Below are 244,676 nucleotides of genomic sequence, written 5' to 3'. Positions count from 1 at the left end.
ACAGGTGTGAGCCACCATGCTAAAATAACTTATTTTTTTCTTATATTTTTCTTTTTTCTTTTTTCTTCTTGAGACAGAGTCTCGCTCTTATTGCCCAGGCTGGAGTGCAGTGGCACAATCTCAGCTCACTACAACCTTTGCCTCCCAAGTTCAAGCGATTCTCCAGCCTCAGCCTCCCAAGTAGCTGGGATTACAGGTGTATGCCACCACGCCCAGCTAGTTTTTGTATTTTTTAGTAGAGACGGGGTTTTGCCATGTTGGCCAGGCTGGTCTTGAACTCCTGACCTCAGATGATCCACCCGCCTTGGCCTCCCAGAGTGCTGGGATTATAGGCATGAGCCACTACGCCTGGCTCATATATTTTCAAATATGTTATATTTTTCAAATATGTTAAAGGTATACATAACCCTCAACAACACTTTTTGTTAAATCTCTACTCTTTGCTCTTTGTTACCATCAATTTCCTCACATCCAGTCTGCTCTTTTTTCTCTCTTAACTAAAAAGTCTGTTAAAAAAAAAAAAAAAAAAAGTCGTCTTCTCACCTTCCTCCATCTTTATAGAGAGGCAGGAGAGAGCAGGTCTAAGTGTGCCAGGGCAGGACTCTTTTTTTAGGCAGATAAAGGAGTGGATCCATGGACAGTATTTTTTTTTTTTTTTTTTTTTTTTTTTTTTTTGAGACGGAGCCTTACTCTGTCGCCCAGGCTGGGGTGCAGTGGCTGGATCTCAGCTCACTGCAAGCTCTATCTCCCGGGTTCACGCCATTCTCCTGCCTCAGCCTCCCAAGTAGCTGGGACCACAGGCGCCTGCCACCTCGCCCGGCTAGTTTTTTTGTATTTTTTATTAGAGACAGGGTTTCACCGTGTTAGCCAGGATAGTCTTGATCTCCTGACCTCATGATCCGCCCGTCTCGGCCTCCCAAAGTGCTGGGATTACAGGCTTGAGCCACTGCGCCCGGCCCATGGATAATATTTTTTAGAGGTGAGGTCTTGCTATATTCTCCAGACTAGACCTGGGCTCAAGCAATCCTCCTGCCTCAGCCTCCCAAGTAGCTGGAACTAAAAGTTTGCACTACTTTGCCGGCTTTCATGGATAATTGTTATGCTTTTTCTTTTTTTTTTTTTTTTGAGATGGAGTCCCGTTCTGTCGCCCAGGCTGGAGTAGAGTGGCACAATCTCGGCTCACTACAACCTCCGCCTCCCAGGTTCAAGTGATTCTCCAGCCTCAGCCTCCTGAGTAGCTGGGGTCACAGGCAGGCACCACCACCCCAGCTAATTTTTGTATTTTTAGCAGAGACGGGGTTTCGCCATGTTGGCCAGGCTGGTCTTGAAGTCCTGACCTCGGGTGATCCTCCCGCCTCGGCCTCCCAAAGTGCTGGGATTACAGGCATGAGCCACCTCACTCAGCCTGTTTTTTGTTTTTTTAAGACATAGTCTTGCTGTGTTGCCCAGGCTGGAGTGTAATGGCACGATCTCAGCTCAGCAAACTCCACCTCCCGGTTTCAAGTGATTCTCGTGCTTCAGTCTCCTGAGTAACTGGGATTACAGGAGCCCACCATCACACCAGGTTAATTTTTGCATTTTTTATAGAGATGAGGTTTTGCCATGTTGCTCAGGCTTCTGGGCTCAAGCAATCTGCCCTCCTTAGCCTCCCAAAGGGCTGGGATTATAAGCGTGAGCCACTGTGCCCAGCCTTCCCAGTGAAATATTATCCTCTTTTTATTAAATAAGATATTCTTCACTGTGCTTTATGGGAGAGTGCTAATAATTAAAATTTTGTCTTATAAATTCAATATTAGGGCTGTTTTTTTTTTTTTTTTGAAACGGAAGTCTTGCTCTGTCACCCAGGCTGGAGTGCAGTGGCACAGTCTCGGCTCATTGCAACCTCCACCTCCTGGGTTCCAGTGGTTCTCCTGCCTCAGCCTCCTGAGTAACTGGGACTACAGGCACATGCCACCACCATGCCCAGCTTTTTTTTTTTTTTTGGCGGGGGGGGACGGAGTTTCGCTCTTGTTGCTGAGGCTGAAGTGCAATGGCGTGATCTCAGCTCACTGCAACCTCCGCCTCCCAGGTTCAAACAATTCTCCTGCCTCAGCCTCCCTAGTAGCTGGGATTACAGGCATGTGCCACCACGCCCGGCTAATTTTGTATTTTTAGTAGAGACAGGGTTTCTCCATGTTGGTCAGGCTGGTCTCGAACTCCTGACCTCAGGTGATCCACCTGCCTTGGCCTCCCAAAGTGCTGGGATTACAGGCATGAGCCACCACGCTAGCTCCTAGTTAATTTTGCTATTTTTAGTAGAGATGTAGTTTCAGCATGTTGGCCAGACTGGTCTTAAACTCCTGACCTTAAGTGATCTGCCTGCCTTAACTTCCCAAAGTGCTGGGATTACAGGCATTATCCACCACGCCCATTTTTATTTTTATTTAATTAATTGACTTATTTTAAAATATAAAGATGAAGTCTCACTGTGTTGCCCAGGTTCATCTCAAACTCCGGGGCTCAAGTGATCCTACTGCTCTGACCTCCCCAAGATCTGGGATTACAGGCTTGAACTGCCATGCCCAGCCTGAGTTGTTATTTTTATTCTGTCAATTTGATAATCTATTTGAAAGCTATAGTCCTTTGATCCAATCCCTACATTGAGTTGAGTTAAATAAACATTGGTCTTACTCTGAAAGTCTTAAAGAACCATGTTGATCTTTACTGTAGATTACTTTAATTGGGCTGCATAGGAGTTTTATTCAGAGCATCATCCAGAAAACTTCTAAATATCTTCACACAGTTCTCCTCGTCCTTACAGTTTCCCAGGTGTTAAAAATCTCTGTTCCTCTCCCTCTGCACAGAGTTCTCACCCCATACTGATGCTCTTTTGAATTACCTCCTCCTTCATGCTTCTCTTGAACAGAGACTCATTCTGCAGGGATTCGGGTGAATAAAATTCTCCATCTAGCTACACATCCTTAGAACAAATGTTTAATGAGCACCTACTGTGCGCTCTGTCAAGAGTAATCTTTCACATTTGCTTAGGCTTTTTTCTGTCTACAGAATTACTATCACGTCCATTATTTAGAATAGGGATCATCAAATCTTTTCTATAGAGGGCCAGATATTTTTGCAGGCCATGTCTCTGTCACAACTTCTCTGTTCTGCTCTTGTGGTACAAAAGCAGCCATATATAAATGAATGTATAAATGAATAGAGATGGCTGTGTGCCTTTGAGACTTTTTTTTACCAAAACAGATAGTGGCCTGGAATTGGCCCCTGAGCTATAGTACGTCAACTACTGACTTAGAACAACTCAGTGAAGTAGAAGTTACCGGTCCTATTTTATAGATGGGGAAAGGAATTGAGGCTCAGAGAAATTAAGTGGTTTACCTAAAGTCAGACAAACAAGTTACAAGTGGCTGACCAGATCTCAAACATGGGTCAAAAAATGTGACTGCAAAGTCACTGCTGTTTCAACCACACCATACCATCTGTCACTCATTCAGATAGCTTGTGTCAAAAGTGACAAGCTTCTTAATCTAGGTGCCACGTTTGAGGAAGAGTTAGATAAATTTTGACACATCCACAAATCACTATGCAGTTAGTCAACATAATATTTACAATGTGAAGTCATCGAGAAATATGAAATGATGTGAATCAAAAGGTGAGGTACAAGATTACATATAGAGTTGTGCTTGTGTAAAGGAAAAAAGGGAAGTATCTTAGAATATTAACAGTTGTTGCCTTCTTGTAGATGTGAGACAGATTTTTTTGTGTGTTTATTTCTACTTTTTGTGTTTTGCAGTTTTTTTTTTTTTTTTTTTTTTTTTGAGACAGAGTCTCGCTCTGTCGCCAGGCTGGACCGCAGTGGCACAGTCTTGGCTCACTGCAACCTCTTCCTCCCGGTTTCAAGCGATTCTCCTGCCTCCGCCTCCTGAGTAGCTAGGATTACAGGTGTGCACCACCATACCTAGCTAATTTTTATGTTTTTACTAGAGTCCGGGTTTCACCATGTTGGCCAGGATGGTGTTGATCTCCTGACCTCGTGATCCACCCACCTTGGCCTCCCAAAGTGCTGGGATTACAGACATGAGCCACCACACCCAGCCTTGCACATTTTTTTACAATGTGCATTCTTACTTTGTGAGCCAGCAAATAATAAAACTTTGAAAGTGAATGCATCTTGAGGGTGCTTACAATTTACTTTTTTTCTAGGATAAGGTGATTGCATTGGTCACTGACTGGAACAGGAGAAATACATTTCACTTCAGATAAAGCAGAGAATACAGTTTTTAGCCAGGCAAAACTCTGGTCTGTTTAAGGCTAAGTTTCACAGAATGACAGAGGAAGTTGTGACAAGCCTTGGGCTCTGGGCAGACCTCATTTTTAGCCATGTTGCATGGTCCACCGTAAGTGAACTACTTTAGAGTCCCCTCTTTCCTGAGAGAGCAAGAGAAGAGAGAAGTCTCCTTTGGAGAAGCAAAGATTCCTCCTCCAACTCGCAGCTTTTTTACCCCTGGGTTCTGCAATGATGGCAATATGAACAAACGTTAAATGTGTAGATACTGCAAGTATTATCCACAAGAACATCTAAAAATCATTTGCAATCCATCTTCTTCTAAAAGAGGTTAATGCCATTTATGAGGGTTGTAACATGGAGAATTTTCTCATCACTGGGTTTCAGGCTGCAGATGTAGGGGTCAGATGGGCTAGTAATGAGCAGAGTGCCTGAGCAATACACTGATCCAACATCTGCCTCTTGGTCTTTCCTATTTGTCGAGCACACACAAGGACAAGGACAAGGCCTGCCTGGTTGAAAGGGAAAGGTACAACAGGCTACTTTTAGATGAGACTGTTTGACACTTATGTAAACAGCAAAAGGAGGAGTGGCTCAAGGTGCCAGCTCCTATGGTCTTTGTCCCACTCACCAAAAGGAAAACACCAAAACAAAAGGGGTCAGGTGACTGCAAGGCAAGCCATGGGACACCCTTTCGAGAAGCTCATTCTTAGCTGCAGCTAAGGGCTTTAGTATTCTGCAGCTCTATTCTGAGGAGGCCATGGCATAAAACCCTAATCTCGTCAGAACCTGGAAGGCATAAGAAATCATCTCATAATAGCCTTCCAGGGAAGATAGGAACGTGAATGGGAGATGGCATACATGCCACCATCCTCTCATGTTAATGTATCTTTAAATAGAAATACACAGAAAACAAGGTTACATATTGGTTGGTTGACAAAAATGACCAGAAGCTTGTAGGAACCTAACCCTGTATTTCCCTTAAGAGCAATAATTCAGTATTCACTTATTCAGCATTCACAGCAACTTTATAGAACATAACTACTGTGAAGAATGAGAACTGGCTATATTATTATGAATACAGGAATGTAGTTTGGGCTTCACACACAGCCCCAAAAGGGCTCCAAGGACTCTCCCTCCCTCCTCCAAGGTCCCCAGACCACACTTTGATAACTATTTCTAGTAGACTATAAACTATGGCCGACTAGGGGTCAGCCATAGCTATTTTGTTCCTCTTCACATTTCCAGAATCTTGCATAGTGCCAGGCATATATTGTGAGTTAAGTTAAAATGGGCTGGGGGTAAGATTTTCATGAGAAAGTTAAACCTGAGAGAGGAGAGACAGAATGGTCCCTTTGGTGCTAAAGGTCTGTTCAACCTTGATTTTTTTTTTTTTTCTTAACAACAGGGCTCACTCTGGTGCCCAGGCTGGAGTGCAGGGGCAAAATCTCAGCTCGCTGCAACCTCTGCCTTCAGGCTCAAGTGAGCCTCCCACCTCAGTCTCCTGCGGAGCTGGGACTACAGGCACGAGTCACCACACCCAGCTAATTTTTTGTATTTTTTTAGAGACAGGGTCTCACTATGTTGCTCAGGCTGGTCATGAACCCCTCGGCTCAAGCAGTCTACCAGCCTTGACCTCCCAAAGGGCTAGGATTACAGGCATCCACCATTGCACCCAGCACAACATATACACCTTAATTTTTTTTTCTTTTTGAGACAGAGTTTCACTGTGTCACCCAGGCTGGAGTGCAGTGGTGCAATCTTGGCTTACTGCAACCTCTATCTCCTGAGTTCAAGAGATTTTCCTGCCCCAGCCTCCTGAGTAGCTGGAATTACAGGCCCCCACCACCACGCCCAGCTAATTTTTGTATTTTTAGTAGAGACAGGGTTTCTCCATGTTGGCCAGGCTGGTCTCGAACTGTTGACCTCAGGTGATCCACCCTCCTCAGCTTCCCAAAGTGCTGGGATTACAGGCGTGAGCCACCGTGCCCAGCTGGAATTTTAAAATACTTTATTACGGCTCCATAGCTCATGGGTTAGAGCACTGGTCTTGTAAAACACTTTATACTAAAAAAAAGCTAATGCACCTGAGGCTTCAGTGAGTCATCTTTTTGATGGTAGAGGGTCTTGCGTCAGTGTTGTGGCTGCTGACTGATCAGGGTGGTGGCTGCTAAAGATTGGGATGCCTGTGGCAATTTCCTGAAATAAGACAAAGATGAAGTTTGCTGCATCGATTGACTCTTTCTTTCACCAAAGATTTCTCTGTAGCATGTGATACTATTTGATAGCATTTACCCACAGTAGAACTTCCTTCAATACTGGAATCAATCCTCTCAAACCATGCCACTGCTTTATCAACTATGTTATGTAATATTCTTTTGTTTGTTTGTTTGTTTGTTTTTTTGAGACAGAGTCTTGCTCTGTCGCCCAGGCTGGAGTGCAGTGGCCGGATCTCAGCTCACTGCAAGCTCCGCCTCCCGGGTTTACGCCATTCTCCTGCCTCAGCCTCCCGAGTAGCTGGGACTACAGGTGCCCACCACCTCGCCTGGCTAGTTTTTTGTATTTTTCAGTAGAGATGGGCTTTCACCGTGTTAGCCAAGATGGTCTCGGTCTCCTGACCTCGTGATCCACCCGTCTCAGCCTCCCAAAGTGCTGGGATTACAGGCTTGAGCCACCACACCCGGCCTGTTATGTAATATTCTAAGTCCTCTGGTGTCATTTCAACAATGTCCACAGCGTCTTCATCAGGAGTAGAATCCACATCAAGAAAAGATTTTCTTTGTTCATTCAGAAGAAGCAACACCTCCTTCATTCAAGTTGGATCATGAGATGGCAGCAATTCAGTCACATCTTCAGGCTCTACTTCTATCTATAGTTCTCTTGCTGTTTCTACCACATCTGCAGTTACTTCCCCTACAGAAGTCCTGAGCCTCCTAAAGTCAACTATGGGCATTGGAATCAACTTCTCCCAAATCCTGTTAATGTGGATATTTTGACCTTCTCCCATGAATCATGAATGTTCTTAATGGCATCTAGAATGATTAATTCTTTCCAAAGTCTTTCAATTTACTTTGCCCAAATCCATTAGAGGAATCACGATTAATGGCAGCTATGGCCCAACAAAATGTATTTCTTTTTTTTTTTGAGATGGAGTCTTGGTCTGTCACCAGGCTGGAGTACAGTGGTACAATCTCAGCTCACTGCAACCTCCGCCTCCCAGGTTCAAGTGATTCTCCTGCCTCAGCCTCCCAAGTATCTGGGACTACAGGCACGCACCACCACGCCCAGCTAATTTTTGTATTTTTAGTAGAGACAGGGTTTCACCATGTTGGCCAGGATTGTCTCCATCTCTTGACCTTGTGATCTGCCTGCCTCAGCCTCCCAAAGTGCTGGGATTACAGGTGTGAGTCACTGTGCCCGGCCAACGTATTTCTTAAATAATAGGGCTTGAAAGTCAAAATTACTCTTTGATCCATGGGCTGTGGACTGGATGTTGTGTTAGCAGGCATGAAAACAACATTCATCTCTTTGTATATCTCCAAGAGCCCTTGGGTGACCAGGTGAACTGTCAAAGAGCAGTAATTTTCTGAAAGCCATCTTTTTTTTTTTTTTTTTTCTGAGCAGTAAATCTCAATAGTGGGCTTAAAATATTCAGTAAACCATGCTAATTAACAGATAAGGTGTCATCTAGGCTTTGCTATTCCATTTATAGAGTACAAGAAGAGTAGTTTTAGTATAACTTTTTTTTTTTTTTGAGACAGAGTTCGCTGTGTTGCCTAGGCTGGAGTGCAGTGGTGTGATCCCAGCTTATGGCAACCTCCACCTCCCGGGTGCCTCCTGGGTTCAAGTGATTCTCCTGCCTCAGCCTCCTGAGTAGCTGGGATCACAGGTGTACACCACTACGCCTGGCTAATTTTTGTATTTTTAGTAGAGATGGGGTTTCACTATGTTGGCCAGGCTGGTCTCAAACCCCTGACCTCAGGTGATCCCCCCCCCCGCCACCGACCTCCCAAAGTGCTGGGATTACAGGTGTGAGCCACCACACCTGGTCAGCTTTAGCATAACTCTTAAAGGTCCTATAATTTTCAGAATGGCAAATGAGAACTGACTTCCACTTAAAGCCACCAGCTGCATTAGCTCCTAATAAGAGAGCCAGCCTATTCTTTTTTTTTTTTTTGACATGGAGTCTCGCTCTGTTGCCCAGGCTGGAGTGCAGTAACGTGGTCTCGGCTCACTGTGAGCTCCACCTCCCAGGTTCACGCCATTCTCCTGCCTCAGCCTCCCAAGTAGCTGGGACCACAGGTGCCCACCACCACACCTGGCTAATTTTTTGTATTTGTAGTAGAGACGGGGTTTCACCATGTTAGCCAGGATGGTCTCGATCTCCTGACCTCATGATCTTCCCACCTTGGCCTCCCAAAGTGCTGGGATTACAGGCGCGAGCCACTGCGCCCGGCGCCAGCCTGTTCTTTAAAGCTTTGAAGCCAGGCATTGACTTCTCCTCTCTAGCTATGAGGGTCCTACTATGGCCTCTTCATCCAAGAGAAAGCTGTTTATCTACATTGAAAATCTGTTGTTTAGCACAGCCGCCTTCATCAGTGATCTTAGCCAGATTTTCTGGATAACTTGCTGTAGCTTCTACATCAGCACTTGCTGCTTCACCGTGCACTTTTATGTTATAGAGCTGGCTTCCTTCCTTCAATCTGATGAACCAGCGTCTGTTAGCTTCCAAGTTTTCTTCCTCAGATAACCTCACCTCTCTCAGCCTCCACATAATTGAAGAGTTATGGCCTTGGTCTGGATTAGGCTTTGGCTAAAGGGAAGGTTGTGGCTGGTTTGATCTTCTATCCAGACTACTCAAAATTTCCCCATATCAGCAATAAGGAAGTTTTGCTTTCTTATCATTCATATGTTCACTGGAGTGACACTTTTAATTTCCTTCAACAACTTTTCCCTTACATTTACAACTTGACTAACCGGCACAAGAGGAGTACCTTTTGGCTGACCTCAGCCTTCGACATGCCTTCCTCACTAAGCTTAATCATTTGTAGCTTTTGATTTAAAGTGAGAGACGTGCGACTCTTCCTTTCACTTGAACACTTAGAGGCTATTGTAGGATTATTAATTGGCTTAACTTCAAGGTTATTGTGTCTCAGGGAATGGGGAAACCGTAGGAAGTGGGAAGAGAGATGGGGGAATAGCCGGTTGGTCAGTCAAGCAATCAGAACACACATATTTATTAAGTTTGCTGTCTTATATGGGTGCAATTTGTGGCACCTCAAAACAATTAGAATAGTAACATCAAAGGTCACTGATCACCCTAACAGATACAATAATTAAAATGTTTGGGCTAGGCACAATGGCTCATGCTTGTAATCCCAGCACTTCGGGAGGCTGAGGCTGGAGGATCACTTGAGTCCAGGAGCTCAAGACCAGCCTGGACAACATAAGGAGACCCTGCCTCCACAAAAAATAAAAAAATTGGTGGCATGTGCCTGTAGTCCCAGCTACTCAAGGGGCTGAAGTGGGAGGATTGTTTGAGCCCAGGAGATTGAGGCTACAGTGATCACACCATTGCACTCCAGCCTGGGCAACAGAGCGAGACCCTGTCTTGAAATAATAATCACAGTCATAGTTATAATAATGAAAAAGTTTGAAATGCTGTGAGAATGATCAAAATGTGACACAGAGACGTGAAGTGAGCACATGCTGTTGGAAAAATGGCACCAATAGCCTTGCTCCAGGCAGGATTGCCACAAACCTTCCATTTGTAAAACGTGCAGCATCTGCAAGGTGCGATAAAGCAAAGCACAATAAAATGAGTTATGCTTGGACTCGCAGAGCGTAACACGGGGATAAATAAGCACAAATCTATACTGATTAAACATCTTGATTATTGAAGTGGATTTTATGGTATAATTTTTTTAAGACACAGGATATGGAATCAGACCTATCCTCACATTTTCTAGTACTGAGTTAACATGTAAACTTTTAGCTACTCTAGATTGGAAAATGTAACATAATTGTTCATTATCTTTTCTTATACAAACAAACAAGACTAGGCCTTAGGTCTGTGGCTTTAATGAAATAGTAATTTGTCATTCTTTATGTCAAATTTAGCCCCTGCTTTACTTTCTTTGCTTTCTGTTTTTTTTTTTTTTTTGAGACAGTCTCACTCTGTTGACCAGGCTGGAGTGCAGTGACGCAATCTCAGCTCACTGCAACCTTCGCCTCCTGGGTTCAAGCAATTCTCCTGCCTCAGCCTCCTGAGCAGCTGGGACTACAGGGGCGCACCACCACACCTGGCTAATTTTTGTATTTTTAGTAGAGATGGGGTTTCACCATGTTGGCCAGGCTGGTCTCAAACTCCTGATCTCAAGTGATCGACCCACCTCGGCCCCCCAAAGTGCTGGGATTACAGGCATGAGCCACCACACCCAGCCCCTTGCTTTACTTTCATTTGGCGTATGGTTTTTTCCACAGTGGCAACCAACAAATGAAACTGTGCACCTTTGAAAGAGACTCTGCAGTTAGATTTCAGCTCTAATATCCCACACACCTGTATCCTTGCATCATGTGAGGGGGAGCAGGTGCAGGCACTGAGCAGATTCCTAGAAATCAGTGACCACAGGCCATGTTTTCAGAGAGGTGAGATGATGGGAAATTATTGAGCAGACAGTGAACTTCTGGAGGGCAGGAACTTCTAGGAGCCCCCAGCACTTCAAGTGCCCGACTCCTAGTAGATGCACAATAAATGCTTGTGACTTGAGAGACAGTGGCAGCAGGTGGGCCCAGGGCTGAGGCGAGGGATGAAGGCCTTCTAGACCTGAGAGAGAGAATAAAGATGACATATTTGGAGGCTGGGGTCTGCAGAGTGAAGCACAAAGGACTGGGGTGCAGAGCAGGGAGGAGATGCCGGCTAGTGGTGGGGACACAGAACTGAGCTACTGTGGCAGAGCAGAACCCAGGCAGGAGGTGGGAGGAGACCAACAGGAAGGGGTCCCTGAGGAAGCGAGGACTGCCTCTGGCCTCCCTCCTAGTGTGTGTGCAAGTGCATGGTGTGGACCCACCGCCCTGCAGAGAAGTCAGATAGACAAGCTTCTTGCCATTTCCCAGTTGTATTAGCTTCCTGTGGCTCCCATAGCCAATTGCCATGAACTGGTGTCTTAAAACAGTAGACATTCATTCTCTCACAGTTCTGGAGGCCAGAAGTCCAAAATCAAGGTGTTGGCAGGCCACGCTGCCTCTGGAGGCTCTTGGGGAGGATCCTTCTTTGCCTCTTCCAGTTTCTGGTGGCTGGAGGCATTCCTTGGCTTCCTTGGTTTGTGGCCACATTACCCCAATCTCTTCACCTTCACATAGCCTTCATCTCTTTGATATGTATCTCCTTTCTCTCTCTCTTTCTCTCTCTTTTTGTAAAATAGAGATGAGGGTCTTGCTATGTTGCCCAGGCTGACCTTGAACTCCCGGCCTCCAGCGATCCAGCGTGAGCCACCATGGCAGCCTGTGTGTCTTTTTTTTTTTTTTTTGAGATGGAATTTCACTCTTGTCAACCAAGCTGGTATGCAGAGGCCCAATCTCGGCTCACTGCAACCCCTGCTTCCCAGTCTCAAGCGATTCTCCTGCCTCAGCCTCCTGAGTAGCTGGGATTACAGGCTCCCATCACCACGCCCAGCTAATTTTTGTATTTTTTTTTTTAGTAGAGATGAGGTTTCACCACGTTGGCCAGGCTGGTCTCAAACTCCTGACCTCAGGTGATCCACCTGCCTCGGCCTCCCAAAGTGCTGCGATTGCAGACGTGAGCCACCAAAGCCGGCCTCGTGTGTCTTTTATAAGGACACTTATTATTAAGTTGAGGGCTTTCCTGGAGAATCCAGAATAATCTCCTCATTTCAAGATCCTTTCTAACATCTTCAGAGACTCTTTTTTTCAGATAAGATAACACAGGTTCCAGGGATTGCTGTGATGGTTAATTTTTTATGTCAAATTAACTGGGCCATGGTACCCAGATATTTGGTCAAACATTGTTCGGATGTTTCTGTGAGAGTGTTTTGGGTGAGATTTGCCTTTAGACTGATGGACTTTGAGTAAAGTGAATTGCCCTCCATAATGTGATTGGGCTTTAATCAGTTGAAGGCCTGAATCAAACAAAAGGCTGACCTTCCCAAGCAAAGGTGAATTCTGCCAGCAGATGGCCTTTGGACCTCATCTGCAATATTGGCTTTTCCCGGGTGTCCAGCCTAACTGCCTTTGGACTTGAACCGCAGCTCCTTCCTGGGTCTCCCCCGTCAGATTTTGAATTCATCGAGCTCCCACAATTGTGTGACCCAATTCCTTAAACTAAGTTTATAGATTCTGTTTCTATAGAAAACGCTGGCTAATGTAGGGGGTTGTTCTATTGAGGTCTTCAACTGATTAGGTAAAGCCCACCCACCATTCAACTCACTCTGCCAATATTTAACCTACAGAAATGCTTTTCAAACCTGAATGTGTATATGGTCTTGCTCAGGTGCAGATTCTGATCCAGTAAGCCCGGAATTCTCCATTTCTAACAAGCTCCCAAGGGATGCTGGTGCTGCTGGTTAGAGTGACCAACTCATCCCGGGACTACCCCAGTTTTAGCACTGAAAGTCCCTTGTCCCAGAAAATCTCTGAGCTCCAGGCAAATCGGGATGGTTGGTCATCCTACTGCTGGTCCACGAACCATACTTTGAGTAACAAGGAGTTAGAGATCTCTGTAGTAAGGGAAAATCATAAAAATTCAGCCCTTCCTCAAACATGGGGATGAGTGTAAAAGTGTATACCCCAGTGGATAAATCCATTGGTCCCAACATAAAGTGTCATGGATAGTGGTACATTTACTCCCCAAAGGTCTCCCCTTTCCAGTGCTTTTATTTCTTTGAATTTTCTATCAGAACAGGATGAAAGCTTCAATCAGGGTGATTTCTTATCAAATTCCCCCACAGTAGCTCAGCAGAAGGTCTTGCCACTGACTTCATGAAGACAGGGAAACTCCTAGGCAAACTCCCTTTTCCTTCCTCTCCCAAGCTGAACATTGCTGTATACACTGACCGCTCTCTTCTACTCAGCTGGCAGAGTAGAAAGGAGCAAGCTCTAAAGTCAGCAGAGCTTAGTTTGAATTCTGCCTCTGCCATTTACAGTTGATTGATCTTGGACAAGTTAACTTCTCTAAGGTTGATAATACTTTTGGAGGAATAAATTTCAGAGGACTGGGAGCAGGTGAAGGAGACACCTAGGCAAAGTGCACATTGACCACCTGACATTTAATGAGTTTCCTTCCTCTCTGCCACCCAGGCAGAAGGTGATGTAGGCCCTTGTAGGTGACGCAGGCAGTGGGGGAGACAGTGCACCTCGGGCTCAATGCTGTACCAAGCACTGCTTGTGATATTATTTTACCTATTTCTTCCTTCCTTCTTCCTTCCTCTTTTTTCTCTTTCTCCCTCTTTCTCTTTCTTTCTCATCCTTCTTTTTCTCTCTTTCTCTCTCCCTCTTTCTTTTTTCTTTTTTCTTCTTTCTCTCTCTCTTCTATTTCTCCCCCCTTTCTTCACTCCATCTCTCTCTTTCTTTTTTCTCTTTATTTCTGCCCCATTTCTTTATCTCCTTCTCTTTCTTTCTCTTTTTTCTCTCTCTTTCTCTCTCCCTCTTTCTTTCTTTCTCCTTTCTTTTTCCTTTCGAGACAGGGTCTTACTCTATCACCAAGGCTGGAGTGCCGCGGTGTGAGTCTGGCTCACTGCAGCCTTAACCTCCGAGTTCTATTTATATCTTTCTTGAAATCAACTTTAAGTCAATTCATTTTTTTAAACTTAGCCTTTTCTAACCAATATTATTTGTGAAACCATGGGTTTAACATGCCAATCATATATTTTGTTCCAATGCACAGTAAATACATTTAGTCATTCATTCAAGAGATATTTACGGCTGGGTGTAGTGGCTCACACCTGTAATCCCAGTACTTTGGGAGGCTGAGGTAGGCGGATCACCTGAGGTCAGGAGTTCAAGGCCAGCCTGGCCAACATGGAAACCCCGTCTCTACAAAAAATACAAAAATTAGCCGGGCATGGTGGCAGGTGCCTGTAATCCCAGCTACTCAGGAGGCTGAGGCAGGAGAGTCGTTTGAACCCAGGAGTGGAAGGTTGGAGTGAGCCAAGATCACATCACTGCACTCTAGCCTAGGTGACAGAGAGATATTCCGTCTCGAAAAAGAAAAGAGAGAGAGAGAGATTTAGAGAGTCTTTTATGCTCTCAAAGGGATAAACATGCTAGTTATATAAAATATATAACTCATATACATTATAATGAATACATTCAAGTAGTCATGCATTCAGCAGCTGTGGAGGGTGCCTTTTTATGTTAGGACAGCCTGGCACACTTCTAAGCTCTTGAGCACTTGTGCTGATCCCAGACCCCAGTCTGAGAAGAGCGATGACTTAGGAAGTTCCGTGATATATTTACCGAGGACCCAAGTCAGGATGCACCCAGTCCCAGGCCTGGTGCTGGAAGCTTTCTTCTGCTCTTCATCTGCCTCCATGCGGTGGGCAGGAGGGAAGTCAGAAGGCATGGAGGGATCTATTTTAGGGCCTGGATTCTTGTGTTCACTTCTCATCTCATTCTCCCTTATAGGTAACTGCAGGAAAAAATGGACTAAAGCCTGCCCTGTGGGTTTGGCTAGCGTGTGTGTGTGTGTGTGTGTGTGTGTGTGTATTATCTTTCTTTCTCTTCCTTCATGTCCTCTTTCCAGGCACCCCCATGAGTCCATTGGCTCAGGACAAGCCAGCCACACTCACACTTTTTATTTTCCCTACAGGCCTTCATCCTTCTCCCAACATTGCTTTGGTCTCCAGGCCTATGCACTGCTAAGATCCCAAGATTCAGACTGGGGGATAGGAGTTGAGGAGATGCCACCTTTAGGCTGAGCTGGGAGCTTCTGTCCACCTTTATCAGACTTCATCAGACTTTGCACCCTGGGGTATCACCCTCTGCTTCAATTAACACAGCAGCTTCCCACCTTCGCATGCTTTTCCAAGGCTCCTCCTTCAAGGGGGACTTGGCTCAGTCAATTATTTCCTTCGCCTTTTGCATGTTCAGTGTCTTCCTTTCTTCTCGAGGCTTCCCCTCTGTGGACCAACATGTTCCTCCATGGCAAAAACAAAAACAACCAGCCTAAGCCAGTTCTCTCTGCCCTCCTGCCCTCTGCACGTCAGTGCTGCCTCCTCCCTCCCTTTCATGGCGCTGATATGGTGAGAGTGCAATACCCTCAGCAGCGCCTAACAGTCAGCAGTGAGTGCTCAGAACCCTCACCACCTCTGCGGCCGATGACCCTCTCTTTGGCTCTGGCCCCAGCTGGCCTTGTGCTGTTCCATTTCAAGGTTTTTCCTGGCTCATCTTCGTGCCCCCTCCCCTGAGGGTCCGGGAGGTCTGTATCCTCTGGCCGCCTCTCCTCTCTTCTTGCACTCCTCCTCTCTTGGAGCAACGCCGTCTGTGCCACCTTCTCACCTTCCACACCACACACCTTCAGCCTTCACTGAGAAGAGAGCAGGGCTGCAGCATCTTGCTTCATTCTTATCCCTCATGGAGCCAAGAACTAAAAATGGAAACGGAGAAAGCCTCCTGACAAGGCCACTGGCAAGTTCAGTGGGAACAACTCAGGTTTTCAGAAGGAAGTGTGATCTCTGGAGCCAGCGAGTTCAGAAGAACAAAGAGATTTATCAAGAATGAGACATACCAGACCAGTTGTGTTGCTTTCCATTGACAGGAAGCAAATCAGCTGCTCAGGGAAAGGTCAAACGTGGCACCTGGTCTCAGAGAGGTGTCCGTCAAAGGCGGTCATACAGCCCTATGGACAAGAAGGAGACCTGGGCCAGGTGAGAGTGATGCAAAACCATTTGTCCCAAGGAGTTGTAGATGGGACTTAGGGAAAGGAGGGGCTCCAGAGGCACCGTGACAGTGTCAGAGTGACTGCAGGCTCCTCAGGAGATGTTGAGGGAAAAGAAAGGGCTGGGACATGCCCTAAGACTTCTGTGCACAGGCACTGGTCCCCTCTGCTGATTCAGGGCTCCCCTAACACAGCCACCCTCATCACAAGTATGGTACCAGGCAGTGGCAAAACCTGTTACAACATCAGCAGGGCGGGGCGTGGAGGCTCATGCCTGTAATCCCAGCACTTTGGGAGGCCAACACAGGAGGATCACTTGAGGCCAGGAGTTCAAAACCCCTTTTCTACAAAAAATACAAAAATCAGCCAGGCTTGGTGGAGCACGCCTGTAGTCCCAGCTACTTGGGAGGCTGAGGTGGGAGGATTGTTTGAGCCTGGGAGGTTGAGGCTGCAGTGAGCTCTGATTGCACCACTGCCCCAAAGCAAGACCCTGTCTCAAAAAGCAACAGACAAAAAACACATGAGCAGGTTTTGACTGCGGCCGCAGAGAGCTCCCTGCTTTCCCGTTCAGCAAGCAGGCGCCCTGCAGAGAGCGACTCTGCTTTCCCAGAGCCACCCCCAAGTGCTGCTGGAGGCCCAGATTCCTTCAAATGACCTGGGCAGCCCTGCTGGAATGTAGTGTGACAACAGAAACAGGTAGGCTGCCTGGGGAGAACCATGCAGGCGTCCCCAGGCTCTGATTTGGTAACTGCAGATATTCTTTGATAAATTGTGGAACCATTAGGCACAGGCATTAGGTCTGGGCAGTGTGTGTGTGCGCATGGGGAATCTGTTTATGAGAATACAAAATAAAACGTGCAAACACAGGAGAAGTAGAAGATACAGTGAGAACTGAAGTCAGGACTAGGGAGATGGAGAGGGAAATGAAGCCTGAAACAACTTTTGTGGCCAAAGCCAGCAAATTTTGTATGTGTAGGATCTCCATGAACTGTCCTGAAATTTCCAAGAGAAGGAGACATCTATCAAGTAGAAGACAAAAAGGGATGCTGACCGGGGAGGCCAGACACTGGTTGGTAGAGCCCATGACTGGAGAAGCAAGAGCAGCACAAGGTCCCTGAGGGGTGGTTAAGAGCAGCTGGTGGCCTGGCATGGTGGCTTATGCCTGTAGTCCCAGCACTTTGGGAGGCCAAGGCAGGTGGATCACTTGAGGTCAGGAGTTCGAGACCAGTCTGGCCAACATGGCGAAAACCCATCTCTACTAAAAATACAAAAATTAGCCAGGCATGGTGGCGGGTACCTGTAATCCCAACTACTTGGGAGGCTGAGGCAGGAGAATTGCTTGAACCTGGGAGGCAGAGGTTGCAGTGAGCCGAGATTGTGCCATTGCACTCCAGCCTGGGTGACAACAGTGAGACTCTGTCTCAAACAAACAAACAAAAAAAGAGCAGCTGGAGGCTGGGCATGGTGGCTCATTCCTGTAATCCCAGCACTTTGGGAGGGCAAGGAGGGCGGGTCACTTGAGGTGAGGAGTTCGAGACCAGCCTGGCCAACATGGTGAAACCATATCTCTACTAAAAATACAAAACAACTAACCTGGCATGGTGGCGCACACCTGTAATCCCAGCTAAACTCAGGAGGCCAAGGCAGGAGAACCACTTGAATCCAGGAGGCGATGGTCGCAGTGAGCCGAGATTGTACCACTGCACTCCAGTCTGAGGCAACAGAGCAAGACTCCATCTCAAAAAAAAAAAAGAAAAGAAAAGAAAAGAAAAGCAGCTGGAGGCTAGGTGTGGTGGTTCACACCCGTAATCCCAGCACTTTGGGAGGCCAGGACAGGAGAATTGCTTGAGCCCAGGAGTTTGAGACCAACTTGGGTGAAATCCCTTCTCTATAAAAACAAACAAAAATTAGCTGGGTGTGTGGCCGGGCGCAGTGTCTCACGCCTGTAATCCCAGCACTTCAGAGGCCGAGGTGGGCGGATCATGATGTCAGGAGATTGAGACCTTCCTGGCTAACACAGTCAAACCCTGTCTCTACTAAAAATACAAAAAAAGTAGCCAGGCGTGGTGGCGGGCGCCTGTGGTCCCAGCTACTCGGGAGGCTGAGGCAGGAGAATGGCATGAACCTGGGAGGCGGAGCTTGCAGTGAGCTGAGATCGCACCACTGCACTCTAGCCTGGGCAACAGAGCGAGACTGCGTCTCAAACAAACAAACAAAAATTAGCTGGTGCCCCAAGTCTCAGCTACTTGGTGGGCTGAGGCAAGAGGATCCCCTGAGTCCATGAGGCCGAGGCTGCAGTAAGCTGAGATTATGCCCCTGCACTCCAGCCTGGGTGACAAAGTGAGACCCTGTCTCAAAAAAAAAAAAAAAAAAAAGGCAGCCGGCACCTTGCTACCTTCCCATCTCTCTTCTGTTATGGGGTGGGGGTTCAAAATCAAGATAAATAATTTAAATAGTTTTTTCCTCCAGATTTTCTTTCTTTTTCTTGACAATAAACTTATTTTTCATAAAATATATCAAGTATAGAGGCAAAAATAGAGAAAAATATAATGACCAAGCTTTTAAATATTAGCATTCACAGCTTTAATCTCAGCACTTTAGGAGGCCAAGGCAGGAGGATCACTTGAGGCCAGGAGTTCAAGACCAGCCTGCACAACATAGTGAGACCCCCATCTCTACAAAAAATAAAAAATTAGGTGTGGTGGCACATACATGTGGTCTCAGCTAATCAGGAGGCTGAGGTGGGAGAATTGCTTTAGTCCAGGAGGTTGAGGCTTCAGTGAGCTGTAATCACACTACCACACTCCAGCCTGAACAACAGAGCCCGATCCGTCTCAAAAAATAAAAAAGTTAGCATTATTCCATTTTGCATCAGATATTATTTATTTTTTATTATTTTTTAAGACGGAGTCTCACTCTCTTGCCCAGGGTGGAGTGCAGTGGCACAATCTCAGCTCACTGCAACCTCTACCTCCCAGGTTCAAGTGATGCTCTTGTCTCAGCCTCCCGAGTAGCTGGGATTACAGGTGCATGTCACCATGCCTGGCTAATTTGTATATTTTTAATAGACACAGGGCTTCACCATGTTGGCCAGGGTGGTCTTGAATTCCTGACCTCAAGTAATCTGCCTACCTTGGCCTCCCAAATGCTGGGATTACAGGTGTGAGCCACCAGGCCCAGCCAAATCTTGTGTTTTAGATAGTCAATATCACAGATACAGTGGAGGGACCTACTCTCTGTTTCTTTTTTTTTTCTTTTTTTTTTTTTTTTGAGACAGAGTCTCACTCTGTCACCCAGGCTAGAGTGCAGTGGCACGATCTCAGCTCACTGGAAGCTCCGCCTCCTGGGTTTACGCCATTCTCCTGCCTCAGCCTCCCGAGTAGCTGGGACTACAGGCACCCGCCACCTCACCCAGCTAGTTTTTTGTATTTTTTAGTAGAGACAGGGTTTCATCGTGTTAGCCAGGATGGTCTCGATCTCCCGACCTCGTGATCTGCCTGTCTCGGCCTCCCAAAGTGCTGGGATTACAGGCTTGAGCCACCGCGCTCGGCCTACTCTCTAAGAGGCTACCTCAGTTCTGTCAGCTTCTGGTCATTCTTGCGCCTTCTGGCCATGGAGTACAAATCCTTTTGAGAATCACAGTACATAGGTCTTTTTTCTTCTATACTTAAAGAGTTCATTTTGCCTGGTATGTACATAGGTCTTGATGTAGGAAGGCAGGTACTGAAGGGAACGCTCTTGCTCACGAAGGGAGGCAGTGGGCGGAAGGTGGGTGACTGAGGGAAGATCTGTTGCTAACTGAGGTCTAAAGAAACAAAGACGCCTTCAAGCCGTCCCTATGTAATTAAGAGCACCCGCCCAAGCACTGGCCCAGTTTTTCTTGTTTATGACTTTAATCTTGCTGGTTGTCCTTTCATTCACATGTTTACTGAATTGTCCACCCTTTTTATGGTATGCCCTTTTAACCACCAGGGTTCATGAACCATTATTGTAATTTTCCACTTATGTGACTTGATCTGCAGATGGGTGTTACCATACTTACTCAAATATTTCCTGCTTATTCCTGCAAAATTAGGACAAAGATCTCAAAGATTTTCTGAGGAATAAGTGAGATAATGTCTGTGTATTTAGCACAGAAATTGGCAATATACAGAGCCTAGTAAATGCTTTTCCCCCTCTTTTCTAATTTCTCATAAAACGTCTGTTTAAAACTCCATTAGAATTATCAGAGTTGCCAACAAGCACTGCAGATAGAGTTTCTGGAAACTACTTTTGGTCCATTTGTGAAAATTGTGGCATTTACTTTCTTCTGATTAGCCTAGCACTTGGAAAACCTGGAGGAATTAACAGTGTTAAAGCGTAATATTTTAAGATGTAAAAACAAGGGCCAGTCGCAGTGGCTCACACCTTTAATCCCAGCACTTTGGGAGGCTGAGTTGGGCTGATCTCTTAAGACCAGGAGTTTGAGACCAGCCTGGGCAACATAGTGAAATCTCATCTCTACAAAAACATACAAAAAAAATTAGCCAGGTGTGGTGGCATGAGCCTATGGTCCCAGCTACCAGGGAGGCTGAGGTGGGAGGATTGCTTAAGCCTGGGAATTGCTTGAGGCTGCAGTGAGCCAAGATCATGCCACTGCATTCCAGCCTGGGTGACAGAGTGAGATCCTGTCTCAAAAAAAAAAAAGGATTCAAAAACATGGTTTTGTGCAAATATAGAATGAACACAGGTCAAAGATTTTATTCAATTCAATTAATGAGGGCACTGGTAAGATGTTAAGATTATTTCAAAGGGAATTTGAGGAACAGAGAGGCAAAGAGAAAAGACAAAACGGTTTTGCAAATAGATGCAAAACTGATTAATATCCTACAGTGCAATAAAATGTAATGTTTGGTGTTCTCTCTTCTGCAGAGGAGAAATCAATTGTATCTTTATCAGGCAAAATTTATTTGCATTGCTACGGATAAGAATTTGCCTTACCATCAGATTTTTTTTACAATTTTACTTCAATTCCTACGAAATTATAAAATAACCTAGTCAATAAGAAATCAGTTAAATTGTACAACCCTATAAAATCCAAAAATTCCAGAAATTCCAATAGGCAGTAATAACAATTCCATTGAAAGGAAACCTAGTAATCTCCTTTGCCCATTTCCATATCTTGGATAATTTTCTCTGGCAATTCTTATGCATTAAGGATGTGGTCTAGGAGGAAGCCTTGGAATTTTCTCACTCTGGATTGTGGAACCACAAAGTCAGCCTGGAGCTGCCTATATCTGGACACCTAAGCTCCTGTCAGAGCCAGTTTATTATTTCCAGTCACCCATTACTGGGATTCTCCTCTCCCTGGGGCGTTATGAAGGTAAAGAGAGGGTTCTTGGGCAGTCACTTTCAGCATTAACCGTTTTATTCCCACATTTGGCAATAGGGCTTGCCGTCCATTATTTATGGCCTCTGTCTTAGTCTGTTTTGTGTTGCTATAACATGATACCTCAGACTGGGAAATTTTTGAAGAAAATCAGTTTATTTCTCACAGTTCTGGAGTCTGAGAAGTTCAATATCAAAGTGTCAGCATCTGACAAGGGCCTTCTTGCTGAGTCATCCCATGGCAGAAGCCAAAAGAGCAAGAGAGAGAGAGAGATAAGTGAGCAAAAGGAAGCCAAACTCACTTTTAAAACAGCCCACTCTCGAGATAACTAACCCACTCCCTCAAAAATGACATTAATCCTCTCAAGAGAGCAGAGCACTTATGACCTAATCACCTTATTAGGCCCCACCTCCTAACACTGTTGCATTGAGGATTAAGTTTCCAACACACGAGTTTTGGGGGACATATTCAAACCATAGCAGCTTCCTTCCAAAACCTGTCTCAACTGCCCAAAGCCTTTTCCAGACTCTTCTTCTACTTGCAAACCCTCCATTCAAACCAAATAAACAGTTAATATAATCTTAAATTTGCAAAAACCATGTGGTTTGTTAAACAATCATGCACAATGTTGAAGCATCTCTTGTATCACATTTTTAAACTTGTCTATCATTTTTTTGAGTGTTCTTATGTCTTGTGTTTTCAATGAAGTTGCACTTCTAGAATAGATACCAGAAATTTTTCTCCTCTACCACCACCCCATATTAGGTATTAGTTTTTTGGTTTTTTTTTTTTTTCTTTTTTTTCTTAGACAGATTCTCACTCTGTCACCAGGCTGGAGTGCAGTGGTGCGATCTTGGCTCACTGCAACCTCTGCCTCCCAGGTTCAAGTGATTCTCCTGCCTTGGCCTCCTGAGTAGCTGGGACTACAGGTGCCCACCACCATGCCCGGCTAATTTTTGTATTTTTAGTAGAGACAGGGTATCACCATAGTGGGCAGGCTGGTCTCGAACTTCTGACCTTGTGATTCGCCCACCTCGGCCTCCCAAAGTGCTGGGATTACAGGCGTGAGCACCATGCCCGGCCCTGATTTTTTTGTTTTTTTAAATATACAGATGGGATCTCATTATGTTGGCAAGAGTGGTCTTGAACTCCTGGCTTCAAGCAATGCTCCTGCCTTGGCCTCTCAAAGTGCTGAGATTACAGGCTTAAGCGACCATGCCTGGCATAGGTGTTAGCTATTTTGTATTAAAGGGCTAGAAAAAAGGGCTCAGAAAAAATCTTTGACTTCTCAATACCTTCACAATAGTGTGCCAACTCTTACCAGAGAGTCCAAGTTCCCCCTCAGTATTTTCCACCTTCTTGTGCCAGGCCAAATGCTTACCCCCACATATTTCTTTTTGCATCTCTGTATCTACTCTCCCAACTTGGAATGCTCTTTTACTTTACTTTCAGGGCTTAATTCAAACGCTGCCTCTTCCATGAAGTCTTCCTTGATCCCTCTAATTAGAAGTTACCACGTGACTTGCCTTGTCCTGTAAAGATCTCCGGTGAGAAGACACAGGACACAGGCGTGGAGCCAGACTGCCTGAATTCACTTATTAGTTTTGTGATCTTTGGCGAGTTATTGTAGGAGACCAGCATATGCCAGCACGAAATATGCCTCCTTAGCATAAGGATTATTTTGAGCTGATGATTTTGAGAAGTTACAGATACAGGAGAAGCTCTGAAAACAGTAGAAATTACCCTTTGTAAGGGAAATTTAACCTATAAAGGAAGTCTTCATTTGTTTTTGTTTTTGTTTTTTTTTTGAGACAGAGTCTTGCTCTGTCGCCAGGATGGAGTGCAGTGGCATGATCTCAGCTCACTGCAATCTCCGCCTCCCAGGTTCAAGCAATTCTGCTGCCTCAGCCTCCTGAGTAGCTGGGACTATAGGTGCATGACACCATACCCAGCTAATTTTTGTGTTTTTTGCAGAAACGGAATTTCACCATGTTGACCAGGCTGGTCTCAAACTAGTGACCTCAGGTGATCCATCCGCCTCGGCCTCCCAAATTGCTGGAATTACAGACATGAGCCACCACGCCTGGCCGGAAGCCTCCATTTGTAAGGGTGTCTTCCTTTCTGTACCAGGAAAAGCAGGATGCTTCTAAATCATTAGGAACTCATCAGTATAGGTGGCTCTGGCTTAAATCTGTGCAACAAACCTCACTCTTGTTTACTCTGCTTTTCCTGGCAGCTCCCTCATTATCAGCCTTCCCCACACCCTTCTTTCTCTGTCTGGCAAATGATGGTATTGAAACCTGAATTCAAAGCCACCTCTTTGAAGTTTACTCCTTTCTCTGTTTATCTCCTATGGATACATACGAGGTATACATGTTGTTAAAATTCTGGTGTTTTGTTTTGTTTCGATACAAGATCTTGCTCTGTTGCCCAGGCTGGAGTGTGGTGACATAATCTCAGCTTACTGCAGCCTCAACCTCCTGGGCTCAGGTGATCCTATTACCTCAGCCTCCCAAATAGCTAAGACTACAGGCACCTGCCACTGCCCAGTTAATTTTATTTTGTATCCTTCGTAGAGACAGTGTCTCAGCCATGTTGCCAACGCTGGTCTCAAACTTCTGAGCTCAAGCAATCCTCCCGCCTAGGCCTCCCAAAGTACTGGGATTACAAGCATGAGCCACTGTGCCCGGCCTGTTTTTCTCTTGTTATCTGTCCTGTGTTACAGAGGTTCATACTGTCTAAGAACTATGAAGGGAAAAAGTTATTTTTCCTCCCCTTCAATATTAAACCACTCTATGCCTGAGTTTTCTAAAAAGAGTGCTACCCACTCACATAATAGGATTTTTGTGAAGATTAAATAAATTGATACATGTAAAGCATTTAGAAGATGCCTAGGCCGGGCGCGGTGGCTCAAGCCTGTAATCCCAGCACTTTGGGAGGCCGAGACGGGCGGATCACGAGGTCAGGAGATCGAGACCATCCTGGCTAACATGGTGAAACCCCGTCTCTACTAAAAAATACAAAAAACTAGCCGGGCGAGGTGGCGGGCGCCTGTAGTCCCAGCTACTGGGGAGGCTGAGGCAGGAGAATAGCGTGAACCCAGGAGGCGGAGCTTGCAGTGAGCTGAGATCCGGCCACTGCACTCCAGCCTGGGCGACAGAGCGAGACTCTGTCTCAAAAAAAAAAAAAAGAAGAAGAAGATGCCTAGAACATAGTGAGTGCCCAATAAGAGTTAGTTATTATTGTGGCCGGGCGCGGTGGCTCACGTCTGTAATCTCAGCACTTTGGGAGTCCAAGTCAGTTGGATTACCTAAGGTCGGGAGTTCAAGACCAGCCTGACCAACATGGAGAACCCCGTGTCTACTAAAAATACAAAAGATTAGCCAGGAGTGGTGGCACATGCCTGTAATCCCAGCTACTCGGGAAGCTGAGGCAGGAGAATCGCTTGAACCCTGGAAGCAGAGGTTGCGGTGAGCTGAGATCACGCCATTGCAACTCCAGCCTGGGCAACAAGAGCAAAACTCTGTCTCAAAAAAAAAAAAAAAGAGTTATTATTATTCCTTTTGCATGCTCTCATAATTCTTTGCTAGTGCTTCTTTCAGAGTTTTTTGTTTGTTTGCTTGCTTGTTTTTGAGACAGTGTCTCATTCTATCAACTAGCCTGGAGTACAGTTGGCATGATCTTGGCTCACTACAGCCTCGATTTCCTGGGCTCAAGCAATCCTCCCACCTCAGCCTCCTGAGTAGCTGGGATTACAGGCACCCGCCACCATGCCTGGCTAATTTTTTTTAAATGTAATACTGTTCATTTAACTTCAAAAGCATTTCAGTGTTCTAAACATACAAAAAAAACCCAGAATGTTGCAAATCGTGTTTAAGTACAGGAGGTTCTTGAACTTTCATTGATGCAGTGGCTCTTCACTTTGCTGACAATGAAGAGTTCTACAGTTTGTTTAAAAACTACCGCACTTTTTTTTTTTTTTGAGACAGAGTCTCGCTCTGTCGCCAGGGCTGGAGTGCAGTGGCCGGTTCTCAGCTCACTGCAAGCTCCGCCTCCCAGGTTTATGCCATTCTCCTGCCTCAGCCTCCGAGTAGCTGGGACTACAGGCGCCCGCCACCTCGCCCGGCTAGTTTTTTGTATTTTTTAGTAGAGACGGGGTTTCACCGTGTTAGCCAGGATGGTCTCGATCTCCTGACCTCGTGATCCGCCCGTCTCGGCCTCCCAAAGTGCTGGGATTACAGGCTTGAGCCACCGCGCCGGCCTAAAACTACCACACTTAACTAAAAAAAAAAAAAAAAAAAAATTATCATGCCAGCTGACCCTGCTTTGTCCACAGCTAAGATGGCAGCAGAATGCTATGTCACAGAAACAAGACAAGCTAAATGGATGCCCACTGCATAGTCAACAGGTCCAGCCTCACAGTGCACACACCCTGAGCTACAGCCGCTCCAAAAGACATCTTCCCCACAGCCTCAATGCCAAGCGAGGAGCATCCAGACTTTATCTCAGTCATTTTGTTCTTTTTACAAACTATAGAGATATACAGTTGATAACTCAGGATTTCTAGCCAATAACCATATAGTTAACACCACCTTACAAATAAAAAGAAAATGCCAGAAACATCTTTAGATGCCTTGTCACACCCACAGCAAAGTGCACAGAGTGGGGAGAACACAAGAGTGCCTTTTCATTTTAAAAATGTTTGGAAATATGTACACCTTTGATGCAGTTTCAGGGTGCTCCAGACACCCATGGCCACTTCATGTAAACCACTGACAATTTCTAAAGCACTTTGAGAAACTACAATACGATCGTGATCAAATTTTGTAATTAAACCTAATGAGGGCAACAGACACTTCTCAAATAAGAGATGTGTCGAGTACGGCGCTCCCCTACTCTAAGTATTCACAAGGAGACAGATAAACAGTTTCTTTGTTCATCCTCATCCTCCTCCTTCTCTTCTTCCTCCTCGTCTTCTTCATCTTCCTCTTCCACCTTTTTCCGGGCAACTTTAGCAGAACCCTTTGTGCCATCAAACTTCCTTTCAACTTACAGTCAGCAACATCCTTCTCATACTTCTCCTTCAGCTTTGCTGCCTTAGTGATGTAAGGCTGCTTTTCACTGTCATTTAAGTTCTTCCACATCTCACCCAGCTTTTTTGCCACGTCTCCAATAGAGATGCCAGGGTTTGTGGATTTGATCCTGGGGTGGAATTCTGAACAGAACAGGAAGAATCCAGACGGTGGCCTTTTGGGGGCATTAGAGTCCTTCTTCCTCTTGCCTCCCTTAGCTGGTCCATGATCCTCCATTTCCCGATCATAGAGCACTTTATCCGCCTTGGCCATTTCATCAAATTTAAATTTCTCTTTCCTGGACATTGTCTTCCACCTCCCAGAGTACTTCTTGGAAAATTCTGCAAAATTGACAGGGATCTCTGGGTTTTTCTTCTTATGTTCTTCTTTGCATTGGAACAGGAATTAAAATAAATTAAAGAGGCCAGGCGTGGTGGCTCATGCCTGTAATCCCAGCACTTTGGGAGGCCGAGGTGGGCGGATCACCTGAGGTCCGGGGTTCGAGACCAGCCTGAACAACATGGAGAAACCCTGTCTCTACTAAAAATACAAAAAATTAGCTGGGCATGGTGGCATGTGCCTGTAATCCCAACTACTCCAGAGGCTGAGGCAAGAGAATGGCTTGAACCTGGGAGGCGGAGGTTGCTGTGAGCTGAGATCATGCCATTGCACTCCAGCCTGGGGAACAAGAGGGAAACTCTGTCTCAAAAAAAAAGGAAAGAAATTCAAGAAGATGTAAGCAAAAACTCAGTTGTATGTAAGAAAACCCAATTCTCCCTGAGAAAGAAAAAAAGCTGAAGTCCTCTAAAAATTAACTGCCTGTTTTTCTGTGGCTAGTAAGCCTTATCTCTCCCTTTCCTAGGAATTGTGAAGACTCTGTTTCTCTAGCTGTGCAGGTGCAAGGTCACTAGGCAGATAATCGCAAGTCATAAAACATGTTGTTCCTTGAAAAGTAAGAAATGACGTAATGCATGTCTTAATTAAATAACTGTCTTTATTTCTTGCTTCTGTAATATGCTTCCCCCTGCACAGATCTCCCCCCACCCCACAAAATGCTTAAAAGGTAGCTTGACTCTTTGTTCGGGCTTAGTCCTGTGGATGTTAATCCGACTGGGCTAGTGCACCTAAATAATAAATAATTCCTCCTCCACCCCTCGGTCTCTCTGATTCCTTCATTATCCCGCTGCAGCATGCCTGCACAGAGAAAGCATAAGCAGACATCTTGCCCTTTGGTTTCTTGGGGTCACCTTTAGCCATCCTGACTGTATTGTTCACTAGTCTGGGTAGCGCAGGGCATGAGGCGCGGCTCAGCGCTCCCTAGCCTCATGCTAGCTGTCTCCACGAGAGCCGCCTCCATGCCTGGCTAATTTTTTTTTTTTTTGAGACGGAGTCTCACTGTGTCACCCAGGCTGGAATGCAGTTACATGATCTCGGCTCACTGCAACCTCCACCTCCCAGGTTCAAGCGATTCTCCTCCTCAGCCTGCTGAGTAGCTAGGATTACAGGTGCCTGCCACCATGCCCGGCTAATTTTTGTATTTTTAGTAGAGATGGGGTTTCACCATGTTGATCAGGCTGGTCTTGAACTCCTGACCTCGTGATCCACCCGCCTCAGCCTCCCAAAGTGCTGGGATTACAGGCGTGAGCCACTGTGCCTGGTCTGGCTAATTTTTATATTTTCAGTAGAGACGAGGTTTCACCATGTTGGCCAGGCTAATCTCAAACTCCTGATCTCAAATGATCCGCCCACCTCGGCCTCCCAAAGAGCTGGGATTATAGGCATAAGTCACTGTGCCTCGTCACGTTTTACTTTTTCTTTTGTTGTAGAGACAAGGTTTCATTAGGTTTTCCAGGCTGGTCTTGAACCCCTGAACTTAAGTGATCCTCCTGCCTCAGCAAGTGCTGGGTGCTGGGATTACAGACAGGAGCTACTGTGCCCAGCCCTGTTATATTTATAATTAGTTAATCAGTTTACATATATTTATACTCTTATACTAAGTTTATCAGTCTCATATCTATTTTATTAACTTTTTTTTTTTTTTTGAGACAGAGTTTTGCTTTTTTTGCCCAGGCTGGAGTGCAATGGCACGTTCTTGGCTCACGACAACCTCCGCCTCCCAGGTTCAAGCAATTCTCCTGCCTCAGCCTCCCGAGTAGCTGGGATTACAGGCATGCGCCACCATGCCGAGCTAATTTTGTATTTTTAGTAGAGATGCAGTTTCTCCATGTTGTTCAGGCTGGTCTCGAACTCCTGACCTCAGGTAATCCACCTGCCTCAGCCTCCCAAAGTGTTGGGATTACAGGCGTGAGCCACTATGCCCAGCCTTATTTTATTCACTTTTTACATTTCTGTCTCCTTCACCAAAGTAAGCCCTTTAAGGGATGTTTGGGGAACATTTGCTGAATGAATGAACAAATTTAAGAATGAGTGAAGGCCGGGCGCGGTGGCTCAAGCCTGTAATCCTAGCACTTTGGGAGGCCGAGACGGGCGGATCACGAGGTCAGGAGGTCGAGACCATCCTGGCTAACACGGTGAAACCCCGTCTCTACTAAAAATACAAAAAACTAGCCGGGCGAGGTGGCGGGCGCCTGTAGTCCCAGCTACTCGGGAGGCTGAGGCAGGAGAATAGCAGGAACCCGGGAGGCGGAGCTTGCAGTGAGCTGAGATCCGGCCACTGTACTCCAGCCTGGGTGGCAGAGCGAGACTCCCTCTCAAAAAAAAAAAAAAAAAAAAAAAAAAAAAAAGAATGAGTGAATGGGTAATCGGAGCCCTGGTTCTCAGTAAACAAATCTTAATAAAAAATCAGACTAGGCCGGGCGCGGCGGCTCAAGCCTGTAATCCCAGCACTTTGGGAGGCCGAGACGGGTGGATCACGAGGTCAGGGGATCGAGACCATCCTGGCTAACACGGTGAAACCCCGTCTCTACTAAAAAAAAAAAAAAAAAAAAAAAAAAAAAAAAAACTAGCCGGGCGATGTGGCGGGCGCCTGTAGTCCCAGTTACTCGGGAGGCTGAGGCAGGAGAATGGCGTAAACTCGGGAGGCGGAGCTTGCAGTGAGCTGAGATCCGGCCACTGCACTCCAGCCCGGGCTACAGAGCGAGACTCCGTCTCAAAAAAAAAAAAAAAAATCAGACTAGCCGGGTGTGGTGGCTCATGCCTGTAATCCCAGCACTTTGGGAGGCTGAGGCGGGCAGATCATGAAGGTGAGGAGTTCGAGACCAGCCTGGCCAACATAGTGAAATCCTGTCTCTACTAAAAATACAAAAAAATTTAGCCGGGCATGGTGGCATGCACCTGTAATCCCAGCTACTCAGGAAGCTGAGGCAGAAGAATCACTTGAACTGGGGAGGCAGAGGTTGTGGTGAGCCAAGATCACTCCACTCCAGCCCGGGCAACAGAGCAAGGCTCCATCTCAAAAAAAAAAAAAAAAATTCAGGCTGGGCTTGGTGGTTCATACCTGTTATCCCAGCTCTTTGGGAGGCCAAAGCGGGTGGATCACCTGAGGTCAGGAGTTTGAGACCAGCCTGACCAACATGGAGAAACTCCATCTCTACTAAAAATACAAAATTAGCTGGGTGTGGTGGCGCATGCCTGTGATCCCAGCTACTAGGGAGGCTGAGGCAGGAGAATTGCTTGAACCTGGGAGGCAGATGTTGCTGTGAGCCGAGATCACGCCATTGCACTCCAGCCTGGGCAACAAGAGCGAAACTCCGCTCAGACTTTTTGCTCATGATATGTGGAATTTTTTATGTGTGCGCCAAAATATCATGTTGAAGGATTTTTTGACAAACCACCAAACCTATGAAATGAGCTTTTGTTTTGCAGTATCAGGTATTTGTTTGAAGTGTAATGTTTGGACAGGCCTGAAATCTACAGCACCAGGATTTTTCCTACACAAACCATCTTTGGTATATTTGTTTTCTGGGTGTTAAATCAGAATAGTAACTTGATAGTCCGTTTATTATGCCTCCTAAAATTCACACAGATGGTTTTTGTACCTGCCCCCCCCCCAACCTGCCAACGAAAGCCCTAAGCTGAACAGTAGTTACATTATCACTAGCAAGTTATGTGACCTTGAGCAAATCACTTCTACAATCTCAGGTTCAATTTCCTCATTTTAAACAGAAGGTGAGTTCACTTCCTGTTCTGTGTGGCTGCTCAGTGCCATTCCCACTTCCTCCTGTGTTCTCCCTGGTATCACAGGAGCTGGCATCTGGGACATGACGGTTCCTGTACCTGCTCATCTTCAGGGCTCCAGTGCAGGTTCTGCCAATAAATGGTGTATCTGCAAGATTGAGAGAGTGAGAGGAGTAGAGAGGATTATTGCTTCTGGCAGCGGCAGGCAGGTGAGCAGACTTCAGGCTTCGGAAAGGTTTACAGCCACGTGTTCCTGGTGTCTTCTTGCAAGGTGTTCACCTCAGTGCTGCAGGGAGCTGAGTTCGTTGGTAGTTCCTACACAGCTTGATTTTCTTAACACTAGCAGCAGTCTTCTGCCCTTCCAACAGTTTGTTTGTTTGCTTATGTAAAAGTTAGGCCTGGTGCGGTGGCTCATGCCTGTAATCCCAGCACTTTGGGAGGCCGAGGTGAGAGGATCACCTGAGGTCAGGAGTTCGAGACCAGCCTGGCCAACATGGTGAAACCCCGTCTCTACAAAAGTACAAAAAAATTAGCCAGGCATGATGGTGGGTGCCTGTAATCCCAGCTAATCTGGAGGCTGAGGCAGAAGAATCACTCCAGCCTGGGCGAGACAGCGAGACTCCATCTCAAGAAAAAAAAAAAAAGGCTGGGTGCAGTGGCTCATGCCTGTAATCCCAGCACTTTGGGAGGCTGAGGTGGGCAGATCACTTGAGGCCAGGAGTTTGAGACCAGCTACCCTGTCTCTACTAAATACAAAAATTAGCCAGGCATGGTGGTGCATGCCTGTAATCCCAGCTACTCAGGAGGCTGAGGCAGGCGACTCATTTAAACCCGGGAGACGGAGGTTGAGTGAGTGGAGATCGCGCCACTGCACTCCAGCCTGGTGACAGCAAGACTCCGTCTTAAAAAAAAAAAGTTGGTTTTAGTTTTTATTTTAAAAATAACTACAGATTCCTCATTTACACAGAAAGACTATCAACTTTTTTTAAAAATAACAGCTTTGGCCGGGCGCGGTGGCTCAAGCCTGTAATCCCAGCACTTTGGGAGGCCGAGACGGGCGGATCACGAGGTCAGGAGATCGAGACCATCCTGGCTAACACGGTGAAACCCCGTCTCTACTAAAAAATACAAAAAACTAGCCGGGCGACGAGGCGGGCGCCTGTAGTCCCAGCTACTCGGGAGGCTGAGACAGGAGAATGGCGTGAACCCGGGAGGCGGAGCTTGCAGTGAGCTGAGAGCCGGCCACTGCACTCCAGCCTGGGCGGCAGAGCAAGACTCCGTCTCAAAAAAAAAAAAAAAAAAAAAAAAAAATAACAGCTTTATTGAAATATAATATTGAAAAGCCACTTAAAGTTTACAATTCAATGGGTTTTAAAAAATATATTCAAGGTGTTGTGCAGTCATCACAATGAATTTTAGAACATTTTTATTACCCTTAAAAGAAACTGCAAACCCATAAGCAGCAGTCTCTCCCCATTCCACCCCAACTCTGCCTATCCTCTGCTCTCCCTACCTAACCCTAGGCAACCACAATCCACTTTCTGTCACTATGGATTTGTCTGTTCCCAACGCTTCACATAAATGGAAACATGATATGTGGCCTTTTGTGTGAGGGTTCTTTCACTTAACATTAGGTATTTAAGATTCCTCCACACTGTAGCTCATTAGAAGTACTTTGTTTCTCTGTATTACCCAATAAAGTCTCACTGTATCACATTTTTATGTATCTACTCACCATTGGAGGGATATCTGGAGGGTGTCCACATTTGGGCTATTAGAATAATGCTGCTCTGAATATTTGTTGCTTTGTTTTGTTTGTTTTTGTTTTGAGATGGAGTCTCGCTCTGTGGCCCAGGCTGGAGTGCAGTGCCATGATCTCGGCTCACTGCAACCTCTGTCTCCTGGGTTTAAGTGGTTTTCATGCCTCAACCTCCCAAGTAGCTGGGACACAGGCGCCCCTCACCAAGCTCAGCTAATTTTTGTATTTTTAGTAGAGATGGGGTTTCACCATGTTGCCCAGGCTGGTCTCAAACTCCTGACCTCAGGTGATCCACCCGACTTGGCCTCCCGAAGTGCTGGGATTAAAGGTGTGAGCCACCGCACCCAGCAAATGCTGCTATGAATATTCACATACAAGTTTTTGTATAGATGTATATTTTTATTTCTCTTGGATATTCACCTAGAAGTGGAATTGCTGTGTCATATGGTAACTCTGTTTAACCTTTTGAGGTGCCTCCGGGCTGTTTTCTAAAGTCGCTGCACCATTTTACAGTTCTACCAGCAGTGTATGAAGATTCTATTTCTCTGTGTTCTTGCCAATACTTGTTACTGTCTGTCTTCTAAATTATCCTAGTGGGTGTGAAGTGGTATCTCTCTGAAGTTTTGATTTGCAATTTCCTGATGGTTAACCATGTCAAGCACTTTTCATGTGCTTATTGGTCATTTGTGTGTGTGTGTGTGTGTGTGTGTGTGTGTGTGTATCTATCTATCTATCTATCTATCTATATTTGTTGTTGTTGTTGTTGTTAAGACAGGGTCTGTTGCCCAGGCTGGAGTGCAGTGGCATGATCTTGGCTCACTGCAGACTCGACCTCCTGGGCTCAAGCAATCCTCCCACCTCAGCCTCCCAAGTAGCTGGGACTACAGCTACATGCCACCACACACAGTTAATTTTGTTCATTTTTTGTAGAGATGAGATCTCACTATGTTGCCCAGAGCTGGTCTCAAACTCCTGGGTTCAAGCACTCCTCCCACCTCGGCCTCCCAAAGTGCTGGGATTACAGGCATGAGCCACTGTGCCTGGGCAGCCATTTGTAGATCTTATTTGGAGAGTTAGCCATTCAAATCCTCTGCATTTAGCTGGGCTAACTTTTTTTTATTGAGCTGTAGATTTTTTTTTAAATCACATATATGACTTGCAAACATGTTTTTCCATTTTGTGGGTTGTCTTTTCACTTTCTTGATGGTTTCCTTTGAAAAATAAAAGTTTTAACTTTTAGGTGGGCATGGTGGCTCATGCCTGCAATCCTAGCACTTTGGGAGTCTGAGGCAGGCGGATTGCCTGAGCTCAGGAGTTCAAGACCACTCTGGGCAACATGTGAAACACCAACTCTACTAGAATACAAAAAATTAGCTGGGCGTGGTGATGTGCGCCTGTAGTCCCAGCTACTCAGGAGGTTGAGGTATGAGAATCACTTGAACCCAAGAGGCGGATGTTGTAGTGAGCCAAGATCACCATACTGCACTCCAGCCTGGGTGACAGAGCAACACTCTGTCTCAAAAAATATATATTTAAATATAAAAATTTAAAATAAAAATAAAAGTTTTAACTTTTGATAATGTATAATTTGTCTATTTTGTTGTTGTGTGTACTTTTGATGTCATAACTAAGAAACCATTGCCTAATCCAAAGTCACAAAGATTTATGCCTGGTTTTTTTTCTAAGAGTTTTATAGTTTTAGCTCTTACACTTATGTATATGATCCGTTTTAAGTTAATTTTTACATATATGTATGGTATGGTATTTTGCACCCAAATACATAAAGCAAAAATTAACAGAATGGAGGGGAGAAACAGAATTGAATAATGATACTTGGAGATTTTCATGCACATTTCCACAGATGTATGTTTCCCAAATTTCTTTGTTACTGATTTCTCATTTCATTCCATTGTGGTCAGAAAACATGCTTTAAACTGTTTTTTATCCTTTTAAATGTATTAACGTTTGTTCAATGGCCTACCATATGGTCTATCTTAAAGAATCGTCTGTGTATTTGAGAAGAATATGTATTCTGCTATTGCTGAGTATTCTAGAGATGTCTATTAGGTCTAGTTGCTTTATAGTATTTTTTTGTTTTTTGTTTTTGAGATGAAATCTCGCTCTTGTCCCCCAGGCTGGAGTGTGATGGTGCGATCCTGGCTCACTACAACCTCCGCCTCCCAGATTCGAGCGATTTTCCTGCCTCGGCACCCCTGAGTAGCTGGGATTACAGGCGCACGCCACCACGCCCGGTTAATTTTTGTATTTTTAGTAGAGATGGGGTTTCCCATGTGTCCGGTCAAAGAGGCTTTCTGGTTAATGTTTGTAGGACACAGAGACAACAAATACAAACAAGTGCCTGGCCTGGGCAAGGAGAAGTTTTGGTTTGGGCCTTTTTTTCCAGTTTTAGCAGGGTCTGTGATGGGGCCAGGCATTATTCAATCTTTGCCAAATGATGTTCTGAAACCCCTTCCCGTTGGAGGGCACAAGGGCAGAGCCCTGTGAAGAACAGACAGGCATGGCCAAGGCACCTGTGTACCCGACAGCGTTGGGAAGTTCCCATTCCCTAGGCCGAAGGCTGTCCTTTTTTCAGGTGAGCCCTCTCTAGAGCCAGACTGAGGAAAGGACAGTCATTGGCTTTCTGGAGGCAAGGACAGTCACTGGCGTTCTGGGAGAAATACACATTTACAAGCGGGAAAGTCCCAGACCTGCTGGGAAGACAGGATTTTGCAAAAAGACAGACATAGGTTTGAAGTCTGACTGAGGAAAGAGAGAAACCCTCTCATATTGTTTTGTATTGTTTTATACTCGGTACCTGTTTTAAGAAAAAAACAAGGAAGTAAAACCAAAGACAGGCAGCCAGGCGCCAGGTCCGAAACCAGGCCTGGGCCTGCCTGGCCTAAACCCAGTAGTTAAAAATCAACTCATAACTTAGAAACCGATGTTATTCATAGATTCCAGACATTGTATAGAAGAACACTCTATACAGGGTGTTTCTATGTGAAACTCCCTGCCCTGTTCCGTTTCTCTCTGACCATGGATGCATGCAGCCCCTGTCACGTACCCCCTGCTTGCTCAAATCAATCACGACGCTTTCATGTGAAATACTTAGTGTTGTGAGCCCTTCAAAAGGACAGAAATTGTGCACTCAAAGAGCTCAGATTTTAAGGCAACAACTTGCGGATGCTCCCAGCTGAATAAAGCCCTTCCTTCTACAAGTCAGTGTCTGAGAGGTTTTGTCTGCGGCTGGTCCTGCTACATTTCTTGGTTCCCTGACCGGGAAGCGAGGTAACTGACAGACGGCCAGGGCAGCCTCTTAGGCGGCTTAGGCCTGCCCTGTGGAGCATCCCTGCGGGGGACTCTGGCCAACCTGAGTGATCCAAAGAGCGCTTCCAGGTAGGCAATTGTCCAGGTGGAACGCCTCATCAGAGCAGCGCGTAGCAGGCCCCACAGAAGATTAACACAGTGGCTGAACACGGGGAAGGAACTGGCACTTGAAGTCCGGACATCTGAAACTTGGTAAGACTAGTCTTTAGAATTTGCCCCACTCAATTTGAGTGGAAGCGTGGCCTAATCACCCACGGTGTACCTGTATCGGCACTTTTGTTCTGGTTTTGACTTGACTTGAATTGCTGGATACTTTAGTTTTAGTTTTGACTTGGCTTAAATATCTTGGTACTCAGATTTTGAATTTCGCGGTATTCTGATTTAGTTTGGTATAAACGATAACAGTGTGCATGCGCCCTCTTTACCTGTTCTTTGTTTTGTGGTGAGTGTGTGTGGTGTGAATGTGATATTTTGTCTTGAGAAAACATGGGTCAGGCGCAAAATAAGCCCACCCCACTAAGAACTATGTTGAAAAATTTTAAGAAAGGAAAAAAAAGGGGGGGGGAGAAGCAGAATTTATATAAAAAGAATGTTATATAGTAAATTCTTATCCTGAAATAATTAAATGGTTATTTAAAAAAAGTTTGTAATAAGTCAAAAAGTTGAGACATGTCAAAAAATTGTCTGTGAAAGTCGTAAAAGAAAAAAGTTATAAAAACTTTTTATGCAAAAAATGTTATATAATTTAAAAGTAATAAGGCCTCCTGAGTACTATTGAGAAAACAGTTTATGTGCAAGGTATATAAAAAAGTAAAATATACCTTTAGTAAAAAGATTATAAAGAGGCATAAGAATGTAGAATTTTACCTACATTAAAAGGTCAAAAAATTGTTGTTTTGAAAGTTTAGGCAAGTTTTAAAACGTTAATTGTAAAGAAAGTTCTGTATGTAAACATAATAGCTAAAGTTAAAAAAGTATCATCCAGTTTTTCTGTGAACTGGACATTAAAGTAAAAATGCAACAGGTTTTTCTTAAAACATCAACCTGCTCTTTAACAAAAATTATAAAAGGTTAAAAAAAGTCTATAAAATCTTACCTGATGGTCAAACATAAAAAATTAGATAAATATGTCTACAAGGTTTTATTAAAATTAATAATGGCCGGGCGCGGTGGCTCAAGCCTGTAATCCCAGCACTTTGGGAGGCCGAGACGGGTGGATCACGAGGTCAGGAGATCGAGACCATCCTGGCTAACCCGGTGAAACCCCATCTCTACTAAAAAATACAAAAAACTAGCCGGGCGTGGTGGCGGGCGCCTGTAGTCCCAGCTACTCGGGAGGCTGAGGCAGGAGAATGGTGTAAACCTGGGAGGCGAAGCTTGCAGCGAGCTGAGATCCGGCCACTGCACTCCAGCCTGGGCGACAGAGTGAGACTCTGTCTCAAAAAAAAAAAAAAAAAAAAAAAAAAATTAATAACACACTAATATAAAAGTAAAATTTAGCTTACCTAGTATAAAAATCATACAAAAAGCATTATTAAATATAAAATGGTGTTTAGCTTTTTTTTTTAGTCTAAAAACTAATAAAAATAGGTGCTAAAGAAAACATTCATTTTACTAGAAGATCATAGAAGTTAAAGACTTAAAACAAACTTTGGCAATTAAGACTGTATACCAAGATGCAAATGCCTAGTTGAAATGGATTAAATATTCCATCTGCACGTTAAACAAAAGCAGTTGTTATGCTTGTGCACATGGCAGGCCAGAGGCCCTGACTGTCCCCCTTCCACTAAGGTGGTCCTCCATTCGACCAGGCGTGGGCTGCATGGTAGCTCTTTTCCAAGATTCTACAGCCTGGAGTATTAAGTCATGCCAGGCTCTTTCTGCTATATCCCAAAGTCCCTGCAGGTCAGCCCCCGAGGGGTATCCAGCTTGCATCTCCCAACACTAAGTTCACTTCGTGTCTCTCATGGCAAAGAGGAGACTTAATATTCCTTGGAGACCTGAAGAGATGCAGTGAGTTTAAGAATTTTCAAGAGCTTATCAATCAGTCAGGCTTTGTTCATCCCCGAGCGGATGTTCGGTGGTATTGTGGTGGACCTTTACTGGACACTCTGCCAAATAACTAGAGTGGCACTTGTGCTTTAGTCCATTTGGCTATCCCTTTCACCCTGGCATTTCATCAATCAGAAATAATAATAATAATAAGACATTGTAAAGCGAGAGAAGCCCCTTATGGGTTTTTCAACTCTCACAACCATTTAGATGCAATTAGAGCCCCACAAGAAATACCAGATCAATTTAAAGCTTGAAATCAAATAGTTACAAAATTTAAATCAATATTTTAGGAGATGACAGTCAATAAAAATGTAGATTAGATAAACTACATCTATTACAATCAACAGCAATGAGCTTTTCATAAGTTGAAAAGAAAAACTCATGTTGGCCCCAGCCCTGAGACTACCTGACCTGACAAAACTCTTTACGCTCTATATGTCAAAAAAAAAAAAAAAAATGGCAGTTAGAGTTTTAACCCAGACTGTAGGACCCTGGCCAAGGCCAGTGGCCCATCTCTCAAAACAACTAGACAAAGTTTCCAAAGGCTGGCCTCCATGTCCAAGGGCCCTGGCAGCAATGGTCCTGTTAGCACAAGAAGCAGATGAGCTAACTCTTAGGAAAAACCCAAACATAAAGTCCCCCCATGCTGTGGTGATTTTAATAAATACTAAAGGACACCATTAGCTAATAAATGCTCGACTAACTAGATACCAAAGCTTGCTCTGTAAAAATTCCCCGCATAACCATTGAAGTTTGCAACAGCCTAAACCCACCACCCTGCTCCTGGTATCAAAGAGCCCAGTTAAATGTAACTGTGTAAAAGTATTAGACTCAGTTTATTCTAGTGGGCCTAACCTCTGAGACCATCCTCAAACATCTGTAGACTAGGAGCTGTACGTGGATGGGAGCAGCTTCGCTAACCCCTGCAAAGTGACTGAAAAAGACAAGCCCTGCTCCAGTAACACGTGGAAGCTGACTGGTCCATGCACGGCCGATGCATGAGGAAACTCATCGCGGGACTCATTTTCCTTAAAATTTAGACTTGTACAGTAAAGACTTCAACTGACCTTCCTCAGACTGAAAGCTGTTCCCAGTGTATACATCAAGTCACTAACGTAAGACAAAAGATTGCTACAGTTCTATTATTTTATAGTTATTGTAAGTGTACCAGGACTCTAAAAGAAACTTGTTTGTATAATGCTATTCTATCCAAGGTATGTAGCCCAGGAAATAACCAACCTGATGCGTGTTATGACTCATTTTAAGCCTCCCATGATCACAGTTTTTAAAACAAGAATAAGGACTAGTCTTTTTCTAAGTGACACAAGTAAAGTAATAGCTAGAACAGAACAAAGAGAAGTTCCCAAAAATGTAACCTTAAAATTTGATGCCTGTGCCGCTATTAATAGTAAACAGCTTAAGATAAGATGCGGTTCTCTAGATTAAGAAAAGAGTTACACAGCAGAAAATAAGCATATCTGTCAAGAATCATATTTATGTGAAATGTGTCAACACTGGTCTTGTGTCATTTAGGCGACTTAAAAATAAAATAAAATTAAATTAAAAAGATCCTGTTTAGCTCCAAAAAAGAAAAGTCAGCCCCTCCTGCACAAGTAGGAGCTGCAACCCTTTAAAATTAGTAATCACACACCCCTCAGACCCAAAATAGAATAAAAAAAAAATACGTAACATTAGGCATTGATTTAAAAAAAGACTAGATCCTAGTGTAAGCATCCTAATAAAAGAAGAAGTTCAAAGACGCTCTCCAGAACCAGTATTTCAGACTTTCTATGATGAACTAAATGTGCCAGTACCTGAGATTCCAGAAAAAACTAAAAATTTGTTTTTGCCATTAGCCAAACATGTAGCCCAGTCTCTAAAAGTCACTTCATGTTATGTTTGTAGAGGAACTGTAACAGGAGATCAATGGCCATAGGAAGCCCAAGAATTAGTTCCTACAGACCCAGTTCCTGATGAATTCCCAGCCCAAAAGAACTACCCTGACAATTTTTAAGTTCTAAAAGTCTCAATTATTAGGCAGTACTGCATAGCTAGAAGAAGAAAAAGATTCACTCATCCTGTAGGGCAGCTTAGTTGTCTTAGGCAAAAGCTGTATAATAATACAGCAAAAACAATTACATAGTAGACTTCCAATTATACAGAAAGAAACCCATTCAGTAAATTTCCAAGGTTGCAGACTGTCTAGGCCCACGCAAAATTCCACCAGGACTAGACTGCCCTCACCGGGTTATACTGGATATGCAGACATAGAGCCTATGCTAAGCTGCCTGACCAGCTGCGGTTGTGTTATTGGCACTATTAAACCATCTTTCTTCTTACTGCCCATAAGAACAAGTGAACTTCTGGCCGGGCGCGGTGGCTCAAGCCTGTAATCCCAGCACTTTGGGAGGCCGAGATGGGCGGATCACAAGGTCAGGAGATCGAGACCATCCTGGCTAACCCGGTGAAACCCCGTCTCTACTAAAAAATATAAAAAACTAGCCGGGCGAGGTGGCGGGCGCTTGTAGTCCCAGCTACTCAGGAGGCTGAGGCAGGAGAATGGCGTAAACCCGGGAGGCGGAGCTTGCAGTGAGCTGAGATCCGGCCACTGCACTCCAGCCTGGGCGACAGAGCGAGACTCCGTCTCAAAAAAAAAAAAAAAAAAAAAAAAAGAACAAGTGAACTTCTAGGCTTCCCAGTCTATGCTTCCCGCTAAAAACGAAGCGTAGCCACTTGAGCACAAGATGGCTCATGAAGATATCAGACCCCCATCTACATGCTCAACTGAATTATACGGTTACAAGCTGTTTAAGAAATTATTACTAATAAAACTGGTCAAGGCTTGACTATTCTGGTCCGGCAAGAAACTCAGATAAGAAATGCTATTTATCAAAATAGATTAGCTCTCAATTACTTGCTAGCAGCTGAAAAAAAGGTCTATAAGAAATGTAACCTTACTAATTACTGTCTACACATAGATAATCAAAGACAAGTAGTTAAAGACATAGTGACATGTGCCCATACAAGTGTATCACACATTCGACCCTGAAGCCATGTTTAAAAATTAATTCCCAGCACTAGGAGGATTTAAAATTCTTTTTTTTTTATTTTTTGAGATGGAGTCTGGCTCTGTCACCCAGGCTAGAGTGCAGTGGCCGTATCTCAGCTCACTGCAAGCTCTGCCTCCTGGGTTTACGCCATTCTCCTGCCTCAGCCTCCCGAGTAGCTGGGACTACAGGCGCCCGCCACCTCGCCCGGCTAGGTTTTTTTTTTTTTTTTTTGTATGTTTTAGCAGAGACGGGATTTCACCATGTTAGCCAGGATGGTCTTGATCTCCTGACCTCGTGATCCGCCCATCTCGGCCTCCCAAAATGCTGGGATTACAGGCTTGAGCCACCGCACCCAGCCTAAAATTCTTATAATAAAAGTTATAATAGTAATAAAAACCTACTTACTGCTCCCTTGTCTGATACCTGGACTTCTCCAAATGATAAAAAGCTTTGTTGCTACCTTAGTTCACCAAAATGCTTCTGCACAAGTGTACTATATGAATCACTTCAATTTATTGCACAAAAAGACATAAGAAGCAAGAGTCAGAACTCCCACTAATAAAAAGTGAGAGTCTCAAAAGGGGGGAATGAGGAAAGAGAGAGACCCTCTCATATTATTTTATATAGTTTTATACTCAGTACCTGTTTTAAGAAAAAAACAAGGAAGTAAAACCAAAGACAGGCAGCCAAGTGCCAGGCCGAAAACCAGGCCTGGGCCTGCCTGGCCTAAACCGAGTAGTTAAAAATCAACTCATAACTTAGAAAACTGATGTTATTCATAGATTCCAGACATCATATAGAAGAACACTGTGAAACTCCCTGCCCTGTTCTGTTTCTCTCTGACCACGGATGCATGCAGCCCCTGTCACGTACCAGCTGCTTGCTCAAATCAATCATGACGCTTTCATGTGAAATCTTTAGTGTTGTGAGCCCTTAAAAAAGACAGAAATTGTGCACTCAAAGAGCTCAGATTTTAAGGCAACAACTTGCCGATGCTCCCAGCTGAATAAAGCCCTTCCTTCTACAAGTCAGTGTCTGAGAGGTTTTGTCTGCGGCTGGTCCTGCTACATGACCACCTACCTGTCTACACCTGTCTACTGGCTGAGAGAGTCATATCTAATTCCTGCTTCTTCCCAACTTACTCTAAATCTGAAAATGTTTAAATCTCAGCCCTAAGTGAGGAGACCCCAGGAGAAGCCAAAGGAGGGGTGGGAGGGAGGGACAGAGACAGAGGGAGGAGAGAGGGAGGAGAAGCGGGGCGAAGAGGGGAAAGGGAGAGGGAGAGGAAGAGAGGGAGAGAGGTACAGAGATGAGGGAATAAAAGTGGGAGCCCGGCTGCAGGGCCCAGACCAGCCCTACCAGCTAGTAAATGATGTCCTCCAGGCAAAGAGAACATTGTACTGCAGGCAGGAGCCGAGCTGACCTGGACACTCGAAGTCAGGGGCCCACAGACAGAACTGAGAGGGCTGTACATTCAGTAAAGAAAAAATTACACACTTATTTTCATTAACTCCTAACTAAACTTTAGCTATTCCTTCAGTTAATGTATGCAACAAAGTAGGGTGTATCAGAGGCACTTGTGACTCTGGCACAATTTGAATCTGAAATATTTTCACTTCCCACTGCGTTTGTTGCAGATACCTTGAAATTTCTTACATTCGTCACTTCTTCAAAATCGTTGTTGTTATTAGAGCGACTGCCAGATCTTATCACGCAACGCATTAATAAAGTAGTGTTTATCTTGCCTGAGTTTGTTTACATTTTAATAACTGTATTTCAATACAGCAGATTCTGTCTGGAATCCTTTGTGCTTGTTTTAGGCATGAAGAACATGACTCCAAGAATCCGTCCATCTGCCTCCCCGGGCTGCTGAGCACGGCACACGAGGGTGAGAACTGAGGAGGGCAGCTGGCAGGGGGACGCTCTGAAAGCACAGCTGTGTGAAGGTCCGGTTCAATATCCGCTTCCGAAGACACACAGCCCTTTGTTGCTCATGTCTGTTGCTGTCTAAAGTTGATCAAGGGCCAACTTAGAGAACAGGATGGAGCTGTGGAGAGGAATGGGTAGAACACCACGGAGATATTGAGGAGAAAAGGCCATGGCTAATACTCCCACCCGAGCCCCAGCATCCAGGCACAGGGAATCTGAGCCCCTCCACCCGCATCTGCGAGCCCCTGACAGACTCAGCAGATGTCCGCTTTTTTGAAAAGACAGTGTCTCGCTCTGTTGCCCAGGCTGGAGTGCAGTGGTGCGATCACAGCTCACTGCAGCCTGGATCTCGGCTTTCAAGTGATCCTCCCACCTCAGCCTCCTGAGTAGTTGGGACTACAGGCATGCACCACCATGCAGAGCTCTTTTTTTTTTTTTTTTTTTTGAGGTGGAGTTTCCCTCTTGTTGCCCAGGCTGGAGTGCAATGGTGTCATCTCGGTTCACTGCAACCTTTGCTTCCTGGGTCCAAGCAATTCTCCTGCCTCAGCCTCCCGAGTAGCTGGGATTACAGGTATGTGCCACCATGGCCAGCTTATTTTGTATTTTTAGTAAAGACAGGGTTTCTCCATGTTGGTCAGGCTGGTCTCGAACTCCCGACCTCAGGTGATCCGTCGGGATCACTGAGGCCTCCCAAAGTGCTGGAGTTACAGGTGTGAGCCACCATGCCCAGCCACGCAAAGCTACTTTTTTACAGAGGTGGGAATCTCACTGTGTTGCCTAGGCTGGTCTCAAACTCCTGGCCTCAAGCGATCCTCCGGCCTGTAATCCCAAAGTGCTAGGATGACAGGCATGAGCCACCGTGTCCGGCCACTGTCTGCCTTCTAACTCCTAGCCTGCTTCTATCACATGCCGGGGAGCTACCCTGTCTGCTGAAGAAAGGTGAGACCCTAAACATCTTTTCCTCAGGAAGTTGAAGGTGAACTTGGTGGCCTTTACCCAATGACTGCTGATATTTGATCCCTGAGGGAATGAGCCAAGGCTCAGCACCCAACACCCACTTCAACTCTGCGGTTTCCCGGTTTCATTAAGAAGCCTATTGTTGAGTCTGGCCATGCCTCAAGGACACGTGGACTCTTGGAGCAACCCCGTTTCTCTAGCATCCTCCCAGGGGATGGGTTGGTGTGGCCAGGAGCCAACAGGAAGGGTGTGGGCCAGAGGGGAGAGGTTTCTTGGCAGCTGGCTGCCCTGGAGCTCTGGGAAGGTTTGACCATCAGGTTTACTGCACCAGGAATATTTCATTCAGTTTCCCCCAGCCAATCTGTAGATTAAGGAGAAATGGAGATTATAGGAAGATAATTGCAGTGTGGACACAGCCTCAGGTTTCTTTTTTGGTAAAATTGATGTTTATTACACAGGGGCATAGTAAGTCAAGCATGCACTTCACTTTTCAATTTTCCTAGAATCCAGTGCTGTTTAAAACAACAACAACAACAACTGTTTACTCACTTAAGAGCAAATATATACGTTGTTGGATGAGGAAGAAAAAGTTCCATTGGGACTGGGTGTGGTGGTTCACACCTGTAATCCCAGCACTTTGGGAGGCTGAGACAGGAGGATTGCTTAAGCCCAAAAGTTCGAGATCAGCCTGGGCAAGATGGTGAAACCCTGTCTCTACAAAAAATACAAATATTAGCTGGGCGTGGTGGTGTGCGCCTAGTCCCAGCTACATGGGAGGCTGAGGTGGGAGGATCATTTGAGCCTGGGAGGTGGAGGCTACAGGGAGCAGGAGGTGACTGGGAGCGGGAGGTGACAGTGAGATGAGATTGCGTCACTGCACTCCAGCCTGGGCGACAGCAAGACCCTGTCTCAGAAAAAAGAAAAAGTTCCATTGCTCCCCACCACCCAGATGAATGCCACCCAAAATAGCTCCTGAGAGGCTGGGGCCCGAGTGGCGGCTTTTGGGAGAAACAAACCACAGCTGCCAGCTATGGGGCACCAGCTGCACCACATCATTCCATTAGATCCCCCGCAATGCCGCGAGGCAGGAACTAATCAACTCACTTTCCACAGGAGGAAAATAAGGTTTAGGGAAGTTAAGAAGCTTGTTTCGGGCCGGGCGCAGTGGCTCAAGCCTGTAATCCCAGCACTTTGGGAGGCCGAGACAGGCGGATCACGAGGTCAGGAGATCGTAGACCATCCTGGCTAACACGGTGAAACCCCGTCTCTACTAAAAAAAAAAAATACAAAAAATTAGCCGGGCGAGGTGGCAGGCGCCTGTAGTCCCAGCTACTCGGGAGGCTGAGGCAGGAGAATGGCGTGAACCCGGGAGGCGGAGCTTGCAGTGAGCTGAGATCCAGCCACTGCACTCCAGCCTGCGCGACAGAGCGAGACTCCGTCTCAAAAAAAAAAAAAAAAAAAAAGAAGCTTGTTTCTGCCACACACATCTTACCTTCTGGTTTGATTTTGTGAGAAAAGCCTGGTTTGTTTGTTTGTTTGTTTTTGCCGGAGCACGGTGCACATTTCAGTCTGGAATGAGGGAGCATGGTGAGGGGAGGCGCGGGCGCCTCCGCTGTTCAGGTGTGTGGTGTTATTTAAAGCACACCGCAGCGGCTCCGGGGAAGCCTGGGTCCCAGCCCTGTCGCTGAGCTGCTGCTCGACCTGAAGTAGCTCCCTTTTCCCAGCGTGCCTCAGTTTCCTCTTGGGAAAGCTCACTACCGGCTGAAGGTGAGTGGCCTGGGGAGGCAGAAGGGGACAGAGCTGGGGTGCAGGCCGGCAGACGGTGGAGTGTGGGAGAGGCTGAGGCGGGGGGAGTCCGGGGGCAATGGGGTTCCAAAGAGGGGGGTGAGTCCTGGCCTGGGAAGTCAGGTTCAAGGCGCTGGTGTCCCAGCTGATCCCTGGACCTGAACAGGGACGTGTTCCCTGTCTTGCTTGGAAGTCCCGTCCTGGGCGTGGGCAGCCAGAGGAAGGAAGCGTTCTCCCAGGGCTGCCTGGGCTGCAGCCCCACCTTGCTGGGCTGAGTTCTGTGTTTAACGGAGGGAGGAGGAGGAGAGGGATGAAAAGCTGGGTCTTCTGGTAGCTTTTTATAATTATTTCTAAAATGCTATATTTGGATATTTTCTGCTTCTACAAATAAAGCATGCTTATTGTAAAAAATTCAAAGAACAAAAATCTGAAATTGCTGGAAATGTTTTCCCAGGGATGCTCCTAGAACAAACTATTAATTATTAGGTGCTTACTGTACATGCTTTTTTACTCCTTTATTTTCCTTTTTTTTTGGTAACATATGAACATGTTTATGTTAGACAATATAGAAGTATTTGAATCCAAATATCACAGTTTCTCTTCCACTCCTTTCAACCCCCTGGTGTGGCAGACGAGGCCTCAGGATTGCGGGCCTCCATAACAATTGTTTCAGCACTGTGTGGTGAAGTTAAATGTTAAAAGCTGATAGAGCCAGTGTCCTTATACAAAGGCTGGAATGTAACAAAACCCCACCCAGAGTTTCGCCTAGGCCTTTCCTGGGCCTTAAAGCATGACAGAATAACGAAGGCATTCTTAACAGGATCTGTTTAGGATTAAACAAGTTTTACTGGGGATCTGAAGAAACTCCCCAGCCCTCCACAAACAAATTTATTGGAGGTGGAAAGGAACGCCCCAAACCTTCGTGATTTAGCAGGAGACAAGATAAGGGCAATCACTGGAGCACCTGGACCCATTTAGATTAAGTAAATTTACTGAGGCTCCAGAGGAAGGTCTTCAGGGCTGAGACCTTAGTTATAGATTAGAAGTTAATCACTTATGTCTTTAGATAAATGCACACTTACACGTACACATAGAGCTTAGAAAGTATATAAGCTCTGGAAAACTTCAAAATTTTGAGTTGGTCTGGCGATAATTTCCAGGCCTTTTCCCTGCACCTGGTTACAGAAACAAAAACTCTCCTCTTTCCCAGTTTATCTGCGTCTCAGTATTGGGCCATGAAAATAAGCAGCTCGCCCCTCGGTGTGATCTGGGAGCACCGGCACTAAGCACTGGGCAGTGGGAGGGTAGCTTCTGGGCAATGCCCCCCAGCCTGCTCCTTCCTGCCTCTCCACCTCCCAGGCAGGTCCTCCCACCTCCCCAGGGGTGTGGTAGGGAGGGCTGGGGAGGCCTCAGCACTCCACTGACTCATCAACCCTTCTGTCCTTTGATGGGTAGGATGCCAGCAGACCTGGTTTCATAATATCTTAGTGTGTTCTGCATGTGTGATCCAGCCCCTCCCTTGGGATGCAGGGGAACCTATGCATCTTTTATGTATTCTCAGACTTTGAGGTGTCAGCTGAATTGGAGACAAATAATCCCATCTTAATGTCCAGTCACATAACTATACCATCATTTATTTAACTGGCTTTCACTGATGGACATTGGGTTGTTTATGTGTGTGTGTGTGTGCAATACACGTCACATCTGTGTGTGAGCTCCTGTGTTAGTATTAATATTATAAACAATGCCTCTCATCATGCCACCTGACTTCAAACTATACTACAGAGCAGCAGTAACCAAAACGACATGGTACTGGTACAAAAACAGACACGTAGACCAATGGCATAGGATAGAGAGCCTAGAAATAAGGCTACACACCTACAACCATCTGATCTTTGACAAACCTGACAAAAACAAGAAATGGAGAAAGGATTCCCTATTCAAAATGGTGCTGGGATAACTGGCTAGGCATATGCAGAGGATTGAAACCAGACCCCTTCCTTATACCATATACAAAAATTAAGACGAATTAAAAACTTAAAACCCAAAACTATAAAAACCCTGGAACACAACCTAGGCAATACCATTCTGGACATAGAAACTGGCAAATATTTCATGACGAAGAAGCCAAAAGCAATCGCAACAAAAGCAAAAATTGACAAATGGAATCTAAAGAGCTTCTGCCCAGCAAAAGAAACTATCAACAGAGTAAACAGGCAACCTACAGAATGGGAGAAAAATTTTACAAACTAGGCATCTCACAAAGGTCTAATATCCAGCATCTATAAGGAACTTAAATTTACAAGAAAAAGATAACCCCATTAAAAAGTGGGCAAAGGATCTGAACAGACACTTTTCTTTTTTTTTTTTTTTTTTTTTTGAGACGGAGTCTCACTCTGTTGCCGGGGCTGGAGTGCAGTGGCCAGATCTCAGCTCACTGCAAGCTCCGCCTCCCGGGTTCACGCCATTCTCCTGCTTCAGCCTCCCAAGTAGCTGGGACTACAGGCGCCCGCCACCTCGCCCGGCTAGTTTTTTGTATTTTTTAGTAGAGATGGGGTTTCACAGTGTTAACCAGGATGGTCTCGATCTCCTGACCTCGTGATCCGCCCGCCTCGGCCTCCCAAAGTGCTGGGATTACAGGCTTGAGCCACCGCGCCCAGCCAACACTTTTCAAAAGAAGACATACATGTGGCCAAAAACCACATGAAGAAAATATCAACATCACTGATCATTAAAGAAATTGAAGTCAAAACCATGATGAGACACCATCTCACACCAGTCAGAATGGCTATTAAAAAGCTGAAAAAGAACAGATGCTGGCCAGGTGATAGAGAAAAGTGAATGCCTTTACACTGTTGGTGGGAGTGTAAATTAGTTCAACCATTATGGAAGACAGTATGGTGAGTCCTCAAAGACCTAAAAACAGAAATACAATTCGACCTAGCAATCGCATTACTGGGTATATACTCAAAGGAATATAAATTATTCTATTATAAAGACACATGCACACATTTTCGTTGCAGCACTATTCACAATAGGAAAGACATGGAATCAACCTAAATGCTCATCAGTGGTAGACTGGATAGAGAAAATGTGGTACATATACACCATGGAATACTATGCAGCCATCAAAAAGAATGAGCTCATGTCCTTTGCGGGAACATGGATGGAACTGAAGGCCATTATCTTTAGCAAACTAATGCAGGAACAGAAAATCAAATACCTCATGTTCTCACTTATAAGTGGGAGCTAAATGATGAGAACACATGGACACATAGAGGGGAACAACACACACTGGGGCCTGTCAGGAGGTGGAGGGTGAGAGGAGGGAGAGGGTCAAGAAAAATAATTAATGGATGCAAGACTTAATGCCGGGGTGACAATCTGCACAACAAACCACCATGATACAAGTTTACCTATATAACAAACCTGCACATGTACCCCGAACTTAAGTTAAAAAAACAAAAAATGCCTCAGGCATTGTAGCTGCCGATTCTTGTAAGCGATTGTCACTTTGGCCTCCCTAGACCTCTAATCAGTCTCCAAACAGGTTCCCCGCCCTGCTCTTTAAAGCACTGGGCCTACCCAGTGTATGTCACAGGGCTCTGAAAGCATCACATTTACTTAAACATTCTGGTATAAAAGGGGATGTAATGTAATTACTATGTACTTAAGAGAGATAAATTGGCTGTCTGGACATTTCTCCATTGTAGTGAGCTATTTGCTGTTGGTGCCAAACCGCCAGGCCTGGCAGAGTCCATTCACAGTCATTCCCCTCTGCCCTCAGGGATATTTTGATAGGAAATCTTGAAATGTACTCTCTGTAGTAGCCAGCATCCAAGATGGCCCCAGGGATCCCAGCCTCCTGATATCCACACCCTTAGGCAGTCCCTTCCCACAGTGCACCAGGGTTGGCCTCTGTGACCAAAGAATATGGTAAAGGGAATGTCAAGTCACTTCCACAATTTAGGTTATAAGGTTACTATAGGTTATAAAAGGCTTGAAAGCTGAGTGCCATGGCATGTGCCTGTAATCCCAGCTACTTGGGAGGATGAGGTAGGAGGATCCATTAGCCCAGGAGTTTGAGACCAGCCTGGACAACATAGTGAGACCCTCATCTTAAAAAAAAAAAAAAAATCCGCTGGGTGTGGTGGCTCATGCCTATAATCCCAGCACTGCGGGAGACCTGAGGTCAGGAGTTCGAGACCAGCCTGGCCCACATGGTGAAACCGCGTCTCTACTAAAAATACAAAAATTAGCTGGGCATGGTGGTGGGCACCTGTGATCCCAGCTACTCACGAGGCTGAGGCAGGAAAATCACTTGAACCTGGGAGGCGGAGGTTGGAGTGAGCTGAGATTGCATCACTGCACTCCAGCCTGGGTGACAGAGTGAAGACTGTCTCAAAAAAAAAAAAAAAAAAAAATTGGGTTTCTCTGGCTGGGTACAGTGGCTCACACCTGTAATCCCAGCACTTTGGGAGGCTAAGGCGGGTGGATCACTTGAGGTCAGGAGTTCAAGACCAGCCTGGGCAATGTCGTGAAACCCTCTCTCTACTAAAAATACAAAAATTAGCTGGGCATGATGATGCACACTTGTAATCCCAGCTACTCGGGGGGCTGAGGCAGGAGAATTGCTTGAACCTGAGAGGCAGAGGTTGCAGTGAGCTGAGATGGCGCCACTGCACTGCAGCCTGGGTGACAAGAGTGAAACTTGGTCTCAAAAAAAAAAAAAAAAGACTTGAGCTCTCTATCTGTCTTGCATAATTTGCCTTGAGGAACGGGGATGGATACTGGTAGGCAATGAAAAATGTTCATTAGACAAAATGTCTAGATCTGTAAACCCAAGAACTTAGTCAAGAAGACAATATTGCATCTCTTGATTTAGAAGAAACTGAATGCTCTCAAGGGCAAAATAATCGATTTTTCATTCAGTGCTAAGTTTCAGCCATATATCATTAATATGTGAATGATTCCAGGACCTTGTCTCCAGACCGTTGGAGGTGGCTGCACACAGGAAAGGCATCGGTTAATGAGCCTGCATGTGGGTATACCATAGCTGGCACTTTCATTCTCACTCAGTTATTTGCATCCCTTTGATCTTGTGAAGTATCTTCTTATCCCCACTTGCTAGGTGAGGAAATGAGGCCTGAAGAGGTTATACGAATGACCCACGGATACATTGCTAATTAGTGGCACATCCTGGTGTTAATTAGGATTCTCAACGAATTGGAGTTATGTTAGCCAAGTCAAAACATGGGGAACTGGTTGGGCATGGTGGCTCACCCCTGTAATCCTAGCGCTTTGGGAGGATGAGGCAGGCAGATTGCTAGAGCTCAGGAGTTTGAGGCCAACCTGAGCAACATAATGAGACCTCTTGTCTCTACAAAAAATTTTAAAAATTAGCTGGGAGTGGTGGCACAAACCTGTGGTCCCAGCTACTTTGGGAGGCTGAGATGGGATCCTAGGAGCAAGACCCTGTCTCAAAAATAAAAACCAAAACATGGGGAATTTGTCCTAAGGATCCATGGGTGTCTCATGGAGCTTGAGAGCTGAGGTCCAGGTAGGACACGATCAGGGACTGAAGCACCATCGGGGTGCTCTGTTTCCCCTTCTGCTCCTCTCTGTCTCTGCTCTGTTCTTTCTTCCTGCAGTCAGGTTCTCTCTGTTCCTCTAGGCCTTGCAGCAGGAAAAGGTGGCCACTACAGTCACTGTTTTTTTGTTGTCGTTTTTGAGATAGAGTCTTGCTCTGTCACCAGGCTGGAATGCAGTGGCAAGATCTCGGCTCACTGCAACCTCTGCCTCCCGGGTTCAAGCGATTCTCCTGCCTCAGTCTCCTGAGTAGCTAGGACTACAGGTGCCCGCCACCACGCCCAGCTAATTTTTGTATTTTGAGTAGAGGCAGGGTTTTGTCATGTTGGCCACGCTGGACTTGATCTCCTGGCCTCAGCCTCCCAAAGTGCTGTGATTACAGACCTGAGCCACCACTCCTGGCCATCACTGTTTTCATCCTCCCTCAGTTCCAAAATGCTAGAGAAGGCACACCCCATGGCACAGAGGGCAGGTCATATCATACAAAATAGACGCTGACCTGGCCCCGCTCCCGGGGCCTCAGCAGATACAGTCATTATGAGCTGCGCTGATAGCCCAGAAGCAGAACTTGCAACTTGCGTTGCAGATCAGCAGCAGGCAGTGAGCTCCTGTGAGCTCGGCCAGGGGCTTCCCACACGTGGATTGCTGTGAAAGGAGCTTTGTGCCTATGACTTCTGCCAGCTTCCTGCTTTTTCTCTCCTCATGGGCATTTTGTCCAAGCAGCCCCTGTGGCTACTTATTGTGCAATTCACAGAGCGCACTGAGGAGCCTTAAAGAAATAGCTGCCTGGGACCGAGCACGGTGGCTCACGCCTGTAATCCCAGCACTTTGGGAGGCCGAGGCAGGTGGATCATGAGGTCAGGAGATTGAGACCATCCTGGTTAACATGGTGAAACCCCGTCTCTACTAAAACTACAAAAATAATTAGCCGGGCGTGGTGGCGGGCGCCTGTTGTCCCAGCTATTCAGGAGGCTGAGGCAGGAGAATGGCATGAACCCGGGAGGCAGAGGGTGCAGTGAGCCAAGATCGCGCCACTGAACTCCAACCTGTCTGGGCAACAGAGCAAGACTCCGTCTCAAAAAAAAAAAAAAAAGAAAAAAAGAAATAGCTGCCTGGGACCGAGCACGGTGGCTCACGCCTGTAATCCCAGCACTTTGGGAGGCCGAGGCAGGTGGATCATGAGGTCAGGAGATTGAGACCATCCTGGTTAACATGGTGAAACCCCGTCTCTACTAAAACTACAAAAATAATTAGCTGGGCGTGGTGGCGGGCGCCTGTTGTCCCAGCTATTCAGGAGGCTGAGGCAGGAGAATGGCATGAACCCGGGAGGCAGAGGGTGCAGTGAGCCAAGATCGCGCCACTGAACTCCAACCTGTCTGGGCAACAGAGCAAGACTCCGTCTCAAAAAAAAAAAAAAAAAGAAAAAAAGAAATAGCTGCCTGGGCCTGAGTTTCTGTCCACATCTTTGTCAGCTGAAACTCTGGGGCATTTCCCTCCAGCATGGCCTTTGGTTCTAAGTCAGGCTTGGGTGGTGGATTCCTAGGAAGAGTCACAATAAGCCAGTCCCTGTGGGACAGGCGATGCCCTCTCTGGGCAATGGGCCCCGTGGATGCTGGACAGTCGAGGAGCTGATGGCATTTGAGTTCTGTGCACGGGCCAGGGCTTGTTGCTGGTTGCAGTTTCTGTGTGCGTGTGGTACATGGGGGCGGCTCTCACTCTGCCTGGGTTAGTAATGACTGACTTGAACCTAATTCGTTAAGATACACAAGTCCAGGAAGGTGGCTCACCCAGAATTGGGCGAGTCACGGGAGCCATGGCAGCCTTCCTCTGGCCTGTCTCTGCCAGGTCTCCACAGTGCATCCCTCAGCTGAGAGAGGCCCTGCCCAGCTCAGCAGGCCCAGGGTCCTGAAGAAGGTGGAGTTGGCCCAAGGCCCCCAGGCAGTCCTGGGATGGCAGAGGTGGCATGGCTCCCCACCTGTCTGGAGGCTCTCTACAGCCCGTGAGGCCTTTCCCAAGAAGGTCTTCACCCTGGATCTAACCTGGAAGGGAAGAATCTTCGTCTAGTAGTAAAAGGGGTAGTCCTCTCCTAAAAAGGAGGTTTCCTTCTGAGGCCTCCTGAAGTCAGCCTTGTCTTAGCTGTCACAATTACATGCTAACACCCAATGGCCCAGGTTTCTCTCTAGAGCTCCGGGTGCGATCATCCAGCTTGTCTATTGGACATCTGCCCTTGGCACCTCCCAGCATGGGAAGCCCGGTCTTTGTCACTCATGGGTACTCTGCTCTCCTTCCTTACTCTTCCCAAAACCTGCTCCTCCTCTAATAGTCACTCCTTACTGGACCGTTCCCACCAACCCCCTAACCAGTTTGAGCCCAAGTGTTACTCTCCACTCCTTCATTCAAGAAACATTTATTTGGCCTGCAGTGGCTCAAGCCTGTAATCCCAGCACTTTGGAAGGCCAACGCAGGCAGATCGCTTGAGGTCAGGATTTTGAGACCAGCCTGGTCAACATGGTGAAAACCCATCTCTACTAAAAATACAAAAATTAGCCAGGCGGTGGTGGTGTGCGCCTGTGATCCCAGCTACTTGGGAGGCTGAAGCAGAAGAATTGCTTGAGCCTGGGAGGCAGAGGTTATAGTGAGCCGAGATTGTGCCACTGAACTTCAGCCTGGGTGACACAGCAAGACTCCGTCACACACACACACATACACACATACACATTTATTCAACCCCTGCTATGTGCCAGGCCCTGTGCTGGGCCCTAGAGGTAAAGACATGAGTCAGTGCCAGCACAAGATGCTCACAGGCTAGTGGAAAGCACACCATTCCACCTGGGAAGGGAAAAGATGAGAACTTGGCAAGCTCACAACAGGAGGAGGGTGTGCAGCGTCTTGCTCCCTCGCTTATAAAATTCAGGAAAGGTTTCCTGGAGGAGGGGATACCAGAATTGAGTCAGGGGAGAAGACAGAGGAGGGAGGAAAAGGGCTTCCAGGCAGAGGGGAATCTGGGGCCCAGTGTGTCTGGGGGAACTGGAAGCAGGTTGACACTGCTGGAATGTAATATGCCGGGCAAGGGAGTTCTGGGAGCCAAGGCTGGAGCCATCATCAGGAGCAGGTTAAGAAGGCTCTTGTTGGGAAGGGGAGCATCTGATAAGATTGGACTTTGTCCTGTGGCAGGGGAGAGACACTTAAGAGTTTGGAGCTGTGGGTGAGAGTCGGGGGTAAAGGGGCCATGATCAGTTTGTATTTGAGTGATCCCCTCTGCAGGCTGTGCAGAGGTCTGAATATGAAAGTGGGGGGTACAAAGCAGGAAGCGAGATCATGATGGAAAGGCAGGAGATGATGGGGTCTGAACTAGGGCTGTGGAGGAAAGGGAAAGAAAAGGACCATTCACTAGGCGTGGGGGAGGCAGAAGACGAAAGAGTCCAGGATGACCCTCCTGTTTCTGGCTAGGGTACCGGGTGAATGGTAGGCCAGCAGTGGAGCCAAGCAGTACAGGAGAAGAAATACATTTGCGAGGAAGTTTGAAAAGTCCATAAAGTTTGAGTGCCTCCCACTGGGGTGTCCAGTCTTTTGACTTCTCTGGGCCACATTGGAAGAAGAATTGTCTTGGGCCACACATAAAACTCTATGACTAATGATAGCTGATGAGCTGAAAAAAAATTGCCAAAAAATCTCATGTTTTAAGAAAGTTTACGAATTTGTGTTGGGCCACATTCAAAGCTGTCCTGGGCTGCATGTGGGCCCACAGGCCATGGGTTAGACAACTTGGCCTACAGGATCTTCAGGAGGATAACTTCAGGAGGAGATGCTTAGCAGGAAACACAGGGAGAAGTGGGACTGCAGATAGGAATCCCTGTGCTAGGGAAACTATAAAAATGTTACTGATACAAGTAGGAGAGGATGCAGTAGCTAGCTCCAGGAAGAGTACACAGAATGGGATAATGGTGAGGGTCATATCCTAGCGAGCCCTGATGGGAATGGGTGGGCCAGAGAAAAAGAAACTCAGGAGAGAGAACTCAGCTACACGGAGGACTTAGTGAGAGGAGTGTCATGACAGCCAAAGGGCGAGTCATGGGAGCCACGGCAGCCTTCCTCTGGCCTGTCTTTGCCAGGTCTCCGCACCCAGAAATGCAGAGTCACACAGCACAGAGCAGTCCAGCAGCACAAAGACGGGAATGTGTTTATTAGACCTGACATTTAGTAAGCCACTGGCAAACCTGTGGTTGGGAGAGGCAGGCTTCGGCCAACATGGTAGCTCCAGTCTCAACGGTACCTATGTCTATGTGGAAGGAGCATGGGAGTGGAATTCATATGCAGGAATCAGTCTTGTTCAGCACAGAGGAGGCTTGACTTTAAAGCTAAACAAATTTGCATTTTAGAATACAACCAAGGCTGGGCACGGTGCCTCACACCTGTTATCCCAGCACTTTTGGAGGCTGAGGTGGGCGGATCACTTGAGGTCAGGAGTTCGAGACCAGCCTGTCCAACATGGTGAAATTGTAGCCGGTGCCTGTTATCCCAGCTACTCAGGAGGCTGAGGCAGGAGAATCACTTGAACCCAGGAGGTGGAGGTTGCAGTGAGCCGATATCACGCCACTGCACTCCAGCCTGGGCGACGGAATGAGACTCTGTCTCAAAAGAAAAAAAAGAATACAACCAGAAAAAAAAAAATCCATTATTAAATATTCAAAAACCATTTAAACTTTTAGAAGCCCCCTGCTGTAGGGAATAAACACAACATTGCTCAAGAAGGAATGAGGCTGTAAGCTGTAGTGATCCTGGACCATTCTGGCAGGCATATTTCTAATGTATGCTTTCCATGAATAAAAGCAATATGAAAGCACATTGGCTGTTTATAACCGCGTCAATCCTGACCTGCGCATTAAGAAGCTTGTACTGTATTTGGAACTTGGTTTTGAACAACAGTGCCTCCTGGTGTAAATGTCATATATAAATACTTTACTAGCATAGTGGCAATATTCTAATAGAAATATTGCTGCTTTGATACTTTTTTACTTAAAAAGCAAGTTAAAAACATGTTTTGGGATGAGGAAAGTGATCTGGGGGACTTGTTTAGGTTTTATGTAATATAGCATTATGGATATTGATAAAGCTATCTTGATGATAAAAATTCACCTGCCCTTGCATTGTACAGCTGTGTCTCTATAAAGTGTCACAGAGTGACACTTTTTTTTTTTTTTTGAGACAGAGTCTTGCTCTGTCGCCCAGGCTGGAATGCAGTGGCCGGATCTCAGCTCCCTGCAAGCTCCGCCTCCCGGGTTCCCGCCATTCTCCTGCCTCAGCCTCCCAAGTAGCTGGGACTACAGGCGCCCGCCACCTCTCCCAGCTAGTTTTTTGTATTTTTTAGCAGAGACGGGGTTTCACCGTGTTAGCCAGGATGGTCTCGATCTCCTGACCTCGTGATCCGCCCGTCTCGGCCTCCCAAAGTGCTGGGATTACAGGCTTGAGCCACCGCACCCGGCTATTTTTTTTAAATGAAATGTATAGCCAAGTGTGGTGGCTCATGCCTATAATCCCAGCACTTTGGGAGGCTGTGACGGGCGGATCACCTGAGGTCAGGAGTTCGAGACCAGGCTGGCCAACCAACATGGAGAAACCCCGTCTCTACTACAAATACAAAAAAAAAAAATTACCCGGGCGTGGTGGCGCAGGACTGTAGTCCCAGCTACTTGGGAGGCTGAGGCAGGAGAATCGCTTGAACCTGGAAGGCGGACATTGCAGTGAGCCAAGATTGTGCCACTCACTGCACTTCAGCCTGGGCAACAAGAGCAAAACTCAAAAAAAAAAAAGTTTATAAAATTATACGGAAGATTGAACAATGAATTTCTCAAATTGAACCTTTTGTGCAACCAAGCATGCAGATCAACAAATAAAAAATGATTAGCCGGGCACGGTGGCTCAAGCCTGTAGTCCCAGCACTTTGGGAGGCCGAGACGGGTGGATCACGAGGTCAGGAGATCGAGACCATCCTGGCTAACATGGTGAAACCCCGTCTCTACTAAAAAATACAAAAAACTAGCCGGTCGAGGTGGCCGGCGCCTGTAGTCCCAGCTACTCAGGAAGCTGAGGCAGGAGAATGGCGTAAACCCAGGAGGTGGAGCTTGCAGTGAGCTGAGATCCGGCCACTGCACTCCAGCCTGGGTGACAGAGCGAGACTCCGTCTCAAAAAAAAAAAAAAAAAAAAAAAAAGATTGACAGCCCAGATGCCGCCTCATGTCCTGAGCTCCTGTAGGTCACAACCGCCTGGCTAGGGTAATCATGATCACATCTTCTCACATCACAGATCAGTTCTGCTTGTTGATCTTTCTACAGTTGGAACAGTTTGTAAGAATATTCTCACAAGTATATTGAATAAGGCACGAGAGTGTGCTCTTCTGGGTCTTTTTCAGTGCGTTAGCAAGATTCACCCATGTTGCTTGGTGTAGCTGGTTTTGTCTTTGCTGTATAAAAACCATTGTAAAGCTCAACCATAATTTATTATCAGCCCTATGGTCGATAAACATTTGGATTGTTTCCAGTTTTGGGCTTTTATAGTCTGCTGTGAACATTATTGTACATGGCTTTTGGTGCCCATATGCATGCATCTTATTAGGAATACACCTAGAAGAAGAGTGATTGGGTTATAGCACATGAACTTTAGTAGACAATGCCAACCAGTTTTATTGGTTGTTCCAGTTTATGTTACCATCAACAGCGGATGAGAATTTGTTTGCTTCACATCCTCACCAACATATGGTATTGTCAATCTTTCTAATTACAGATATTTTCTGGTGGGTATATGTCATTGTGCTTTTTAGAAGCAGCTTTATTAAGATATAGTTCAATTATAGATAATTGTACCATACAATTGATCCACTTTGTACAATTTATTATATTTTTTTTTTTTTTTTTTTTTTGAGACGGAGTCTCGCTCTGTCACCCAGGCTGGAGTGCAGTGGCCAGATCTCAGCTCACTGCAAGCTCCGCCTCCCGGGTTTACGCCATTCTCCTGCCTCAGCCTCCCGAGGAGCTGGGACTACAGGCGCCCGCCACCTCGCCCGGCTAGTTTTTGTATTTTTAGTAGAGACGGGGTTTCACCGTGTTAGCCAGGATGGTCTCGATCTCCTGACCTCGTGATCCGCCCGTCTCGGCCTCCCAAAGTGCTGGGATTACAGGCTTGAGCCACCGCGCCCGGCCCACTTTGTACAATTTAATGGCTTTCAATATACTTGGAGTTGTCATCCATCACCATAATCAATTTTAGAACATTTTCATTACCCCCCAAAGAAACCTTATAGCCTTTCATTATCACCCTCAACCCCACTATCCCCTTAGCTCTAGTCTACCACTCATCTATTAATACTTTCTCTGTAGAGTTGTCAATTCTTAACATTTCATACCAACAGGATCATACAATAAGTGGCCTTTTGTGTCTGGCTGCTTTCACTTCGCATGATGTCTTCGAGGTTCATTAGATTTTGATTCTCCATGTGGGACACAGGTTATAGGCTTCCTATCTATTCCTTTTAAGCTCATCTATCTGATGATGCATTTCATAGTGAATTTATCTTCATGGACCTACCAGAAAGCAGTGCTACTTTAAATCAGTCAGTCTGTGAGAGCATGACTGAGGTTTATCTTTGATTGCAGGAATGAGTGAGCTTTGTTAACATTTTCTAGGCCAAATTATTTTGGCCATCCTTTGTGATGAGACATTCTGAAGTCTCAAGTTCATTTGTTAGAATAGATCCAAAATGATTTATTGAGTTGAAACAAATCTGGCTTTTTTGTTTGTTTGTTCGTTTGGTTTTTTAGACGGGGTTTCGCTCTTGTTGCCCAGGCTGGAGTGCAATGGCACGACCTCCGCCTCCCGGGCTCAAGTGATTCTCCTGCCTCAGCCTCCCGAGTAGGTGGGATTACAGGCATGTGCCACCACGCCCGGCTAATTTTGTATTTTTAGTAGACGTGATTTCTCCATGTTGGTCAGGCTGGTCTCAAACTCCCAACCTCAGGTGATCTGCCTGCCTCGGCCTCCCAAAATGCTGGGATTTCAGGGATGAGCCACCGCACCCAGCCTGAGTTGGGCATTTCTTACAAGTATCCCTACAGCCGATCTCATTGCTGTCATCTATGCAGAGGCATGGGACCTTCCACCCAGCTGAAGAAGATAGACACGTGGGAGGTGGCCATGTAAAGACAGAGGCAGAAATTGGAGTTATGTCTACAAGCCAAGATATGCCAAGGGTTGTTAGCAGCCATCAGAAGCTAGGAGAGAGGCATGGAACAAATTCTCCCCCAGAGCCGCCAGAGAAAACCAACTCTGCCACCATCTTGACTTTTTTTTTTTTTTTTTTTTGAGATGGAGTCTCGCTCTGTCGCCCAGGCTGGAGTGCAGTGGCTGCTGGATCTCAGCTCACTGCAAGCTCTGCCTCCCGGGTTTATGCCATTCTCCTGCCTCAGCCTCCCAAGTAGCTGGGACTACAGGCGCCCGCCACCTTGCCCGGCTAGTTTTTTGTATTTTTTAGCAGAGACGGGGTTTCACTGTGTTAGCCAGGATGGTCTCGATCTCCTGACCTCGTGATCCGCCCGTCTCAGCCTCCCAAAGTGCTGGGATTACAGGCTTGAGCCACCGCGCCCGGCCTTGACTTTTAACTTGTAGCCTCAACCACGAGAGAATAACTTTGCTTTAAGCCATCACATTTGTGGTAACATGTTATGGCAGCACTAAGAAATGAATACACTAAAGACCTGATTTCAAAGCTGCCTGGCGTAAGCTGGTGCTCAGTAAAAGCTCATGGAGCCGAGTTAGGTTGTGAATATTCCTTAGCAAGGACCTGGACCTCTGTGTGTGTGTGTTGAACAATAACTCAACGTGAGTTCTTTTTCCTAATTTGTTTCCCTAACTAAAATTTGTAGCTTCGATCAGAGAGATGGTCTCAGTTTCCTGTAGATCTTCTTGGAATTGGAGTAAATGTGACCTATTTTCTTCTTTAATGGCATCAAGGATGGGGCATTCTGAGCATGAATCACCATGGACAGTGACACATTTTTTATTGGCAAGGGGACCGGCCTTATTTTGGTAGATGAGTCATTCTTTTCCTCTGATTCAGCTGAAGTTTAGTACTAACGTCCAAAAGCAGAAAAGGAGAAAAAGAGCCAATTAGGATGTCTGGATACAATACTGCTTACACTGACTACAGAAATGTCTATCATACTAGGATTAAGTTTGAACTATCAGAAATCCACGTCAGCACACATTTGGAGGGTCTTTTTTTTTTTTTTAAAGACAGGGCCTCACTCTGTCATCCAGGCTGGAGTGCAGTGGCATGATCAGAGCTCACTGCAGCCTCCACCTCCTGGGCTCAGGCAATCCTCCTGCTTCAGCCTCCCTAGTAGCTGGGACTACAGGTGTGCCACCACCACGTCCGGCCTTGTTTTTTGTTGTTGTATTTTTTGTAGAGATGAGGTTTCACCATGTTGACCAGCCTGGTCTCAACTCCTGAGCTCAAGCCATCAGCCAGATGCAGCCTCTCAAAGTGAGATTACAGGTGTGAGCCACCACACTCAACTGGAGAACTCTTCACCAGAAGATATGCAATAACCACCTGACTTAGCCAGACTACTGGGTCCTGGCAGACTGCTAGGTGTGGCTCACTGGTTATTAACCAGTCACCATGCATTTTTTCCATGTGTAGACCAAGAACTAGACGTTTGAAGGGGAGGTGAATTTCTTCTTCCTGAACAATTCACTTTTTTCTCTATAGTGGGAAAATAACCAAACTAATTCTACCACATATTTTCAGATGATAAGGTAACATTCAATATTCCTGGCTGTCACTATGTTGATGTTTTGTCTTGTTTCTTTTTCTTTTTTTTTTTGAGACGAAGTCTCGCTTTGTCGCCCAGGCTGGAGTGCAGTGGCCGGATCTCAGCTCACTGCAAGCTCCGCCTCCCGGGTTCACACCATTCTCCTGCCTCAGCCTCCCGAGTAGCTGGGACTACACGCACCCGCCACCTCGCCCAGCTAGTTTTTTGCATTTTTTTAGTAGAGACGGGGTTTCACCGTGTTAGCCAGGATGGTCTTGATCTCCTGACCTCGTGATCTGGCCGTCTCAGCCTCCCAAAGTGCTGGGATTACAGGCTTGAGCCACTGCACCCGGCCTTTTCCTTCTTTTCCTGTATTTCCTGCCAAATTAGGAGACAGAGATACATGAAAAGGTCAAGAGTATGTGTGCTGTAGAGAATCTCAGGAGGAATCCACTCCATCTGAAAGTGGGGCTCAAGTTTCCTACCCCCAATTCTTCGGAATGCTGAATTTTATGAGGATCAAATTATTTAAAAGAATTTTTTTTTGAGACAGTCTCACTCTGTTGCCCAGACTGGAGTGTAGTGACGTGATCTTGGCTCACTGCAACCTCTGCCGCCCAGGTTCAAGTGATTCTCCTGCCTCAGCCTCCTGAGTAGCTGGGATTACAGTAGGCATCTGCCACCTCGCCCGGCTTTTCTTTTTTTGAGACGGAGTCTTGCTGGGTTGCCAGGCTGAAGTGCAGGGGTGCGATCTCAGCTCACTGCAACCTCTGCCTCCTGGGTTCAAGGGATTCTCTTGCCTCAGCCTCCAGAGTAGCTGGGACTACAGACATGCGCCACCACACCCAGCAAATTTTTGTATTTTTTAGTAGAGATGGGGTTTCACCATGTTGGCCAGGATGGTCTCGATCTCTTGACCTCATGATCTGCCTGCCTCAGCCTCGCAAAGTGTTGGGATTACAGGTGTGAGCCACCATGCCCGACCCTTTTTTTTTTTTTTTTTGTATTTTTAGTAGAGATGGGGTTTCACCATGTTGGCCAGGCTGGTTTTGAACTCCTGACCTCAAGTGATCCACCCACCTTGGCCTCCAAAGTGCTGGGATTATAGGTGGGAGCCACTGTGCCTGGCCCAATTTAAATAGCTGTGAATTCAAGCAAATATATCTGAAAATTTACTGACAAACAAGGAGCTTTGTTTTTGAATGTTATCTATGGCAGCTTCAGAGAAATTCAGACTGCTTTAAAAATGAGTATTTTCTAATGTATTATAGCAATGAAAGTTACATTCAACTATATACAGAATGTTTTGAAATCATACTGTAGTTTGTTAAGGCATGCAATAATAGTAAATCGTCTTGGGATTATCACGAGTAACATTCAGTTCTTTAGAAACCAGGTAGCTTTGCATAGTTCTGGTCTAGACCTATGCCATCTAACTTGGTGGCCACTATGCAGATGTGGCTACTGAGCATTTGAAATGTGGCTGGTCCAAATTGAGATGCACTGTCAATGTAACATACACACTGGATTTCAAAGACTTGGTATGAGAAAATGTATCTTAATATTATAGTAGAGGCCGAGCGCGGTGGCTCAAGCCTGTAATCCCAGCACTTTGGGAGGCCGAGACGGGCGGATCATGAGGTCAGGAGATCGAGACCATCCTGGCTAACACGGTGAAACCCCATCTCTACTAAAAATACAAAAAACTAGCCGGGCGAAGTGGCGGGTGCCTGTAGTCCCAGCTACTTGGGAGGCTGAGGCAGGAGAATGGCGTAAACCTGGGAGGCGGAGCTTGCAGTGAGCTGAGATCCGGCCACTGCACTCTAGCCCAGGCGACAGAGCAAGACTCTGTCTCAAAAAAAAAAAAAAAAAAGAAAGTAGAAATATTTTGGTATATTGGACTGAATATTAAAAATAATTTCAAGTTTTCTTTCTAATGTGGCTACTAACAAAATTTAAAATCATGTGGCTAATTACACTTTATTGAATGGCCTTGTTCATCCAGTTCATTGAAGTGTACAAGAGAGCTGAAACATTTAGCTGTGATGTGATCCTCCCATTCATAAGAATCTTATCCTCCCGGCTGGGCATGGTGGCTCATGCCTGTAATCCCAGCACTTTGGGAGTCTGAGGCGGGTGATGAGGTCAGCAGTTTGAGACCAGCCTGGCCAACATGGCATAAATCCTGTTTCTACTAAAAATGCAAAAATTAGCTGGGTGTCATGGTACACGTCTTTAATCCCAGTTACTTGGAAGGCGGAAGCAGGAGAAATCACTTGAACCCGGGAGACGGAGGTTGTTGTGAGCCGGTATCACATCACTGCACTCCAGCCTGGGGGAAAGAGCAGGGGAAAAAAAACAAAACAAAAACCACAACTCTTTCCTAGGGAGTGACACAGGACACCACTACCCAAGCAGAGGAAGCTAGCTAGCTTTTATGTATGCTTCTGCATGGAAAGGCCACATAGCCTATGCTTACAGGCCCTTGGCCAGAACCATGCCCCTCCATGACTTATTTAAGTAGGGTGACTTGGGTAGTCATGGGTACTTAGCAGTAAATGCCTTTGTCATAAGACATGGCGTAAGTTTTGGGTTTCTAGAAACATTCAAAGTTAAACACAAGTACTCTTCTACGTATGTTGGAAAAAGGACGGAAAAAAATCAGGATGTGGTCACTTCTGTCAGATGAGTACTGGAGCCAGTCAAGAGGGTAAAATTTTAATTAACATAGCATATGCCTAAGTATATCATTTTTATTTTCTTCCTTTATTCAAAGGAAAACTATACAAACATATGGAAAATGACAAGCAGAGGCTCCTCTTTCCATATTATGTTGACAGGAAGTTGTACATAAACTGTAGCTAATGTGGACAAATCTGCCTAGCCGTCTATTGCAGTCTTCTTTTCCGCCTCTTATGGTTAACATATATAGAAAGAACTAGTTGAATTCTAGTTACTTACATCTTCCCCCTCGCCCTTCCCAAGATGGAGTCTTGCTGTCACCCAGGCTGGAGTGCAGTGGCACGATCTCGGCTCATTGCAACCTACACCTTCCGGGTTCAAGCGATTTTCCTGTCTCAGCCTCCCGAGTAGCTGGTATTACAGACATGTGCCACCATGCCTGGCTAATTTTTGTATTGTTAGTAGAGACGGGGTTTCACCAGGTTGGCCAGGCTGGTCTTGAACTCCTGACCTCGTGATCTGCCCAACTTGGCCTCCCAAAGTGCCAGGATTACAGGTGTGAACCACCGCACCCAGCTTTTTCTTTCTTTCTCCCTTTAGAGACAGGGTCTTCTTGCTATTGCCCAGGCTGGATTGCAGTGGCACAAATATAGCCCACTGTAACCTCAAATTCCTGGGCTCAAGTGATCCTCCAACCTCAGACTTCCAAGTAGCTAGGACTATAGGTGTGCGCCACAAGGCCCAGCTAATTTTTAAAACATTTTTGTGGAGATGGGGGTCTCACTATGTTGCTTACATATCTCTACTGTTCAAATGCATACACGTTTGGCTGTACTCTTTTTGCTATCTTCTTGGCCTTTATAAATATGTACCATATGTTCCATATGTTACAATGCTAGTTACTTTTGCATTTCTAAGTTTTTTAGACAAATGTAGAAATACAGAATCTGGCAGCCAGTAATTCAACCCAGCTCCATCTTCCTGCTGCTCTCTCTCCATCCCCATGCATATACAACCCTTCCCCATCCCTAACGCAGTGACATGAAACAAATGTTTTAAGTGTACATCATACATTTATTACCAACAACCCTCTCAACTCCAAAATTGGGCACAGGGATTAAAAATAAAAATTCATTGCACTACTTAGTAAAGCATTACTAGTAACTTTCATAAAAAATGTACAAACTTTGTTAAAAATTTATCAAGCCTTCAAATGATTTGGTTACAGATATTTATAATACATACATTTAAAACTATATGTTAACTGATACAATGGAATATGATTTGAGAAAATGACTCAGCAAATGATTCCAAAAAACACCCCTGTGAGCTTTCACAATCGGAAACAAACGGCAAAATGAGGTAACCAAATGTACCAACAGGGGGACAAACAGCTTTCTAATGAAAAGGCCCAAAGATATCTGCGAAAAATATTCTCACAAGTGAGTCGGTAGATCTCATTCAAAATTATTCTAAGAGGCCCAAATTTAAGAATCTTAACAAATCACATTTCAGATAGTATATAAAATCTAAATATGCTTTCACATTTTCCAGATTTTGCTAAAAAAATTAAGGACAGAAAATCCTAATATGAGATCTTGATACCTGGAGGCCTTATTTTTTTGAAGGGTGGGGGTTAAAAAAAAAAACACCAAAGATGACAATTTATGCCAAAACACAAGAACTCACAAAAAACCCACAGCTGAGTTAAGGTGGTAAAGCCAATATTATTTTAGGAGGAAAGAGGACGAAGGCCATGAACCAACATCTGCCTGCTATCTGGTGCATCACCCAAGGTGAAAATGGCTGGGCACAAATAAACTGTTCTCTTTTGCTAGCCACAAAGCTGCTCACTGTGGCAAGCCTGAGCTGGTCAGAATACGTGTGTGTGTGTGTTCCTGATACACACTAACCACAATAAGCAAATCTGCACACATCTCTATGAGCCCCACGCAAAGAAAAGACATTCCCACAGAGAGATCAGTCACAAGAGTGCAACAACGAAATTCAAGACTTTACCAAAACAGACCCTGCTGCCTCCTAAATTGCCAACTGCCTCTCAAAAATTTAAAGAAAAAGGGACATTATAAGGATTCATACAGGGAGGGAAGAAAAAGCTGCTACTCCTAGTCATTAGTACAATGTGCCGTGTTAATTAGGTATCTCTATATAAATTAGAAAAAGTGCTTTACTTGCATGCTTCAATAAAATGAATACTGAGTGTAGTAGTGTTATGTTAGATCTGTACAGATATAAATTTTTTGCAGCTATATAAAAGTGTATAAGATGGGCTTTTGCCATTTTAAACATGATTTTTTTCATTAAAAAAAGATTAAACTATACGTGATTTGTATGTAGCTGATTATTATGCCAAGAATTTTGGTCTTTAACACACTTTTTATTCATCAGGAACAGGTGAGGGATATCCTAATGATTTAAAAGTAACATGTGCATTTGTATCACTGTTTAGATGTATTTCTGATGCACTGACAACCTAGGGGCAAACAGAGTGTGCAAAACCCTACGTGTACGACTAGATAGAGGCAACAGTGTCTCAAAAAGGGCAAAATTGTGCTTCTGTGAATTGACTTTACTTAACTCTAGGCTGTGATGAGCTTATAGACACTTCAAGGGAGGGCAAGCAGCATGGCAGTAACAAGTAGTTAACACTGTCTGAGTGGAAAACTGACACAGAACCAACTGAAAGTTGAGTGGGGCTGGCAGCAAGTTATCACAGTCCTGACTGGAATAATGCAGCTTGTGCTATTGCAAACAAAGCAATTACATCAACTGCAGAAGAGGCAGACAATGTTGAATACACTAAAAGAATGAGAAAGTAATTTAAACATTGCTGGAAAAATGACTTTAAACAATCTGAATTATGCTCAAAGAACCTACTAAAAAAAAAACCCCACACAGCTATGTGTTAGATCAACTAAATGAAGGTCAATTCCTGTTTAACAGCATTATTTTTTATACAAAAATCAAATCTTCATTTATACTGCAAGTATTCTGGACACCTGTTGTATTAAACTTTTCTCATTCAAACAAAAATTAAAAGGAAAAGCGATAAAACATCAAAACAAATCAGGTCTAAGGAACATGAGCTGTAATAGCACTTGATCCATCCTGAAACAGGGGTTTCCATGAGAAGCACATGTGATGAAGGAAGAACTAGACAACTTTCAGAACTGGAGTCTGGCAAGTGAATTAATATGGACAGAAATGTAGCTTTCTTAAAACAATTTAGTTGCCCACAGGAGCTTGAACACAGAACACATATCAGAAGTCAAGCTGAATTAACAGATTTTGTTCTGGTGGAAGTCAACGAGGTGAGACTTCATGGGACTAGTGGTCTTCTTAGAAATATATTAATCAAATATCTTCAGAATAGACTACAAATCTAAACATTAAAAAAAAATCACAGGTACTTTCTGTAAGAAACTGGAAATGTAAAGGAAAAAAAGTATCAACATTCAAATCATTGATTGAAATGCTAATATTGCTAACTGATGATGTATGATATTGCACCTTCTTTTTGGAAACAGCAAGTTGGAGATTTTAAAATTTCCACAACAGAATCAAAAAAATCAGGTTCATGGAGTGAGAATTTGTTACACTTTTTTTTTCCTTAAGTGACCTACTTAGGACCACCAATAAAGAGAAGGTGACAGCTGCCTGAAGCAAAGGAAGAAGGCTTTTCTCATTCCATTCATTGGGAGGGAAGGGGATGGAGTATTCAATGCTTGTAATTGATGCACCCTCAGCAATCAGTGTGCAACAGCAAACACAAGGGGAAAAAAACCAGTGTACAGTACTAGTGCTGTTTAAATAACACACCAGATTATACATTGCAGCATAATTAAAACTACACACACATTCTTGGTACATGCTGGTATATAGGATCTCATACACACGTTAGCTACCATGCCCTCTCACAAGTAGTTGTGCACTCTCACACAGATACACTTATCACCAACAGTCATACGCTGCATTCATTTCCACTCACAGTTTCTGAAGGCTCTATATAAGGTAGATTGCTATATCATCTGTAGCTACCACTTTTTATAAAAGCACATGCTAAAAGATCACGTCCACTGTAATCTTGCAGCAACACTCGGAATGATCACACAAAAACCAGGGAATGTTAGTGCACACACAAAATTAAGCTAAAGAAAAAGTCTTTGGAGTTCCAATCACACGGTTAGTATAACAATCCCATAACTGTGAAGACTAATTGTAAGCTTTTATAGTTGATTAAGTCACACAGTGCAAAGAAAGGTCCATTGACCCTTTTGGTAAAGGGAGGGCTGGAAGCCACACAGATTAAGTTCAATGGATAGTCCGTATATACATGTGATGAGGAACACCCAAACTAAATTTGTGCTTCTTAGGTTGGTCATTCTGAATCCCGATGCACTTCTGAAGCATCAGCTCGGCAAATTGGGCAAGTACGATTTGCCTACAAAACAAAAGGGAAAACTTGTTTAAATTGTGACATATACAATGAAACACATTAAAAGCAATGGAACTACTTTTACTTCCCACAGTTTTTACATTCTTTGTTCCTCTGAAGAGGTACAAAGCAATTTGTGTCTTTTTTTTAACCCACAAACCTCCGAATTAGCCCATGAATTTTTTTTTTTGAGATGGGAGTTTCGCTCTTGTTGCCCAGGCTAGAGTGCAATGGCACGATCTTGGCTGACTGCAACCATCGCCTCCTGGGTTCAAGTGATTCTTCTGCCTCAGCCTCCCGAGGAGCTGAGATTACAGTTACCACCACTATGCCTGGCTAATTTTTGTATTTTAGTAGAGACGGGGTTTCACCATGTTGGTCAGGTTGGTCTCAAACTCCTGACCCTCAGGTGATCCACCCACCTTGGCCTCCCAAAGTGCTGGGATTACAGGTGTGAGCTACCACACCTGGCCACCATGAATGATTTTTAGTAGGTCTGTTAAAATATACAAACAAGATTACATTCACCAGTTTGGACCAAGTTAACAACGGACATTAAAGTAACACCTTGGTAGTCTTTTTTTTTTTTTTTTCTTTTTTGAGACAGGGTTAAACCCTGTTGTCCACAGGAGCACAGTGGCATGATTACAGCTCATTACAGACTTGAACTCCTAGGCCTAAGTGATCCTCCTGCCTCAGCTTCCTGAGAACCTAGGATTAACAGGTGTGTGCCACCACACCCAGCCAATTTAAAAGACAAGGGTTTCACTAAGTTGCCCAGGCTGGTCTCCAACTCCAGGCCTCAAACTATCCTCTTGCTTTTGCCTCCCAAAATGCTGGGATTACATGCCTGAGCCACCATTTCTGGCCCCTTGGCTATTCTTAATGGAATGAAGTCACAGAAAACATTTAGTGGTACTGAGGAAAGCTTGACTGTAAAATAGGTGACTGGATCTATACCATAGCTCTACTTACCTGGTTCCCTGGCTCCTAAATTTGCTTTCTCCATTTCAACAAATGGGACCATAATTTGTGGAGTTGCTAATGCCAGAAACATAAGCATCACCTGTTCTCCTACTTCCTACAACCCATTCAGCACATAATCTTATTTCTGCATTATGGTAATTCTCAAATCAGTCCCTCTTTTCATCCAGTTGCCACTATCCATTCTCTGGCCCACCACGTCTTTATTCTATCTCCCTGTCTCTCAGAAATTACCTCTTCTACTCCATCCTCCAACAGTGGCCAGAAATCCTTCTAAAACAGTCTGTTATATCCTTCCCAAATGCTTTCAGGATCACACCTAAACTCCTTCACGCTTCAGAGTGGCTTCACAACAAGCTGGTCATTGATTTTCTCTCTGAACACCTTTTCTTTTCCCACTCTTCCTCACATTCCAACTATCAGCCACATGGAACTTGTGGTTTTGACTGTTCTCTGTTTGCACATGTCAGGGATGTGCACATATAATGCTTTCCTTTTAAAATAATTTAAGACTCTTTGTCTTCAGGATTGAGTTTGGGCTAACTTAGATACTATGGAACTGTGCTCCCTCAGAACTGACTTTTAACTCTATCTTCCTCTCTAAATTGTGAGGTTACCTAGTTTTATCCAAATCAGAACACTTCATTTAAAAAATAACAAATTTGACTATATAAATTTCTTTTATAGTCATGGAGCCACTGCAACCCAGCCTATTAAAGTTCTTTTACTGTATCACATTTTTATTCTGCTGTTACAATTTGAGACTATGAAACTATTAAGAGTAAAAAAGCAGATTTTGTAAACTTTTTTTTTAAACATTAAATAGCCAGGTGCAGTGTATAATCCCAACACTTTGGGAGGCTGAGGTGGGAGGACTGCTTGTGCCCAAGAGTTCAAGACCACTCTGGGCAACATAGTGACACCCCGTCTCGCTTGAGCCTGGGACGTCGAGGCTACATTGAGCCATGACTGTACCACTGCACTCCAGACTGGGCGACACATTGAGACCCTGTTTCAAAAAATATATACATTATATACATAAAAAAGAAGCCCCTGCAATAATTTCACCCTGGCATAGCCACTCTTATGGATTTGTGTCCTTTGTGCTTTTGTTCATATATACAAAGGAGAAAATGGTCAGAATTAAATAAAAACACTAGATGTACTACTCTGACAACAGAGCTATAATTAGGTAGCCTTCTAAACTCTCGAAGCAAACTGTGGCCTAGCAAGTTCGGGCCTTCTCCCTGTATGCCATGAGAAAGGACATACTGATTGTCAAGAGGTCATCCATTTGGGTTTTGTATAATCACTCCTATATTGTTGACTGCAGTTAATTTTTACTGGCCTTTTCTCCTCATTTAAAGAGATCATACTCAAAGCTGTGTTTCCATTTTGTCTTCCTGTCCACTGAGTTACGAACTTACTCTAATTAACCTATGGTCAATAAAATAGAAAAATTCAATGTCATTTCCTTTAAAGATATTATCACTTTACCTTAAGCCATTTGTCAACACACTTGGCATGGAACTCGTGGTTACAGGGTAAGACTCTAAGTAGCTGCCTTGACTCAAAATCACACATGCATACTACACACCTAAAAAAAGCAAAAAGATCATTTAACCATAAAACCAGATGGTTTTCTATTGTTATGACTATTGAAACCTACAAGATAATTTATTCTGTTATCAAAATATCACTTAAATTTTTAAACAAAATTAACCAATACCCTGAAAAAATTGTGATGTTAAGGCAGTAAGAGGGTTTTGCTTTACTAACAGATTACCAAGAAAATTTCTAGTTAATATGAAGTCAATCTTAATACCAAAGATTCTATACTATTAAAAAAAAAAAAAAAGTGTTGGAACAACTGTATGTCCACATACAAAAGAAGAAAGGTGGACCCCTACCTCATACCATATAAAAACTGACTCAAACTGATCAAAAGCTTAAGTGTTAAGAGCTAAACTATTAACCTCTCAGAAGAAAACACAGTAAATCTTCATGACCTTGGATTAGACAAGTTTAATTTCTTGGAGATGACATTAAAAGCACAAGAATTAACAACAAAAAAAGAAATGCAGTTGTTCTTCAGTATCTGAGGGGGGATTGATTTCTAGGACCCACAATGGATACCAAATCTGCGGATGTTCAAATCCTTTATATACAATGGTATAGTGTTTGTGACCTATGCACACCTTCCCATATACTTTAAAATCATTAATATATTGTAATACCTAATACAATGTAAGTCCTATGTAAATAGTTGTTATACTGTATTGTTCTTTATTTGTACTACATATTGCTCTATTATTTTCTATTTTTATTTTTTCCTGAATATTTTCTATCTTTGGTTGGCTGAATACAGAGGGCTGAGTGTAGGCTGAAATAAAATCAAAATTTAAACATTTTGTGCTGCAAAGGACATCACTGAAAAACTCAACAATCCACAGAATGGCAAAACATTTTTTTACACTTTTTATTATTCTATTCCTCAGAGATCCCTGTTCTGAGGGAGGACATTTTTGAAGATAATTTATCTGATGAGATCTATAATACGTATAGAACTTCTACAACTCAATAATACAAAGACAAACCAACTTATGGAAAATGAAGCAAGGATCCAAATAGACATTTCTGAAAAGAAGGTATACATATGGCTAGTAGCACATGAAACATTCAAGATCATTAGCTATCAGGGAAATGCAAATCAAATCTGCAGGAAATACCACTTCACAACCACTAGGCTGGCTATAATAATAATAAAAAAAGACAATATAGTGTGCTTCAAAGCCATTATTTACCTTTGGCATTATTCAATGCCACAAGTGGAAACCCAAATGTCCATCCACTGATAAAAAAAAAAAATACGATCTATACAGTGGAATATTATTTGGCCATAAAAAGAAATAACTCACTAGTAAAAGCTACAATATAGAAAAAGTTATGCTAAGTGAAAGATGCTAGACACAAAAAGATCATATATGACCCCATTTATGTATAATCTATATCGACACAGTGTAGACTGAGGATGGGGAGGAGGCACCAAGGTAAGTTAGAAATATGAAGAGTGTTGCTAGTGGGTGAAGTGGGTGAGGGGTTTCGTTTTAGGGTGACGCAATGGGTCTAAATTTGATTGTCGTGATAGTTACATAGCTCTGAATATACGAAAAACCACTGAGTTGTACTTTTTAATTATTATTATTTTTTTTTCGAGACAGTCTCGCTCTGTCGCCCAGGCTGGAATGCAGTGGCGTCATCTCGGCTCACTGCAACCTCCGCCTCCCGGGCTCAAGCAATTCGCCCTGCCTCAGCCTTGCGAGTAGCTGGGATTATAGGCGCCTGCCACCATGCCCAGCTAATTTTTGTATTTTTAGTAGAGACAGGGTTTCACCATGTTGGCCAGGCTGGTCTCAAGCTCCTGACCATAGGTGATCCACCTGCCTCAGCCTCCCAAAGTGCTGGGATTACAGGTGTGAGCTACCGTGCCTGGCCTCAACTGTACACTTTAAATGGAATTTTACGGTATGTAAATTATATATCATTAAAGCTATTTTTAAAAGATCCCCTACTAAGCAGAAATTTTTGGTAAGAACCTCAAACTTTATGTGCATGAAGTTTCAATCTTGTGTGAAAACATTCTAGAATGTCAATTAGAAACAAAATTGCTAAGCGACATTAAAATCCAAAACAGCCCTAACAGAACTTTCTAAGATAGAAATGTTCTAGATCCACACCACCCAACACAGCAGCCATTAGCTAGAATGACTAAGACATTTAATTTTTCATTTAATTAGCTCTATATTGACTTATTGGACAAGCATTGGCTTAGACTATGAAATAAAGATAACTTATCTTTATCAAAGTTATCTCTGACTCTTAAGCATTTTCTTTTAACTTTTTGTTTCCTCTTCCAACTTTTACCTTAATGACTCTTAAGCTTCTATTTCATAAAGGTAGAAAAGGAAATTTAGCAGAGTGATGTCAGAAAAATATACTTACAAAGTCTGTTCTGACTGGTGGTTGTTAGGATTGAACCGATAAGAAGGAAGTTGTTCAATATCTGCTTTAGTCAGTCCACGAGGCTTTGCCTCTCCCAGTCGCTCTGCCAGGTTTAACAGGGCCTGCAGCGGTAAAAGATGACATATTTTCATCTGTCTTTATGTTTTTGCATTCCAATTTTTTTTTTTTTTTTTTTTTTTTGAGACGGAGTCTCGCTCTGTCACCCAGGCTGGAGTGCAGTGGCTGGATCTCAGCTCACTGCAAGCTCTGCCTCCCGGGTTTATGCCATTCTCCTGCCTCAGCCTCCCGAGTAGCTGGGACTACAGGCGCCCGGCACCTCGCCCGGCTAGTTTTTTGTATTTTTTTTAGTAGAGATGGGGTTTCACCATGTTAGCCAGGATGGTCTCGATCTCCTGACCTCGTGATCCGCCCGTCTTGGCCTCCCAAAGTGCTGGGATTACAGGCTTGAGCCACCGCGCCCGGCCTCCAATTTTTAAGAGATGGAGTCCTGCTATGTTGCCCAGGCTGGAGTATATATAGCAGCTGTTCACAGGCATGATCATTGTGCACTGTGGCCTCGAACTCCTGTGAACTCAAGCAATACTCTTGACGCAGCCTTCTGAGTATCTGGAACTATAATTGCGTACCACCGCAGCCCTATTAAAATAATTTTAAAAATGTTTCTTATGAAAAAATCTAAACACATACAAAAGTAGAAAAGCAACGCTAATGAACCTTGATCTATCCATTACGGTCAGTAGTCCATAGCTAATCTTTTATCTATTACCATCTGTCCTAAAGCTCACATTATTTTAAAACAAAACTGAAAGATGGTATCATTTCATTAGTATCAAGTGCATCTGTAAAACAAAGTAACTTTGACCCTGTGAGGTGGATAATTCTTTGTTGTGGGAGCTGGCCTGGGTACTATAGGATGTTTTGCAGCATTCCTGGCCTCCCTCTGCTCTCTTAGTGCCAGTTAACAACCCCCCAGCTGTAACAATCAAAAATGTCTCCACACATTCCCAAATATCTCCGGGGGACAAACTGTCCCCAGGTTGAGAGTCGCTGCTCTAAAAAGATAGACTTTTTAGAATATAACCACAATGACATCATCACACCTAACATACACTAATTCTTTAACATCAAATGGACCAATTAACGTTCAAATGTCTTTGTTTCAATTCAAAGCTTTAAAAAGTAGTTTGTTCAAATAAGGATCCAAACAAATCCGTAACTTACCATGGCTTAATACGTCTCAAGTCTCTTTTTCACTCTTAAATTTGAAGAAACCAGGTTAATGAGCTGTAGAAATTCCCAGTTTGAAATTTGCTAAATGAACCTCCCATCCCTGACCCACTGGGTTTAACAAATTCCTTGTCCCCTTGTCCTATAAACAGGTACATGTGAATACTTTTACCATAAGGCCCATCATGTCTAGTGGTTATGTTAGCAGCCAATGATGGAATACTGTCTAGATCCATTAATTCATTAAGAATGGGCAAAATGGGGCCAGGCGCGGTGGCTCACGCCTGTAATCCCAGCACTTTGGGAGGCTGAGGCAGGCGGATCACAAGGTCAGGAGATCGAGATCATCCTGGCTAACACGGTGAAACCCCGTCTCTACTAAAAATACAAAAAATTAGCTGGGCGTGGTGGTGCACGCCTGTAGTCCCAGCTACTTGGAGGCTTAGGCAGGAGAATGGCGTGAACCCGGGAGGCTGAGCTTGCAGTGAGCCGAGATCGTGCCACTGCACTCCAGCCTGGGAGACAAAGCGAGACTCCGTCTCAAAACAAACAAACAAAAAAGAATGGGTAAAATGGTAATATTCTAATTTTATCATTCTTCATTTATTAGAATGCCTAATATTAAACAATACTCAGAATTTAGGTAGAATAGGATGAGACCACCTAATTTTTTTCTTTTTAAGTATCCACTATCAACTCATGAACTTTAGTATATTTGATGTGTTTCAATATTGTAATTATTTATGCCTCTTTTTTTTTTTTTGAGTCAGAGTCTTGCTTTATCCTCAGGCCCAGCTAATTTTTTTGTGTAGAGATGGGGTTTCACCGTGTTGACCAGGTAGGTCTCAAACTCCTGACCTCAAGTGGTCTGCCTGCCTCAGCCTCCCAAAGTGCTGGGATTACAGGCTTGAGCCACCATGTGCGGCCTGGCAACTTACTTTCTATTCCAGCATTTAGAAGGGCTAGGGAGCTAGTGAAAGGGGAACAAATTATTTAGATGATGCAATAATTCTGTTTCTCTCATCTATCATTATTTGTTACCCATTCTTTTAACCCTGGGGCAACCTGAAAAATGGAGAAAAGCCGTCCACAAAAGGCAGACTAATTGTGGGATAAACCAGATGAGTTATTAGAGTCATTAAGGAAAGGAGGTACTGATGTAAAATCAATAAGCATAATAATTGACTGGGCACAGTAGCTCACTCCTGTAGTTCCAGCACTTTGGGAGGCCAAGGCGGGTAGATCACTTGAGGTCAGGAGTTTAAGCCCAGCCTGGCCAACATGGCAAAACCCTTTCTCTACTAAAAAATAAAAAATACAAAAAATTAGCTGGGCGGTGGCTACTCAGGAGGAGGAGGCAAGAGAATCTGAACCCTAGGAGGCGGAGGTTGCAGTGAACTGAGATCATGCCATTGCACTCCAAGCCTGGGTGACAAAGCGAGACTCCATCTTAAAAAAAAAAAAAATAAACTGCCAAATCGATGGTGATTACAATATATAAAATTTAGATAAAACTTATTGTATCATTGATAATGATCTTTTATATCTCATATATACCATGGTACACAAAGGTCAACAAATATAATTTATGACAATAAAATATATTAAGTTCTTACAGTCTAAAGACTACAACAGGCGTATTTCATTTTACTGCACTTTGCTTTACTGCATGCCACAGATACTACCTTTTTAAAACAAAAACAAAAAATTAAAGGTGTGTGGCCACCCCATGTTGAGTAAATCTATTAATTCAACTTTTCCAACAGTCATGTCATTTCATATCTTGGTGCCACATTTTGGTTCTCACAGCCTTTCAAACTTTTTCATTATTTTATATCTGCTATAATGTTCTCTGATCTTTGACGTTACTATTGTACTTGCTTTGTGGTACCACAAACTGCACTTGTATAAGACAGAACAATTGACAAATGTTGGGTATTCTGACTACTCCACTGACCAACTGGCTATCCACCCATCTCTCTCCCTCTCCTGGGGTATTCCTAGTCTTTGAGACACAACAATATTGAAGTTATGCCAATTAATAACCCCACAATGGCCTTTAATTGTTCAAGTGAAAGAGTCACATGTCTCCCACTTTAAAAACTAGAAATGATTGGTTGGGCATCCTGGCTCACTCCTGTAATCCCAGCACTTTGGGGAGGCCAAGCGGCTGGGTCACGAGGTCAGGAGATCGAGACCATCCTGGCTAATACGGTGAAACTCCGTCTCTACTGAAAATATGAAAAATTAGCCGGGCGTGGTGGCGGGCACCTGTAGTCCCACCTACTAGGGAGGCTGCGGCAGGAGAATGGCGTGAACCCGGGAGGCGGAGCTTGCAGTGAGCCGAGATGGTGCCACTGCACTCCAGCCCGGGCGACAGAGCAAGACTCCGTCTCAAAAAGCAAAACAAAAACTAGAAATGATTAAGCTTAGTAAGAAAGGCATGTCAAAGCCAAGACAGGCCAAAATGTAGGCCTCTTGTGCCAAACCAGTAACCAAGTTTAAACGCAAAGGCAAAGTTCAAATAGAAAAAGTACCATTCTCACTGGGCACTGTGGCTCATGCCTGTAATCCCAACACTTGGACTAGCCTGGGGCAAAATGGCAAAACCTTTCTCTGCAAAAGAAAAGAAAAGAAAAAAAAAAAAAAAGCACAAAAATTAGCCAAGTCTGGTGGCATGCGTCTACTGTCCCAGCTACTTAGGAGGCTGAGGTGGGAGAATCGCTTGAGCCTGGGAGGTCAAGGCTGTAGTGAGCCGAGATGGTGGCACTGCACTCCAGCCCGGGTGACAGAGTAAGACCCTGTCTCCAAAAAAAAAAGAAAAGAAAAGAAAAAAGAGAAAAGCCACTCCAGTGAATGCACGAATAAGAAAGCAAAGCAGCCATACTGCTGATATGGAGAAAGTCTGAGTGATAGGGATAGAAAATCCAACCAGCCACAACATTCTCTTTAGCCAAAGCCTAATCCAGAACAAGGCCCTGTCTTTCTTTAATTCTATCAAGGTTGAGAGAGGTGAGGAAGCTGCAGAAGAAAAGTTGGAAGCTAGCAGAGGCTGGTTCATCAAGTTTAAGAAGCCATCTTTATAACAACAAAGTGCAAGGTGAAGCAGGAAATGCTGATATAGAAGCTGTAGTAAGTTATCCAGAAGCTCTATCTAAGATCACTGATGAAAGTGAATACACTAAACAATAGATTTTCAATGTAGATGGAACAGCCCTATATTGGAAGAGAATGCCATCTAAGATTTTCATAGCTAGAAAGAAAAGGCAATGCCTGGCTTAAAAAAACAGGCTGACTCTTTTATTGGGGCTAATACAGCTGGTGACTGCAGGCAGAAGCCAATGCTCATTTGCCATTCTGTGGGCCCTTAAGAAATTATGCTAAATCTACTCTGCCCAATAATAAAGTCTGGATGACAGAATGTCTGTTTACAGTATGATTTACGGAATATTTTAAGACCACTTTTGAGACCTGTTCAAGAAAAAAAGATTCCTTTCAAAATATTACCGCTCAAGTGCTCTGATTAAGATGTACAAAGAGTTATATAATTAAAATTAACTGTAACTAAGACTTCATGTTTTGTTTCTGAGTGTAAAATTTTATAATTAATAAAATAGGCTTTGTAATATTAAAAAAAAAAAAAAAGTACAAAGAGATGCATGTTGTTTTCCTGCCAACAAAACATTCACTCTGCAGCCCATGGAAAAAGGGTTCTTTTCTCTACATTCTTGCCAATACTTACTTTTTGATAACAGCCATCCTAACAGGTGTGAAGTGGTATTTTATTGTGGTTTTGATTTACATTTCCCTGATTGCAATGTTGAGCACCTTTTCATATACCTGGTTGGACATTTTGTGTCTTCTTTGAAAAATGTCTATTCAGGTCCTCCACCCATTTTTTTAAAATTGGGTTATTCATTTTTTTTGCTACTGAGTTGTATAAGCTCCTTGTACAGTTTAAATATTAACCCCTTTATCAGATGTTTACTTTTCATATTTTCTCCTAACCTGTAGACTGCCTTTCATTTTGTTTCTTTCTTTCTTTTGCGGTACAGAAGCCTTTTAGTTCAATGTAGTCCTAGTTATTTATTTTAGCTTTTGTTGCCTATGCTTGTGGTGTGATGGCCAAAAAACCAATGCCATGGCTAATATCAAGGAGCTTTTCCCCTGTTTTCTGTGAGCACTTTTATCATTTCAGATATTAAGTTTAGGTCTTTAATCCATTTTGAGTTAACTTTCATGTATGGTGTAAAGGTCCAGTTTCATTCTTTTGCAGGTAGATATCCAGTTTTCCCAACACCATTTCTTTTTGTTTTGTTTTTTCTTTTTCAGACAGAGTCTTGCTGTTACTCAGCCTGGTGTGCAATGGTGTGATCTTGGCTCACTGTAGCCTCCGCTTCCCAAGTTCAAGCGATTCTCCTGTCTCAACCTCTCGAGTAGCGGGATTACAGGCGCCCACCACCACGCCCGGCTAATTTTTGTATTTTTACAGAAACAGGGTTTCACCATGTTGGCCAGGCTGGCCTCGAACTCCTGACCTCAGGTGATTTGCCTGCCTTTGACTCCCAAAACGCTGGCATTACAGGGTGAGCCACTGCGCTCAGCCTCCCAACACCATTTCTTAAACAGGCTATCTTTCCCCATTGTGTCTTCTTGGTGGCCTTGTCAAAAATTGGCTGACTGTTGTACTCCTTTCTATTCACAGTTCCTAAAGTTCAGAACATGCATGGTTTTATAATTTATCGCCTGACCTATTTCAACACCTAAATAGGTTTCCTTGTCACCATTTTCTAACTTCACAGTACTGGCAGGGTTTGGACTCTTAACAAGTACTGATGCCATAAAGCACCAAAAACATTTAGTGGTTCCTTCCTCCCTCATAATATTCAAAATTATGTCCACTCTGTAGCAAGCACTGAAGGACAACCAATTAAGCTTTCCAATCAAATGCCGATTTTCTCCCTTTAACCACAGACCATCTGTTGATTCTCTTTGTCCAGCACTTCTCTGCCTCAATCTTAAAGATGAAAAAGCTTCTGCATTATTTAAGATCTAGCTCAAACATTTTGGCTTCCACAAAATCTTTTCAGCATATCTAATCAAAATTCACTGTTTTCTCATTTGCGTTCTCATTGGAATTGTACGTAATTCTAATAGAGCACCTATCTACCTACCTGTTATCATAGCTGTGGCAGTACATACTCAAATATCCTTAAAGATGTTAAATCATTTTTATGATGTTTATATCTTGAAATGCACAAAGTGTTTACCTAATAAATGTTTAGATCAAGCTTGTCGAACACATGGCCTGCATGCAGCCCAGGATGGCTTTGAATGTGGCCCAACACAAACTGATAAACTTTCACAAAATATTATGAGATTTATTTTTTGCAATGTTTTAAAAGGTTACTGGCTACTATTAGTGTTAGTGTTATCTTACATATGGCCCAGGAAGTGAAAAGATTGGACACCTGTGGTTTAAAGAGTTAAGCTGAATAATACTTTCATGCTCACAATACTCCCCAAATTAATTCACAATTCATCTACTAACCTCGTAATTTTCTACTTCTCCATCTTCTACATCTAATTCAAAGCTGAAAGTTGGGCCCACTGCAGGTGGCACTGGAAGCATTGATCTGCAGTGAAAACAATCACACTAGCATTGAATATATTAGTACATTAATTCAATGAACAGGACAGGGAGAACAAAGGCCAGTGCTATAAGGATGAAGAATGGTCAGTGTTAATCTGAAAAATTTAACAAAACATATGCAAGAACTGTAAAATAAAAACGGCAAACATATTGCTATGATAACTTAAAGGTGAATGAACAGACATACACCACATAAGACGACGACTCAGTATCATTAAGATGTCACTTTCTCCTTAAAATAATCTATAAGTTCCATGCAATACCTACCAAGATTGCAGCAAGCACTTAAGTAAAAACTCACATGCTGATTTAAAAATTTATAAGGAAATGCAAAAGACCTTAAACTAAAACATTTTAAGAACAAAATCGGGAGACAAACTAGATCTGACATTACGATAGAAAAAAGAGAGAAAATGGGGAGAGACAGTAAGGAAGGAAGGAAGGAAAAACTACGACAACAGTGTGGTAACATAGGCACGTGGCCTTCTGGTATAAAAACCGTATTTCCTAGCTTTCCTAGAATGTAATTATAGACATGTGACTAAGTTATGGCCAATGTGATACGGAGGCAGGGGTTATACGTGCAACTTCTGGAACACACCCTTGAGAGGAGCAGGTAGGCAGAGGAATCTATTTTTATTTTTGCTAGGTGGAATGTCATATGACTAGAGCCTGAGAGGCCATCTTAGATCTTGTACAGGAAGCCATTAACATTGTTCATAGTCACAAGGCTAACAAATCATCGTTGAGCTGCCTAATTCTAGACTTTATTACGTGAGAGAGAAATAAAGAATTACTCACAGGGTGCGGTGGCTCACACCTGTAATCCCAGCACTTTGGGAGGGCAAGACAGGCAGATTACCTGAGATCGTGACCAGCCTGGCCAACATGGTGAAACCCTGTCTCTACTAAAAGTAGAAAAATTAGCTGGGCATGGTGGTGACCGCCTGTAATCCCAGCTACTTGGAAGGCTGAGACAGGAAAATCACTGGAACCTGGGGGCCAGAGGTTGCAATGAGCCAAAACTGCACCACTGCACTCCAGCCTGGGCAACAGATTGAGACTCTGTCTAAAGAAACAAACAAACAAAAAACCCCACCATGTGTACCACCCATGGGAATTTCTGTTACAGACCAACTTAATCCAAACAGAGTAGTTCTAAGACATAGAAATAATTTTTCTCCTTTCCCCCTAAGAAAAACAGCACTAAAAACTGAATAATCAAGGCTGGTGGTAAGTGTTATCAGTTGTAAAAGAGGCAAAAATCTTAACCTTTTCTGCTTCTTGATTTGTTAAACCTATTTTCTGGCTCACAGATTTCTTCCTTCCCCACTTCTCCTATGTTACTGTTCTTCTCTTTCTTTCAGCCTTAACTGGCTCCTCCCACCCCACCCTTTAACGTTAAGTAAAAACAAATAACTACCACACTGAAAGCTATAGACCACAGAGAAGACATTCATAAAGGAAAGAGAATCTTAAGAGTTTCAAAATTCAGAAATCATTAAGAAAGAACTTACAACACATATGGCAGTAAGCTTGGATGATAAGGGGGAGGTGGTATTGGCTGCTGGGATCGGTATCTACTACGTCCTGTGAGCCTCCGAGGCATAAATGGAGGATAAGGCTGCAGGGGGAAAAATGTTAAAAAGATTTAGGATCACTCTACATTTACAAATAATCTGTCAAAGTAATTAAAAAAAGACTTAAACAGTCAAGTTTTTTATTGTTCAAGGTTTTTAACATTCCTTAAATACTAACTTATTAATGGATGCAGCAACCATTTTAAACCATACACTCAGGTGTATTTCTAAATATAACTTTCCAACTGAATGCTGTCAAGAATACATATAATTCTAAATATGGTGAATTATACTAAAACATAACTCAGAACCAATCAGCTGCCAAAGCAAGTAATTAACATAGTACTGCATGAAAACTTACTACTCCAAAGGACACCTCCTGATGCAAAGGATCATGTGTTAAGAACTGCAAAGGAGCTGATGGAGGTAATGTTGGGGGGTGGGCTGATGGAGGGTAAGTAAAACCTCCTACTGGAAGATGTTCTCCTAAGAGTTCCACTTCATTTTCTATCCTTTGCAGAGGCTGAGGAGAGAAGAGAAAAAAAAAAAAAAAAAAAAACACAACTTCCTGTGTTTAGATTATGCTTTATAATAACCACAAATTTAAAATCTCAAAATGTCTCTAAGGACATGCATCTCTTGATGTTCACATTAATCTAAAATTCATACAAGTAAACACACAGACTACAGTAAAATCTTCCTAACTTTAATTTCAACAAGGTTTAAAACATGTTATTAAACATTTCCATTATCCTCTATTAATTTTACTATGTGAACCTTCTCTTAAAATGAGAAGGCAAAAAGTCATCAAGTAAGCCAATTATTGGAAAATTAAAATTATTTTTTCAGTCATAGCACCTTGACCTAAAGGATTTTCAGACACTTAACCTTTCACAGATGAAACAAAATACGATGTGCATTTATAAATCAGAAACAGGGCTAAATGAGATATTGTACAGAGGCATTATGCTGTGCAGAAAGATTATGGGCTTCTGGACATCAGAATCTTGGTACTGTCACCAATCAGCCATGTAACTTTTAGAAAAATTACTTAATCTGAACCTCAGTACTGTCAACTATAAAACGGGCAAGTTCACAGACTACTTCAAGTGTGTGGTGAACACTGAAGCAATGTAGTGCTATGCAAAGCACACAGAAGATATGTATTCTTTTTTTTGAAATAACAGTTGGGCTGGGGGCGGTGGCTCATGCCTGTAATCCCAGCACTTTGAGAGGCCGAGGCCAGTGGATCACCTGAAGTCAGGAGTTTGAGACCAGCCTGGTCAACACTGTAAAACCCTGTCTCTACTAAAACTACAAAAATTAGCTGGCTGTGGTGGTGGACACCTGTAATCCCAGCTACTAGGGAGACTGAGGCAGGAGAATCGCTTGAACCTGGTAGACAGAGGTTGCAGTGAGCTGAGATCACACCATTGCACTTCAGCCTGGGCACCGAGAGGGAGACTCCGTCTCAAACAAAAACAAAAAAGCCCCAACAAGAAAACAAAAAACAGTTCATTGAGATATAACTGACATATGATAAAAGGAATTCAACTGAATGGATTTTTGGTATATTCACAGTTATGTAACCATCACCACTATCTAATTCCAGAACATTTTCATCACCCCAAAAAGAAACTGTATACCCATTATCATTCAATCCCCATTTCCCCAAGTCATCAGCTTTCCTTTAATTAATTTACTTATTTTTGAGACAGAGTCTTGCTCTTCTTGCCCAGGCTGGAGTGCAGTGGCGCCATCTTGGCTCACTGCAACCTCTGCCTCCTGGGTTCAAGCAATTCTCCTGCCTCAGCCTCCTAAGTAGCTGGGACTAGGGGCGCCCGCCACCACACCTGGCTAATTTTTTGTATTTTTAGTAGAGACAGGGTTTCACCGTATTAGCCAGGATGGTCTCGATCTCCTGACTTCGTAATCCACCACGCACGGCCCAGCTTTCCATTTTTATGTATTTGCTTATTCTACACATTTCATGTAAATGGAACCAGTTCATTTAAATAAGCACGAAGCTGTGTCTACCTTCTCTGCTTAGCATAATGCTTTCAAGGCTCACCTGTTTCGTGGATTTTATCAATGCTTCACTCCTTTTTATGGGTATTACATTGCATGGATATACCACTCTTTCCTCATCTGTTTATCAGTTGATGGACATTTGGGTTGTCCACTCTTTGACTATTAGGAATAGTGCTATTACTACATTTGTGTACACATTTTCGTGCTGATGTTTTCAATTGAATTCTCTTAGGCACATTAATTTTTAAATGCTAGACTGACTTCTTCCCTTAGTTACAGAATAGCGACATGTTATTCAAATGTAAGTAAATACTAAGCTTTAATTTGGAAGCCTATGCAGTCTTGAGAGAAATCACAATTGCTTACACTATGACAACACTAGTGAAAACTAAGACTTGATATGGCTATGTGACTGGACCTTTAAAACAATTACAAATTTAGATACAAGTGATAGCTAAATTTTGCTTTAGCCTTGAATTCCCAGATACAGGAAGCTGAGAAGGAGATCATCCTGGCACAAATCCTATCTTAATTCCAAGAAAAGATTATCTTGTGGAAGCAATTCTATCTTTTCTGATGAGCCAAACTTGTGTCATAATTGCTTCTAGAGTTTTCAGGACAGCAGCCTCTTTGGTACCCAGCATGGTATAGAAATCCTTAGTAAACAATGGTAAGACTCTGCTATAATAAACTGTCAGGTTCTTTCCACAGAACTGAAATCTTCCACTTTAGTCATTTCTATAGGTTATCTCTCCTGTTTCTCCTTAATGTCTGATGGTTCTGATGCTGAACCTGGCCTATCAAAACAACTGGACCTTTTTTCCTGTGCCCTTCTTTATACTTATGTAGTACTTACATCTATCTCCCAGTGTCCCAAAACAATATGCCTCTCAACTATATCCCAGTCCCAAGACAGAATTAACTATGTTAATAGACTACCTCATCTGCTTTTCATCACAACATAGTGAAAAAACCAGGCCTTCAGAAAAAGTAACTGAAGTTCAGAAAGGTTAATTTCCTTGCCTAAATGAATACAAATATTATTCTAACAAGTATTAACAATTTTACAATATTTTCATTTTCCAATTTAGAACCACATAAAAAGAAAAAAAAAATACAACTAAAAACTTTTCTTCAGATTTACTTCCTGAAGGACTGCAGATGCAATAGAACACAAATTTAGACAAGTGACACTGAAATAACTAGAAAAATTTAAGAAACCAGAAATTTAAGGTAAATGTTTATACTAATTTGTATATGTTTGGATTCCTTTAATTCTTTTAAGAACCAGAAGAATGCCTAAGTTATTATGTTTGTTTGTTTATTTTGGAGACAGAGTTTCACTCTGTCGCCCAGGCTGGAGTGCAGTGGCATGATCTTGGCTCACTGCAACCCTGCTTCCTGGGTTCAAGCGATTCTCATGCCTCATCCTCCTGAATAGCTGGAATTACAGGCATGTGCCACAATGCCTGGCTAATTTTTGTATTTTTAGTAGAGACAGGGTTTCACCATGTTGGCGAGGCTGGTCTTGAACTACAGACCCTAGGTGATCTGCCTGCCTCAACCTCCCTGTTGGGATCACAGGCGTGAGTCTCTGCACCTGGCCAAGTTATTATGTTTAAGTGTGCCATTTAAACATAGTAACGCAGGCGTTCTTCTGGTTCTTAAATCCACTAAGGTTATATGCCTGGCCTAAACATTTTGAAAAAATTAAAAATTAGTTAAAAACTAAACATTCTGACATAATAGTAGAGATACCTACCGATCGTGATTGCTGTGTTTGGAAAGGGACAAACTGGCCTGGTGGTGGCAAATGAGGAGGATGATGGGGAGAAAGGTGAGGAGGATGTATAAGAAATGGATCACTAGAAATAAGGGGTGGGAATGCAGCATATGGTACTGGTAAGTGCTGAACTGAACATGCCTGAAGCATCTGTAAGAGAAACCGTTACAGTTTGGTTAAAAATATCAGAATATATAATTAATTTAAAAGGATTGTGAGATTAAAATCTGTCATTGTCACACCTCTCCCAAAATCATGAAAATGTTTTTAATAGCTAATATTAACAATGAAATACTAGTGTATTTTTATCTACTAGTAAAGTAATGGTACTAATAATTATTCTGTATTTTATATAATTTTCACAAATTGGTTGAAATACTTTAGCCTTTTAAATATCTATGAAACAGGGTGCGGGGGGAGAGGGGGAAGTGCTACATAGAAGAGGAAACTCTAGTTGGTTCAAGATGTAGCAAACACTACTGATATTCAAGAAACTCCCCTTTTCAATCCTGTAGAAATCTTTTTCTTCCTAGGATTTCCATAAGAGCACAACTCTCAACTAATTGTCCTATAATCTCTCAGTATTTTAGTTAGCAAATTTCGTACAATGTTTCTATTACTGAAAAACCAAGCTTGAGTAAATTAATCTGTTAAGTTAGTATTGGTGTAAGTGTGCATTTTAATCTCACATTCAGAGCAAGGTATTAAGAGTTATATTTAAATTTTGCTAAGTGATCTCCTTTGAAGACATTATTGACCTTGGATACATCATTTAAATACAGCGCCCTCATTTCTGAAAGGAGGCTGAACTGAGATTAAAGATCAAAGGACAAAGCATAAGCTTCAGAGGCAAGAAAAAAAAGTCAGTGTGAATCTCTACTCTCTTATACTAGCTGTCTCTATGACACTAAGCAAGTCATTTAACTTTTCAGATTCTGTGACTAGAAAATGGGGGATGACGCTACTTTCATCATAGGTTTCCTATAGTAAGGAATAAGACAAAGCACTCAAAGTGCCCATTAAAACTCAGTAAGTGCTGAGACTCTTCAGTGTTGAACAATAAGATCTCTGAGACTTAGGCTGACCTTCATTGGCTTTAATTATAAACGGTGCTGATATATGAGAAAACATGGTTTGACCCTCAGGATATTAAAATATGTGTAAGTTAATGTAAAAAACATATCAGGTTATAAAGTTAATTTTATTAAATGGTTACTATAAGGATACTATTGAGATTTTTATTGCAATAAAATTGACCTTTTTACCTGAAAGTAAAACTACAAAGACAGTCTCTTAAATTTTGTTTGCTTATATAATGCAGTTAGCCCCTCTAAAGAGGGTTTCCAGAGTCAGTTAAGTTACAAAACCAAATTCAGGCTGGTGTGCTTAATAGTAGTATCTAATGAGAACAAAGATACAGACTTACTGGAGGAGGCACACTACAGACAGGGAGGTGCTGTCCGCTGAAAACCACAGAGCATCCTGGGACCTGCTGTGTACTACAAGCAGGGATGTGCTGGCCTGTGCAGAGTGGAATCCCATGTGGTGCCACTGTCGTTACTGTGTAAGAAACAGGGACTGTTCCTTGATGGAGCTTTAAAGGAAAAAACAAATGAACAAACTTTAGCTGTTTAGATAAAATGTTAAACTATTCAAAATCAACATTTGGTCATTTATTGGCTCCTCTCTCAGCTACACAGATTTTCACAACGTACTCTCCAATAGTTTCGACCAGAATATTCATTGTCTTTGTATGAGAGAGTTTGACTATTTCAAGAGTATATACTATTCCCAGAAAACTGGGGCTAAACTCCTCCCTCAAATGACTTGAAAAGCCCAGGGAAATAATGGATTACTATATTAACTCTTCTAGCCTGCCATATAAGGCAGAATAAAAAGAACTGGAATCATGAAAGCTTGTATATTCCATTATTTGGTCACACTCAAAAGTGAATTTTAATTACAAATAGTGAAACAATGCAAAGTATATTTAAAAAAACGAAATCTCGTTTCCTGCCTAGCCAATCTTACTCCCATCCTACCTGCCACCCAGAGGCAAACAATGCTGATATCCTTCTTCTTTCTCCATGAACATACGAAAGCACAATTACACATAAATTGTCATGTTTGTTTTCCTTTTCTTAACAGAAATGAGATCATACTACCCTGCAACTTTGTTTTTCCATTTAATACTACATTGCAGGTATGTATGCAAGGGAGTTAAAGGTAACTTGTTCTTTTAGGTACTAGCCAGATATTTTAAGAAACACTCGCTTAACGGTCCTATCATATGGTGTATCAACACATGTTCAAGTTATCTTCAACTCTTTTGCCAATATAAACAAAACTGAAAAAAATATATTAGTTTGGCCAGGAACAGTGGCTCATGCCTGTAATTCTAGCACTTTGGGAGGCCGAGGTGGGCAGATCACCGGAGGTCAGGAGGATGAGACCAGCCTGGCCAACATGGTGAAACCCCATCTCTACTAAAAATACAAAAATTAGCCAGGCGGTGGTGGTGTGCGCCTGTGATCCCAGCTACTCAGGAGGCTGAGGCAGGAGAATCACTTGAACCTGGGAGGTGGAGGTTGCAGTGAGCTGAGATGGCACCACTGCACTCCAGCCTGGGCAACAGAGTGAGGCTCAGTTTAAAATATAAATAAATAAATAAATTTATATGAATGTATTAATTTTATCTCAGAAGGATTACTAGGTAAAGGGTGAACATTTTTTAAACTTTTACAGATACTGCCAAATCATCTGCAAAAGGCTGCATGGAAAAAGCCACACCCGCAACAGTAACATATGAGTGCCCATTTCCCAGGCTCTTTACTCAAAAGAAGATGTATTTGCATTATAAGTACACTTACCTGAGTGAAAAAATGGTGTCACAGCAGGTTTGTGTTAAGTTTGCATTTCTCTGACTAAAAAGGTTGACCATCCTTTAACATTTTATTAAGCATTTAGATTTTCTTTTCTGTCAATAATCTCTATCCTTTGCTCACTGCCCCCCGCTTTTTTAAAGGGGGTTTTGCTCTGTCGCCCAGGCTGGAGTGCAGTGGCACCATCATGGCTCAATGCAACCTCCATCTCCTAGGCTCAAGCAATCCTCCCACCTCAGCCTCTGTGGTAGCCGGGACTACAGGCACACACCATCACATCTGGGTTTTTTTTTTTTTTTTTGAAAGGGAGCCTCGCTCTCTCACCCAGGCTGGAGTGCAGTGGCATGATCTCAGCTCACTGCAACCTCCGCCTCCCAGGTTCAAGCGGTTCTCCTGCCTCAGTTTCTCAAGTAGCTGGGATTACAGGTGCCTGCAACCACGTGCAGCTAATTTTTGTATTTGTAGTAGAGATGGGGTTTCACCATGTTGGCCAGGCTGGTCTCGAACTCCTGACCTCAGGTGATCCCATCTGGTTAATTTTTAAACTTTTTTGAAGAGACTCACTTTGAATGTAGAGTCTCACTTTGTTTTCCTGCCCAGTCGCGAATTCCTGGGCTCAAGCGATCCTTCTGCCTTGGCCTCCCATAAGTGCTGGGATTACAGGTGTGAGCCGCTGAACCTGGCCCCATCCATCTTCTACTAGGTTGTCATAATCATTTGTAATTTTTTTATTTAAGAGGTATATGAATCTATTGCTTGTTGTGTGTAATGAAAATATTTTCCTAGTCTATGTTTTATCTTTTGATGAGATCCTTTATTTAATGGCATATTTTTGTCTTTTGTGATCTTTTTTTTTTGAGACGGAGTCTCACTCTGTCGCCCAGGCTGGAGTGCAGTGGCCTGATCTCAGCTCACTGCAAGCTCCGCCTCCTGGGTTTACGCCATTCTCCTGCCTCAGCCTCCCGAGTAGCTGGGACCACAGGCGCCTGCCACCTCGTGTGGCTTGTTTTTTGTATTTTTTAGTAGAGACGGGATTTCACCATGTTAGCCAGGATGGTCTCAATCTCCTGACCTCGTGATCCGCCCATCTCGGCCTCCCAAATTGCTGGGATTACAGGCTTGAGCCACCGCGCCCGGCCCTTTTTTTTTTGTTTTTAATGTAGCCAGAGTGTAGCTTTAGGGTTTCCTTTATTGATGAGGTTATAAACATATATTCCTATATTTCCTAATTCTTTAGTTTTTTATATTCCATTAGACTTATTTTTGTTTATAAAGTAGGGCTCTAATTTTGCTTGCACATGGGAAATTGTATTTGCTCCATTTATTAAACCATCTTCTTGCCTCTACAGTGAAATATCATCTTTTAAAAAATTCATTAAGTACTCACATATTCCTGGATTTCATGCCAATTTCATGCTGCTTTAATTACAGCATCTTACTAGAACAGTTAGCATCTGGTAAGAAATTCTTCTCACCATACATCTTTTCATTTTTTGGCATTTTCACAGAGTTATTCTTACGTATAAACTCAATTTTATTCACTTCCAAAACGCATTAGTGTTATGATTGTACTAAATGTTATTTTACAAAGGACCGAATTTTATATTTTTTCTTCTTTTTTTTTTTTTGAGATGGAGTTTCGCTTTTGTCGCCCAGGCTGGAGTACAATGGCACAATCTTGACTCACTGCAACCACCGCCTCCTGGATTCAAGCAATTCTCCTATCTCAGACCCCTGAGTAGCTGGGACTACACTACAGGCATGTACCACTACACCTGTTTTTTTTGTTTTGTTTTCTTAATTAGAGACAGGGTTTTACCATTGTGGCCAGTATGGTCTTGAACTCCTGAACTCAGGTGATCTGCCTGCCTCAGCCTCCCAAAGCGTTAGGATTATAGGCGTGAGCCACTGTGCCTGACGTATATTAAGACTTTTTATATCCAGAAACATTATGCCATTACATTGAATATCACGGTTCTGTCTTTCAAGAAGAAATTAAGTTTTCCTTCAGCACCATAAGACAGGACTGAAAAAAAAAATTAGTTTTCTTCTTCAAAGATTATCATTAAATTGATTTCTCAGTTTATTATTAGATTTGTTTCTCAAACTGTGAAGGTTTTGTTATATTTACAAGAGGTTACTTTTCTCGATTTGCATGTCAAAGCGGTTAGTGTTAGTATGAAGATAATTTTTATTTATATTATCTTGAATATATCAACCTTACCAACTTTTAAATTCTAGTATTTTTTAAAAATTTAGAATCTCCTTTCCTAGGTATACAACTATAGGATGAGCATCCCTTATGTGAAATGCATGGGACCAGAAGCTTTTGGATTTTTTTGAATTTTAGAAAATCTGCATTATACTTACCAATTCAGCATCTCTAATCCCAAAATCTGAAATCCAAAATGCTTAAACATTTCCTTTGAGTGCTGAGCCGGTGCTCAAAAAGCTAAAGATTTTAGAGCATTGGCCGGGCGCGGTGGCTCAAGCCTGTAATCCCAGCACTTTGGGAGGCCGAGACGGGTGGATCACGAGGTCAGGAGATCGAGACCATCCTGGCTAACACGGTGAAACCCCGTCTCTACTAAAAAATACAAAAACTAGCTGGGCGTGGTGGCCGGCGCCTGTAGTCCCAGCTGCTCGGGAGGCTGAGGCAGGAGAATGGCGTAAACCCGGGAGGCGGAGCTTGCAGTGAGCTGAGATCCGGCCACTGCACTCCAGCCCGGGCTACAGAGCGAGACTCCGTCTCAAAAAAAAAAAAAAAAAAAAAAAAAAAAAAAAAAAGAAACAAAGGCTACTTGATGCTAGATTCTTAAGTCAGGGGTGTAATTATACAGAGCTTGTCTACTGTTGACTCCTGCTTGGAGGTTTATGTTAAACTCACCTCCTGCCTCACCCCCTAAACACTACCACTTAATCCCATATATGAGTTAACTGCAAGACATCTGATGCACAGCACAAGCAGTGAAGACTGTGTTACAACTGCTGCTTGGATGACACCAAGATTAGTATGCCATCAATTTTGAGAAGCATCCATCCCAAATTCGGAGATGTGAAAATATGGAAATAGCACATTTTAAAATCAATGAAATAGGGCCGGGCACAGTGGCTCACGCTTGTAATCCCATTACTTTGGGAGGCTGAGGTGAGTGGATCACCTGAGGTCAGGAGTTTGAGACCAGCCTGGCCAACATAGTGAAACCCTGTCTCTACTAAAAATACAAACAATTAGCTGGGCATGGTGGCGAGCACCTGTAATCCCAGCTACTCGCGAGGCTGAGGCAGGAGAATGGCTTGAATTCAGGAGGTGGAGGTTTCAGTGAGCCAAGATCGCACCATTGCACTCCAGCCTAGGCAACAAGAGCAAAAAACTCCGTCTCGGGGTGGGGGAAGTAGTTTCATATTTCTTTTTAAAAACTTCATTGTAAAATACAAGTAAAGTACCAAAGTACATAAAGCACGAACATCAAGACTACAAAAAAAAAAGAAAAAAAAAAATCATCAGATGAACACTCATGTAACCATCACCTAGGTCAATGGTCAATAAACAGAACAGGTGTGGTGGCTCACACCTGTAATCCCAGCACTTTGGGAGGCCGAGGTGGGCAGAACACCTGAGGCCAGGAGTTTGAGACTAGCCTGGCCAATATGGTGAAACCTCATCTCTACGAAAAATACAAAAATTAGCCAGGCATGGTGGCGGATGCCTGTAATCTCAGCTACTCGGGCGGCTGAGGCAGGAGAATCGTCTGAACTGGAGAGGTGGAAGTTGCAGTGAGCCAAGATCTCGTCATTGCACTCCAGCCTGGGCAAAAAGAGCAAAACTCTGTCTCAAAAAATAAATAAATTTTCTTTAAACTCTCTCAACAATGCTTTGGTATTCCACAAAGTGGTTTTAAACCACTATTGTTAAGACTGATACTTCTTTTTTTTTTGAGATGGAGCCTTGCTCTGTGGCCCAGACTGGAGGGCAGTGGCGCAATCTTGGCTCACTGCAACCTCTACCTCCCGGGTTCAAGCAATTCTCCTGCCTTAGCCTCTTGAACAGCTGGGACTACAGGTGCACACAACACGCCCAGATAATTTTTGTATTTTTAGTAGAGATGGGGTTTTACCATGTTGGCCAGGCTGGTCTCAAACTCCTGACCTTGTGATCCACCCGCCTTCAGCCTCCCAAAGTGCTGGCATTACAGGCATGACCCACTGCACCTGGTCAAGACTGATATAGTATTACTATGATTTTTTCAGTTGTACTTTTTCTTTGAATTTTTATTATGGAGAATTTCAAACATGTTCAAAAACAGTAGAATAAACCCCCATATCCACCACCCAGCCCTCAAACCATTAAGCCATAGCCAATCCACCTGAATATACTGCTCTGTTTCATGTATTTTGTTGAAGCAAATCCCAGGACCCTATTATTTAAAAAAGTATTTCAGTATGCATTTCTAAAAAATAAGAACACTTTTTTTCTTTTTTTTTTTGAGACGGAGTCTCGCTCTGTCGCCCAGGCTGGAGTGCAGTGGCCAGATCTCAGCTCACTGCAAGCTCCGCCTCCCGAGTTCACGCCATTTTCCTGCCTCAGCCTCCCGTGTAGCTGGGACTACAGGCGCCCGCCACCTCGCCCGGCTAGGTTTTTTTTGTATTTTTTTTTTAGTAGAGACAGGGTTTCACTGTGTTAGCCAGGATGGTCTCGATCTCCTGACCTCGTGATCCGCCCGTCTCGGCCTCCCAAAGTGCTGGGATTACAGGCTTGAGCCACCGCACCTGGCCAAAAATAAGAACACTTAACCACAATAGCATTATTATATTTTTAAAATAAAGTTATTTAAAATTAAGCATGCAGTCACATTCGAAATTCCAATTATGTCATCAAATAAAAATAAATGATTTTATTAGAACTTTTTCCCTTTCCTCTCAAACAGAATCAAAAAAAAGCTTTACATACTGCAAATGATTAGTATGTCTGAATTGTTCAGTGTTAATGTATCTTTTAAAAAGTTGTTCATGTTCTGTTTGATTCTGGTACTAACAAAACATACTGATTATTGTATATTCAATTCTTTTTTTTTTTTTGAGACGGAGTCTCGCTCTGCCGCCCAGGCTGGAGTGCTGTGGCCCGATCTCAGCTCACTGCAAGCTCCGCCTCCTGGGTTCACACCATTCTCCTGCCTCAGCCTCCTGAGTAGCTGGGACTACAGGCGCCCGCCACCTCGCCCGGCCAATTTTTTTGTATTTTTTAGTAGAGACGGGGTTTCACCGTGTTAGCCAGGATGGTCTCGATCTCCTGACCTCGTGATCCGCCCATCTCGGCCTCCCAAAGTGCTGGGATTACAGGCTTGAGCCACCGCGCCCGGCCTCAATTCTTAATTCTAACAATTATCTAAGATGCTCTGAGATTTTCTATCAATATAATCAGTTTGACTGCAAATATTGATGGGGTTACTGGTTCTTTTCCTATTCTTAAACTTTTTTCTTCTTGTCTTTTCTGCTGGCTTAGTCTATAGAACAATACTGAATAGATGCAGTAATAGTCACCATCCAGGTTTATTCCAGGTAGCAGGAAAGTGTTCAAAGTTTTACCTTTAAGCATGTTTGAAGTAGGTGAATTCACTGTAGGTCTGTTTCTATTGGTTTTCAATTATAGCCCTTTTTTAAGTCATGTACTGAGTTAATTCTCTTTATTGCTCGCTGTTCTGGAAAAATTATTGGGGTAATCATTTGAGAATCAGAATGAAGGTTCCTTCTTTCAGGGAGAAATTGCCTCTGTTTTCTAGGCCCCTGAGGTACCCATTACTTTAAATGAATTTTCACTAATTTCAGAGTGATGTGAATTTGGGCTGCAAATTTACTTCTATTCAGTCTTGTCCTAGTGACCAGATATCCCTGTATTCCATGTATACAGTGATTTAAGGTGCCTGGTATTTTATGTAGGAAGGGTCTCCTATACAGGAAGTGACTCCTTAAACTTAAATAGTCTTTCATTTTTGTCCCCTTTGCCTCCTGACAAACTCAAAATTAAAATTCAGGTTTGCTCAAATGAACAAATGCCTTAAGGACAGAACTAACACCCCATTTTCCCTTAGTTTGGGGTCTGGCAATTTCTTCTAATCTATTAGCCCTTTTGATGCTTTCAGGATACTTATAGTATTTTATCTAGCACACTCAGTTGTCCTCAAGCAAAAGGAATGCTATCAATAAGCCTTCCTACCACGTATGGAAAATTAAAGTCCTTTTTACACTTTAAGACCTTCTAATAAGAAATGATGGTTAGCTTTTATATTTCTTGCACCTATTAATATTTTTTCCTTTATATTGTTGATATAATAAATTATCTTGAAAGAGTTCCTAATACTGAACCCATGCAGGATGGGTTCACTATTACGTTATTCTTTTAATACATCACTAGGTATATTAAAATAGGTTATTCCAACAGGTTATTCTTTTTTGACTTCTATTTTTTATTAAAAAATTGCTCTCATACCTTCCTGCTGAAAACAGCCTATTCTTTTCATATATCACTAGCTATGGTTTATTATTTAAAACTTTTTCATCTGTATTCATGAGGGAAACTAGTCAACAGCTTTCTTTTGTTGTAATGTCTATGAAGTTTCATTGTTAAGGTTGTGCTAGTTTCATAAAATATATTTGGAAGCTATCTTTTTCTATGATCTAGAAAAGTTTAAATTGGAATTAGCAGTCCTTTAAAGGTTAGACAAGAATTCAGATCTTTTTATTTTTTTGAGACGGAGTCTCGCTCTGTCGCCTAGGCTGGAGTGCAGTGGCACGATCTTGGCTCACTGAACCTCCAACTCACAGGTTCAAGCGATTCTTCTGCCTCAGCCTCCCTAGTAGCTGGGATTACAGGTGCCTGCCATCACGTCCGGCTAATTTTTTATATTTTTAGTAGAGACGGGGTTTCACCATGTTGGCCATGCTGGTCTCAAACTCCTGGGCCTCAGGTGATCCACCTGCTTCAGACTCCCAAAGTGCTGGGATTACAGGTGTGGGCCATTGCATCCAGCCCAAGATGTAATTTTAATTTTAAAGACAGATTTTGTTATGCTTTTATAATTTCTACCATGGCTACTAGTCTGCTCAGGATTTCTAATTCTTGTGTTGTTCTGGTTTTTACATATGTAATGTTTTCATGTTCCAATATACACACTCAACACGTAACACTACTACATAAATGAGACCTTGCCTTTTCTGAAATGCAGTCTTTTCTTTCTTTGGCTCCATCACTAACCACCACCCCTCCTTCACTTTAGCCCTTACCCCACAAGCCTAGTATGTATTTCTCTGTATTTTTCTCTGTGTTCACACAGTCCTATAGTCATATACATACTATGTTTTACAGAATGGGACTCTGTAAACACTTTCCTCCATTTTTTTCAACTGGTTTTTTTTTCTTTCTTCTTCAGTATTTTATATCCACACTTTTTTTTTTTTCTGAGACGGAGTCTTGCTCTGCCGCCCAGGCTGGAGTGCAGTGGCCGGATCTCAGCTCACTGCAAGCTCCGCCTCCCGGGTTTTACGCCATTCTCCTGCCTCAGCCTCCCGAGTAGCTGGGACTACAGGCGCCCGCCTCGACGCCCAGCTAGTTTTTTGTATTTTTTTTTAGTAGAGACGGGGTTTCACCGTATTAGCCAGGATGGTCTCGATCTCCTGACCTCATGATCCGCCCGTCTCGGCCTCCCAAAGTGCTGGGATTACAGGCTTGAGCCACCGCGCCCAGCCATATCCACACTTTTATCAGGTTACGGCCACAAATAATGTAAGTTTCCTACGTGATCAATTTTTTTTTTTTTTTTTTTTTTTTTCTGAGACGGAGTCTCGCTCTGCCGCCCAGGCTGGAGTGCAGTGGCCGGATCTCAGCTCACTGCAAGCTCCGCCTCCCGGGTTCACGCCATTCTCCTGCCTCAGCCTCCCCAGTAGCTGGGACTACAGGCGCCCGCCACGTCGCCCGGCTAGTTTTTTGTATTTTTTTTTTTAGTAGAGACGGGGTTTCACCATGTTAGCCAGGATGGTCTCGATCTCCTGACCTCGTGATCCGCCCGTCTCGGCCTCCCAAAGTGCTGGGATTACAGGCTTGAGCCACCGCGCCCGGCCACGTGATCAATTTTTAAGTGTTTCATGAACATAATAAAAATGCCTGGCACAAGAAGAGTATCTAGGTAAGATATTTTCTCAATTTGCCACTATGTGTTTTGGTTTATTATTATCTAGTGCAGATGAAAAATGAGATCCTATTCTCATTAGCTTTCTCTGGTAATTTTTTTGGTTTATAAACTCACAAGATTTTCCCCTTATCCTTAAAATCCAGCAATTTTTATAAGGACATGCTTAGACATGTCTTTTTTTTTTTTAAAACCTCAGAAACTCCACAGAAAAGACCACCATGAAATTGTGGTCTTCATCCTCAGGCTCTGAAGATAGGCAACCCCTCCCCTCAGCTAGTCCCTCAGTTCTTGGCAGGAAGAAAAGGGAAAAACGAACTGCAGCCTTGTACCTGTCATCTCCTTAGAGACCTATGGAAACCTATAAGCAAAGATGTACCCAACTGTCTTGCTTATTGAATTATTCCAGAAGAAACTAGGAGAGGAAACAGGGATATATACTCAACCCACCAGCTGTCTGCTATTTCCTATTAATCTTAAATCAGTAATTTAAAATCAACCATACATGAATTCATTCTAAGCTTTCATAACCTTGATTCTGTTTTTTTTTAAATTTTTTGAGACGAAGTCTCGTTCTGTCACTCAGTGCAATGGTGCGATCTCGACTCACTGCAACCTCCATCTCCTGAGTTCAAGTGATTCTTCTGCGTCAGCTGGGATCACAAATATGTGCCACCACGTCCAGCTAATTTTCGTATTTTTGGTAGAGACGGGGTTTCACTGTGTTAGGCTGGTCTCGAATGCCTAAGCTCAAGTGATGCGCCTGCCTCAGCCTCCCAAAGTGCTGGGATTACAGGCATGAGCCAGCTTGCCGGGCCGATACTAATTCAACTTTCTTCTATGGAAGCTGTGTAGAATTTAAATCTCAATTCTTAAAAGGAACAAGGAACTTAAATAAGTTAATTTTAGGTAAAACTAAAAGAAATTTGCAACAGAAAGTCAAAAAAAAAAATCTCAAACTGCCACAAGACTTCAGCTTCTGTATTTCCAAGACATTCTGTTACTGTACCTGATCATGTATGTCAACCATGACTGCATTCTGCTGGGGTGGATGAGCAGCAGGATGTAACAGACGGGGAGATACATTCGGAGGGTGGAAGGCTCGAGGCTCCTCTATTGCTTGCTGCTGTGCATAAGGGAGATGGTGATAGTTTTCATCTTGACTAATGGAATTATGTCGAGACAGACGATCCCTTCTTCCTCTCTGGCGCCTGACAGGAGGACTGTAATAAATGTCAAAAAGAAAGTCATTATGTCTACTGTTGTGATCCATCAAGATTCTGTATTGTCTTTCTTTGATATCTATCAATAGTATATGCTAAGGTAAGCTTTAGTATTAAATAACTGCTAAAATTCCCCATCAGCTCTAAAAACTTACAAATTTAAACACAAGGTATATGTTTTATAAAATAATGAAAGCAAACAATATTGGTATTCATCTCTGAAAGTATTTAGAAATCAGCAGCTACAGACAATTTTCTTGAATCCTATGAAATTGCCCTTTTTATAAGTAAAAAATGATCTAATATCAACAATTGCATATAATTTAACCTACCATTTTCTCCCTTTTTAACCATTATAATAAAACGAACTTTAATCTGTAGATATCTTGTCGGTGTTCCTCATATACCTAATAGGCACTTTTTTGTCTATTTAGCTAACACATACATAAGACATAATTCCTATGTGGCCAAAATGACACTTTTAAAAAATGAGAAAACATGAAATAACCAAAGAACATATAATTTGCTGACAACTGCAAATAGAAACTGGGTAAACACACAATGAATATGATTGAGAATATGATTGATAGTATCAACATAAATATTCCAAGAATATATAAAACTTTTAATTGTTATGGGGACATACAAGGTATATATATTTATATAGAATTTTAAATTAGAATTTGTTTGTTGGTCCCTGTTGCAGTGGCTCATGCCTATAATCTTTAGCACTTTGGGAAGCCGAGGCAGGTGGATCCCTTGAGCCCAGGAGTTCAAGACCAGACTGCGAAACACAGTGAAACCCTGTTTCTACCCCAAAACACAAAAAATTAGCCGGGCATGGTGGTGCGCACCTGTAGTCCCAGCTACCTGGGTGGCTGAAGTGGGAGAATCACCTAAAGCCTGGAAAGCTGAGGCTGTAGTGAACTGAGATCATGCCACTACACTCCAGCCTAGGCAACAGAGTGAGACCATGTCTTAAAAAAAAAAAGAGAGAGGGAGAGAATTTGCTTACTGAAGCAAGCCACATTTACTCTCCATGTACGAGTCATCTATATAGTTTAATAAAAATTTTATTATGACTAAACTTTCATTTTGTACTTCCCTAAACACAGTTCACCTCCACTGCTTTTTACAATGGCTCAGCACAAAAACAACTTGAAAAAGTACCCTGCCTCATTAAAATTGTACTCTACATTGGGCAAAGGAGGTCAAACATCTCCCCTTCTAGTAAGAGCTCCAAGTGTCATTTCAACAACTTTCTTTACTGAGATTGGTCACTTTTTCCTTAATCTTCCCACTCTGTTCCTCTAAATCTGTTTCTTCTTACTCCTAATTCTCCAATCTTAAGAGAACAAGGGACACTCCTTTATGAGATTAACTCACAAAGGTGCTCTTGATTTTGCCCCTCCAGCTTCTTGCTCCATTAATTGTTTCTTCTAACTTTATTTTAAATATAATGCTTTTTGCATTTTTGCTTCAAACTCTACTTACTTGTATTATATTGAATTCAAGATGCCCTCCACCTTAGGACTAAAAACTTTTTTTTTTTTTGAGACGTTGTTTCACTCTTGTCACCCAGGCTGGAGTGCAATGGCACGATCTCTCCGCTCACTACGACCTCCGCCTCCCAGGTTCAAGCGATTCTCCTGCCTCAAACTCCCAAGTAGCTGGGATTACAGATGTCTGCCACCAAGCCCAGCTAATTGTTTAAAATATTTTTAGTAAAGACAGTTTCACCATGTTGGCCAAGCTGGTCTCGAACTCCTGACCTCAGGTGATCCACCTGCCTTGGCCTCCCAAAACACTGAGATTACACGCATCAGCCACCACACCCCGCCTTGTTAGCCTTTTGTTTTTGTTTTGTTTGAGATGGAGTTTCGCTCTTGTTGCCTAGGCTGGAGTGCAATGCACATCCGGCTAATTCTGTATTTAGGGTAGAGACAGGGTTTCACCATGTTGGTCAGGCAGGTCTCAAACTCCTGACTCAGGTGATCTACCCATCTCGGCCTCCCAAAGTGCTGGGATTACAGGTGTGAGCCACCACGCCCAGCTTGCCTTTTAACTGTACGTTTATTTTATTCACCATAAAATAGGTAAAGACTAACAGCAGGTAGTCAGGCCTTAACTTTGAAACAACTATACTTCCTCATGCTTATTATATTTAATAGCTATAAAATAATTTACCTGATAGCCATATACTATCTTAAAAAACACTCCCATGTAATTGGTTAACAAGGTACTGGGTAATGTGAAAGTCTTAATGTCTCACCAGAATATGGCTCAGAGACAGGTTTATGTTGTCTCAGCTGGAACACAGAAAGGTGGTTTTAAGATCCCTTCTGTATTAGCCCGCTCAGGCTGCCATAACGAAACATTGCAGACTGTGTGGCTTAAACAGATACTTAATTTCTCAAAGTTTTAAAGCCTAGAAGTTTGAAATCAAGGTACCAACATAGTCGGTTTTTGGAGAGGGATCTTTTCCCTGGCTCTTGCAGACAACTACATCTCACTGTCTCCTCACATGATGGAGGATGAGTTCCCTGACATCTCTTTTTGAGATGGAGTCTTGCTCTGTCACCAGGAGTGCAGTGGCGCGATCTTGGCTCACTGTAAGCTCCGCTTCCTGGGTTCAAGCGGTTCCCCTGCCTCAGCCTCCCCTCCCGAGTAGCTGGGACTACAGGTGCGTGCCACCACACCTGGCTAATTTTTTGTATTTTAGTAGAGACGAGGCTTCACCATGTCGGCCAGGATGGTCTCCTGACCTTGTGATTCGCCCACCTTGGCCTCCCAAAGTACTGGGATAACAGGCGTGAGCCACCACCCCCCTCTCCGGCCCCACGCATCCCTTCTTAAAGGACATTAATCCTGCTGGGTAAGGGTCCTAACCTTATGACCTCATTTAATGTCAATTACACTTCCTTAGAGGTCATATCTCCAAATATAACCACACTGAGAGTTACAGCTTCAACACGTTAATTGGGGAGGGGGGGTTACAAACATTTGGTCCATAACACCTTCCTAACTCAAGATCCTGGACATGCAAACAGGTATTCTCACAATGCACTATTTCCTTGGGATAAGAAATACATGACCTCCGGCAACAACTAATGAGGAAGAAACTCAGGAAGAAATGCACTCCTCTAGGATGAAAAGACAGGGGCCAAATCCCATTGCCTAAAAGTTGAACTAAACTTCAGTCACCTTTTCATACTACAGGCTCCACAGTTGTTTTTTGTTTTTTTAAATACAAAGTGTCTCATTCTGTCAACAAGGCTAGAGTGCAATGAACAATCATAGCTAAGGCTCACTGCAGCCTCATACTCCTGGGCTCAAGAAATCCTCCTGTCTCAGTCTCAGCTTGGACTACAGACGTGCGCCAACATCCACAGCTAAATTTTTTTTTTTTTTGGTAGAGACAGGGTCTTGCTATGTTGCCCAGGCTGGTCTTGAACTCCTGGCCTCAAGTGATCCTCCCACCTTGGCTTCCCAAAGTGTTGGGATTATAGGCATGAGCTAATACTGTGCGGAGTCTCCATGGTTATATAAGAAACATAATTAAGCTCCTAATTGCCTTACAGGATACAGAAGGAAAAGGAATGGAGTAGGAAAGGGTTAGCTCATTTCCAAGATTTCCATATATCCTTACAGTTATGAACTACAAAATGTGTCTTCTAGTAGTCAAGATTGCAGGCTGGTCCACAAAAATCTGTACCATAAGGTAGCTGATTTCACATATAACGGCATGGATGATTTTAGCCTCTTTCCATTTCTTCATCTGTCAATAAGCTAAATAAACTCTTCTATCCTACTGGAAATCTAAGCAACTTTATTTTTCATAAGTGAATGTACGTGTATGTGTGGTGATGTGTTTATGAAATGCCTACAGAAAAAAAAGTTTTCTGATGTTAAATATACTCACAAATCTACCAATGGAAGAAAACTTAAGAAATAAATTGTAATCAACTAACCTTCTTCTGTTGCGTGCAGGTGTGTTGCATCGTTCCCCTGAGAAGTGATGTTGGCTTGGTCGAACTGAAGGGGGCTGCCTATTTGATGTCATCTCCCATGGTCGCATTGGTGGTGAGGGAGCTGGTGATGCTGATGTATAATCAAAGACTGAATGAGAGAGGCGCTGTCTCTTGGGACTTGGACTATCTTCACTCTGCCAATGCAACAAAATGGATCAACTGAGTAAGATCTTTTCAGGATTTCACATTACTGCATATGTACAGGTTAAGATGTACTTAACCTGAAATCTAAAAATGTAAAAGCAGGGAAAAAATATATGCTATCAATTAAAATTTAAAACCTTTTTAAAATGCTGGGATGGGGTGGAACAGGGGAGGGAGATGCACAGTAAATGGTATCAAGTGAAAAATGAACTTTGTTTTTGAAAACTCATTCTAAGGCAAATGAGGTAACCACATATAGGGTATATAACAGGATAATAAAACTTTTGTGAAGTACTTGACCTTCTCTTTAAAATTCCCAAATCACCTGAAAAATTACACTACACTACACTACAATCTCCCATCAATAAGGCATCAATTTTCAGCTGTGAGTTCAGCTTAGGAGGAGATATAATTTGAGTAGGTCCTCGATTTGATTCTAAATCACGCTCCTCTCCCTCCTTATACCTGTTTAGGCCACTATATTTATTTTCTTTAAAGAGAGCTACATGGGGCCGGGAACGGTGGCTCACACCTGTAATCCCAGCACTTTGGGAGGCTGAGGCGGGTGGATCACTGGAGGTCAGGAGTTTGAGACCAGTCTGGCCAACATGGTGAAACCCCATCTCTACTAAAAATACAAAAATTAGCTGGGTGTGGTTGTGCATGCCTGTAATCCCAGCTACTTGGGAAGTTGAGGCAGGAGAATTGCTTGAACCCAGGAGGCGGAGGTTGCTGTGAGCTGAGATCAGGCCATTGCACTCCAGCCTGGGCGACAAGAGACTGTCTCAAAAAAAAAAAAAAAAGGAGGGGGGTGGTGGTTACACGGATAAAGATTTATATTAGACAGATAAAGTAATAGCAGATTTACATCATCGGTTCTTAACTAGAATATCACAGCAGTTCAGAAGTACTTCTAAAGTTTTCAAGGGTCCCAGCATGGGCTTACTAGCTACAAAACTGATATGGATCACTTAATTGCATTAATACTCCAGGGTTCTCCACCTGACTCAATTTCCCAAATGAGTCTACCCAAAACTATCAAAGTTACAAATTAACTGAAAATTTGATAAGGCTGTGTTTTCTAATAGAACGTCTATCTCCAATCTATTACTGCAAGTTCTAATTAGTTGGGCATTACAGTACTTTTGGTTACAAAATAATTAGTACCTGCAGCTACCATAAAAATCATCTTATAACATTGTAAAAGTATATGGGATTACAAATTAGTGTTAAAATTTAGGTAAGCATATAAATCAGAACTGATTATTTAAGCTGAAAGGAATGAAGCTTAAATTGTAAATGGCTACATGTGATCATTCCAAATTACTTAGCAGAGGTATTCCAAAAACCACGTCATTTCCCTTCTATATTTAGGAGATATTATAATCAATTTTATTATCATTATAATTAAAATACAAAATACAAAAGCATGCTGTTCTAACTTTCCTACCACCATACTAACCTTATTTTCTCCCTAGATTTAATTGTACAGTCGTCCCTCAGTATCCTAGGGAAGTGGTTCCAGAGAACCACTCCCCCATACCAAAATCTTAAGACGCTCAAGTCCCTGATATAAAATGGTGTTGTATTTGCATATAACGTACACACATTCTCCCATATACTTTAAATCTCTATATCACTTAACAATATCAGCACAATACAATGTAAATGTTTTATAAATAGCTGTTATACTCTATTTTAAAATTTGTATTATTCTGTATTGTTCCTTTTATTTCACTTTTTCTGAATATTTCCCACCCGTGGTTGGTTCAATCTTTGGGTAAGGAACCACCAACTAATCTAGTAAAAGTACACTTATTTTCATCCTTTGATTTTAGTGAGAAAGTTAGTTCTTATGTTCTGATAATCCTAAAACTTAAAAAAACGGTAAATAACCACTGAAATTTAAATATTCTGATTTTTTTTAAAAAAGGTAGAACAATCAAGACCTGACAAACCTGCACATGAACTACATGAGCACCAGAAACAGGCTGGCTCCACAACTGGTGAAAACAGATTTGATTAACACTGACTTTTTTTTTTTTTTAGACGGAGTCTCGCTCTGTCACCCAGGTTGGAGTTCAGTGATCTCAGCTCACTGCAAGCTCCGCCTCCTGGGGTTCAAGTGGTTCTCCTGCCTCAGCCTCCCAAGTAGCTGGGACCACAGGCACATGCCACCATGCCCAGCTAATTTTTTGTATTTTTAGTACAGACAGGGTTTCAACTTGTTAGCCAGGATGGTCTTGATCTCCTGACGTCATGATCCACCCACCTCGGCTTCCTAAAGTGCTGGAATTACAGGCGTGAGCCACTGTGCCCAGCTTAACACTGACTTTTTAAAAACAAAATGCTAGTAACCAATCATGATCATTAGCTTTTCATACATATCCCACATTGCATATCCTACCCTGAAAAGCCTAATGTAAGCTAAGACACAGAACTTTGAATTCTAAAAATTCACTACCTAAAATGGAGGAGAATGCTACAGATCCTCATGATAAATGTCAAATGACCAGAGAAAGCCCTTAGGTTATAAACCTTTATATATTTTCAGTGATGTTCAAATTGTGGGCTAAAAATGTTATTTTACAAGACATGCAAAGCTTTTAAAAGTAGAGGTAAGGAAAAGTGACTGCGAAAAGTTACCATCACTTCTCTTTCTGCTGTGATGGTGAAAGACAAAGAATGGGAAGTGAAGGGAGCTATTCATTAGAGTACTACTTTTCTTTTTCCTTTCCTTTTTTTTTTTTTTTCTTTTTGAGAGGGAGTTTCGCTCTTGTTGTCCAGGCTGGAGTGCAGTGGCCTGATCTCAGCTCACCGCAACTTCTGCCTCCCGGGTTCAAGTGATTCTCCTGCCTCAGCCTCCTGAGTAGCTGTGATTACAAGCATGCACCACCATGCCTGGCAAATTTTATATTTTTAGTAGAGACAGGGTTTCTCCGTGTTGGTCAGGATAGTCTTGACTCTCGACCTCAGGTGATCTGACTGCCTTGGCCTCCCAAAGTGTTGGGATTACAAGCGTGAGCCACTGCGCCGGGCCAGTAAGTTTACTTTCTAACTCAAAGTCATAGGAAACCACAATGACTAAAGACAGGAAAACATTAAAAAGTAGTTTGCTATATGCAATATGATTTCATCACTTCCCTTATCAATTTTAGTACTCTTAAGGAACTTCAAAGAAATTCTCAGTTTCCAGAAAAGGGAAGGGGTAGTAACCTACAAATAACTAAGAATTAGATTAACATCAGACTTCCTATAGCAAAAACAGATGCTAAAAGTTCTCTGAGGGAAATGAATATTGAACCTAGAATTTCATACTCCAATCACACTATTAATCTAGCATGGAAGCATAAAACACGACTTTTGTCAGATATATCAAGACCCAAAGGTGCTCCTCGCATAGCAGAAAATCACTTGATGTGTGCTCACAACATTCCCTATCTCTCTTATTTGAAGCTATTACACAACATCCAATAAATGACAGAAGTAACCCAGAGAGTACAATGAAATGAAAATTCCAGGAATGGTAGCAAGTTTGGAAATTCATCATTCCACATTAGAATAAGAAGTCAGAGGGCTCTGAGAAAAATGCCCTAAATAGAATCAAAATGTATGACTGAGAACTTGGAAGTTATTAATAAAATTTAAGCAGATGGCTCTTTGTAATAAAAAAAATATAAAAGACAATCAGTCCAGGAAAGTCAATGAGGAATGCAAATTCATCTGACCTTGTCATCTAAAGCATTCTTTGAATGAAATGAGTAGTCAGAAGATTACATTCACTTCTCCATAGGCCAAACATGCTCTTGGTTCTGCAATGAGTAAATACATGGATGTTCCTAACATGATGCGAAGTGTTTACTGGTTTTTGATAGTTAAAATCAATCGAGGACAAGGCATGAAAGATCACTACTGTAGTTACAGAATAGAATGTAAGTATAAACTTTGTTAATGTAAACTCTAAAAGTTTCTTGGTGATAAAATCACGGACATTTAGTGAAAATCAAAATAAAAAATCTAAAAATAATGGCTTAAACATAACAAACATACTTTTTTGTTTGTTTTTTGAGATGGAGTTTTGCTTTTGTTGCCCAGGCTGGAGTGCAATGGCAGGATCTCGGCTCACTGCAACCTCCGCCTCTCGGGTTCAAGAGGTTCTCTTGCCTCAGCCTCCTGAGTAGCTGAGATAACAGGCATGCACCACCACACCCTGCTAATTTTGCATTTTTAGTAGAGATGGGGTTTCTCCACGTTGGTCAGGCTGGTCTCGAACTCCCGACCTCAGGTGATCCACCCGCCTTGGCCTCCCAAAGTGCTGGGATTACAGGCGTGAGCCGCTGCACCCGGCCTGTTTTTTTTTTTTTTTAAAGACAGTTTCGCTCTGTCACTGAGGCTGGAGAGCAGGAGCACAATCTTAGCTCACTGCAACCTCCACATCCCGGGCTAGAGAGATCCTCTCACCTAAGCCTCCCAAGTAGCTGAGACTACAGGTGCACACCACCATGACCAGCTAATTAAAAAAATTTTTTGGAGATACGAGGTCTCACAATATTGCCCAGTTTGGTCTCAAACTGCTGGGCTCAAGAAATCCTTCCACCTTGGCCTCCCACAATGCTGGGATTACAGGTGTGAGTCACTACGCCTGGCTAACAAACATACTTTCAAATGCATTGCTAAATGCAGGGGGAAAAAGGGAAATCATCCATGACTCACAAACTGAGGAAAACTGAAAACCAAATTTGTATTTTTGATGCTCTCAGAAGGAACAGAAGATAAGGCCTTATGACTGAGACCCCTACATGAAGTAGTCAAAACTTCCCAAGTAGTACACTTAAAATAAAAAGGAAGACAAGAAAGAGTCATCCCAGTGGAAAAGAGAAGGAAACGTTAACAAGGAAATGTCTGCTCTGTGTTGACTTTGAGTGGAAGTGGGTTTTTCCCGTGAGAATTCAAACTCTGGTTCACTCCTCACACCATATTTGGGGTTCAGATTTTTCACAATCCATGCTGTCTGTGAACCTCTAAACGTAAAAACATAAAAACTCATCCAGAACTATGCTACCACAAGGACTCTTTACATGAGTAAATACAAAGCTGATTCTCGAAGGATATTCCCACTGCCTTTGTAAACTAAAAATAAAATCCCCCCCAAACGACTGAACTGATTCTCTCTTGACTACAAAGACCCCAGAGAAACTAGAAAAATTGAGTTCTTGGCCTTGACAGGAAGGCAGGCTAGATAGACCTCACCGTATCTCTCCATCCCCTGCTTTTGGAGTTCGGGCAAAACTGACCAGCATTAATGTTAAAATATAAATTATAGGACCTAACAGAATGGACTCTTTGTGACAATAAAATACCAAATTAAAAACAGGACCTAAGACCAAGCCAGACAAGAGTTAACTCACACACCCCTACAGGTCACTCTAACCCAGTGTACTGGTTAACAGACTTTTTTATAAGATTCCCTTCTGCTGAATCCAAATTTTTAGACAAAGCTTTACTCTTTCAACCAACTGCAAATTAAAGAATCTCATCTCTGAATCCACCTAAAAAGTCCCCACCTCAAGATATTCCTTGTCTTTTCAGTCTGAAACAATGTATACCTTCTATGTATTGATTTATGACTTTGTAACTCCTGCCTCCCTAAAACTGTAATTCAACTGTAGTGGGCACATTTCCTAGGGACCTCTTGAGACTGTTTCCCAGGCCATGGTCACTCATATTGTTTCAGAATAAACCTCTTTAAAATATTTTTACAGAGTTGGGTTTTTCCATTAATACCTACGCCAGTAGTTCTCAAACCTTTACATGCTTCAGAAACACCAGATTGCTGGCCCCACTCCCCAGTCTCTAATTCAGGAAGTCTGGACCAGGGGTCCATCAACTGTCATTTCTACTATTATCCCAAGTGATGATGCTTGGATAATTTAGATTTTGAATTATCAGGCAGAGAAGTTCTTTCCCTCCTCTCCTTGTTGCTTCTGCGCCAGCACACCAACTTTTCAAAGTACCAAGTATTGACAACTTAAAATTCTTAAGATGTTGATTCAAATCTGGTACAAGTACTGTCTCTATTATTTAATAATATAGAACGTTGTACAGATATTACAGTATAGAACACTGCTACAGATTTAGGGATCAAGGGAGGTAAAAGAGGTCACAATGGGAGGAAGGAAGGAAAGGCAGGTTTTATGCTTAGCATTAAATCTGATGAAAATGAGTCTTGGAGTACACCTCTATTAACACCAAACCATTTTTATTACCAAAACATCAACAGAAGTGAAATGAACCTGAGGGAGGCATAAGAATGCATTCCATAATTCCAGATGAACAAGTCAGAAGTCATTAAAGGCTAAAGAAAAACAATTTTATATGTAACATGTATCTTGGGTTTATATATATCAGCAAGTCTTAGAGACAATAGGAGATGCTGAGCCAGACAAACTTTTCCCAAACAGAAACAGGTTCCAAGTTCTACTCAGTGACTACAATGTGCCTCTAACGGCAACCACTAGGGAGCCCTAAGGACTTCCTTCCCAAAGCAGTAAAGAGGCAACCTGTGTGGGGGAATGGAATTTCTCAAGAACCTGGTCCTCTTTCTAATCAGTCAGAAGGACTACTCTTCACCTTAAATTTACAAATAAGCACGGCATTAGTTAAGAATCTTCAATTCTCCTTTAAATTCCCAGACTTTCCCTACTTGCCTTAATTATCTTTAACAAAAATGAAGTTTCTTATTCCACAACTAAGGAAAAACAGTTAAATGCAAAGGGCCCAGGAAGAGCAAACTCTCACTAAATTTTACTCATTTTAAATAAATGTGAAAACACTTAGAAATCAACACTCTATATAAGCAACTTGTTACTAGAAAATTAAGACAAGATCCTTTTTTGTTTTGCACAAGATGGATATAAGCTGGGGAAAGCAGAAAATTAATAATTTTATATTTGGATCACATAATAGTTTACAAAATGACTTCTAACATTACCTCATTTTATTCTCAAGATGAGGATTTTATTTTTAAACTATGTCCAGATAATATGTACAACGTGTTTTTTTGTTGTTGAGACAGAGTCTCACTCTGTTGCCAGGCTGGAGTGCAGTGGCGCGATCTTGGCTCACTGCAACCTCCGCCTCCTGGGTTCATGCAATTCTCCTGCCTTGGCCTCCCGAGTAGCTGGGACTACAGGCGTGTGCCAGCCAATTTTTGTATTTTTAGTAGAGACAAGGTTTCACCATGTCAGACAAGATGGTCTCTTATCTCTTGACCTCATGATCTGCCTACCTCAGCCTCCCAAAGTGCTGAGATTATAGGCATGAGCCACCACGTCCGGCCTAAAATGTGTTTCTATTAGTGAAACTGAAACTTTTTAAGGCAGTTCAGTAAACATACTGCCCTTGAACTACATAATGTACAGTCTTATCTCACATAGGACTTTCATTTGATGTATAACTCTTATACTCCTCAGATCACAATTTTGCAATGAAATCCAATCTCTCAACCAGACAACTAATATATTCTCCTGAAATGTTATTTTACTTGCAGACATAAAAGAAAAAAAGAGGGTTTGAATGTTGTTTTCAAAAGTTACCATAAACATGCAGAAACAAATTTTGCTCTTTGATATGATCCAAGTTTGTGTTTTTTTTTTTAAATGGAAGCCCAAAGAAAATAACAGTCTGATATGCAGTGACTGCTCAGAAAAGCACTCTAGTAGTATAACATACTGCAATCACATCATAATGAATAGCAATACGGTATTTTCCTATCATTGGCTATAACTGCTAGCACATCAAAACACAGGAACTGTAAATAAAGCGGATTCCTAAGTCGAAGGAGGCCTACATGGCTAGTATTTGAGTAACAGACTGGTGATGTTATATACTGTATTTTTCACAATTCCTAATTACACAAAATATCATTGGTTCACAAAAACTAATTTAGCTTGATGCTACAATTGTAGTTATCACTATATTCCTACCAGAGTACTAGATTCTACTCATGTATCTGTAACTATAATTTTAAGCTATAATTGCAGATAAGAGGCTAAAATAAAAAATCTAAAGTATAAACATTAAGCCATTGGAAACAGGAAAGATACTATAACAACCTGAAATTAACAGATCCTTTGAGAGATACCTCGCCTGGAGGTGTTCTGTAAACAGCTGGAGCTCAGAGGGTAGGAATATAAATTTAGGAGTGTTGGTATATAGACAGATCATAGTTCATGAAACTGCAGACACAGACAAAACTGCCCCCTCAAAAGTTTATGTAACGAAAACAAAGCCCAATACTGAGCCCTAAGAATCACCAACATTTAATGCTGGGTACTTGATTAGGAGAGGAGGGTAGAGTGTGATGGAAGCCAGTGAAAGGAGGTTTCACGGTGCAGGATAAGGGGCTGAAAAATATCCACCAGATGTATTAGGTGAGTGCAAAAATAACTGCAGTTTATGCATTGTTGGAATGTGCCGTTTGGTATCGGAATACATTCTAAAATAAACGTGGCTATGTTACATATCATTTTAATGGGAATGTCTCACTTTATGTTCTTTATTAATGACTTATTACTTGCTATTTATGTTTATTTTAGACTAGGGAAATGATGTTAGACAAAAAGCAAACTCAAGCAATTTTCTTATTTTAGTTCAAGGTGGGTCATAAAGCAGCAGAGACAACTGGCAACATCGACAATGCATTTGGCCCAGAACTGCTAACGAATATATGGTGCAGTGGTGGTTCAAGTTTTGCAAAGGAGGCGAGAGCCTTGAAGATGAGGAGTGTGGCCCGCCATGAGAAGTTGACAATGACCAATTGAGAGCAATCATCGAGCTAGCTGATCCTCTTACAACTATATGCGAAGTTGCCGAAGAACTCAATGTGAACTGTTCTATGGTATGGCCGGTTGGCATTTGGAGCAAATTGGGAAAGTGAAAAAGCTCGGTAAGTGGGTGCCACGTGAGCTAATCGAAAATTTAAATTAAAAAAAAAAAAATTGTTTTTAAGTGTCATCTTCTCTTATTCTACACAAGACCAAGGTACCATTTCTTGATCAGATTTTGATAGGAGACAAAAAGTGGATTTTATATGTCAACCAGTGATAACCACCTCAGTGGCTGGACCAAGAAGCAGCTCCAAATCATTTTCCAAAGCCAAATTTGCACGAAAAAGAGGTCACGGTCACTGTTTGGTGGTCTGCTGCTGATCTGATCCACTACAGCTTTTTTTTTTTGGAGACAGAGTTTCGCTCTTGTCATTCAGACTGGAGTGCCATGGCATGATCTCAGCTCACTGTAACCTCCGCCTCCTGAGTTCAAGCAATTGTTCTGCCTCAGCCTCCTGAGCCACTGCGCCCAGTCACCACAGCTTTCCAAAACTCTGTAAAATCATTACATCTGAGAAGTATGCTCAGCAAATCGATGACGTGCACCAAAAACTACAATGCCTGCAGCCAGCATTGGTCAACAGAAAGGGCCCAATTCTTCTTGCCCAATTCGTGCACGTCGCACAATCAACGCTTCAAAAATTGAACAGATTGGGTTACAAAGTTTTGCCTCATCTGCCATATTTAGCTGACCTCTCGCCAACCAACTACCACTTCTTCAAGCATCTCAACAACCAACTTTTTGCTGAGAAAAGGTGTCTACAACCAGCAGGATGCAGAAAATACTTTCCAAGAATTCGTCCAATCCTGAAGCAGTGATTTTTATGCTATCAGAATAAACAAACTTACTTATCGTTGGTAAAAATGTGTTGATTGTAATGGTTCCCATAATAAAGATGTGTTTGAGCCTATGATGATTTAAAATTCAGTCTGAAACCAGAATTACTTTTGCACCAATCTAATACCAACACAGAGGTCTCTGACAGAGCTAATTCTTTCTAATATGATTTGCCATCTCTTCTGGCATATTCTCCCCTTATGACAATTTTCAGAAAAGTTTTTCCCCCTCTTTTCTTCAATAATCTTCCATTTGAATTTAAAAATAATTCTGATAGTTCTAGAAACAAAATTCTGCTGATATTTTGGGTGGAAATTTCATTAAGTCTACAAATTTGCTAGAATACAGATATTTTCATAATTTGTTTTCTCTTTCAGAAACCTGGCATATTTCTCTATGTGTACAGCTTTTCAAATTTTAATTCACCTAATTTAACTTTAGCAAATTTGTTGAGGTGTTTGAACCAGAGTGCCTCCATATTGAACAGGGGTGTGGTAAAATAAGATTGAGACCTGCTGGGCTGCATTCCCAGAAAGGCAGGCATTCTGAGTCACAGGATGAGATAGCAGGTCAGCACAAGATACAAGATCTTGCTGACATTAACAGGCTGCAGTAAAGAAGCCGGCTAAAACCCACCAAAACCAAGATGGCGATGAGAGTGACCTCTGGTCACCCTCACTGCTACACTCCCAGCAGCACCATGACAGTTTACAAATGTCATGACAATGTCAGGAAGTTACCCACTATGGTCTATTTTTATTTTCTGAGAGGCAGTCTTGCTCTATTGCACAGGCTGGAGTGCAGTGGCACAATCTCAGCTCACTGCAACCTCTGCCTCCCGGATTCAAGCAATTCTTGTGCCTCAGCCTCTTGAGTAACTGGGACCACAGGTGCGAACCACCATGCCTGGTTAATTTTTGTATTTTTAGTAGAGACGGGGTTTCACCATGTTGGCCAGGCTGGTCTCGAACTCCTGACCTCAAGTGATCCACCCACCTCGGCCTCCCAAATTGCTAGGATTACAGGTGTGAGCCATGGCGTGGGAACCCCTATGTGGTCTAAAAATGAGGCATGAATAATCCACCCCATGTTTAACACATAATCAAGAAATAACTGTAAAAATGGGAAACCAGCAGACCTCAAGGCTGCTCTGCCTAGGGGGTAGCTAATTCTTTATTCCTTTACTTTCTTAGTAAACTTGCTTTCACTTTATTCTATGGATTCACCTCGAATTCTTTCTAGCACGAGATCTAAGAACCCTCTCTTGGGGTCTGGATCGGGACCCCTTTCTGTTAACAAATTTACAAAATAAAAGCAGTCATTAAGACACCACAAAACAGCAGTCATTAAGATACCATAAACACCCCTGAAGTTAATGGTTGTGCCAGATATAAAATTATCTCACCATGTACTTAATTACCTTTTGAAAACTTACTATCTTCAATCACAACCACTGAATCCATTGATAGTAAAGACATGGCTAATTTTAAAACTTTAAGATAGGGGTTGACAGCAAAAAGACATGAGGGAATTTTGGGGGGTGATGAAACTATTTTATTATTCATTGTGGTGGTGACTCCACATCTGTATGCATTTGTCAAAACTCACAAACCTATATGCTAAAAAGGTAAATTTTGTGTTAAGTATACATTAATTTAAAAATGTTTAAAATATTGTATGAAGCACTTTAAGATTCTAATTTTAAATATGGGTTTTTATAGAGATGCAAATAAGCCTACACTTACACCTCTTCTGTGGGCAATGAGTACACAAAGCCATCACTTTCACAGAAACATTAAAATATCGACCAAATGTGCACTGGGAAGCACATACAAAATACTCCTGGAAGCACTGCTTGAAATAATAGTAAAAACAAACAAACAAACAAAAAACAGGAAACTACCCAAATGTCAAGCGAAAAGAAAGGAGATGAGCTGCAGTATATTCATATAATAGAAAACTAAAAACAATAAAATAAATCAAGTATACAGGCAGATGCTCTAGTAGGGACGAATTTTTTTAAAAGTATACAAAGTGTGACATCACTTATACTAAGTTCAGAAACAAGCAAAATTAAACAGTATAATATCAAGGGATATTTTATATGGTAAAACCATATAGAAAAGCAAAAGGATACTGAAGAGAGATGTACCTGAGGCACAAGTATGGGATGTAACACGGAGGGTCATATGGGGGCTTCAGAAGTATTGGTAATGACTGGTTTCTTACACTAGATGGTCTCTTACTATTATATAGGTGTCTGCTTTATATTTTCTAAAGTGCATATATGAAATATTTCACAAATATTATTTACTTATTATTTCACAAATAAAGCATGTAAAATTTAAAAGAAAGCCCAGAATTTTTGGCAATTAAAAAGAAGTCTTGACTAGGAGGAATAGAAAACAAGCAAATATAAGAAGTAAAATGTAAAAATTTGTAATAAACAAGAACAATGACAGAACTGATAAATAATAGATACGACTGACCAAAAAAGGCTCAAAAACAGGGTAACTTATTTTGTTCAAAAAGACTGGAGGTTGAAACAACAGTAAGAATCCAGAAGAGTAGCAACACATTTTTTCTCCCATATGGCCACTTTACTAGCCACACACCCAACTCCTCATGCGACGGGGGGGAGGGGGTCAATTCACTTCTTTACTCCTAGAGAAGGTTGATGTCCTCAGAAAAGACAGGAGTTTAAAGGAAGCAGAGATGATGCCTTAAGAAAAAAATGAAAACACAGGTAAATCTGTTTAAAACAGATTATTCTAAAAAGAAGGAAAAGTAAAAGAATTGGGAGAGAAGGTACTTGAGGAGAAAGCCAAGAAGAATAAAGCATAACACATTAAGGCAATAATTTTGTGACATTAGATGGCTGGGTTAGGTTTTCCTTTGCATGTGGTTAGCTAAGTTTTTAAGGATAAGAAGCATAACTGGAACTAACAAATTATACCCTATTTAAAAGGTATCAACTAGATGAAGGTATCAGTATCTCAAAGGGGTCATGAGAAAGATCTAATTTGCTTCATGTTGAACAGTGGTAGGGCAGTTTCTGGGCTTTTTTAAAAAAAAAAGTCTAGTTCCCCCTACACCCCCACCCCAAAGTTCATCGAGGGCTTTTTTCTAAGGTTCAAGGAAAATAAGGCTTAAGTTAACTTAAGACTATTTAAATTAAAATTTAACAACAATACATTTCATCTTTCTTCAACACTCAAATGCAATTGGCTCTAGCTTTATTGTTTTGTTTTCACAACATGAGTTTAAATCTACATTTGGCAGTAGATTTCTCTGAAATTAAAGTTTATATTGAGTTATTGTTTGAAGACACAAAGGGAGTATGGAGAAAAGTATCCAAAAAAACAAAACAAAACAAAACAAAAAACCCTTTTTATTGGCGGCAGTAGTAAGGGTATTAAGTCAATTTCTTCCACAAATACATAGTAGACAAGATACAGCTAAAGTTAGATTTGAGCTCCTCCTCTGCCAAATAACTACGTATGTGATTAGGCACCTCACTGAGCTTTTCTTAGCCTGTTTCCACATCTTAAAAACCATCAATGACTAGTGTATTCTGAGGGCTAAAAACAGAGTTAATACACGCAAAGCAGAGAACCTGGCACAAATTCCAAGAAGCAATACCAGACTGAAGAGCCCTAGATCACCTATCCTTCCAAATTTTTTATCTCCAACTTTATATGTCACAAGCATTTCACTTTCATAACAACAGAAAACGAGCTGGCTCTTATCCAAAAGTCCCAGCCTTGATGATCAATTATTTCACTACCTCAGGTTTATATACACTGGCCCGCAATCCTACCACTCAGAGGCAATTGTGTAATCTGACTTTTGTGATAATAGCGATACTGACTTCCATTACTAGAACAGGCTTCTCTAGGAATATGGATTGAAAGTTTGGTAGCCAATGATTTCTATGGGCAGATCCCAGTAATCTTGTTAATAACCTAATGAGTTTCAATCCATTTACACACCTTACTTTCGAGTTTTCATTTTATAGTAAAAAAAAAATTTTTTTTTTTAATTTTTTTAACTCACAAGTTTACCCACAGGTAAAAGAAGACAAGTAACCATGTTTTCTCTCAGAAATATATGTTACTATCAAACTCTGGGTGCCAAGCAAGTAACTAGTGAACATCTTACATGCTTTCATTTTTCCTTTCCTACACAACTTCATATATTTTATACTATCTTCTACTTTCCTACAGAACTTGACCTATTAGGACAAGTGATTTAAGACCAAAAGATCAAAACATAAGAATATTAAGTAGTCAAATAATTAACAGTAGCTGAGTAGCTCAAGAAGACAAACATTCGTCAGAAAGGCTGGCTGAAAAAATATTAAAGTCCTCTAAGAAGAATACTTATTTCCACATACAACAGAAAACAAGGAGACGATATTGCGCATTTTGTTTCAAGCCTTCCTAGAAACACCGTACGTAGAATGTGACTTTCAGCCCTATGTAGGGAAAGGGTAAATATATAAGAACCTGGAAGAAAGCTTTGAAGTGAGCATCCTCTTGAACGGTAGTGTTCTGATCACTTGGGAGGAGAGGGAACAGGCTCTGAAGTCTCACCCTTTCACAAATCACCTTGTTAGGATGGCCAGGTAGAGATGCTGAATTGGCCCCGGGAGATATCTGGGAAAAAGAGGAAGAAAAGGATAGTTCATGGCTAGCTGCACCAATGTGGAGAATCATGCCTATGAAGGATAGTCTGGATTTTCTAGGTATTTGATGATTCCGCTAGCGAAGACAGGAAAGAAATTAAAAATCAATTTTAAACATCAAAACACAAAGATGGCAAAGGTTGCCTCTGGCAATGGATCTCTCTTGCGAAAACCGTTGGAGGCAAAACAGCACAGCCCAAGAACACCACGTCCTTCCTGTTTCCCAAATACCTATTGGTAACTTTTTCTGTTGGTGTTAATTCTGAAATCCTAAAGGACAGACTTCATGCTAAGAAAACCCAAGGTAAAATTACGTATCTTAAGTACAGAAAGGTTAAGTGTTTGCCTGGACCAAGATTAATACTTTTTCTCATTCTGTTTTTTAGTTAACCTTCCAAAATAATCATGTAAAGGAAGATGATAGATTTAACAATATTTGTGGCAAATTTTCTATAGCAATCATATGTTTCACCGCGGAAATCTCAGCTCTATTTAACACAAACCTAATGACCTTCCTAAGGAATAAAGGACACAATCATAAGCACAAAAGTAAATGATCGCCACGTTTCAAATGCTTGATTTGACCAATGCGGTGGTCACACCTGTAATCCCAGCACTTTGGTATGCCAAAGTGGGAGGATCGCCCCAGGATCTACAAAAATTAAAAAACAAAAATAAATGTTTGACTTGATCATGGGTTAATCCCCTTAAATTCATATGTAAATATACTTACTCTGTAACATTAAAAAAATCATGAACATAATGTGTTTCACTGTGCTGTGACAGTGAATTCTTCTTGGGGGGTTAAGACTAGTGGTCCCTCTTGTCCCTACACTAAAAGTTATATACTTTAACACGGTCTTCTTTTTAGAGTTTCATTGCCTCATTCGTTCACTCAACCCTACATTTAAGCGTCTATTTGATGACAGGCACTAAACCAAAAACAATGGCATCGTTTCCTACTTTCAAAAAGTATATGCTATAAAAAAGAAACAGAAGTAAATCACTGCATGATTTAAGTATTATGGTAACGGTAGGCACTAGGTGCTATGAAGTAGCAGCTGCCAAGAGACAGCAGTGTAGCCAGGGAACTGCAAAACATTCAGCATGGCTAGACAGTAAGGAAGCAGCCAGAAACCAATCATAAAATGAAATGCTAATTATATTAATATCCCTGCTGTTAATATATTAATATCCCTACCTTCCTTAGCTTTTTTATAGTATTTTGTTTCTGGTTTGCTATGGACCTGGTAAACACATAACTGTGCCCACTGGTAAGAGTAAAAATACTTCCAAAGACTCACCTAGAAGTAAAAAACAAAGCACTTGAAAACAGGAACTTTAGAATTCATTAGTTTTCTGTACAGAATGTTCTGATCTCTATACTGCAAACATGAATGTGCTATCCTTTACCATTAGGCAGAAGTATGAATTGCTGAATCAAGGCGTATTTACTGATCGATTCCTACAAGCCAAGAATTACATTAGGAAGAGTATAGAGACAGGCCAAATGCAGTGGCTCATACTTGTAATCTCAACCCTTTGGGAGGCCCCAGTGGGAGAAGAGCTTGAGTACAAGAGCTCAAAACTAGCCTGGGCAACGTAGAGAGAATCCCATCTCTACCAAAATAAATAAATAAATAAAAATTTAAAAAGTTAAGTTAGCGTGGCATGGTGGCACACTCCTGTAGTCTTAGCTACTCAGGAGGCTAAGGCAGGAGGTTCACTTGAGCCCAGTAGTTTGAGGTTACAGTGAGCTATGACTGCAATACTATACTCCAGCCTGGTCAACACGGTGAGACAGTTTCTAAAAATAAGTAAATATTTGTTAATCTAATAAGATATAAAGATAAAACATGGGCCCTACCCTGAAGAAGCTTATTCTAACAATTTTTGAAACCCAGATGCAAGCAGCCAACCATAATATATTTAAAAGCCATAAAATAGGGGAAAATTATGAGTAAGAGTTCTGAGTTAATGTGAAGGTAAGAGTTAAGGTTTCATAGAAAAAGGAGTATTTCACATTCCTAACTCAATCTAAGGAGGGCTTTTGCCACTCTCTCAAAATGGTTGGTTTCTTTATGCATCCTCTTGAGCTTTTCATTTGCTCATTATGCATCCTTTGTAGGATGTTATCCTAAGGCCATCCTGCCTTCAACTATCATGCCCAAAGCAGTCTTAGAAAATTGCTAGTACAAGTAGCTGGCTGGGAAAAGCCAAATCAAGGTCATGTTTCTTCTCCTTCAGTCCTTGTTCCTTTGAAATCTTACGATCTTGGTCAGAGACAAATGAAAAACTGGCCAATCTGGTCCCTGTGGCCATAATTTTCAGGCACATCCCCACCTACTCACAATAGTTTCCTTTAATCAGAAGCTCCATTTGTCTTAAAAAGGATGGACCAATATAACGGAGAAAAGCTATATTCAAATATAATGGGAAAAAACTATATTCAAATACAATGGAGAAAAGCTATATTCAAAGTAAGTCTGGGACAAAACCATAGATGGCCTTGATTAAAACGAGGTACAATTTTATTTTACTACTAGGTAAAATAAAATCACACACACACATTTTGTGTGTGTGTGTGCGCGTGTATGTATGGGACAGGCAGTCCCACACACAGGCCGCCCAAGATTACCTCTGGTGTACATCTATACAACCCCCTTCCCCATGTGCACAGGCAGGGCTGTGAATGTGATGTATTTCATTCCCATGATTAGGTAAAATCATATGACAAACGTGGAGAGGTGTTCAGATGTAATGAAGATTCCAAGTCAGGTAAATTCAAGTTAAAAAGAGACATTATCCTGGGTGAGCCTGGGCCTGACTTAATCAGAGAAAGCAGAACTGAGTCCTTCCCAAGAGATTCTCTTGTCAATTCTTCAGACTAAGCTGCTGTAAGAAGGCATGCGAAGGGTACCATGTGGCAGGGGCTTGAGGGCAGCTTCTAGGAGCTGAAAGCAGTCACCAGTTGACGGCCAGCAAGAAAATGGGGGACCTCAGTCCTCTAATCACAAGAACCACACTCTACCAGTGAACTTGGAAGGAGACACGGATGAAATCACAGCTCTGGGCCGGGTACAGTGGCTCACGCCTGTAATCCCAGCACTTTGGGAGGCCGAGGCAGGCAGATCATGAGGTCAAGAGATAGAGACCATTCTGGCCAACATGATGAAACCCCGTCTCTACTAAAAATACAAAAATTAGCTGGGCGTGGTGGCACACATGTGTAATCCCAGCTACTTGGGAGGCTGAAGCAGAAGAACTGCTTGAATCCAGGAGGTGGAGGTTGCAGTAAGTCAAGATCGTGCCACTGCACTCCAGCCTGGTGACAGAGCAAGACTGTCGAAAGAAAAGAAAGAAAAAAGGAACGAAATGAAGGAAATCACAGCTCCTGCAAGGTAAGGCCCTGGACAGGGAGCCCAGCAGCTAACCCATACCAGGACTCCTGATTCATGGAAATTGTGAGGAAATATTTGTGTTTTAAACAAATAAATGTGTGGTAATTTGTTACACAAAACAGAAAACAAAACGTATATGTATATAACTCGAATAAAAATTATTGTACCACAGTGAAAAAAAGTTGTTCTCCAGAATTTTGGCTACACTGATTTGATTACAAAGGATATAAAAATTAACACATTTTTATTTAAGCAGTATAACAGGTTTTAAAGCCTCAATCTGGTAACAGCTGGCTTCATGCCAGAAACTGAACTGGGCTCTTCCATCTTTATACACTGAACATCAGGTTTAACAGACTTGCTTAAAGTCACACACCTCAGAAATATCAAAACCACAATCTGAACTCAAGTCTATCAAATTCTAAGGTTCATACTCAACCCACTAAATCACCTTCTACTTTAAAGTAACATTCTTTATAATCTAGTTTGATTAGTAAATATCAACTATTCCACCAGGCCTATTTAAAACCATTTTTAGTACTTAAAAATAAACTTGTTTCCTGAAAACTGATATAATTTTTTCTTTAGGCTGGCATTACACATTTGTTAACTTTGGCTTTCTCTCAGATTGCAACCTGTATTTAAAAAGTCCTGCCAAGGAAACATCCTGAGACCAGATTAAGTCTGCAACTCCCAAAACTTATCATGTTTAATGTCTATTTCCGTATAATGATATGACTAACTCATTAAGCATAACTGAGAAAACCCTATTTCACAAGACTAAAGTTTATAGAAAATAGTTTAACCTTCTAAGCATCAACACTACTATTTTAGGACATCCTTTGTTTAATCTGGCCATTCTGTGTTTTGGTAACATAACCAACAACTTAACTTTTCTTGGAGACTGTAGGAATTATTAGTAATTACCGCACTAACATTAGCACTTAGGACAAGACACTGTCCCAAAACATTTAAAATTGCTTCTGACAACAGCATCCTTCTTCGTTCATTTCCTTTTTTTTTTTCTCCAATAAAAGTGAGAGAGAGGATACAGATACATGACTTCTAAGCCAGTATGACATAAGGTACTTATACAAAATAAGGTGTTCACAAAGGCCCACACAGCATTCTTCAGCATACCAACTGGTTGGTCAAAAGCACTAAAATCACAGTCTAATATAAACGATGAAAACAAAACATTAGATGAGAAGTCAGGTGCTTAGTGTCATCTCTAGCTACAAGTCTGGGTATCTGTAAAATGAAGTCAAATCCAGAACTCCAAATATTCTCACCACTTCCATGATGGCAACTGTTAATCTCTTGGAAGTAATTAGGTAGATTAATAGTTAAAAAAAAATGTTTGAATCTCCAACACTTAAACTGATAAATTATCAGGTTATATTCCAAAATATGAGAAAAGCCACATGCATCAATATGGTCACCACACCACAACAGTAGTGACAATTTAAAAGGTAACTAGAAGCAACCTAAATGTTTAACAAATATTTGCTAAGTAAAATTACGGTACACTTACTTCAACTATGCAGCCATTAAAAAGTAGCAACCAGAAACACTACTACTTGGGGGAGGGGAAAATTACGTAAATGCTATGATCGTAAGGTAGGGTTAAATATAAACAGGACTTCATAAATTCAAGGAAAAAATTATCTTGGAATATTAGGAAGGGAAACAGAGAACTCCCTATAAAGATTAAAGAGTAGCCAAATCAATGAGGCGACTTGAGCATACCCTCAGGAGAACATGTGTAAGCTCCATGTCCTGTTCAGCACAATGTTACTAACACCTAGAAGAGTACATGGCACATAGCAAGCATTCAACTATTTATTAAAAGAATCTTTCAGACTGTAAGCAAATGATATACAGCCTGCCTTTCTCATTTGTGTAACAAGTTTCTTAGAAATCTGGTTGGCAATGAGACAAGCTAAAAGCTTTGATCAAGGAAGAGATCTGATGCACTTACCTGCAGATCACCATTAAATGAAGACAGTGGTTGCCCAGTAAGTCCACCCCATCCTGCTGAGGCAGAATAAATCATTGAGCTACTGATGCATGCTGTGCTCCTTGCTGGGATTTTCTGTTTCCCTGTTCTGAGAATAAACTAGACCGAAAAGTCACCCTTCCTTTGAGAAGAGTTCTATCACTGGGCCTAAAACAAAACTATTTCCTTGGCTTCTGTTTTCTGGGAGCAGAGTTCTCTGAAAGGATTTTGATAGTGTGGAGCAGGGGTACTCAAAGGCCCAGGTGGCATTCTTCAAAGCTAGTCCAGGAGAGGACCCTGGAAGCAGGAATGGGGCTGTGCACCCTTGGAGTTATGCAAAAGGCAGGCCTGGATGGGTACAGGGATCTTTGGGGGATGACAGAAATGTTCAAAATGTAACAAAAATAATCTAATTGAATGGAGTGAATTTTATGGTATGTAAAACATAACTCAATAAAGCTCCTTTAAAAAAAAAAAAAAATCAAGGGCCTGGTTCTGGAAAACTGAGGTCCAAACACTGGATAGAACTGACCCTCTGAAATGTTATTACCCTTTGAAATCCAAGACAAAATTTCTAAGTCATTCATCTCTAAGCTTCAACAATTCTCATACACAAATGACATATGAAAAAGAATGAAAGGAATAAAAAAATCATTCTATCACTACGCAATAGTCACAATTTGCTTTTCATATATATGTGTATATATGTGTGTGTGTATATATATACACACATATATACACACATACATGAAAAAGAAAAATATATATATATATACATTTTCTTTTCTTTTTTTTTTTTTTTTGGGAGACGGAGCTTTGCTCTTGTTGCCCAGGGTGGAGTGAAGTGGCACAATCCTGACTCGCATGATTCTGACTCACTGCAACCTCCGCCTTCTAGGTTCAATCAATTCTCCTGCTTCGGCCTCCAGAGTAGCGGATTACAGGTGCTGGCCACCACACCCAACTAATTTTTTGTATTTTTAGTAAAGACAGGATTTCATCATGTTATCCAGGCTGGTTTCGAACTCCTGACCTAAGGTGATCCACTAACTTCAGCCTCCCAAAGTGCTGGGATTACAGGCGTGAGCCACCATGCCTGACCTAAAAAATAATTTTCAAAAGCTAATAGGTAGTATTAGGAGAAAACTAAGGACTGGTACTATGTGGGTGAGGATGTTCATTACTGCCCAGCACTGCGACAATCATTTCTAAAAAGAAATTATTGTTCCCATTCTTGAGTTTAGGCAAACAAACTGGACCCATCTCTTTCTGAGAGCACAGCAAAAATAGGGTCTGTGAAAACAGCCTAAGGCTCCCCTACTTCCTTTCCCTAGTCCACAATCCCATAAGGTGATAAAAAAGAAGGAAAAGGGAAAAGAAAACATACAACTAAACAAATCCTCTTTCCATTACACACAGAATGCAGAAATAAAGGGTAGGAAAAATAAGAGTGAGATATTTTAAATAAACTTTCATTTCCTTCCCTTCCAAAATCTAGATTTGCCTACACAAAGATTTTTCTCCTCGCAAAAAAGTAAGTCTAAAATTGTTTTACGGCCGGGCGCGGTGGCTCAAGCCTGTAATCCCAGCACTTTGGGAGGCCGAGACGGGCGGATCACGAAGTCAGGAGATCGAGACCATCCTGGCTAACACGGTGAAACCCCGTCTCTACTAAAAAATACAAAAAAACTAGCCGGGCGAGGTGGCGGGCGCCTGTAGTCCCAGCTACTCCGGAGGCTGAGGCAGGAGAATAGCGTGAACCCAGGAGGCGGAGCTTGCAGTGAGCTGAGATCCGGCCACTGCACTCCAGCCTGGGCGACAGAGCAAGACTCCGTCTCAAAAAAAAAATAAAATAAAATAAAATAAAATTGTTTTACTTAGGTTGGTTACCACAAAGAATTACACAGAAGTGAAAAATATCTAGACAACAAAAGTCCAAACCAATAAAAAAATTTATACACACACTCTCCCCTCTCCCGCTCTCCAAACACACGCACACGCATATAATTACTTACACAATAACTGTGGGTTTTACAACAGTTGGAAAAAAGAGATATGACCGAGTTACGATTTCATTAAATAACAATCATAATTCAAATACGTATTGCTTGCCTGCCATATGCTGGATGCTGTGACTACAAAATGAGAAAATGAAACAGTCCTTACCCTTAAAGTGACTCAGTCTAGTAAGGGACAATTAATAACAGCAACTCCAAGAGGATAATAGGTAAGGGGTAAAAAGTTCAGATCCTTAAAAAAGGGAAAGATCTAAGGTAGGCAGGCTCCATGGCAAACACCTGTAGTCCTAGTTACTCAGGAGGCCAAGAAAGGAGGATCACCTGGGCCCAGAAGTGCGAGTCCACAATGGACAACACAGCAAAACCTGTTTCTGGAAAAACTAAAATTAAAAAAAAATTTTTAAAAAATGAAAAGATGGTAGAATTGGGAAAAGAGACTGTGTACATGACCCCCTTCTTCATCTGTTTATTCTAAATTTCTCTCATTAATTTACTAAATAGAGTTCAAGTATTAATGCTTTATCTCCTGTAGATAACGTCGTGTTAGGTAACGTTTGCTGATGAACTAGACAAGAACTATACTGTTCAAATCCATGTTTACAATCTGTTCGTTCTTTCTAGAGAAAAGGCTGAGTTAAATAGAGCAAAATGGAAGTGAAAACTGTCTGACATGTTTTCTTAGCAGGAAAACAAACACGAAACAAGTAAGTACACCCGGACGCAATGCAACAATCAAGACTAATTAAGAACTACCTTTTCAGCAAGATGAATTACAAAATGGTGGTGGCCTAAACCAAACTAGAGGTGGTACAGAGAAATAGGTGGAATAAACTAGACGACATAATCTTGACCAATAATCTTTCCATATTGATCAAGTACCTAATCATTTCAGAAATTTTTATAAGAACTTCTCACCCACACTTTCCACTCAGCCTCAAAAAAAGAAAGTGAGCACAAACAGAAACAGCCTAGGAATGTAACATGAATTAACGAAAAGCCTCATCCAATGCTATTGGCAGACAATAGATCTACACCCTACATTATGAGCTAACAGATTCAGTTATGTCTGACTATGCCACCTTGTTTACTCTTCATCAAAAATTAGGTTATTTTAGTAGAGAAAATTCTCAATACTGACCCAGGGTAATACCTGACAATTTAACTATAAAAACAGGATGGGCATATAAAGCCCAACAAGTATGGAAATACGAACTTCCTTCTAAAATCACAGACGAAGTCAGAGGTAGAAAACCCACAGATTATATATAAGTCCAACTTTTTTTATATTTTACAGATGAGAGCCTGAGGTGCACATGACCAGTCTGCCGCAGAACTTATTCCTATAGGATCTAAGGCCTTCAAATCTCTTAGAAATAAGTCTCACAGATATATTACACAGATATAAAAACCAACTTAAAATTGAATGAACAATGCATGATTAGTACGTTTGCAAAAGGTGAAATATACCAGTACATGTCTAAACTTCAGAGAAAGGGGATACAATTCCCAGGTAAACTTCTAGTCAGAAATTTCATTTTTTTATTCCAGGTGTGTCCCAGCTTCCCACACCTAATGACATCTACATGCATTTGGTTTCGTATTGTCACCTCTACAAAAGTTCTATTTCTTCCATTACACGGTGTTCCCTGAAGTTAGGAACAATTTTACTTTTATTCCAACTGTCCCTATAAAAGGGAACTTTTTTGAAAGCCTACATACAAGGGTTGCTTGCTATTGAAAGAAATTTATGGCAACTGTTCAAGTATAACAGCACTCGCAATCAAGGCTGAATAGGATACAGCAGACTTGCAACTCTTAAGGTAACAACTGTATTATGAGCTTTGAATACATTTAAGTTTTCATATATTAAGTCCACCTCTTAAGAAAAAAGAAACGGCAAGTCATACGATGGTGGCGATAATTACATGTGTGTGTTTCTACTTTCGGTAGAAAAATTAGCACACCCAACTTTTACTGAATAATAGCATACATCATTTTTGCAACACAAAGAAAAATACTGTACCTTACAAGCCATACAGACATAAACAAAAACTTTATTTTTTTTTTGGACCTCAATAACCTGAAATACTCCCGTTTCAAAAACCAACCTCTCTCACGCTTCAGCCCTGAAAGAACTTTCATCCCCTGAGAACAAAACGCAGCCTGTCCAGAAACCCACGGAAGTAGAAGGACGCCAGAGAGGACCCTTTCGACCGGGTTCCGCGTTCTCCTGGGTGACATCATTTCACCTGCGTCTCGACAAAAAGGGAGGGAGCGAGACAGCGAGACCATCTGCCGGGCAGTGGGCCGACGGCTCTCGGAGCTAAGACCGCGCCTCCTCGCCGCCGTGGGAACAAAGAGCGCCGGGCGGCCGGGCCAAACCTTAGCCCAAGACTCGGGTGCGGCCCCTCAGGCTCCCAACGGCCCGCGGCCCGTCCCGCCCTCGCGCTGCAGCCAACGGCTGCGGCGGCCAGTACCTGCGAGGGGAGGCTCCGCCCTGCAGGGCAGCTCCCGCGGCTCCTCGCTGGGCCGCCGCCTCCTATTGTGACTGCTCGCCCAGCCCGCGGCCAGCTCGCCAGATCCGCCGTCCGCGGGCCTCCTCACCCCCGGAACCCCGGCTCCAACTGAGGCGCTGTCACTGCGCTTCCTTCTTCCCGGCACCATCACACGGGCCGCGCCAAGAAACGACGGCTGCACGCCCAGAGATGACAGAGTCGCCTAACGCCTCGGAGGCTCCATCCTCTCCGCCCCCGCGCCCCAAACGCCTAGGCCTCGGCCCCGTCCCGCAACACCGCACTAGGGGCCCGGCCCCGCCCCGCCGCACCCCGCTTCAGCGATCACAGACCCCGGCTCGCTGCGCGCCGGCGCACTGGCCTCCGCTGCGCGCGCAGGCGACGCCCCTCGCCGCTAGGCCGCGAGACGCGCGGCCCTCCCACTTCTTAGGTACGGATCGTCCGTCCCACCCCGTCCCCTCGCCAGCACAAACCTAGAGAGCCCAGCGCGCCAGACCGCCGGAGCTCTCCTCCCCTTTCCCCTAGGCTCCGCACCGCGCGCCAAGCCCCCTTTGTTTCCACCCGACGGGGGAAAGGGGCGGGGCGGGGCTGCGCGCGGCCCGGCGCACGACTCGGACTAGTTCCGGCAACAGAGCTGGGCGCGCAGCACCACTGCGCAGCCCCGCCCCAGCCTGCCCCCCGCCGCCCTGCGGACGGCAGGGCCCTGTTCCAATTCGTATAAATCTTCTCTTCGTAAATTGTTGCTACTGTTCTGTGCCTCCTACCTACAAAACTCCGCAATCAAACAGTAACTAACCTCACGTAGTTCTTACAGCATAAATGCATTCACGTGGCCCGAAAAGTAGGAATTTTTATTGCAGTATACAAAGGTGTCTCTCAGTGGAGCAAGCAAACAGGTTCGAACCCAACTTGTCCGAGGCTTCAAGTGTGACTGACAGTTGTTCAGACGTCGCTTGGGGAGGGGAAATAAGGACAAAGATTGAAGCCGGCTTGGCTCCTGTCCTGATAATCACGATACAAGAGAGAAAATAAAAATTTCCACAAAAGCACAGTCCATACAAGGAAAAAATAGTAAAGTGGTATCAGAGTTAAGGAGAGAGGGCAGTCAAGAGGACAACATGGAAGGGGTGGGCTTTTTAAAGCAGATACAAATTAGATGTTTCCCACAAGGATGGTGATCATATTTTAGGGTGTTAGAGTAAAATTATTAAGGATCAGTCAACAGAAAACTCGGGTTCTGAGGTTCTAGTTCTTTTGGCATTACTTAAACCAGTCTCTCCCTCTCTGGGCCTCAGCTGCATCTAGTAGAAAATGGGGGAAATCAGACTAAATGTTGTTTCAGGACCTTCTGAACCTTGGACATTCTGTTTATGAACAACACTATATGGTAATTATTTGTGTACACTTGTCTCCTATTATCAGACTGAGCACCCAGACTCTTGGAACTGTGTAAACCCAAGGCCCAAGCCTAGTGCCAGAAACACAAGAGTAGGTGTTTAGCAACTGCTGAATCAAAGTTCCAGCAATAACATCACAGATTTTGGAATTCCAGGACCAAGAGAAGCTGGAAAGAGGTATTAGGCCCCTATGAACATATCCACCCCAAACCCATACTCGAATTATGTAACCCAGTTAACCAGCTGGCTCTCTCCTGAAGCAGCCAGTTTGGAGATGATCACATCTAAACTTTTTTTTTTTCTTTTTTTCTTTTTTTTCATTTCAAGGTAAAGTGCCAACCATATCTTTAAGTGTATCCAATGTATCCTATTTCTATCCTCTGTATCCCTCACAAATTGCCATCTACTGTGAATTCGCCTTGCATTACAGATCTTCCACTAGAATCTAAGCTTAAAAAAAAAAAAAAATTCCCTACATAACGCAGACCACCCTGAAGTAGCTTCCTCCAAGCTTGGATAGGACTATGTGAAGAGAGGGGAAAGCAGAGAAGAACATCAGGAAAGGAAAGGGAAATTACATTCGGGAGCTGTCTAATTATAAGAGGCAGATTCCTCAAGTGCTGAACCCAGCAGCAAAAATCTATTACAGTCCTCCAACATTCCTCACCTATAAGTTTCAGCAAATCAAGCTTTCTGAAACCTCTCAAATGGTTACCATCTTCAACAATGCGGTCACAACCCTAGATTGGATAGTTTTAAATGTGTACCACAATTTGTTCTTTTTTTTTTTTTTGAGACAGGGTGCTCTGTCGACCAGACTGGAGTGCAATGGCTGGATCACATCTCACTGTGGTCTCAAACTCCTGGGCTCAGGCAATCCAGGCTAAATTTTTGATTTTCGGTAGGGACAGGTCTCACTATGTTGCCCAGGCTGGTCTCTAACTCCTGAGTTCAAGCAGTCCTCCCATATGGCCTCCCAAAATGCTGGGATTATGGGTGTGAACTACGATGCATAGCCTCTAATTTATTTATTAACCAGAAAATCATAAGCCATGCAAGTAAACACCCAAAGAGTAGGCAGGCTTTTAAGGTGGTGGGCCACCTTTGACAACCTAATGTGGCAGGGGTTAAAGTTATACCAGAGCAGTCACTTAACTACAGGCCAGCTAAAATTTTATTTGGTGTCTGTCCGCAAAGGTGGAAAGTCCCATTGTAGAACTAAGAAAACTTTCTGCAATGACAAAAATATTCTACATCTGCCCCATTGAAAAGGCTGCCACTAGCTAGTGACATGTGGCTACTGAGCACTTGAAATGTGGCTAGTCCAATTAATGAATTGTCCAGGACCAGTTTTTAAAGCCACACAGGGCTAAGGGACAGTACAGCATTTGTAAGAAAAGGTGCTTTTGGCAAGACCTTTTTGAGAATTCTGACTCTGAGGCTGCCCTTTAAAAAACTGGTTTTCTTGACAAAAGTGAAAATTGTGAATGACTACTGTTATTCCAGAGGTACCCAAGTCATTTGAGTCCCTTCAATTTTAAAATAAAAATATATCAAAACACTGCTTACTGAACAGGAAAATGCTGAAGTTCCTTCAGATGGTTCTGGTAGCTATTCAATGAGATTGTTTACTCTGGTGTTCTGCCATTCTAATACATGGGAATAACAGCAGCCACTATTCAAAAACTGCATAGAATTTTAGAACCGATCACCCAGTGAACAAATTCAGCCTACTCTTCAATGCCAAATCTCACCCACTTTTCACCTTGTAAAGAATGTGACTCTGCAAATTCTCTTTTATACCATCATGTTTCTCTCTTTGCTGGATTATTTCTAACAGAACACACAAACACACCATTAATTTCTCCCATCTTTAAATCTTTATAGTTAATGGTTTCAGGTTTGTGCTTCTAGTTGCTGTTATTATCCTGTTTAAGAAATATTTCCCTACACTTGGGTCATAAAGACATTTGCCTATATTATTTCCTTAGAATTTTTATTATTTTCTCTTTTCCATTTAGATCTACACATCACCTGGAATTGATTGTTGGTGTTGGTGAGGTGGGAATCAAGTGCTCCCTTCCCCATACGGACATCTACTTGACACAGCATCATATACTGAAAAAGACTTGCCAACTGCTCTTTTGTTTAAAAAACTGGCCACATATGCATTAGTTTGTTTCTGGGTTCAGTAGTCTGTTGCACTGTTCTCTTTATCCCTGTGCTGATCCACACCATCGTCATTACTGCAGCTTTATAAGACTTCCTTTCATCTGTTATAGCAGGTTGTCCTTCAGAGTGTCTACGTTATCTCTGGCCTTTTGAATTTCCATAGGAATTTAGAATCAAATTATTTCAAAAGAAGGAAAGAAAAAAAGACAAGGAAAAAGATGAAATTGCTGCGATTTTCTTGGGGCTGCATTAGATCTAGAAATGAGTTAAGGAATATTGGAAGACTCAATATTGTAAAGATAGCAATCTATAAGCTATTTACTTGAGTCTTTAATTCTTTCAATAATGCTTCATAGTTTTCTGTCAAGGTCTTGCACATTTTAGTTCTTAGGTTTATTCTAGGTTTTTAGTATAATTCAATTATTAATTCTAATAGTTTATCTCAGTTCGAGTTTTCTATACGCACAATTCTGTTTATATCCTTGTCTATATCCTTGTCTACTTGGCAGAAAATCCTGGCTGTTGTATTTCTTTCTTTCCAACATGTACTCATTTTCTTGTCTTAGTGCACTGGCAAGGACCTCTAGCACAGTGCTAACCAGACACCTTTAGTTTATCCCAAACCTCAAATGAAAAACTGTCGATATGTAATATTTAAGTACGGTGTTTGTAGTTTTGTTTTGTTTTTTTTTAAAAGACCCCTTTAGAAAATTAAAGGAATTCTCTATTTCTAATTTGTTAAAAATTTATACATGAGCCAGGTGCAGTGGCTCACATGTGCAATCCCAGCACTCTAGGAGGTCGAGGTAGGCAGATCACCTGATGTCAGGAGGCCAGCCTGGCCAACATGGTGAAGCCCCATCTCTACTAAAACTACAAAAAATTAGCCAGGCATGGTGGCACGTGCCTGTACTAGCTACTCGGAAGGCTGAGGCAGGAGAATTGCTTGAACCCAGGAGGCAGAGGTTGCAGTGAGCTGAAATCGTGCCTTTGCACTCCAGCCTAAGCAAGAGAGAGAGACTCTGTCTCTTCAAAAAAAAAAAAAAAAAGAAAGAAAAAAAATTCGTAAATGGATGTTTGATTTTTCTGAAAAACTTCTGTATCTACAAGTTAATAATATGATTTTTCTGTTAATATGTGAATTTGATTGGCTTGGGGGTGTTCAACCAAATTCACATTCCTAATCAGCCCATTTTAGGCTTACTGTATTGCTCTAAATGGTTGATTTGGTTTGTTTAGAATTTCTGCTTCTGTGTTTTGAGTGAGATTACCTGTAATTTTCCATTTTTGTAATGTCCCTGTCAAGTTTTGTTACAAAGACTTATGCTAGCTTCAGAAAATGAATCATGGAGTACTGGCTTGCTTTCTATTCTCTAGAAATGTTTCTTTAAGACTGGTGTTATGCCTTCGTTAAATGTTTAGCAAAATTTGCTGGTTGGTTAACTGGACTTGGAGTTAAATTTCCTTAGATATCCTGTTTTTTCTTTGTTTCTAACTAAGGCAAAACAACCTTAATCTTAGAAGATATATATATATATATATAATATATATATGAATGAAAGCTCTCGTTCTGAAATTCACTATCTGCTTCTAGAAAACCATTTCCCAATCTTGTGAATTTGAAGGGTACTGCTGCTACAAATAAATTTTAAAACACATTACATAAACAATAATCATAAACAAATTTAAATACGTGCTAGTTAATAGTCTGTCAAATGGTAAATATACAGTTCATTTTTGTGACCAGTTTTGCATTTCTAGACATTAAGGAATATCTGAATAATGGTTATCTGAAGGATCTTTTTACAAAAGAGGTGACTGTGGGTTACAGGCTATCCTCCTTATCCCTCTACATACTTGTATCGCAATACCTTACAGCATTTATCAAATATCTGTTTCCTCCTATTAAACTGTAAGCTCCTCAAGTCTCAGTTCTGCTTTGTGTGTATATCCCTGACACCAATGTTGGGGGGCAGAATGGATGACGGAAAATGCACAAAAATGGAAAGAGGACCATCTCCTATTTTAAGGCATTGAAAGGGATGATTCAACAGCTACAGATAAAGAACCACTTGTCCAAATGCTGAAGAACCATTCACACGGAAGGAAATGTCAAAGGAGGTGCTGGGTAAAGAATGGCTTACCTGCTGGAAGTTCTGGACCTCTGCTAATGAGAAGGCAGTTGCCCATTGGTTAGCACCGTCAGTACCGTTCTGCCATCACATCCACATCCAAGTATCCTGACTATAATCTCACTCCAACCTCTATCTCTATTGCCGAGTTAGTGGCCTCTCCTGTGTGTTCTAAAACAGCATTAACTATTCTGCCTTCCAACTTTGTATTTACTTGACACTTCTGCCCAATAAATAGTAAACTTCTTGAAGCCAAGGACTAAGTCTCACCAAATCTGGCAAGGGGTTAGCACATGCCAAGTGCTTAATAAATAGTTCAATTAATGATATGTAAATATTTCACAGCAGTGGTTGATTCTATGTTTCTCGCTAGGTAAATTCCCAAGGAGAAACGAAGCACAGGAACAATGGAAAGTGGGCAGTGAAAAGAGAGGAAAAGGGATGCAAATAAAATAAATTTCAAAATTTTCCCTGAAGCTAGCTTTGCTGTCATCCCTAAGTTTCCTTTCTTCCTCCAAAACCAGCTAAAAGGACTGAATAACATAAAGCTGCACTAGGCTGGGCGTGGTGGCTCACGCCTGTAATCCCAGTACTTTGGGAGGCTGAAGTGGGCAGATCACTTGAGCTCAGGAGTTCGAGAACAGCCTGGGCAACATGATGAAACACCGTCTCTGCCAAAAATACAAAAAAAAAAAAAAAAGATAAAGATAAAGATAAACTGAGGGAAAAGGCATATTGGCTGAACAGCATTTAGGCTACGCAGTATCTACACACATGCTACAATTTGATCTACTACTGCAAAACAATCAGCAGAAGCAGTTTCACCCAGAAATGTTAACGCCTATCAAAGCAGAAAAAGTTAATCAGCAGCAGCTGCCGGCTATAGCAACTAGAGACCAGAAGAGGGCAGCAAAGGCTCACCCAAATCCAAGTCCACTGAAAGCCTCCCATATTATATAGCCACTTACCCAGCTTTGGGGTGAAGAGTTAGTCAGATGGCTGTTCCCACAGTGCAGGTGAGAGATGACTTGGAATGAGCCATGGTAGCTGGGATGACAGAGGGAAAGCTCATGGTAGTGAAGGTGTGAAGGGGCTAAAGCAGGTGGAGAGTGAAAAGGCATCAGCCAAGAAGGAGTTCAAATGAAGAAACCTCAGTGCCTAGGACAGCCAAGTCAGAAACAGAAAAAGAGAGACCCATACCAATCAGAAGCAGAGAGCCAAGGGCACAAATAAAGCATGCACTGCACATCACTGCACATTCAACCTCTAGAACAGGGGAAACAGGCAGAAGCTGACTGAGGCAGGAGGCCTCTATTATATGGCCTGCTGTAACCTAGCATCTTTGAAGCCATGTTCTTGCTCATTCTGTTCCAGAGAACAGACAGCACCTTGGGTTCGACTGTAGTTGCTCCAGCAGCTTCATCTCAGGGGCAATCATATTCTGGTACTACAGTTTTTACCAAATCCAATGGAGACCCAGAGCACAAAAAAAAGTTAGCCACATACAGATCTAGGTTATTCTTTTCAACAAAGCCAATTCTTTCTTTGTAAGGGAGGAACCATCTCTGTATTTTTTTTTAATCCTGTATTACATTTAGGTTGTTCTCAGTGCTTCGCTATTATAAAGGTATTATTAATATTCATACATATAGTTTGGCACGCATTTGAAAATATATCCATAAAAGTACATTTCTAGGCCGGGCGTGGTGGCTCAAGCCTGTAATCCCAGCACTTTGGGAGGCTGAGTCGGGCGGATCACGAGGTCAGGAGATCGAGACCATCCTGGTTAACCCAGTGAAACCGCGTCTCTACTAAAAAAAAAAAATACAAAAAACTAGCCAGGCGAGGTGGCGGGTGCCTGTAGTCCCAGCTACTTGGGAGGCTGAGGCAGGAGAATGGCGTAAACCCGGGAGACAGAGCTTGCAGTGAGCTGAGATCCGGCCACTGCGCCCCAGCCTGGGCGACAGAGCCAGACTCCGTCTCAAAAAAAAAAAAAAAGTACATTTCTAGAAGTAAAATTGCTGGTTCAAACAGTATGTGATTTTTCTTAAAATTTCAAGATATAATGCTACACTGCCTCCTAAAAGGCAGCATCAATGTTTTGAAACCTGTCACCCAGGTTGGGGTGCAGTATCATGATCACAGCTCACTGCAGCTTTGAACTCCTAGGGCTCAAGTGATCCTCCCACCTCAGTTCTGAGTAGCTGGGGCTACAGGCATATGCCACCACAACAGATTAATACTTTTTTTTTTTTTTTTTTTTTTTTTTATAGAGACAGGGTTTTGCCACGTTGCCAAGGCTGGCAATTTTTATTCAAAGCAAAGCTAACTGATCACAGTTTGGAGTTGACCCTGGAGGGGAATCAGCAGTTTTCAGGGTACTCCCTGAGGAAAGATAGGCTGGTCCTATGGACAGCAGTAAGCCAAGCCTCAGAGAAGAGAGAAGCCCTGAGGCAGAACTTGGACCAGTATATTTTGAGTGAAGCCATATTTCATATACAGTTTTAAGTTCTCTTTGTTCTAATGCCCTTCTGTTAAATCCTTTATTAAATATTAATAGCATAGGAACCAGGCCCAAACTATAGTCTTATTAAATACTAGAGCCTAGGAGCTAGGCCCAAACTTAAGCCAAAGTGACACCAGTGAGAACACCTTAGGGAAGCCAGTGACCAATGGGCCATGGGTCAAAGGACTGGCTGGAAGGACAAGTAGCTTACCTAGGAAGTCCCAGAAATACCTAGAGAGGAAAGTCAGACAAACTGTTCGACTGAAGTTAAGAAAAGCAAGGGCTCATATCATTAAGAACTGGGCATTAATGGAAAATGTGATCCCAAAAGTCAGTGAAATGAGGACTTAAATGGGTTATACTTACAAAAGTGCTTCAAGAAAATAAATGGGCCGGGCGCGGTGGCTCAAGCCTGTAATCCCAGCGCTTTGGAAGGCCGAGACGGGCGGATCACAAGGTCAGGAGATCGAGACCATCCTGGCTAACACGGTGAAACCCCGTCTCTACTAAAAAATACAAAAAACTAGCCGGGCGTGGTGGCGGGCGCCTGTAGTCCCAGCCACTCGGGAGGCTGAGGCAGGAGAATGGCGTGAACCCGGGAGGCGGAGCTTGCAGTGAGCTGAAGTGAGCTGAGATCTGGCCACTGCACTCCAGCCCGGGCGGCAGAGCGAGACTCTATCTCAAAAAAAAAAAAAAGAAAAGAAAAGAAAATAAATGATGTTATGCACATGGCTGGGCGTGGTGGTTCACCCCTGTAATCCCAGCACTTTGGGAAGCCGAGGGAAGTGGATCACTTGAGGTCAGTAGTTCGAGGCCATCCTGGCCAACATGGCAAAACCCTGTCTCTACTAAAAATACAAAAAGTAGCCAGGTATGGTGGTGAATGCTGGTAATCCCAGCTGCTTCGGAGGCTGTTGAGAGAGAAGAGAGAAGAGAAGGAGGGAAGAAGGGAAGGAGGGAAGGAGGGATGGAGGGAGGGAAGGAAGGAAGGAAGGCAGGCAGGCAGGCAGGCAGGCAACAGAAGCACAGACAACTAGCTACTTTACTTTTGGGAAGGACAATGAGAAGTCGCTGAAAAATGGGAATCAGAGTCTTAAGAAGTCTGAGATGCAAGAAACATTCGAATGTTGCAGACGAGACTGCCTGAACGTCTTACTATTTCCATTATGTTCAATAAGGAACACTTTCCTCCAGGGAATTCTGGTGGAGCTCAATTACTTGTACAGTCAACAACTTGCTCTAGATGACACACACCCTGCTATAGACGTCTAACATTTTGCATTTATGGTATGTGACCAGCTCACTAAAACTGCCAGTGTTTCCACTGATGATTGTTTTAGGATCCTGCCTAACACGATGGGTTTTGCACAGACGTATGTATGATACACGGTACACCTCCACAAACCCTGTATCCTCCTGCCCATGCCACATTGTGTAGGCCTTCCAGACTTTAAGGAAAAGAAGGAAATATATGGGCAGATTCCTAATTTGTACTACAAAACAAATCATAACATTAAATAAATCCCTTAAGGCAGTACAACTCTTCGTAGAGTAAATATAAAATTTAAGCTTCCATAGGAAGCTTATTTCTTCCCCTGGCTTGCTTGTTCCTGTTGCAATAGTGTCTTGTAAATAAAACAAAATAGACTTAAGAGATGATGACATTTTAAAGACCAACAAAATAATCTCCAATAACAACCACCTCAAAATACCTATCATTAAGCCGGGCGCGGTGGCTCAAGCCTATAATCCCAGCACTTTGGGAGGCTGAGACGGGCGGATCACGAGGTCAGGAGATCGAGAACATCCTGGCTAACACGGTGAAACCCCGTCTCTACTAAAAAATACAAAAAAATTAGCCAGGCATGGTGGCCGGCGCCTGTAGTCCCAGCTACTCGGGAGGCTGAGGCAGGAGAATGGCGTAAACCCGGGAGGCGGAGCTTGCAGTGAGCTGAGATCCGGCCACTGCACTCCAGCCCGGGCGACAGAGCAAGACTCCGTCTCAAAAAAAAAAAAAAAAAATACCTATCATTACATGGTATCTCTAATCAGATATTTCACAACAAAGGAAAGTGAGAATCTACTGAAAATACAGTGGGCCACATATACTAAATAAATTCCATATACTAAATAAATTCCAGGTAGATAAGAAAGGATAATGTAAAATTAATAAAACTTTTAGAAAATACGGGTAAATATCTGAATGGAGACAGATTTCCTAAACCTAAAGGCAATGAAACCCTACGAAAGAACATACCAATAGATTTGTTCCTCAAATTATTTTATTTATTCATTTTTTTTTAAGACGGAGTCTCGCTCTGTCGCCCAGGCTGGAGTGCAATGGCATGATCTCGGCCATTGCAACCTCTGCCTCCTGGGTTCAAGCAATTCTCCTGCCTCAGCCTCCTGTGCAGCTGGGATTACAGGTGCCCACCACCACACCTGGCTAACTTTTGTACTATGAGAAGCCATGCCACTAGGAACAAAGGGAAAGCTATGAAACCTGCTGGCAGATCTACAACATGGAAATGGCTGGCATGATCAACTTCATGATGCAAAAGAATAAGGCAGAACTGAGGCAGGAATGTTGAGGCCTGTGGTTAAGACATCCAGTATGAAAACACCCAACCAGTTTTTGTCTCTATCTCTTTTCTTTCAACAACCCTATTTTCTATTACTATTCTCTACAATAAATCAATCACGTTACCAAGAAGGCCTCCACATATAGAAACAATCCTATTAGTCGGCAGTGGACCCTCTCTTTTATTAAGTAAAGGAAGAAACGGAGTCTGAAATTAGTCTAGGAGTAGAATGGTGTTTCCCAGGAGATGGAGGAGGAGGCAATGAGGAGTTACTGTTTAATGGGTAGAGTTTCAGTTTAGGAAGATGAAAAAGTTCTGGAGATGGAGAGTGGTGGTGGCTGCACAAAAAGGTAAATGTACTGTATGTACTTAATGCTACTGAACTGTACACTTAAATGGTTAAGATGGTACATTTTATGTTATGTGTACTTTATTACAGTAAAAAAAAAAAGTAATGTATGTAATAGGTAAAAATACATGTAAAATCTTGTCTAACAAGGGGTTAATATCCAGAATCTATAACTCCCAGAACTGAAGAGCAAAACAAAACAAAACAAAACCTGATTAAAAAATGGCAAAGGGAAGTATAAATCAAAACCACCATCTCACACTCACTAGAATAGTTACTATAAAATAAAAAAAAAATAAATAAATAAAAACCAGAAAATAACAAGTGTTGGCGAGGATTTGGAGAAACTGGAATCTCTCTGCACTGTTGCTGGGAATATAAAATGGTACAGCTGCTATGAAAAACAGTATGGCAGTTCCTTACAAAATAAAAAACTGAATTACCATATGATCTAGCAATTCCACTTCTGGGTATATACCAAAAAGAACTGAAAGCAGGGTCTTTGAAGAGATACTTGTCCACCCATGTTCATAGCAACATTATTCACAATAGCCAAAAGGTGGAAGCAACCCCAAGTATTTATCAATGGATGATAAACAAAAGGTGATGTATATTACAATGACATTTTTTTTTCTTGACATGGTATCTTGCACCATCACCCAGGCTGGAGTGCAGTGGCGTCATCTTGGATCACTACAACCTCTGCCTCCCAGGTTCAAATGATCCTCCTGCCTCAGCCTCCTAAGTAGCTGGGACTACAGGCACCTGCCACCACACCAGACTAACTTTTCTATTTTTTTTAGTAGAGACAGGGTTTCACCATGTTGGCCAGGCCGGTCTCAAACTCCTGACTTCAAGTGAATCACCACCTTGGCCTCCCAAAGTGCTGGGATTATAGGCATGAACCACCACGTTCAGCCTTACAAAAGAATATTATTCAGCCTTATAAAGAAAGGAAATTGTGGCATATGCTACAACATGGATAAACCTTGAGGACCTGCTAACTGAAATAAGCCAGTTACAAAAAGACAAATAATGTATGATTCTACTTGTATGAGGTACATACAGCAGCCAAATTCAGAGACACAGAAAGTAGAAAGGTGGTCTTTTAAAAACATGTCATATTATGCCACTCCTTTGCATAAAACCCTCCAGTGGCTTCTCGAAAAAGCAGAATAAAATCTAGACCCCTTTCTCTGGCTTACAAAGAACTACATGGGCTGGCCCATGCTCACCTCCCCAACCTCGTCTCCTATCATTCCCACTCCACATCCACCGTGCTTGCAAATATCAGCCTTTTGCTTCCCTCATCTTTCCGGCTTTAGGGATTTTGCACTAGCTATATTATTTCCCTGAAATGTTCTTTCCATGACCCTGATTTTCACCTGAATTGTTAGTTAAGGCCATCTTCAGCACCTAATAGAGAGCAGCTAACTACCCAATTACTTGCACAACATAAATCTTGAAATGATCATGTGATATGGTTTGGATATTTGTCCCCTACAAATCTCATGTTGTATTGTAATCCCCAATGTTGGAGATGGGACTTCATGGGAGATATCTGAATCTTGCGGGTGGATCCCTAATGAATGGCTTAGTACCATCCGCTTGGTGAAGAGCGAGTTCTCGCTTTGGTACTCCATGAAAGATCTGGTTGTTTAGAAGAGCATGGCACTGGCTGGGTTCAGTGGCTCATGCCTGTAATCCCAGCACTTTGGGAGGCCAAGGTGGGTGAATCACCTGAAGTAAGGAGTTTGAGACCAGCCTGACCAACATGGTGAAACCCCATCTCTGTTAAAAATACAAAAATTAGGGTCAGGTGGGTGGCTCACACCTGTAATCTCAGCGCTTTGGGAGGCCAAGGCAGGTGGATCACCTGAGGTCGGGAGTTTGAGACCAGCCTGACCAACATGGTGAAACCCCATTTCTACTAAAAACACCAAATTAGCCAGCCGTGGTGGCACATGCCTATAGTCCCAGCTATTAGGGAGGCTGAGGCAGGAGAATCACTTGAACCCAGGAGGCAGAGGTTGCAGTGAGCCAAGATCAAGCCATTGCACTCTAGCCTGGACAACAAGACTGAAAGTCCATCGCAAAAAATAAATAAATAAATAAATAAAAAGAAAAGCTGGGCATGGTGGCAGGTGCCTGTAATCCCAGCTATTACGCAGGCTGAGGCAGGAGACTCACTTGAACCTGGGGGACGAAGGTTGCAGTGAGCTGAGAACGTGCCATTGCACTCCAGCCTGGGCAACAGGGCAAGACTCCATCTCAATTAAAAAAAAAAAAAAAAAAAAAAAAGCATGGCATCTTCCCACAACTCTCTTTCCCTCTTCCTGAGGCCTCACCAGAAACTGATGCAGCACCATGCTTTGTGTAAAGTCTGCAGAACTGCAAGCCAATTAAACTTTTCTTTATAAATTTCCCCACCTCAGGTATTTCTTTACAGCAACACAAGAACAGACTAACATAATCATGCTCAGTGAGAGAAGTCAGACACAAAAGGCTACATTTTGAGATCCTATTTTATGAAATGTACAGAATAGGCAAATTCACATACAGAAATATCAGTGGTTGCTGGGAGCAGGAGGCAAGAAATGTGAAGCATGGGATATGTTTCTGTTTGTGTCACCTATGATTTCTTTCAGCAGTGTTTTCTAGTTTTCCTTGTAGAGGTCTTTCAGCTCTTAGGTCTATTCCCAATTTTTTTTTTTTTTTTTTTGCAGCTATTGTAAAAGCAGTTGAGTTCTTGATTTGATTCTCACTTGGTCACTGTCGGTGTATAGTTCAAGTCCCTTGTTTCTTTGTTGACTTTCTGTCTTGATGACCTGTCTAGTCCTATCAGTGGAGTACTGAAGTCCCCCACTATTATTGTGCTGCTCTTTATCTCATTTCACAGGTCTAGTAGCAATTGTTTTGTAAATTTGGGAGTTCCAGTGTTAAATGTAAATATATTTAGGATTATGATATTTTCCTGTTGGACTAATCCTTTTATCATTATATAATATCCCTCCTTGTCTTTGTTAACTGTTGTTGCTTTAAAGTCTGTTTTGTCTGATATAAGGATAGCTACTCCTGTTCACTTTTCATGTCCCTTTGCATAGAATATCTTTTTTCACTCCTTTACCTTAAGTTTATATGAGTCCTTATGTGCTAGGTGAGTCTCTTGAAGACAGCAGATACTTGGTGAATTCTTACCCATTCTGCCACTCTGTATTCTTTGCGGAGCATTTAGGCCATTTACGTTCAACGTTAGTATTGAGATGTGAGCTACTAATCTATTCATCATTTTCGCTGTTGCCTGAATATCTTGTTTTTTTTTTTCCTTGTTATTGTTGTATAGGCCCCGTGAGATTTATGCTTTAAGGAGGTTCTATTTTGGTGTACTTTTAAGTTTTGTTTCAAGATTTAGAACTCCTGCCAGGCATGGTGGCTCGCCCCTGTAATCCCAGCACTTTGGGAGGCCAAGGTGGGTGGATCACCTGAGATTGGGAGTTCAAGACCAGCCTGACCAACATGGAGAAACCCTGTCTCTACTAAAAATACAAAAAATTAGCTGGGCATGGTGGTGCATGCCTGTAATCCCAGATACTTGGGAGGCTGAGGCAGGAGAATCACTAGAACCTAGGAGGTGGAGGTTGCAGTGAGCCAGGATTGCGCCATTGCACTCCAGCCTGGGCAACAAGAGCGAAACTCTGTCTCAAAAAAAAAAAGATTTAGAACTCCTTTTAGCAGTTCTTGTAGTGCTGGCTTGGTGGTATCAAATTCTCTCAGCATTTGTTTGTCTGAGTAAGACTTTACCTTTCCTTCATTTATGAAGCTTAGTTTCACTGGATACAAAATTCGTGGCTAATTGTTTTGTTTAAGGAGGCTAAACATAGGACCCCAATCCCTTCTATCTTGCAGGGTTTCTGCTGAAAAATGTGCTGTTAATCTGACAGGTTTTCCTTTATAGGTTATCTGATGCTTTTCCCTAATCGTTCTTAAGATTCTTTTCTTCATCTTTATTTTAGTTAGCCTGATGACTGTGTGCCTAGGTAATAAATCTTTTTGCAATGAATTTCTCAGGAGTTATTTGAACTTCTCGTATTTGGATGTATAGATCTCTAGCAAGGCCAGGGAAGTTTTCCTCAATCGTTCCCTCAAATAAGTTTTCCAAACTTTTAGATTTCCCTTCTTCCTCAGCAACACCAATTATTCTTAGGCTTGATCCTTTAACATAACCTCAAACTTCTTGGAGGCTTTATTCAGTTTATTCATTTTTGTCACACTGGGTTAATTAAAAAGGCCTATCTTTGACCCCTCAAGTTCTTTCTTCTACTTGTTCAATTCTATTGAAATTTTCCAGTGTATTTTGCATTTCTCTAAGTGTGTCTTTCATTTCCTGAAGTTGTGATTGTATTTTATTGATTCTATTTCTCTAGAGATTTTTTGGTCCATACCTTTTTTCTTTTCTTTTTTTTATGTCAGAAGAAATATCCGGGGGTAAATGGCTGTTGTTCAGATTCTTTTGTTCCATGGGGTGATCCCTTGACATGGTGCTCTCCTCCTTCCCCTAGGGATGAGGTTCCTGAGAGCCAGACTGCAGTGATTGTTACTGCTCTTCTACATCTAGCCATCTAGTAGAGCTACCGGGGTCCACACTGGTAATGGGGAGTGTCAATAAAGAGTCCTGTAATGTGATCAGTATCCAGGTCTCTCAGTTTTACCATTAGTATCTGCTGTGGTGGAGGTAGCAGGGGAATGAAGTGGACTCTGTGAGGGTCCTTGGTAGTTTTGTTTAGTGCAGGGACTGGTTTTCTCAAATGCTGGTTGTGCTAGCAATGGAGCTGTAACGTGGACAGACTCGGAACCTCTGGTTAGCTAGGATGTTACAGGCAGTGGAATTTGCTATTATTTTCTCCTTTCTTGGTGCAGAGTTGTTCTTTTATGAGTTGCTGTAATGGCTTCAGTTGGCTGGTCTCCAGCCAGAAGGTAGCGCTTTCAATACAACATCGACTGCCTGCTAGTTTGGGGGAATACAAGTTTGCCCTAAGGTCACCTGGGTAAGTATTCTGATTTCTCAGGTGATGGGCGGTGCCACAGAGCTCCCAAGATATTATGTGTTTTGTTTTAGGCTATCAGGGCGGATAAAGACCATCAGGTAAGCTACAGGTTAGGCCTATCTGAGACTCTCCTTGGGCGGGGCTTGCTGTGGCCACGTGAGTGGGGGGGGGGTCATTCTTAGGCCAGTAAAATTGTGTTCCCTGGGGGATTATGGTTGACTCTGCTGCTTCAAACAGATCACCAGGGAGTTGGGGGGAAGCTGGCAGTGACAGGTCTCACCGAACTCCTGCACAACCAGCAAGGCCGGTCTCACTCCCATCATGGCCCAACAGCACCCTTATATCCAGGCAGCCTTAGAGCACGGCTGAGATCTTGCCCCAGGCTACAAAAGCCTCTGCTGAGAAAGCAGGAAAGGATTTCGGGTCTCCCCTCCCTGCCTGCCCCAACTTCTGTGCCAGTATCTGCACTTTCGGTTTGCCCACTCCCAAATATTGCCCAGGAAAATTTGCACTCAGTCAAAATTATTACAAAGTTAGGCTGCAAATTTTCTCTCCATGGTCCTTCCCCAATTCTAATGGCAGTCTTCCCCAAGGACCCCTGGTAAGATAAAAGTCAGATATGGCTTCCCTGGGGACTAGAAGTGTCTACAGGGATCTTTCTTGCCGCTGCCTCAATTTTTTTTTTTTTTTTAGACAGAGTCACACTCTGTGGCCCAGGCTGGAGTGCAGTGGCATGATCTCAGCTTACTGCAGCCTCCGCCTCCTAGGTTAAGGCGATTCTCCTGCCTTGGTTCCCTGAGTAACTGGGATTACAGGCATGTGCCACATGCCCAGCTAATTTCTGTATTTTTAGTAGAGACAGGATTTCGCCACATTAGCCAGGCTGGTCTTGAACTCCTGACCGCAGGTGATCCACCCACCTTGGCCTCCCAAAATGCTAGGATTACAGGTACGAGCCACTGCACCTGGCCTTGCATCAACTTTTATATTTCATTTGGCTCTCTAAATTCGTATCAGCTCTAGGTAAGGTTAAATCCTTCTCCCATGATCTGGATTTTCAGGTTCCCCAGTGAGGATGTGTGTTTGGAGGCAGACTTTCCTTCCCCCCTTGCACTTCGGGCACTCACAGCTTTTTGGCTGTCTCATGGAATTTGCAGCGCCAACCCGCTTATTTTGAAGGGTCTGTGAATAATTTCGTCTTTACTGTTATGTTCCTGCGGTAGTTCTTGAAGCAAAAGTTCACGATATGAGTCTCCACACACTGTTTTGTCCATCTGAGTAGAAGCTGCAAGTTAATCCTTCCCTCTTTTGATTTAAAATTATACATCTTACTTGAATTCTAACAGTAGGTTAATGTTTATTTTTTATATTTGAACTATTTATCTAAAAATACCAATAATTCTATAGATTAACAATACTTTCATCACTTTTTTTGGTTTTGGAGACAGAGTATCACTCTGTCACCCAGGCAGGAGTGCAGTGTCTCGGTTCAATACAACCTCCGCCTCTGGGTTCAAGAGATTCTCCTGCCTCAACCTTCTGAGTAGTTGGGATTACAGGCGTGTACACGACACTCAGCTAATTTTCGCTAGAGACAGGGTTTTACCATATTGGCCAGGCTGGTCTTGAACTCCTGGCCTCCAGTGATCCGACTGCCTTGGCCTCCCAAACTGAGTAGTTGGGATTACAAGCATGAGCCACCACACCCGGCCACTTCCAGCACTTTTTAAATGAAACACTGCTAAACTTTTACAAATCTAGTTCCTATCTTAAGCTAGAGAATCTTTCTCTATCAAGGTACAATCAAGAAACTTGATTTTACAAGGATGAAAAACATTTCATACAAATATGGTAAGAAAAAAAACCTGTTAATACTGAAATTCCAATTGTTATTTCTCAGGAGGGAAACTGAATAGAGTGCTGTGTTTGTTTTTACAATCAATATGTAAATCTTTTTTTTTTTTTTTTTTTTGGAGCCGGGGTCTCACTCCATCACCCAGGCTGGAGTGCATGCAGTGGCTTGATCTCCATGCAACCTCAAGTAATCCTCCCACCTCAGCCTCCTGAGTAGCTAGGTATGTACCACTAGGCCCAGCTAATTTTGTATTTTTTGTACACACAGGGTTTTGCTATGTTGCCCAGACTGGTCAGCTGGTCTCAAACTCTTGAGGTTGAGTGATCCACTCACTTTGGCCTCCCAGAGTGCTGGGGTTACAGGCATGAGCCACTGCGCCTGGCCAACAATCAATATGTAATTTTCAAAAATTAAAAAGAGGCCAGGCATGATGACTCATGCCTGTAATCCCAGCACTTTAGAAGACCAAAGCAGGTGGATCATTTGAGGCCAGGAGTTGAAGACCAGCCTGGCCAGCACGGTAAAACCCCGTCTCTACTAAAAAAAAAAATACAGACAAGGTACAGTGGCTCATGCCTGTAATCCCAGCACTTTGGGAGGCCGAGGCGGGCAGATCACTTGAGGTCAGGAGTTCATGACCAGCCTGGCCAACCTGGTGAAACCATATCTATACTAAAAATACAAAAACTCGCCAGATGTGGTGGTGTGCACCTGTAATCCCAGCTACTTGGGAGGCTGAAGCTGGAGAACTGCTTGAACCCGGGAGGTGGAGGTTGCAGTGAGCCAAGATCACACTACTGCATTCCAGTCTGGGCAATGGAGCAAGACTCCATTTCAAAAATAAATAAATAAATAATAAAAAATAAAAAGATCAAGAAAAAGGAAGTACACAGTCACGGAAGAAAAACTGGTACTTCTTGAGCAAAAATCTGAAAATCTGAAATCTGAAATGCTAGAAAATCCAAAACTTTCTGAGTACAGATTTCACACTCAAAGGAAGTACTCAATGGAACATTTTGAAGTTTCAGATTTGGGATGCTCAACCAGTAATATAACGCAAATATATAAAACCTGAAAAAAATAAAAAATCCCAAACACTTCTGGTCCCAAGCATTTTAGATAAGCGATATTGAACCTGTTAGTACATTTTCCATCTTCCCTGAAGATGGTATGCATGGGATTACCTAAACACAAGCTAAATGGGTGCCTTTTTCCAAGACAAATGAACGAAGCCTACTATAAGGAATTCTTGTCAAGAAAGACTCCTGCGGCCGGGCGCGGTGGCTCAAGCCTATAATCTCAGCACTTTGGGAGGCCGAGACGGTCGGATCATGAGGTCAGGAGATCGAGACCATCTCTGGCTAATACGGTGAAACCCCGTCTCTACTAAAAAATACAAAAAACTAGCCAGGTGTGGTGGCGGGCGCCTGTAGTCCCAGCTACTCAGGAGGCTGAGGCAGGAGAATGGCGTGAACCCGGGAGGCGGAGCTTGCAGTGAGCTGAGATCCGGCCACTGCACTCCAGCCTGGGCGACAGAGCAAGACTCCATCTCAAAAAAAAAAAAAAAGACTCCTGGTTAGAATCGCACATAAGCAGTTTAGGAAGGACTCTCCTATTTTCATTTCTCAAATGGCCATCCTCCTGGCAATGTATCAAGGACTCTGAAAATGTATATAATTGAGGATACAAGTTAATTTACCTCAACTGAGGGAATAGTCTTACCAAATTCTTCAATATTTTATCTCATTCTTGGGTCAGATCTAATCCCCCAGCTCAAGTTCGTTCTCACTGTGAAAATGTGACTATTTTCAAATTGACATTAGCTGAGTTAATTTCAGTATCTAAGTGAAACATGACTACAGGTGGTGCGCGCTCGTATTCCCAGCTACTTAGGGAGGTTGAGGTGGGAGAATCCCTTGAACGTGGGGGCAGAAATCGTGGTGAGCAGAAATTGCGCCACTGCACCCCAGCCTGGGCGACAAAGTGAGACCCTGTCACAAACAAACAAAAAACTCGCATAGAATTTTGAGCCTGACAGAGGGCAGGGATGACTTGGAAGAGGATCCTGGAGTAACAAACAGTCATGAATCAGAATAAAGCCTGGGGGCAAGAAAAAAACTACAGGCAAAGACTGTTGCCAATGGTTCAGTTCCACTGTGACTCTCTGAGGCCTTCTCCACTTGCAGATATATTTCTCCGAGCATGTCACAGTTGAATGGGTAAAGTTAAAATAGGAATAGGTTTCTTCAAACAGCAGAGTACAGACTCAAGCAAGGCAGCTTGGGATGGAATCCCAGTGCACTGCTATGTGATCTTGGGTAAATATTTAATCCTCACTGATAAAACTGGAATAAAGCAGTCCCTACTTCAAAAGGTGTTATGACTACCTGGTTAAGAGCAACCTTCTTCCAGTACTTCTATGCCCCCTTCCCTGCTTTCTTATTCTTCACAACACAAGTAATCGGTTAACAGTATCTTTATTACCTTGCCCATTGCTCTATATGTAGTAGCTACTCAAATATAAACGTTTGCTACCTAGAAATTATGGAATATGGCCCTGTGAACGAATGTAAAAATAATGCTGGAGGGCTTGTGTAAATTGCTGTGCCTAATATAAATTAATGAGAATTTGTAACTCACAGGATTTAATTAACATCAGAGCTGCAATCAGTTTCTTCCAGCACCATAAACTACAAACAGATACATAATCAGGAGAGAAACTTTAAGCTGGAGGACAACAGATCAAGCCAAAAAACTGGGGACTGGCCACCACCTCCAAGGCTGTAGAGAGGATGTCCAACAAATACATTGGCCCTCACACTCCTTGCATGAACTGTGGTTCCATCCCCAGTCATACACGGATTACTTAAAAGTGAGAAAACTTTTGAGAAAAATCAACTTTTCTTCTCCAATCTGAGAAACACACCATGCCTGAAAGGTAAGCAAAGACAAGCAAAGAATCAACACGTTTTCTCAATGTGCTCAGAATACCTAAGCAAATATTTTATATGACTTGCATTTGATATAGAAGATCTGGTCTAGCCCTAGCACTGTGGGTTACCACTGAACAAGTAATTTCTCCCATGGTGGTCACAGCTCCCAGGTTTATTTTTTTAAAAGCAGGGTTAGGGCTGGGTGTGGTGGCTCACGCCTGTAATACTAGCACTTTGGGAGGCCAAGGCGGGCAGATCACCTGACGTTGGGAGTTTGAGACCAGCCTGACCAACATGGAGAAACCTCCTCTCTACTAAAAATACAAAATTAGCTGGGCGTGGTGGCAGATGCTTGTAATCCCAGTTATTTGGGAGTCTGAGGCTGGAGAATCGCTTGAACCCGGGAGGCGGAGGTTGCAGCGAGCCAAGATCGCACCATTGCACTCCAGCCTGGGCAACAAGAGCGAAACTCTGTCTGAAAAATAAAAAAAAAATAAAAAGCAGGTTGGCGTAAACATGCTGTATGATCCCTTTAATTCTGAGTGAGACTATATAAGGAAGTGGGGAAGGGAGACAGAGTGAGTGTGCAAAGGGGAACAGGTTCATTTTAGTTTTTGCAAAACCAATACCCACGTGTCATAGAAAGATATCAGGGGGCTGTTGTAAATGTAGGGATCTGATTTTTAAATATGCTATCCACCCAGTCTCCTCCCCAGAATAACACCTGATGATCCTGTTGAAAGCTATAATCTGGCTGGGCACAGCAGCTCACGCCTGTAATCCAAACACTCTGGGAGGCCGAGGTGGGTGGATCACTTGGGGCCAGGAGTTCAAGACCAGCCTGGCCAACATGGTGAAACCACATTTCCACTAAAAATACAAAAATTACCCGGGTGTGGTGATGAACACCTGTAGTCCCAGCTACTTGGGAGGCAGAGGCTCAACAATCACTTGAACCAGGAGGCAGACACTGCAGTGAGCTGAGATCTTTCCATTGCACTCCAGCCTGGCAACAGAGAGAGACTCTGTCTCAAAATAATAAACAAACAAACAAACATAAAATTACAAAAAATTAGCTGGGCGCAGTGGCACACGCCTGCAATGTCAGCTACTCAGGAGGCTGAGAATAGTTTGAACCTGGGAGACAGAGGTTGCAGTGAGCCAAGATTGTGCATTGCACTCCAGCCTGAGCAACGAAGGGAGACTCAGTCTCCCCACCCCATCCCCCCCCCAAAAAAAGAAAAAAAAAGGCTGTAGTCTGTAACTTTTCTTTTATCCACTTCACTTACTATAAAATGCTAATACTAGAATCTTTATCTGTTTTGTATCTGGCTGTATTCCCTAAATGCCTAGACACAGAGCTACCAATCAATAAGTATTACTTGCTGACTGAATAAGTTGAATAAATGCTAAATACATAGTCAAGAGACCCTAATCCATTTTCTCCATTTCCATTTAGGAAACAATCAATATATACATAGTAGATAGGAAGGAGAGGCGTTTCAGACAGTTCTTTAATCTGCTGATCTCCTATTCCTTAATAATACTCCTTAAACTTATTTTCCCTTTTTCCCCCCATATTTCCAGAAAAATCTCCTGTCTTAAAAGCACAAAATCAGCTATAGAAAGATTAATAAATTATGGCCGGGTGCGGTGGCTCAAGCCTGTAATCGCAGCACTTTGGGAGGCCGAGACGGGCGGATCACGAGGTCAGGAGATGGAGACCATCCTGGCTAACACGGTGAAACCCCGTCTCTACTAAAAAAAATACAAAAAAAAACTAGCCGGGCGAGGTGGCGGGCGCCTGTAGTCCCAGCTACTCAAGAGGCTGAGGCAGGAGAATGGTGTAAACCCGGGAGGCAGAGCTTGCAGTGAGCTGAGATCCGGCCACTGCACTCCAGCCTGGGCCACAGAGCGAGACTCTGTCTCAAAAAAAAAAAAAAAAGAAAGAAAGATTAATAAATTAGAAAACAAAAACAGTTTAAGGGGCGACAGGAAGTACCTGGCAAAGATAGACAAAAAGCTTATCTTTAGAATCTAAGGTCTGGAGACAACCCGGAGGGCAGTCTGGCTCCTATACTATAAATGAACAAATGGATAGTAGCATAACACACTTAGCAGAAGAAAAAAAATTTAACCCAAAAGCACCTTCATAATTATGATGCACAATCACTTGTAACATTAGTAACCTAAACTGATTTTGCTTTATCCCTCTATCATCACTCTTAACTTCAAATGCTCATTTCTAAAATCTGTAGTATACAAAATTTTCTGTAGCCAACTATATATTCTAGAAGTCTCTTTCAGTGGCTTGCCTTTGAAATAAGTTAAAAATGAAACTCATGCCTCTTGATTGGTACAATAATAAAGGAGACTCTGGAATGCTATGGCTACCACTCCCTGTAAAAAGAGTGAAATCAGTCTGAGCAAAGCTCACAAAGACAAAGAGACCAACAAACAGAACAAAGAAACCATTTGGAAAATCCCAATGATCAACCAACTTCTTGATCCAGCTCCAACGCAGTAGGAGAGGAGGCTCTTGATCAAAACAGCAGAGAAAAAGACTGCTTAGATTGGTCTGCACTGGAAGCTACCAAAGGAGTGACAGATTCCTGCATATAACACACAGGAAATGGGAGGGAAGCCACTGGAAACTGGTGATGAAAAAGACTAAATTTAAGTCCATCCAGATCTGCAGCCAGATGTTCCCAACACCCAGCCCACAGAAATATTTACTGCAAGGGCTGGGCCATCCAGGGTACTGATGAGTATGAAAAGTCCCTAGAGATCAGGTTTCTTTAGAGATAAAAAGAACAAAAGCAAAAAACACAATGAAACCACCACCAATAGTTTGGACATAATTTAAAATATACACATATCAGGCCCAAAGTAGACTTCTTGTGTATGAACCAGATCGATTCAACTGACAATCCCCAATATTTAAATTGGCCTTTGAGGCCGGGCGCAGTGGCTCAAGCCTGTAATCCCAGCACTTTGGGAGGCTGAGACGGGAGGATCACGAGGTCAGGAGATCGAGAACATCCTGGCTAACACGGTGAAACCCCGTCTCTACTAAAAAATACAAAAAAATTAGCCGGGCATGGTGGCCGGCGCCTGTAGTCCCAGCTGCTCGGGAGGCTGAGGCAGGAGAATGGCGTGAACCTGGGAGGCGGAGCTTGCAGTGAGCCGAGATCCGGCCACTGCACTCCAGCCTGGGCGACACAGCAAGATTCCATCTCAAAAATAAAATAAAATAAAATAAATTGGCCTTTGTAAACAGAGGCAAAAAAAATTTTTTTGAAGGTAAAGTATAAGAAGAAAACATAATTCAATGCAATTAACGCCAAAAGTGGACCAAAAGGTAATGTCCAAGATATTTCCAACATGAGTTGCTGAGACAGCTATCAACCTTTGAAACACATGGTCATATATTAAGATAATCCATTCAGGCTGTGCATAAGAGGAAGCACCATGATGGGGACAGAGGCATAGGTAGGAAAGTGGAGTGTTGATCAAAAGTCCAACCCACCTCAGGTTGAGGAATCAGCTCTAGGTTTTCTGTATTAATTTGACACACAAACCAGCAAGGCCCTCAGCATCTCAACAGTGTGTCCCCACAAATCACACTCTTCTTGCCCTAGGCCCAGAGTTATGCAAGAGAATCCAGCAATGTAAGGTTGGCATGCATTTTCACCATGGCAGACATCAACACGAACCTCACCTTGTCACTGTCATCATGACAAATGTGGTCGTGATGGATGGACTGGCACTGAAAAGAAGCACCAACACTACCTACAAGAAAAAGGGAGGAAAGGTTAAGATGCAGTAATTCCTTACATTTAAACTGCTTTACCAATTAAAAGTGCTTTTATATCCATGATCCCATCTAATAAAATACTCATAAGTAGACACTGTGGGGATTATTGTTCACGCATTTTAACAGAGGAAAACAAACCAGAGAGGCTGACCCACACAAAGCAGCAGAGAGTAGCAGGTCTAAAACGACAACTCCATTATTCAAACCGCTAACTCCCCCTCTTTCCACTAGACCGAGTGGTCTGCTCTCAAAGTAACATTACCTACACAAACACAAGCTTTCAATAAGGCAAACTCTTATTTATGAGGAAAAATATTATATTCCTTTTCAGACTACACACTTCGAGAAAAAATTGGTCGTATAAATTCTAAACATATAAGAAACAATCTAATCTGCAATCACGTAACACTTTAAATGTTTTTATTACTTTAAATGTACACATTTTTAATATATCCATTTGTTAACTTAAAAAACTACCTTTCAGTAACAACTGCTCTTTAATAATAGTTACCTTTCTAACCAATAAAAACACAAACTATTCAATAAGTGATTGAACAACAGATTACCCATTTTTAAAAGTTTTGGTTTGTACTTCATACCATAAACAAAATGGTGAGTCAAATATCTATGTAATATAAAAAATGAGGGCAGTTTTAGACAAAAATGTTAAGTTTTTTAAATAATCTTGGAAGCCAGGCGCAGTGGCTCAGGCCTGTAATCCCAGCACTTTGGGAGGCTAGGGCGGGTAGATCACCTGAGGTTAGGAACTCAAGACCAAGCTGGCCAACATGGTGAAACTCTGTCTCTACTAAAAATACAAAAATTAGCCACACGTGGTGGCGCAACCCTGTAATCCCAGCTCCTAGGGAGGCTGAGGCAGGAGAATCACTTAAACCCAGGAGATAAGAGGCTGCAGTGAGCCAAGATCATGCCACTGCACTCCAGCCTGCATGAGTGAGACCCTGTTTCAAAAAAAGAAAATGAAAATAATCTTGGAGTTAGAAAAACCTTCTGAAAGAAGATACTGCTCAAGCCTGTAATCCCAGCACTTTGGGAGGCCGAGACGGGAGGATCACGAGGTCAGGAGATCAAGACCATCCTGGCTAACACAGTGAAACCCCGTCTCTACTAAAAAATACAAAAAAACTAGCCGGACGAGGTGGCGGGCACCTGTAGTCCCAGCTACTCGGGAGGCTGAGGCAGGAGAATGGCGTAAACCCGGTAGGCGGAGCTTGTAGTGAGCTGAGATCCGGCCACTGCACTCCAGCCCGGGCGACAGAGCGAGACTCCATCTCAAAAAAAAAAAAAAGAAAAGAAAAGAAAGAAAGAAAGAAGATACTAAATATGAAGTCATAAATAAAACGCGCACATGACTGTGGACCAAAGGTTAACAAAACCCCTCCTGAGTAGCTGGGATTACAGGCACACGCCACCACACCCAACTAATTTTTGTATTTTTAGTAGAGACCGGGTTTCGCCATGTTGGTCGGGCTGGTCTTGAACTCCTGACCTCGTGATCTGCCCACCTCAGCCTCCCAAAATGCTGGAATTACAGGCATTAGCCACCATGCCCAGCCTCAGACAGTACATTTTAAGATATTATTAATGTTGGGAAGAAATAACATGAGGCTAAAGACTGCAAGTGAGGATCACATACTTATTTACTATTACAGTAAGAGCTTACTGATACTTCTAGATATGTAGAGCAGAAAATTCTATTTCAGAATCGGATTTGTTTTGTTTTGTCTTGTTTTAAACAACCTTAGTGAGACACAATTCACATATAATTATTATTTAAAGTATACAATTAAATTTTTTTCAGAATATTCACAAAGTTGTACAACCATCATCACAATTTTAAGACATTTTCACCACTCCAAAAAGAAACCTCAAGACCATTTATCTCTTCCCTGAGCCACTGACAACCACTACTCCAACTTCTGTGTATTTGCCTATTCTGGACATTTCACATAAACAGAATCATAAAACTAATGTGGTCTTTGTAATCAGGTTCATTCACCTACCATAATGTTTGCAAGGTTCATCCACATTGAACCACATACCAATTCATTCCTTTCTATGGCTAAATAATATTCCAGTATATGGATATACCACATTTTGTTTCACTTTGGGAATATTATGACTAATGCTGTTTTGGCATCCATTTGTAAGTTTTTTTTTTTTTTTTTTTTTTTGAGACGGAGTCTCGCTCTGTCGCCCAGGCTGGAGTGCAGTGGCCGGATCTCAGCTCACTGCAAGCTCCGCCTCCCGGGTTCACACTATTCTCCTGCCTCAGCCTCCCGAGTAGCTGGGACTACACGCACCCGCCACCTCGCCCAGCTAGTTTTTTGCATTTTTTAGTAGAGACGGGGTTTCACCATGTTAGCCAGGATGGTCTCAATCTCCTGACCTCGTGATCTGCCCGTCTCAACCTCCCAAAATGTCAGGATTACAGGCTTGAGCCACCGCGCCTGGCCTTTTCCTTGTTTCTTTTCCTGTATTTCCTGCCAAATTAGGAGACAGAGATACATGAAAAGGTCAAGAGTATGTGTGCTGTAGAAAATCTCAAGAGGAATCCACTCCATCTCAAAGTGGGGCTCAAGTTTCCTACCCCCAATTCTTCAGAATGCTGAATTTTATGAGGATCAGATTATTTAAAAGAATTTTTTTTTGAGACAGAGTCTCACTCTGTTGCCCAGACTGGAGTGTAGTGACATGATCTTGGCTCACTGCAACCTCTGCCTCCCAGGTTCAAGTGATTCGCCTGCCTCAGCCTCCTGAGTAGCTGGGATTACAGTAGGCATCTGCCACCTCGCCCGGCTTTTCTTTTTTTGAGACGGAGTCTCGCTGGGTTGCCAGGCTGAAGTGCAGGGGTGCGATCTCAGCTCACTGCAACCTCTGCCTCCTGGGTTCAAGGGATTCTCTTGCCTCAGCCTCCAGAGTAGCTGGGACTACAGACATGCGCCACCACACCCAGCAAATTTTTGTATTTTTAGTAGAGATGGGGTTTCACCATGTTGGCCAGGATGGTCTCGATCTCTTGACCTCATGGTCTGCCTGCCTCAGCCTCGCAAAGTGTTGGGATTACAGGTGTGAGCCACCATGCCCGACCCTTTTTTTTTTTTTTGCATTTTTAGTAGAGATGGGGTTTCACCATGTTGGCTAGGCTGGTCTTGAACTCCTGACCTCAAGTGATCCACCCACCTTGGCCTCCAAAGTGCTGAGATTATAGGTGGGAGCCACTGTGCCTGGCCCAATTTAAATAGCTGTGAATTCAAGCAAATATATCTGAAAATTTACTGACAAGGAGCTTTGTTTTTTAATGTTATCTATGGCAGCTTCAGAGAAATTCAGACTGCTTTAAAAATGAGTATTTTCTAATGTATTATAGCAACGAAAGTTACATTAAACTATATGCAGAATGTTTTAAAATCATACTGTAGTTTGTTAAGGCATGCAATAATAGTAAATTGTCTTGGGATTATCATGAGTAACGTTCAGTTCTTTAGAAACCAGGTAGCTTTGCATAGTTCTGGTCTAGACCTATGCCATCTAACTTGGTAGCCACTATGCAGATGTGGCTACTGAGCATTTGAAATGTGGCTGGTCCAAATTGAGATGCACTGTCAATGTAACATACACACTGGATTTCAAAGACTTGGTATGAGAAAATGTGAAGTATCTTAATATTACAGTAGAAATATTTTGGTATATTGGACTGAATATTAAAAATAATTTCAAGTTTTCTTTCTAATGTGGCTACTAACAAAATTTAAAATCATGTGGCTATTACATTTTATTGAACGGCCTTGTTCATCCAGTTCACTGAAGTGTACAAGAGAGCTGAAACATTTAGCTGTGATGTGATCCTCCCATTCATAAGAATCTTATCCTCCCGACTGGGCATGGTGGCTTATGCCTGTAATCCCAGCACTCTGGGAGCCTGACGCGGGTGATGAGTTCAGTAGTTTGAGACCAGCCTGGCCAACATGGCATAAACCCTGTCTCTACTAAAAATGCAAAAATTAGCTGGGACTACAGGCGTCCGCCACCTTGCCCGGCTAGTTTTTTTGTATTTTTGTATTTTTTAGTAGAGACGGGGTTTCACCGGGTTAGCCAGGAAGGTCTCGATCTCCTGACTTCGTGATCCGCCCGTCTTGGCCTCCCAAAGGGCTGGGATTACAGGCTTGAGCCACCGCGCCCGGCCCATTTATAAGTTTTTGTGTGACCATTTATTTTCATTTCTCTTCTTGGGTCATTTGATTTTCCATTCAACCTTTTGAGGAACTGCCGAACTGTTTTCCAAACTGACTGCACCATTTACAATTCCACCAGCAATATATTACAGTTCCTCTGGCATTTTTTGAGTAGAATGAACTTTGGAGTCAGACTTCAATACAATTCAGGAATTTACAGACTATGTGAACTTAGGCAAGTCACTTAACAAATCATATGCCTTCCTCACCTGTAAAATGAGAATGATATTATCTACTTATACATAGGTAATTCACAGAGCTGTTCTGAGAGATATTAAAGTTAGATGTATGAAAAAGCTCATAGCACAGTGCCTGGCACACAACAATTCGAGAAATGGTACTACAATTAACACTTCTATTCACGTCAAGGCTCTGATTTGTCTGTGAGACGTTTTTTATATACATAAATTCAATTTCCCCTGCTGAGACTGAGCCTTGGTCATCTTTATGATCTCCGTAGAGGCTATAACATAACACAATGGTATCTGTGTATCAAAATTCATCTAAACATAGAAAAGGTACAGTAAAAATACAGTATTATAATCTCAGGGGATCAGTCATGTATGTAGTCCCTCTTAGACAAAAACATCATTATGCAGCACATGACCACACTTTTGTTTACTGGTTTACTATAAAGGTTAAAGACAAACAGCCAAATGAAAGAGGTACATGGGGTTAAGATATGGAGGAAAGGGGAATGGGCAGAGCTTCCATGTCCCTTTTTTTAGGCACACCATCCTCCCAGCACCTCAACGTCTTCACCAAGCCAGAAGCTCTCTAAACTCTATTATTTAAGATTCTTATGGAGATTCCCTTAGGTAGGCATGACTGATAAAAATCACTGGCCATTGGTAACTCAATCTCCAGCCCCTCTCCTCTCTCTGGAGGGGTGCAGGGTTGAAAGTTCCAACACTCAAATCGCATGAAGTGTTCCTTTGGCAACCACCAGCCCTCATCCAGAAGCTATCAAGGGGCCCACGAAGAATCACTTCATTAGCAGAAACTCAGGTATAGCTGAAAGGAGTTTATTACAGATAAGGCGCTCCTCTAACCCTAATCACTCAGGAAATTCCTAGGGTTTTAGAACCTCTGAGCCAGGAATTCGGGATGAAGAACAAATATACATGTTTTATTATATCACATTATCACAGTGGTCCTCTCCTTCGGTTGTGAGATAAACAATCTAATTTACTGGGTATTCTCCCATGGCTTAATATTAATCTGGGTATTAACTTTCTTTTTTTTTTTTTTTTTGAGACGGAATCTCATTCTATTGCACAGGCTGGAGTGCAATGGCATGATCTCGGCTCACTGCAACCTCTGCCTCCCAGGTTCAAGTGATTCTCCTGCCTCAGCCTCCCAAGTAGCTGGGATTACAGGGGTGTGCCACTACGCCTGGCTAATTTTTTATTTTTGTATTTTTAGTTTCACCATGTTGGCCAAGCTGGTCTCAAACACCAGACCTCGAGATCCACCTGCCTCGGCCTCGCAAAGTGCTGGGATTACAGGCATAAGTCACCGCGCCCAGCTGAGTATTAACTTTCTTATCCATTCATAACTTCCCATTTTACAAGGGACAAGGGTAAAATTCAAAGAAATACTATTGGCCAGGCGCGGTGGCTCATGCCTGTAATCCCAGCACTTTGGGAGGCAGAGGCGGGCAGGCGGGCGGGCGGGCGGATCTCAAGGTCAACAGATAGAGACCATCCTGGCCAACATGGTGAAACCCCGTCTCTACTAAAAATACAAAAATTAGCTGGGCGTGGTGGCATGCGCCTGCAGTACACCTACTCGGGAGGGTGAGGCAGAAGAATCACTTGAACCCGGGAGGCGGAGGCTGCAGTGAGCCAAGATCCAGCCTGGCGACATAGCCAAAAACAAACAAACAAACAAAACAAAACAAAAATACAAATAATACTATTTCAGCCATTCAGGAGAAAATGCCAGCTACATATACGGTAAGCATGAGTCATCACTATTCATTACTATTTATTATAACTATTATTTTCACTATTACCATTTATGATAACTAAACATAATACACTTATTTTACAACTTAGTAGCTATAGGAGTTCAAATCTTTAGGCTAAAATACTTTAAATCTCTAATATCTTCCCTAAATATTAAATAAGATGAGAAGGTAAATTGCTGCTGTGATTCTACTATAGAGAAAAGATTGATATTCACAGTGAAGATAAGAGAGAAGAATGATGGCTACCAGAGGCTGGGGAGGACAGAGGAGGGGTTGGGTAGGGGAAGTAAGGATGGTTAATGGGTACAAAAAAAATAGAATGAGTAAGATCTAGTATTTGATAGCACAACAGGGTGACTATAGTCAATGTAAGTTTAATTATACATTCTAAAATAACTAAAAACAGTATAAATGGATTGTAACACAAAAGATAAATGCTTGAGGTAATGAATAACCCCCGCTTACCCTAATGTGATTATTAGGCATTGTATGCCTGTATCAAAATATCTCATGTACCCCCATAAATATACCTACTAGGTACCCACAAAAATTAAAATCTAAAAAATTTTTAGAAAGAAAACAGGGCCAGGCACAGTGCTCACGCCTGTAATCCCAGCACTTTGGGAGGCCAAGACAGGCAGATCACTTGAGGTCAGGAGTTCGCGACCAGGCATAGTGGCAGACACCTGTAATCCTAGCTACTCCAGAGGCTGAGGCAGGAGAACTGGTTGAACCTGGGAGGCGGAAGTTGTAGTAAGCCGAGATTGTGCCACTACACTCCAGTTTGGGCAACAGAGTGAGACTTCGCCTCAAAAAAAAAAAGGAAAAAAAGAAAAAGAAAATATAAATGACTTTCGAGATATACAAATGTTAAGCTTTTCTCAAAAGAAAAATGAAAGTAAAAATGACACCAAGATATACCTTGTCACCCACCAAGTCAATAAAAACAAGAAGTTTGATAACACACTATATTGGAGAAGGTATGAAAAAAACAGGCTCTCAAACATTGCTAGTAGTAGATATATAAACTAGTACATCTTCTAAAAATAATAATTTGGCACTTAAATCACTCAGTGAAAAATACATATAACTTTTAGGACAGGCACGGTGACTCATGCCTGTAGTCCCAGACTTAGGGAGGCCGAGGCAGGTGGATCACGTGGTAAGGAGATGGAGACCATCCTGGCCAACATGGTGAAACCCCATATTTACTAAAAATACAAAAATTAGCTGGGTGTGATGGCACACGCCCATAATCCTAGCTACTCAGAGGCTGAGGCAGGAGAATGGCTTGAACCTGGGAGGTGGAGATTGCGGTGAGCCAAGATTGTGCCACTGTACTCCAGCCTGGCGACAAACGGAGCCTCTAAGTGGGGGGGGGGAGAGGGGGGGAGAGGAGGGGAGGGGAGGGGAGGGGAGGAGAGGGCAGGGGAAGGGAAGGCAGGGGAGAGGAAGGGAGGGGCTTTTGTTTTTTGAGATGGAGTTTCACTCTTGTTGCCCAGGCTGGAGTGTAATGGTGTGATCTTGGCTCACCACAACCTCTGCCTCCCGGGTTCAATCGATTCTCCTGCCTTAGCCTCCCAAGTAGCTGGGATTACAGGAATGCACCACTATGCATGCCTGGCTAATTTTGTATTTTTAGTAAAGATGGGGTTTCTCCATGTTGATCAGGCTGGTTTCGAACTCCTGACCTCAGGTGATGCACCCGTCTCAGCCTCCCAAAAGTGCTGGGATTACAGGCATGAGCCACCGTGCCCAGCCTACATATAACTTTTAAACCAGATATTCCAATCCTAAAAGTGCATCTCACAAATACACTTGGCCCTCAAACTGATGTGTATACAAATTACCCATCATGGTTTATTGCATGCCTCTCAAGATTAGATTTGGCTCCATGAGGGCAGGAAATTCCCTTGCCTTATACATTATATCCCAAGTGGAAAGAACAGTGCCTGGCAAACAGCAGGTACTCAATCAATATTTGCTCAACAGAATCAGTAAAATCAATTATTTTAAAGGTTTAAATGCCCACCAACAAGAGAATACTCTGCAACTATAAGCGGAGGGTGGGTGGGAAGAGGAAGCTCTTTATGTACTGATAAAGAATGAGCTCTGGCCGGGCGCGGTGGCTCAAGCCTGTAATCCCAGCACTTTGGGAGGCCGAGACGGGCGGATCACGAGGTCAGGAGATCGAGAACATCCTGGCTAACACGGTGAAACCTCCGTCTCTACTAAAAAATACAAAAAAAAACTAGCCGGGCGAGGTGGCGGGCGCCTGCAGTCCCAGCTACTCGGGAGGCTGAGGCAGGAGAATGGCGTGAACCCGGGAGGCGGAGCTTGCAGTGAGCTGAGATCCGGCCACAGTACTCCAGCCCAGGAGACAGAGCAAGACTCCGCCTCAAAAAAAAAAAAAAAAAAAAAAAAAAAGAATGAGCTCCACTATATACTGTCACAGAAACAAAGCAATGTGTGGAAACAAAGCATAGTGGGCCACCACTGTGTAAAAAGGTGGGGCTGGTGGAGCTACAGACGTATGGAAACTGATCACACTGTCTCTAAGTCTAGGGAGAACCACGAAGCAGGACAGGCATCAAAGAAAGTCTTTTTTTCACTGTATGCTTTTTCCTATTTTTAAAATTTGGAACCATGTGAATATATTACCTATTTTAAAAATAAACTTTTAGAAAAGAGATTGGTCTTACTCTAAATTACAGTGGTTATAATATGAAGCAGATTCTTAAACATACTTGAGGTTAGCAAGCTGAAATGCAAAGCAAACACGAAAGTAGTAATTTTTAAATGAGATGTGACCTATACCTAAGAATTATTTGTATTCCAAAACAAAAAGTAAAAGTTACGTAGAAATTTACTCTAATAATTTATATTATCCTGTGAAGTCAATATAGCTGTTTGAATAACAGGCATCATTTAGAGGGAGAAACTGACTTTGAAAAAAACAATAGTTAATGATTAGTACTGGTTGTTAAATGTTCAAAGACACTGAACATGCCTTGGCCTTACTGAATGAAGTTTTTATACACCACAGATCTAATCTAGTTCTTTGCAACTCTTTTGGTATCCATGAGAACCTATAGATTTTTATTTCCTAAAAAAGCATTTGTTTCAAAATGGCAAAACAATTCATTTAAATGTTAAGCTTCCTATATGAGGCTGTAGGGACCTAATATTAAGGATAGACTCTGCGTGTATATTCATAGTTGTGTAATGAAGTTTATAGATAAACCTTTCATTTAAATTAGGCTTTTATCAAAATTAAGTTGTAGCAGGATGTTTTGGTAAGTGAGGTGCCAAAAATGTAAAGAGTGGGTAGAAAAGTAAAATATTGAGAAAGTGCATTGCAAAAATATCTAGGGAAGTCAAATGATCTCAATGGGAAAGCTGACATTAAACAGTGATAATCCAAACAAGAAGAGACCTCAATTCGGTTTAGAAACAGCTTAGCCATTCAGTTCCTTTTCTAAAAGATAACTGCCCATTATTAAAATAGTGATGACAGACTCACATAGCATAATCTAGATTACCATATTAGATTCATTTATACCCATTTTCCTTCTATTATTTGCGGAAAATATATAATTTACAGAGGCAATAGCAAGAAACACTTAAAATCGTGGCTGGGCACGGTGGCTCACGCCTGTAATTCCAGCACTTCGGGAGGCCGAGGCAGATCACGAGGTCAGGAGATTGAGATCATCCTGGCTAACATGCTGAAACCCCGTCACTACTAAAAATACAAAACATTAGCGGGGCGTGGTGGCGGGTGCCTGTAGTCCCAGCTACTGAGGAGGCTGAGGCAGGAGAATGGTGTGGACCCGGGAGGCGGAGCTTGCAGTGAGCCAAGATCCCGTCACTGCACTCCAGCCTGGGCGACAGAGAGAGACTCTGTCTCAAAAAAAAGAAAAGAAAAACACTTACAATCAGATTAGCACTAAAAAATGGGAACATAGGCCAGGTGCGGTGGCTCACACCTGTAATCCCAGTACTTTGGGAGGCTGAGGCAGGTGGATCATGATGTCAGGAGATCGAGACCATCCTGGCTAACATGGTGAAACCCTGTCTCTTCTACAAATACAAAAATTAGCCGGGCGTGGTGGTGGGCACCTGTAGTCACAGCTACTGAGGAGGCTGAGGCAGGAGAATGGCGAGAACCCGGGAGGCGGAGCTTGCAGCAGTGAGCTGAGATTGCGCCACTGTACTCCAGCCTGGGCAACAGAGCGAGACTCCTTCTCCAAAAAAAAAAAAAAAAGGAATAGGAACATAAGTATAAGTAATATAAAATGGATAATCATCCATCATTAAGTTTTGCCATGGCAACGAGAGTCAGTAATCTTTGAAAGCTGTTTTCTGACTTCCTAGTTCTAAAACAGAGAAGGCAGTTTTCTACCACCAGAGAAGCCGAAGGTCAGACCCTTCCTTTTCCCTTCTTAGCTATTCTATGCAGATAAACATTTGAAGAGGCAAATAGGATATGAGTGGCTGCTTAACAAGGCCACTCGGGCTGCAGTGGCAGGTGGCCAGCCCTTTCCTTCACTCTTGCTCTTGGCACTGCAGCTGAGCAGGGCAGGACCAGGGAGAGAATTCATGTGTCAATCTTACTATCAAAGATGCCACTCCTCAACCAACATCAGACCAGTCATACAATGTATTTGGTTTTGTCTCAACGTATCTTACAACTAAAGTATCTTCTCATCAACTCTCGGTTCTTTATGAAGATGACGCAAGTAAGCCTAAATATAAATACAAGTAAATCAACTCAAAGGAAAAATCTACCTAGCAGGAGAATTGCTTGAATCCAGGTGGCAGAGGTTGCAGTGAGCTGAGATCATGCCCTACACTACAGCCCGGGCAACACAGCAAGACTCTGTCTCAAAAAAAGAAAAAGTGGCAGGGCACAGTGGCTCACACCTGTAACCTATAATCCCCAGCACTTTGGGGGGCCAAGATGGGCAGATGACCTGAGATCAGGAATCTGACCAAATGGCACAACCCTGTCTCTACTAAAAATACAAAATTAGCTGGGTGTGGTGGCGGGTGCCTGTATTCCCAGCTATTAGGGAGGCTGAGGCAGAAGAATCGCTTGAACCTGGGAGGCAGAGGTGGTAGTGAGCCGAGATCGTGCCATTGCACTCCAGCCTGGGCAACAAGAGTGAAACTCCATCTCAAAAAAAAAAAAAAAAAAAAAGAAAAGAAAAGAAAAAGTTACTGACATGGAAAAGTTACCAAAATATATTAAGTGGAAAAAAAACCAAGTTGCAGAATAAATAAATATACTAAGGCCCTGTATCTAAACACAGAGATTAGAAATATACACAAACTGCTCACAGTAATTATCCTTGAAAAGGACAATGGAACTGGGGACACATTGATCTATTTTGTATTGTTTGCATCTTCTACAATATTAAGCACTATTTGCTTAATTAAAAACCAATAACAAAACCAAAAAAAGCACTAGTTGTGTAACTAAAATGAAAATTATTCATACAAGGCACTTACATAATCTCAGATACTTTGGGAGGTCAACCTGTGTGGATCACAAGGTCAGTTTTAACCTTCTTATGCAACACTTTTTTTTTCCCCACCTCAAGTGCCTCATGGTCTGACAGTCTTGAATACTCCATGGGCAGACACATTTTTACTCCACCTGCCTGCCAATCTAACACAGTCAAGGCTAAGTTGAGCATGGCTCCTTTAACCCCAGTAGTGACTATGGAGTGGGAGAATAGGGTCCTGGTAAGAAAAAGGGTGTTAGAAGAAAAGATGAGAAAGAAAAAGCTCAATGGAAAAAGAGCATACCCTTTTCTACTTTGTAATGTACTGCTAAGGTTACAAAAAGGCCTTTGTCCAACCTGGCAGAGCTCAGATGTTTATATGCAACACAAACTCTCCAAGAATGTCAGCTAAGTGAAAGATAAAATTTACATAATTTCATTTTGCAGGCTTTTCATCTGTTCCGGGTTACAAAATTAGCTTTTTTTTTTTTTTGAGATGGAGTCTCACTCTGTCACCCAGGTTGGAGTGCAGTGGCACGATCTCGGCTCACTGCAACCTCCGCCTCCCGGGTTCACGCGATTCTCCTGCCTCAGCCTCCTGAGTAGCTGGGATTACAGGCACGTGCCACCATGCTGGCTAATTTTTGTATTTTTAGTAGAGACAGGGTTTCACCATGCTGGCTGGGCTGGTCTTGGACTCCTGACCTCGTGATCCACCCAGGTCGGCCTCCCAAAGTGCTGGGATTACAGGTGTGAGCCACCGCGCCTGGCCCCAAATCTTTTAAAATACTGATAATAATATAATATCACCTAGGATGGATTTCACCAAACACTACAAAGGTCTAAGATGCATTCATATACATGCTCCTCAATTAAAAACAACAACAACTTGTACACTTCTTTCAAAAAGGCTTGCTTTGGGGAGTTAACACCATTGCTCTATGACACCTTCAAGTCCATCTAAATTAGCCTGGGAATTGACCTTCTGTTCAAAGAAATCACAGCTATTTAAGGAATGACAACTTCTAAGAAAGATTATTTTCTAGTATATTAAGGCATTTGTACTTCCAAACTGATTTACAGTGAATCATTAGATTATAAACCTATTTATTATCACTGAATATTAGCCTATTCTTAGACACTAATGATAACTCTTTATGAATACATCACTTTAACCTTGTCATTTCCCTACATAGGAATCATCAATAGCTTTATCCTACTTATAAGGGTGGGGGAAAGTCAAATTTGTCCATCAGGCATTCCAATCTTCCTAATCCCATCACTACCAACTCTTGCCAAAGCCTTAGCTCAAACCGGCTGTCAACTTCCTATTCTTTGAACTCACCATAATCTGACTGAATGTTCTCATGCTATTAGACCCATCTTTAAAACTCTACCTCAATTCTGCCATCCCTCAATATCCAACTCAAACCTCAAAAAAGCTAGATGGTATCATCTCCCCTATGAACTTTTAGCAATGACTACTATTGGGGCTTGGGGGGTTCATTAAATAAAATCCCTTCCCTCCATCCACCTACCTACTCATTTCAGGAATAAGTGAGAAACATGACCAAAAAAGTCAAATAGATAGTGACCAAACTGTCAGCTTTATTATAAAGCTCATATTTTAAAAATACATTAAAAATTAAAGACATGGGCCGGGCGCAGTGGCTCACGCCTGTAATCCCAACACTTTGGGAGGCTGAGGCGGACGGATCATGAGATCAGGAGATCGAGACCATCCTGGCTAACATGGTGAAACTCCATCTCTACTAAAAATACAAAAATTAGCCAGGTGTGGTGGCACACATCTGTAGTCCCAGCTACTTGGGAGGCTGAGGCAGGAGAATCGCTTGAACCTGGGAGGCAGAGGTTGCAGTGAGCCGAGATCGCGCTATTGCACTCCAGCCTGGTGACACAGCAAGACCCCATCTCAAAAAAATAAATAAATAAATAAATAAAAATAAAGACACAAAAACAATGGGTTTCCTAAAATTGCATTCTGGAATTGAGCAATTCGCTTACCCGATAACAGTAGCAGTTGGAAAACCATAGGTCTACCCACATGAAGATCTGTTTCTGGAAAATTTGCAGCTTCCAAGAATAGGCTACAAGTGGCTGGCTCCTAAGCCCTGCCTAGTTCCTCGCCCAAGTTCTTCAATGAGATTAGTAAGTCCTCCTTTGGGCAAAGAGAGGCCAAGGGAATTACACGGTGATGTCCCTCCACAAGGAAACATGAACCTAGGAGAAAAGAGGTGTCCATCCCCCAATTATGGCTTTGTTTCAGACACAGGGTTATGCTACTTCTATGGATGCCTTAAAACGTTATTTTTGGCCCAGTGCGGTGGCTCAAGCTTGTAATCCCAGCACTTTGGGAGGCCGAGATGGGCGGATCACGAGGTAAGGAGATCGAGACCATCCTGGCTAACACGGTGAAACCCCGTCTCTACTAAAAAATACAAAAAACTAGCCGGGCGAGGTGGTGGGCGCCTGTAGTCCCAGCTACTCGGGAGGCTGAGGCAGGAGAATGGCGTAAACCCAGGAGGCGGAGCTTAGTGATGCAGTGAGCTGAGATCTGACCACTGCATTCCAGCCTGGGCGACAGACTCCATCTCAAAAAAAAAAAAAAAAAAAAAAAAAGCTATTTTTAAATATCATACTGTTTTTAGTATGTTTGTTATCTCCATATAGGTTAAGCTCCTAGAGAGTGAAACATTAAATGCATTGTCCGCAGGCACAGTGATGGCAAGACTTGGGATGGGGACAGCAACACTGTGAACCAGATAATAAAATCTCTGATGGAACTGAGGGATGCAGGATGAGAGAAATGTCTGTGCCTGGAGCTTTAGTAGATGACAGAAAAAGGGGTTATAGGGAAAAAGAGCATCCACCTCAAAGACCAATTTTCACACGAAGGTATTAAAGCAATGGCTGAAAGTTTTAAGCGTGAGAAAAATGTCAATGCTATATATTTACATTAAAAAGGAAAAACAAAGCAATTCTATCTTTATATTATTTATATGCACAATACAACAACCACTCAGTTGTTGGGACACAGAAGACTCAAATGACAAAATGACAATTAGGAATCATTACAAATAGATAAAGACTTAACTAACATGCAAATGTTGGAAAATTATTTCAAGCCATCAAACCATATAGACCAGAAAGCAACAAAAAGAATGTAATTAAAATGCAAAAAGAAATGAACTTAAACACTGAAAGGCAGGCATAACCATTGAACCGAAAAAAATACTTAGGATGGTAAACAGACTCATCCATCTGGTTTCCATGACTAATAGAAACAGAGGTGATCAGATCAGGGAGAGCGAGTGGAGAGAAAACAGGAGGTTATGGACAAGAACCTGGTGAATATACACAGAAGACAGGTGTTGCAAACTGAAATGTACAGAGGCAAAATTAACTACAGTTAACTTTTGGCTAATGAATGAGTGAACACACTAGATAGAACCAAGCAGGCTGGAGCCAGCCCGTTCCCCTCCCAGAAGAGGAGCTCTAATGATCACTGCCACAGGAAAATGGCCACCTAAGTGCAGCCAGGTCATCTTTTCCCCAAAAAGGCCATACATTCAGATTTTAAATATTTTTATTGTTAGCAACTACAATAATGTTTTCAAAACACTCTGAGGGCCAATAAAACATCTGCAAACAAGACTTGACAGTCAGCTAGCCATTCTTGATTTAGGACATGGACAAAGAAAAAGCCACGAAAGCACCTGAAAAGAAGTAATTTAAAAAAAGGACAGTGAATGATCAGGATATAACAGTTCACTGAAACCAAAGGCAAAGGGTTTCAAGAAAAAAAATGAGGGTTGGAGGTTGGGGGGAAAGGAGAGCATCAGGAAGATTACAGCATTCATTATGCTGGGCTTAATACCAAGGTGATGGGTTCATCTGTGCTGGAAACCACCATATCACATGTCACACGTTTACCTATGTAACAAACCTGCATTTCCTGCACATGTACCCTGAAACTTAAAAGCTGAAGGAAAAAAAGGGCGATAAACAGGAAGTTCAGTTAAAAATCAAGACAAAGGGCCAGGTGCGATGGTTCACGCCTGTAATCCTAGCACTTTGGGAGGTCAAAACAGGCAGATAATTTGAGGTCAGGAGTTTGAGACCAGCCTGACCAACATACTGAAACTCCACCTCTACCAAAAATACAAAAATTAGCCAGACGTGGTGGTGCACACCTGTAGTCCCAGCTACTTGGGAGGCTGAGGCGGGAAAATCACTTGAATTCAAGAGGCAGAGGTTGCAGTGAGCTGAGATCGCACCACTGCACTCCAACCAGGGTGATAGGAGTGAAAACCCTGTCTCAAACAAACAAACAAACAAACAAACAAAAGATTTGAATAAATAAGGGAATACTACACCCCTCAAATAAAATGCCGTTAGTGCTCTTTAGTAATCGGAAAATTTAAAATAGCTTCATACTGCAGCTTTAAAAGCCATTCTCCTTTTTTTTGAGACCCATCAGTGATCGCCAGAGATTCTGGTTAATCCATTATCCCTCAGACTCAAGCAAATCCTGCATAGACTACAAAGGCTCAAATCTCCTGGATTATGCTAGGGGATCCAGAACACCTCGTGTCCCACTAGGGTTCAGCATCCACAAGGGTGACACTTCACCCTCTTTTGTGATGGGACAGTCTGTTGTGACATGATGCTTCCACTCTAGAATGACAGAGAAGGTACATACTTACAGACAACCTATCAGCAATAAATAGCAAGTACTGGAACCAAAGAACAGAAAAAAATCCAGGTAGAATGAAGTTGATCATGAAATGCTTTCTGGGAAAATTTGAACATGGCAGAGGATGTGAACATGGTAAAGATAAAGACAAGAGTCATACAAAGTAGATTTGGTGGCCATGTGCCCCAATTTTGAGGCAATATGGTTTCATGTAATTTTTTTCTTTTCAATAATGGTTGTTAATTGCATACTTATTTGTTGCACTCTTTTTCATATTAATAATTCTACAACTAAATTCCTTCATCAGACCTTCTACACAATCTGAGTTTGGATAACTGGTCACCATATGTATGAAAGCAATGGAACTCACACTGGTATAGAGATGCTTATGAATAAATTGGAGTTGGGATGAGAGAGAGTGAAAGCAAACAGTCCATGCTAAGACATGGGAATCAAACCACAAGTCAGAACCACCTGAGGATGGTGAAGGGGAGAGAGAACTAGCTGGTAAAAGACTCCTCTAAAGTAAGGAGGCATGCGGCTCTCTGAAAAGCCAGCCAACAACTCCTTAATCCAGTTTTTCAGTCTACTACTTCAGACTGCCAGCTTATCTCAAGGAGTGTCACAATACACCATAAGGCTATTAGTTAACACTTCTCTTTACAAATCAACCCACAGCTTTAACATGTCACCTGAAATGACAGCCTAGGGAAAAATGTATTCAGATTCTTCTCCCTTTCAACTATCAGGCTCAAACCATTCACCCTGATGTGGAACTTCAGAGCTGTTCCCACACAGCATAGCACTTAGTCCCTGAGTTGTTTTGTTTTCTCATGTGCATTCTGCTTGAATCCAATCCTTGTCTTCCGTCTTTCCCGCATCTTAAACAAAGTTTTGGCTCTTACACAGGGAAGTCCACCAAGCTTTGTGATGTGCTACAAACTCTCAGGCTGTTCTGTGTGGTCCACAAGCACACCTGAACCTCTGACCATGTCAGGCAGTTTCCCAGTGAGTTAGCCCTGCCCAAGTGTTAAGTATGCTAGCAGCCTCTAAGAATTCTGGCCCCTCAAGTACAAACTCTGGGAATGTTACACTGATTTGTATCACATGGAGGATTAGTTTCTGTTCCTGGAGTTTGAGCACTCATATAAACAGCAAGGATTCTCCCAACAATCTCTAAGAGTTGAGGACAACAGAAATTCAGCACAACAGTTTACATGAGACACTTTTTTCTCCCCTGTGCTTCCTGCACAAGAAAATTTGGAATAAGAGAATGGTTTGGAAACAACTGTTTCTTTATTAACCAAATTAAATACACATTGGCCCAGGCACGGTGGCTCACACCTGTAATTCCAACATTTTGGGAGGCTGAGGCAGAAGGATCACTTGAGGTCAGGAGTTTGAAACCAGCCTGGGCAACATGGTGAAACCCCATCTCTACTAAAAACACAGAAAGTTAGCCAGGCATGATGGCACCCACCTGTAATCCCAGCTACACGGGATGCTGAGGTAGGAGAATCACTTGAACCCAGGAGGCAGAGGTTGCAGTGAGCCGAGATTGCACCACTGCACTCCAGCCTGGGCGACAGAGCGAGATTCCATCTCAAAACAAAACAAAAAAGGCCGGGCATGGTGGCTCATGCTTGTAATTCCAACACTTTGGGAGGCTGTGGTGGATGGATCACTTACGGTCAGGAGTTTGAGACCAACCTGGCCAATGTGGTGAAACCCGTCTCTACCAAAAAATACAAAAAGAAATAGTTGGGCGTGGTAACGGGTGCCTGTATTCCCAGCTACTTGGGAGGCTGAGGCAGGAAAATCACTTGAACACAGGAGGTGGAGGTAGCAGCAAGTCGAGATCGCACCACTGCACTCCAGCCTGGGCAACAGGACAAGACTGTCTCCAAAAGAAAAAAGAAAAAAAAAGGCAGGAAAATCACTTGAACACGGGAGGTGGAGGTAGCAACGAGTTGAGATCGCACCACTGCACTCCAGCCTGGGCAACAGGACAAGACTGTCTCCAAAAGTTTAAATCTGATTAAGTGCTTGTGATTAAGTGTGGCTAGAAATTTTGAGTAAAGAGTCTCATCTCTGTGACCTAATAGCCCAATTTTAGATGACTACTCCTGTATTGCCACAGACCTCTGCATACACCTATTATAACACACCACACTGCTTTGCTTCTCTTTCTAGACCAAAAGTTGCTTGAGAGCACAAGCCATGACTTACATGAATTGATTAAAAGTCTAGGACAGTGCTGGGCACATAGCAGGTATGATACAAACTCATTTACCATAAATTCAGGAGACAAATTTCTAACTAAAATTCTGCTATCTCTGAAGGATTCCAAATCAGCAGTAAATAGCTGCACACTTCAAGCCCTAAATGTGTGGGCATCTGATAATATATAATACTAGTAAGTTGTCAGTAACAACCAACCTGCTAAAACAGGTACTAAGGAAAGGAGTAAGCCACCAAAGAAGCCTAATGAAAATACGCATGTTTAACATAATCTGAACTCTTTGGCTGTCTTAGGATACTTGGCACAGCATTCAAAATAACAATTGAGTGCCTAACAGAAATGTAAACATAGGAAGAACGGCCAACTACCATTTGTTTTCTCTCAAACTCAATGACCTTAGGGTTCACAAGAGGAAGCCTGAGATTTTAACACTGGGAAGAATTACTAACTGTATTAACAGGCCTAAATGAAAACACATTCAACTGAACTTCATAACTGGGTTTTGTTTTCACTATGTGCATTAACTACTCTCATAGGCAACCAAAAGCAGCAGCTTCTACCCCCTAAGTTCTTCTTAACTACAAGCATAACAGAGGGCAATTCATCACTGTAATATTGAAGCCTACACGCAGCTCTGCAGTGCTGAAGAGAGCCTTTAAAGCTCATCACATCTACAATTTTACAACAAGCACAAAAGGGGAGGTGACTTACCCAAAGGCACACAGAAAGTTAACGACAGGGTGAGGGCAGAGTGAGGACAGAACTGGTCTTCTTAAGGCTGGGCCAGCAATCTACCGCCCCAAACCAGCCATATCCCTATATTTGTATTCATTGTGATAAACTATATCCAAGTATTAGGCAAGCGCAAATGTAAACGTAAATGATTAAATATAGCAGAATCTTCTTAACCAGACTTCTCAGAGCTGCATGTTTTAGCTAACTTAATTTTCTGGTTACCAGAGATTGATATTGAAAAACAAACCTCACAATTATCATCAGGAAAAAGAAAACAAGGGAAAAAACAAACAACAAATACTAGTCCTGTCCTTAGACACATGCAGAGAGCTGTTTTCTTTTTGATAAATCTTTGCTATAAAGTAGTAGTGTTATAGTACAAATAGTCCAGCCCTATCAGTAACTGACTAGCTGTGTAACATTATTCAAGTCAATCTCTTTGCAACTCAGCATTTACACCTTTAAAATGAAAAGACTGAACTAGATAATGTAAAGTGCCTTCCAGCTCTGAAATTCAAAGTTCTCCAGAAAATGCCTGCCCCACCCCCAGATAAGTTCAAAGGTTGAAATAGACCCAAAAGGGCCGGGCGTGGTGGTGGCTCACACCTGTAATCCCAGCACTTTGGGAGGCAGAGGCGGGAGGATTGCCTGAGGTCAGGAGTTTGAGACCAGTCTGGTCAACATGGTGAAACCCCATCTCTATTAAAAATACAAAAAAATTAGCTGGGCGCCTGTAATCCCAGCTACTCGGGAGGCTGAGGCAAGGGAATTGCTTGAACCAGGGAGGTGGAGGTTGTAGTGAGCCAAGATCCTACCACTGTACTCCAGCCTGGGCGACAGAGCGACACTCTGTCTCAAAAAGAAATAAAAAAGAAAAAAAAAGAAAGATAATGATAAACCAGTTAAAACACGCATCTGATACCGAGATCTCCTCTACAAATACCTGTAACTGCTATTAAGAATGGTTTTTTAGTAGAATTACTTTTTCTGTATCACCATTTACACAGGAACTACTCAGAGACTTGCCATGGTTTAAAACATTTGGGAGGTGGCCGGGCGCGGTGGCTCAAGCCTGTAATCCCAGCACTTTGGGAGGCCGAGACGGGCGGATCACGAGGTTAGGAGATCGAGACCATCCTGGCGAACACGGTGAAACCCCGTCTCTACTAAAAAATACAAAAAACTAGCCGGGTGAGTTGGCGGGCGCCTGTAGTCCCAGCTACTCGGGAGGCTGAGGCAGGAGAATGGCGTAAACCCGGGAGGCGGAGCTTGCAGTGAGCTGAGATCCCGCCACTGCACTCCAGCCTGGGCGACAGAGCGAGACTCTGCCTCAAAAAAAAAAAAAACAAAAAACATTTGGGAGGCTTAGGCAGGAGGATCTCTTAAGCCCAAGTGTTTGAGATCAGCCTGAGTAACACAGCAGGACCTCATTTCTACAAAAAACAAAATAAAGAGCCAGGTATTGGGGCCGGGCGCGGTGGCTGAAGCCTGTAATCCCAGCACTTGGGAGGCTGAGACGGGTGGATCACGAGGTCAGGAGATCAAGACCATCCTGGCTACCACGGTGAAACCCCATTTCTACTAAAAAATACAAAAAACTAGCCGGCCGAGGTGGCGGGCGCCTGTAGTCCCAGCTACTCGGGAGGCTGAGGCAGGAGAATGGCGTAAACCTGGGAGGCGGAGCTTGCAGTGAGCTGAGATCCGGCCACTGCACTCCAGTCCGGGCGACAGAGCAAGACTCCGTCTCCAAAAAAAAAAAAAAGAGCCAGGTATGGTAGCACACACCTATAATCTTAGATATTTGGGAGGCTGAGGCAGGAGGATCACTTGAGCCCAGGAGTCTGAGGTTGAAATAAGCAGTGACTGCCAGTGCACTCCAGCCTGGGTGACAGAGTGAGATCCTCTCTCTTTTTTTTTCTTTTTTCTTTTTCAGACGGAGCGTCACTCTGTTGCCCAGGTTGGAGAGCAGTGGCGTGATCTCAGCTCACTGCAACCTCAGCCTCCCGGGTTCAAACAATTCTCCTGCCTCAGCCTCCCACATAGATGGGACTACAGGCACGTGCCAACATACCGGGCTAATTTTTTGTATTTTTAATAGAGACGGGGTTTCACTGTGTTAGCCAGGATGGTCTCTATCTCCTAACCTCGTGATCCGCCCACCTCAGCTTCCCACAGCGCTGGGATTACAGGCATGAGCCACCGCACCCAGCCTAGACCCTATCTCTTAAACAACAAACAAACAAAAACATTTGCAGGTCCTACAATAAAGTAGAAGCAGGCTAAGTTGCTCAACTGGATGGAGGAAGCTTTGTGGACTTCTCAATCAGGATATTGGAACTCCTCACTCACGAGTTCCAATATCATGTTTCATTTTTCATAGTTCTGCTATTTGATATAATTTTGGAAGCTCACTGATTAAAAGGCTAGTCTAGGTCTTTCTCCCCAGAAAATACATGGTGTTGACAAACATATTCGTTCTGTTGACAAGAACTGCACTACTGAATCCCCTCATGTATTTATATGCGATCATATACTGCCATAAAGCTATCCCTTTCTTTTTTATTACGGTAGAATATACATAAACTTCACCATTTTAACCATTTTAAACGTAAATTCAGTGGCATTAATTAACCTAATTAACTCTTTGAAACACAGTTACAAAGCTTAGTTGTGCAACCATCATCGCTATTTCCAAAACTTTTTCGTTTCCCCTGACAAAAATCCTGTACCCACTAAAGCAATAACTTCCCACTCCCACTTGACTTTTATTTTTTTACAATTGTACTCTCAAAAGGCTTAATAACTTTGAGACGGAGTCTCGCTCTGTCGCCCAGGCTGGAGTGCAGTGGCCGATCTCAGCTCACTGCAAGCTCCGCCTCCCGGGTTTACGCCATTCTCCCGCCTCAGCCTCCCGAGTAGCTGGGACTATAGGCGCCCGCCACCTCGCCCGGCTAGTGTTTTTTATTTTTTAAGTAGAGACGGCTTAATAACTTTTAAACTGTGATATGCTGCCACCAGGTGGCAAGAGAGTATCATGGCTGCCCTAAATTGGGAGGAAAGGCAGGGAAGGAACCACTAGTACTTTATCCAATAATTAGAAAAGTTAAAACTTCACTCACCAAAACCACCTAGATACATAACTATAAATTCCTACACGTTTTAATTCCCCTCTAAAATCTATAATAACTAAACTCATGCAAACTGCAAACAAAGAATTTCAGGGAACAATTTTAAAACCAAATAAAGCTCAAAATATAAAACTTGGTGAGTATTTCCTAACTTAACCATCATTACACCTATTCAACTTTTAAAATTAACCTAGGGCTGGGCACATGGCTCATGCCTGTAATCCCAGCACTTTGGGAGGCTGAGGTGGGCGAATCACCTGAGGTCAGGAGTTTGAGACCAGCCTGGCCAATGTGTTAAAACCCCATCTCTACTAAAAATACAAAAATGGCCTGGCGTGGTGACTCATGCCTGTAATCCCAGCCACTTGGGAGGCTGAGGCAGGAGAAGCACTTGAACCCGGGAGGCGGAGGTTGCGGTGAGCCGAGATCCTGCCATTGCACTCCAGCCAAGCCCCATAGATTGAGGCAAAAATCAATGGCTTCTATCACCACAAAAAAGTGAGATAACCAGACAATATGAGTCTCCTAATGAAAGAACACAACTCCCTTATGATGTAGTCTTGCATTCCCTAATTCCAAAATAAAGTATCCTTAAATATGACTGAACCTCTAATTCTAGCAACCAATGTAGTGCAAAGAGAGAACACAGAGGACTGTGTTAATAGACACATTGGGAATGCAATCAGCAAAGTTCAAACTAAAAAATTATGGGACAAACAAGCGGCTTTCTTCAACAAATAACTGCAGTATTTTGGCTGGGCGAGGTGGCTCACGCCTGTAATCCCAGCACTTTGGGAGGCCGAGGCGGGTGGATCACCTGAGGTCAGGAGTTTGCGACCAGCCTGGCCAACATGGTGAAACCCCATCTCTACTAAAAATACAAAAAATTAGCCAGGCATGGTGGCACACACCTATAATCCCAGCTACTCAGGAGTCTGAGAGAGGAGAATCACTTGAACCCGGGAGGCTGGAGGTCGCAGTGTGCCGAGATGGCACCACTGCACTCCTGCCTGGGCAACAAGAGTTAAACTCCGTCTTAAAAAAAAAAAAAAATTGCAGTATTTTTTTTTAATGATAAAAGGGAAAGGCAATATATAGTAGATAAAGATTTGAGAAGCATTGTGAATCACTTACAAAGTATTTGTTGATGTGGATCCTAATTCAAACAAAAACTTTTAAAAAAAACTTTTTAGCCGGGCGCACTGGCTCACGCCTGTAATCCCAGCACTTTGGGAGGCCGAGGCGGGCGGATCACAAGGTCAGGAGATCGAGACCACGGTGAAACCCCGTCTCTACTAAAAATACAAAAAATTAGCCGGGTGTGGTGGCGGGTGCCTGTAGTCCCAGCTACTCAGGAGGCTGAGGCAGGAGAATGGCGTGAACCCGGGAGGCGGAGCTTGCAGTGAGCTGAGATCGTACCACTGCACTCCAACCTGGGGGACAGAGCGAGACTGTCTCAAAAAAAAAAAAAAAAAAAAAAAAAAAATTTTTTTTTGAGGCCAGGCGCAGTGGCTCACCGCTGTAATCCCAACACTTTGGGAAGCCGGGTAGGATGGATCACTTGAGCTCAGGAGTTCAAGATCAGCCTGGGCCACATAGTGAGACCTCATCTCTACTAAACTTTTTTTTTTTTTAATATACATGCACAATGCCGTTTGCCTGCAGTTCCAGCTACTCAGAAGGCTGAAGTGGGAGAACCACTTGAGCGCCCAAGGAATTCAAGGGTGCATCGAGCCGTGATTGCATGACGGTACTCCAGCCTAGGTAACAGACTGAGCTTGTGTCTCAAAAAAAAAAAACTTGAAAATGTTCTTTAAGTGGTTTTTAGTATATTCACTATTCTAGAACATTTTCATCAGAAAGAAACCCCATATCCATTAGCAGTCAGCTCTCCGCCATTCTCCCTTCCACTCCTAGATAACCATTAATTTACTTTCTGTCCCAATGAATTTGCCTATTCTAGACATTTTACATAAATAGAAGCATACTACATGTTGTCTTTTGTGTCTGGTTTCTTTCATTTAGCACTTTTTTTTTTTTTTTTTGAGACGGAGTCTCGCTCTGTCGCCCAGGCTGGAGTGCAGTGGCCGAATCTCAGCTCACTGCAAGCTCCGCCTCCCAGGTTCATGCCATTCTCCTGCCTCAGCCTCCTGAGTAGCTGGGATGACAGGCGCCTACCACCTCGCCCGGCTAGTTTTTTGTATTTTTTAGTAGAGACAGGGTTTCATCGGGTTAGCCAGGATGATCTCGATCTCCTGACCTCGTGATCCGCCCGTCTCGGCCTCCCAAAGTGCTGGGATTACAGGCATGAGCCACCGCGCCCGGCCCATTTAGCATGTTTTGAATGTTCATCCATGTTGTGGCATGTTAGTAAAATCTTGCTTTTTTTTTTTCTTCTTCTTTTTTCTTGAGATGGAGTCTCACTCTGTTGCCCAGGCTGGAGTGCAGTGGCATGATCTCGGCTGGCTGCAACCTCCACCTCCTGGTTCAAGCGACTCTCCTGCCTCAGCCTCCCAAGTAGCTGGGACTATAGGTGTGTGCCACCACACTCAGCTAATTTTTGTATTTTTGGTAGAGATGGGGTTTTGCCATGTTGGCCAGGCTGGTCTCAAAGTCCTGGCCTCAAGCGATCTGCCTGCCCTGGCCTTCTGAAGTGCTGAGATTACAGGCATGAGCCACTGCACCCAGCCAAATCTTGTTTATTTTTATGAATAATATGCCATTGTATGGGCATAACAATTTTTATTTCTCTATTCATCAGCTGATGGGCATTTGAACTGTTTGTTTTTCAGCTATAATGAATAATGACCAATCCTGTGAACATTTGTATACAGCTTCTGTGTAGACTACGTTTTCAATTATCTTATGTATCTATCTAGGAGTAGAACTGCTGGGTCATACAGTAATTCTATATTTAACTTTTTGAGGAATAGCCAAACTGTTTTCTAAAGTGGCTGCACCATTTTACATTCCTACCACCAGTCTGAATGTTCCAATTTCTCCACATCCTTGACAACATGTTATTGTCTGTTTTTTATTATTATAGCCATCTTAACAAGTGTGAAGTGGAAATATTAATTTCTTTTTTTTTTTTTTTTTTTGAGATAGTCTTGCTCTGTTGCCCTGGCTGGAGTGCACTGGCACAAACACAGCTCACTGCAGCCTCAAAGTCCCAGAACTCAAGCGATCTTGCTGCCTCAGCCTCTCAAGTGGCTGGGACCACAGGTGCATGCCACCATGTTCAGGAAAATTTTTATTTTTTATTTTTTTGAGACGGAGTCTCACTCTTGTCACCCAGGCTGGAGTGCAGTGGTGCGATCTCAGCTCAATGCTACCTCCACCTCCTGGGTTCAAGCGATTCTCCTGCCTCAGCCTCCCAAGTAGCTAGGAATACAGGCGCACGCTACCACGACCGGCTAATTTTCTGTGTTTTTAGTAGAAATGGGGTTTCACCATGTTGGCCAAGCTGGCCTTGAACTCCTGACCCCAGTGATCCACTGCCTTGGCCTCCCAAAGTGCTGGGATTATACTAGCCTCTCTACAGTTATGTTTAAGATTTTTCCATAACAAATATTTAAATGTACCTACAATACCATAAATACATAGAATTCTTTCATACTTTTTTTTTTTTGAGACAGAGTCTCGCTCTGTCGCCCATGCTGAAGTGCAGTGGCGCGATCTCGGCTCACTGCAACCTCCACCTACCAGGTTCAAGCGATTCTCCTGCCTCAGCCTTCGTTGTAGCTGGGATTACAGGCACCCACCACCAACGCCTGGCTAATTTTCTTTTGTATTTTTAGTAGAGACGGGATTTTGCCAATGTTGACCAGGCTGGTCTCCAGCTACTGACCTTAAGTAATCCGCCCACCTCGGCCTCCCAAAGTGCTGGGGTTATAGGCATAAACCATCACGCCCAGCATCTATCATATACTTTTATACCCTAGAAAACAAAATATCATAGCTATTACATTATTTCACATCTCAACATTGCACAAATATTATGTTAGGTGTTTTTGAAAACCTGAGAAAAAATTATGTCTAATAAAAATATCAATTATACATTAATTTATTTATTTTGAGATGGAATCTCACTCTGTCACCCCGGCTTCAGTGCGGTGGCACAGCCTCAGCTCACTGCAACCTCTGCCTCCCAGGTTCAAGTGATTCTCCTGCTTCAGCCTCCTTAGTAGCTGGGATTATAGGCGTCCACTACCAGGATTGGCTAATTTTCTATATTTTTAGTAGAGATGGGGTTTCACCATGTTGACCAGGGTGGTCTTGAACTCCTGACCTCAAGTGATCCACCCGCCTCGGCCTCCCAAAGTGCTGGGGTTACAGGCATGAGCCACCGTGCCTGGCCTAATTTTAAATCCTGTAAACAGATTTTCAAGGTTATATATTCATGCTAGTTAACAAAAACTGGGTTGTATCCAACTAAACTTCATTAGCTACAAATGTGAAAAATCAAACTCATCAGTATTCAACTCCCATGTGTATAAAGAAATAAATTCTTAAGAATATAAACTGCAAATGCAATCTTTTTTTTTTTTTTTTTTTTTTTTCTGAGACACAGTCTCACTCTGTTGCCATGTCTAGAGTGTGGTGGTACGATCTTGGCTCACTGCAAACCCCGCCTCCCAGGCTCAAGTGATTCTCATGCCTCAGCCTCCTGAGTAGCTGGGATCACAGGCACGGACCACCATGCCCAGCTAATTTTTCCTATTTTTAGTAGAGACGGGCATTTCACTGTGTTGGCTAGGCTGGTCTCAAACTCCAGGCCTCAAGTGATCCACCTGCCTTGGCCTCCCAAAGTGTTGGGATTACAGGCATTAGCCACTGCGTCCAGCCTTGCAAATGAAATCTTGTACTTTATCTCAGTTGAGAAAGTTTTGTTTCTTTAATAGTAAGCACAACACTAAAAGGAGTCAACTCTCAATTATCTTCAGAAAGAAGCTAAGGAGCAAATAGTTTAAAAGTGCACTCATTTAACTTAATTCATTTTTTCTTTCACAAATTGCCATTTAACCAAATCACAGAAAAGGTAGCCTTCCCATTTTTTTCTAGCATCAGAGGGAGTAAGAAGTTCCATCTGGATCAATTTCCTTGATAACAATCCAATAATTTTTTTTTTTTTTGAGAGAGAGTCTTGTCTGCCATCTAGGTAGTGGCGTGATCTGATCTCAGCTCGCTGCAACCTCCACCTCCTGCCTCAGCAATTCTCCTTCCTCCGCCTTCCTAGTAGCTGGGATTACATGTGTACACTACCACATCCAGCTAATTTTGTTTTTTTTTTTTTTGAGACGGAGTCTCGCTCTATCGCCCAGGCTGGAGTGCTGTGGCCGGATCTTAGCTCACTGCAAGCTCCACCTCCGGGGTTTACGCCATTCTCCTGCCTCAGCCTCCCGAGTAGCTGGGATTACAGGCGCCCACCACCTTGCCCGGCTAGTTTTTTGTGTTTTTTAGTAGAGACGGGGTTTCACCGTATTAGCCAGGATGGTCTCGATCTCCTGACCTCGTGATCCACCCGTCTCGGCCTCCCAAAGTGCTGAGATTACAGGCTTGAGCCACCGCGCCCGGCCTAATTTTGTATTTTTAGTAGAAATGGGGTTTCACCATATTGGCCAGGCTGATCTCAAACTCCTGACCTCAGGTGATCTGCCCACCTCGGCCTCCCAGAGTGCTGGGATTATAGGCATGAGCCACGGTAGCTGGTCTTGAACAAATAATTTTTATTTCAACCATATTTAACCAAAATTATTCCAAAATATAATATGCAATTCTGTGCGTTATAAGTCACTAAAATGCAAAGTAATTTTAAACTTTCCATGATACATAAACATCACTATTATCAAACTTTTTGATGCTATAGAATCAGGAAAACTAGACATCTGCTTTCATGTATCTCAGGCTCTTGGTTTTTCTCTTCAAGGATCTATCCTAGGCTCTGGCTTGCCAGTGAAGCCTGTCTCTCCTGCTGGGCTGAGGGTTTCTCTGGGCCTCTTCCTGCAATTCACCTCTCAGCCTACTGGATAGTGAATCTAATGAATACTCACTGTTTTTCCATTCCAGGCTAGCTAGCACAAATACCTGTTATCTCCCTGAATCCGGAAATGTTATATTCTGCATTGTGCCAACCATGAAGGCCAACAGATTAGGCCATGTTGACCACCGTGCTAACTTAATGGTAGATATGTTTTAGAATTATAAGATATGAGAACCTTAATAATACAAGTGTAAGAGTTCAACCTCCCTGCTTTATAGATAAGTAAAAAGCCCGGAAGATTAAGTGACTCATCCAAGGTCACTGGGTTTTTTTGTAGCAGAAAAGATATTAACAGTCAGAAGTGCTGGTTTCTAGTCCAAGTGCTTTTTGCACTACTTCATCAACACCCACATCCTACAAGATTATCATGCAATAAAGTATAAACTAATTAAGAAGCTGAATTTTGCCCTAATTCTGTAAATTCATGGATGCTGGTCCTTCCAGAAATAAAACCCTAAAATCCAATTTCTGCTAGATGAATTTATATTAAAGTAAAACTAGCTTTATCACAGGTACTTCACTTGCTTTCTTACCAAACATGAAGGCATTGAATTAATAGGAATCAATCACATTTAAACCAAACATAAGATACAACTATCTTCAGAAACACACATGCTGCATATAGGTAACACTCTGGAGTAGGGCATGCTTTAAACAGACTTCCTCTAAGTGAATTTAAACCATTTAATTGGCAATTAACCTATTAATTGTAACTCTTTCTACTGAGCTATAACAGAAAAACATGCATCTATCCCTCCAAATGAGTTCTGCTTACACCACTAGATTCTGAAAGTCTGCGATGGGCACAGACATTAATATTTACTTAAATAGTTAAAAAGCCTTTGTTGGAAATAACCTTAAAGCCCTTATGTATAAATTTTATGATTTTAATCTTTAAGGCACAGGTTCTCAAACTGAGGTCCACAGGCTTAAAAAGTTTATCAGGGGGCTGGGCGTGGTGGCTCACACCTGTAATCAGAGCACTTTGGGAGACCGAGGCAGGCGGATCTCAAGGTCAGGAGCTCAAGACCAGCCTGACAAACATGGTGAAACCCCATCTCTACTAAATAAACAAAAATTAATCAAGCACGGTGGCGGGCACCTGTAATCCCAGCTACTCAGGAGGCTGAGGCAGGAGAATTGCTTGAACCCAGGAAGTGGAGGTTGCAGTGAGCCAAGATTGCGTCACTGCACTCCAGCCTGGACGACAGAGGGAGACTCCATCCCAAAAAAAAAAAAAAAAAGTTTATCAGGGGACTTCAGGAGGTCTGCAAACTCCCTAAAACTGTACACTCAATTCAGAATGTATGTGCATTTGTGCATGTGTTAAGTGGGAAAAGCCATAGCTTTTATCAGATCCTCAAAAGAGAACCATGATGACAAAAAGGTTCAGAATCACTGCTTTAAGTAAAACAAAGCTTTCAAGCTGTGGAGGCAAGGCAGTCCATTGATGGCTGCAGAACGCACAACAAAGGTTGCCTCTCCTCACATACACTAACACTTTTGGAATGCAGAGCCTCAATATAGTAGTAATGAGAGGTGAAGCCAGCTGGGCTTCTGGGTCGGGTGGTGACTTGGAGAACTTTTCTGTCTAGCTAAAGGATTGTAAACGCATCAATCAGCACTCTGTAAAAACGCACCAATCAGCACTCTGTGTCTAGCTAAAGGATTGCAAGCGCACCAATAAGCACTCTGTAAAACCGCACCAATCAGTGCTCTGTGTCTGGCTAAAGGATTGTAAATGCACCAATCAGCACTCTGTAAAAATGCACCAATCAGCGCTGTGTGTCTAGCTAAAGAATTGTAAACACACCAATCAGTACTCTGTAAAATGAACCAATCAGCGCTCTGTAAAATGGACCAATCAGCAGGATGTGGGCGAGGCCAAATAAGGGAATAATAGCTGGCCACCAGAGCCAGCAGCAGCAACATGCCCAGGTCCCCTTCCACACTGTGGAAGCTTTGTTCTTTCGCTCTTCACAGTAAATCTTGCTGCTGCTCACTCTTTGGGTCTGCACTACCTTTATGAGCTGTAACACTCACCACTGCTCCACGGCTTCATTCCTAAAGTCAGTGAGACTACGAAACCAACGGGAGGAATTAACAACTCCTGATAAGCCACCTTTTAGAGTTGTAACACTCACTGCGAAAGTCTATGGCTTTACTCCTGAAAGTGAGACCATGAACCCACTGGAAGGAAGAAACTCCGGACACATCTGAACATCTGAAGGAACAAACTCCGGACACACCATCTTTAAGAGTTGTAACACTCACTGTGAGGGTCCGTGGCTTCATTCTTCAAGTCAGTGAGATCAAGAACCCACCGGAAGGAATAAATTCCAGACACAATACTGAGAAACCATAAGTTTACCGGTCACAAGACAGGGAGACAAGTCCACTATACATCCTGACCAACATATCACCACATTTGGTGTCTTAACCACAGAGCATCAAGACATTCTGTAAGAAAGATTGCCCTCCGGTTGGACGTGGTGGTTCACCTGTAATCCCAGCACTTTGGGTGGCCAGGGTGAGCAGATAATGAGGCCAAGAGATTGAGACCATCCTGGCCAACATGGTGAAACCCTGTCTCTACAAAAATACAAAATACAAAAATTAGGTAGGCGGAGTGATGCGGGCCTGTAGTCCCAGCTACTTGGGAGGCTGAGGCAGGAGAATTGTTTGAATCCGGGAGGTGGAGGCTGCAGTGAGCCGTGATTGGGCCACTGCACTCTAGCCTGGCGACAGAGCGAGACTCCGTCTCAAAAAAAACAAAAAAAGAAAGATAAAGATTGCCCTTCACAGCCACACACTGAAAAGACGGGGGAAGGGACGGACATGTTCTGGAGGAATCTCTAGGGCAAAGGGCCTTCCAGCAAAAACACTCCCTGAAATTACTTTATCTCAACTAGTACTACCACTTCCTATGGATACTTAATTCAGTAACCTGTGTTAAGGTATTTACTCCTTTTATTTGTCCAAAACAAAAATCTCTGTCAAACATTAGGGATGGGGCATTGCCTTCATTTTGGTACACTGAGTATTTTGTATTTAGAGAATAAATCCATTATCACGGTTTTATAAGCTGTGAACACAAATCCCCTTAGTGTTTTCTGACACTGAAGAATGCTTTTGTATTTAACACTCTGGATATGTGAGTGTGCAAGAAAAGAGTATGTATATGTGTGTACATACTCCATCACAGGCTACATAAAATATTAACTCTAATTATTGTACGGTGCTTACAAGGAAATCCTGCTTTCCTTCTACCACCACTAAATACTATTAATTTTTCACTTTAGAGACTTGTGGATTTTAGGAAAGTTTGTTTTCATTTCCATCTTCTACTGTCATATACAATACTAAAAATCAGTTTTAACTGATTTTAGTGTTTTCTCAAAAGAAAATGGAGAAAGGATTATTGAGTCAAGAAATCTGTGCGTACAAGATACTCTGCGGCGATTAATAACATCAGCACAAATGTTGTATTTTACACCTATGTATTTTTAGGCTATTGCTATCCAGCACTGTAAGGGAAAATTTTTTAACTACACCTATGTATTTTTAGGCTATTGCTATCCAGCAGTATAAGGGAAAATTTTTTTTTTTTTTTGAGACGGAGTCTCGCTCTGTCGCCCAGGCTGGAGTGCTGTGGCCGGATCTCGGCTCACTGGAAGCTCTGCCTCCCGGGTTCACGCCATTCTCCTGCCTCAGCCTCCCGAGCAGCTGGGACTACAGGCGCCCACCACCTCGCCCGGCTAGTTTTTTGTATTTTTTAGTAGAGACGGGGTTTCACCGTGTTAGCCAGGATGGTCTCGATCTCCTGACCTCGTGATCCACCCGACTCGGCCTCCCAAAGTGCTGGGATTACAGGCTTGAGCCACCGCGCCCGGCCAAGGGAAAATTTTTTAACTTAATGCAAACAAATGCTTTTCTAACTTAAACGACAGAGAATTAAATCCATTCACCAAAACCATGTTTTGTTTTGTTTTTTTTTTTTTTGAGATGGAGTCTGGCTCTGTCTCAGCCTCCCGAGTAGCTGGGATTACAGGCGCCCGCCACCTCGCCCGCCTAGTTTTTTGTATTTTTTAGTAGAGACGGGGTTTCACCGTGTTCGCCAGGATGGTCTCGATCTCCTGACCTTGTGATCCGCCCGTCTCGGCCTCCCAAAGTGCTGGGATTACAGGCTTGAGCCACCGCGCCCGGCCACCATGCTTCTTAATATCTAAAAACCCTAGGGCCAAAATCAGTGCTCCCAATTAGAGATCACAAACGTAACTTTAAAAAATTTTTCTTGTGATTTCTTAAGCTTATGATCAGAACTGCCTACAAGATACTAAGAATGTTGCCTACAAGATATTGAGGATTAAAAACAGTGAAGAGCAATAAATATACTAGAAATTCCAATTATCTAATTTATTGGCACAACTGATGGTTTACTTCTCTAGCATAAGTGACCACAGGAAGGCAAAGACTAATTAATTTAAACCTTACACAACCAAACAGGAAATTCAAAAGCAGGAATAAAAAGCTTTTATCTATAGTGGTTTAGCCAAACTATCATACATATACATACTGGAGTAAATGGAGGTGACAACATTAAGTGTGTTTGTGCAAGTGCCTGCCCCCACCCCATCACCAAGAACAGAGTTGATCCAGAAAGTAAGGTAAATCAATGCACAGTGGTGGGAAACAGGCTTTTCCTAGGCCCAGAACACTTAATGGACTGGGAGGAGCAACTAGCTTAATCAGTGACATTCACACATACAAAGAAAAAAGGCAGCCGGGCGCTGTAGTTCACACCTGTAATCCCAGCACTTTGGGAGGCCAAGGCAGGCCGATCAGCTAAGGTTGGGAGTTCAAGACCAGCCTGACCAACATGGAGAAACCCCATCCCTACTAAAAATACAAAATTAGCCAGGCGTGGTGGCACATGCCTGTAATCCCAGCTACTCAGAAGGCTGAGGCAGAAGAATCGCTTGAACCCAGGAGGTGGAGGTTGCGGTGACCCGAGACTGCACCATTGCACTCCAGCCTGGGCAACAAGGGCGAAACTCCATCTCAAAAAAAAGAAAGGAAGAAAGAAAAAAAGGAGGCCAGGCGCGGTGGCTCAACACTGTAATCCCAACACTTTGGGAGGCCGAAGCAGGTGTATCCACCTGAGATAAGGAGTTCAAGACCAGCCTGGCCAACCTGGGAAACCCCGTATCTACTAAAAATACCATAATTAGCTGGGTGTGGTGGTGCACGCCTGTAATCCCAGCTACTTGGGAGGCTGAGGCAGGAGAATTGCTTGAACCCAGGAGGCGGAGGTTGCGGTGAGCTGAGGCTGCACTACTGCACTCCAGCCTGGGCAACAAGAGCAAAACTCCATCTCAAAAAAGAAAAAAAACAAGTCTGCACCAGGATGTAAAGCCGTGAATGAGTAGTGGTAAGCTGTATGCTATAAAGGAAAAAGAAAACCAGAATACATTGAGAGAGCAGAGAGGTAAAACCTTCTTTAGACTGAGTAGTCAAGGAAGGCCTCAGAAGAAAGCTGAGAGCTCATGGATGAGAAGGAGCTGAGTACTCAAAAGGTAGAACAAGAGTATTCTATGCAGAGAAAACAGCCTGAAAGAGACAGGAAAAACTGCGAAAATTCAAGTGCAATGGGACGCCCAAAGTGAATAGTTTAAGTAACCATGTGACCCATTCTTTCAAAAGCTCTCTCTGGCTGCTATGCAGAGAAAAAAATTGGAGAGACCAGAGAAGTGTGAAGACCAGATGAAAGGCTACTGTGGCAGTTCAGGGGGAAAGATGGGATAGCTTCAGTGAAAAGAGGTGAAAGAAGACAAAATACATTCTGAAGATGTGTTGGAAAGGACTTGGTGAAGAACGTGGTGGGGAGTGGTGTGTAAGAAAAATGAAGGTGCCAAAAATGACTCCTAGATTCCTGGTTTAAGCAGTTCGGTGACCATTTCCGATGGAAAAAACTAAGGGGAAACATAGCTTTGCTAGATAATAATTTCAGTTTTGAACATGTGAAGTATGAGCTCCCTGTAAAATACAAATTTGGGGATTCTCAGCACATAAGTGATATTTAAATCCTTGGGAACAAATGCTATCATCCAGAAACATGGAAGAGAGATGAAGAAACAGGCCCAAGCCCTGAGGAACTCAAACATGCAGTGTCTGGGAAAAAGAGGTTGACAAAAAGTATAGGCAAAGGTGAGAGGAAAACAAGGATTATGAGATTACAGAAGCCAACAGGCTGGGATCCAAGAAAGAGGATGAATTATGTGGATAACTCTGGTAAAAGATGCAGTGAGATGTGGCCTGAATATCCACGATTTGGCAACCCACCATCATGGATGACCTTGGCAAGAGCAGTTTCAAGGAACTGGAAGAAAGGATTAAGTCAATGAGGGCGGAAGGGTGACTGACTACATACCAACCAGCGTGTTTGCAACTTAGCAAACTTCCCAGCTATCACCAAGATGCAGGTAAATCACCTCATCTCTCTCCTGCTCTACCATAACAGCCTCCAACTGCTTTTCCTGCTTCAATCCTTATCCTCCTACAGCCCATTCTCAGCACAGCAGCCAGAAAGATCCTAAAAGGGAAGTCATACCATATACCATCCCTCCTCTGCTCAGTGATCTCATCTCATCTCATTCAGAACAAAGGTCAAAAACAGTCTTCCTAATAACCTAGAAGATCACCATCTTACCTCTGAACACTTCTGCTCACATGGAATACAGCAAGCACGCTTTTGCTTGCTGCCTAACTTCCTTCAGGTTTCTGCTCAAATGTTACTGCACCAATAAGGCTTCTTTCTCTGACCAACTGATTTTTTTTTTTGAGGAAGAGACTTGCTCTGTTGCCCAGGCTGGAGTACAGTGGCATGATCTCAGCTCACTGCAACCTCCACCTCCCAGGTTTAAGTGATTCTCGTGCCTCAGCCTCCCAAGTAGCTGGGACTACAGGCGGGCACCACCACACCTGGCTAATATTTGTATTTTTAGTACAGATGGGGTTTCACCATGTTGGCCAGGCTGGTCTCCAACTCCTGACCTCAGGTGATCTGCCCACCTCGGCCTCCCCTGCTGGGATTACAGGTGTGAGCCATCGTACCCCACCCTGATTTACTTTTTTCTTTTTTTTTTTTAAAGTGAAAACAAGTTTATTAAGTAAGTGAAGGAATAAAGAATGGCTACTCCATAGGCAGAGTAGCCTGGTCAACTGATTTAAATAGCACCTGCTTTCATTCTTTGCTTATCTTTGCCTACCCTGATCTACTTTTCTTCTTAGCACTTACCGTCCTTATGGCTATTTATGTTTACTGTCTGTCTCACATCATGAGGATATAAGCTTTATAAGAGTAGAAGTTTTACCTGCTTTAGTTCACTACTGTGTAGCAAGTATGTAGGCCTGGTACATAGTAGACGCTCATTTGTTTCTTGCATGTAAGTCATGAGAAAGGCTCCTCACATTATGAAATAATAAACTGGCACTTTCAGTTTAATACAAGCCTTCTGTTATTTAGATAATATGAGTCTGGTCACCCGCAGGAATGCAGGGAAAGTCTCATTTCTGGATCCATGAAATAGAATACTAGTTTTTCAATGCTCTAAACGTAGGCCTTGAAAAACTCACAATTATACCATTCTGCTGGGTATCTCCTTGTAAACTCAAGAAGCATTTCCATTCAATTTTTAATATGAACTGTTTACCTTTTGCATAAAGCAAGGTACACTAGATGAAAAAACAATCATTTGTAATAACGCAAAGATGTGGTCACCGAGGGGGGCAATGGTACTGATGAATCACACAAATACAAAGATATGTACATATTATATTTGAAGAAAGGCAAGTATGTATGGTGCACTGGGATTAGGTCATTCTTCCAAATAATTGAACCATGCTCTCTAGTCTGTCTATTTAATTTCCCTAATTATCCTCTAATCACCAAGAAACAGACTAAGCTATTTTTCTCTGCAAACTCCCTAGCTCACACTTATTCTTCTGTCCTCAGAAAAATAAGTGACCAAAAAATATTATCTTCTAATTTCTGACAAGATCAAAGCTCTGCATTATGTAAATACAACGCAAGCATTAATTATGGTTTGAAATCACATTTAGGCTGAGCGCAGTGGCTCACACCTGTAATCCCAGCACTTCGGGAGGCCAAGGCAGGTGGATCACGAGGTCAGGAGTTCAAGACCAGCCTGGCCAATATGGTGAAACCCCATCTCTACTGAAAATATAAAAAAAATTAGCCAGGCGTAGTGGCACATGCCTGTAATCCCAGCTACTCAGGAGGCTGAGGCAGGAGAATTGCTTGAACCTGGGAGGCGGAGGTTGTGGTGAGCCAAGATCATGCCGCTGCACGCCACCCAAGGCAACAGAGTGAGACTCGTCTCAAAAAAAAAAAAAGAAATCATATTTGTATCATATTATCAGTCATATATATCTACTCATGTAACCCTAAACAAACTGTGAAAACACAAATCCTGGAAACTGCAATATTCCCCAATAAATTAATATACATACACTGTATAGCTAAGAATGGAAGGAAATGGTAAAACAAGTTAAAATACAGATAAATCTAAATAACTATTATCAAATCTGGCTACATAATTGTGTAGAACATTTTTTAAAATCATTTCCAAAAACATGTAATATATAAAGATAACAAATAAAATTCCAGATATGCAAAGAAAAAAATTAAAGAAAGCAGACGTACTAAAATGCTTGTTTTACAATTATGAGGACTCAAAAAGATACTATTTAGCGCTCTACCTCTGACAATGAGAGAATTTTAAAAGCCTTCTTAAAATCTGCATGGACCAATAACACACAAAGATACTTAACATCATTAGCCATTGGGGAATGCAAATCAAAACTAGAAGGAGATACCACTTCCCACCCACTAGGAGGGCTATAATCAAAAAGACAGATAACAGAGGACAAGTGTTGGCAACAATGTGGAGAAATTAGAACCCTGGTACACTGCTGGTGGGAATATAAAATAGTGTAACAACCTTAAGAAACAGCATGGCAGTTCCTCCAAAGGTAAAGCAGAGTTCCATTTGACCCAGTAATTCCACTCCTATATAGGGGTAGGTTTATGTTTATACAAGAGAAATGAAAATATATGTCCACATAAAAACTTATACACAAATGTTCATAGCAGCATTCTTTTTTCTTTTCTTTTGAGATGGAGTTTCGCTCTTGTTGCCCAGGCTGGAGTGCAGTGGCACAATCTCAGATCACTGCAACCTCCACTACCTGATTCAAACAATTCTCCTGCCTTAGCCTCCCAAGTAACTGGGATTACAGGCATGCACCACCATGCCTGGCTGATTTTGTATTTTTATAGAGATGGAGTTTCTCCATGTTGGTCGCACTGGTCTCTAACTCCTGAGCTCTGGTGATCCGCCTGCCTCGGCGTCCCAAAATGTTGAGATTACAGGCATGAGCCACAGTACCCAGCCCATAGCAGCATTATTCATAATCATCCAAAATAGGATGCAATCCATATGTGCATTAACTGATGAATGGTTAAAGTATAATACATCTATACAACTAATATTTACCCATAAAAAGGAACAAAGTTCTGGTATGTTACAACATAGATGAATCTGAAAATACTATGCTAAGTGGAAGAAGCCAGTACTGTTGATAAAAGTGCATACTGTGGCCGGGCGCAGTGGCTCAAGCCTGTAATCCCAGCACTTTGGGAGGCCGAGACGGGCGGATCACAAGGTCAGGATATCGAGACCATCCTGGCTAACATGGTGAAACCCCGTCTCTACTAAAAAAATACAAAAAACTAGCCAGGCGTGGTGGCGGGCGCCTGTAGTCCCAGCTACCCGCAGGCTGAGGCAGGAGAATGGCATAAACCCGGGAGGCGGAGCTTGCAGTGAGCTGAGATCCGGCCACTGCACTCCAGCCTGGGCGACAGAGCCAGACTCTGTCTCAAAAGAAAAAAAAAAAGTGCATATTGTATAATTCCATTTATACAAAAGGTCCAGAACAGGCTAATCTACAGAGACAGAAAGTAGATAACTGTTGCCTAGGACTGAGATGGGAGGAAATGGAGAGTGACTGCCAATGAGTGGAGGATTTCTTTTCAGGGAGATGAAAATGCTCTGGTGTTAGACAGTGGTATTGGTTATACAACTGTGAATATACCAAAACCCACTTATTTGTATACCTTATTTGGGAAAATTGTATATGTAAATTTATATTTTGATAAAGCTGTTAAGAATGAGGTAGCAGGCACGATGGGAGGTTTATAAAGCGTACTTTTAGTATTTTATTTCTTGACCTGCTTGGTAGTTAACACACGTGGGTTCACACTATCATGATTCATTGAGCTGCAAACTTACAAGATATGAATGTGTCTATACGTATTTCATATGTCAAACAAATGTTTCAAAAAATAAATTCATAAATACTGACTTGGAAAGAGACCCAACATGTATTACAAAGTGGAAAAAAAGCAAGTTTCAGGACAATACATATAGTATGGTCCCACTTTTTATACATAGCAACACTACATGAATATACATATATCCAATCCTCACTGACCTCTGCAGAATTCAAATAAAGGAACTTTTATTTTCTCTAATATACATTTCTGTAACATTTTAAATTTAGCCATGTATTTTTTTGTAATCAGAGGACAATAATGTCTACTTGTAAAAAAAAACTTAAAAAGGCATAAAAGACGGTCAGTTGCAGCAGCTCACGCCTGTAATCCCAGCACTTTGGGAGGCCGAGGCAGGTGGTTCACCTGAGGTCAGGAGCCTGGTCAACATGGCGAAACCCCGTCTCTACTAAAAATATAAAAATTAGCCGGGGGTGGTGGCATGCGCCTGTAATTCCTGCTACTTGGGAGGCTGAGGCAGGAGAATCGTTTGAACCCAGGAGGTGGAGGTTGCAGTGAGCCGAGATCACGCAATTGCACTGCAGCCTGGGCAACAAGAGTGAAACTCTGTCTCAAAAAAAAAAAAAAACACTTTGGGAGGCCGAGACGGGCGGATCACGAGGTCAGGAGATCGAGACCATCCTGGCTAATACGGTGAAACCCTGTCTCTACTTAAAAATACAAAAAAAAAACTAGCCGGGCGACGAGGCGGGCGCCTGTAGTCCCAGCTACTTGGGAGGCTGAGGCAGGAGAATGGCGGGAACCCGGGAGGCGGAGCTTGCAGTGAGCTGAGATCCGGCCACTGCACTCCAGCCTGGGTGGCAGAGCAAGACTCCGTCTCAAAAAAAAAAAAAAAAAAAAAAAAAAAGGCATGAAGACAAAATTAATAAAGAGAAAAGAAATTCCTGAATTAGTATACAAAAAAAAGGCATAGGCCGGGCGCGGTGGCTCAAGCCTGTAATCCCAGCACTTTGGGAGGCCGAGACGGGCGGATCACAAGGTCAGGAGATCGAGACCATCCTGGCTTACCCGGTGAAACCCCGTCTCTACTAAAAAATATAAAGAAAAACTAGCCGGGCGAGGTGGCGGGCGCCTATAGTCCCAGCTACTCGGGAGGCTGAGGCAGGAGAATGGCGTGAACCCGAAAGGCGGAGCTTGCAGTGATCTGAGATCCGGCCACTGCGCTCCAGTTTGGGCGACAGAGCGAGACTCCGTCTCAAAAAAAAAAAAAAAAAAAGGAATAAAGACAAAATTTAATAAAGAGAAGAGAAATTCCTGAATTAGTATACAAAAATACAGAAATAGTAAATCCAAGAATAGACTCTTCTTTTTTTTTTTTTGAGACAAAGTCTCGTTCTTGTCCCCCAGGCTGGAGTGCGATGGCGTGATCTCTGCTCACTGCAACCTCCACCTCCCAGGTTCAAGAGATTCTCCTGCCTCAGCCCCCGGAGTAGCTGGGATTACAGGTGCCTGCCACCATGCCGGACTAGTTTTGGCATTTTTAGTAGAGATGGGGTTTCACCATGTTGGCCAGGCTGGTCTCAAACTCCTCACCTCAGGTGAGCCACCATTCTCAGCCTCCCAAAGTGCTGGGATTACAGGCATGAGCCACTATGCCTGGCCGAATACATTATTTAAAAGATGATCATTTAAAAAATGGCCAGGTGCGGTGGCTTATGCCTATAATCCCAGCACTTTGGAAGGCCGAGGAGGGTGGATCACGAGGTCAGAGTTCAAGACCAGCCTGGCCAACATGGTGAAACCCCGTCTCTACTAAAAATACAAAAATTAGCCAGGCGTGGTGGTAGGTGCCTGTAATCCCTGCTACTCGGGAGGCTGAGGCAGAATTGCTTAAACCCAGGAGGTGGAGGTTGCAGTGAGCCCAGATAGCCCCACTGCACTCCTGCCTGGGCGACAGAGGGAGACTACGTCTCAAAAAAAAAAAAAATTGAGGCCGGGCGCGGTGGCTCAAGCCTGTAATCCCAGCACTTTGGGAGGCCGAGACGGGCGGATCACGAGGTCAGGAGATCGAGACCATCCTGGCTAACACGGTGAAACCCCGTCTCTACTAAAAATACAAAAAACTAGCCGGGCAAGGTGGCGGGCGCCTGTAGTCCCAGCTACTCCGGAGGCTGAGGCAGGAGAATGGCGTAAACCCGGGAGGCGGCGCTTGCAGTGAGCTGAGATCCGGCTACTGCACTCCAGCCCGGGCGACAGAGCAAGACTCCGTCTCAAAAAAAAAAAAAAAAAATTGCAACAAATCTGATTGCTATTACATATATATATACACACACACACATATATATATACATATAACAGTAATAGGGAAATTATATTTTCCAACTATTTAAAATTGTGAAAAAAATTAGATGTCTACTTAAAATTTTTCACGATTTTCAGAGTATATATTCAAAATACTTTGAATATCACTGAATTAAGGAGGGTAATTATGCAGCAAGAGAAAACAGCCCAGTGCAAGGAGACCGCAGCTCTGAGCTATGGGGCCTGAGAGAAGAGCCTAGCCCTCTGTGGGCGTGTTTCTCAATATGAAATAAGGACGTCAGATTATGATTCTGCTGCTCTCAGCTTCAAGAGTCACTAACTGGGTGGGTCAGGCCATTTGGGATATAACATCACTACCAAGAATAACACCATTAGCAGCAATAATAAAACCCACTACAGCTTTTTCAATGATTATTGTACACTTCCATGCATCGTCTCTATACACAAATGCCTGCCTCTCTTACACGGGTAATTTGTGGACATACACCAAAACGGTACCTGTTACCACTCTAGGATTATAGTGGGGAGAGGCATAAGAATCGAGGGTCCATCAGTCAGGGTCCCAAAAGTAAAGAGATGGCAAATACATATTAGAATAATCTGAGAAGGGTTTGTTTATGAAAGAAATAATTACAAAGTTGGGGGTAGAGCCTACAGAAACCATGGGGATGGAACAGAAGTCAGGACTAGTAAAGGGGCAGAACAAGGCTGAGCACCAGTGGCTCACACCTGTAATCTCAGCACTTTGGGATGCCGAGGTGGGAAGACTGAGTGAGCTCAGGAATTCAAGACCAGTCTGGGAAACAAAGCAAGATTCCACCTCTACAACAAATGTTTAGAAACTAGCCAGTTGTGGAGACGCACACCTGTCATCCCTACTCAAGAGGCTGAGGTGGGAAGATTGCTTGGGCCCAGAAGCTCAAGGCTGCAGTGGGCCATGATCACACCACTGTACTCCAGCCTGTTGGGCAGAGCAATACTCTGTCTTTAAATAAACAAACAAACAAACAAACAAAAAGCAGAAGAAGTATTACTTCTAGAAGTCCCAAAGAAGATAGGAGACAGAGATTACCAGAACCCAGAACCCGGGTATATAATACACGCTACACAGAGTGAGGGGAAGGGATAAATATTCTGACCTCCTTCTCCTCTGGCCCTTCAATCCAGAGGGCCTAAGAGCTCTTTATCTGGGGCAAAGAGCCAGGTAGAAAAGAGTAGAAGATGGATCTGGAGAGGTAAACAAAAGATATTCAGCCCAGATTTCTTTTAACTTTTTATAAAATTAAATACATGGGCCTGGCGTGGTGGCTTACACCTGTAATCCCAGCACTTTGGGAGCCCAAGGTGGCTTAGCAGTTTGAGACGAGCCTGGCCAACATGGCGAAACCCCATCTCTACTAAAAATATAAAAATTAGCTGGGTGTGGTAGCGGTTGCCTGTAATCAGAGCGAAACTCTGTCTCAAAAAAAAAAAAAAAAATTAGGCCAGGCACAGTGGCTCATGCCTGTAATCCCAACACTTTGGGAGGCTGAGGCGTGTGGATCACGAGGTCAGGAGTTCAAGACCAGCCTGACCAATACAGTGAAACCCTGTCTCTATTAAAAATACAAAAATTAGCTGGGCATGGTGGCAGGTGCCAGCTACTCAGGAGGCTGAGGCAGAAGAATTGCAGAAGAATTGCTTGAACCCGGGAGGTTGCAGTGAGCCGAGATCACACCACTGGACTCAGGCCTGGGTGACAGAGCGAGACTCAAAAAAGTAAAACATTACACAGAAACCTGAAGTCCCACTCTCCATAATCCTGGATCCCTCTCTCCAGACGTAATCATTTTTCTTACAATTTGTTAGGTGGGGTTTACTGTTGGCCCTTTCTATATAGACAGAGAGACATATCACAGTAAAATAGAGAGAAGTGTTTTATGGAGTGCTATTCGTTTAACATGAATGGTATTACTCTACTACTTTGTTCAATCTCCCCCCTCACTATTTTCAGTTCAGTTAGAAAATAATGTTCAAAGGCCGGGCACGGTGGCTCACACCTGTAATCCCAGCACTTTGGGAGGCTGAGGTGGGCGAATCACGTGAGTTCAGGAGTTAGAGACCAGCCTGACCAACATGGAGAAACCCCATCTCTACTAAAAATATAAAAAATTAGCCAGGCGTGGTGGCGTATGCCTGTAATTCCAGCTACTCGGGAGGCTGATGCAGGGGAATCACTTAAAACCCAGAAGGTGGAGGTTGCGGTGAGCCAAGATGGCGCCACAGCACTCCAGCCTGGGCAACAAGAGCAAAACTCCGTCTCAATAAAAAATTTAAAAAATATATGTAATGTTCAATGCCTGGTGCGGTGGCTCACACCTATAATCTCAGCACTTCAGGAGGCCGAGGCGGGTGGATCACTTAAGCCCAGGAGTTTGAGACCACCTTGGCCAACACAGCGAAAACCCGTTTCTACTAAAGAACACAAAAAATTAGTCGGGAGTAGTGGTGCCTGCCTGTAGTCCCAGCTACATGGGAGGTTGTGGAGGGAGGGTCACTAGAGCCTGGGGAGATCGAGACTGCAGTAAGCCAGGATAGTGCCACTACACTCTAGCCTGAATGGCACAGTGAAATCCTGTCTCAAAACAAAAAGAAAGAAAAAGGAAATAATGCTCAAGAAGCCAAGATGAGATAGATGGGCTTGATTCTCCTCAGTTGTTTCTACTCCATCACAGTGGCTCTCAAAACACACCCTGCCCTTCATCTGCATTAGCATCACCTAGGAACCTGTTTAAAATGAAAACTGCAGGCCCCACCCAGTGAGGTGAATCAAAAGCACTGGTGGGGGTGTCCAGCTTTTAAAGTCTACGAACCACTACTCTACCTCATGGTACTCAAAACTTTCTTCACCACCACCTGATGCCAGAGATCGGCATTTCAACAAGATCCCCCTAGTCTACCTCAGGGCCACAAACCATAACCCCCAATCCGTAATGCTTCGCACCCATCCACACAGTGTCTCAGTGGTTTCTGGGAATGGGAGGTAGGGGAGGCCTGCTGAAAGAGCAGTGGTTTTTATCTCTTTGAATATGAATCTATCACTTAACAAGCCTGTGGGAAAAACAGCACTGCATGCCTTAGTGAGACAAGAGTATGTTGTGTGTGTGTGTGACAGAAAGCACACAACTACCATTAAACCACCATGGAAATTTATTCTGCTTAGATGTCACTAGTATATCATGTTATTTTTCTCTTAAATTAAGGGAATTTCAATTTTAACCCCAGGCATAATAAAATTACCAAGACTGTCTAACCTTTGTTTGTACTGCTAATATTGTAGTGGGAATCCATCACCTTAAAACAAACCAAGGGGATATACCTTACCCTCTCTGTTCCAACAAGGACACCCTTACCAACATCTACTCCCCACTTCCATGCAGCAGCCCCCACCTCCACACAGCATGGGGGAGGGAAAACTATTTCCAGTACTTCACCTTTAACTTCCTGCTGCCTCCCTCAAAGGCTCATAAATTTTATTTCAAAATCTGAACTCGAAGGCCCCTAATTCCATCACTCCCTTTGCTTCTCTCATTTTCCTCCACTGAGACTTCTCTGGTCTGTTGTACTGCAAACATATCAGCTCTTCCAGCAAATCTACAGGTGAACTACATACATATTTGTGCCTAAGAATTGTACTGTCTCACTGCTCAATCCAGCTTGACTCAGCCTAACCCAACGATGTGCTTTTTTAGGCACTTCCAGTTTCACTTTTAGCTCCTACCAGGCTTCCGCCCCGCCCCAATGCAACATAGCCCCCTCAGCTTCCCAGACCCAGGAAGTAGCAAGGTCAATTGTGAGGCCCATATCCAATTTGACTTGCCTCTCCCTTCTTAAAGCAATCTTGGAATTAAAATTTCTAAAGCCCCATTTCAATTTAATAACTTTTCTTCTATAGAAACAAGAGGTTTTAATTAAGCCTTAAAAATAAATTCAAGCCTTGTGTTTTTAATTATATGGCATCAGGAAAAATAATATAACTATTCTACCAAATTTCAAAAGGAAACATGTTTACATCTCAAATGTGCTATAAAAAAATCCTGGTATGGTAAAACTAGTTTGATTTCGACTCCCACCCCAACCTTTTTTAAACTTCTCCAACACAGTTCCAGAATAACTTCTCAAAATCACTTCTAAAGCGGTAGGTAATTCCAGCTACTCCAGAGACTGAAGTGATCGCCTGAGCCCAGGAGTTCCAGGTCAGCCTGGGCAAAATAGTGACTCTTATCTCAAAATAACAAAACAGAACTCACCCTGTCAATTCAGACCATTTATTTTTTTTTTTTAATTTTGTTCTACAAAAAGTTAGACTCAAAAGATGTATAGTACTAACTAAACGTTCCAGAGTCAAATTGTAACTTCACTTTATCTCAACACAGAATTCATGAGTTGCACATAAATTTACTTTACTTCTTTTTAGAAATGGAGTCTTGGTATGTTGCCCTGGATGGTCTCAAACATCTGGCCTCAAGTCATCTTCCCACCTCAGCCTCCCAAGTAGCTGGGATTACAGATGAGCCACCACTTCCAATTTACAAATTCACTTTAAGAAGTCAAATCTTTTCACTTCTTGCTTTGCTTCTTGGATTTGTTTGGGAAGGAGGAGTGTTTCTTTTTTAGCAAGTAACGGTAGCTTTTACTTGAAGCTTTAAAATATCATGGAATAGTAACAATTTCAGTTTTCAACAATATATGCAGTTTTAATAGAAATATGAGATAATTCGATTACAAGAGTTCTTGACTTACATTCCTGTCAACAATGTCTTAAGAGCCACCAAACATATCAAATTCTAGATACGGTCCAAACCTAAGGTTATTTTAAAACTAAAAACAGTGTGTAGAAACTCTTCAATTATCTGGATTAATTGGTTTTTATCCTGCCTGTATAGAAACGATATCTTCCTCTTATGAATTAATTCCACAGTTTAGTAATTTTGAAAGGCAGAGAATTCATTTTTCCTTCCTAGGTATCCATAAGCCAAGCTTGTCTAACCCACAGCCCAGGACGGCTTTGAATGCAGCCCAACACAAATTCATAAACTTTCTTCAAGTGTATTTTATGTGTGGCCCAAGACAATTCTTCTTCCAACATGGCCCAGAGAAGACAAAAGATTAGACATCCCTGGCCAGCAGTTAGCAGCACTCAAATAAAAAACAAGCCTTATTCCAAAAGTTTCTGTATCTGGCTTTGACCTTAGAAGCCCATTTTGCCATAGATCATTTTCTAAATGGTAGGTTCCCAGGATGGCCCACCAATACCATTAAGTCCACAATATAGATGAGATAGTGAACTATCAAGCCCAGCCAAGAACTTTTTCTTTATCTGCTTAAGTGCCCAAACAAGCACTCAGTTAAGATCTAATGTTGAGAATCACAGAGCATGGGACCTTTTATTTTTTTATTTTTATTTTTTTATTTTATTTTATTTTTTATTTTTGAGAAGGAGTCTCGCTCTGTCACCCAGGCTGGAGTGCAGGGGCACGGTCTCGGCTCACTGCAACCTCCACCTCCTGGGTTCACATCATTCTCCTGCCTCAGCCTCCCGAGTAGCTGGGACTACAGGTGCCCGCCACCACGCCCGGATAATTTTTTATATTTTTAGTAGAGACGGGGTTTCACTTGTGTTAGCCAGAATGGTCTCGATCTCCTGACCTCGTGATCCACCCGCCTTGGCCTCCCAAAGTGCTGGGATTACAGGCATGAGCCACCGCGCTCGGCTGAGCATGGGACCTTTTCTAAGAAGTAACCTAAATATGCCTGATTTATAGCGAATCCAGGGCCGGGTACGGTGGCTCACACCTGTAACCCCAGAACTCTGAGAGGCCGAGCGGGTGGATCACCTGAGGTCAGGCGTTCAAGACCAGCCTGGCCAACATGGTAAAACTCTGTCTCTACTAATAATACAAAAATTAGCCAGGCGTGGTGGCACATGCCTTTAATCCCAGCTACTCGGGAGGCTGAGGCAGGAGAATCACTTGAACCCAGGTGGAGGCTGCAGTGAGCCGAGATCACACCACTGCACTCCAGCCTGGGTGACAAGAGCAAAACTCCATCTCCAAAAAATAAATATATACAATAAATAAAAAAATAAAGAGAATCCGCCGGGCGCAGTGGCTCAAGCCTGTAATCCCAGCACTTTGGGAGGCCGAGACGGGCGGATCATGAGGTCAGGAGATCGAGACCATCCTGGCTAACACGGTGAAACCCCGTCTCTACTAAAAAATACAAAAAACTAGCCGGGCGAGGTGGCGGGCGCCTGTAGTCCCAGCTACTCGGGAGGCTGAGGCAGGAGAATGGCATGAACCCGAGAGGAGGAGCTTGCAGTGAGCTGAGATCCAGCCACTGCACTCCAGCCTGGGTGACAGAGCAAGACTCCATCTCAAAAAAAAATTAAAAATAAAAAAAATTAAAGAGAATCCAGAGCTGGGCACAGTTGGGGGTGCCTATAGTCCCAGCTACTCAGGAGGCTGAGGCAGGAGGATCACTTGAACCCAGGAGTCCAGCCTGGACAACATAGTGAGACCCCATTTTTAAAAATAAATAAATAGCCGGGTGCAGTGGCTCATGCCTGTAATCCCAACATTTTGGGAGGCCGAGGCAGGCGGATCACCTGAGGTCAGGAGTTCGAGACCAGCCTGGCTAACATGGTGAAACCCCATTTCTACTAAAAATACAAAAAATTAGCCAGGCGGCCGGGCGCAGTGGCTCAAGCCTGTAATCCCAGCACTTTGGGAGGTCAAGACGGGCGGATCACGAGGTCAGGAGATCGAGACCATCCTGGCTAACACGGTGAAACCCCGTCTCTACTAAAACTACAAAAAACTAGCCGGGCGAGGTGGCGGGCGCCTGTAGTCCCAGCTACTTGGGAGGCTGAGGCAGGAGAATGGCGTAAACCCGGGAGGCGGAGCTTGCAGTGAGCTGAGATCCGGCCACTGCACTCCAGCCCGGGCGACAGAGCAAGACTCCGTCTCAAAAAAAAAAAAAAAAAATTAGCCAGGCATGGTTGTGTGCTCCTGTAATCCCAGCTACTTAGGAGGCTGAGACAGGAGAATTGCTTGAACCCAAGAGGCAGAGGTTGCAGTGAGCCGAGATTGCACCATTGCACACCAGCTTGGGCAACAAGAGCGAAACTCCAACTCAAAAAGGAAATTAAATAAATAAATAAATAAATAAGTGTACCACTCCAATGCAGGTACTCCTACTACTGATGTGACCAAGTAATGAATGACTTAAAAACTCAGTTTTTAAAACTCTAGCATAGTAATTCAGAACTTAAAGTTATTTCTCAGGAGAGACAAAGGCAAAACAAAAGACTGCAAATTCTCTTCATTGGCTAAAATAGTGACCGACTTCGCTTATATTGTCTTTTGTTATCAAAACTAATTGCTATGTTTTCGAAGGCCATCTGTAAAGTAAGATGCAGTAAAGCACGATGGCTAAAAATACAGATTCTGGAACTAGACCACCTGGGTTCATATCCCAGGTAACACTCTTAAGAGCTGTACCATCTCCAGCGAGTTGTTTAACCTCTGTGTGCTCCAGTTTCATCTGTACAATAAGTATGATGAGTCCCTTAGGGGACTGCAGTGAGGATTAAATGAATTAATACACATAAAATACTTACAACAGAGCCTTAAATAATAAGCACACAAAAAGTGACCACTATTATCTAGATATTTAAAAACAGGTAGAATTGGGGCCGGGCGCGGTGGCTCAAGCCTGTAATCCCAGCACTTTGGGAGGCCGAGATGGGCGGATCACGAGGTCAGGAGATCGAGACCATCCTGGCTAATACGGTGAAACCCTGTCTCTACTTAAAAATACAAAAAACTAGCCGGGCGACAAGGCGGGCGCCTGTAGTCCCAGCTACTCGGGAGGCTGAGGCAGGAGAATGGCGTAAACCCGGGAGGCGGAGCTCGCAGTGACCTGAGATCCAGCCACTGCACTCCAGCCTGGGTGGCAGAGCAAGACTCCATCTCAAAAAAAAAAAAAAACAAAAACAGGTAGAATTTAGAAAAGGAACTGAAGGGAAAAGAGGTATTATAGGCTGAAGTAACAAACAATCAAAGGAACAGAAGTAGAAAAATCACACACAGGTGGGCAAAAAGGTGTTGTTCTATTTCCCTGGAGAACAATATTTATGATGAAGAACAGCAAAGACTGGAATAACGAGGACCCAAGAATGCTGGCCCTCAATGCCAGACCAAAAAATATGGCTTTTACTTAGAAAGCAGCCACTTAAACATTTGATCTAATTAAATCAAGGTCAATTATCAAGGTTATCAAATCATATTATTTTGTTTTTTGTTTTTTTTTGTTGTTGTTGTTTTTGAGACGGAGTCTCGCTCTGTCGCCCAGGCTGGAGTGCAGTGGCTGGATCTCAGCTCACTGCAAGCTCCGCCTCCCGGGTTTACGCCATTCTCCTGCCTCAGCCTCCGGAGTAGCTGGGACTACAGGCGCCCGCCACCTCGCCCAGCTAGTTTTTTGTATTTTTTTAGTAGAGACAGGGGTTTCACCGTGTTCGCCAGGATGGTCTCGATCTCCTGACCTTGTGATCCGCCCCTCTCGGCCTCCCAAAGTGCTGGGATTACAGGCGTGAGCCACCGCGCCCGGCCTCAAATCATATTATTAAGCCCGGTGGCTCACGCCTGTAATCCCAACACTTTGGGAGGTCGAGGTGGGTGGGTGGATCACCTGAGGTCGGGAGTTTGAAACCAGCCTGGTCAACATGGTGAAACCCCATGTCTACTAAAAATACAAAAATTAGCTGGGCATGGTTGCACGCACTTGTAGTCCAAGCTACCCACTTGGTAGGCTAAGGCAGGAGAATTGCTTGAACCCAAGAGGTGGAGGTTGCAGTGAGCAGAGAGAGCACCATTTCACTCCAGCCTGGGCAACAGAGTGAGACTCCGTCTCAAAAAACAAAAAAAAGTCATATCATTACTATTAATGCAATTGTGATGTTTTTGCAATCCCAAAAATGCATTTGTTCTGCTAACACTGTCATAATCTATCATTGAACTGCTGCATATCTAAATTATCTCTGAAATCCTCACTATGCCTAGTACATAGTAAGCATTCAACAAATGTTTACCAAATTATTATTAATATTAGTAATTATTATTATCAATCATTATCTTTTTGTGTGTGTGTGAGACAGAGTCTCCTTCTGTCACCTAGGCCAGAGTGGAGTGGCGTCATCTTGGCTCACTACAACCTCCATCTCCTGGGTTCAAGCAATTCTCCTGCCTCAGCCTCCCAAGGAGCTGGGATTAAAGGCGCCCACCACCACACCTGGCTTTTCGTATTTTTAGTAGAGGCGGGTTTCCACCCTGTTGGCCAGGCTGATCTCAAACTCCTGACCTCAGATGATCTGCCCGCGTTGGCCTCCCAAAGTGCTGGGATTACAGGCGTGAGCCACCAGGACCAGCCTCAAATCATTATTTTTTAGTGGCCAACAGAGAGCAGTGAAATAGAGACAGGGGTTAATCCACAAAAGAAATATAAATTAGGCGGGTGCGGTGGCTCACACCTGTAATCCCAGCACTTTGGGAGGTTGAGGCGGGCAGATCACAAGGTCAGGAGTTCGAGACCAACCTGGCCGATATGGTGAAAGCCCGTCTCTACTAAAAATACCAAAATTAGCCGGGCATGGTGGCAGGCACCTGTAGTCCCAGCTACTCTGGAGGCTGACAGGAGAACTGCTTTAACCCAGGAGGTGGAGGTTGCAGTGAGTCGAGATCATGCCACTGTACTCCAGCCTGGGCGACAGAGCAAGACTTTGTCTCAAAAAATAAATAAATAGCCAGGCGCGGTGGCTCAAGCCTGTAATCCCAGCACTTTGGGAGGCCGAGACGGGCAGATCACAAGGTCAGGAGATCGAGATCATCCTGGCTAACACAGTGAAACCCCGTCTCTACTAAAAATACAAAAAACTAGCCGAGCGGCGCCTGTAGTCCCAGCTACTCGGGAGGCTGAGGCAGGAGAATGGCGTGAAACCAGGAGGCGGGGCTTGCAGTGAGCTGAGATCTGGCCACTGCACTCCAGCCTGGGTGACAGAGCGAGACTCCGTCTCAAAAAAAAAAAAAAAAAATTAATAATAATAATAATAATAATAAATAAATAAAAGAAAAAGGAAAAAAGAGAAATATAAATTATAAATATTATAAATAAGGCAAATAAAGTAACCTAGATAATAGTTTACAATTAAGCTAAAATAAGTCATTGCTATTCAACATACTTAACTAAAATACGTTTTTGTTTTGTTTTTGAGACTGAATCTGGCTCAGCCACCCAGGTTAGAGTGCAGTGGCATGATCTCAGCTCACTGCAACCACAGTCTCCTGGCTCCAAACGAGTCTCCCGTCTCCCCAGGAACCGGGATTACAGGCATCCGCCATCATGCCTGGCTAATTTTTGCATTTTAGTAGCGACGAGGTTTCACCTTGACCAGGCTGGTCTTGAACTCCTGACCTCCGGTGATCCACCACCTTAGCCTCCCAAAGTGCTAGGATTATAGGCATGAGCCACCCCACCCAGCCAAACCTTGTGTATTTTGAAGTCTTATAAATTTAGCTGTCAAATTGGTACAGCCTTTTCAAAGGATTATTTGGGCAATATCTGCTTATGGGCAGTCTTGTGTTTTTTTTTGTTTTTTGTTTTTTGAGATGGAGTTTAGCTATTGTTGCGCAGGCTGGAGTGCAATGGCACCGTCTTGGCTCACTGCAACCTCTGCCTCCTGGGTTCAAGTGATTGTCCTGCCTCAGCCTCCCAAGTAGCTGGGATTACAGGCGCCCACCACAGTGCCCAGCTAATTTTTTTTGTATCTTTAGTAGAGACCGGATTTCACCACGTTGGCCAGGCTGGTGTCGAACTCCTGACCTCAGGTGATCCACCCACCCTGGCCTCCCAAAGTCCTGGGATTATAGGCATTTCCCAATCCAGGACAAAATTATGCTGGGGGGTAAGAATAAAGGTCTAACTCCTGACTTGACTCCAAGTAATTACAGGAAAGGACAGCTTACAGTAGCCATAGGTTTCCATGGAGTACATACTATCTAGCTGTACACCATAGACGTCAATGCTAATTACAGCAACAAAAAGGGCCACATCCTGAGAATGGACTCCTGAAGTTTACAGTCCTAAAGTCTAAAGATCACCTTGCAATCAATTGTTTGGTGCATTTCTTACAAAATACAACAACAAAACAGGCTGGGCATGGTCATTCACGCCTATAATCCCAGCACTTTAAGAGACCAAGGTGGGAGGACCACTTGAGCCCAGGAGTTCCAGACCAGCCTAAGCAATATAGTGAAACCCCATCTCACAAAAAAATTTAAAAGGTTAGCAGAGTTGTCACACCCATAGTCCCAGCTACTCAAGAGGCTGAGGTGAAAGGATTGCTTAAGCCTGGGAGATAGAAGCTGCAGTGAGCTATGATTACCACTGCCACTGCACTGCTGAGCGGGCAACAAAGCAAGACCTTGTCTCAAAAAACCAACAGAAAACAGCAGTTTGAGATACCAATAACAAGTAATATAGTAATAATTAACATATTAAGAAAAAAGTTTTCAGTAAAAGATTGCCAACAAGACTTCTTAGAAGCACATCATGACACAGAATGGTTGACATAAGTGTTTATTACTGGGCATGGTGGCTCACGCCTGTAATCCCAGCACTTTGGGAGGCCAAGGCGGGTGGATCACGAGGTCAGGAGTTCCAGACCAGCCTGGCCAATATGGTGAAACTTCGTCTCTACTTAAAAAAAAAGTACAAAAATTAGCCAGGCATGGTGGCGCAGGCGTGTAGTCCCAGCTACTGGGAAGGCTGAGGCAGGAGAATCGCTTGAACTCAGAAGGCGGAAGTTGCAGTGAGCCAAGATCGTGCCACTGCACTCCAGCCTGGGGCAACAGAGTGAGACTTCGTCCCAAAAAAAAAAAAAAAAATAGTTTAGTGGCCAGGCCCGGTGAGAAGAAGGTTGCCGTGAGCTGAGATCACACCACTGCACTCCAGCCTGGGCGAAAAGAGCAAAACTTCATCTCAGAAAAAAGAAAAAAATGAGTTTATTAAGCACATCAGCCAGGCGCGGTGGCTCACGCCTATAATCCCAGCACTTTGGGAGGCCAAGGTGGGTGGATCACCTGGGTCAGGAGTTTGAGACCAGCCTGGTCAAAAGGATGAAACCCTGTCTCTACAAAAATACAAAAATTAGCTGGGAGTGGTGGTGCGCACCTGTAATCCCAGCTACTCAGGAGGCTGAGACAGGAGAATCGCTTGAACCTAGGAGGCGGAGATTGTAGTGAGCCAAGATTGCAGCACTGCACCCCAACCTGGTTGACAGAGCAAGATTCCATCTCAAAAAAAAAAGAGAGAGACAGTTTATTAAGCATACATCCCTAGATAAACTGATTTTTTTCTGGTGGCAATAGGGAGAAATCACTTCCCAAAAATGTCAGTAAATGCTTAATTAAAAAAAAAAAAAAAAAAAAAGATTGGCCAGGCATGGTGGCTCACACCTGTAATCCCAAAACTTTGGGAGGCTGAGGAGGGCAGATCACCTGAGGTCGGGAGTTCAAGACCAGCCTGACCAACATGGAGAAACCCCGTCTCTACTAAAAATACAAAATTAGCTGGGTGTGGTGGCGCATGCCTGTAATTCCAGCTACTCGGGAGGCTAAGGCAGAATGGCTTGAAAACCTGGAAGGCGGAGGTTGCGGTGTGCCGAGATGGTGCCATTGCACTCCAACCTGGGCAACAAGAGCGAAACTCTGTCTCAAAAAAAAAAAAAATAAGATTAGTGGGTGCATCCCTGGGAGAGTAAGCAAGTTATGTATTTGATTTTTGTGGGCAATCAATCATTCTGCTAACACAAACATAAAGCAAAGTAGACCCAGATTTCTATATATCTTCCTCTAAAGTACTTTTAAGTTACAGTTTCAGACTTTAAAAAAAAAAGTTCCAAGCTCAGTCTTGTCCTTTTTTTTTTTGCCCCGCCCCTCCCTCCGCCCCCGTCTTGTCCTTTTTTAAAGCTGCAAGTATTATAATTTAAAACTCTGAAATGTATTCACTTAAACACGTTCCTGTCACTAACAACAACACGCTATTATCCACTTTTGGTACTGTCTCCAGATGATTTTTAATCCCTGCCTGACTTCTCCCTACCAACAAGTACTTGGATACCATCTTTACCCTGCCTGCCCCCACTACTTGGTTGTGCCTAGGGAATTATAATTACAGTGATCCGGCCTTTCGAACATCCTCAGAGCACAAAGCTTCTTTGTATAATGGTGGAGGGAGGGTGCCCTCCAGGCTCCACAGAAAAAAGTGGGTGGTAGCAACAGAGGAAGAGGAACTGGAGCCACTATGGTAGCCCTCAGTTCTAGTTCAATATTGTTTGTGGGAATTTACTTGTAGTGACCAGCCAGGGTTCTGTTGAGCCTCTGCATCCCCTCACATATGGGGGTGAAGAGAGAAGCAGGGCCTATCCTGGCAGATGGGCACAATCACCATGCCCAGACCAGGGAGCAGAAGGAAGCAAGAAATTTGGGAGAAAAGCAAGCAATAACTGTCTTGAATTGCACCCCTTTAGGCAGCTGGCAAGACCTTAAGTGAGGAAGTTTTGACAACGAAGGCTATCACCCTAATTAGCCAGTGACTAGTACTGGCATGACTGGCACTCGGTAGATGCTCAAATATGCATTGAGGTGGCAATAAAAATCTACATAGGAGGACAAATCTATAAAAGTTTTAACAAGATAGCATAAAAGCCAAATGAAAAATACTTTTTATTAATAATGAGTCCCAGCCAGGCACAGTGGCTCATTCCTGTAGTAACCCTAGCACTTAGGGAGGTCAAGGCAGGAGGATTACTTGAGCTCAGGAGTTCAAGAACACCCTGGGCAACATAGCAAGACCCCACCTCTTTAAGTATGAGTCCCAACTCTTCTCTATCTGTAAATGTGACTTTTGGACTTTTGTTTTTTTTTTTTGGGATGGAGTCTTGCTCTGTCGCCCAGGCTGGAGTGCAGTAGAGCGATATCGGCTCACTGCAACCTATGCCTCCCAGGTTCAAGTGATTCTCCTGCCTCAGTCTCCTGAGTAGCTGGGACTACAGGTGCACACCACCATGCCCAGGTATTTTTGTATTTTTAGTACAGACAGGGTTTCACCATGTTGTTTCACCATGTTGCCCAGGCTGGTCTCAAATTATTGAGCTCAAGTGATCCACCTGCCGCAGCCTCCCAAAGTGCTGGGATTACAGGCGTGAGCCACCGCGCCCAGCCCCATAAATGTGATTATTAAATAAACACCTGTTTTACTTTCAGCCTACTCCACTTCTGTTTAGTCTGAGGAACTGCTCACTTTTTAGTTCTCTGACAATAAAACAAATTTCAACAGAAGGTCAGCATGCAGCAACTGCAGCCACTAAAATCCAAGGTGCAGAAGCAGAATGGACAGGCAACTTTTCAACTCCAAGAACATCCCAAAAGCACTACAAATTGTCCTACTACCTAATTGCTTGCTATTCTTCTTTCCATGTATACAGTTTTCTCTCTCTCTTTTTTTTTTTTTTTTTGAGATGGCGTCTCACTCTGTTCCCCAGACTGGAGAGGGCAGTGGCACCATCTCGGCTCACTGCAACCTCCGCCTCCCAGGTTCAAGCAATTCTCCTGCCTCAGCCTCCAAAGTAGCTGAAATTGCAGGCACGCGCCACCACGTCCAGCTAATTTTTGTATTTTTAGTAGAGACAGGGTTTCACCATGTTGCCCAGGCTGGTCTCAAATTCGAGCTCAAGTTATCCACCCACCTCGGCCTCCCAAAGTGCTGGGATTACAGGCTTGAGCCACCGCACCCGGCCTTTTTTTTTTTTTTTTTTTTTTTTTTGAGACGCAGTCTTGCTCTCCAGGCTGGAGAGCAATGGCACAATCTCGGCTCATTGCAACCTCCGCCTCACGGGTTCAAGGGATACTCCGGCTTCAGCCTCCCGAGTAGCTGGGATTACAGGTATGTGCTGCCCAGCTAATTTTTGTATTTTTAGTAGAGGTGGGGTTTCACCATGTTGGCCAAGCTGGTCTCAAACTCCTGACCTCAGGTGATCCACCCTCCTCGACCTCCCAAAGTGCTGGGATTACAAGCGTGAGCCAACACACCCGGCCAGTTATAGCCTTCAAAAGCATGACTTAACTATTGATAAACCCTAATATACTCATCATTCTACTCTTCCACCTGTCCAACATCACCGCAGTTAACTGTTCTAAGCAGTCCCAAGAACAGCGCTAATATCCATCTAAGTAGAATAGGAAATAAACTGAAACCACTCTGGGTAAGGCCTGAAGGTAAGAATCGTTTATTTTCCTTCCGTGGGCACAAGACCACTTTTGTTAAACATATTTAGTTTTTTAACATATAATTTCTTTTAAAAAGTTCCTCCAAGACAGCAGCAAAAGCAAATCGAAACTTCCTATCCACCACCCTCAATCATGTTTAAAAATAATAATAAAAAAGACAACAGAAACCACTTCAAATATACCTTTCCCTAGAGCCCCCAGAACAGCATTCGTCCATGACAACTGTTCTGAAAAACACTCTGCCATTATTTCCGAAAGCAGTAGGAAGTCCAGTCTTGTCCTTGGTTTGCACTCCCCACTCCTCTCTCTCCAAGAAAAAAACGAAACAGCAGGAAGCGTAAACAACCACTTAATGGAAAATACAAATGGGTAAATATTTTCAAAATTCACTAAAAAGCCTCAGGTCTTCAGGAATGCTAGTGCAGGGGGAAATAGGAAGAGAAAAATAACTGCATTTACCCCTCCAAGTGAGCACTGTAAGAAGACAAGAGCAAATGTGGCACATAGCTACTACACTTTCTCTCCTCCATTTACCAGATACTTTTGTCTTTTTTTTTGAGACAGAGTCTCACTCTGTTGCCCAGGCTGGAGTGCAGTGGCATGATCTCAGCTCACTGCAACCTCCACCTTCTGGGTTCAAGCAATTCTCCTGCCTCAGCCTCCAAAGTAGCTGGGATTACAGGCATGCGCCATCATGCCCAATTAATTTTTCTATTGTTAGTAGAGACGGGGTTTCACCATGTTGGCCAGGCTGGTCTTGAACTCCTGACCTCAGGTGATCCACCCACCTTGGCCTCCCAAAGTGCTGGGATTATAGGCATGAGCCACTGCGCCCGGCCAACAATGGTATTTTCTAAATAACTTATTCTGTATGTATTTCTCCAGCCTCATAACAAAGTTTACCATTTTAAGCTATTCTCTTTGGTTCAGCTGAGCATGGTGATAAAAAGCCCCTTCCCATGAAAAGTTCACATGGAGAACTCTTGGAGCCCCTAGGGCAAGCACCAACCCAGACCTCATGGTAAAGCCCATAATGCATATGGATGAAACTGTTAGTTACAGCTGGACTAACAGTTCCAAAGCTGCCGAGCAGTGCTAGATCACAGATCACCTTTGTGTGGATTAGAAAAGGTACCCCTTCTCTGAGGCTACTCATCTTGGTAAGTGGAGTTCAGAATAGATTTCCACTCTCACTTGCCATTCGAAACAGGTATCTTTTTGCTGGGTTCAATCTCTATGGTCCTACACCACAGCACTATTAAGAAGTGTACCGGCCAGGCATGGTGGCTCATGCGTGTAATCCCAACACTTTGGGAGGCCGAGACAGGCTGATCACGGAGGTCAGGAGTTTGAGCCCAGTCTGGCCAACATGGTGAAACCCCACCTCTACTAAAAATACAAAAATTATCCGGGCAGGGTGGCAGATGCCTGTAATCCCAGCTACTCAGGAGGCTGAGGCAGGAGAATCGTTTGAACCTGGGAGGTGGAGGTTGCAGTGAGCTGAGATCACGTCATTGCTCTCCAGCCTGGGCAACAAGAGCAAAACTCTGCGTCAAAAAGAAAAACGAAAAAGTAAAAGAAAAGCATACCTGGGCAATGCTGCACCTCCAAAGTGGGTTTCCAGAAAGAGGAACCTTAATAAAGACAAACAGGCACTTCACAAATTTCACTACCAGAAAGCCTCAGATTTGTTAATATGCTAATTCATTCATAAACACATCAGGACTACAGGAAAAAAGGTCTAGCAGAGAAGGAAAACTAGCACATTTGGGAGAAAGGACACTCTTCCATCTTGAGGGATGATCAGTTGTTTAGGAAACCTTAATCTTTGACCATAGGTTCAGACGGCTGAACCTCAAATGTTGGTCATAAGCTAAAAGAATCACCAGCATCTGCAGAGGGATGGATCATCTTTATCTTAAAAAAGACATGATCACATGTTTACCTTTGGGGTTTTACTTTCTCCAAATTTTCCTTCTCTGCTAGACCCTTTTTGCCCTTATCCTAACTTTAAAACCACATACAGTTGACACGTGTACTTAAAATCTGTAAAATGTGATAAATAACCCTGGTAGGTAGTGGGTCCCTTAGCTAACTCCAGTGAAAATCAGAGGAATGGACAACCTAGATTAAGAGAGGTATGGCATCCAACCCTATCATTCTTTTACGCTCCATAAAAGAGGTAAAGTATCACATGGGTCAAAATTCCATCCCAGTCATCCAGGAGTGGGAACAGAGGGGCAGCCTAAGGAAAAGATGAGGGCTAAGCTGGGGCAAAGCTAAGACAGTGGTTCTCAAACTTTAGTGGACATCAGACTCTATTGGGGAGTTTTCTCAGAATCAGATGTCTGGGTCCCTCCCTACACTTGATACATCAGAATGTCCTGGAGCACATCTATTTCAACAAAGCTCAAACTGCTGATGCAGGTTCACTAGAAAGTTTAGAAATAATGAGAAATCTACCACAACTATCGGCAGTTCCAAAATAAAAGTCATCCATTGCAAAATTAGGTTTAGCAGGTCAGAAAGGGGCGAAAACGGATCACCAGCCTGCATGTATAACAGGCTGCGCTGGGCTGGAGCCTGTAGGGAGAGGTCCATTATTATATAGAGACAAAAACAGTGTTCTATAAACAACATTTTTTGTGTGGAAATATTTCAAATATCTGAAAAATATTTAGAATATACTAAATATTTCTGTACCCTACACCCAACATTATCAAATCTTAATTTACAATTACCTGATTCAGATTTTTTTAAAGTAATAGAACATTAAAGGTATAAATAAAGCCCTTTTGTGTACTCTTGTGTAATCGCATTCCTCATCTTCTCTTCCCAAAGACAATCATTACTCTTAATATGCGTATTTTAATACTATCACCACATATGGGCATAGCCACAAATAATATTATTTTGCATGTTTCCAGATTTTACACAAGTGAAAAGATTCTGTAAGAATTCTTCTGACTTGCTTCCCCGCTCCATATTATGTTTTTGAGATTCACCTATTTTAATGCATGTGGCTAGTTTATTTTTCACAGTGCTGTAATATTCAATTGTATGGGTCTATCTAAAAACGTATTGGCTGGGCGCGGTGGCTCACGCCTCTAATCCCAACACTTAGGGAGGCCGAGGCGGGCAGATCACGAGGTCAGGAAATCAAGACCATCCTGGGTAAAACGGTGAAACCCCGTCTCTACTAAAATTACAAAAAAAAAATTAGCCGGGCATGGTGGCAGGCACCTGTAGTCCCAGCTACTTGGGAGGCTGAGGCAGGAGAATGGTGTGAACCCAGGAGGTGGAGCTTGCAGTGAGCTGAGATCGCGCAACTGCACTCCAGCCTGGGTGACAGAGCGAGACTCTGTCTCAAAAAATAAATAAATAAATAAATAAATAAATAAAAATGTATGTATTATTCTGTTGGTGGATATTTAAGCTGGAATGAGCATTCTTGTATTTTTTCATACTTATTTTCTTGGACAAGTGTGCAAGGATCTCTTAGGATATATACCCAGAAATGGACATTTTAGGTAATTGAATATGTCTGCCCACCTTCACACTAAACACTAAATGCCACTACTCTCTAAGGTGGTTAGATCCATTTACATTTCCACTACAGTATATAAAAGTTTATTTATCCACAGCCTTAATAATACTCGGTTTATCATAGCATTACATTTATGCCAACCTGATCGGTGTCAAATGGCATCTCACTGTTGTTTCAATTTGCATTTCCCTGATTATAAGTCTCTCAAGTACATTTTCTTGCTTTTAAGTATGTATTTGCCAAATACGTGTTTCTTAGAGTTTTTTAGGAAAATCTAACCCATCTTGTCTGAATTGGGGCAGTCCTTCCCAAAGCACCCTGCCAACAGCCACCACAGCAGGAAAGCTAAGGTGCAAGAGGGCAGCAAGAAAACAGCTGACTTAAACAAGGAATCATCTTGGACAAAGGGCCTTAATTAATGCATTTGCTAATTAGTCTTTCCCTTCCCTCTTTTGTCAAGCCTTACTTCCAAGACAATACTCCAGGCACTGGGGGTCTGCATCCTTAGAACAGGAGCGAGGATGAGGGGGAAGGAGGGGGGTGCTCAAGCTAGAACGTTTCTATAAAAGTATAGCTGTCCTTACTCAAAGAAAAGAAGTGACTGCAGACCAATTCATACTCAACCTTGTAAGCTACCATCCACCTCCAACAGACTCCTTTCAAACTCATCACGTTTGGCACCTTCTTTGAAACATCCCAACCTTTTTCTCCAGCCTAGACACCGTCCCCCGCCCTTCAGCAACGCTTTCATCTCCCTTCCCCCACAATGACTGAATACCCTCTCCTTTTTCCCCATTCTATTTTCTAGCTCCATGGGACCCTCTTTCCTGCCTGTAACACGCTGCTCTCTCCCTTGCCTCTAGAACGGCAAGTCCTTTCCCCTTCCCTTTCCAAGAGACATCCGCAGTCAAAACAACCCACCTCATCATCCACCCCAAATAAAAACGGAAATCCCATGTATTACATGCCAGGCAGGCGTGTGACTCGGTCCCAATCCTCCCAGCTTCCTTCCCCCTTCACGCCTGGGATAGCTGTTCTTTCTCTGGGAGTTCTCTAAGTGTGGTAGGTCCAAACCACCTGGAAAAAACTCACATGGCCTTCTGTGCCGTAAATGTCTTTACCAGGGCCATGTATGCATTTCTGGTTTCGACATGAACGAAATTCGGGCCATTTACTGAAAAAAGACACCTTACGGGCGCCTCCACAAAAGCGGGCAGGCCTCCCTCCCAGTGATTCCAGCTGAATTGGTTTCGTCCGTGCAGTGGTGGGGAAGGTGGCCTGGCAGAGACCAAACGGTCCCCACGATAAGAAGTTTCCGAAGCTCTGCCCCACTCACTCAAGAAAGCCCTCTCCCCGAGAGCATTCCCCGCACAGAAGTCTCTCCCGCTGCGGCTCCCCAGTGCACCACCAAGCTCCCAAGTCGGCCCCCTGCTCTTCTGTCCCACCCTGCAAGAGATCGTTACTCCCAAGCCTGCCCAAAAAGGGCTGGGTGGGTGTGCCAGGGTCCAGGGCCTGACCCCCTCCCCCCAGATCAATCTCCCTCGGCTCCCGGGGGCCAGGAGATTGGCCTCCTCCCAGCCCCCTCTGCTCGGGGCCCGCGCCGGCCCAGGGTGGCCCTGGGTCCCAGCCAAGACACGGCTCTCACCGGCTATGTGACCTTGGGCAAGTCACTTCCCCCTCTAAGCCTCGGTTTCCTCCTCCGCCGAGCAGAGACCTAGAGAGGTCTTGCCCTGCACACCCTGGGGGAGGAGGCTACCCACCGGGTGGGAAAACGCTTTGTGAGACGCTCGGCGCGGCTGAGGCGCAGGGCTCGCAGGGGCTCCGGGGCCGGACAAAGCTGACCCGGACAACGCTCCTCCCCATCGGCGGGGCCGGGTGGCTGGACCACACGCCTCCGGCCCCCACCCGCGGGACCGACCCACGCCCCTCCCCGCCTGGCCCGCTCCGGGACCCCGTACCTGCTCCCGGCGCTCGGCCGCAGGCGCCTCCACCCTGGGCGCCCGCCCGGAGAGGCCCGTGGCCCGGAGGGCTGAGGCGGTCCGTGGCGGCGGGCTCCGGCCGGGGCGGCGGCGGTGGGGGGCGCGGGCGGCGCGGGGGCCCGAGCTCGGCGGGGCCCGGCCTGGGAGACGACGACTGAGGTTGAAAGTGCGCGGCGGCGGCGGCTGCTGAGGCGGCGGCGGCAGCGACCGCGGCGGCGGCGCTTCCGCTCATGGCGGGGCCGCGAGCAGCGGCTCCGGCTGCGACTCGACTCCGGCGCGGCGGGCGCTGGCTGGGCCCCGGCCGGCAGCAGCGGTGGCGGCGACGGAGGCGTCTCCCGAAGGGGGAGGAGGCGGAGCCGGGAAGCGGCGGCGGCGGCGGCGGAGGGGGCGGGGACGTGGAGGGGGCGGGGACGCCGAGGCGCCGCCACCAATGGGCACGGGGCTCCTCAGCCGCGGCTCCGGGGGCGGGCGGGCGCCGCCGAGGGGTATCCTCAATCTCTGCCGCTCCCTGAGGCGGGGAGGCAGAGCGCGGGCCACCAGCCGGGAGAGCCCCGCTCCAGGGGTTGCCCCGCCCCTGGGGCGCGGCCGCGGGCCTCGGGGGCCAGGCCTCGCGCGACTCAAGCTGGGGCTGCGCTTGGGCTCCGCTGCGCAGGGGTTCGCGCCCGCGAAGGGGCCGGAACTCGGCCCAGATAGCTGCTGCTCGCAGTCCGCCCGCCAGACTCCCTCCTCCGCTTCCCCGCACTGGAGCCGCAGCCTCCTCTCCCCTCCTCTCCCTCTCTTGGCTGTTTCCTCAAAGTTTTTCCCTTTCAGACACTTAGGAAACAAACTCTCCCTTCTGTTCTTAGGCTCTGTTTCAGTGATAAATTAGTCCCCGCGGACCCAGAGAGAACAGCAGAGGCAGAAGCGAAAGAGATGCAGACAAGCTGCCGTCCCTGAGTCCCCGAGACCATCTTAATTGCTGAGCAGAAGCCAGCCAGGCTCAGCCCTGGCCCCTTGCCCCTTTCTCTGACTTTCTCTTTCTCACTTTACATGCCCTTGCTGTTAGAAGACTTAGATAAAAACATCCAACCCAGCTGGGCCTAGTCTCAAAAGAGGGGGAGGGTGTGAGGTAAGGAAAGGCTTTGGACCTGTCCCGACGGCTTTCCTATGAGGGGAAGAATTCTGCGAGTTGGTGACCCCCTTTGGGCCCTCCTCCACTTGGATATGATGTTGGTCAGTGAAACCGTTTCCTCCTCTTGTTTCTCTGGCTCTTTTATCAGAGCCGTAGAGGAGCAAAATAAACTCAACCATGTGTGGGGTACCTCTAAAGTGCAGGCACGTGGGTGGGCCAGGGTGCAGCTAAACTGCTGAGTAGATCATTTCAATAAAGCCTTATCCTCAGCCATTCTCCACTGAGCAGAGAGAGAAAGAGCTCTCTTTGAATCTCTGACAACAGACATTTCAAATTCCATGCTGACATTTAATAGGTGCCTGATCTTTCATTCATGCTGGTCTTTCTGTCATCAGCAATGCTAGGCACTGGGAATACAAGAATAAAAAATATATAGTCGAGGCCTTCAAAGAGTTTACAGTCTCATTGGAGGACAGTGAGATATTTTTAGAAGTTAAAAACTTAACGGATGAGCAGGAGTTCACCAAGTGGGGCAGGTTGGGGGAAAGTGAACTGGGAAAACATTAAGATTGTATTTGGCCAGGGAACCTAAGATTTTCTGAATCCCATCCTTGACTTTTTGGTCACAGAGGAAACAGGTAATATATTACTAGCTGGAACTTGGGTTCCAATGCCCACTGTAGAACACCTGTCAACTACTGTGTGGAGGCACCTTCTTTCCTTTGATAGGTCTCAGCAGCCTTGAGCAACATTGGATCTATTTCTATGCCAAAGCCCAAACCCCAGTTTCAGCTCTTACAACCCCAATTTGAGCAAATGCCTTGACGACCAGCCCCAGAAGAAAACGGACAGATGAGCAGTTTAATCCAGTAACCAAAGGAGCCCATCCATGGATGCCTTGAGGCCAGGAAGAAACAGGAAGAAATATAGCGAGAGGGCCAGGCAAAGCTTGGGCCACCTCACCTTGCCAGTTTAGGGAAACAAAATAAAGAATGGACCACATTCATGTTGGTAGCGATCTTTATCTCTTAACTTTCTGTCCCCCAATGATGATCAGGAAGAGAGATGAGCATTGGGGTTTGGGAAACGACAGGTTTAATAGTACTGGAGCACAGTCCGGGTGATGAGTGGTAAGAAAAGAGCAGACTGGAATTTAGTTAAGACAGGACCAGGTCATGAAGAGTCTTGAAGGCCACATTGAGGCATTTGAACTTAACCTGAATAACAAAAGGGAGCCATTGAGGACATAATGAGGAAATGATGTGATTAGATTGTATTTTGGAAAGACTCTGGCTGCTGTGTAGAAAACGGATTGGAGGGTGCTATGGTTTGAATATTTGTCCCTTGCAAAATTCATGTTGAAATCTAATCCCTAGGCCGGGCACAGTGGCTCACGCCTGTAATCCCAGCACTTTGGGAGGCCGAGGCGGGCGGATTACCTGAGGTCAGGAGTTCAAGACCAGCCTGGCCAACATGGTGAAACCCCGTCTCTACTAAAAATACAAAAATTAGCTGGGCGTGGTGGCACACCCCTGTGATCCCAGCTACTTGGGAGGCTGAGGCAGGAGAATTGCTTGAGCCTGGGAGGCAGAGGTTGCAGTGAGCCGAGATCGTGCCACTGCACTCCAGCCTGGCCGACAGGGCGAGATTCTGTCTCAAAAAAATAAAAATAAATAAATAAAAATAAAAAATTAATCTCCAATGTGGTAGTATTGAGAGATGGAACGTTTCAGAGGTGATTGGCAGAGCCCTCATGAATGTACTGATCCATACATGGATTAATGGGCTAGCATGGGAATGGGCCTGGCCTTTATAAGAAGAAGAGAGACCTGAGCAAGGATGTTAAGCCCTTTCACCATGTGATGCCATGTGCCACCTCAGGACTGTGCAGAGTCCCTGGCAGCAAGAAAACCCTCACCAGATGTAGCCTCTCAACCTCAGACTTCTCAGACTTTGCAACTGTAAGAAATACATTCCTTTTGTTTATATATTGCCTAGTTTCAGGTATTGTGTTATATATAAATAAGCATCAGAAAACAGCCTAAGATAGAGAAGAACAAAAAGAGAAGAAAACTGGCTAAAAAGCTTTAGGCATGAGATGAAAGTGACCTGAACTAAAGCAGAGATAGCAGTAATAGAGAGATGTTAAGGTGGTAGAATCAACAAGGCTTGAGGAAGATGAGATTGATTCAAGGATAACAAAGATTTTTGGCTTGAACAACTGGGTGATGGTGGTGCCATTTCTGAAAATATTAACAAGTAATACAGAGAACTATGAAGAGCAGAGAACTATGACCCTGGTTAAATCAGATTATTTATTTGACTCTCCACATAAAGCAGAAGGGCTGAAGCAATTGGGCTAGAGTCACCACTATACAATTACTAATGTCCTCTGAGATTGGGATCCAAAGATATGCAAAGGAGAGGCACAATAGAAGGATTGCCCATTCCTTTTTTTCCATTAAAAAAGAAAAATTGTGGGCCAAGCGCGGTGGCTCACGCCCCTAATCCCAACACTTTGGGAGGCCGAGGTGGGCGGATCACCTGAGGTCGGGAGTTCAAGACCAGCCTGACCAAAATGGAGAAACCCCCGTCTCTACTAAAAATACAAAATTAGCAGGGTGTGGTGACGCATGCCTGTAATCCCAGCTACTCAGGAGGCTGAGGTAGGAGAATCGCTTGAAACTGGGAGGCGGAGGTTGCAGTGAGCCAAGATCATGTCATTGCACTCCAGCCTGGGCAACAAGAGCAAAACTCCGTCTCAAAAAAAACAGAAAGATCACCTGGACACGGGAAGGGAACATCACACACCCGGGCCTTTTGTGGGGAGGGGGAAGGGGGGAGGGATGGCACTGGGAGTTATACCTGATGTAAATGACGAGTTGATGGGTGCTGACGAGTTGATGGGTGCAGCACACCAACATGGCACATGTGTACATATGTAACAAACCTGCACATTGTGCACATGTACCCTAGAAATTAAAGTATAATAAAAAGAAAGAAAAAGAAAAAAAAGTGGTAAAATATATTATGTAAAAGTTATTATTTTAACCATTTTCAAGTGTACAATTGTAACTTCAAGTGGCGTTAACTATATTCACAATGAATTAGCTGGGTGTGGTGGTGGGCGCCTGTAATCCCAGCTCCTCAGGAGTCTGAGGCAGGGAATTGAATTGCTTGAACTCGGAAGGTGGAGGTTGCAGTGAGCTGAGATCACACTACTGCACTCCAGCTTGGGCAACAGAGCGAGACTCTGTTTCAAAAAAAAAAAAACTATATTCACAATGTTCTAAAACCATCACCACTATCCGTTTCCAGAAGAACATCTTCATCACCATCCCAGACAGAAACATACCCATTAAGTAACTTTCAGTTTCCTCTTCCCTGCAGCCCCTGGTATATCTATTCTACTTTCTGTCTCTACGAATTTGATTATTCTAGATACCTAATGCAAGTGGAACCATACAATATTTGTCTTTTTGTGTCTTTCTGGCTTATTTCACTCGCATAATAATTTACAAGGTTTATTCATGTGGTAGTATGTATTCGAATTTCCTTCCTTTTTATTTTATCTTTTTTTTTTTTTTTTTTAGACGGAGTATTGCTCTTGTTGCCAAGGCTGGGGTGCAATGGCGCAATCTCGGCTCACTGCCACCTCTGCCTACTAGGTGAGGCAGAGGTGAGTCTCACCTAGTAGGTGAGTCTCCTACCTCAGCCTCCTGAGTAACTGGGATTACAGGCATGCGCCACCACACCTGGTTAATTTTTTGTACTTTTTGTAGAAACAGGTTTTCTCCATGTTAGTCAGGCTGGTCTCGAACTCCTGACCTCAGAGGGTGATCTGCCCGCCTCGGCCTCCCAGAGTGCTAGGATTACAGGTGTGAGCCACCAAGCTTGGCCTTACTGCTTTTGGTTCTTTGGAGTATATACCTAGGAGTAGAATTGCCGTATCATAATGGTAACTCTGTGCTTAACTTTTTGAGGAAGCACCAGACTATTTTTCTATAGGGCTGCGCCATTTTTGCATTCCCACCAGCAATGCATAAGGGTTCTAATTTATCCACATTCTTGCCAACACTTGTTATTCCACCCCCAACCCCACCTTTTTCTTCATAATAGCCTTCCTAATGGGTGTCAAGTGGTATCTCATTGTGGTTCTGATTTGCACTTCCCATTTCACTTTCAAGCTTAGCACAATGTCTGCTTACTTGTATTTGTCCCAGCCTGGCTTGTAAATCATTATTTTATTTGGGGAGTTAATGAGGAAGTGGAGGAGAGAAATTGTAAGAAAATACTGAAGGGGTGCCAGGCGCAGTGGCTCAAGCCTGCAATCCCAGCACTTTGGAGGCCAAGGCAGGCGGATCATGAGGTCAGGCGATCGAGACCATCCTGGTTAACATGGTGAAACCCCATCTCTACTAAAACTACAAAAAAATTAGCTGGGCGTGGTGGTGGGCGCCTGTAGTCCTAGCTACTCTAGAGGCTGAGGCAGGAGAATGGCGTGAACCCGGGAGGCAGAGCTTGCAGTGAGCCGAGATCCCGCCACTGCACTCCAGCCTGGGCGACACAGCAAGACTCTGTCTCAAAAAAAGAAAAGAAAAGAAAAGAAAATACTGAAGGGGCTATTACATGAAAAAGGATAAGACAATGCTAGACCTAATACCATATAAAACCAAAAGAGGAGCAAGATGGTATTTCAGAGTGTTACAGAATAATACTTTGCAGCCTTGGCAACTGAAGGAATCTAGATAAGGTAGACCCAGCGGAATTTGTAGCCATGCTCAGCAAAGGAAGTGAAAATAGCAATGCCAAATGGAAGGGGCTGGGGCGGGAGATGAAATTAACCACCAATACCACATGACTGCTTTCCTTCACAAACACATCACAAGCACATGTGAGACAAGTATATGGTTTCCCTGAAATGCTTGGGGATATAAATTGCAGGGTGTGAGACAGGGCGAAAGAAAACATGCTGACCATTTTTCCTCACTATTATCACATTAATAAACATTAGTTTCTATTTCCTTAGGCCACATTCCTCAAGGTGGAATTGCTAATTCAATGTTTTGAAAAGTTTTACTTTCGGCCGGGCGCGGTGGCTCAAGCCTGTAATCCCAGCACTTTGGGAGGCCGAGACGGGCGGATCACGAGGTCAGGAGATCAAGACCATCCTGGCTAATACGGTGAAACCCTGTGTCTACTTAAAAATACAAAAAACTAGCCGGGCGACGAGGCGGGCGCCTGTAGTCCCAGCTACTCGGGAGGCTGAGGCAGGAGAATGGCGTAAACCCAGGAGGCGGAGCTTGCAGTGAGCTGAGATCCGGCCACTGCACTCCAGCCTGGGTGGCAGAGCAAGACTCCGTCTCAAAAAAAAAAAAAAAAAAAAAAAAAGAAAAGTTTTACTTTCCAGAGAGATCACAGCAATTTATTTGTTTAATCATTTATTTTTATTTAAATATGGTTGCCAGCGCGGTGGCTCAAGCCTGTAATCCCAGCACTTTGGGAGGCTGAGACGGGCGGATCACGAGGTCAAGAGATCGAGACCATCCTGGCCAACACCGTGAAACCCCGTCTCCACTAAATATACAAAAAATTAGCCGGGCGATGTGGCGGGCGTCTGTAGTCCCAGCTACTCGGGAGGCTGAGGCAGGAGAATGGCGTAAACCCGGGAGGAGGAGCTTGCAGTGAGCCGAGATTGCGCCACTGCACTCCAGCCTGGGCGACAGAGCAAAGACTCCATCTCAATAAAAAAACAAAACAAAACAAAACAAAACCAAAACCTCCCGACAAAGAGATTTTTCAAAAAAAAATAGTAATAAGATGAAATATGTACTATTGTCTTAGATGTGTGTATTTTTGTCTTCTGTAAATAACTTTGTAAGATAGATTTTTTTTTTTTTTTTTGAGGCGGAGTCTTGCTCTTTCGCCCAGGCTGAGGTGCAGTGGTGCAATCTCGGCTCACTGCAACCTCCACCTCCTGGATTCAAGTGATTCTCCTCCTGCAGCCTCCTGAATAACTGGGACTACAGGCACCTGCCACCACACCCAGCTAATTTTGTTTTGTATTTTTAGTAGAGACAGGGTTTCATCATGTTAGCCAGGCTGGTTTTGAACTCTTGACCTCAGGTGATCCACCCGCCTCAGCCTCCCAAAGTGCTGGGATTACAGGCGTGAGCCACCATGCTAGGCCTATAGATTTTTTTTTCTTATTTTTCTTTTTTGCTGCAACATGTTTTTAAGACCTGGCCCATTGCTTCTGTCTACTGCATATTTCTCCACCCATCACATTTTGCCTAAGGTCTTCTTCATTAGGGACATCCAAATTGTCTACAACCAAAAACATCACTGCCATAACTATCTTTATACATACCCCTTATAGAACCTGTGTGAGAATTTTAGGAGGGTTATATATATAGTATCAGAATTGGAATTTTACATTTTTTTCTCTTTTATATAGTTTTATTTTTCATATTTTTATTATTGGTAAGGATAAACGTATGTGTTATGTGTATATGTGTGTGTGTTTCTTTAACCACTGTATTCTAGGAATTTTCTGATCACATCCTTAGCCCTATCCTCTATTGCTTCTTTAAAGACTAATTGAGTCTGTAATTGATTGTAATACATTGAATAAATGTAATACATGAGTTCATAATGATACTCAAAGAGTGAGAGAAAGAGAAAGGAGGAAAAAATTCATTTGCCACTATTGGAAATACTATGACACCAACTCCTTTGTCAGGAAATTGGTAATTAAAGAGAAAGAATGAAGCATTTAACCTGTCATTTTAGGAAGAAATGAGGTTCATCCCCAATTGATGAGAGGAAATTCTTCTTTACAGAAGAATGTCATCTAATAAATGTAGAAGGATTGATAGAATTAAAAACTCGCCATTTTGCAATCTCCAATGAGATAATTGATTCAAGCAGGATCATCAGTGAATGTTAAACTATTTAAAAAGAAAGAAAAAAGACCAATCTACCATTGTATCTATTTCCCACCATTCACTTGCTCTACAAACACTTCCAATTTGCCTTCTGCTCCTACTATTCTATTAACCAGATGCTTGAAAGACAATGCTGACTTCTCAATTGCCAAATACAATGGTCTTTTCTCAGTTCTCATCCTCCATGCTCTCTTCATGGTATTTGACAATAGCAGCTACCTCCTCTTTCTTGTAACTCTCTCCTTTCATCTGCAGAAGACTGGCTATCCATTGCTGTATAACAAACCACTCTAATATATTTAGAAGCTTTAAGCAAGTTATTGTTATTTCTCATGGTTCTGTGGGTAGACTAGGCTCAGTTGGGTGGTTCTCACTTGGGATCTCTGATGTTTCAGTAAATGGTGTCTAGGGCTGGACTCATCTGAAAGCTTGACTGGGCTAGACATCCAAGAAGCCTTCTTCACTTACTTGTCTGGCATCTCGAAAGGATAGCTGGAACAGCTAGAGGTTAGTAGAGCATCTCTCTGTCTCCATGTGACTGGCTTGGGCTCCCTAACAGCATGGTAGACTCAATATAGTGAAGACTAAACTCTGATTTTTTTTTTTTTTTTTTTTGAGACGGAGTCTCGCTCTGTCGCCCAGGCTGGAGTGCAGTGGCCAGATCTCAGCTCACTGCAAGCTCCGCCTCCCGGTTTACGCCATTCTCCTGCCTCAGCCTCCCGAGTAGCTGGGACTACAGGCGCCCGCCACCTCGCCCGGCTAGTTTTTTTTTGTATTTTTTTTAGTAGAGACGGGGTTTCACCGTGTTAGCCAGGATGGTCTCGATCTCCTGACCTCGTGAGCCGCCCGTCTCGGCCTCCCAAAGTGCTGGGATTACAGGCTTGAGCCACCGCGCCCGGCCTGATTTTTTATTTTGTCCAAATTCCTACCAAATGGCCCTGGGAAGTCATGCCCTACAAACCAAAAGTCTTATCAGAGGGGTTTTCATTTTAACTCTATATGGTGTGGTCTGCTTTCTAACCTGACTCTAGCATAACATCACATAACAAATATTAGGGAAGAAATAAAAATATTTTAACCCTAAATATAATTCCTTGCCGTATCTTGACATTGCCCTGAAAAGTTGTCTCTTGTGGGAAAAATCCACATTCCATAGAGAAACCCCTTTCCCATTTTTTTCCTTCCTTCATTTCCAGATCCAGGAGATAATCAACTAAGAGCCAGGCACCCTTTTACATCGGATAAGAAACATTTTACAACTTGTTCTCTGTGAAGTCTGCTCTTTGAGGGCTTCCTCTGCACAATAAAACTTGGTCTCCACAATCCTAACCTAAACATTTCCTTTCTATTGATCCCAGGTCTTCAGATAAACTCAACCAATTATCAACTGGAAAATATTTAAATCTACCTATAGCCTGGAAGCCCCCCCCCAAAAAAAAAACCAATGTACATTTTAAATGTATTTCATTGATGTTTCCTGTCTCCCAAAAATGTATAAAACCAGGCTGTATCCTAACCACCTCAGGCTTTTATACATTTTTGGGAGACAGGAAACATCATGTCTCAGGATCTCCTGAGGGCTGTGTCACAGGCCATGGTCACTGATATTTGGCCCAGAATGAATCTCAAAATATTTTACAGAGTTTGACTCTTTTCATCAACAATAGGTAAGACTTCTTTTTTTTTTTTTTTTTTTTTTTTTGAGGCGGAGTCTCGCTCTGTTGCCCGGACTGGAGTGCAGTGGCCGGATCTCAGCTCACTGCAAGCTCCGCCTCCCGGGTTCACGCCATTCTCCTGCCTCAACCTCCCGAGTAGCTGGGACTACAGGCGCCTGCCACTTCGCCCGGCTAGTTTTTGTATTTTTAGTAGAGATGGGGTTTCACCGTGTTAGCCAAGATGGTCTCGATCTCCTGACCTCGTGATCCGCCCGTCTCGGCCTCCCAAAGTGCTGGGATTACAGGCTTGAGCCACCGCGCCCGGCCCAAGACTTCTTACATAGTGCCTGGCTTTCCCCAGAGCAAGTGTTCCCAGGTGGAAACTGCAAGGCTTCTTTTTTTTTTTTTTTTTTTTTGAGACGGAGTCTGGCTCTGTCGCCCAGGCTGGAGTGCGGTGGCCGGATCTCAGCTCACTGCAAGCTCCGCCTCCCGGGTTCACTGCATTCTCCTGCCTCCGCCTCCCGAGTAGCTGGGACTACAGGCGCCCGCCTCGTCGCCCGGCTAGTTTTTTTTTTTTTTTGTATTCTTTAGTAGAGACAGGGTTTCACCGTATTAGCCAGGGTGGTCTCGATTTCCTGACCTTGTGATCCGCCCGTCTCGGCCTCCCAAAGTGCTGGGATTACAGGCTTGAGCCACCGCGCCCGGCCGGAAACTGCAAGGCTTCTTAAGAGACAATTCATGCTCTTTCTCACCCAATATTCATCATCTACTATTTTCGGCACTGGTTTCTTTAGAGGGGGAAAAAGAACTGAAAGACTTTTCCAAAGCTGAGTGTAAAATCCATCCATGTTTTTATTGTTTCATTTTTTTTTTTTTTTTTGAGACGGAGTCTCACTCTGTGGCCCGGGCTAGAGTGCAGTGGCCGGATCTCAGCTCACTGCAAGCTCCGCCTCCCGGGTTCATACCATTCTCCTGCCTCAGCCTCCCAAGTAGCTGGACTACAGGCGCCGGCCACCTCGCCCAGCTAGTTTTTTGTATTTTTTAATAGAGACAGGGTTTCACCATGTTAGCCAGGATGGTCTCGATCTCCAGACCTCGTGATCCGCCCGTCTCGGCCTCCCAAAGTGCTGGGATTACAGGCTTGAGCCACCGCACCTGGCCCCCTTTTTTTTTTTTTTTGAGACAGAGTATCGCTCTGTCGCCCAGGCTGGAGCGCAGCGGCGTGATCTCGAATCCCTGCAAGCTTCGCCTCAGGGGTTCACGCCATTCTCCTGCCTCAGCCTCCCGAGTAGCTGGGACTACAGGCACCCACCACCATGCCCGGCTAATTTTTTTTTTTTTTGAGAGGGAGTTTCACTCTTGTTGCACAGGCTGGAGTGCAATGGCGTGATCTCAGCTCACCTCTACCTCCTCCTCCCAGGTTCAAGTGAATCTCTGCCTCAGCCTCCCTAGTAGCTGGGATTACAGGCATGTGCCACCACACAAGGCTAATTTTGTATTTTTAGTAGAGATGGAGTTTCTCCTTGTTGGTCAGGGTGGTCTCGAACTCCCGACCTCAGGTGATCTGCCTGCCTCGGTCTCCCAAAATGCTGGGATTACAGGCATGAGTCACCGTGTCTGGCCTAATTTTAATATTTTTTTTAGTAGAGACGGGGTTTCACCATGGTAACCAGGATAGTCTCAATCTCCTGACCTCGTGATATGCCCGCCTCGGTCTCCCAAAGTGCTTGGGATTGCAGGCGTGAGCCACCATGCCCAGCCTATTATTTCATTTCTAATGATGTGTCTATCCATATCTAACCCCAAAGCAATTTTTTTTTTTCTTGAGATGGAGTCTTGCTCTTTCATCCAGGCTGGAGTGCAGTAGCGCAATCTCGGCTCACTGCAAGCTCCACCTCCCGGGTTCACGCCATTCTCCTGCCTCAGCCTCCCAAGTTGCTGGGACTATAGGCGTCCGCCACCACGTCCGGCTAATTTTTTGTATGTTAGTAGAGACAGGGTTTCACCATGTTAACCAGGATGGTCTTGATCTCCTGACCTCATGATCCGCCCGTCTCGGCCTCCCAAAGTGCTGGGATTACAGACGTGAGCCACCGCGCCCGGCCTAACCCCAAAGTGATTTTTAAAGAAAGTTTTTTGTAGAGATGGGGTCTCTCTATGCTACCCATGCTGGTCTCAAACTCCTGGCCTCAAGCGATTCTCCCCCCTCAGCCTCTCAAAGTGCTGGGATTACAGGCGTAAACCACCACACCTGGCCCCCAAAGCAGTTTTGAAATACCTTTATCAGCCGGGCGCAGTGGCTCACGCCTGTAATCCTAGTACTTTGGGACGCAGAGGCGGGCAGATTACCTGAGGTCAGGAGTTTGAGAGTAGCCTGACCAACATGGAGAAACCCGTCTCTACTAAAAATACAAAATTAGCCGGGTGTGGTGGCGCATGCCTGTAATCCCAGCTATTTGGGAGGCTGAGGCAGGAGAATCACTTGAACCTGGTGAGCCGAGATCATGCCATTGCCCTCCAGCCTGGGCAACAAGAGTGAAACTCCATCTCAAAAAAAAAAAGAAATACCTTTATCGTCTTTCAAAAACATTTAGCTTAATTTTCATAGAAGCAGCAACAATCTTTCCACTTGCACTTGTGTTTCCACAGTTTACTTCATATTTAATTATGTAACATAATTTCTGTAATAAATAAAACTAACACAAACAGATTTTGGGAGAAACTTCTCAACTGGTAGACTCAGTAAGTCCCAGAAAGTAGTTTACCAGCTATGAGCATTCGGTGCACATGGGCGTAAATTAGTATATTTTACAGACGGAATAGAGGGCATTGGTTAATACAATTAATCGGTTAAAAGGGTTTCTAACGTATCTTTTTTGAACCTTTTGAATTGGAAGTACATAAACCACTTTAAGAATCATGGACTCGGCTGGGTGCAGTGTCTCACACCTGTAGTCCCAGCAATTTGGGAAGCCGAGGCAGGCGAATCACTTGAGGCCAGGAATTTGAGACCAGCCTGGCCAACATGGTGAAACCCTGTTTCTAGTAAAAATACAAAAATTATCAGGGTGTGGTGGCATATGCCTGTAATCCCAGCTACTTGGGAGGCTGAGGCACGAGACTGACTTGAACCCAGGAGGCAGAGGTTGCAATGAGCCAAGATGGCACCACTGCACTACAGCCTGGGCAACAGAGCGAGACTCGGTGTCAAAAAGAAAAAAAAAAAGAAACATAGGCTGTATTGGCTTTTATAATCCAAAGCCTGGGGTGGATCTGGCATGACTTGATTCAGGGACTTGAATGATGTGTCAGCTCCCAATCTTCCTCTGTCTCTCAGCTGTGCTTACCACCACGTTGGCTTCATACTAGACTCCATGCGGTGATAAGACAGTGATGGTAGCTCCTGGCACAGAAGAGAGAACATGTAACCCTCTCAGCTATCCTAACAAAAAGTCTCACTACTTTTTATCAGCTAAGATTGGGTATACGCTTACCTTGTAATGATCTGTGACCAGGGAGATGTGATGACCTGATTGATTTAGGATTGAGTTCCATGCCTCTCTGAAGCCCTTTCTAACCCCTGGACTGAGAAGAATTGCCTTGGAGCATTCCAGCTTGCTATTACGTAAGTTGTTGGTTTGTTTTTTTTTTTTTTTTTGAGATAGAGTCTTTCTCTGTCACCCAGGCTAGAGTGCAGTGGTGCGATCTCGGCTCACTGCAACCTCCACCTCCTGGGTTCAAGCGATTCTCCTGCCTCAGCTCCCAAGTAACTGGGATTATAGACACCTGCTACGATGCCCGGCTAATTTTGTTGTTGTTGTTTTTGTATTTTTAGCAGAGATGGGGTTTTACCATCTTGGCCAGGCTGGTCTCAAACTCCTGACCTCAAGCAATCCACCCACCTCGGCCTCCCAAAGTGCTGGGATTACAGGTATGAGCCACTGTGCCTGGCCTTACAGGTTAATTTTTTTTTTTTTTTTTTTTTTTGAGACAGAGTCTTGCTCTGTTGCCCAAGCTGGAGTGTAGTGGTATGATCTCGGCTCAATGCACCTCCACCTCCTGGGTTCAAGAGATTCTCCTGCCCCAGCCTCCCGAGTAACTGCGACTATAGGCACGCACCACCACACCCGGCTACTTTTTTGTATTTTCAGTAGAGATGGAGTATCACCATGTTGGCCAGGCCGGTCTTGAACTCCTGACCTCAGGTGATCTGCCCACCCCAGCCTCCCAAAGTGCTGGGATTACAGGTGTGAGCCACCACGCCCAGCAGAAGTCCGTTCTTGAAGTAATGATTGGGTTAAGGAGGGACTATGGGCTTCTTGAGGGCAAGAATGGCATTGTGTTTCTCTCTGTATCCTTACTCTTCATACATAGCACCCAGCATGTTTCCCTATACACAGCAGACATCACTTAATTGTGAACCAAAAAACTGCAAGCATCTTTCTTCATTCACTGTGTATCTTATTGCAGTTTATAGAAGACTTGCCCTTACTGTGCAAAATGCCAGTCCCTAGTTGCCTGGGTTTTGTCATCTTTTAATCTCTTGTGCTGCCAGAAGGCCTCAAAGCATAGGTTTGAATGGGGCTTGGACTCTGAGACCCATAGAGCTAAGCTGCGTATAGAATTCCCTGAGGGAAGTCTTTTCCTCTCCATCTCAAGTCTGGCATATTGCTCTATAATGCTGGTTATGGTGATGCTGCAGTTTTAATTTTACCTTTTGTGTTTGTTCTAGAGCCACTTTAAAGGACTCTCTTTGGGTCTTTCCCCCAATCCTCCTTTCTGACCCCCAGCTTCTCTTGGTCCCTCTCTTCCCTGCAGCCACAGCTGCCTGGCTCCAGGGCACTCAGACGGCACTGTCGCCTAGGCAACCCAGAAGGGGGCTTCCATCTACTGTCTCCCCAGAGGGGTTGGGCTGGCCCTGAGCCAGGAAGAGGCAGGGGGCAGGGGACCTGTACCAGCCCTGCACAGGGCATGTCAGGAAGTAAACAGACTACTGGTGTGCTGTCTGCATTGAGAGACGGGGAATGTCATGGGTGTGTTGTCTGTGTGTTATGTAAGCAAACAACCAAGGATGCCACTGCTGGCTAAGAGCAAAGAAATGGAACAAGAGAAAGAAGGCCCTCCTGTACATCTTGGACTCAGATCTGCAGTGTTGGGGTTAACTGGCCAAGGCTCTGTTTTAATTTCCTAGGGCTGCTGTAACAAAGTACTGCAAACTGGATGGCTCAAAACAACAGAAATGTATCATCTCACAATTCTGGAGGCTAGAGATCCAAAATCAAGGTGTCAGCAGGGCCGTGCTCCCTCTGCAGCCTGCCGGAGAACTTCCTTGCCTCTTCCTAGCTCCTGGTGGTTTGCTGGCAATCTTTGATGTTCCTTGACTTACAGCCACATAACTCCAATCTCTGCTTCCATAGTCACATAGCGTTCTCCCTGTTTGCCTCTGTTTTCATGTGGCCTTCTTCATATAAGGACACTAGTCATATTAGGTTAAGAGCCCACCTTTGCTCCAGTATGACTTCATCTTAACTAATTACTTCTGCACTAACCCTATTTCCTAACAAGCTCACACTCTGGAATGGGGATTTGGACTTCAACATATCTTTTTTAGGGGACACAATTCATCCCGTAACAGCCTCCCAGATGCGTATGAAATGATGGGGGAGATGGTTTTAGAAGTTCCCATAGTAAAAGAGAAAGCCCTTTCTAGGGCTAATTGACAAAACTGAGGAAGCTCTGGAACACCAGGCTGAGGATCTTGGCTTTACTTAGTAGAGGGGAGCCATGAAGGGTCTCAGAGAAGACAGCAGTGTGGCAATCTATAAGACTCAGGGTTTTTGTCATTGGTTGCTTTTTATGTTTTAGTGCCAGTGAAATGAACCACTCTTTTCTCCAACGCATACTCCCAGCTGCCTCTTTAAGTAACAACCCTACACAGCTAGTTGTAGCATGACAAAAACCTTCGAAATGAATAGCACAGAGTTTGGTGTGATTCCGAAGTAAGACTGCCACTTGCCAGCTGTGTCAGCCTTAGTTGCCTCCTCAGTCAAATGAGGATTATAAAAGTACCAATCTCAAAGAGTTGTTACGGGCATTAAATAAGTATGATGAACATATATAATATATATAACATATTACATATATATTATATTACATATATATGTCTCAGAAAAAAGCCAGGCAAAGTAATAACTCAGCAAATGTTCACAATTATTATGCAAAGATGAATAGTCCATTTGGCTAAGGAGTAAAGTAGAAATCATCATTATTAGTGCTGGTTTTTTTTTTTTTTTTTTTTTTTTTTTTGAGACGGAGTCTTGCTCTGTCGCCCAGGCTGGAGTGCAGTGGCCGGATCTCAGCTCACTGCAAGCGCCGCCTCCCGGGTTCACGCTATTCTCCTGCCTCAGCCTCCGGAGTAGCTGGGACCACAGGCGCCCGCCACCTCGCCCGGCTAGTTTTTTTGTATTTTTTAGTAGAGACGGGGTTTCACCGTGTTAGCCAGGATGGTCTCTATCTCCTGACCTTGTGATCCGCCCGTCTCGGCCTCCCAAAGTGCTGGGATTACAGGCTTGAGCCACCGCGCCCGGCGCTATTAGTGCTGGTTATTAAGGCTTTAGATCCTGGCTAGGCACAGTGGCTCATGCCTGTAATCCCAGCACTTTGGGAGGCCAAGGGGGTGGATCACTTGAGGTGAGGAGTTCAAGACCAGCCTGGCCAACATGGTGAAACCCCATCTCCAATAAAAATACAAAAATTAGCTGGGTGTGGTGGTGTGCACCTGTAGTCCCAGCTACCCAGGAGGCTGAGGCAGGAGACATGCTTGACCCGGGTGGCAGAGGTTGCAGTGAGCCAAGACTACACCACTGCCCTCCAGCCTGGGCAACAGAGTGAGACTCTGTCTCAAAAAGAAAAAAAAAAAAAAAAGAATTGGAAGAGAAAGCTTTCACTTTTACTTTATACAATTTTAAAGTAAGCACATAGTAGTTTAATAATGAAAACTTAATTCCATTTAGAAAATTATTAAAATAAAGCATTTGGTATGCAAGCAACATTATTATAGGCATATTTTGAATCTGCTCTGATTTTCTTCAAGGAAATCATTCATGAATATGCATAGACTATTTCTGGAAGTATCTTCAAGAAGCTGATGACAGCGGTTGCCTCTCAAGAGGGAGATTGGGGGACTGGTGTTTGGAGTCAGGGATGGGAAGAAAATGACCTTTATGCTATATTTTCTTTTATAAGATTTAATTTGTTTTTAACCAAATGCATGTATTATGAATTCAAATAAAAGAAAATTTTAAAAAGCTACAGTAATTTATAATTATCAATGAATAATGTGTAACTTACCTCATGACTGATCACAGCACATCAGGGCTTCTGACTGGAGTAGATGGTAAGCAGAGTGCTGACAGTCAAACTCAGGACTCCAAGTCCAGGGTTTATTTTTTTTTTGGGTGAGGGGGACAGAGTCTCTCTCTGTCACCCAGGCTGGAGTGCAGTGGCACGATCTCACCTCACTGCAACCTTGCCTCCCGGGTTCAAGCAATTTTTGTGCCTCAGCCTCCTTAGTACCTGGGACTATAGATGGGCACTACCACACCCGGCTAATTTTTGTATTTTTGAAGTACAGATCAGGTTTCGCCATGTTGGCTTGGTTGGTCTCAAACTCCCAACCTCATGTGATCCGCCCACCTCAGCCTCCCAAAGTGCTGGGATTACAGGTGTGAGTCACTGTGCCCAGCCGTCCATGGCTTTTAATACTACATCATTGCCCCGTATGGTTGCTTCAAGGACTGCACCCTTGCAAGCCCAGTACTTCCAGGGCCACCCCCCAATCAACAAGCCATGACAGTAATATCACAATTGCCATAGCAGAAAAGTCATGACTGTGGAATTAACTCCTCAACAAACATTAAATATTCAGCTCAGTGAATTTTTATAAATGTTCACCTGTGTAACCATGATCTGGATCAAGATATAGACCATACTGGTCAGGTGCGGTGGCTCACACCTGTAATCCCAGCACTTTGGAAGGCTGAGGCACGTGGATCACCTGAGGTCAGGAGTTCGAGACTAGCCTGACCAACATGGAGAAACTCCATCTCTACTAAAAATACAAAAAAAATCAGCCGGCATGGTAGCGCATGCCTGTAATCCCAGCTACTCGGGAGGCTGAGGCAGGAGGATCACTTGAACCCAGGAGGCGGAGGTTGCGGTGAGCAGAGATTGTGCCATTGCACTCCAGCCTGGGCAACAAGAGTGAAACTCCATCTCAAAAAAAAAAAAAAAAAGATATAGAGCATACCATCTCTCCAGAAGGCTCCCTCAGGCCCCCTCCAGTTCATACCCCCTAAATGTAACTACTCTTCTGATTCCTATCATCATGAATTAATTTTGCCTGTTTTTGAATTTCATATAAATGGAATCATATGGTGACTACTTGTTCGTGTCTGGTTTCTTTTGCTTGACACTATTTTGTGAGATTTATCCATGTTGTTGTATGTAGTAGTTATTTGTTCATTCCAGGATTGAAAGTGCTGAGTCATAGGGCATAGATATGTATATTTAACTTTATACTGCCAAGCAGTTGTCCAGTGTAGTTGTACAGTTTATACTCCCACTAGCAATGTAAAAAAAAGTTTCAATTGTTGGGCCAGGTATAGTGGCTCATACTTGTAGTTCCAGCACTTTGGAAGACTGAGGCAGGAGGATCACTTGAACTCAAGCGTTCGAGGCTGCAGTGAGCTATGATCGTGCCACTGCACTCCAGCCTGGGCAACAGAGTGAGACTTTGTCTCTACACACAAGAAAGTTCCAGTTGCTCCACATCCTCACCGACTCTTGCTATTGTCAGTCCTTTTAACTTCTGCCATTTTGGTGGGGGTCACTATTTTAAACCCCTCTCGGTTCCTTGGTTTCCCATCTGCTCAGTCTTCCAGTCTGATAGACCCTCAATGGACTTTGAACTCCTGACTAACACTTCCTGCCCTTTCTTTCCTGGAATAGAGCCGTATACTGTTATTACCTGATTGAATCCTAGAGCTCACCACACACAATTCTGATCTCTGCCACAGGCTGAGACCTGACTCCAGCCCAGACTAAGCCCTAATGCTAATCATAGACTGGTCTCTACCCTAATCACAGACTATGCTCTTAGCCCTACACACTGAGCCCTAATCACAACTGCAGGGTGAACCCTGGTCCCAACCATACCCTGAGCCATTACCCCAGCAACAGATTGAGCTTTCATCCTAGATAAAGGTTTCAACTGATCTGATCCAAATTCAGACTGATAAACACAAGTGGGCCAAGCAGAGTGTCAGAAATTATTAGAAGATGTCAAATTGCAAGAATAAAATGCATTGTAAACTACTATCACTGTAGTTTCTCCTTGGTTCACGTCAAATTTTAATTGTGACTGAATTTTGCTAAGTTAGGGAAAGAGATTACAATCAACCCCACCCTGACATGTTATAAAGAACAGGCTGGGGGCGGGGGAGTGTGGCTCAAAGAAGCCTAAAGCTGAGCCAGTCTGCAGATGGTGGCGGGAAGACGGGTAACCTTCTTCCTGTCCTCACAAGATGGCAGGTTTATTTTAAGGGTGTTTTTAACAGCTTAAAAAATGGATTCAAAGAACACTGGGGGAAGCCTCTGATTTTTGGGCTTCTGCCCATGGTGCCTTTTTTTTTTTTTTTTAACAATGGTATTTGACTCCCAGTGAGATTTGTTCCTTCATTACATTCTGATCATATTGCTTTTCACATCCCCCTCCCTGCAGAGGCTGTTGGGAAGGAAAAAGGAAACAGAGCCTTGAAGAATGAATGCTTAGAGGTTCTGGGGTTTTTTTGCTTTTTTTTTTTTTTGAGACAGAGTTTCACTCTTGTTGCCCAGGCTGGAGTGCAATGGCGTGATCTCGGCTCACCGCAACCTCCGCCTCCCAGGTTCAAGCAATTCTCTTGGCTTAGCCTCTCGAGTAGCTGGGATTATAGGCATGTGCCACCATGCCCGGCTAATTTTGTATTTTTAGTAGAGACGAGGTTTCACCATGTTGGTCAGGCTGGTCTCGAACTCCCGACCTCAGGTGATCTGCCAGTCTCGGCCTCCCAAAGTGCTGGGATCACAGGCATGAGCTACTGGGCCTGGCCTGCTTAGAGGTTCTATTTGCCCTATGTCTGCTAATCAGCAGTAAACTGGGAACATAATTTTCACTTTTTCTTTCTTTCTTTTTTTTTTAAGACAGTCTTGCTCTGTCACCCAGGCTGGAGTGCAGTGGCGCAATCTCGGCTCACTGCAACCTCTGCCTCCCGAGTTCAAGTAATTGTCCTGCCTCAGCCTCCCAAGTAGCTGGGACTACAGGCACATGCCACTACATCTGGCTAATTTTTTTTTTTTTTTTTGTATTTTAGTAGAGACAGGGTTTCACCATGTTGCCCAGGCTGGTCTCGAACTTCTGAGCTCAGGCAATCCACCCGCCTCGGCCTCCCACAATGCTGGGATTATAGGCGTGAGCCACCACGCCCGGCCATTTTTCACTGTTCTTACGCCCATGAGAAAAATCTTGGTTTTACCCTTAACACCAGGAACACCCTTAATACCAGGTCCACAATGCAAAGTGGACCTTCATACACATTCTCTTTCCTGGACAAAAATCCCGATTCGTTCGATATTTCTTTTTTTTTTTTTTTTTTTTTTTTTTTGAGACGGAGTCTCGCTCCGTCGCCCAGGGTGGAGTGCAGTGGCCGGATCTCAGCTCACTGCAAGCTCCGCCTCCCGGTTCACGCCATTCTCCTGCCTCAGCCTCCCGAGTAGCTGGGATACAGGCGCCCACTACCTCGTCCGGCTAGTTTTTTGTGTTTTTTTAGTAGAGACAGGGTTTCACCGGGTTAGCCAGGATAGTCTCGATCTCCTGACCTCGTGATCCGCCCGTCTCGGCCTCCCAAAGTGCTGGATTACAGGCTTGAGCCACCGCCCCCGGCCTCGTTCGATATTTCTAAACATTAACTGGGCAAGACAACTTGGATGATGAGGCCACATGGCATTGTGGAAAAGGCTCTGGACTGAGAGTTAGGAGACCTGGACAGTCATGCCATCCTATGTCATGCCACTACAAGTCCCACCGTCTCTCTAGGCCTCCCTTCTCCATCAATAAGAGTAAGGTTTAAGTGCAGCTCTTTGTAGTGTCTTTACATACATTATTTCATTTAATCCTTATAAGAAGCATAATTACTCCCATTTTATAAAAGAAGTAGCAGGGATTTCTAGAAATTAAGACTTGCCGAAGGTAACAGAGTAATCAAGTAGTTTTGATTGGTTTGATTTTGTTTTGGTTGAATGTAACCTGCTAATGTTGTTATTTGTCATTAATTCACTAATTGACAAACATTAATTCAGCATCTTCATGTGCCAAATACTGTTTTTTGGTTCAAGGAACAGGGATGTTTTCAGGAATAATGTTGTTGGTTAATAGTCTATACAGGTCAATGTGTCAGTTAAAAAAAGTATAATTGCCAGGCACAGTGGCTCACGCCTGTAATCCCAACACTTTGGGAGGTCGAGGTGGGCAGATCACCTGAGGTCAGGAGTTCAAGACCAGCCTGGCCAACATGGTGAAACCCCATCTTTAGTAAAAATAAAAAAATTAGCCGGGCGTGGTGGCGGGCGCCTGTAATCCTAACTACTTGGGAGGCTGAGGCAGGAGAATCGCTTCAATCCAGGAGGCAGAGGTTGCAGTGAGCCAAGATAGTGCCACTGTATACCAATCTGGGTGACAAAGCAAGACTCCGTCTCAAAAAAAGAAAAGAAAAGTATAATTAAGGGTCTTTCCTTTCTTCTTTTTCTTCTTCTTCTTCTTCTTTTTTTTTTTAACGGAGTCTAGCTCTGTCGCCCAGACTGGAGTGCAGTGACGTGATCTCGGTTCACTGCAACCTCCACCTCCCGGGTTCAAGCGATTCTGGTGCCTCAGGCTTCTGAGTAGCTGGTACTACAGGCGCATGCCACCAGGCCCGGCTAACTTTTTTGTATTTTTAGTAGAGACAGGATTTCGCCATGTTGGCCAGGCTGTTCTTGAACTCCTAACCTCTGCCCTCCTCGGCCTCCCAAAATGCTGGGATTACAGGCATGAGCCACCGTGCCCGGCGGGACAGGGCATATCTAAACTAAGGTTGTCACCACACCTGTGAATATGCTCCTGTCTCCTTGCACCTGAGCTGTCACCTGGGGGGCCAAAGAAGACTAGTCACTGGATAGCTACAAGAACTCTGCTGAAGAGAAGTGCCAGAGGCTGTTCTGCTGGCACAGCGTGTCATGTCTTGAATCCTTCTGAGTAATCTGATGCCAAGTAAAGCCTATGGTATTGAGGGTAAATGTCTGGTTGAGCTCAAAGACCACCAAATAGTGGACAACTCAGGGGCAAATCCAGATCCAGTAGTTTTGAAGATAGAATTCCAACTCTGTTTTGTCTGACTCTAGCCATGGCTCTCAATCTTGGCCATATATTGGACTCACACTGAAATGATATTGAATCCCTTGCCACAATGGACAGAGCAATAAAAAAGAAGAAAGCACTGCTACACACAACATGGATGAATCTCTCGGGCGTGATGGTGAAAGAAAGGAGCCAGCCACAAAAGAGTACAAACTGGATAATTCCACTTACCAGAAGTTCAGACGCAGTCAAAACTAACCAGAAGAGTGGCTATTATTGAGGGGATAGGTATTGACTGGAGGCAGAAGGGAGCCTTCTGGGGAGCTATAAATATCCTGTATCGTGATCTGTGTGGTGGTTACATGGGTGGGTGTATATATTCATAAAATATGTGAAGGCAGGGAATCTAGAAGCAGAAAGATAGGCTGAATCCAAAGGTGGGTGGGGGGCTTAACTAGAGATTTGAGGCCTGAGCCGGAGGCTGAATCTTCTGTAAAAACTCCCACTGACCCTGCAGGGTAGAAAGTGTGAGCCCAGTGGAAAGGTACTGAATAGTACTTCTATCAGAGAGACCCAAAACTTTGAGAAAGGAGAAATAGAGGAATGGGACCTGGATGTTCAACTCCCAAGTGAAGCGGGAAAGCAGCCTGCAGCTGCAACCAAAAGGCAAAACTCCACTATGCAAGGAGCTATGAATGTAAAAACCCAGGGGAGGTAACATTTTGTGGATGTCAAGTGACAGTTTTGGAGATGGTATTTTACTTTTTATGTGTCTCTTTCTTCCCTCATCTATTTTGTAAGACTTTTAATTGCAGGAGAATTAAATAAAGTAATGCACAAGACTTTAGTTTAGTCAGAATGGAGTCCAGACAGCACCTGAAATTAGGTCCTGCCTTTGTTAAAGTGGATTAATTTATCCCTAGCTTCATGCTGGGATGAAACTTCTGGTGTAAGACCAAATTGAAAGAGAAAATCCAGGAGTCATGCTTCATGACAACTGGCTGAAAGGATGGAGGCCACTGTCTTGGAGGAGGAAGGATCTGAGGGAAAGGGACAGGACATGGGAAGTGTTTCCATATATCTGAGGTTTGCCATGTGAGAAAAAGGCAGATTTGTTCAAGATAAGTGCAGAGGGAAACAAAGAAATTCTATGTGGAAATTCTTGGAATTCTTGGAGGCACCAGGATTGCTTGAACCCAGGAGGTGGAGGTTGGAGTAAGTCTTGATCGCACCACTGCACTCCAGCCTGGGTGGCAGAGTAACTGTCTCAAAAAAAAAGAAAAAATTTTTCTTCTGATGTTTTCTTTTCTTTTCTTTTTTTTTTTTTTATTGAGACGAGTCTCGCTCTGTCGCCCAGGCTGGAGTGCAGTGGCCGGATCTCAGCTCACTGCAAGCTCCGCCTCCCGGGTTTACGCCATTCTCCTGCCTCAGCCTCCCGAGTAGCTGGGACTACAGGCGCCCGCCACCTCACCCGGCTAGTTTTTTGTATTTTTAGTAGAGATGGGGTTTCACCATATTAGCCAGGATGGTCTCGATCTCCTGACCTCGTGATCCGCCCGTCTCGGCCTCCCAAAGTGCTGGGATTACAGGCTTGAGCCACCGCGCCCAGCTCTTCTGACGTTTTCAAATAATATCATCAGCATACAAAGAGAGACAGCTAAAGTCATACATTTGTGTTCTAAGTGATTCAAAGCTGTGCAAGTATTGATATGAACAACTATATTTGTGTAGACAGGGAAGGATAATATCACCCATGCAGAGATGGCAGGATGAGTGATCTTCACTGGAATTACACCAGCATGCTCATGCTCTTCCTTTTTCATTTTTTTTCAGGTTTTTAAAATAATCTACCATATTTTTATTGGTTGCAAGAAATATTTTCCCTCCTCCAGATTTGGAGAATGGGATATTCTTCCCTCCTCCCTGCAACCCATTCTAGTTGCTCACCCTATGTTTGGCTTGGCTAGCCAAGTGATTCCCTCCTGCATGAAATTCTTACATTGCTCTTGATTCAAATTCATACTAGGTGTTTAAAAATGCATAATCTCAGTTAATCCTCTCAGCAACTCACAATATCAGTATAATTATTCTCATTACAATTAAATTCATGTCTTGGATCTTTGAGGCTGTTTGTGAGTAGCTGAAACAATGAATAGTAATTCACAAATGTCAAGGGTCTATTCTAATTTACCTCTCTGTCTCCCAAAATAGACTATGAAGACTTGAACTTTTTTTTTGTTTGGTTTGTTTTTTGAGATGGAGTCTCACTCTGTCACCCAGGCCCTAGTGCAGTGGTGCGATCTCTGCTCACTGCAACCTCTGCCTACCGGGTTGAAGCGATTCTCCTGCCTCAGCCCCCGCAGTAGCTAGGATTACAAGCGTGTGCAACCTTGCCCAGCTAATTTTTGTATTTTTGGTAGAGAAGGGATTTCACCATGTTAGTCAGGCTGTTCTTGAACTCCTAACCTCAAGTGATCTGCCTACCTCGGCCTCCCAAAGTGCTGGGATTTATAGGTGTGAGCCACTGTGCCCAGCTAACTTTGAACTTATGAACCATATCTTGTTCATCATTATATTCTCAGCAATACCTAGCATAGTTCCTGATATATAGTAGAGGCTCAGAAGTATTTTTCCAATAAATAAGTGGATTAATGGAAATGTATAATAATTAAAATTGTATTTGAATCATTTAAATAGGATGTATTTATGTATAATAGATCAAAGATACTTGAGGGAAATCTCAAAATAGTCTTTTTTTTTTTTTTTTTTTGAGACGGAGTCTCGCTCTGTCGCCCAGGCTGGAGTGCAGTGGCCGGATCTCAGCTCACTGCAAGCTCTGCCTCCCGGGTTCACCCCATTCTCCTGCCTCAGCCTCCAGAGCAGCTGGGACTACAGGTGCCCACCACCTCGCCCGGCTAGTTTTTTGTATTTTTTAGTAGAGACGGGGTTTCACCGTGTTAGCCAGGATGGTCTCGATCTCCTGACCTCGTGATCCGCCCGTCTCGGCCTCCCAAAGTGCTGGGATTACAGGCTTGAGCCACCGCGCCCGGCCTGTATTTTTATTAGAGATGGGGTTTCGCCATGAGGGCCAGCTTGTCTCCAACTCCTGACCTCAAGTGATCCACCCTCCTCAGCCTCCCAAAGTGTTGAGATTACCGGCGTGAGCCACCGCACCCAGCCTCAAAATAGTTTTAACTGTGGTGAAAAGACTAGAAAAAGATCCTACATGCAGTTTCTTACCACATGAAATAATACATTCTTGAAAAATAAGACAGCAGAAATAGAGACAGAATCCCTTTTTAACTAGGTATCACTCTTGTAATAAACCAAAATAATTTAGTTTATTCTAAGGAATAAAAGGGTAAGCCCTTCAGCCCCACTCCTTCTCGTCTCTCCTTTCCCTCCCTTTTCTCTCTTCTCCCTTTTCTCCTTTCTCTTCTGTTCCCATTTTCAAACATTTACTAAGACACTATTGCATTAACACACTGTGAGGATTTCAGCCCCTGCCTTCAAAGAGTTTACTTTATAGTCCAGAGGGAAAAAAACATAAGAAATGGCAATATCTATAACCACAGTGACAACATCTGATTTCCTACAGTAACATCAAGCCCACAATTTTGCCCGAGCTGCCCTCTGGCGCACCATGAATCCCATCTTGGAAGACTTGCCTGATCTTTTTTCCTTGAGCACAGGCACAAAGGAAATTCTTCTCCTCATTCTGTAAATACTTACTGTATCTGACTGAACTGCAATAGCAACAGGGCTGTCCTCTGAGATTAAAAGCTAGAGAGGCCGGGCGCGGTGGCTCAAGCCTGTAATCCCAGCACTTTGGGAGGCCGAGACGGGCGGATCACGAGGTCAGGAGATCGAGACCATCCTGGCTAACACGGTGAAACCCCGTCTCTACTAAAAATACAAAAACTAGCCGGGTGAGGTGGCGGGCGCCTGTAGTCCCAGCTACTCGGGAGGCTGAGGCAGGAGAATGGCGTAAACCCGGGAGGCGGAGCTTGCAGTGAGCTGAGATCCGGCCACTGCACTCCAGTTTGGGCGACAGAGCGAGACTCCGCCTCAAAAAAAAAAAAAAAAAAAAAAAGCTAGAGAAAACCTCAAAACAATATTAAAATGACTGGAGCTACTCAGAATTATAACCACTGGAAGGGGACTTAGAGATCTTTCAATTCAACTACCTCGTTTTCCAGATCTGGAAGCTGAGAACCAGAGTTGGAAGGTGGTGACCTGCCTGTGGTCACATAGCAAATCAGTGGCAGTGCAATAATCCTGAGATTATTTTAAGTAGTGCACGACAAACTTTTACATATACAAATAATTGTGCATTTCTATTTTGTTGTTGTTGCAATGGAGTCTGGCTCTGTCACCAGGCTGGAGTGCAGTGGCACGATCTCAGCTCACTGCAACCTCTGCCTCCCGGTTCAAGTGGTTCTCCTGCCTCAGCCTCCCTAGTAGCTGGGATTACAGGCACATGCCACCACGCCCAGCTATTTTTTGTATTTTTTAGTAGAGACGGGGTTTTCACCGTGTTAGCCAGGATGGTCTCGATCTCCTGACCTCGTGATCCGCCCGTCTCGGCCTCCCAAAGTGCTGGGATTACAGGCTTGAGCCACCGCGCCCGGCCTGTATTTTTATTAGAGATGGGGTTTCGCCATGAGGGCCAGCTTGTCTCCAACTCCTGACCTCAAGTGATCCACCCTCCTCAGCCTCCCAAGTGTTGAGATTACCGGCGTGAGCCACCGCACCCAGCCTCAAAATAGTTTTAACTGTGGTGAAAAGACTAGAAAAAGATCCTACATGCAGTTTCTTACCACATGAAATAATACATTCTTGAAAAATAAGACAGCAGAAATAGAGACAGAATCCCTTTTTAACTAGGTATCACTCTTGTAATAAACCAAAATAATTTAGTTTATTCTAAGGAATAAAAGGGTAAGCCCTTCAGCCCCACTCCTTCTCGTCTCTCCTTCCCTCCCTTTTCTCTCTTCTCCCTTTTCTCCTTTCTCTTCTGTTCCCATTTTCAAACATTTACTAAGACACTATTGCATTAACACACTGTGAGGATTTCAGCCCCTGCCTTCAAAGAGTTTACTTTATAGTCCAGAGGGAAAAAAACATAAGAAATGGCAATATCTATAACCACAGTGACAACATCTGATTTCCTACAGTAACATCAAGCCCACAATTTTGCCCGAGCTGCCCTCTGGCGCACCATGAATCCCATCTTGGAAGACTTGCCTGATCTTTTTTCCTTGAGCACAGGCACAAAGGAAATTCTTCTCCTCATTCTGTAAATACTTACTGTATCTGACTGAACTGCAATAGCAACAGGGCTGTCCTCTGAGATTAAAAGCTAGAGAGGCCGGGCGCGGTGGCTCAAGCCTGTAATCCAGCACTTTGGGAGGCCGAGACGGGCGGATCACGAGGTCAGGAGATCGAGACCATCCTGGCTAACACGGTGAAACCCCGTCTCTACTAAAAATACAAAAACTAGCCGGTGAGGTGGCGGGCGCCTGTAGTCCCAGCTACTCGGGAGGCTGAGGCAGGAGAATGGCGTAAACCCGGGAGGCGGAGCTTGCAGTGAGCTGAGATCCGGCCACTGCACTCCAGTTTGGGCGACAGAGCGAGACTCCGCCTCAAAAAAAAAAAAAAAAAAAAAAAGCTAGAGAAAACCTCAAAACAATATTAAAATGACTGGAGCTACTCAGAATTATAACCACTGGAAGGGGACTTAGAGATCTTTCAATTCAACTACCTCGTTTTCCAGATCTGGAAGCTGAGAACCAGAGTTGGAAGTGGTGACCTGCCTGTGGTCACATAGCAAATCAGTGGCAGTGCAATAATCCTGAGATTATTTTAAGTAGTGCACGACAAACTTTTACATATACAAATAATTGTGCATTTCTATTTTGTTGTTGTTGCAATGGAGTCTGGCTCTGTCACCAGGCTGGAGTGCAGTGGCACGATCTCAGCTCACTGCAACCTCTGCCTCCCGGGTTCAAGTGGTTCTCCTGCCTCAGCCTCCCTAGTAGCTGGGATTACAGGCACATGCCACCACGCCCAGCTATTTTTTGTATTTTTAGTAGGGACGGGATTTCACCTTGTTGGCCATGATGGTCTTGATCTCTTGACCTCGTGGTTCACCCGCCTCAGCCTCCCAAAGTGTTGGGATTACAGGCATGAGCCACTGCACCCGGCCTGCATTTCTATTTTTTTTTTTTTTTTGAGACAGAGTCTCGCTCTGTCGCCCAGTCTGGAGTGCAGTGGCGCAATCTCGGCTCACTGCAAGCTCCGCCTCCCGGTTTACGCCATTCTCCTGCCTCAGCCTCCCGAGTAGCTGGGACTACAGGCGCCCGCCATCTCGCCCGGCTAGTTTTTTGTATTTTTTAGTAGAGACGGGGTTTCACCGTGTTAGCCAGGATGGTCTCGATCTCCTGACCTCGTGATCCGCCCGTCTCGGCCTCCCAAAGTGCTGGGATTACAGGCTTGAGCCACCACGCCCGGCCTTCTATTTTTAACTTGTGTAAATTTAATGAGTATAAGTGCAATTTGCATTTATTTTAGTTTAGAAAATATATAAAAGGTATATCAAGCTCTGATTTTATAGATAAGGGTATTATATAGTGGTCAAAAGTTTTATTTAAATTTTAAGATAAAAAGACGAATGGGCTGAGCATGGTGGCTCACACCTGTAATCCCAGCACTTTGGGAGGCTGAGGCGGGAGGATCACTTGAGGTCAGGAGTTCGAGACCAGTCTGGCCAACATGGTGAAACCCCATCTCTACTAAAAATACAAAAATTAGCCAGATATGCTCACTTGAACCCAGGAGGCGGAGGTTACAGTAAACCAAGAGTGTGCCACTGTACTCCAGCCTGGGCGACAGAGCAAGACTGTCTCAAAAAAAAAAAAAGTGAATGAATTAAAATAAAAATATTTTTTAGGCCAGGTGTGGTGGCCTAAGTGCTGTAATCCCAGCACTTTGGGAGGCCAAGGTGGGCAGATCACCTGAGGTTGGGAGTTTAAGACCAGCCTGACCAACATTGAGAAACTCTGTCTCTAGTAAAAATACAAAATGAGCCAGGCATGGTGGCACATGCCTATAATCTGAGCTACTCGGGAGGCCAAGGCAGGAGAATCGCTTGAACCCAGCAGGCAGAGGTTGCAGTGAGCTGAGATTGCGCCATTGCACTCCAGCCTGGACAACAAGAGTGAAACTCCATCCCCCCTGCAAAAAAAAAAAAAAAAAAAATATATATATATATATATGTATATATATACACGTCTACATACACATGTATATATTATATATAGACGTATAGATATGTACTATTATACTATACGTACATATTATATATATACACACACACACACACACATTTTTAAAAAGTAGAGGCCAGGTGCAGTAGCTCACACCTATAATCCTAGCACTTTGGGAGCCCAAACCAGGTGGATTTCTTTTTTTTTTTTTTTTTTTTTTTTTGAGATGGAGTCTTGCTCTGTCACCCAGGCTGGAGTGCAGTGGCCGGATCTCAGCTCACTGCAAGCTCCGCCTCCCGGATTCCCACCATTCTCCTGCCTCAGCCTCCCGAGTAGCTGGGACTACAGGCGTCACCACCTCACCCGGCTAATTGTTTGTATTTTTAGTAGAGACGGGGTTTCACCGTGTTAGCCAGGAGGGTTTCGATCTCCTGACCCTGTGATCCACCCGTCTCGGCCTCCCAAAGTGCTGGGATTACAGGCTTGAGCCACCGCGCCCGGCCCAGGTGGATTTCTTGAGCCTAGAAGTTCGAGACCAGCCAGAGCAACATGGCAAAACCCCATCTTTACAAAAAAATACAAAAAATTAGCCAGGTGTGGTGGCACGTGACTGTCGTCCCAGCTACTCAGGAGGCTGAGGTGGGAGGATCACCTGAGCTCGGATGGTCGAGTTTGCAGTGAGCTGTGATCATGCCACTGCTCTCCAGCCTGGGTGACAGTATGAGACCCTGTCTGGAAAAAAAAAGGGGGAGGGAATAGTCAGTACAATAATGGAGTAAAAAAATTATGAAAGCGGTATGCAAATTACTGAAGTTTAGAAAACATCATATTTACTATATCACACTGCATCTCTCCAAGATAAGACAAAGGACTTTGAAGCTGGGCACAGTGGCACATGCCTGTAGTCCCAGTTACTTAAGCGGCTGAGGCAGAAGGATCACTTGAGTCCAGGAGTTTGAGGCTATAGTGTGTTATGATTGCACCTGTGAATAACCACTGCAGTCCAGCCTGGGCAACAAACAAGACCCTATCTCTAAAAAAAATTTAAATTAAAAAAATTAGAAAATGTAAAGGACTTTGACAAATGTACCTGCTCAGAACATTTTGAGAAGACAACTTTTTAACATAAAGGTGATGACTGAATAGTTGGATATGTGCACATTTAGCAAAAATGGATTAGGCACAGTTAAGAGTAGGTATTTTATTCAGGAAGAATAGAAGGCAACTAGATGCGGGAGTTTGGCCTGAGTTTTGGCATTTGATAGAAATGATTGTCTTTTCAAGTGTGCCTTCCTGGATAAACAAAGGGTCAGGTAGAAACCCTGCAACCTGTTTTCCTATAACTGAATGTGAGTGAATATTTTATCAGAATTGGGTTCAAATCCTACTTCTGCCACTTCCCAGCTTGTGCCCTCTGCCAAGTCACTTAACCACTCTGAGTTTGTGAGGAGCAACTAGGAGAATGTCAAAATGCCTTGAAAGGGAGCGTGAGAAAAAGACTGAAAGAAAGAGGAAGAAAAAGGAAAAAAAAAATGACAAAGAGAGGAAGCCAGGTTGGAGGGACTATAAGAAGAATGGGAGCTGGTAAAATTATTTCAGACTTTATGTGCTGAAATAGTCATTCTTGTCACAAGCTGCTAGATTTTCTTCTTATGAAAACATTTCTAAGGTGGCAGATGAATATATTTTTAAATTTTTTCCTGAAACATAACACTCCAACAGGATGTGTTAGAGAAATGCCAAGAAAAGAAGGCAGAAGGAGGTAAAGTCCTTGAATGAAAGGGAAGATAAAGGGATCCGTGCATGGACCTAGTGGGGCAGAAATCCCACCTCCTCTATGAAGCCCTCCTGAGCTCCTGAGTGGAGCTGACTCTCTCCTCTTTAGACCTCTGCTATATTTACACACCTTCTACTAGGGCCAGTGCGATGGCTTAGGAGCATCTCTGTTTGTCATTCCCATTAGATAATAAACCCCTTAACTGCTGGGACTGTCTTATTTATCTTATGTATTCCCAGTCCTTCTCAAAGGACCTGG

The 244,676-nt window shown here is 43.4% G+C and overlaps 1 protein-coding gene and 1 pseudogene across 16 annotated transcripts; both read right to left on the bottom strand.

The window, feature by feature from the left end:
* Positions 1-26,053: 26,053 nt before the first annotated feature.
* On the bottom strand, positions 26,054-27,872 carry LOC117099413 (annotated as a pseudogene).
* A 36,871-nt stretch (positions 27,873-64,743) lies between these two features.
* Positions 64,744-213,566, bottom strand: RNF38 (ring finger protein 38). 16 transcript variants are annotated; one of them, XM_033238086.1, is made up of 13 exons: positions 213,213-213,564; positions 150,929-150,999; positions 116,127-116,276; positions 101,689-101,882; positions 97,504-97,717; positions 86,856-87,023; positions 85,409-85,579; positions 81,977-82,138; positions 81,553-81,659; positions 79,934-80,018; positions 73,135-73,256; positions 70,630-70,729; positions 64,744-68,154 (listed from the first exon to the last, which is right to left on the bottom strand). In XM_033238086.1, the coding sequence occupies exons 1-13, from the start codon at positions 213,463-213,465 to the stop codon at positions 68,092-68,094; spliced, it is 1,860 nt and encodes a 619-aa protein (XP_033093977.1). In that variant the 5' UTR covers positions 213,466-213,564; the 3' UTR covers positions 64,744-68,091. The 16 variants fall into 16 exon arrangements, with proteins under 16 accessions (XP_033093977.1, XP_033093978.1, XP_033093979.1 ...); XM_033238087.1 differs by having other exon boundaries at positions 116,214-116,276; XM_033238088.1 differs by having other exon boundaries at positions 116,229-116,276.
* Positions 213,567-244,676: the final 31,110 nt, after the last annotated feature.

This window comes from Trachypithecus francoisi, unplaced genomic scaffold, assembly GCF_009764315.1.
Source record: "Trachypithecus francoisi isolate TF-2019V2 unplaced genomic scaffold, Tfra_2.0 Lachesis_group16, whole genome shotgun sequence".
Classification (NCBI taxonomy): domain Eukaryota; kingdom Metazoa; phylum Chordata; class Mammalia; order Primates; family Cercopithecidae; genus Trachypithecus; species Trachypithecus francoisi.
This window is presented reverse-complemented; position numbering and strand designations above follow the sequence as displayed.

Excerpts from the sequence above, each read along its gene's own strand:
- RNF38 (XM_033238086.1), bottom strand. The coding sequence starts at position 213,465 with ATGAGCGGAAGCGCCGCCGCCGCGGTCGCTGCCGCCGCCGCCTCAGCA. Across the intron at positions 151,000-213,212 it reads CGGCCGAGCGCCGGGAGCAG|GTAGTGTTGGTGCTTCTTTT; the intron begins GTACGGGGTCCC and ends TTTTTCTTGTAG. Across the intron at positions 68,155-70,629 it reads GTGTTGACAAATGGCTTAAG|GCAAATCGTACTTGCCCAAT; the intron begins GTAAAGTGATAA and ends TTTGTTTTGTAG.